The sequence below is a fragment of the Meriones unguiculatus genome, chromosome 7 (assembly GCF_030254825.1).
Source record: "Meriones unguiculatus strain TT.TT164.6M chromosome 7, Bangor_MerUng_6.1, whole genome shotgun sequence".
Lineage (NCBI taxonomy): Eukaryota > Metazoa > Chordata > Mammalia > Rodentia > Muridae > Meriones > Meriones unguiculatus.
Window position 1 is genome coordinate 17,695,697 of NC_083355.1, and position 278,705 is coordinate 17,974,401.

At 47.8% G+C, this 278,705-nt stretch overlaps 4 protein-coding genes and 1 long non-coding RNA gene across 8 annotated transcripts; 3 read left to right on the forward strand and 2 right to left on the reverse strand.

The window, feature by feature from the left end:
* Positions 1–12,268: 12,268 nt before the first annotated feature.
* Positions 12,269–30,601, reverse strand: LOC110545639 (ADP-ribosylation factor 2). Of its 3 annotated transcripts, XM_060386587.1 has the most exons (6): positions 30,459–30,523; positions 29,672–29,756; positions 28,299–28,465; positions 22,901–23,011; positions 16,053–16,177; positions 12,269–14,052 (listed from the first exon to the last, which is right to left on the reverse strand). In XM_060386587.1, exons 3-6 carry the CDS (start codon positions 28,444–28,446, stop codon positions 13,891–13,893), a joined length of 546 nt encoding a protein of 181 aa, XP_060242570.1. In that variant the 5' UTR covers positions 28,447–28,465; positions 29,672–29,756; positions 30,459–30,523; the 3' UTR covers positions 12,269–13,890. The 3 variants fall into 3 exon arrangements, with proteins under 3 accessions (XP_060242570.1, XP_021487565.2, XP_060242571.1); XM_021631890.2 differs by lacking the exon at positions 29,672–29,756 and having other exon boundaries at positions 30,459–30,600; XM_060386588.1 differs by lacking the exons at positions 16,053–16,177; positions 29,672–29,756 and having other exon boundaries at positions 30,459–30,601.
* Positions 30,602–35,055: 4,454 nt separating this feature from the next.
* LOC132655384 (uncharacterized) lies at positions 35,056–40,351 on the forward strand. Its single transcript, XR_009593197.1, has 3 exons — positions 35,056–35,193; positions 36,297–36,334; positions 40,256–40,351. It is a non-coding gene; the product is annotated as an uncharacterized LOC132655384 (long non-coding RNA).
* Positions 40,352–41,063: 712 nt separating this feature from the next.
* On the forward strand, positions 41,064–171,093 carry Nsf (N-ethylmaleimide sensitive factor, vesicle fusing ATPase). 2 transcript variants are annotated; one of them, XM_021631893.2, is made up of 21 exons: positions 41,064–41,475; positions 61,667–61,752; positions 63,571–63,670; positions 65,643–65,682; positions 73,552–73,718; positions 83,939–84,046; positions 84,879–84,954; positions 87,605–87,760; positions 117,991–118,190; positions 125,259–125,424; positions 126,058–126,132; positions 126,340–126,527; positions 131,704–131,799; positions 133,366–133,522; positions 136,860–136,993; positions 145,847–145,913; positions 147,609–147,688; positions 164,732–164,866; positions 165,921–166,034; positions 169,124–169,179; positions 169,635–171,093. In XM_021631893.2, exons 1-21 carry the CDS (start codon positions 41,464–41,466, stop codon positions 169,654–169,656), a joined length of 2,235 nt encoding a protein of 744 aa, XP_021487568.1. In that variant the 5' UTR covers positions 41,064–41,463; the 3' UTR covers positions 169,657–171,093. The 2 variants fall into 2 exon arrangements, with proteins under 2 accessions (XP_021487568.1, XP_060242572.1); XM_060386589.1 differs by lacking the exon at positions 41,064–41,475 and adding an exon at positions 41,492–41,593.
* A 4,548-nt stretch (positions 171,094–175,641) lies between these two features.
* Positions 175,642–216,942, reverse strand: Wnt3 (Wnt family member 3). Its single transcript, XM_021631939.2, has 5 exons — positions 216,684–216,942; positions 183,529–183,770; positions 180,403–180,668; positions 179,509–179,996; positions 175,642–176,330 (listed from the first exon to the last, which is right to left on the reverse strand). The coding sequence occupies exons 1-4, from the start codon at positions 216,761–216,763 to the stop codon at positions 179,517–179,519; spliced, it is 1,068 nt and encodes a 355-aa protein (XP_021487614.1). The 5' UTR covers positions 216,764–216,942; the 3' UTR covers positions 175,642–176,330; positions 179,509–179,516.
* Positions 216,943–237,169: 20,227 nt separating this feature from the next.
* Positions 237,170–259,892, forward strand: Wnt9b (Wnt family member 9B). The gene is made up of 4 exons (XM_021631852.2): positions 237,170–237,312; positions 253,428–253,684; positions 255,073–255,338; positions 256,029–259,892. Exons 1-4 carry the CDS (start codon positions 237,230–237,232, stop codon positions 256,500–256,502), a joined length of 1,080 nt encoding a protein of 359 aa, XP_021487527.1. The 5' UTR covers positions 237,170–237,229; the 3' UTR covers positions 256,503–259,892.
* The last annotated feature ends 18,813 nt before the right edge of the window (positions 259,893–278,705 follow it).

Genomic DNA, 278,705 nt, shown 5'->3' on the forward strand with positions numbered 1-278,705 from the left:
CCTGCCTCCGCCTCCCTGAGTGCTGGGATTACAGGCGTACGCCACTGCACCCCCTCTGACAGCAAACAGGAAAGAATCCATCATCTGGGCCCAGCCCTTCCCAGCAGCCCTCTGTCTGTGATTTGAGCAGGTAGTACTCTACCCATTTGACAGATGGAGAGACAGGGTTCCTGAAAGCTAGAACTAGCCAGCCAGGGAGTGGTAGAACCAGACATGATTGCAGCCAGGGCCCTCTGCTGTCTCTCCCCCACATAGAAAATAAGAAAAGAGAGGCGTGTGGTAAGTGGGAAAAATGTAACCAAAACCTGAGGATTGGAGGGCCTTGAGAGCCAGAATTTGCGACTTGGTTCTGTGCCTCGAGTGACAAGCCCCGCCCACTCCAGCCAGGGAGTAGAATGGTCCCCAGACAGAACAGCCGATTACAACGCATAGAAAATTGAGCTACTTAGAAAGGATTGTGGAGGTGGGGTGTGTGGATTTTTATTTTTTTAACATCTCAAAAGCTGGCAAGAATAATTGAGGACATTTTTTTTTCCTTCCAGAGCTTGTCTCGGCAACAAGCCCTTGTCAGCCAGAACTCAGAGGCCAAGGCTGTCTTCCCTAATGGGAAGGAGATACTCAAGCTGTCTAAATTCACCAAGTTTCCTGAAATATGAAACCTATAATTTCCTGAGCTGTGTTCTGTTACTTGGCCATCCAGATTCCCGAGTTCATATTTAAGTACTGTCAAAAAAAAAAAAAAAAAAAAAAAAGCTGGCAGCCAGCAGTCAATCAGCCTCGTGTGAAGTGACTGAGCCACCTTCTTCCAGTGTTCTAGTTCACTTTTCTATTGCTATGACAAACACCATGACCAAAAGCCACTTGAGGGAAGAAAGGATTTATTTCGGCTTACTCGTCCAGGCCCCACCACATCACTGAGGGAAGCTAGAACAGAAACCCTAGCAGGAACTCAAAACAGGATCCAGAGAGGAGTGCTCTTTGCTGGCTGGCCAGCTGGCTGATGCTAACCTAGCCTTCTTTTATTCGGATTTTTAAAGATTTACTTTTACTTAATTATGTGTTTGTGGGAGTATGTGCCATGGAGATGCCAGAAGCGGGCACCAGGCTCCCTGTAGGTGGGGTGAGAGGCAGTTGTAAGGTGTATGACCTGGGCAGTAAGAGCCAAACTGGGGTCTCCTGGAAAAGCCATCTCTCCAACTGTAGCTACCTGTCTCACACAGCCTGGGGATGTTGCTAGCCACAGTGGGCTGGCTCTCCCACTGTGATCAATCATCAGTGAAGACACGGCCACAGGCCAATCTGATTGAGACAATTCTCCAGTCAAGGTTCCCTCTTCCCAGTTGACCCTTGGCTTGTGTCAAGTTGAAAATAAAAAGTAACCAGGGCAACCACCCATTTACACATCCCAGCAGGAGTGTCTGGGGACAGAATCTCACAGCTACAGTCCTCAGGTGAGTAGCAATTTACTCCTGATGGAGGTGTAATTGGACGGAGACTTGCCTGCCATCCAGCATTCCTCTCCTGTCCACATGCGGAACCTTCAGAAGCGATTTACCTGGCTTCAGCAGCTCCAATGTTTGATTATCTCTGTATTGCAGCTTTGTTTCAGTAACTCAAAACCTTCCACATTTATGCCTCCTAATTCGCCAACAACATTTAGTAATTGCCTACTGAATACGCATATCACTAGGATGTTTCTCTTGGTGGTGCAAAGAAAACATATTCTTCTTTGGGATGCTGGTCTCCTTGGGGTCTTCAGTCAGATGACAAGACGATACAGGCTGAACAGTCACTGTTTTCAAAACGCATGTCTGGAAACACACACATCTGAGAATAAATGCCCACTGGAGAATTTCTACAGTTGGTTGAAAATGAGAAAGAAAACAAGTTGTATTGTTCTGGGGCCTTCTTTACCTCACTCAGCCAGGAGAAACACGGGGAGTTTTAGCACAATATGTGACAGTCTGCTATGCTGGTCATTTTAAGGAAAGGTTTGTAGAGACCAGGGAGAGCATTTACTGGAATGGCCTTTCTTCTACTGAAACACCCACCAAAGGGAAGACAATTGTCTGCAGTCTCCTTTCCAAGGGTTCTTCAAACTCATACCCCAGGAAGAAAAGCCAAAGGATGCCACCATGGCTAGTCAGACCGTCTCAGGCTACGGTTCATCTCCCAGCTCCATTTACACATCCAAAGAAAATATTCAGGAGGCAGTGGACCTGGCTTGGCGGTGAAGTGCTTGCTGGCAAGCATGAGGACCTGAGTTCGGATCCCCAGCAAACATATAAAAGCTGGGCACAAAGGTGAGAGACAGGAGGTTCCCTGGGGCTCGCTAGCCAGCTAGTCTTGCCAAATCCATGAGCATTAGAATAGCGAGATACTTCATCTCAAAAGTTAAGCGGAGAGCAACTGAGGAAGATAGTGTTGTCCTCTGGCCTATATACGCACATACATGCATGATTACACCAACAAGCAGATATATAACACACGCGCATATCCAAAACAGTTATAGGCGATTATCCATCCTTTGGCCCATTTGTTTCCCCTAAAAATCATTTATCATCCAAACAGTCTACGTCCTCCACCTGCCTCTGTCCCCCGAAGAAGGCACGCAGATATGAAGCCTGGCCAAACTGGGGTGATAACCCTCCTGACATTTGCCTGTCCGTGTTAGATGCACATACACCTGATAAGGCTGTCAGTCAGCTTCATTTATTTATTCACTTGTCAGCCCGTTCCAGCAATCCTGTTGAGGGTTGGGTCCCTCTCAGCCCTACAACTGCATTAATTAACTCACCAGATATTTGTTGAATATCCCCTGCCTCCCCCCAGGTTGGGCCTGGGAGAGGGTTTTGCAAAAACACAGGATTGATTGTTGTTATTCTCTCCTACATTACATCCTGAGTGCAGTTTTGCCTCCCTTCTTCCCTCCCAACTCCCCCTCCCGTGCACTCTCCCTCCATTTCTCTTCAGGAAAGGGCAGGCATCCCATGGGTATCAACCAAACATGACATATCAAGCCGCGATGAAATTAGGCGCCACCCTTCATATGAAGGTTGGATGAGGCAACCCAGTAGGAGAAAAAGGGTCCCACAAGCGGTCAAAAGGGTCACAGACAGCCCCTGTTCCCACTATTAGGAAGCCCCACAAGAAGACCAAGGTACAGAACCCAAACATACATGCACAGGACCTAGGTCAGACCCTTGCAGGCTCTGTGATTGTTGGTCAGTCTCTGTGAGCCCCTATGAGCCTAGGTTTATTGGTTCTGTGGGTTTCCTTTGGTGTCCTTGACCCCTTCCGGTTCCTGCAATCCTTCTTCCCCCTCTTCCACAGGAATCCCAGCGCTCCAACTAATGTTTGGCTGCGGGCCTCTGCATCTGTTCCCATCAGTAAGCACAGGCTCTTACCCTAGATTTGACAGCCTAGTGGGGAGGCTAGATCCAATTTTTTCAAATGCAAATTACAGAACAGAACAGAGGCACCATCGGGAGTGTTAAGGAAATTCGGCTCCTGGGAGGTTGTCAGAAACGGTCTCCCCACTGGAAGGGAGCATCCATCCTGTGCAGTTTTCGCCTGCCTGTTGCCAGTCCCCACCTGTATCAGCTGAGGGGAGGAGAGGGGGCCACCCTGGACCCAACACGGTGCCACTCGTGGGTGACAAAGGAACCCCATCTGGAATGACTTTCTTCTCTCTACTTCCAGAGTTTCCAGATGTTAACCTCTGGCTTCCCCTCCTCTAGGGCTTAGCCACCGTTCTATCCTGGACACATTTTGGCTTCTACCTTCCAGTATAAAGCCATTAGATATTCCAAATGAAGGCGTTATCCAGCTGGCCTGATGAGCCCCCACTCTTGCAGGGCTTGGAAGGCTGGACTCTTGCCTGACCTTAGAGGTAGGATCCACCACCCAGGAGAAAGTGGAGACAGGAAGCAGTTTTCAGTTTAGCGCTGTCTGTGGCTGTGTGGATTTCAAGGCGACACAAATAGGAAACACCATAGGGCAAATGACAATAGATGGCTTCGGAAGTGTTTGCTATTAAGATAAAGATGTGTAAAGCATGGGGCACTGTCTTCAAACTCAGTAAGTGGCCAGTGGAAGTTGGCTGCTGTTAACACTGCTGTTACTGAATCTCAGAATGATGGCCTCACGACAAGAGGCAAGCGTAACAAGAGCAGCTTTTAAAAGATGGGTAAGATGATTGACATTTCCGGCTCAGTGGCACAGGCCTGTAATCCCAGCATTTGGGGAGGCAGAGGCAGGCGGATCTCTGTGAGTTCAAGGCCAGCCTGGTCTACAAAGCGAATCCAAGACATCCAAGGATACACAGAGAAACCCTGTCTTTAAAAACAAAACAAATAAAAAGAGATAGATGACATAATGTTATTAAGATTTAATGCCCCCTTTCTCCTAATATGACTTCCTTTTATGTTTCTTTTTTTTCTTTAGGGGGTGGGGTGGGGTCTGGGATTGGGTTTCACTATATAGTCCAGGCTAGCTTCGGAGTCACAACATCCCTTCTGCCTCAGCCTCCTGAGTGCTAGGATGACAGATGGCTCTACCACATTTAGCTCCTTCCATTTGCTCTACTAATATGCATTTGCTCTAGAATGTGGCCAGGTGTGGCAACGTAAGCCTGGGATCTCAGCACTTGGGAAGCTACGGCAGGATGGTTGAGAAGTTAAGTCCAGCCTAGGATAAATGGAAAGTCCTTGTCTCAAAAAGAAGGAAGAAGAAAGAAGGGAAGGGAAGGGAAAGGAAGGGATGGAAAAGAGAGGAGGAGAGGAGGGAAGAGAAAGGGAGGGAGGACTCTAGGGAGAAGAGGAGGGAGGGACTGGCAATCAGAAAGGGTGATAAACCACGACTGTGGGGAGGCTGTGGCCCAGCATAGCTGACGTACTACCTTGCCTGAGCTCAGCTCTCTTAATATAACCAAGAACTTGACAGTGTGACTGCAGAACTCCTGCTGGCAAATACTAAGAAGTCAGGAAGCCGAGAAAGCAGGGGCAAGTGGGATGCAGATGTTGCCTAGGCTGAGAGAAGATTCTGGAGATTATAGACCACCTATCTTCTTTCGGTGCTGGGGGTGGAACCCAGGCCCTCACCTGTGGTAAAAGGGTTCTGCAACCTGAGCTACAGCCCGGCCCTTCTGACATCTGCCGTCACTCTGCAATCAGGCAGGCTTTGAGCCTATATTAAACAGCAGGTGTGACGAGTGAGCAGTGGAGCTCACTAATTAAATTAATATCGTCTCCACTGTTGGCAGCTCAGTAGTGGAGGCATCGCCGACCACACTGCATGCTTACTTGTAGCAAAGCATCTGACAGAACCTTTTAAATAAAGACTTACTTCTTTTGTGTGTATATGTTTGTCTGCATGTATGTGTGTGTACCATGTGTGTGCCTGGTGCCCTTTGAGGTCAGAAGAAAGTTGAAACTGGAGTTACAGATGGATGTGACCTGCCATGTGGGTGCTGGTAACTGAACCCCCTATCCTGCAAGCCCACAAAATGTTCTTCACTGCTGAGCCATCTCTCCAGCTACCTTTGACATTTTTTAAATATAATTTATGTGCATTGGTGTTCTGCCCGTGTGTATGTCTGTGTATGTCTGTAACTCCTGGAACTGGAGTTACAGACAGGTGTGGGCTGCCATGTGAGTGCTGGGAATCGAACCAGGGTCCTCTGGGAGAGCAGCCCGTACTGTTAACCACCGAGTCACCACCTCTCCAGGCCCGGAAAGTAATTTGCTTTTTTTAAATATTAATTTATTTGTGTGTGGGAGTGTGCCTGTGCCATGGTAGACACATGTAGATTGCTCAGAGTCACCGCTCTCTCTCTCTCTCTCTCCCATGTGGATCCCAGGAATCGAACTCCAACCCTAAGCCTTGGTAGAAAGCACCTTCACCCTCTGAGCTATCTTGCTGACTCCTGAGAGGCCTTCTCAGGACTTCGGACGGACAAGACGAGGAAACAATGGCTGAGACTTAAACTGTGTTTAGCCAAACTGAACAATGTGAGCAGCAGAACAATGTCCGCCGTAAGGCACATCACAGATCTTCACTAATTACCCGGCCCGCTAAATGAACCCAGCTAGAAGGAGCTTCTGTGGCAAGCCCCAGCTGCATTCAGTGCGTAAAGATGACTTCTGTGTCCTGGTCTCGATTTGCAGAAGGCAAAACCTGGAGGGAGAACTGGTCCATTGTATGGAAAAATCCAAGACTGGAAAAGCAGCCAAAAGGTGGACAGGCAGAAACCTAAATGAAATGAGACAAATAAGTCATTGATTTGGTCCCTAAGAGCAGCTGCAAGTGGAGAGAACTGGGCAGAAGGCTGGGTCTCACTCCATGGGCAGGTTGAGTGCGTTTGGTTAGTATGAAGTCGCTGCTGACACTTGGCTGCGGGCCTTCGGCTAGAGGAGAAAGGAGAAGGGAATACGAGCTTCCACTTGCTGAGTTCTTCCCGGATGTCGGCACAGTGCTGTGTTCACATGCATGATCTATGTCTGCGGTGGTTTTGAGCCAAAGGACGCCAGAGCTTGGGATGTGACTCCATTGGCGGAGTATCTGCTTGGCATTTCTGAGTTCCGGGTTCAAGTCCGAGTAGCACATAAAACTGGGGCGTGATGGCCTAGGCCTGTAATCTCAGCCCTCAGAAGGCAGAGGCAGGAAGATCAGAAGTTTAACATCCTTCTCAGACATATTTTAGTTAGAATCCAGCCTGGGCTACGTGAAATTCTATCTTTAAAAAAAAAAAATGTTTTTCCCCCTCTAGGCCATCACGGTAAACATACATGTAATCCCAGCTCTTGGGAGACTGAGACAGACAGATGAGGATTTGGAGGCCAGCGTGGGCTACATAGTAATAGACTGTCTAAAACCAAGAAAACAAACAAAGCGTGTCTATTGCATTGGAAACACCTGCTTTACTTAAAAGATTAAGTCAGTGTGCACAGTCAGAAGACTAAGGACAATATTAGAAGGGACAGACTGTGATGGAAAAAGAGGCTGCTGGGGTCTTAGGCTTACTGGTTTTGTGGGGACAGAGCCTTGCTTTGTGGACCAGGCTGGTGTGTGTTTACATTTTTGAAGCCCACTTTGCAGGGGAGGGGAAATCAAGTTAGGTTTCAATGGAGTGGAGCCAACATGGAACCATGTTCTGGCCAACATGGAACCGAGTGACGCCACAGGAGCCCTTTCCTCAGGGGAATGGATCTAATAAGTGCCTGGAACAAGAGGAATTCAGGGGTGGATGGTAAGTGGCCTGGCTGGCCCTGCCCTACAGTAGTTTAGAGGAAGGGTTTGTGCGGCGAAGGGAAGGTGAGATCAAAAGACTGGAAAAACTGTCATCAAGAAGATTAAAGAGAGCATAATTACATGTAACGGATGAAACTTGATTGGATCCTAGTTTGGGGGGAGAAAAACCATTATAAAAAGCAGCAGGAGCCAACTAGAAAGCAGATGACATTAGAAAACAACTGAGGCGTCCCTGAAGTGTGAGAGTGAACCTGAAATCTTCCATTCTCTCTCCCTCTTTTCCTTCACGCCCCCTACCCACCATCCCCTGACCCCATGCAACCCAGGCTTGCCTTCAGCTTGTGATCCTCCTGCTTCAGCTTCTTGAGGCTGATCTTGTGCGTCTCTTTGCTTTTTCTTTAAAGATACATTTTACTATTATTCAGGAGTGTGAGATGGGGAAGCACACATTGAGCGCAGGTGTATCTGAAGTCCAGAAGAGGGCATCAACTCCCCTGGAGCTCAAGCTGCAGGCAGGCACCTGTGAGCTACCTGAAGTGGGGACGAGGGAACTGAACTCCGGGCCTCCGGAAAAGCAGTATGTGCTCGTCACAATGGAGCCAACTCTGTAGCCCCTGATTTTTTGTTTCTGGTGGAGAAGGCCCTCGCTTACATCCATGCTGATGTTCTCAGGGGCAAAGGCTCACAATGTCCTTTGTCTTTAAAGAGCTTAGCAAAAGAAAAATGAAAATGGAGGTTTACAGAGGGAATGTGGCCAAAGCGAACAAAGATATTTAGACAAAGACTTTCTGAATGCTACCTTCAACTCCATGCTTGAAATTTTTCTAATTCAAGAAATGTTAGGGGCTGGAGAGATGATGGCTCAGAGGTTAATAAGAGCACTGACTGCTCTTCCAAAGGTCCTGAGTTCAATTCCCAGCATCCACATGGTGGCTCACAATCATCTATAACGAGGTCTGACCCTCTTCTGGTGTGCAGGTGTACATTCAGGCAGAACATTGCATACATAATAAGTCCTTCCTGGGAATCGAATGTGGCACATTAACACTTTGGACATGTGACCTCACCCCTGTCTTCCAGGGTTCAGCAGAGACATTCAGCTGCTGCTTTTCATGTACTTTACCATGCAGGGGCCCTTGGGGCCTTCGTTGCTCTGTTTAGGCACTTCCAAGCCAAGCCAAACCCCCTCAAAGTTACCTAGGAAGACTGCATTAGTACAATCCCCACAGAAACTCGGGAGAAGTTCTAGGTTCCCAGAGGTCGGTATTTTTAACCATAGTCACACAGCTGGATGGCACCACGATGGAACAAGAATTTAAATCTAGTGCCTTGACTCTAGTATCCAATCCCCTACATCGGAAGAAGGTTGACAAGCCCCAGCAAGTAGAAAATGGGCACGTAGAGCTCTCACACTGTGAAAAATACCTAGGATCTCTCTCTGGGACGCAGCGGCTTCAGAGAACACAATGACTCTCATCAGGCTGTCAGGCGTGCTATAGGGCAACAGGGGTTTACTACGAATGTAAGCATGTGTGATGCGGTTCACCTGATTTGAGCATGTCACCCCAGACAGGCCTGCTCTGAGAAGCCCTGAGTTCCCCAACACTACGGTTAGATTAAGGCCGGGCTATGCTCTGAAGTGCTCTCATAGCTGCGGCCAACTCCCAACGAAGTCTTGTTCCACCGCAGGTGCCCTTGTCCCTGTTGGGTGCATGACCGTTCTAACCTGAGGTATAAATTCCACTCCATACAACTCACCCATTGTTAAGTGGACAACTGGACGGATCTTGCCAAATGTACAGGTGTGTGACTAACTACCAATGCAGCCACAATTCTGAACGGTTCCAGTTTCCCCTCAGCTTCCTTCTCTCCTCAGTGCTGGCTTCTGCGGGACTAGCTGCTTGGTCTTCCGTGGATCCTGTGCACTCAGGAGAGAGTTTGGGTCCCAGGGTCACAGAGCTGCATTTGGACTGTGTCCAGGTGGCTCCAGCAAGTCACGTTAACTACTTCCTCCCGACACTCATTTACATTATATGTACATGTAAGTGGGCATGGGCATGCCATGGTACACATATGAAAATCAGAGGATAGCTTGAACTTGTTTGTTTTTTTCTTTCCACCACATAATGGGTCTGAGAGGTGAATTCATGTCCTGTCTGCAAGCACCCTTCCCAACTCATCTCACCAGCCCTTTTCTTTCTGCTCTTCCTCTCCCTCCTTCTCCACTCCCCCTCTTTTGAGGAAGGGTCTCACTCTGCAGCACAGGTGGCCTGGAATCCTCAGCAGCCCTCCCCAGTGCACGGGCCTCTTTTTCTCCCTTTGTAATGCAGATGCTACCCGTGCACCCTGCCAGGGAAGAGGCTTCTGACATCTTCACTGCTGCCCTCAATGCTCTCTTCGATGTCCGCTTCACCTTTCTCTTCCAGGCACTCCTGTTTACTGAGTTACTCTTGCTGCCAGGCCGTACTACCTGCAAGCAGTGATGGATTCCTCTCCTCTCCGGAGGCCCATAGCTCATTTGGCGGGGAGGGGAGGCGGGCGGCACTGGTATACTGGGGTGAAGCAGCAGCGCCACCTAGTGGCAATGAATAAAAGCAAGCTATGTCAACCCGTGCAGGGCTTGTTTCCCCAGGGAAGACTTGTAGACAGGGCATCCCATGACACCCATTAGAGAAGATGACAAGGTGTGCGTGGAAAAAAAAAGAGAGAGAGAGAGAGAGAACACTTCACAGTATGACGATCCACCAAATCTCCAGACACTTGAACAGTGAGCTTGAGGGTATGGAGGATTGGGGGCGGAGCTGGGCAGTGACTGCCAAAAGAACTTTAAAAAAATGTGTACAGGTGTTTTGTTTGCAAGTATGTCTGTGTACCATGAGTACACCTCGTGCTTTCAGAGACCAGAAAAGGGTACAAGACCCCCTAAGAGTGGAGCCAGAGACAGTTGGGGTGCTGGGAATCAAATTCAAGCCCTCTTCTAAACCGCTGAGCCATCCCTCCAGCCCTGACATTGTCTTTCCTATAGAAAAGACTTCCAGGCTGGAGAGGTGGCTCAGTGGCTAACAGCACTGGCCTCTCTTGTAGAAGGTCCAGGTTCAACGCTCAGCACCCACGTGGTGGCTCACAACCATCTGACAACCATCTGCAACTCTAGTTCCAGGAGATCTGATGTCTCCTCTTCTGTCCTCTGTGGGCGCCAGGCACAGATGCAGTACACAGACATACATGCATAGACATACAAAACCCCCAAACTCATAAAACAGAATTTAAAAGGGGCTGGAGAGATGGCTCAGTGGTTAAGAGCACTGGCTGCTCTTCCAGAGGTCCTGAGTTCAATTCCCAGCAACCACATGGTGGCTCACAGCCATCTATACTGGGATCTGATGACATCTTCTGGCACGAAGGTGTACATGCAGATAGAGCACTTGTAATTAAATTAAAAAAATAAATCTAAATAAATAAAATTTAAAAAAAGAAAAGCTCTCAAAATCACAGTATGGACACCCACATCCATGAATATGCTAATCACCACTGGACACTTAAAAGCCTCTCCACAGCCTATCTCGAGGGCTTCCATATACTGCAGAACAGTGTCTACCAGATGCCTACCAGGGACCTACATCACTTTGTTCACATGGGAAATCGACTTTGAAACAGACCGCAATACTCTTCCTGTCCTAATACTATGGAAATATCAACCACTTTGGAATAATGTTTATACATGCTCTACAACATGCTGGTAACTCACAGGCCCAACCATCCGTAACATCCTGTGCACCGACATTCACAAGGGCCTGTGCCCCAGATAAGCCCCAGGATGGTTTCCAGGACAGGAGGGTAAGGACCCACTGGTAGGTGGGTGCTCTGTGTTCTCTGTTCTCCTCCTGACCAGGAGACCACAGCCCTTTACACCAGTATCATGCTGTAATAGCACCCCACCCTTCCTAGGGTGATAAAGTTCATGTCACCTGCAGCCTCACTCAGTGCTTCTCAAACAGCTGGCAAGCAGCTCCCCAGGTCCTATCCTCAGAGACAGAGCAGGTGAGTGCTTCCCAGATGGCGAGGGAAAGAAGAGGGGGCAGGTGCCAAGAGACACCAGGCTTCTTTTGGTGCTGATGAAAATCATCTAAAATTGGTAGTAGCTACTCTGTGAATATACTGACTCACTGAACTGTACAATCAAAATAAAAATAAAAAACTGAAGGAGGCAGGTTGGGCCCCCACAGTCTGCTTTTCATAGGAGCATCTGGGCTGGTCTTGCTGCACTGAGCATGCTTAGAAAGGACAAAGCTCTCAGCAGCTAAACTGTAAACATCGCCAGTAGTGCAATAAACATTCTGCAAGATAACTTTTTTGTGTGTGTAGCCTTGGCTGGCCTTGAACTCAACAGAGATCCACCTGCCTCTGCCTCCCTCTGCTGGGATTACAGGCGTGTCCTACCATGCCCAGGTCTGTAAGATAATTTTCAAAGAAAAACCTCACAGCCCACATTTACAATGGCATGGAACTTTTTTTTCCTTAGTATAACTTTGTTACCAATGAATGAGATTTATATGAAGTTCAGCAGCTATGGCAGCTCTCCCGTGCTATTATTAGTGATGCTGGCCAGTGGACACCATCAGTGCTGCTGTCCTTGGTTGGATATCTGCAGAAAGACCAGAGCAGGACATTCAAAGGCATGTAAGAAATCCTCACCCCTCTGGGATCAGTACTGGTGTCTCAAGTTGACAGGCTCACACACACCAGTGCTAACAGGGAGTGGCTGGAGAGCAAGGCAAGCTAGACTCGAGTGTGGCTCTCAAAGACCTGGTCTCTGTTGAGAACCACCATAGTGAAATAACCCGACTGGCGCTTTACTGATGCCTCAGTTCTAAAGCCACGTGAGAGTCATGGTGTGCAAGTGCCAGGAAGGAGGTAGGCAGGGATCTGAGGGTGGGCATCACCTCCTGGTGTGTCCTGTGTGTGTGTCCTGAGGTTTTAGGAGAAAGTCAGAAATAAGCAGACTTGACCCAGTTCAGACATCCAGGAGGACATGGTCTCCTACTTCCCAAATAAGTTCTTTATTGTCTAACCAATCACCGCGTGTTTACTGCAGCCTAGCGCCAGGCCAGGCACACTAAGCATAGTTACAAAGGGTAAGAGACTCCCAGCCAATGGGAGGCGCACAATTTCAACATTTCTCAGGAATTCATCTGTGGTTAAAAATCACATCTGGACTTGGTCGCCAGTATTGCAATGAACATTCCTTAAGATAATTTTTAAAGAAAAACAACACAGTCCACATTTACAATACATGGAGTTTTGTTTTTTTTTTTTCCCCTAGTATAACTTTGTTACTAATGAACAAGATTTATTTAAAGTTCGGCTTGCATTCCCCTTCCTGTAAGAGGAATCAAAAATTTCTGAAAGGAGTTTTAAAAGGTTAGGTGGTAGAAGAGCTTAGGTACAAATGTGGCCAAGAGCTGTGTGGCCAGAAGGGCTTAGGGCTGAATCCAGCTCCTCTCTGGGCCTTCCTATGTCTCACTCACTATCTGCAGGACAACACATCACAAAATTCTGAGCAGCTCTTCAGGCGCCACTGCTGTTGAGGAGGGAGTCCATGCCGGAAGAACGATGTATATAAAAGATACTTCTCAGAGTAAAGTTTAGCACCAACCCAGGGAGGGCCAGGGGTCACCGGGAACTTCACCTCCCATGTTATAACCTCCTGCTTTTCTCAGACTCTCAGAACTCATGGGTGTACAGTTCTAGAAAGATTCTAGCTAAAAGCCTACAGCAGACTAGGACAACTGGACACAGAGGCAGCTCCACCCAGGAGCAACTGTCTGCTTCCTGTGACGAACACTCAGCGCAGAGCAGGAAAGTGGGAGCAGCAGCCCCGAGGGCCTGCGACAGCGATGCCAGAGCACAAGAGGCGCCTCACCTTACCCCTCCAGCACACCTTCACCCCACTGTGGGCCACGTGGCTGGGGAAGAGCCCTGGCCTCCTGTGGGGCCAGCGGCCCACAGGGTTTCCATTTGGCAAGTAAGGGGCAGGCTGGAAACTTCTCTAGCGTTACAGTCTTGATACTCTAGTGGAAAAGGTCACTGATTCCTTGGACTAAAACAAGCTAAATGAGTCATTCTGAACTAACAGCTTTGGGGAAGGGTTCCCCTCTGAACCTCTTCACGCCTTCAGTCAAAATGTTTCTTCTTGTTGCTTTAAAGCACTACAAGTGAGCTGATAGCTTTGGCACAAGGGCAAGAATAACAGATCCTTCCTTTCTTTTTACAGAAGGACACTGAAGTCCAACGGAATTCCAGGTGTGTGGAGGATGCCAGACTCAGGATCGCAAGAACGGGACCAAGTCCTGCTCCAGCTCTCTTCTTTTCCAGCCTAGAGACACTCTGGCTATCACATCCAGGGGGGGCCTCAGCAAAAATGACCATCAAAGCTAGTGAAATGGAAGGTAGCATTCAAATGTAACACTGGTTTTCTTAAAATGGAATCCTGGTTTCTGTACAGCGTGTTTAAGGCACGGTGTGAGAAAGCTGCCCCACTCCCAGCCGCACAGCCCCAAGGGCTCTTCACACGCTCACATGCACACAGGAAAGGCCAGCTGGCTTTGCCACAATGCATGGGGAAGGGGTTGCTTCTGATCACTTCTGGTTTTTGAGCTGGTTGGAGAGCCAGTCCAGGCCTTCATAAAGCCCATCTCCACTGGTGGCACAGGTAGCCTGAATGTACCAGTTTCTCTGGCGAAGGGAATGTAAGCCAAGCTTGTCTGTGATCTCTGCTGCGTTCATAGCATTAGGAAGATCCTTAAAGAAAACAAGCAAACAGATTATCAACCTATACTCATGCAATACACCAGGATCTTCCTCTAAAACATACCCTGACCCACAGGCCCTATCTAAGTTGGTCAGGCCCCAAAAGCTTCCACACAACAGGAAATCCCAGCAGTCCTACCATCAGAATTTATGGTATTTCTGAATCTGACCACCGCTCGCCATCTTTTCTGCCACCTCCCGATCTGATCCCACCACGGTTTCTCACCTGGATAACGGAAATAACTTCCTCACTGGTCACCTGCTTCTGTGCTTGCCCCAACCTCCTATTCTCAGATCACATCCTCCTAACCAGCAGCACACCAAAGTGCCCCCTTTCCCAGAGAAGAACCAAAGCCACCACCATTGCCTGCCAGACTTTGGGGCCTCTCCTTACTGACCCATTTTGTCTTTTTCATCATAGCATCCCTATGTGTAACCACATGATAGACGTTATTTACTCTGTGTATTAACTATACACTACATCTCCTTTACCTAGAATGTAAAGCAGGAATCTTTCTCTTTGCCTTGACCCATACCAGGAGACACAGTGAGCTGAAACTAAACTAGTATATATTAGCGTTAAAGGAAGATCTAGAGGTACTGGTATGGAAGAATGTCAAATATATGCTAAGTGAAAATACAGGCTGCAAAACAATGCATATCATAATCTCTGGAATTGCAATAGGTATGCAAAGCAATCCCAGCACTCGGGTGGCAGAGACAGGCGGAGCTCTGTGAGTTTGAGGCCAGCCTGGTCGACAAGGTGAGTCCAGAACAGCCAAGGCTACACAGAGAAACTCTGTCTCAAAAATAATTATTAAATAATAATAATAATAATAAATAGGTATGTAATCACACATAATTGCTTACATAGGCATAGACAGTCTTATCTCTGAAAAGAGAGATAAGAAATCTGACCTTTTTTTAGTCTGACAATAAAGCTAGAGGACTGGAAGGTGCCATTCAGCATGTGACACTGGCTTTCTTTAAATGGAGTACTATTTTTTGAGCAGTCTAAGTCACGGTGTGAGAAAGCTGCCCCTACTCCCAGCCACACAGTCCCGAGGGCTGTCCACATGCTCACACACAAAAAATCTTTCACTTGACATTATAAACTTTTCAAATTTTCACCCTGGACTTGTTCTGTTTTTATCATTAAAAACAAAGCTATTGTGTTCTTGCTTAAAGCCTGTTGTGTCCACTAGTGAAACTGCCTGGCATCCTACCTACCAGCACAGCGGGTACCAGGTGAGTGAATCATGATCATCCACCACAGGAAGCCATGTTTACAGAGTGGAGGTGACAAGAACTGCAACTGATCAGTCTGAAGTGACAAAACTGGCTGCGGCACTGCCATTACAGTGTAATATCAGCAGCAGAAGGACTAGAGAAAGAGGATGCACAGCCCTGTGAACAGAGGTCGCCTCCCAGAGCCCCCACTCGGCTTTCTCTTTGGAGTTGGTTCAGCTCAGATCCAGAGGCTGGGCAGTTCTGCACCAGCTGTCCCCCACATTTCATGGCTTTTCCTTTCTAGATGAGCCTCTTCCTTCCCAACAACAGGCCCCAGAGGATCCAATCTTCCCTGTGTCCACCCCCTCATTCTGCTTCTGGAAGCTGTGGCTCCCTTCCCTCCTGGCTGAGATGTAAAAGGCATGCCCAGCACGTCCCACAGCCACAACACTTACTGGCAGACATATTAAATAATCTGTATCCACTGCCTCCTCCCACTACAGAGTAAACACAAATGCAGGAGCTTTTGTGTCTTGTTCCCTGCTAAGTACCCAATACCTGCAGCAAAGCCTGGAACTTAGCAGATGTGCCATTAGTATTTACGGAGTGACTATAAGACATTCTAAAAAGGAGATGGAGGAGAGCTATGGTTAGGACTGGTGAGGAGGAGGCGGGCATCTAATTTAAGTATCTACACATTCAAATGAGCCATCTGGCAGTAAATTTTAGTCTCAGTGTTCAAAAAGCTAACAACCACATACCTGTTTGTTTACAAACACCAATAAAACTGCATCTCTGAGTTCGTCTTCTGCTAACATTCTGGTTAGTTCTTCCCGGGCCTCATTGACCCGCTCTCTGTCATTACTGTCAACCACAAAAATCAGACCTGAAAAGAATTCCCAAGCATGTTAGTAACATGAGCCTAGAGAGAGCAGCTGTTCACATGTCCACACAGCTGCTCCCTGCTAACAGTGAGGCTCTACTGAAGGCAGACAACAAGAATATGGTGCAGGATGGTAATCCCAGCAGTCTGGAGGCTGGGGCAGAAGTATCACCCATGAGTTTCAGGTCAGGCTGAGCTGTTAATGTATAATTATTCTTTTTGGAAAGTCTATACAATCTCCAAAGTCAGGAAGCTTATTGTTCATTCATCTCACCTATCTTGTTCAGAAGGATCACAGCCCTTCAACAGGTTAACCAGAAGGAACAAAGAAACGTTAGGCTTAGTTATTAGTCAGTACATTTCCACCTCAGAGGGGAAAAGGATTTAGGAAGAACATGGCTTAGACAACAGTGTCTGAGACTGAACTGAAGGCCTAGGAGCAGGTATGCTGTCTTGGAAGTGGTCCCAGGACAGCAGGTGTGAGGATTTGCGGGAGGAAAGGACTGAAGGGAGGACAGTCAAGGTTAAAATGAGGACTCAGGTTGGCAACTCCCAGGTACACAATGTTGGATGCTATTGGACATTCCAAGCCATATGAGACAAAAGGGAAAACTGTCCTTTCACATATACCCAAGAGGCACCTGAAAGCTACACAACCCTCAGCATTTGTAGGTCCTAAGTTGTGAGAATGTCACGAGAGTCTGTGGACTCCTATAGTAAAGAATTTGATTGCTCTTTTGCCACCAGAACTTCTATTGGGAGAGGAGTCTTTGATGGTGGGGGCCTGCCCCTGCTAGCTTATACTAGTTTATAAGACTGCCTCTGGGGAAAGGAGGGAGGCTGGGGTCTGACGCACATGGCCCAGTGACTCACTCCATGTGCCTCGGTAATGAAGTCCCAATAAAACAAGGTTCACATGTTCACAGGAACTCACATAAACTTCCCTGGTGCCAGCACTTTACTGTCTCACATCCATGTGCTCACAGAACAGGTGCTGCTCCCTGAATTTTGGGCAGTGGACAACAGAAGCTGTGGGTGACAGGTACCCTCTTGGGTCCTTCCTGTTGACTGCTGCATTTATGTCCTTTTGATGTAATAAAACTGTAATTTCAAGTATAACTCTGCCCTGAGTCCTGTGAGTCATCCTCACAAGCTATTAAACCCACTAGTGCAGTGAAAACTGCCAAATTATAACCATCCAGCAGGAAGTACGAGTGGCTGGTGTACCCCAATCCTGCTATAGCTGATAACAGACATCATCATAAGAGTGTGTCCTTAACAATCAAAGTAAGATTGTGTTCCTAAACTGTGAAAAGCAGCCTAGCTCTGGGCGGTGGGTGTCAGAGTCTTGTAGTTCCTACTTGATCAGCAGAGAAATCCCAGGAGGTGAGAAACCCAATGCAGGCTGAAGGAGGCACCACCATGAGCACCACGTCACACCTAAGGGAAAACCTGCAGAGACTTGCACATTGCTGGCGGAAGCAGCAAGGCAGGAAGAATCTGCAGGGTGAGCACGGACTAGGGAAGAGCTCCGCAGTCAGCATTCCACGTGACAGTAACAGTAACATGTCGGTATGTGGCTGAAAGCAAGACCTTTGAGACAAAAATGTGATGCAGCTGTCTAAGAACTCACTAGATACTAGACTCAACTGCCAGCAATGATGGCTATTCCATTTCTGGGACATAGGTGAAAACAAGCAGATTCTTCTGGACATCAATCCGATCATCCCAGGGAATATTACACTGCCAGTGTTGAAACCAAACACTCTTAAATCACAGGCACATGGGAGGTCTCAAAGAGCTAGCAGGACAGCAAGGTATCAGGCGCCAGGTCAAGTGATAGAACCAGGAAAACCACCTGGAAGAGAACACTTGGTAAGAGACTGATAGCTATCTGCAGATATCAGAAAGGCCACCAACCAAGTCAAGCCAGGTGCCTTGTAGGGCTCAGGGAGGAGACAGAAGATGAGCAGCAAAAAGCCACAGGAAGTCCACAGGGCAGAGCAGAAGGACTGAGGATAAGATACTAAGAGGACCCTGCTAGAGGTGTCTGTGCCAGCGGAAGGCACATTTCATGGGGACACTGCAGGAGGAGAGACTCTGGTCAGATGACAGAAATGTCATGACTATCTAAGAGAGAAAACCACGCCTGGCCCTCTACCCTAGCCTCAGTGTGTCCCAGGCCTTCCAGCCAGCCTACCCAGCAGAACAGTGCTCTCAAGGCTTAACAGTTTTCATGTTGAGTCAAAGCTGTGTCTGATATATCATATCAGATTTAAAAGGGAGCACTCAAGCCCCATCTACACAGGTTTGGTATACGACCCGAAATTCCGGACTCCAGTTCTAAGTACAGCAGCTGATGTGGAAATTCAAGCATAGCCTTAGCTGCCAATGCAAAACCCACAGAGTAGAAATGACTGTTCTCGCTTTGCTATTCCTAATGCAAGTAAAACTTTATGTCCTTTACCACATACTCATGGAGGCCCACGAGTTCCGGGCAAGCCTGACCTATATAACAAGACCTCATCGAAGGACGAATGTCTAGCATATGCAGGGTTCTAGGTTTGACCTCAACCTTGCCCCTCACCTTGAAAAAAAAATGAGGAAGGTAGGGAGACTACATGTATTACATTACCTACACTTGTAGAAATAAGTATGTGTAGATACAAGAAATAAAGGTGGTTGTATGGGGGAGGTAATCTGAGAAACAAAACTTTTTTGTATCCCTTTCTCTTTTCTTTTTTGATTCAGATAAATTGCCATTCAATAATTAAGTAAATGGTGGTGGCACGTGCCATCAGTCCCAGCACTTGGGAGGCAGAGGCAGGAGGATCTCTAAGTTTAAGGCCAGCCTGGTCTACAGAGCGAGTTCTAAAACAGCAAGGGCTACAGAGAGAAACCCTGCCTCAAACTGCCATCCTCCCCAACAAAAAAAATGAACCCAAAAATCAAAGAGAAAAATGACATCAAAACTAAAGAGCCATTTTCTGCAGTTTACAGCAATCAGTTAGGAAATCAGATGGTTTACATTCTAGTCTATACAGGTAAACCAATATGGGGCTGGGAGTGACTAGGACCTCCTGCATACCAGAAAAGCATTCTAGCCCAGAGCTCCAGCCTCTGGCGTTTTTTTTTGAAACATCTCACAAAGTTGACAAGGCTGGTCTTGAACTTATTCAGCAGCCCAGGCAGACCTTGAACTTGTGATTCTCCCTGGGCATTCTGTGTATTTCAGGCCTACACCACCAGGCCTCCAGCTTTTGATGTCTTAAAAGAGAATTATAGGCATTCATTAAGTTCTGTCATACTCAATAGACTGATAAAAAAAATTAAATTAAACAACATCCTGACCTTTGGGAGGTTGGCAGACAGAGCAGGGGCAGCATCCAAGACTACTCATGGATGAGGCATGCGGCCAGAGATGGCAAGTCTCTTCACACAGCTCCCACTTGCTATTTCATGAAGACCACCCCTCACTCCCAGAACATAGCTACTTCCCTCCATCAAAGCAACGGTTACTGCAAGTCTATAAAATTAGGCTTGTTACAAATAGAAGACCGAAGACAAAATGCACCTCAACTGGATACTTAGATGTGAAAACTGAATAAGGTGAAAAAGAAATGTGGGCAGAAAATACTGTCCATCTAGGATTTTGAGTGTTTCTGCCTCTTAGCCACACAACTGAGCACTTTACAAAATTAACCTCATTTTTCAGCCCAGGGATTTGGGCAGCAGGCTCTATCCTCTTTTTAAGATGAGGGAATGGAGGCAGAGAAAAATGCCCTTTCCCAAGGTCAACCCAGCTGTTGTAGTTTATTACTGATGAAAAGTACAGGTGGCCAAGTTGCCAAGCACCAGTCCAAGAAAGATATACACTCTGGGAAGCACCAAAAAAACGTATCCCGCAGCTGGGCATGGTGGCACATACCTGTAATCCCAGCACTGAGAGGCAGAGACAGGTCGATTGCTGTGAGTTCCAAGCGCCATGTTTAAAAAAACAAAAAAAAAAGTATCCTATTTGCAACACACTAAATCACAATGTAAAATCTACACATCACCAAGGAAGTGATGTGGCTTCTCTGAAAATAAAGACTGAAATAGTTTTCCTGATTTCCTTGACTAGAATGTATTCAGGAAATTCCTTATTTAAAAGGATTTCAGCCGTCAAATAGAGAAAGAGGAACAAGGGGTTGGGGGAGTGGCTGGATGTGCTTGCTTAGCAAGTATAAGGCCCTGGGTTCAACTCCCAACACCATGAAGAAAAACAATAAAAAGTTCCAGGCCAGCTTGGATTAGGCAGGGCCTCCTCTCACATTTAATACAATTTAAAGAAACCACCATTTTATGACTGCTAACAAAACAAGCGAGTTCTCAGCACCCTTCAATGAGCAGTAGGCTCACGTGGTAAAAGGTGAATAGGGAGCTTCCTCGGGAAATCAGGCTGACAGCACCTGAGCACAGTGGCTGACTGGGGCTCAAGGTGGGAGAGAGCTGGGTGCTGGATTTCAGTTTATAAGGTGAGATGGCTTTTGAAGACGGGAAATGGCCATGATTGTATAACATTGTAATTTAACACCAATGGCCTGTATGCTTAAAAGTAGATTATATGTCTAGTAGATGAGTCTAGGGGCTCAGTGGCAGAGTGCTTACCCATCATGCTTGAGGCCCTGGGTTTAATCCTCTAGCAATAACAAAAGAGAACAAAACTGGCTAATTCAGCTGGGGTGGCTGCAGTGGGAACACCCTGAGTTTCAAGCAAGCCTGGACTACATATAACAAGTGCATGTCTTTATAAAAAAGTTTATATGTGTGTGTATATATATGCACACTCATATACACACACATATACAAGATGATAGCAGAATACAAGTGCAAAACAGAAAAACCTTTCACCCAGTCATTCTGCTCATAGGCAAATCAAAATAACTGAAAGAAGAACTCTGCTGAACCCAGCGGCACACACTATATAATTCTAGCACTCAAGAGGCAGAGGCAGGAGGACCTCCAATATCCACAGACACATGTTCACAATAGCATCACGCGGAAGCAACCCAAATGTCCATCAGTAAATGAACAAGCCAGGTCTTGTGCAGTTCACCTGGAATCCCAACACTGAGGAAGACCATCTGAGTTTAGGAGTTGAAAACAGAATGGTCCGGGCAACACAGTCAGACTCTAACTCAAAGGGGAGGGGACATGCATGGTGGTGCACATCTGTAATTCCGAAGAAGAAGGTCGAAAGTTCAAAGCCAGCCTTGGCCACATGAGTTTGAGAGCAGCTTGGGCTGCCCGAGACCCTGACTGTGATAGTTCCAAATGACAGTATTATTCAACAAGAATGAAGCCAGGTGTGTGGCACTCACAGCACTTGAGAGGCAGAGGCAGAAGCTCCAAGACAGGAGGATCTCTGTGAGATCCAGGACAGCCTGGAAGTGATATAAGTCTATGAAGAGTGTGTTTTTAAAAAACCGTAAAAGACCTCATCAGTTGGAAATGAGCACTGAAGGAATGCGTGAGTCAAAGGCATCACAACTGGGACGGCAAAGTGTTAACTACAGAGACTGAGTGATGAGCGCAAGGGTCCATCACGGAATTACCTCTCCCTTTGTATACTTTTAATTTTCCACTAAAGAAAGCATTTAGGAACTTGGTAGGTACCAGCTCAGCTGACGGAATGCTTGCCTAGCGAGAACTAGGTTCAATCTATAGCACCAATAAAGCTGGGTGTGGTATCACATATCTGTAATGCAGATGCCAGGAACTGAAGGCAGGAGGGTCAGAAAGTAAAGGCTAACTACATTCCAAGTTTTGGGTCACCCTAGATTACAGGTGAGATCTTTTCTCAAAAGAAGAAAAACTTAAAAAAACAAAACAAAAAACAAAAAACCCCGCCCTATTTTGAGGAAAGATATTCTAAAATCTACAAGCTGAGAAAATAACTACAAATAGGGTTACATGTCATGTGTAACAGCGAAAAGAATACTGTTGAGATATAAAGGAACAATAAACCTTGGGGTTTGGTCCTAAAGGCTCTTTAAATACATGTAACAAAAAACTCCATCAGCTTTGAATATATCCTAAGCAGACTCCAAAGTGAGTAAGTAATTTGTAGATGCCATAAGGTAAAGATTCTACATGGGAACCAGGGTGTGAAAACCATGTGAACAGTCTGTTTAAACGGGCAAGGCCCAGGAAGGGAGCATTTACTGGAAATACAGCCGTGGGAAACACAAATGGATTAAAACTCCTTCCCAGAACTCACTGATAGGGAAACAAGGAACCGATCCCAGTGGGCTTCCTTGCCTGCTCATGAACAAGAGTGACTACATCAGGAGAGCCATCAGGAAAGCATTATGGCCAGGATGACAGGATTTGGGGTTCCAGCCCCCCCTATTCACCCCTTTCCCTATGAATGTGATTTTCAGATATTCTCAGCAGATTGAAAGGAGTTGACTGAATTCAAATTCTTTAAAAACTGGCACTACATCTAAGAGCAAAAATCCCTCCATTAACAGAAAGATAAAATCCATTTGGCTAACCATTTTCTAACCTTTCTGCATTAAAAGGAGTTAAAACCCAAGTCCTTTTTCTAGGACATGCCTGGGAGCCATGTCACAAAGACACCTCCCCAGGAAGTGCAGACACAGCTGGCCACCTAATAAAGCAGAGCGCCAGCAGGTATCCCTGTCTTCAGACACATTCAGTGCTCACACCTCCAAGCTTTACCTTGAGTGTTCTGGAAATAATGTCGCCACAAAGGTCTGATTTTGTCCTGGCCACCAACATCCCAGACTGTGAAGCTGATATTTTTATATTCTACTGTCTCCACATTGAAACCTAAGTAGGAAAGGTGGAAATACTTTTCATTAGGATTTTCACTAGTTCAACAATTCAAAGTAACTTCCATTAACATTTGAATAGGACTTTTAATTTATATGCAATTTGTAAATCAAAAAGTTATAGATCCCAGAGAGAAAGTTCTCAGTCTGCAATTCTATGAGCTTTGATCACCCACCCCAACACTCATGTAATCATCAACTCCCAGCTCTGCTTCCCTAACAGAAGGCCTTCCAGGGTGCTTCTGGACAAAGAAGCCATCCACGGAAGTGGTTTCCATTTCCTGTCTCACAGTGTAAGAATATACTCACTTCTTCCCCACCATATTTGCCCTCCATCTTAGAACACTGGAAAATGTCTGAAAAGTATGTAATAACAATTCCCTCTACTTGTGTGTTGGATTCAAACCACGCAGACAGTCTGAAGACTTGTACATTATCACTAATATCACCTCTATTTGAGTCATCTCCAACCTGTCCTCAGCATGCCTGTATACTTCATATTTCACATCTTAAAAAACAAATCTAAGGGGCTGGAGAGATGGCTCAGAGGCTAAGAGCATTTGGTTGCTCTTCCAGGGGTCCTGAGTTCAATTTCCCATCTTTATTGAGATCTGGTGCCCTCTTCTGGCATACAGATGTACATGCAGACAGAGCACTCAGATACAGAAAATAAATAAATAAATAAATAAATAAATAAATAAATAAATAAATTGGAACAAGAAAACAAATCTAAACTGGGTGTGGTAGCACAAGTCTGTAATCCCAGCGATCCAGACAGAGGAAAGCCGATGAGTGATGAATTCTTTCTAATCATACCTGAATAAGGTTCAAACAAATCCATCACAAGTGGTGCAGGAAGACACTTCCAATTGACAACTTAGTACACAACAAGGCAGCCCACATTAGCATGGACAAGTTACTCAGTAAACATTGTTGGGCAAGTCTGATACCCAACCAGTGGTCAAGTATGTATTCTTCAAAATTTGAGTTATTCTTACTTTTTTTGCCTGTGTATATATATGTACATACATTTACATCTGGTGCCCAAGGAGAACAGAAGAGAGTACTGGATCCCATTACAGATGATGATGAATCCTCATGTGGGTGCCGGGAACTTAAACCTGGATCTTTTGCAATATCAGCAAGTGCGCTTAAATGCTGAGCCATATTTCCAGTCCTTATTTAATTGTTTTTAAATAAAAAATGTAAACCTTATGAAGTTAGTAGGAGAAAATACTAGCTAATATTTTTATGATCTCAAAAAGAATGGTTTAAGCTGGGCAGTGATGGTGAATACTTTAACCCCAGCACTTCAGAGGCACATAGGCACTCAAATCTTTGTGATTTTCAAGACCAGCCAAGTCTATTAGAGCGAGTGCCAGGCCAGCCTACACAGAGAAACCCAGTCTCAAAAAACAAAACAAAAACCACAAACAGAAAACAAACAAACAAACAAAAAAAGAGTAGTCTAAAGCTACTATAAAACTCAGAAGGAAAAAATATAAATCTGGCTCTCTAATAATTTAAAATTCCCTTATGTTAACATAGCAAAAACTAAGGTTGAAAGACATATTTATCAATTAGAAAATAAGCATCTGACAAGAGTTCTTCATGATCTAAATTACCCTTCTTTAAATTAGTAAGAGACAAACATCAAAACGAACAAATAAAAAAACAACTGAGCATTAAAAATAAAAAACAAATCAGAGAAGAGCAAAAGAAGACATTTAGCAGAGCAATGGTGGCACACGCCTTTAACTGCAGCACTTGGGAGGCAGAGGCAGGCAGATGTATCTCTGTGAGTTCAAGGCCAGCTTCGTCTAGAGTTCCAGGACAACCAGGGCTCTAGACACAGAGAAACCCTGTCTCAAAGAAAAATTAGATTTATTCACCTATAACGAAGACACAGAAGGCAGCGTTTTCTCCCTATCAGATGGCAGATTTACGCTTTTCACTGTTGGTGGAACAATCATTTTTGAAGAATAGTCTGTCAACCTGTTTATACACCTTAAATACTCAGCTCTCATCAGAAGCCCTCCTCCAGAGATTGCTGCAAAACTACATTACCTTATAGAGATCACAGAAGTACATGTTTGCAAAAGTATAAGGCAGGGCTGGAGAGATACTCAGTGGTTAGAGCAATGACTGCTTTTCCAGATGGTTTAGTTTTAGCTTTTCCTGGGTTTACTTCCTAACACCCACATGGCAGCTCAAAGGTGTCTGTAACTCCAGTTTCAGGGGATTTGATGCCCTATTCTGGCCTCCAAAAGCACCAGGTACACAACTGGTATAAACATATAAATAGCCACATACATAAAAAGAATATAAAAATAAATGTTTTTTTTTAAAGTAAAGGACAAATAGTGAACCTGGGCATGCTGGCATAGGCCTGAAATTTTAGCACTTGAAAAGATAAAGCAGAAGGATTGCTGCCAATTTCAGGCCACTTATTTAAGGTCACCTTAAATAAGAACTACAGAGCAAGACAGTGTCTTAAAAAGGAAAAACAAAACAAAGAAACAAAACTAAGGGCTGGGAAAATAGCTCAAAAAGTAGAGTGCTTGTCTTGCGAGCATGAAGGCATATAGTCAATGCACAGGACCCGGGTGGGGGCTACAGAGGATTTGTACTTTCAGAACTGCAGAGGCAGAGACAGGAGGACCCCTGGAGCTTGCTAGCCAGCCAGCCTGACTGACAGGTGAGTTCCACGTCAGTGAGAGATTCTGTCTCAAAAAGGGGATAGAGGGTTGGTAGCGACTGAAGAATGATACCCAAGGCTATACTCAGGCCTTGATATTCGAATGTATGTGCACATACACATAGATAACTACAAATAAACTACCCATCAATGAATATCACTTTAAAACACAGCTTTATAATGGAATACTAAACCAGTTATTAGAATCCAATGTTGCTGTCCCTTTTAATCAGTGAAGGCCAGCTCATTCTTTTGGTCTCAGCTTAAGATGTGAGTCTCAAGAGCACCTCCTCTGTTGGTGCTTTGGCCTCCTCTTTAGTATACCTGTGAGCCAGCAGGTCAGACCACTGTCTTCCCAGGTGGTCTTTTATGCTCCCGAAACACTGGCTTCCTTAACTAATGGTGGCAGCTTTCAGTTACCGTGATGTTTCACTAGCCAAAGCAAATCACAGGGCCAAGTTCAGCACCATGAAAGAAGGGGGCTCAAGGGCAAGAATGTTGAAGAGCAAGATTCTTTAGAGGCCATTAGTTCAACAAACTATCACATAAGTATGCAATTCATTCATCAAAGATTTATTAGACACCTAACATGGCCAGGCATTTTACCAGATGCTGGGGACAGGGAGCAAGACAGACATGCTTCCTTCTTATTTACTCTGTTGGGAAGAAGACAGTGAACAATCAATAAACTACAAATGTGTCTAAGCGTTATTAAGGACTTCAAATTACTATAGAAACTTAGGAGAAGGAACAAGGAAAGGAGTCTCTGAGAAATAATGCTTAAACTAAGACCCAAAGATGGGTTGGCAGCGTTCACTAAATAAAGGAAGGCAGGAAAGCATTGCAGGAAAGCATTCCAGAGAAAAACCAACCAAGTGCGCACACACACTATTGCATTAGCAAACTGGGAAAGAGCATGTACTTGACAAATACACCATCAAAATCTTTCAATAGAAAACTAAACCAAGATTTGAACTGTGTATATTTCTGCATATAGAAAATTATAGACGCATGTATTTTTGTTTCATTTGTGTGTAAATATGTATAGGCATGCATGTGCCATAGAGCACATGCCATGTTTCACACGTGGAGGTCAGAGGGCAACTTTGTGGAATTCCAGGAATCAAACTCATTTGGAAGGTATAGCAGCCTTCAAGAGCCTTCACCTGCTGGGCTGTTTCCCAGACTAGACATTGTTTTTATATATGGGGCAAGCTGTTTTTAATTTGGACTAAAACATTTTCTAATTGTGTGTGGGAACATTGCTGTCAGTTTACAACTTTCTTCAAATGTTGCAACCTCTGGAGCTAGTGCCCAAGGTGAAAGTTGGCCCACGTCAGCCATGCCAGAACTCAGACAGTGTCCAAAGGCACACAACAGCCTGGGGATTTGGTTTTGCAGGCAGGTCACAAGGCAAAGATTAAGCTCTGTCAAAAATGCTTTTGCAAATCTCTTTAAAAGCCCATAAAACAGCACTGGTTCACAGTGAGGATAGATTGCTCAAGTCCTTCGGGTGGATACCATCTCAAGTACTTGTCTGGAGCCAGAGTGAAAAGAACAAATAGTTTACCTTTAAATACGAGGAGCTCAGCTGGTTCAGAGAGATGCTCCCAAGGGAAGCCAAGCAGAATGCAGGTGGAGAAAAGGCAGCACCAGTTCCCACCTGAGGCTTGTACCAGGTCTCACTCCAACAGAAAGGGTAGAGGGCAGAGCTTCCTTACCATTGCTATGGTTACTATCTTTTTCTTCTTTCTCAAGCAAATATGGCTACATTTGCTTAACCTAAATTTCTTCACAACTCCCCTGTAAGCCAAGGAATGTGCTAGGGATGCTAAGAAACACTTACAAATACCTATGGTTGGGCACAGAGGTACCCTTAGGAAGGTGAGTCAGAAGTGTCACAAGTTCAAAGCCAGCCTGACTTCAGTATAAGACTGTCTCAAAAATCAAAACAACATAACAAACTTATATATCCTCATTTGGGGCATCACAAAATTTATGTTCTTGAAGTAATCAAAAGTTTTTGTTATGTTTTGTTTTTTTGAGACAGGGTTTCTCAGTTTTAGCCCTGGCTGTCCTGGAACTCACTTCTGTAGACCAGGCTTGCCTCAAACTCACAGAGATCTACTGGCCTCTGCCTACCCGGAGTACTTGGATTAAAGATCTGCACCACCAGCTGGCTGAAGTACTCAGAGTTAAAAAAAAAAAAAAAAAAACAGAAACAAATATTCAGTATGAGATGCATGTCTGGTACTGGAAGAAAGGTTCAGAGTTTGCCGAACAAGCACGAGTTCGGATCCCCAGCACACATGTAAAAGATGAGCCTGATGGTACATGTCTGTGGGTAGGTGGGTACAGGAAGATCCTCAAGCTTGATAGACAGTCAGCCTTGTCAAAATGACAGGCTCTGGGTTGAGTGAAGAGGCTCTGTCACAAAAAATAAGGTGGAGAGTGATAGAGAAAACACTTGTGAACATGCAAACATACTTATGACACATACCTATGCAAACAAACATTCTAAGTAAGTAACACAACAAAGTAAAACATGCTAAACTATGAACTGGAAAGGCCACAGTCATGGACATACCTATGGTAGGGATGGTTGTCACAATCTCTCCCAGCTTCAATTTGTACAAGATGGTGGTTTTGCCAGCTGCATCCAATCCCACCATGAGAATCCGCATTTCTTTTTTCCCAAATAGACTTTTAAACAGCTTTTCAAAAACATTCCCCATTGTAGCTGAATTCTGTAACCTGAATGAAAAGCAAGTGGAGCAATTATTCTTCATTGGTGCATATGTATGCGTGTAAACACATATACATATATATACACATACATACATACATATATATATATGCAATAGACATATAATACATGGCACAATTAGTGGTGGTTTCTAGTAAGGGTTAAGTACAGCTTGGCCAATAAGGAAGAGTGTATCTCCTTTGCAAAAGGAGACACCACTAAGCCATCCTCTGATCAGAGGATGCTATTTTCTACTGCAGCATCCAAGTGGGATGTGGGAAGCACAGCCTCAGGGCCATTTTTTGGTGGCAGACTCTAGTCACCTTAACTGTGGAAGAAATGCCACAACTGATTATTTATAGAGCAGATATTCTGTTTTCCACAATACGAAGCAAAGTCCTAAAGGGGGGTAGAACATCAATATCCCTAGGAAACTGTAGTTAGTTGCCCTTGGCTGGCAGACGATGCCAATACCCAGAGAAGAACTAGGAAGTTTCAGAGCTGAAATATTAAGTGTTGGGGAATTTCACTACGACACATATCAAGCAGGCAGACTTGAGGGAATACTTTAGCATCCAGCACCCAATGGGAGTGACCATCTTCTTAAAATGTATGTTCAGATACAAATACGGTTGGCTGCAGAGGGCCATGAATGCTCATGAACCAACGACAACTACCAGATCAAGCAAAAGATAATTACCAGAGCCTCCCTGTGGCCCCTCCCAGTCATTACTCCCACGAAGGTAATTATTCTGTTGACCTCCTAACGGGTTAAACATCAAGCGTTTTATTTTTCAATACAATACCTGGAAGGTTATCTGACAAAGCAACGAAGTCAGATGAGTTTTTGCAGAAAATTCGTCTATGTTCTAACAGATCGGCCTGTTTGAGTGGTGTAATATTTCAAAGACGTAAAAGCAGAACTATGCTGCACATCCGCTACACACACTCTTTACCCAACAGTGACTGTTCAAAAAGACATTCTAGGGTTGGGACTGAAGTCCACACCCTCCCCACCCCCCCCCCCAAAAAAAAACTTCAAACAAACAAAACCCCACAATATCCTCGTTTCAGAAATTAGGGTTTTCCTTCTCAAGTTGTTCACCAAGGAAACTTTTACTGGTGTGTGTGCACAGTGTGTGTGTGTGAAGGACAGCCATTCATCCAGATTCTGATGACTCAAAGGGTAGGGTCGCAGATTCCAGAAGTCCTACCTTGGAAAGTCAACAGTTGCTACAACCGTTTAGTGTCACGGACTATGGCCAGGTAGACTCCGTTCTACCACGAGAAGCATTTCTCCTGTACACACATGAGAGCCAAAAAGATCGAAGAAAGAATGACTGCTCTCCCCATTCATAGCACTGCCGTGGTCTAAAAACCCTCCAGTACCTTGACGCATTCAAAATTCCTGGATTCCTGTCATGTTTCCGGGGGGTGGGGTGGTGGGGAGAAGTGTCATAGCCCAACAAACTCAAAGGACCATTCATTGGAAGGAAAGGGAGGGACCTCCAGCTTTCAGGCCCCCGGGGGCAGGATGCCAGATGCCCCGAGTCACCGGACAGCGCGCTCACGGGGTTGTCCCGCCCGTTTCCCTCCGTTCGCCTCCACGCTCGGAGGCCCTAGGCCCCACGGTGAGCAGGGAGACCCTCTGGAGTAAAGGCCATCAGCCCTAGAGCCCTTTTCCAAACATAAATGACAATGACAGTGAGACCTCAAGGGCACGAGCGAGCAGGGCCGGGCACGCGCGCCAAGAATCCGGGCCCGGGGAGGGGGTCTGCCTGCCCAGGCCGCTCCCCCGGGACAGCGGACCGCGAAGCCGCCGAGCCAGCCGAGCGTCAACCGGCTCCGCGCCGCCCGGCCCCGCAGAGGCGGGGAACCAGCGGACCCAGCCCCTTTCTGCAGGCCGCCGCCACCTCGGCTCTCCGGTGTCCTGCCCACTGACACGCAGGAAACCACCCGGGCCGCGGGCCCCGCCGTCCTTCCCCGCAGCCTGCGACTCACCTGTCTCGGCACCGAACACCTCCTGCAAGGCAGTCACGATCCCGCTGCTCCGCCGCGGACAGCGAGACGAAGTCGGCTCTCAATAAAATGGCGACGGCTGGGGGCGGGAACAGCAACCAACCAATCATCCGCTGGCTCCTGGGAACCCTTGAGCCAATGCCCTCGGAGGTTCCTGAGTGACAAGAAATCTGACCAATGGGAATGACGGTAGGGCTGGGCGGGAGCAGGCCCGCCCCCCGCGACCTAGGCGACGGCACCAAGCTCTGGAAATGCAGGTTTCCTCTTCCAATGGGAGCTCGCTGCATCCGGGCGAGACGCGCCCACTTGCCCCACCCCGAGGCTACAGGCGACCAATCAGAAAAGCAAAAAGAGTTCCGATTTGCACTGCCAATCAACTCCGGGAGTTCTCAAAGATTGAACGAACCCCGGGAGCATCCTGACCAATCCAGTGCTGGTTTGTGGGCGGGGCCGGGTTCACAGCGCTATTTAAGGAAATTTGCTGTGGTGGAGCTAAAAGTAGAAACTAGTTCGGAGCCGAGTTCCTGGTTGGAAATACCCAGATGCCAACAGCGAAATTAGGCATAAAGAAGATTTCCTATTTGGTATGGCGCTACAGTGCGGCTGTTCTTGAGCACAGACTTTCAATAGTAGGGAGAAATATAGTCACCAGTACCTTCCCGGTGTCCCTGAGTCCCAGCGAAAACCTGGGACCCTTAATCAGGGTTAAGGGTATATATAGCTCAGTGGTAGAGCACTGCTAGACAAGCATGTGTGATGGCCTGGGTTTCGGTCCCGGAGCATAGCAAACATGACCTACTCTATTCAGTGCTAAAAGGAAACAAACTATCTAAACCATGAAGAGGCCTTAATTGTACATCACTAAGTGAAAGAAGCCTATCAGAAAAGGCGGTATGCTTGGCAGTAAAAACACCAAGGGTTTCAAAGGTGGAACCCAGTGCGCTTTTAGAAAAGCGAAGGTATTCTCTGTGGTAATAATGACACCGTTATAGGGGTGTCCACGTCCAGGAAATGCACACAGCTAGATGCACCGCCCATTGTTTGGTTATGTAAGATCATGTAAGATCATTGTAAGATCATCAGTAAGAACAGGTGCCTCCCTCTAATGGGGGATGCTGGCATCTGGGGAGGATGTTAGAAATGTTTTACTGTTTTACTAAAAGCAATCTAAAAATAACCCTTAAAAAATTAAGCAGACGGGTGTGGTGGCTCATGTCTTTAATCCCATCACTAGGGAGGCAGAGGCAGATGGATCACTGAGTTCGAGACCAGCCTGGTCTACAAAGCAAATCCAGGACAACCAGACACAGAGAAACCCTGGGGGGGGGGGGGGGACTAAGCAGAGGGATGGGGGTTTAGTGCAGTTTCCGCTCTTTTACAGGACTCAAGGTTCCTAGGACATTTGTTATGTGTCTCAACAACCACCTGTAACTCCAGCTCCAGGGGATCTGATGCCCTTTTCTGGCTTCCTCTGGCATCCACACGTATGTGGCCTACACACACACAAATAAGAATATTTAAGACAACGTCCCTGCCCATTTGACATTCATTGGAATGACTCCTTGGAATCACGAAAGCGTGTGTTTTATATATGTTATATAGCCTTTCTTTCTTTTTCACGGTGGCAAGGGATCAAACCCAGAGCCTTGCTCAAAGTGGGCAAGTGCTCTACCACTGAGCTACATCTCTACACTTATATATACTGTGTGTGTGTGTGTGTTAGTGTGCTTTCCATTACTATAACAGCATCTGATATAATTGACTTAAAAAGAGAAAAGGTTTATTTTGGCTCACGGTTCCGTTTCAGTCCATGGTTGGTTAACCTCAGTTTTGGACTGTGATGGCATCATGGGGGCATGATGGCACGGAGGAAGAAACCTATTTATTATAGCTGGGAAATACACACACACACACACACACACCACCTCCAAGCACACACACAGAGGTTATGATTTTTAAAAAGTAGCTGAGAGAGAAATTGTGCGCTGATTTTATAAATAGGAAATTCGGCCTATTAGAAACAAGTTTGAAGAGGACTAAGAATGCAGCCCAGGGGTAGGGCATTCTGCCATGTGCGTTCCATCCACAGCACAGAAAAGAGGAAGAAAGTGAGAGAAAGGTAAGTTACAACAAGCATGAATTGCTTGTGGTGACACTGATGTGTGGCAGAAGCATCTTCCGTAATAGAAAGCATTTTCTGTCAATCAGATGCTTGCAAAGCGTGAAGGACACAATGTGCTCTTGGGGAAAAAAAAAAGGAGAAAGTTTCACACTTGAAATGTGCTATTGGCTCAGAGTTTAAACTCTGCTGACTGGGTTGAGGGAGCATGTAGCTCCGTGGTGGAGCCCCTGCCAAGCACCTGTAAGGCTCTGGGTAGCATCCTCAGCACCAAAACAAACAAACAAACAAACAAAAACAAAACAAACAAAAAACAAACATACAACAACAACATCAAAAAAACCTTCATTGTCAACTTGACTGGATTTGCTGTCCCCTAGGAAGCACAGCTCTGGGCTTACCTCAGAGAGGATTCCCTGAGACAGGAAGACCCAACCTGAATGGGGCAGCACTGCTCCATGTCCTGGGCTCCTGGGACGGTGAATGTGCTGGCTAGTTTTATGTCAACTTGGCACACGCTAGAGTCATCAGAGAGCAGGGAGCCTCCATGGAGAAATTGTCTCCTTAAGATTTGGCTGTAGGGGCTGGAGAGATGGCTTAGAGGTAGAAAGCACTGGCTGCTCTTCAAGACGTCCTGAGTTCAAGTCCCAGCAGCTGTATGGTGGCTCACAACCATCTACAATGAGATCTGGTGCCCTTTTTTGGTATGTAGGTGTACATGCAGACAGAACATTGTATGCATAATAAATAAATAAATCTTTTTTTTAAAAAAAGATTTAGCTATATAGGCAAGCCTATAGGGCATTTTCTTAATTAGAGATTGATGGGGGAGGTCCCAGCCCATTGTGGGTGGGGCCACCCCCAGGCTGGTGGTCCTGGGTTCTATAAGAAAGCACAGTGAGCCTTTTTGCTTGCTTTTCTTTCTTTCTCTCTTTCCTTCCTTCCTTCCTTCCTTCCTTCCTTCCTTCCTTCCTTCCTTTCTTTCTTCTTTGAGTCAGGGTTTCTCTGTGTAGCCTTGGCTGTTCTGGACTTACTTTGTAGACCAGGCTGGCCTCACAGAGATCTGCCTGCCTCTGCCTCCCTGAGTGCTGAGATTATAGGCCTGCACCAGCATGCCCGGCAGAACTTTCTTATAGAATGATAATCATTCCATAAGGTGCAAGCCAGTAAGCAGCATCCCTCCACAGCTACTGCACAAACTCCTACCTCTAGGTTCCTGCCTTGCTTGAGTTCCTGCCCTCACTGTTTTCGATGACAAACTTTCATATGGAACTGTGAGTGAAATAAACCCTCTCCTTCCCAAGTTGCTTCTGGTCATGGTATTTCATTGGAGCAATAGTCACCCTGAGACAGTGAATGAAAAGAAAAAAGGAGGAAGACATCTGTGCATGAGCATTCATCTCTCTGCTTTCTGACTGCAGCTCTGATGCGAGCAGCAAGCAGCCTCCCTCTCCTGCCGCACGAACCCCATCATGATGGACTGTATCCCTTAAACTGCAAGCCAGAATAGACACTTCCTCCTTAGCTTGCTTTTGTCGGAGATTTTACCACAGCAATGAAAATAAAATAATTAAAACATTATATTAGTTATAATAACTGCAGACATGGTATAGACAGCTGGCTCAACTGTGTGTCTGCTGGATCAGCTACTGGGCACAAAGGGTCTCTGGGTAATTCTCTACTTCTCACATACAACATTAGGGCTTAGAGAGTTTGAGTGCCGAGAGGGAAATGTAAGCCAGCGGTTGAGTGCTTACACTAGCTTGTATGAAGCCCTGGGTTTGCTCTTCAGCGCCAAAAACAAAACAACAGCAAAACAGGCAATGTATCCACTCTCCTTTCCCCCAAGCACTATCCTTCTTAATGATTGTCTCCTGCCTCTAGAGAAGCCCTTCTATACACCTTCTTTGCTCTAGAAACAGCTCTCCAGGACACGCACCCCTTAGGTAAAACCTTAATGCACACCTCCACCTGCCCCTAGGAGTCTTACTGAGAACCATCACAGTCAGTAATGTTACTATAATCAACAGCAGGTGGCGGGACCAGTGTCGTAAGGTTGTGAGTGACTTGGCCCCTCCCTAGGAACTTTGACCCAGGTGCAGGAAAGCTAAGGAGACCAGCTTCTGAACACTCCCTTGACAGAAACACAGGCAGCTTTCTGGCCCCGCAACATGGATGTGCAGAGTCAGGCAGCCAGGCAAGTGCACCGGGGCTCCGATCACTGAAAAGGATCATCTGGTTTCCATAGCAACAATACTTCCCTTCCACGGAAAATCCTAACATGTCCCCTGCCCACTCAGGCTTTCCAGAATGAATTGATTCCTATGGCTATAGATGTTTGCCTTTATCTGTCAAAGAGCAAATAGGAATTCCTTTGAAATCAGCTCTCCCTGCCCCCAGCCTATCCCTGCACGGCTGAAATGCTGCATTGCACCAGTGGTTCTTTCTTTACAAAGTCCTACAGCCTCTCTCCATGCTGTTCCCTTCGCTAGCCCTGCGCATCCCTTCAGGAAGTAGCTTTCAATGACAGAAAACAGACAGATGGCAACTGCGTCATCCCAAGCTTGGCTGTGACGGGGCTGTGAAGCTGTTCCTGGGGTAGGATGACCGGTGGGTTAGGACTGGAATGGCAAGCATAAGGCTGTCTGCCTACACAGTGTCACAGTCTTTGCCATTTTGCTATTACAGCTTTGCTTCTTCCGCTAAACCACTGCTTTCCTGGCGGTACACTCTGAAATTGCTCCTATGAGTACATTAGGTTACTAATGTGGAATAATCTTGGGAAGGATGGGAGGTGCGGAGGGGAGGGTGTAAAGGGAACTCTAAAAATTGCCTTTGCTGCACAATGCCCTCAGTGAGATGTTCTCCGAGCCTGGGCTCTCGGACCCACTGCAGACCCCTCTGAAAATTAAAATGCAGTGGAAAATTTGCGGAGCAGAATGGTTCCCAAATCATCTGCATACAAGTCAGCTGGAAGACCTTTGAAACCCACACCCGCCTATGACCCTAATCTCTGTCCCCAACGCCATTTTTCTAACCCTACAGTTTCCACAAAGCAAAAGCACTTCCCCTTTCTGTTAGGGTAGAAAGTATCAGACAGCAGCCAAGTGTATCCTAGTGAATCAGCTCAAGTCCTGTTGTTAATATTACCAGACCTGCTCCAGACGTAGCAGGAAGTTCTTTGCCCCTGTGAAATGGAGTCACCACTGTGACCATCAAAGTATCTGTCTCACCAAAACCTTACCCAACCCCAACTGAACTGCTTACTAGGCGATGTGGGGGGTCATAATTGGAACATAAGCTTCTACCCATGAGTCATGGTTGTCATTAGATTGGTGACATGCCAAGAAGCAAGGGGAAATACTCAGTGTCACTGGGTAATCTCTGGAATCACTTCCGTGCCTCTCGATGGCAGGAGACTGACTGTACTCAGGGGAGGTCCTCAGAGAAACAGGCCTAAAAGGATGTGTGTAAAGCTAGGAAGAGGTTACGGTTGGCTTGTGTAATTAAGGAGGCTTGGCAAGCCCAAAGTCAAGTCTGGTAGGACAGGCTGGCAGGATGGACACCCCAGGCAAAGTTGAAGACCTAGTCCAGCAGTAATCTGAACGATCTCTTGGTCTAGAAGAGGTGGGATTGCACTCACTATGTAGACCAGACTGGCCTTGAACTCACAGAAATCTGTTTGCCTGTTTGCTTACCAGGTGCTGGATTAAAGATGTGGGCCACCATGCCTACCGAGGTAAGTCCTTTTAAAAATTAGATTGTTTTATTATAAATAAAATCATGGCATAGCTAAATTAAGGCTAGTGCTCAAACAATCCCTTTGGGATTGGCCTTTATTTTGTCCAGGCCCATCAATCAATTGGACAAGGCCCACTGACACTATGAAGGGCAATCTTTTTCTTCAAAGGCCACAAATTTAAATGTAAATCTCATCCCCAAAGGACTCCCATAGAAAACCTAGGGTAGTGTTTGAGCAAGTATTTGGGTACCATGGCCTAACCATTTAAAGCAAACTCTCACATTGGGTCACAAACAGCTATGCTCAGCAAGAACTGACTGTAGTCAAAGAGTGTCCCTGCCGTGTCTCACTGTCATTTACTCTGGGTTCTGCTGTTTCTCTGTCTTTCATTATTAATCTTCTTTACTGAGCTAGTTATTATTAATCTTTCATTATTAATCTTTCATTATTAATCTTCTTATCAACTTGACACAAACTAGAGTCCCTTGGGAAGAGACTGTTGAAGAGTCTGTTGAGGGATTGCCTCTATTAGATTAGCCTTGTGGGCATGTCTATGGAGCCTTTTCTTGACTAATGATTAATGAGACAGAGTCTAGCCCACTCTGGGAAGTGCCATCCCCTAGTCAGGTGGTCCTGGATTGTATAAGAAAACAAGCTTAAGCAAACCAGGGAGAGCAAGCCTGTAGACAGCCTTTTGTTGAGACCTCTGTTTCAGTTCCTGCCTCTAGGTTTCTGCCTTCAGTTCCTGCATTGACACCCTTTGAGCTGTAAGCCAAATTAAACCTTTCCTTCCCGAGTCCTTCTGGTCGGAGTGTTCATCACAGCATCAGAAAAGCAAACCAGAACGTTTCCTTACCTTTCAGGTACATTTTCTTTCTGATCTTATCCTCAACTCTATCTCCTGGCTTCCTACAAAAGGCCTCCACTATATAGAAAGTGAGGTTGGTCATTTCCATTTTAGTGTGCATTTAAAGCATTTAATGGTTTTCTTACCTGTCTTCTCACTGTAAAAGAAAAATGTATTAAGATAATTTCAGAGATCATTGGAGAGCTAAGGGAAGTAAGACTTTGATTTTGTGAGTGAGTGTGTATCTTTGATTTGGCTGTCTAATCGTCAGTTTGGGGGCTTACTGCATCTGCTAATCTAGCCTAGTCCTGGAAGCTTCTAGCCTCCCTACAATCTAGAATGTTTTCAGCCTCTGAGACTTACTGCTGAATAAGCTTATCTTCCCTGAGCTCTGGCTTGCTGGTTTAACTCAGCTGTTCTGACTCAAACTGCTCTCTAGACTGATTCAAACTGGCTTCCTTCAGCTTCTGCCTGAATATCTCAACTTGGCCTCATACCAGCTTTGGCAATATCTTCTAATTTTCAGGCTCCTCATTCTCTGGAGTGTTCTCTCTTCAACATCTCTCTATAAAACTGCCTCCTCCTTGCTCATTCTCTGTGATGTTCCCTTAAGTAGCTTCTCTTTCCCCTCCTCCTGAGAGTTGGGTATCCTATTCTGTCAAATCTTTGTAATTTTGTCACTTTGTTTGCCACTCAATTGGTCATCACTTTCAAACATGGGTGTTTCCTCTACAAACTAACTTTACTTTCATTGCTTGGGATCAAAGGTATATACCACCTTGCCTGGGTCTAAGATTCTTTACCTTAAACTTGCTCTATACCAGGCTGGCCTTGAACTTAGAGGTCTGCTTGCCTCTGTCTCCTGGGATTAAAAGGTGTCTGTTACCACTGCCTCAGTATGTCTCCATTCCAACTGGATCACACAGACCTAGAAGGTCTTTGGATGTGTCTAAATTCTTGTGTGTGTGTGTGTGTTTGTGTGTGTGTGTGTGTGTGTGTGTGTGTGAGAGAGAGAGAGAGAGAGAGAGAGAGAGAGAGAGAGAGAGAACCTAAATGAAAGCAAAGGGGACAATCATAATTTGCAGAACTGAGGCAACCCCAGGGAGCTGGAGAACTATCCCCCAACAGTAAAGAAGAGCTGGCTCTTTCTTCAGGAGGACAGTCCCAGCAATTGTTTGGGAGAGCATCTGATTGACTGAACCTGGGTTCTTTGCTCTCACCAGGGCCAGCCCAGGGAAGCACAGAGCACCCTGTGTGAACATCCTTCCAAAGCCAGGTGAAGTGAGCAAGCTGCCATTAGACAGAGCAAAACGGGGGTGGCGGAGGTAGTCATTACCATCAATTACCATCGTAAGGGCTGTGGAGAAGGTAACACATTAGGTCCTCTCTGTTTCTAAGATGACCTTGAACACGAGCCAGAGCAAGGCACAGATGGGCTGCCGAGATTCAGGGGCCATCTGGAGCAAGGTCTCTGTATCCTTCCCCTCTTGCTTAAAGAACAAGCTGTGTTAGCCTGAAGCATCACTGCAGGGGTAGGAGCAGGATCTGTTTAGTTTTGAACCATTCCCAGGCAGGCTGGGCTTTCCAAGATGATAAACATCCATCCTTGTTGGAGACATCTTAGATGTGAGAGCCAGTGTCCTCTGGATCTGGTAATTGGGCAAAATGGCTATGATTTAATAGGCTTAAATTTGAAATAACAACAATAAAAAAGGTAAAATGCAGTCATTAAGTTTGTCAGTCTATTCATCTTAGTCTACTGTACACAACAGATAAGTGACAAGAGAACAAGAAAGCCTCCTTCCTGGTTCTTTATTTCCTCTAGGATATTTTTCTTTTCTTCTTTGTTTCTTTTTTCCAAGTTAACATCAGAATTCAACTGTTTTCCTCCCTTTCCTCATAACTCCTGAGATCACTCCTGACTTAGCTATCACATCTGAGCTGCCCAATGCAGCACCAGGGGCTCAGAGTCGGTGGGAGTTAATGAAACCCACAGAAATTCTTTCTTCTGTTCCTGGTTCAATTTGAGCTCAACTCAAATTTTCAGTTCTTTTGTTGTTGTTGGGTTAGGTTTTTGTTTGTTTGTTTGTGGGGTTTTGTTTTGTTTGAGACAGGGTCTCACTATGTAGTTCTGGCTGTCCTGGAACTCACTATGTAGACCAGACCAGCTTCAAACTCAGATAGATCCACCTGCCTCTGCCTCCTGAGTACTGGGATAAAAGGGTGTCACCACTGTGCATGGCTTGATTTTATCAGTTCTTAATTTTAAATTGCTAAACACGCTGATCTCTAATTCTTTGCTTGATTTCTTTCATATTGGACAAATATTCCCATTTTTCCTAATTACTTATGAGTGTAGGGTCCCCAAGAAACCTGGGACAAGTGTCACTCATTACCTGTGGTTCTTCACAGTATTTCTCACTCTATCTCCTCCCTACCTCTAAAACCTATTCAACCCAAAGGCTGGGCTTCCCTTCCCCCAGCTTCAGATTCAAATAACTCAAGTCATTTTGGTTGGGCGCTCTCTTGGTTCCTCTCTTGGCCTCTTGATTCTTCTCCCTCTCCTGGTCCCCTCTCTTCTCTTTCTTTTCCCTTCCTCTCATTTTCTCCTGTTCCCTCTCATGACCAAACCTATTCTGCTGGATGTGTTTTGTCTAGACTCTTCCAGATGCCTCTGGCTATGCTCTCCCTCATATCTACGACAAAACCCTTCTCCTTAACCACGGAGCAGTCATTTTCTCTTTTTCTTCAGTGAGAAATTAAAGCAAACCCCTCATATTTCCTATGGTCTCAGGCAAAAGTGGAAAGGAACAGAGGGATGTAGAATTTCTTCCCACAGCCCTTCTGAGAGTCCAGTGAAGAGATGCTGTGAGGAGGTAGAGACAGGTAGAGACAGGATTCCTTGGAAACTGCTGGCCAGCCAAGTCTACAAGGTGAGCTCCAGGATGGGTGAGAGAGCATGTCTTGAAAAATAAGTAGGTTTTCTCCACCGACAAAATAAGTCAATTCAGGCTGAATAAAAAGTAAAAATATCAGGTTTATTGAGGGAAGCTCTTGGTCCTGGTTCATAGGTCCCAAGGATTCCCGGTCAGGGAAATCATGGGAAGAGCCTCTGGGGAAGAAGCCAGGCCTCTGGGCTAGAAAGTGCCAGTCACACCTTACAACAGGTAAGAACTGGGAGATGAGACTCTGGAGGCCAGGTCCACTTTAACATTTTATTTAATTAAAAAAAAATTTATTATTTATACAGTGCTCTGCCTGCACGTATGCCTACACACCAGAAGAAGGCACCAGATCTCATTATAGAGAATTGTAAGCACTATGTAGTTGCTGGGAATTGAACTCAGGACCTTTGATAAGAGCAGACGATGCTCTTAACCACTGAGCCATCTCTCCAGAACCCTTACTTTAATATTTCAAATAGGCACCTCAGCTGCTTATCCCTCTTGTCCCGGGTTTGAAACCCAACAGACAAGTGATTGAGGAAGACACCTTGGTATCTTCTGGCCTAAATACCCATATAACCTCTCACACACAGACTGAACTAGGGCAAACTTTATTCTCAGAATACTCGAAAACTGAAACAACACTGGAAATAAAGATTACTAAAGATATAAATTGTGCTTATAGCCGGTCGTGGTGGCACATGCCTTTAATCCAGCACTTGGGAGGGCAGAGGCAGGCGGATCTCCGAGTCAGCTTGGTCTACAACGCGAGTTCCAGGACAGCCAGGGCTCTGTTACACAGAGAAACCCTGTCTCGAAAAACCAAAAGAAGTACATAGATAGATAGATAGAGCTCATAAATAAAAATACTGAACCGTAAATCTAACAAATATATAATTATAATTCACTTTCAAAACAAGTGTGCCTGAAAAGAAAAGCCCGGATTCGAACAGAATCCGAATTCAGAACCAGCTTCTGGCCTTTCCTTGCAGGAATCGAGAGTAACCACGCGGGATTTTCTCGGCGCGTTCCTGTTTAAGAGTCCTGGAAGCAGCAAGCTAAAAGGCCATCAAAGGCCACGTGGCCAACTGCCGTGGCTTTGTAGGAACAGGGTGGCAGCAACGAGGCCAGCCAGGCTCGAGCCAAGATGGCGCTGCTCGCCCGCGCGCGCGCACGCGCTGCGGAAGGGCGCCGGGGACGCGGCCGAGCGCGGGCACGGCCTCCCGGCGGCTGCGCGCCTGCGCGAGGGCGGGCTGAGGGCGGGCGCGCGCGCGGCGGGGGCGGGCTCAGGCCAGAGCGGAGCTGCAGCCTCGGAGCCGGACGCGTCCGCGAAGATGGCGGGCCGGGTGAGTGGCGGCCGGGCGACCCCAGCTCGCCGCGGATCGCCGGGGTCGCGACGAGGTCCACGCGGGCTCCGAGGAGGGGGCGCCAGGGCGAGCACCCGGGAGCGCTGAAGGGAGGGAGGTCAGAGCGCGGCTGGGGGCGAGACAGGGCAGCTGCGGCAGCGGATTAGCTCTGCTCAGAAACTCGGTCCTCCCCGAGGGTTGTCTCCTCGTCCCCCCGGGTCCCCCGTGCCTCCCCTGCCATCTTCTGGGGCTCGTTTCCCTCGTCCTCCAAGCCCCCGGGGGGTGGGTGACCATTCGAGCCCCCCTGACGAGTGCTGGGTGTCCTCCTCGCTCCTTCGAGGGTTCCTGAGGTGGCACTGCCGGATAACCGCGGGGTGTAGTCTGCTGCAGTCAGGGCGAGGATGTGGGGACCCGTTTCCCGTTCTTCCTAAATGAATGGTATAGTGAAAAGAGGGGTGCTGCCTAGGAAGCCTCTGGGGAGAAACCTGTCAACTGTCCAGTAAGAAGCTGCAGTGTCTTCAGCCCGGAGTGCAGATGCATTTGGGGGGTCACGTTTTGTTTTTCTAAATGACAGCCGCTTCGAATGCAGCAGGGCGTGCTGTAGTTTCAGGCATTTAAATCTTACTTCCTCCTTAAGCCTGTAGGATCTCGGGGTAGGATGGGGTTGGCGAGGAGGGATGCGGCCAGGTCACTGCTGTTATTGCAGTGTGCATCACTAAGAGCTTTGATGGATGGGTCCTGCCCAGACGTTACACTGTTCGAAAACCTTTGGGACGTTAACTGCGTCATTTACAGACTAGCGAAGTGCTTGACTGATTCACTTACATCTGAATATTTGAATAACTTTACATACATGTATGCCTCTATGCAAATGCCCCGTCTAGAGAGACTTATAGGTCATGAGATTCTGGAGTCCCAAAGAGATCTTAGAGGTCATCAGTCTAAGTCCATCTCTTTCTCTTCCTTTCCTCATAATCCCCCTTTTATCTCTGGCTGCCCCTTCCGACTGTACCTCAGGGTGGAGTTTAGCCCCTCAGTAGCCCCTCTCCTGAATCATCAGCTGTTCTGGAACACACTGGGGCCTCTCTTATCTTAAAGCCCTCTGCTCCTCACCCCCCACGTGTCACCTTTCCTCTTTTTTACAGTGATAAATTCCTTTGATTTTTCTGACGATATCTCTCATTTGCTTACCGCCTGCTCCCTCCCGGGCCCACCACGGTCTGACTGAAGCCCGTTCCTAAAATTAATAAACATTTTTCAAGCCTTGTCATACTTGGCGTCTCAGCAGCGTCTGACATTGGTGACCGTTGCCTCCTTGACGGAAGATGCTCTTCCGTGGCTTCTGTGATGCCTTGGTACTGTTTTCACTCACTTCGATTGCAGACTCACCTTTCTTCACCCTGTCATTCAATTCCCACTCTCTATTTTATCTCCTTGGGTAATCCCTTCTGAGCCAAAGATACAACTGTCTGTATGCCTGAGGTTCTCAAGATTTCACCCATCCCCCACGGAACTGCCCTTTAAATTTTCAAACTAATGTGTGGAAGTGTCTATTTAAATAAAAGGGCAAGGATCGCATACCTTTGATCCCTACAGAGGCAGGAGGATCTCTGACAGTTTGAGGGCAGCCTGGTCCACCCAGTGAGTTCCAAGACATTCAGGGCTACACAGACACTGTCTCAAAAAGAGAAATAAATAGTTAAATAAATAAATTCAAGACTATTTAATCTCTTGTTTAAATCCAGAGCTACGCCCTAAGCCTACCTACCTGTTACTTTTTCTGTTTTTCTTTCACTGAGTGGCACCATCATCACCTATCCAGTGGAAACCTGGTGGGAACGGTGTGTGTGTGGGGGGGCATGAGTAGCCAAAGGGCACCATTGGGCCACTGTTTGCCATCCACTCTGTTTGAGACAGGCAGGCTAGCTGCTGGGGAGCCTCTCCACCCAGAGCTACAGACCCGAGCCATCTTACCTGCTTTACAGTGGGTCTGGGGGTGTGAACTCAGGTCCTCACACCTGCAGGACACATGCCTTATCCAACAAGCCTTCTTCCCCCATCCCTATTCTCTGTACATCTTGCCACATTCATCACTGTCTTCCTGTCCACACACACACACACACACACACACACAACAACAACAATAACAAAAAACAAAAATGGTTTTCAAAAAGGATTTAATTATAGCCAGAAAAGGTAAGCTCTGGAGCGTTGTTCCTTGAAGGCGTCCTTGTTACGAAAATCACTGGTTGCCCTTGTTGCATCCTTCTCTCCCGTCAGTTCACCATTCTGTATCCTGATCTCCACCCCGTTTTTCTCTCTCTGGTCTGGAAAACTGCACCAAGTTTCCAAGTAGTCTCCTTCTGGCATTCTGCCCCACTTCCATTCTCTCCACACGGGTGTTCTTCCTCTGCCCCTTTACTGCTCAAACCCCTCCTTGGCAACATCCCATTAGTTCTGGGAGAAGATCAGCTGCTTAACAAGGCTCTTTGTGGTTTTGCTCCTGTTTCCCTCCACTCACTTTCACTGTCTGCGCTCAGGTTATGTAAGCCTTTCAACTCCTTGAAGCTACAGTAGTTTCTCTCACCACCAGGTCTTTGTTGGGCTCTTCCTTTTCTTTGTAATGTTCTGCCCCCATCCATTTACCTCCTACTCAGAGAACACTTGGGAAGCCTGTTCTGATCTCCTGCTGTAAGTCGGGATACTTTGTTACCTAGCCTTGAAAACGTGTGTTCCTCTCTTAGAGATTTATCTCTTTCTCATTGTAACTGTTAGTGTGCTGTACCCCGTAGACTGGCCTATGTCTGTAATGCCAGTGCTTGGGAGACAGAGGCAGGAGAATCACTGTATGTTTGAGGCCAGCCTGGTGTACACACTGGGTTATAGACTAGCCTGAGCTACAGAATAAGACCCTGACTTGAAAATAAAGTATTAGTGTTATTATTTGCCTCCACTTTATGAAAGAGACCATACTAAATATTTACTCGTTGTTATTTCTGTTTTAGACACTTGATTCTGTGCATCAACTTAGTAGAGGTTTAAAAAGAATTGTCAAGTGCAGTACATTTTTAGAAAATAAAGCTTAATTCCATAAAGCATGATTACACATGAATTTGTTCTTTTTTCAAGCACTTAAGGCGCAAAGCTGAAGGTATGTTATTGTTTTTACATCTGTTTGTTTACTGATGAGCATGCTCGTCTGTGCCATGGCACATGTGTGTGGAGCTCAAAGGACAATTTATGAGAGTCAGTTCTCTTCTTCCTCCATGTGTGCCCAGGGCTTGAATTCAGGCTGTCAGGCCTGGCGACAAGAGCCTTTACTTGGAGAACTATCTTACCTGTCCAAAGGTATATTATTTTACTGTAGAAGAATGTTTCAGTGACAGAAGAGTGACCCCTCAGAAATATCTGCATTTGCAATACACCAAACACTTGCTGTAATGCTGGTTGTTTTTTCTCTGTTTTTGAGACGGGGTCTTCCTGTGTAGCCCAGGCTGGCCTGGAATTCATTTTTAGGATGGCCTGACCTGTTCCCAGAGATCTGCCTGCCTCTGCCTCTAAATGCTGGGACTAGCAGTCTGTGCTACTCCATCCAGCCCCATAGTGCAGCTTCGAAACACCCAAACTCTGGGTTGCTGACATTAAACTTAATATAAAAAGTGCAAAATGATCTCATCAACATAATTTCTGTTTTTGTCCTCATTACCAGCGAAGCTGAACATTTTTCCTATTGGTCAACGAAGAGTTCCTCCATGCGTTATTGGTGCACAGTGTTTGACTTGCTTCAGATCTGTTAGCTTCAGGTGGTGTCTAGGTGACATTCTTTTGATGTTGTTTACAAGGTCTTAGATTTAAAAGTTATTGTTGTGTTTGCTAATTTCTGGGTCTGTATGGTCTATCCTTTTGTTTGATCTTCAAGAAAGCTTTCTTCACTTTGAAGTCATAAAGATCTTATTTTAAAGTTTGATTTGCTTTGCCTATTTTTGTGATTAATTCATCTGGAACTTATTTTTGTGTTTGGTGTGAGTTATGAAGTTAATTTTATCCTTCCATATGCGAGAACAGTTGTCTCAGTGTTTATTGAGTCCATCCCTTATCCGCACTGACGTGTAATGTTCTCTCTGTATCGCAAACCCATTGATTGCCTCTGTGGCGGGGGAGGGCCCTGAGTCCGGACTTCACTGTTTCATCATTACGCTTGGCTGTTTCATGGAGTGCATGTCTTCCTCATTTGAAAAAAAAAAAAATTAAATGACATTTATTTACTTGTTTGTTTCTGTGTGTATGTGTGTGGTTGGACATGTGCCAAGGACAACTTGAAGGAGTCTGCCTTTTCCCATGGGACCACCTTTTCTGGCCAGCCCTTTCTTTCTTTCTTTTTTGAGTAACTCACTCCTGCTTCTTCCAAAGTTAGTTACACTCTGTGTCTGTTGCTGTTGATTTTGACCTGTATTTTCCTCCTGTGTTTTACAGAGATAGACATGAGGACTTTAATAAAATTCAGCCAAATTACTTTTTTTCCTTTTTAAAATATTTTAAACTTTTTTTCTCTATGTAAATATTTTGCCTGCATGTATGTCTGTATAATATGTGCATGCCTGGTGTCCACAAAGGCCAGAGGATCCCCAAGAATTGGCGTTACAGATGGTTGTGAGCCACCATGTGGATGCTGGGAATTGAACCCTGGTCCTCTGGAAGAGCACCCAATACTTTTAACCACTGATCCACCTCTTCAGCCCCAAATAACTTTTTAAAAGCAGTTTTATTTGTTTATTTAAAATGATTTATTTATTTTATGTATATGAGGGCTTTATCTTCATATACACTTGGATGCCAGAAGAGGGCACCAGATCTCAGTATAGATGGTTGTGAGCCACCATTTGATTGCTGGGACTTGAATTCAGGACCTCTGGAAGAGCAGACAGTGCTCTTAACTGCTGACCATCCTTCCCCCTCACCCCCTGTAACTTTTAAAATCGATTTTCTCTTTCTTTCTTTTTTTTGTTTGTTTGGTTTTGGTTTTAAGCCAAAAGGTATAATAGTTTATCACAACGTGTACATTTGAACCAAAGGACTCAGTACCAGCTCTATGGATCATGCAAGGTATCTGGGTCTTCTGCCTTATTCTGAAGGAGGTGCTAAGGGTCAGTGGATTTTGAAATAGTGAAACAGAGGAGAAAATAGGAAAATCATTCAGATCAGAAATAATAGTGAGTTTTGTAATCACCTGGCCAATAGGATGTCTCACAGATGCACTGGCAGGATTTGCTTTTGTCGTGAAGAGGCTTTAGTATTAAAGTTTACGAACATATAAGTTCATGTGACTTGAGAAGCTTTGTCACTATTAACACCAAGTTATGGGTCTTCTAAAGAACCTCTTTGTTGGGCTTTTTTTTTTTTAAGTAGTCAGTTACGAGGACATGTTCTCCTAAGGCTGACACTGAGTAACATCTTGTGGGGTAAGAGCAAATTCCGTTCTCCTTGTTTAGAATGGGGCCCAGGATGTGTGTGATGACTGCCGAACAAAGCAGCACCTTTCAGGTGCAGCTCAGTATTAACGTCGTCTTCCCTGCCGACCCATCGGATGCCCCTAAGTAATGCTGCTGCTCCTTGAGTTATCGAAACCATCAATAGCACACACACACCTAAGAATTACCTGCTTGACTCAAATGTAGTTCTTTTTCTCTAAGGTAAATACACACACAAGTAAAACCCACTCAAAATGTATAAAAACACAAAATTGGAAACTGTGATATACAAGCAAAAGGCCAGTAAGACAAAAAGATGACCAAGCAAAGCCACATGACACAAAAAGGCTACAAAAATACCGGTGAGTTCATTTTGTGTTGGCTGCACACTGTCGACCATAGAGTCTACCCATTGAGACCCCACTGGGGGTCGGGGGAAACATTTTTTCTTCTGCAAGTAGATGTCAGTTTTAAAGAGCTGCTTTGGATGGGAGCCCATGTCCACTTCCCTCTCTCAGTGCTGTGACCCTGGCTTGAAACCGTGCAGGCCCTATGCAGGCTACCACAGTAGTCCCTGTCCCTTTGTGTATGTGTCAGTCAGGTGTTTTGTTTTTTTAACTTTTAAAAAAATTAATGTATTGTTTTATGTGTATATGTGTATGCATATATTTCTGTGCACTCCATGTGTGCCTGAGGAGGCCAGGAGGAAAGGATCAGATCCCCTAGAACTGGAGTTGTAGACAGCTGTGTCTGTGGTTCTTGCTGGGAATTGAACTCGTGTCCTTTGGATGAGCAGCCAATGCTTGTATCCACTGAGCCATCCCTATAGTTTGTGTTTCCCGAAAACAAGGATTCTCACAGTGTGTTCTGCAGACCAGCAGGTGAGTGTCACCTGAGGACTCGTTAGGGAAGTTTTGCTCCAGGTTTGCTCCCGGCTGACAAGTTGTCTGGGACCCAGTGCTGTCCATCAGCAGACCCCTCCACCCCAAGTTGCCTCTGCGCACCATGGGAGGGTTGAGAGCTGTTGGCTTTGTTCTGTTGACTGACTTCCCCAGCGTGGCTCCTCATGGATTGTTGAAGATTTTATTTATTTTTATTATTTTATTTATTTTTTTTAGTATAGCTCCAGCCTTGATATTTATAAGCTCCAGGGTTGTCTTTCCTCCCATTGAAGACCACTGCCAGCATCCAGTTTTTCATTTCATCCAGCTTTTGGTTGTCAGCACCCATTCCAGGGAATCTGATGTCCATGTCTGGCCTTAGCAGGTTCCTGTACACATGCGGCACACACATACACATAGATAACAACAAAAATAAGTCTTAAAAAGAATTGAATTCAGGGAGGCAGCTGGCCAGAGCTTAAAGAATAATCAGGCCAAAGCCTGTGTACAAGTAGGAAATAGAAGCCAAGTGCCTGTGCCTCGGGGGAAGCTCAGAGAGCAGGAGATAAACATGGTGGTTTTGGTAGAATGCTTCCAGTGAAGACGCCCCCTCCAGGGGATACCCCTCATGATAAATGTCAGCTAAGAATAAACTTGTTCAGTCTAGGAATCTGAAGGGAAATTTTCCTGTTGCACTTTGGTGCTGGGTAGGGTCAAAGACACAAACAAACAAGCAAACAAAACCCTCTTACATTTTTTTTAACCCCCTGGATGACCTCAAAGTTTGAAATTCTGATTTCACACTACTTGGTTGGTATGAACCTCTTCAGCCAGTATTTAGGTGTAAAGTGGCATAAGAGTGGCAGCACCCCCACACGCCTGGACACCCCAGTAGCAGCAAGTGTAACCCTTCTTGGAAGAAATCGTCTTCCAAGAACCCCAGAACTCAGGAAATTCCTAAAAACGAAGTATAAACACAGAGTCACAAATGACACCAACAAGACTCAGCAAATGAGAAGTCAGCAGACACAGTAAAGGCCGGGGTTAGAGAGCTGGTGCCAAGGCTCGGTGGGTTAAGTAAGGCGCTGCCACCAAGCCTGCTGACCTGAGTTTGATCCCTGGGTGCTAAAAGGTAGAAGAAGAACACTGAACCGAGTCCTGCATGATTATCCTGTGATCTCCTCAAGCTGAGGTGCACACACCTCCCCTTAATAAACAGATAAGTGCAGGCCTAGAATGCCAGCAGGCAGAGAGGCAGACCGATCTCTGTGAGTTCAAGCCCAGCCTGGTCTACTTAGTGAGTTCCAAACCAGCCAAGGTTACATAGCGAGACCCTGTTTCAAAACAACAAAGTAATGAAAAATCAAAACCAAAAATTACATCAACAGCAAAAAGGACAAAACAAACAAAAGGAGCTGGCATGTGCAAAGGCTTCAGATGTTGAAATTAGCAGACACATAGTAAAAATACATCTACATATATAAAACATGCTTATAGAAATAAGATTTTAAGAGTGAAGAGTAAGTGTATGAAATGATGATAGATTTAGGAAAATAACTTGTTTGTAGGTTTTTGTTGTTGTTGATTTTGTTTGATTTTTTTTTGTTTTTTTTTTATTTTATTTATTTATTTTTTGTTTTGTTTTTTTCTAGAGGGCAAGGCTTTTCTGTATAGCCCTGGCTGTCCTGGAACTCACTCTATAATATCTACAGAGTGGCTGGTCTCAAACACAGAGATCTTCCTGCCTCTGCATTCCCAGTGCTGGGATTAAAGGTGTTGAAAAAAATTTATGCAATATATTGTTATCACACTTTTGTCCTTCCCCAACTCCTCCCAGACTGAGAATGGAAGCCCTACCTTAACTCTCCTGCCTGCTAAAGGCTGTTCAGCTTCTTTATTAACCAATCAGATAATTAGGGAGTAATTTTTACAAAACATTGAGACAGGAGATTTCTCAATAGCTTGAAGATACCAGAATCTGTTAGCATTTAGCTCACTGCTGGTTCGGCAATTGATCGAATACATAGAGACACACGTTAATACAATGTATTGAAGCCATCATTTTAGGCTAGTCACTAAAGACGCAGCTAGAAAGCAAAACGATTTTTAAAAAATTATCGGATAATATCTAAACAAAAAAGATGTAACTATAGAGCAATGTCTGGCAAGAGTTAAGTCATCCATAAAGATAAAATAGTTCTGAACGTCTATGTGTCTCATTGTCTCCACATACAAAGTATAAAGTGATAGAGCAGGCTAGGAGGACAGGGAAAATCAAAGGGACATAGGACAGGAAAGGAGCCTTCGCATTTCAAACTCTGGTGATTGTCTCTTGTCGGTGGAAATAAAAATTTCATTGAAGGTTAACATAGACAAGACTTTTTTTTTTAATATATATTTTTTTTCGTTTTTTAAAGACTTATTTATTGGGCTGGAGAGATGGCTTAGAGGTTACTAGCACTGGCTACTCTTCCAGAGGTCCTGAGTTAATTGCCAGCAACCACATGATGGCACACAACTGCTTATAATGAGATCTGGTGCCCTCTTCTGGCATGCAGGTGTACATGCAGACAGGACACTGTGTACGTAATAAACAAATAAAACTTAAAAAAAAAAAGACTTATTTATTATCTATACAGTGTTCTGCCTGCACGTCAAGAAGAAGGCGCCAGATCTCACTATAGATGGTTGTGAGCCACCATGTATTTGCTTGAACTTGAACTCAGGATCTTTGGAAGAACAGTCAGTGCTCCTAACCTCTGAGCCATCTCTCTAGCCTTTTGTATAGAGGTATTGCAGATATTGCTAAAATTGGGGGACTTTTGCTTAAGGCCTAAGCATATATGGCCTTCAAGTATGGTCCTTTTTCTTCCCTACATACAAACCTGAAAATTTCCAAGAATCTCACAAACAAAAAAAAAGTACCTGAGTTTCTTTTCATGGCCTTTCTTTTGTGACCTATGATTTTACCTTACCAGCTGCAGTCCTATTCAGTGCTTCCTCAGGAACTGACCTGTGATTTCAATACTAAGAAAAAAAGAAGTGCGGAGGTTTCTTAGCAACCCTCCAAGGAGTAGTTTCAGACGCCCCCAAATTGCAGGTCTGACTGTTACCAAGTGTAAGTGACACCAGTACTAGGGTGTGAAATGCCCTCTTCATAGGCACCTCTGTCACCCTCACTTATGCTCCAGTGCGTGCTAATAACTTTCCTGATAAACTCAGCCCCGCTTCGTGCTACCTTGGCTCAAAGTTATTTTCTGCCGTGAAGTGCAGACTCTTGGCTTTACCGGAAGAGTGTTCCTTGAGCCACTCCAGGTGGAGCCGCCTCCGATTCAGCTGCTTCTGACAGATACGGTGATAGCGGGGAATTTCAGGCCTCTCCTAGTCACTGATGAGGAAACAAAATGGTTATAGGTATAAACTGACAAAAGCAAATTAAAAATCAGGTTTCTCTCCAGGCCTGTCGGTGTGGGCCTGGAATCCCAGCTGCTTGGGAGGCAGAGGCAGGGGGGTTGCAGGTGCACTTTAAGGCCCATCTAGATGGAGTTAAGACCCTGGCTGAGCATTTTTTAAAAAGGCCAGGCACTATTGCTCAGTGGTAGAGTCCTTGTCTCCCATGCATTAGGCCATGGGTTTTAGTCCCGGTATTGGGGTGAAGAGTAGATTTATTTAAAAAAAAAAAAAAAAAAAGCAGTTCAGATTCTCAGTTGAATTGGCCACATTTCAGGCACCACATATGACTAATGGCTGCTGGATCCAACAGCACAAAAAGTACTTCTTCACGACTCTGATTTGGAAGGCTCAAATTAGCAGTCTTAGCAGGGGTAAAAATCGAGCAGCACAGCCAAGGTCCAGAGCTCTGTGTTGAACACAGTGCAAGTAAATGAGACGTGAGACCAGAAGAGCGACTGAAGAGCCAGGGGCCAGCAGATTTCTGAAACGGAATAAAGGCAGCAGTAATTAAGAAGGAATGAAAATAGACTTCATTATATTATATTTGATATTATATTATCAAAGGGCACCGTTGTACTTTGCTCAGACTGACAACAAAGTCTCACATACGAAGTGACTTAAACCAGAAATGTATTTCCTGCTAGTTCTGGGGGCCCGCAGTTCAAAATCAGGGTGCCAGCACGATAGGCTGGTGAGTGCTTGCTCATGCAGCCTTCTGGCTGTGTGCTCACATTGTGGGGAGAGGAGGGGGAGAGAAAGAGAAAGAGGTGCTTTTCCTAGAAGGCCAGAATCCTGTCTGAGTAGAGCCCTATCCTTTTGATCTTACTTAACCTTAACTGCCTTGAGGCTCTAACTCCAGAGTGGTCACTGGGGAAGCAGTGCAGGCTTTAGGTTTTAGGGGCCTCCGTATATAAATGTAGGTGGGTGGTGGATGAACAGTCCGTCCACTGCATACACCATACGAGAGAGGGAGGACAGGCCGCCGAGGGCAAGAAGGTATTTCAAGCACGAGAATTTGATAGAACCTAGAATACAAAACAAAACCTCTGCCGATTAATCATTAAAAAACAAACAGGGGTCCGGGATTTAGCTCAGTGGTAGAGCGCTTGCCTGGTAAGCGCAAGGCCCTGGGTTCAGTCCTCAGCTCTGGAAAAAAAAAAAAAAAAAAAACAAAAGCCCCAAACCAACAGAAAGCCAGTAGAAAACTAGACCGAGGTTCAAACAGGCATTTCAGAAAGATTGTGTTTAACATTTGCTAAGTTCTTGACCTCCTTCATCATCAGAGAAACAGGAACCAAAGCTCAGGGAGGCAGTGCTGTACTCTGACCAGGAAGCGGACTAAGCACCAAGATCCCAAGTGCACTGCTGTAGGCCAGCTGGAAGTCCTCGCACTCTGCTGGAAGGAATGAAGACAAACCGGTACAGCCCCTTTGGAAATACCTGGAGTATTCCAGAACGTGCACACAGAAACACATAGCAGTATATTTGGTTCCACTGTTTCTGCTTTGTTTTTCAAGGCAGTGTTTCTCTCTGTGGCTAGCCCTGCCTGTCCTGCTCCGTAGACCAGGCTGACCTCAGAGATCCTCCTGCCGATGCCGCTCCAAGTGCTGGGATTAAAGGCCTGCACCACTGCCTCCCAGCATTGATGGACTCACGCAAGTTAATCAACACCCAGTTTAAGAAAGAAGATATTACTAGCATCCCACACCTCCAGCACAAGCCTCCCAGCAAGACAGCTGCCACCTTCGTTACATCAGCTGGGCTCACCTGCCCCTTCCCTGATGCTCCAGCCACTGTCCAGCTGTTTGTGTGTAATTCTGCCCTAAATGTATGTGGCCCCAGAATCTGGGGAAGATGCTAGAGTGAAGAGACAGAAGACCAAGGGAAAGGGGGTTTCATCTGTGTGGCCATGGGGAAACTATTGTGCTGGGTGTAGACATTTTTTTCCTTGTTTATTTTCTTACTTTTAATTCTTTGGTGTGCTCTGTAAACACTAACACGGAGCTGTATTCCCAGCTTGCCCAGAAGAACTTTTCTAAGGAACAGAAGTAGGCTGGTAATGCCTGCTTGCTTCCATCAAGCCATTCTGACAGAAGTATTTCAAAGTAATTTCTAAATTATAAAATATGTTAATGATACCATTATGTTATGTTTGTATTTGTTATTAAGCTGTATTATGTGAGAAACCTGTCAGTATTACAGATATGTTGAGAAAGAGTGTATGTGTAATTACAGGGATTCAGGTCAACAACAGCAATTAAGGTGACTGAAGTGAGGCCTATCATTTTAAGTCAATGGATTTTGCTCTTTTGAAACCATGGTCTTCATTAGACCTTAGACTTTGTGATGTCCTTAGGTGCATCGCTATTTTTTTTTTTTAATTTGTTTTTGAAAAATTGGGGTCAATTTTTGATATCTTTAGCAACTTTTGGAGTAAACTTTGTTCAGAGTAAGAACACTATGTTGGGGAAAACAACCTTAAAATGAAGAGGCATTTTGCAGTTTTTGGAAACACCTTCACAGATCTTTTCTTGCTAGATTCTCAAAGCAACCTTATGAGCTGGCACTGTCAAAATTTGGTTCACAAGAAAAAACTCACCAACTGAAAAGCCCACAGCTGTCATTGTACCTCTCACGAAGGTTAAAAGCTTCCCTCAGGGATCAGGACCAAGAGTAGGCTGTTTCCTTTGGCCACCTAAGGTCTACACCATTGCAAGTTTTAGGTAGAGCCATTGAGCAAGGAAAGACATAAAAGGCATCTGTAACCACCACTCTGCCAATGGCATCATGTTTCAGGATTTCCTTTGTTGGTGTTGCTTTGAGTTATACTGGGGATTGAACCAGAGGCCCAGTGCATTCTGGGTCAGTGCTCTATCATTGGGCTACATCTCCAACCCTAGATGACACTCCTGAAGAATTTGTCTTTCTGAAAAAAAAAAAAAAGAGAGAGAAATGAGTTAGAACTAGTAACAAAGTTCAGCAAACTTGCAGCACAGAGGAGCAGTATCCAGAGTGAGCTGCATTTCTGTTGGGTAACAATGGGCAGTCCAAAAGTGGAAATAGGGAACTGTTCTCTGCACTAACATCAGAAGGGATAAACTTAAGAACAATTCAAAGACCTAACTGTGATTCTTCCAAGGAAGGACAGATTTTACAAATGCATGCTCTTGGACTAGGCAATGGTTTTTTAAGATGTGATACAAAAGCAGAACAATCAGGAGAAGGAGGATTTTAACAAAATTGAAACTTTAATGTGTCAAAGGAGATGATTAAGAAAGTGAAGACTGCCAGGTGTGGTGGCTCATGCCTATAATCCCAGCACTCAGGGAGGCAGAGACTGGGGGATCTACGTGAGTTTGAGGCCAGCCTGGTCTACAAAGTGAGTCCAGGACAGACAAGACTACACAGAGAGACCCTATCTTGAAACAAAACCCAGAACAACAAACAAATCAAAAAAGAAAGTGAAGACAACTCCCAGAATGGGGGAGAGTATGTGTATCAGAAAATTGAGGACATGTTCAAATGTAAATTTGTACAGAGCCAGGCATGAAGGTACACACTGTAATATTGCCACACCAAGAATGGAGGCAGGAGAATCAGAAGTTAGAGACCACAGTCCGCTGTGTAGCAAGGCCCTGTCTCAACAAACAAACAAACAAACAACCTCCACAATCCCACGCAACTCTTCTGCCTGGATGTTCATAGCAGCCTTATTCTTGAAGGCCCTAACTGGAAACAATCTGAATGATCATGAGGATGAAATGACAATGCCTCCGCTATCAGGCCATCAGCTTTTATTGACAGGTGATACTTCCACACAGCACACAGAGATTCTCTCCACACCCTCTGAGACACAGCCTGTCTTCAGAAGTTTAGCAGGAAGACCAGGTGTGGCGTTGGCACATCTACCTGAGCAATTCAAGCACTGGGGAGGTAGAGGCAGGAGGATTAGAAATTCAGGGCCATCTTTGCAGTGAGCATAGGCCAGCCTGGACTACTTGAAACCCTGTCTCAAAAAAAAAAAACAAAAAAACAAAAAAAAACACCCCTTTCCCCACCAAACAAAAACAAAGTTGTTGTTTTTTTTTTTTTCTTTTTAATCAGCAAGTATCAGGAATTTATAGTGTAGGAGGGCCTATAGGTTTACAGGTGGGCATTTATGGTGACATTTTTATGTTGCTCTGGACCAGTTGTATCCCTGGAACTGTGTGTACTGGTAGAGATTGGGCACTTGTGGTTCTTGAAATGTGGATAGCGATTGATACTCCAAAATGGACAAAATGGAATTCTAAGATTTCGTTAATGGTAACAGTCATATGTCTGGGAGTTACTTTGTTGAAAAGTGAAATTTTCCTTTTATCTTTCTCTGAGATATCAAGCCCCAAGTTGAACCGGTCTGGTCAGAAACTTGTGGCTGTCTTCTTTCTGCCTCAACTTCCCCAATGCTGGCATTACAGATAAGCCCTCCCCTGCGCCTTCCCCCAGTGAAATTGCAATTCCAAACCATTAGTTTTCCAGGAGTGATCGGAGAAATAATTGAGTGAGGCTTGTCAGCTGGGCTGGACCTGGAGCAAGTTTCTATATTTTGCTCTCCTCTTTCCTGTGGGAATATGCATGTCTCTGGAGAAATGTAACCAGGGCCTAAGGCGCCACAGGAAGAGACAGCTTATTCTTCAGGGTTATTGTCAGGGTAGGAGGGGCTGCTGGGCAATGAGCCCTTTCTAGTCGGCTAGCACACTGTTCTTTTTTCCTTCCTTCCTTTCTTCCTTCTTTCCTTCTTTTGCTTGCTTGCTTTCTTGATAGGGTCTCCTGTAACCCAGGCTGATCTTTACTTTCCTATGTAGCTGTGGTTCATCTTAAACTCCTGATCTTCCTCTTCCACCTCTCAAGTGCTGGGATTACAGGAGAATGTTCATACTGTCTCATACTATATTTTTCTTTATTTGGCTGTTCTGTTATTTCATTTAAAAGTCCATTCAAGTAATCCATTTTCTTCAGGAACTTTTATGGAAGAGTGTGTTATTTAAATCCTCAAACTTTATATTGCCCAGAGAAATCCTGCTTAAATCCCCACCTGAACCCTGTTTTGGAAGAAAAATAAGTTCTCTGCAGTTTAAATGTTCAGAAATAACCAATGGCATAATTACTTCCACCAAGTCCCCCTTGGTTTGTTGACATTGCTGTTCTTTAAGAATAGACAACTGTAATGTTTGGTATTTTAAAGTGTTATAATGAAGACAGTTCTCTATCATTAAGCGGTCATGTGTTCCAGTAACTCGAACAACTCAACTTACTAAAACTACCCATCACCGATGGTGATTTCATGTTTAAAGGGCTATGTGCTTATAGTGGTTGGCTTTTACTGTTGTTTCCTAGAGGCAAAGTCAATTTTAGAAAAAATGGTGCAATTTTCCCTTAGCCTTCCCTCACAACTCAACTATTTATAGAGACTCGCACTTGTTTAATAATGAGATACCCTGCTTGGCTTACCATAAAAACACAGATGCTTCTGGGCTCTAACAGGGAGGCCTTTTACTCAGAGCATCTGTTTAAATTGGCCAGCCAGATGATATCCACAGATTCCCACCCCCCTTCTTATTAAAGGATATTGACAGTTAACCAGGCTTACAAATGAAAAGGTTAGCTTAACATTTTGTCAAGTTTTTATTGTGTTGACTTCATCAGTTCTGTAGTTTTGTTCTATTTAATGTTTCCTGTTTTCCCGTGTGTGTGTGTTATGCATTTGGGTAGGCATGTTTTTGTATGTTTGTTTGTGCACATGTCTTCTGTGTGTACATGTAAAGCAGGAGGATTATGCCAAGAATCACCCTCAGTTCTTTCTCTTTATCCATTGAGATATCAGCTCTTGCCCAAACTCCAAGCCCCCAACATGGTTAGGCTCCTTAACCCGTTTGCTCAGTGGATCTCTTGTCCCCACCCCAGAGGTATCTTCCTAGCCCCACGCTGTGTAACTTTGAACCCCTAAGTCATTTGAAAATAATTCTGTTATATCCGAATTGATTTTGAAGTGATAGTGTTTTGCACACTTGTTCTTCAGATGGTTTATAATGCAGTTGAAACAGGTTTGTATTCATCTGTAATGTTTAACAAGCACTCACCAGGTATCAGGAGTAGGCCAGACATGAGCGAAATCTAGTCTCTGCCCCTTAAGAATTGTCCTATGTCTGAGTCAGGTGTTTATCAGTTTAGTTGGGAGGGGCAGCTGTCCAGGATATGTCCTAGAATGCATATTGTCTAAGCTGAGAATTGTAGAGTGTAGGCATTGGCCAAGCAAGGAATACAAGTTAAGGGGGAAGATCATCAAAGGAAGAAACTTGAGACACTGGGAAGATAGAAAACTTTAAATTGCTTCATATGTTTTCGGCAGATGGCTAGTCAAGATAGCCTTAAGCAAAACACGTTCATTTGGAAGATAAACTTGGGACCTAGACTCTATTCATGTCATAGGAGATCAGTGATTTCCAAATACTTGATAATGCGGCTGGAGAGATGGCTCAGAGTTTAAGAGCACAGTCTGCTCTTTCAGAGGTCCTGAGTTCAATTCCCAGCAACCGCACGGTGGCTCACAACCTTCTATCATGGGATCCAGTACTCTCTTCTGTCATGTAGGCATACATGCAAATAGAGTGCTTATATGTAGAAATAAATAAATCTTTTTTTAAAAATGGTGACCCAAATATTTGATAATGAATTCCACGTGTAAAAAGCATTTATAGAACCCCAGTATGTCCATATTATGTGTTCACTAATGTACTAACATTTTGTACACAGTTTTGTACAAAATTGTCAGGTTTTGGACCCTGGGCTAGCTGCTGAGGTGCCTATTTAACATATCAAAGCTACCTGGCCTCAGATTCTCCCAGCATCCCTCAGTCCCTACCTGTTACAGGGTATGGCTGGCAGACCCTGAACTCTCCAGCCTAGGGGCTGGGCTTCCCCTCCACCAGAGGCTTTTCTCTATGTAGTCCAGACATTTTGATCTGTCTCTTTCTCTTCATTTCTCTCTTTCTGGCTGCCCATGCCTCCATCCCCTGTTCCCCCGTCTCCCTGTCGGCATGGCGATTTCACTGGCCCAGTTCCCTGGGGACCAGTGAACTCACCCAAGAGCTATTCCCAAATAAACCTCCCCTTTTTACTTTTAATTTGGCTTGAATTGCTTATTTTATCTGAAGAGAACACCTCACCTCTTACATAAAAAAAAAGAATAATATAACGATCAAATCTGTAATCTTCTATTTTTCTAGTAATCCATGAAACAACGAGATGAGTCATTGTTCTTTAGTGTCTGCTCAAGGGCCTTTTCCTAAATTTAGCTTATTTTTGACATTTGATTTTAGTGACAATCCAAGCCTAGATCAAAGTGAGGGAATTTGGCTGCACTTTTGAAATTATGATACTGTTATTTTTTTTCTTTTAAGCAAACTAATCACCATTTATGGAAATGTTTTATTGACACATGGCTAATATATATCCATCTGTCTACTTGTTTTTCTGAAAATGAATCAAAATTAGTAGTGCTGATAAATGTGTTCAGAAAAACCCTTGGAAGCCATCATGTGGATGATTGTTTAGAGGCTTAAACTGTTCTGTTCCCAACTTTAGACAACACACACCTGAGTCTGGGGTTTGTCTTTATGTTGAACGCATTCACGGGAGGGGAGGTGGGAGGACAGCTTTCAGGAGTCTGTTCTGTTAGTCCCGGGAATTGCGTCCAGCTCTGGCAGCAGGAGCCTTTACTTGCTGAGCCACTGGCCTGAACATATTCTTTTCAGTGTTTTCTTTTTAAATAAACATTTATGTAGGGGCTGGAGAGATAGGTCAGAGGTTAAGAGCACTGACTGTTCTTCCAAAGGTCCTGAGTTCAATTCCCAGCAATCACACGGTAGCTCGCAACCTTCTATAATGAGATCTGGTGCCCTCTTCTGGCCTGCAGACACACGTGCAGGCAGAATACTATGTAAGTAATAAATAAAGTAAATCTTAGAAAAGATTTATGTAACTCTTTTTGTTTTAAACCCTCTTGGTTTTTTTTTTGTTTTTTTTTTTTGAGACAAGGTCTTTTTTATGCCTTAAGCTGCCCGGAACTCACTGTGATGTCCAGGCTGGCCTGAAATCTGTGCTCTGCTTGCCTTAGCTTCAAGACAGCTGGGACTGCAGATGTGCACCAATACCTTAAGCTCTTTTAAATATTCTGTAGTTACCAGTAATCCTGTGTTATCTTTTCAAAAAAGAAGAAAAGGAAGGCTGGAGCAATGGCTCAGCAGTTATGAGCCCTGGCTGAGCTTCAGGGAAGCAGTGTGGTTCCCAGCACCCACACTAGGTGGCTCAGAACTGTCTGTAACTCAAGCTACAGGGGCTCTGATGCTTTATTTTATTTTAATTTTAGTTTTGTTTTGTTTTGTTTTGTTTTTCAAGATAGGGTTTCTCTGTGTAGCCCTAGCTGTCCTGGAGCTCACTCTGTAGACCAGGCTGGACTTGAACTCAGAGATCTGCCTGCTCCTGCCTCCCAAGTGCTGGGATTAAAGGCGGGCGCCACCACTGCCCTTCAGGTTTTTTTTTTTTTGTGTGTGTTTGTTTTGTTTTATTTTAATTTTTTTTTAACGAAGAAAGTGTTTTGACGGCTACTTCCTATCCCCATGTGGAGTGTGAGGAAGATTCGGTATTGTGAAGACCTTGTTTAGATAAGGCGTACCTGGGTGATGACACCCTTCGCACCCCTTTGGTTCTGACAGACCTGTCGCAGTAAGTTAACCTGTGACTAAGGCAGTGACTGCTGCTTTTTTTAGTACATGCCAGGACTTTGTGTCTGTTCTCCTAGGCAAACAGCTCTTTTGCACCTGATGAACATTAATACAGTTTTGTGAGGTGCTGCACTAAGTAGCCTGTGCCCTTCAGCAGACAGGAGAGAAGAAAGTCCTGGCGGGATTTGAGGCTTTCTTAGTGCCATTAGGTCTGGAAAGCTTATCTTCAATAAAAACTGTAAAATAAAGTTACTAATATCAGCTGGTTGGTGGTAGCACATGCCTTTAATCCCAGCATTCAGGAGGCAGAGGCAGGCAGATTTGAGTTGGATGCCAGTCTGGTCCACAGAGTGAGTTCCAGGACAGCTAGGGCTATACAAATAAACCATGCCTTAGGAAAACAAACAAACAAACAAACAAAAAAAAAACTAACAAAACCAACACAAAACCAAACAACCCCCCCACACACACACACACCACACACAGAAAAAACAACCCAAATCCTGCAGTGGTCATGCATACCTGTTATTCCAACACTCCAAGGCCAAGGGATTGAGGGTCATCAGTTTAAGGCCAGCTTGGTGGAGTGCTTGCCTAGGATGCATGAAGCCCCAGGTTCAATTCCTAGCAACGCATAAACCAGACAAGGTGATACACTCGGTTTTGCCAGCACTAAAGGAAGTGGAGGCAAGAGGATTAGGATTAGCTTAGGCAAGGGGCAGCCTAAGCTATGTATTGAGTTTGAGGCTAGCGTCAGCTACACAAGGCTGTGCTTCAGAAACAAACAAAAACTATTATTTAGAATATTTGGCAAGTAGGTGTTGACCAAAAAGACCACTGGTTGCTGTTTTTCTTTTCCTTGTAATTTTTTTTTTTTTTTTGAGAGATGTTTGGAGGCTCTCTGTGGTTTTGATTTTTTTTTTTTTTTCTCTCTTTTGGGACAGGGTCTTACTGTGTAGTCTAGGCTAGCCTGAGATGTTCAGTAATCTTCCCTGCCCCAGGCTGGAAGATGATTTTTCTTTCATTTATTGGAAACACAAATCATATCCACTTGGGATTTCTTACAAAAAGATGCTTTTTCATAACACCTTTTATCAAATTTACTACTTGACTTTATTGCATTTTATCAGTCATGATTCTTTTCTATGAAAGAGGTAGAAAATCAATTCAAATAAGCTTAAGTTTAAAAAGAACGTATTGGCTCTAATCAATAGTTCGTACCGGCCTCAAGGACTTGAACTTGATTGCCTGCTGGGTCTCTGTTTTCAAGTGTGTGTATTTGCTGTCTGTGGCCTTTCTGTGCTTTCTGTAGGACACTGTTATCCTTTAGCGTGGAAAGTCTTCTTCACATGGTCTGTGCCAAGGAAGAGTGCTTTCTTCTGGTGCCATGGCAGAGGGAGGATAGGAGTGTATGTGCCTGCACGCCTGCTATTATCTGCCATTACGCAAGCCACAGGAAATGAGTTGAGCCACTTCCCAATGAAGGAGGAAGAAACGGGGGACTCAAAATGGGGGAATGTTTACTGCAGCATTTGTGGTGATTGAGAGTCAGGAGCAGGAGGCATGCTGTGTTCTTTACGGTTGAAATCATGGCTTAGTCTTACGTTCCTAATCGCTGATTTTCCAGAGCATGCAAGCTGCGAGATGCCCTACTGACGAACTGTCTTTAAGCAACTGCGCAGTCGTGAACGAGAAGGACTACCAGTCTGGCCAGTGAGTAGCTACCTGACTTGATTCTTTTAACTCGCTAAGTGTTGTTTTAGAAACTTCCAAAGAGTTGTTTTAGGAAAACCTTTGGAAATGGCCTTTTTTATTACTTTTACCAAGTTGGAAAATGAAGATGAGAGTTACATATTTCAGTTATTGTTATGTTAAACCTTGATAAATAAAGCATATATGCTTAGATACATGGAACATTTTTAAGCTGATTTTCTTAGGGTAGACACACTGGTTATAGGTATCCTATAACGTGGTTGGCAGCCATCTTGCTGTGGAGTCTCATTGTCTAAGTTTGGTACCTAGCACGACAGTCACAAACTGAGGATAAGGCATGTGCCACCTCGTATTCCTGTGTCCTGATCTATAAGATGGGAGAATCATGAAGAATAAGTTGCTCCAGTAAAACCTGGACAACTGTGCCCAGCACGTTAGTGAGCCCTCCATAAAGGTTTACCAGTGTGATCATTGTTACTATGGAAGTAGAAGAGGCATAACAATTGAACATATACAAAACCTGCAGGTCTACAAAAGGACTTTCATCATAACTTATGTTAACTGATTCATATCACTGATTCATACCATACTGACCTTTCAAAGTTCAATGCAAGCTACATCAACAGGCTGTCTGGAGACTTATGGATTTAGCTTTGGCATGAAAGGGAAGCAGTGTTGGTTATTCTGTGATGTTAAACTGAAGATAAGACTTTCAACAAATTGACCGATCAATGAGAGAGTTTTATGGAATTCTTTCACATGGGCTGAACTTTCCACTTAAAATATCGTAGATATAAGGAGCTTGTGTTTTAGTAGCAAAGCAAATATCTATATACATATATATAATTAAAAATATAGCATTGTAAAAAAGCTATTTGTTGAAAAATAGGTGGGTCAGGACGTGACACTTAATGGCAGTGTGCCTAGCACCCATAGGCTCTGACAGGTTTGCTCTACAGCCATTCCCCATCCTCACTCTCGTTTATATACAAAAGATAGTGCCAGAGTTGGGCATGGTGGCACATGCCTCTGATCCCAGCACTCAGGGAGGCAGAGGCAGGCAGATCTCTGTGGGCTTGAGGCCAGTCTGGTCTACAAAGCAAGTCCGGGACTGCCAAGGTAACATAGAGAAACCCTGTCTCAAAAACAAACAAACAAAAAAAAAAAAGATAGTGCCAGCACATAACAAAATTTGATCTGAAGCTTCTATCTCAAAGAACTCATTTGTGTCCTGGGTTAGAAGATTATCATGAGATGGCTTTACATAAATATAATAATATATATTACATAATATATTGTATTATAATAAATATCACATAATATGTAATATACTAATATAATATATAGTATATAATGTATGTTTTATACATTGCTATAATGTTCAGACTTGAGAGATTCTGATGGAAGATTTAAGAAACAACCTTAAAAACTTAACAGCTATGTCATATATATCCTAGCTCTTATAACTTTGGGTCTCCTACATTTATTTTATTAGATGTATGAAATTACCCTCAGGAAAGGAAATTCATCCTAACCTATGCTTCTGTTTCCTGTAAACTGGAAATACCATGAAGCTGATGCTTCAAAATGGGTATTCTCATTGGAACTTGGCTGGGTCTTGCTCAGTTTGTGTGGGCCAAGATGTCTTAATATCTACAAGACACTTTGAGTTAGTTTTTGGGAACTACGTGTACGGTTTTCTGTCAGGACTCTCATATGATGCCATGTTTCCATCTGTGTTCACCAAACACAAGGCTGGGAAGAATGTGTGTAGAAGCCGTGTTCTTGTTGGAATCCTGACTGTGCTCTGTCTTTTAGGCATGTGATGGTGAGGACGTCCCCCAACCACAGGTACATATTTACGCTGAGGACCCATCCATCTGTGGTTCCAGGAAGCATTGCCTTCAGCTTACCTCAGGTAACACGAATGAAGATGTCTTCTCCTTAGCTGAAAAGTTACGGAATTGCAGATTCATTTTAAGCAAGCATTGCCCTGTAACTGTATTGACTCATATTGAAGAAAGACACCTAGATGTTACATAGAGAATTTGAAGACATATTCTTCTTTGAAAGTATTTTGCTTTGTTTGAGGGAGGGTATGCATGCCACAGTGGAGGTCAGAGAGCAACTGGTAGGAGTTGTTTTAGCATGCGGGTCCTGGGGTTCAAGCTCACCCTATTAGGTTTGACAGCAGACACTTTAACCTTGTGCACCAGCTCACTGCTCCCCATTTTTTTAATAATGTTTTTTATTTATATTATGTATGATTGCTCTGTTTGCATGTACACCTACATGCCAGAGGAGGCCATCAATCCCTTTATAGATTGGTTGTGAGCCACCATGTGGTTGCTGGGAACTGAACTCAGGACCTCTGGAAGAGCAGCCAGTATGCTTAACCTCTGAGCCATCTCACCATCCCCCAAAATATGTTCTTAATTGTCATTTATTTACAGTGATATCTTTGTATTGTCTTAAATTTTTTTCTAAAAAAAAAAGTCAGAGGTAATATCAGTTGGCTATTGAAAAAGGTGTGATATTCTTTTGATGCTAAATCCCAGGTTAAGGGAAAATATATAAAATAACACAACATTTATCTTATTTATAAAATTGGCATCTAATAACACAGGCTATATAATGCTGTGGTGTCAGACCCAACCTGCAAAGAGTAGTTGTCTAGGTGACTACCTAACTTTCTGGGCTTCTCTAGAGCTGGGAAGACAGAATGCACAGTCACACTGCCCAGTACCACAGGGGCCACCTGACACCAAAGAGTCCACATTCCTAGCAATGCAACTTTACATTTACTTCTATAGATTAAAATTTTGGGCTATGTGAGATTCTGACCCAATCTCAACAAATAAACAAACTAATTAATTTAGTTTAATAAAAGTGTGGGCTTGTCGCTAGATTTGCCAGCTTTGAACAGAGCTCCAGGCTAGCCAGGGCTGCATATTGAGACCCACTCTACAAAAAAACAAAATCCTCCCAAGATACCCTCCAAGTCAGGCATTGTTTTAAGTACGCTGGGATGTGGTAACTGATTCAGTCCTCAGGACAAACACTGGACACCGGAACTCTCATCCAAAGACAGTCTTTGCAGGTGAAGCCCGGAACCTCCATGTAGCCACTTTGTGACCCAAAGTCTGGAGTTTTACAGAGGGTCGTTTAGGGGATGTGTGTGTGGAAGGAGTGTGACCCATGGGAAAGGAGTTGGAAGGGGAGCGTTCCCTGGGCATGCTCACAGCGTAGCGCTTTTTTAACCAACCCACCCCAGAGTCCACTGTGGCCACATGAGTAGGCAAGCTGTGGGTTTTCAGCCAGAGTTCTTCTCAGCGTTCTAGGGAGTGCTGTCAGTAATAACTGATTTTAAATCTGTGAGCGTAGCTCTGAATCCTCACCTAAATGCATTCTGTCCTGTCTCCTGCCAGTGTAGTCAGGACCGGGGCCTGGCTCTAAGCACCCGAAAATCCTTTGGCTGGACTGCACAGGGTAATCCTGTCCAGTCCATGATCTGAGTCCCAGCTTATGTTTCAGTGTGCATCATCTGAACTAGTTTTCGTTTAATTTCATGAATTAAATTTGTTTTTTTTTTTTTGTGATATAACAAATCATCCAAAACCGCGGCAAGGCACTCCTTCAGAAGCACCTGCTGTAGTGAAGGTGGTGGCGTGCATTACCGGGACAAAGCTCTCTAAATACAGCCAGATCCACAGGTCCTGGGGGCTGAAGACTGACGTTGTGGGTGCGGTGGGTGTGGGGTTCACAGTTCAGCACATAATACTGTGCCTTGGCTTTACAGTGTCTTCTCTGTAATTTACAGCTATTCATCTTTTTCTTTGATTTTGATTGACTTGATTTTAAGTGTCTTTTTTTTCCCTCTCATTTTGTAGCGAAAATGGGCTGGACTTTCTATTGGGCAGGAAATAGAAGGTAGGTATTTTTTTTTTAACTACCTAACATTGATTTTCTGTATTAGTCTCAGAGTTATTGAGATCTCTATAATTATTGATTATTGGGCTTTAATGGTCGATTCCCTGCAGAGTACCGGTGACAGCTGTGCAAACGGAGAGGCAGTGTGTGCTGCCTGGAGCCTTTTCCCCTTTGTCAATAAAGTGTGTCCTAAAATCGTTATAGCTCATCAGCTTTTTGCCTGGCTGCTGCGGCTGGAACTCAGTTCTCAAGCTTACACAGCAAGCATTTTCACCTGCTGAGCTGTCTCCACGGCCCCTGATAATTTAATTTTTATCTTAAAAAAAAAAATCTTAGTTTTGCTCTCTTTCTTCAGAGAATCTAAATAAATTCACCTGAACCTATTCTCTCCTGAGTAGTTTGCTGGACTCATTTCCTGCAAATTGTATTTATCTATATTGTTAGTTTTAACCTTCTGGTTTAGTTTTCAGGGGGCTGGGATGTAGCTCAGCGAGCGTTTACCTCACGCATTGGTTTGCTCTCTTGCTGTGATAAAGATCATAATCAAAAGCAATGTGGGGAGAAAGGGTCCATTTGGCTTTCATGTCCTGATGGGAGCCAAGGCAGAAGACAGTCAAGCACGCAGGAACCTGAGGGCAGGAACCACAGCGGAGACCACAGGGGAGTGCCGCTCACCAACGTGCTCTCCATGGCTCGCTAAACTTGTTTTGCTATACAGTCCAGGGCCAGCTGCAGGGCTGGCACTGCCCAGAGTAGGCTGGGCCCTCCCACATGAAGCATGAATCAAGACAATGCCCCACAGATTTACCTACAGGCCAATCTAATGGAGGCACTTCCTCAGTTGAGGTTCCCTCTTTCCAGATCACTCCAGTTTATGTAACGTTGACCTAAACTAACTGGCACACCTAGCATGTAGGTGTATTACGGCCCTGAATTGGATTCCCAGGTCATAGAAAAGCAGCCGAGAAAACGAAACCACAGGCTGGAACAGTGGCTTAGTGCTCATGAATGCAGGAGGACCATGAGTTCAGATCCCCAGCACCCACACTAATGTTGGGTGGGTGTAGTAGCTTACTTATGACCCCAGCATTTGGGAGGCAGAGACAGTATCCCTAGAGCAAGCTGACTAGCTAGACCAGCAGAATCAGTAAGCTCCTGCTCTGTATAGCAAGACTCTGCCTCAGCCTATATAAGGTGGAAGTCCAGTGAAGGAAGGTCTCCACATGTATGTGCATGGGAATCCCCCCCAGGAATTTCTCTGTACCTACAGCCATAGATTGCCGTGTCCTGTGCTTGTTTGTTTATCTTTTTTGAGACAGTCTCACTGCATAGCGCTAACAGGCTAGAATTCACTCTGTAGACCAGGCTGACCTCAAACTCACTGAGATCTTCTCATCTTTGCCTTCTGAGTACTGGGATAAAAGTTGTGCGCCACCATGCCTGGCTGAATTGCAGATACATGCTTTACTGTCATTTGATGCTATCTTTATCTTTGGGGAGGGGGTGTTGCCTGGGTTTTATCTGTGGTGGTCCCTCCTGCCCTCCTTCTCTGCTCCTTTCCCACAGTGGGAGCTCTGTATGTTTATGTGTCTTTTCAAACAGTTCAGTTTTCATGGTGCTCTAGGCATGCTGACTGGAGACCGTGTGTGGTATTGTTGGCCTCGTTGCTATCGTGAGGCCACCGCTATCTCTCAGCCCAGTGACTTTGACGATATTCTCAGATGTAGTAGCTTTAAACTGGATCAAAAGAAGATAATATTTGAGAGACGTTGGTAAAGGGGTAGCACAGTGTTCATCTCTCAGAAAAGTGACAGCAGAGAACTAGGAGAGAATCCCAGTGGGGGTGTTCGCCTAGAAACACGCCACCCTGCTCTCCTTCCTGCGTCAGAGGGAAGGTGAGCATTGAGGTTTCCTTTAGTTGGCTCTTTATCCATTGTGGAAGCAATAAGAGGATGAGAAAAGTCGGAGTAAGAAAGAACATGCTTGGTTTTGATACAGGCATTTGATGGAGAGGGGTGCAGTTAGAGCTTTCCAGACCAGCCTGAAGGGGTTACTTGGAAGGTCTATTTTTAGAAACAGTTTCATAGGCTCTTGGGGAATCTGCTTCATGCGTCCGGGTTTTTTAACAGTCCCCTTTAAGTGGTTCTTCTCAGTCACATTTTGTGAAACGCTGACATAAGTGATTCCCTCTTGACCTGAAGCATAGTGCAGAGCTGGGAAAGCGGAGGAGTTAGCACCAGAGTGAAGTAGGTCAGCGCGTGAAGCAGGGTTCCCTGTTTGCAGAGACAAAAGCAACTACTTTGTGAAATATTTAATGAGGCGATGCATTTGAATGTAGGACAAGTTTCTAATTTCCTTAAGTTTCTCTGTCTAATTAGAAGGGCAAGAGTGCTTTAAAACTTAACTTTTAAAAGATGTATTTTTGTGTGTGGGTATGTGTGTGCACCTGCATGAGTTTGTGTTCACCTGTGTGCTGGTGCCTTCAGAGGCCAGGGGGCATTGGATCACCTGGAACTGGACTTCCTAGCAGTTGTGAGCTGCTCTATTGTGGATGCTAGGAGCTAAACCTGGGTTTATTCAGATATATGCTCTTAACCTCTGGGCTATCTCTTCAGCCCTTAAGTTTAACTTATTTATTTGATTTTATTTTATCAATTGATTGATTGATTTTTTTATTTTGAGGCAGGGATTGTCTGTGTAGCCCTGGCAGTTCTGGAACTAACTCTGTAGACCAGACTGGCCTGAACTCACAGAGATCCACCTGCCACTGCTTCCCGAGTACTGGGATTAAAGGCGTGTGCCACCAGTGCCCAGCTCTAAATTTAACTTTTAATACAGTTGTTTTATGTTTGAAAAGGTGTATGTGGTGGTTTGGTTGCCAGTGGCCCCACAGGTTCTATATTTGAAGCTTGGTCACCAACTGGTGAAACCGTTTGGGAAAGACTGAAAGGTGTGGCCATGTTACAGAAGGTGTGTCACTGGGGGCTATAGCATTGAGGTTCCAAAAGTCCATGCCGTTCCCAGTTACCTCTCTCTCTGCCTGGTGTTTATGGACCCAGAATATAAGGTCTGTTAGCTGTCCAGTGCTCTCCTGCTCCCATGATGATGGTTGTGGACTCTAGCCCTCTGGAGCTGTGAGCCCCAGATTAAGTGCTTTCTTAAGTTGGCCATGATGTCTTATCACAGCAACAAGAAAGTAACCAAGACACTATGTTGTAAACTTTGACGGGTTTTTAAAAGATGTGTCTTATGGCTGCCAGTATGTTAAAAAAACAATTTTATTCTACCAGAAATAGTTTTCTTGTCTAGATCTTTTTTTTTTCAAGTATTTAAAATAAATAATTTATTTTATGTGCATTAGTGTAAAGGTGTCAGATCCCTTGGAATTGGGGGCATAGACAGTTGTGAGCTGCCATGTGGGTACTGGGAATTGAACCCAGGTCCTTTGGAAGAGCAGACCGTACTCTTAACCACTGAGCCATCTCTCCAGCCCCTCTTGTCTGGATCTTTAGAGAGGGGAATTAAGGGGAATTTATGGTCAGACAGTTGTAAGCTGAGTGGTTGAGCTGGAGGAAGGCAGGCAAGGCAGGCATCTGAAGGGCACAGTGGGGCCTGGCTGATGTGGAGGGTGAGTCCCTAACGGTAGGAAACTGCTTGTCAGTGAGTGGTGATGCACGTGTGCTTCGGAGAAACAGTGTGTCAAGGACTCTAACGTGGAAGTCCCGTCTGCAAGGTTATGGGTAAATTGGCCATTGTAGTGTGAGTGTTTTCTGGAAGGATGATCTAGCGTGTTTGTCCAGCAGTGACAGACTTCCTTGCCATGTTTTCTGCCTCTCCTAGCATCGAAAGGCCAAAGTGCATCCAAAACGTTGCTTGTGACTTAGCTTTTTGCTTGTAAAACTCACTTAAATATATGTCATGTGTATGAATGTTGGCCTACATGTAAATCCGTGCACCTTTTGTATGCCTACAACCCACAGAGCCCAGATAAGGGCTTTGCATGCCCTGGTCCTCTGCAAGAGCAGCCAGTGCCCTTTACTGCAGAGCTGTCTCTCCAGCCTTTGTAAGTCACTTAAATTAGTATCATATTACGACAAAATAATATTAAAAAAAAAATTCAGCACCCTCTGCTTTGTTCTGGTGTAGAACACCAGACTCTGGGACTGGCCATGGTACTGACCTGGAACACTGTCCGTGGTGCTGACCACAGTCTTGGAAATTGTGGTAGCTTGATTTTTGCTATTTAGGAGCAATTGAAATGCATTTAATAACTATAGGTTAGTGGTGATATTTTAATATACTCATTAATATTTCCAAGTTGAAGATAGTGTAGGCGTATGTGCTATACTGCCTTGGCTTCTTTTTTTAATAATTTATTTAATTTTATTTTATGTACATTGGCATGAGGGTGTCAGACCACCTGGAACTGCTTACGGACAGTTGTGAGCTGCCATATGGCTGCTGGGAGTTGAACCCAGGTCTCTTGGAAGAGCACTCTTAACCACTGAGCCATCTCTCCAGCCCTGCCTTGGATTCTTTAATGCACAATATGGTATCACAGTGTACAAATCCTTATAAAAATATTTTTCATTTACTACTTTATTTTGGCAATTTTTATTAAATTGGGTCGTTTATTTTAATAGTGTGGCTATTAAAATACAGTGTGATGCATTGTGAGTTTTCTACATTTCTCCCTTGCTCCCCTAATGATCAGTGTTTCTAAGTGCCTGGCCATTGCCAGACAGTGATGGCTGTGGTGGGTCTCCCTATGGATTTCTCTTTAGACAAGTGTTCAAGCATGCCTGGGACAGACACCTGGAATTACTGACACATTTATTGTCTCAGTGTTTCAAACTATAAGGATTTTACTACATGGAAAGTAATCTCTCTTGCTTATGAAAGTTACTCAACATATAACTATATCCCAGAATTGCCAGAAAATGTGACAAGAGAACAAAATGTCAGAACTGGAGGCAGGAGAGCATTCTAAAACTTTGGGCCAAACTTTTTTTATTCTTTCTTTAGTGTATTTTCCTGCCCTCACTAGGGCTCTTTTATTTTGCTTTTGAATTATTTAAAATGTCTTTACCCCCATTTAAGATGCCAAGCCAAAGTATGAAAATGTGATTACACAGTTTTATTCAAATAATTACAGAAAATTTTTGTGCACAACTCAAGTGGCTATAATATATGAAGTAAGTTTAGAAAGTAAAGTTCAGAGGTTTACTGATTAAAGACTTACCTAATTCAGTCTTTTGTTTTTTTTTAAAGATTTTATTTATTTTATGCATGCGTGCTCTATCTGCATGCCAGAAGAGGGCATCAGATTCCAGGACAGATGGTTTGAGCCACCATGTGGTTGCTGGGAATTGAACTTGGGACCTCTGGAAGAATAGACAGCACTCTTATCTACTGAGTCATCTCTCCAGCCCCTAATCCAGTCTTCTTGATGACGCTTGTGACACTTGAAAGCTCAGAGAGATCAAATGATTTATTTAAGTTCCAGCAGGATCTGTTGATACAGACTCAGGATTCCTTTGGAGAGAACATCTTTGTAAACCACTGAAATCCCAGGTATTTAATAATGATGAGTCATTTGAGACCCATATAAGTGACTATTTTTGTTTCACTTTTTGCTGTTTGACCAGTGCAACTCACAAACGAACCACACCTCTTGTCCAAAATGTATGTTAAAACATCCATTTTTGTATGTTTTTAAGATTTATTTGTTGAAGCTGGAGAGATGGCTTGGCAGTTAAGAGCTTTTATTGCTCTTGCAGAAGACCTGAGTTTGGTTCTCAGGACCACTTCCGGCCACTCACAACCTCCTAGAACTCCAGCTCCAGGGAATCTGATACCTCTGAGGGCACTGGCACGCGCTTGCACATACCCACCCCGCACACATACTATACACGTAATTTAAATATGCGAGATAAAATAATTTTAAAGAGTTTAAGTTTTCTTCTTTGACAGTTTTATATGTGTATATAATAAATTGTCATCATTCTTGCCCTCCCATCGTCTTCTCTCAGCCCCCAGTGTCTCCCCTCCTCCTAGCAACTCTTCTGCTTCATGTCTGGGGTGTGTGTGTGAGAGATCCCCTGAGTTGATTTAGGGCTGTTTGCAGAGGATGGGTGGGAAGTTATTTACTAGAGCATGGGCTACACCACTGAAGAAAATGACCCCTTTTCTCCCCCAGCTAACATTAACTGTCCGTAGTTCCTCCAGAAAGGGGTGGGGCTCTGTGCACTCTCTCCTCTTCCACCATGAGAGGTTGAATGGTCCAATCTTATGTAGGTCTTATGTGGATAACAGATACAGTATGCTCATGAGTTCAAAAGCCATGTCACCTCCAGAAGATTTTTTAAAAAGATTTATTTTATGTATATGAACACTGTTTTCATGCACAGCAGAAGAGGGAATCAGATTCCATTACAGATGATTGAAAGCTACCATGTGGTTGCTGGGAACTGAACTCAGGACCTCTAGAAGAACAGCCAGTGCTCTTAACTGCCGAGCCATATCTCCAGCCCCAGAAGATTTTTTTAAAACATTTGGTTCTAGGGATTGACTTCATGTTATCAGACCTAGCAGTGAGTAATTCCACCCACTGAACCATCTTGCCAGCCCAGATGTTCTTTTGAACCGTCACATATTCTGGCTCTTTCATTCTTCCCACTCCGTCCTCTGGGGAAAAAAAAATTAAGATTTTGTTTAATTATGTGTATGTGTGTAGTCAGTGTGGGGGTGTATACATGTAAGAGAAGGTTCCAGCAGCCAGAAGCATTGGATCCCCTGCAGCCGGAGCTACAGATAGTTGTGATCACCCTATATGGAGGTTGGGGACTGAACTCTGGAGAAGCACAGTGCTTAGGCTTGTAGGCCCCTCTGCAGCCGTTTATCACCTGTCTGTGAGTACTACAGACACAGGTGTTTGGTGTGGCTGGGCCTGGAAGCTAGTTGGTTGCAAGGCCAGCTCTTGGGCCTTTGGTCTGTGTACTAGAGTACTATATATCTTCTGTGCATACATTTCAGTCTTGATTTTTCTATGGGTTTCTTTGAAATGCAGGAACAACTTCGACCTTTTAAAACATGTGAGGAGCATGTTTAAATACTTTTAGATTTTAAAAAGCTATTTTTAAAAAAACGTGTGTAGGTATTTTGCTTGCATGTGTGTCTGTGTGCCGTATGTGTGCCTGGTGCCCAGGGAGGCCAGAAGGAGGCATTAGATCTCCTGAAACTGGAGTTATAGATGGTTGTGAGCCACCACGTGGGTTCTGGGAGTTGAACCAGGGTCCTTTGAAAGAGCAATAAGTGCTCTTAATCACTAAGCCATCTCTCCAGTCCTCCTTTTGGATTTTTATGGATTTCATCCAGATACTTTTCTAATTTTCTTCATGCCTAGCTGATTTTTTTTTCTTTTTTAAGAGCAAACTCTTCAAAGTATTTTCCACAATTGTAGAATGTAAAAATTTCATATTTTAACTATTTAGTTGCATTGCATAAACTCTTCCAAGCATGGCTAGCACAATCAGATTAGAAAAGGAGCATGGCTAGCCCGTGGCGTGCAGCAGCTCCAGGGCCTGGGGACTCAGATCAGGCCATTAGCAAGATACAGGCTGGTGTACTGTAGAGGGCACAGCTGAGTCCACTCAGTGGCAACGGTCTAGAAGCACTTCCTCTGTGGTGTTCGGGGCCATGGACACGCTCTAGAACTCACCTCCAGGGAAGAGCGTAGGCGTTAGCCCCGATCAAGAGCAGGGAAGCCCACATGAAGCGCCTTCTTGCACAAGTACTACTCTAGTCCTTTGTGTTGAACTCTTTGTAACTAGAAACCTAAGTTTTTGGTGTCCCTGTGATTCCTCCTAGTCTCCTTGTATTCGTTTGACAAAGCCAAGCAGTGCATCGGCACAATGACCATCGAGGTTGACTTTCTGCAGAAAAAGAGCATCGACTCCAATCCTTATGACACCGACAAGATGGCAGCAGAGTTCATCCAGCAGTTCAACAACCAGGCCTTCTCAGTGGGGCAGCAGGTAGGCAGAGCTGCTTTTACTCCCTTCCCCTTGTGGGCATCCAAACACCCATATCCAGAATTCTGCTTTGGAAGAATGAAGAGACGTTCTGAGGAGCGAGTGTACTGAACCTAGAGAAGTCTGCTCAGAAAACCCTTCACACAGCCTTAGGAGGCCAGAGAGATGGCTCAGCAGCTGAGAGCAGTGGCTGCTCCTCTGCAGGTTCCAAGTTCAGTTCCCAGCACCCACGTCAGGCAACTCTCAACTGCCTGGAACTCTGGAGCTCCAGCTCCGGTGCTGTCTTCTGGCCTTCAGGGGTACCTGCACAGGGCACGCATGCACATATATACATAAATAAAAATCTTTGAAATTGCATTAAGATGTTATATATAGACACAGCAGCTTTTCTTCCTACAAATTTGGGAACATGGTAGAGACAGAGTCTGAAATGTTCTTTTTTTTTTTTCTTCTTTTCTCATTGTGGGACATGAGATTTGCTTCTGGGCTGTCTTCTTCTGTCACTGGTATGCTTTTGTAGAGAAGCAGTGCGTGGGGCTGGGAAGATAGTTCGGAGGTCAGCAAAATCCCTGCTAAGCGAGTACCAAGACCTGAGTTTGACCCCTAGCACCTGGGCACAAAGCTAGGAGTGGTGGGTTGAGTAACCCTCCTCCAGGAAGGCAGACACAGAGGATTCCTGGAGGCCACTGGCCAGCTGGCTGAGCCCAAATACTCGAGCTCCAGGTTCAGGGAGAATCGAAAATAGGGTGAAAATACTATGGAGAGCAATGGAGGAACAATGCTTGAGGCTGATCTCTGACCTCCAAACACACATGATGTACACCTGCACATGCCTGGGCATTCACACACATAGTAGGTCTTACTCTTGGTGGGGGGGGGTAGACTCCCAGAGTTTTTAAAGAAAATTAGGTATGTATAATATCAAGTTCATTATAGAGCTTAAGAAGACTATTTGCAATATAGGGTTCATTACAGAGTCTGCTGTAGAGCTTCTGAAGCTTAGTCTCTCCACACACACGTTTGCCATCGTCACCTCTTGTCGCGCGTCAGTTAATGTCAGATGACTGATTTCCTAGGAAAACATTCTATTAAGCATCAAGTCTACTCAGCTGTTCAAGTGCTTCCCAGCACGCACAAAGCCCTGGGTTCAATCACTAGCCCTCGCACCTAAAACCAGACATGATGGTATATGTCTGTAATCGCAGCACTCGGGCAGTAGAGGCAGGAGATCAGGAGTTCAAGGTCATTCTCAGTTCCATAGCAAGTCTGAGACCAGCCAGGGATACGTGACACCCTGCCTCAAAAGCGTGAAAAGTTGTAGCCCTTTTGCCCTTACTGTTACACTTGCCTTATTTCTGATTGTTTTTAAAAAAGGGTTCTTCCTCGAGGAAGAACCTTCAACCCATAATCCAACAGCTTCAACCTCCCACGCTCTGAGCTAACGGATAGGAACCACTACAACTGCCTTTGTGTCTTTCTTAATTATTCTGCACTCCTTTCTCATATCCCAGCTCCGCAGCAATAATTCTCAAAATGTTGTCGGGAGAGCTGTGCAGGCCAGTCCTTTTCAGAGGGTCTGAAAAGTCAAAACTACTTTTATAATGTTCTGTGATTGTTTGCCATCTTTCTGCCACTCTGCTGCGTGAGCATGGTTCAGCTCTGCAGTGATCACATGGTAGGTGTCAGCCTGGCACCATGACTGGCAAAGCGGGTGTGAGCATCTGGCTGTCTCCAGTAAGCCAGACAGTGAAGGGATTTGCAGAAATGAGACACTTCCACCTTTTGCAGTTTTTGTTTTAGAAAGAGGTATTTTTTTGTGTGTATGTGGATACATTTAATTTTTTCCGCCTCTAATCTCTAGTATGGTGAATTTCAGTAGATATATTCCATGGAAACAAAAGCTCTTTGGCTGTTTAAAAGTTTAAAAGTAATTAGCAGGATCCCGGGAGCAAAGTGTATGGAATTACTGCCCGCCAGCACTGTCAAGGCTAATGATGCACCTCTCCTGCCCTGAGGTCTCTGTCTTAGGGAGATAACTGAGAGGCAGGAAGGGCATAAGGGGAAGGCAAGGGCTGTTGGAGTGAATGGAGTGTTACTTTTATTTCATTTTTTTCCTGATAAATCCGGACAAGTAGCAGTCTAAAGTATTCATATATTATGATATTAAATTTTACAGGCAGGACCTGAGTTACTGACGTACAAGAACAAAATACAATGCATTTTTAAAGAAAGCATTAGAATTAGCTGGGTATGGTGGCACACACCCTTAATCCCAGCACTAGGGAGGCAGTAGATGGCCATCCTGGTCTACATAGTAAGTTCCGTGACAGCCAGGGATATGTAGTGAGACCCTGTCTTGAAAAAGAAAAAAGCAAACAAAACAAAAAAGAAGGGAGGCAGGAAGAAAGGATTAGAATTAGAATGAACCTCAGAGATTTTCCTATCTGACTTCCTCCCAAATGAGAAATTTTCAGTCCAGAGAAGGTAAATCCTGTGCCCATGGATACATATCCAGGGAAATAGATAGGAGTAAAATAAATATTGAATAGCACAGAGTATGTCCCAGTCACTGTTTTGGCATAGCAGACCAGCAGGGAACAGAGTAGACAATGTTCCTGCTGCTGCAGAACTCTCTAGTTGGAACAGTGGAAAGCAGCGCCAAGTGTGCTGTAAGATGGAAGGAACCACTGCTGTGCTCTAGGCTGCTGCCGTTTTCCTTAGTCCTAGGTGCCAACTAACTGGATTTGTCGACTACTGTCAGTTGTTGTGTTGGGGCTTGTTTTTGTTTTTGCTGTATTATGTAGGCATACTTCTTTTAGTTATTTTATTTGGGTTCTTATATCTACCACCCTTCTCCATCCCCATCCCTTCCAGCCCCACAATACTAGGTAGGTGAGAAAGAAGGTTAGAAGGGAAATGGGACATAGACCTTTTTAAATTACTTTCTGTTGATCGGGGTCTTCAGGTTCCTAGGAGCAACTTGAATCTTCTTTGTCAAAATATACAGAAATCCAGCACTAGCAAAACAGCAATTCAGTAATCCAGCAATAGCAAACACAGCAAGGGAGACCAACAACAGCAAGGACCAGCAGCAGGGGGAGCAGCGGCCGCCACATGCCCTCTGGGGCTTTGCTCTCCCATTTATACCCACTCCAGAGTCCCCAGAATTAAACTGTACCTGGCAAAGATAATCACCTGCTGTGAAGCAGCCTCTTACCCCACACCTGGAATTAAAACAAAAACAATCACATAACATAACTGGGTTTTTAAAGAAAGCAAAACTCTCACTACATTTCCTTCCTTTGGTCCAAAAAGTGGCATTTTCCTTAACATTAATAAACTATGTACAATGAAAACTATCAAGTAAGAATTATATTTACAATGTCCAGTCCATATGTATTTGACAACCATGGAGAAAGTACTCCAGTAAATTCTATCTTGTTAAGTCCAAAATTCTGTATCTAAATTACTTTTTTAAATCTCTCTCTCTCTCTCTCTCTCTCTACACACACACACACACACACACACTGTCTGCATGTGCTCCTGCATGCCAGAAGAGGAGACCAGATTTCATGACAAGTGCTTATAAGCCACCAACCATGTGGGTGCTGGGAATTGAACTCGGCACCTCTGGAAGAACAGACAATGCTCTTACCCACTGAGCCATCTCTCCAGCCTAAATCTCTTTTTTATCATAAGTTGAATTATCAACCTAAAAACATCTTTTTTGACCCGAAAGCATTTCCTTAGATCATAAATAACTTAAGCTTTTGCATCTTGAATATTAATAAGAAAAACCGAAGACTATGACTATTTAGTCTTTAACCCCAAACAGAGACCTGAGAAGGAAAAATATTACCTGAGTAAATGGGCAGTACAGAGCAGACAGCTTCAAAAACTACAGAAAGCACAGAGACTGCTGGCTGCCCAAACAGTCATCCAGGGTTCCTCTGTAATGTTGGGGCATCCAGTCTTCCGCCTTCAGACCCAGAATATCTGACAGATTCGTGAAGCAGGGATTTTGAAGGACTGGCCTACCTTGTCTCTGCAAAGTTGGACAGTCAGTTTCCCAGTGTCCACAGCTTGGACAGCTGTCAGCACTCAGTAAAGGACAGGTTTGGTTTGTCTGTTTGCTTGTTTATTGCCCTGTGAACAGCTTTGCCACATCTGAAGCAAACTCTTAGTGCCCATCATCTTCTTTGAAGTAGACTGGGGGTGCTGCCAGGAACAGGTGTGTTTCTGTGTCAGAAAAGCCTTTTATTATTAAAACACCTTAAATGCCATATTCTGTAGATCTCTGAAGTGTGTGAAGACATTCTGTCTATAGTATATTTGAATAGGCAAACATTGCTTGTTTCTAGCTGGTTACTGTGTTTAACTTTGAAAACATATACAAAAGATTATTTATAGACGACTAACTACCAGCTTGCATTTCTAATTATCCTAAACAGTTTGCAACAGTAGCTTTTTCAAGACTAGAACTTTACTACATTTTAAAATGCGGTGCATATGTATAATACATTAAGCAAAGAGTTGAATAAAATAAGCTTACATTTCTGTCAATATACAATAATCCATTACCAATGTAAAATATTTGAGACTTATTGCTTTCTTAGAAGGAAATACAATAATCCACTTTTCATCCTATCATCCCTACATCCCATTCCCCCTTTAATTCCCTTTCTCCCTTCCCACTAACACTAGATAAAAAGAAGGATAGAGGGGAGAAAGAGATTCCTGATTCTAACCTCCTTTACTTTGTTTCCTCCCTGACCATGGCCAACAACTTGTAACCAACCCCTCAAAATGACAACAAACATCCCTTACCCACTGAATGAACAAAAACTACCTACCCCACTTCCTGGGAATAGGGGCATCATGTTCTTAAAATTGCTTCCTGCTGTCTGGGGGCAAAGTTTTCTTCTGTGGACCCCAAGAAAAATGGGATATTGGCCAAGTCCTGAAAGAGCTAGCTGTATCTTGTGCTGTCCAGTCTCTATGGGATAGGCAAGGGCAGGCCTTACTGAAGTCCTGGGAGAAATAGTATGTGAGGCAGGACCATCAGAGCTGGCCATTTTGAAATTGATCTGGAGGCAGATTTTTGAGGAAAAGGTAACTGAGGCAGTCTGTGAGCCTGGATCATTTGGGATACTTGCTTTGTCTCCGTTGGTATCTGGTCTTTTTGCTCTGAAAACACAAATTTTTAAAGGCAATATTATAGGTGCATTTCCACATTAACATATCTATGGAATGTATGGTGTGCACAGATCAGCTAAAGATGATTTTCTGCTCTGTGTTTGAGCAGCTGAGAGGCTCTGTCTTTCATCTGTCAACTTTGTAAGTCTGTTTGGACTGTGTAACCAAGCTGTGATATAAATCTCTGTGCATGCTATATAAAAGGATGGCCTGTTATAGTAAGTCATGAGGACTAAGTAGCTAAAAGATTCATTGGTTATACAGAGATATTCTTGTCTTGGCTAGCAGGAGGTCTACCCTGGTGAAATCTAATCTTTGTTAAGTTTTGATGGTAACTGTATTTTTTCTTTTCTTTCTTTTTTTTTTTTTTTTGTTTTTTGTTTTTTGTTTTGTTCGTTTTTCAAGACAAGGTTTCTCTGTGTAGTCTTGGCTATCCTGGACTCATGGTAGACCGGGTTGGCCTCAAGCTCATGGAGATCTGTCTCCCTGAATGCTGGGATTACCGTGTGTTTTTTTCATTCCCTGTAGAGACATAAGCAAAACCATATTCCCAATGCAAAAGTATTGCAGGCTTGCATTCTGATGCCGACACACCCTTGTAGTACATGGCTTGATCTAATTTCACATTTTTTACTATAATCCAGTGTCTTGCTGCTCTTCCTTTTTCATTAAGAAAATTTAAAGTTAACAAAACACTATTTAGTCTGTTCCCGGAAGTCTTTACTCTTCCTTTTTGTTTTATATGTATTTCTTTTAAGGTGCAATTATTTCTTTCTACAACTGGTTGTCCTGTAGGATTGTGTGATATACCTGTAATGTTCTCTATATTATAATATGCAAAGAATTTCTTCATTTTCCTTAATATATATGTGGGACATTATCAGTCTTAATTTGTGTAGGTATCCCCATAATTGCCATTATTTTCAATAAATGCATAACTAATGAATCAGCTTTTTTAGATTCAGAGCAGTTGCCCATTGACCCTTGAATATGTATCAACGGTATGGTGTACAAACTTTAGTTTTCCAAATTCTGGAAAAAGAAACACATCTATCTGCCAGATTTCATTTTATTTTTTTATTTTTCAAGATAGGGTTTCTCTGTGTAGCCTTGGCTGTCCTGGATTTGCTTTGTAGACCAGGCTGGCCTCAAACTCACCGAGATCCGCCTGCCTCTGCCTCTCTGAGTGCTGGGATTAAAGACATGCACCACCACACCCAGCACCACATTTCCAATTAATAATTAGTTTCTTTATTACTTTGTGCCAGTGGACCTGGCAAACCTGTATGAGACCGAATATGAGTAATATGTAATGGATAGTTTCTATTTCTGATTACCTGTTGCAGTTGCATAAATAACAAAGTTAATTCTGGATTATCAGGCACAAATTCAGCAGTTTCTATATGCAAAACAACTCTTTCTGCATATTGAGAGTCAGTAATTAAGATTCAGGAAACTCTAATAATACCATAAGGGCTGCATACAACTCTGATTTTTGCACTGAAATATATGGGCTTTGGATCATTTTACTTATTTTGTCTGACTTATAGCCTGCCATTCCCAACTTATTTGTATCAGTATAGAATGAAGGTGCTTTAGGAATTGTTATTTTCTTTAAATACATTGGAGAATCCAGTTAGTCATTTTCATAAACTGCATGTTTGCTTTTACCATATTTGTCATTAATTTCTCCCAAATAGTTACTACATTGGTGTTTTGACTGTGCAAGAGTATTGGATCCCCCAGAACAGGAGTTACAGACAGTTGTGAGCTGCCATGTGGATTCTGGGAATTGAACCAGGGTCTTCTGCAAGAGCAGAAGGGCCATCTTCTGCAAGGGCCATCTTCCAGCCCTACAAATTATTTCTAGTGGTTGTTGCACAAAATATGACACGAAGCTGGACTATTTAACATTCCCTGTGCAAGCAACTTTTCAAATTTGTAATTGGGGGGTCACTGCTGCAATACCAACAGCCCTACTCCTAAAGTGGTTGACTGACAAGCCTGTGATGGCCTGTGTGCAGACAGTGGGCACAGGTTGTGATTGGCCTTTGTGACATATATCACCACCTTCCCCAGGAGCATCTATCATTTCTCTTCTAATTTCATCCTGAGTTGTCTCCAGGACTGCAAGAATGTTAATTTGAGTGCCCCATTTTGTAAAGGATCCCTCCCCCGTAAATTTATGGGTCTATCAACCACATAAGGTCTCAACTTTCCTGTTTGCCCTTCTGGTCCCACATATATAACCCATCATATACTTCATCTTATTTGAGATAACTTTCCAATTCCTATAAACTGTGTATAAACCTTCTGAAGTGGCCGTTCTGGCTTACAAGATTTTTGGGAAATGATAATCACATCAGCTCCTGTATCCACCAAGAATTTTAATTTTGGTCTCTGATCATTAACCACTATTTGCCAGAACACATGTTTCCCAGTACTTCTAAATCTCCCTGTTCTTTCTACTGGAACAGCTTTGCCCTTAATGTAGGGAAACAGTAACAACTGAACAATTCTATTCCCTGTGTTAATTTGTTAATTTCTCTCTCTCAAAATTTTACTACTTTTTGGCAATCCCCATTTATAAAACCTGGATGCGCAATGAATCTTTGGGAAGTTAATCCACTTTTTCCCAAGATCATCCCTGTCTCTGAAGGCAAAGTACCATAAACACCAGTGGTTATTTTGTAACATTGTACTTTGGGGGCCAGGACAAGAAGTTTATCCCTGGCCAAATCTAAAGCTGCATTGCCTTCAGCAGTGTGTGTGAGATCAGCAATACTTAATTGCTGTTTCTGACTGCTTGTTTCCTTCTGTCTGGCCAGAAGGAAACAGCTGGTATTTTTTGCTGCAGGACCTTGGGCTGGCAGGTCCATTTGTTTCCTGATGGACATGGCAAGTGATTCCCGTGTATGTGCCTCCTGGAACTGTACTCATTAGTCCAGTGATGCCCTCTACCACATTATCTGCAAGCCCACGGGAAGCCTAGCCATTCCATTGCTGGCAGAAATGGCTTGTTTACTTCTCCAGAGATATGTTCCATATTCCTCAGTTAATGCGCCTGCCAATTTCTTTGTAAATGGCCACATTCACCCACAATTAAAGCACCAAGTATTTTGGTATCTGAGACCTTTAGTCGTTGCTTGTCCTATGATATTGGCACGATGCTCATGAGAGCCAAGATTAGTTGTGTGTCTCATCCATTCAGCCTTTGGTGTTGCTTGTCCCTTTAATGGTCTGATTACTCTCTTACAATTGGTATTAGAATTTTCAAATGCCAGGGTATCATCAACACCTGTCTGGCACTGATCTTTAACAGTGTTTATTCCCTTTGCTCTATTTCATCGTTCTATATTCACAGCCTCCTCCCACTCCCATGTTAACCCTTGTAACTGCTGACCAGCCTCTAGTACAGCTGTTGTTACCAGACCCTTCCAATCTTGGGGAATAGTTCTATTTTGGGTAGCCCAGTTACTTAATATTTGTTTAACAAAGGGGGAATGCATACCATAGGAAATAGTCTTTTTAAAATGCCTCAGATACATCATTTCCATTGGCTCCCAAGTCATCTCATCCCAACCATGGTCAGCACCATTAGCAGGCATGTGCTGCACAACTATGGGAAAACTGATGGCGACTTACTTCATTATCCCAGGCCACTCCTGGCTGTGCCTGAGTGATTGGCCCTTTCTCTCGAAATGGGTTGCTTTTCTTTAACCCTGTCACCCTGCCCGGCCTCTTCCTCCTGGCTCCACCTGTCACCTCTCTAGTTGCCCAGCCAACTCTGGCTTTCCTATTTCATCCATTTTTTTTTTCTTTCTCAGGCCCCTCCATATGAACTCACAATTTTTCCGATTGCTCAGCCACTCTCCCAACCTTTTTTGAAATGCAATATAGGAAGAAGATGAAATAGAAACTGCCCCAGGAGCAAAGCAGGAGAGAATCAGTGTCGGTAGCCACAACAAACTTTTGCTGACACCCTGAAACAGAGCCTCCGTTCCTCCACACCTGCCATCTCCTCTGAGCATCAGAAACCAAGGTTCCCATTATCCAGAAACACTGGATGCCATTATAGGCATACTTCTTTAAAGCTATTTTATTTGGGTTCTTATATCTATCACCCTTCTCCACCCCAAATCCTTCCAACCCCCTAACACTAGGTAGGCGAAAAAGAAGTTTAGAGGGAAAAGGGAACGTATACCTCTTTAAACTACTTCCTTTTGATCGGGGTCATCAGGTTCCTGGGGGGGGGGGCAAGTCCAATCTTCTTCATCAGACTATGCAGCAAACCAGCAATCTAGCAATAGCAAATGCCACATCAGGGGCCAGCAGCATCGGGAACAGCAGCAGGGGGAGCAGTGGCCAAGGCCCTCTCGGGGCTCTCTCATTCATACCCTCTCCCGAGATCCCCAAATTAAACTATGCAGCTGGCAAAATTCTGCTAGCGCATGAGGCATCATCACCTGTGAAGCAGCCCCTTACCTAACACCTGGGATTAAAACAAAAACATTTATCTGACATCACTGGGTTTTTAAGGAAACCAAAACTCTCACTACATTGCCTCTTTTTAATTAAAAAAAAAATGGCTCTTTCTCTAACATTTAATAAACTGTATACAACAAGAACAATATTTGTTTGTTTGTTTGTTGAGATAAGGTTTCTTCGTGTAGCCTGGGCTGTCCTAGGTAGGCTAGGCTAGCCTTAGAACTTAGAGCTCCTCCTGCCTCTGCCTCCCGGGTGCTGGGTTAAAGGCATGAGCCACCACCACCACCTAGCTGGAGCTCAGCTTTCTTAGTAGTTGTTTCCCAAAGAATTTGTGAGCATTGGTTATGTCACCTCCCAGTGTACTCATGCTTGAGTCTCCTTTTCTCTGTCACCGGGTCTGTGAGTGGCCATAATTGTGGAGTAGACCCAAGAAGGATATGCAAAAGGAAACTGGTTTTTCACCTTTGGAAAACACTGGTGATATGGCAAGAAGCCATCATGTCACAAGGTAACTTTCCTCCCATTATTTCTCTCCACAGCTTGTCTTTAGCTTCAATGATAAGCTCTTTGGTTTACTGGTGAAGGATATTGAAGCCATGGATCCTAGCATCCTGAAGGGAGAGCCTGCGTCAGGTAAAAGGCAGAAGGTAAGCCCTTTTCCTAGACTTTGTTAGGTAATCTTTCTGATGACTTGTGCAGGCTGATATGTTCCCAGCTATTCTCCTGGTGCAGAAGCTTTTCATAGTGTGTGCTCTCCCTCTAAACTGCTAAGACCTCACTGTTGCTGTAGGCAGCATTGCTACTGAAATAGGAATTAAAGCATGCTAAGCTGGGAACCACCCGCAGGTCCTCTGCAGGAGCAGGATATGACCTGTAATCTCAGCACTTGGGGGGCAGAGGCCGGCAGAGCGCTGTGAGTTCAAGGCCAGCCTCATCTACAAAGGGAGTCCAGGACAGCCAAGGCTACACAGAGAAACTTTGTTTAAAAAAAAAAAAAAAAGGCTGGAGAGATAGCTCAAGGATTAAGAGCCACTGCCTGCTGTTCCTAGAGATCCTGAGTTCAATTCCCAGCAACTACATGGTAGCTCCAACCATCTATAATGAGATCTGGTGCCCTCATTTTGGTGTGTGTGAAGACAAGGCTCTCAATCCATAAAATAAATAAATATCTTTTTTTTAAAAAAAAAGAAAAACAACAACAAAAAAACCCCAAAACACTCAGAAAGAAAAAAAGCAAACCTAGCCACAGATCTACTCATAATTTGTACTTCTATTCTTAGTGGAATACAGATATCTATAAAAACTATAAAGATGCCAACATTGCCGCGTAGGAATTGTAGAAGATAGCCATGCGAGAAGCAGATGTAACTCACATGACTGTTTGCAAGGTTTGCTTTGCACAGAAAAACTTCCTTGCCCCCCGAGTCTAGCCTCGCCCTGAGACGTCTACCGCCTGCTAATTGTCATCTTTCTGTGCAGATTGAAGTAGGGCTGGTTGTTGGAAACAGTCAAGTTGCGTTTGAAAAAGCAGAAAACTCATCGCTCAATCTTATTGGTAAGATTTACAGTTTTAGAAAATTTCAAAAGAAGTAGAAGTGTGTCTGATAGTGCATATGACTCGTGTAACGTGATTTTCAGGTGTGGAAGAGGGGACCACCCCCTGAAGGCTTGCCACGGAATATTTGTACTGTCAGATGTGCTGATACAAGGCCTCTAGCCTTTGTCTGGAGTGCCCAGTCCAACAGAGACAGTGTGAAACACATAGGCACATTTTAATTTCCTTTTCTCATACCCGTACTAAAAATGATTAAAGGAAACAATGACATTTTTTAGTTTGAAATTCTAAGGTTATTTTAGGCTCACAAAGATTTGTGAAAGTAGCTCAGAGAATCTCTGCAGCCTTTGCTGGTTTCCCCGGTATGAGTGTTACATAGTACAGTTACCCAACCAAGTTCATGTGGGTTTATTTATTTATTTTTTATTGCTGCTGCCCAAACCACTGTCTTTACTTGGATTTTCCCAGGTTTTCCATTCTGCCCTTTCTCTGTTCTAGGGTCTCAGTTAGGGATCACCCCACCCTACCCGTAGTTTTTCCGTGTGCATCTTCTCCCATGTCCAACAGCCCCTCAGAATTTCATTATCTGTTATGATCTTCAGCTCCAGACAGCCCCTCAGCTAATTGCTGTGTTAAATGAACTGTCATCACCGTTCTTTGGTGATTGAGAGATGACTGTGTGCTTAAACTCTTCCCAACAGATTTGTTCTGGATTACTAGCTTTGCTTTGATACATTAAGATGATGCAGTTTAATCTCTAAGAATAGCAATTTATGTAAATATTGATGTATTAACTCAAATTTATTGTTGATGCAATTATATTCATGTCTGTCCCAGTAAAACAGAGAAGTTTTTCATTAGCTACACAGTCATGTCCAAACTTCCTTACTTAACTTTGTTTAAATGTGTGGGTTTTTTTTTCAGCAAGTAATTTACCAGTCTCTATTATTTATTTCTCTTTCACCTGTTAAGCAAAAAGTTTTTGTTTTGTTTTGTTTTGTTTTGTTTTCACTAAGCGTGTGTCTGTGTTTGTATGGTGAATATGTGCACGGAGGACAGTAGCCCCTGGAGGCCAGAGGATGGCTTCGGACCCCCCGGACCTGGAGCTGCAGGTGGTTGTGAGTGCTGGGAACCACCCGCAGGTCCTCTGCAGGAGCAGGATATGATCTTAACTGCTGAGTCTTCCCACCAGCCAGACCTGCCTTGAACATGTAAACCTCTGGCTCCGAGTACTCAGGGGAGCTAGCATTAAAGGCATATGGATAAGTGTGCTAAAAAGCAACCCATTCTAAATTTCATTATATTTGCGAATTCTTTTATAATCTACCTTATGGTGTGTGTGTGTGTGTGTGTGTGTGTGTGTGTGTGTGTGCACGTGTGCACATGTTCAGGCACGTGCGGCACGGCACATGTGTGGAGGTCGGAGGACAATCTGTGAGTCAGTTTTCTCCATCTATTGTGTGAGTCCTGGGAACCCAGCTCAGGTTGTCAGGCCTCAAGAGCCTCAACTCACCAAGCCACACAAGTAATCCTTAATTTGCTTTTCTCGCTTAACATGGTTCAAGCATCTCAAGTATATCTCTACAGTATGATGGTAATATCAAAAATATGTCATTTTTATGAAGGATGTATCATAATGTCCTGACACAGGATATTTGTGTGATTTCCTTCTACTTTTCTTATGTACGCTTTTTGTTAAGATCCCTTATCCCGAGGAAATTCTATAACTTTTGGACTATGTAGGTGTTTTCAATAACTTATGTGAAGATGTGATTTCATTTGGAAAATGAATTTGTGTAATAATTCGGCATACAGTACGTTTGACCACAAGAGGGCAGTACAGTATAAGCAAAATGTTTTTGATAGCCCTCTAAAGGAAATCTTTAGTCTACAAAACTCTAACCAGAAATTCTCTTTTTTATCTGAAGTCGTTTTTCTTTTTTTTTTTCTTTTTTCTTTTTTTTTTTTTTTTTTTTTTTAGTGTGATATTTTCTTCCTTGGCTTTGTAAAAACTGTATTTCTCCCTTTTGTTTAGAGTGTACCTTGTTCTTTGTGTCTGAAATAGGTGTAGTTCTCCTGATTTACTTTAGGTGGCGCTCTGACATTTAAGCAGTATTTACCCTTATGAGAGAATTTGTAAGTGTACCTTTTGCAGTCATTAAATCCCTTAGAATGTTTTCAGACCTCTGTGTACATGTGACACATTCCACACACCTTAGGCCGAGGGGCTATCTACCAGCATCCGCCTACTCTAGGTAAATAAATACATGGAGCGAGTGCCCGCTGTCAGCAACATTTCTGGAGCTAGTGGAGTTTGTATCAGAAATGCATACAGTGTTTCCTTTCAACAATTAAGTTAATTTGGTTGGATTAAAGGTTAATGAAACTGAGTTCCACGGGATGATTACCGGTAGGCTAGACGGCATCAGTTTAGTTGGTTTTGGAAGTTTATTACTGACCATGAATGGAGCGGGACAAGCTTGGTAAATTAGTCCTACCCTTCTCGCTAGAAAATCCACCAAGAGTGTGCCGTCCACCTTCACAGAACAGCTGTGTGTCAGTTCGCTTGGGAAGTCCAGGGGCGTCTGTCCTTCTTATACTCAACCACGGTGCTTTCTGCACAAATTTGACTCTTATTTGTTTGGCACAGGCAAAGCTAAAACCAAGGAAAATCGCCAGTCGATCATCAACCCTGACTGGAACTTTGAGAAAATGGGAATTGGCGGTCTGGATAAGGAGTTCTCAGATATTTTCCGACGAGCATTCGCTTCTCGGGTGTTCCCTCCGGAGATCGTGGAGCAGATGGGTGAGTTTCTGACCAACGCCTGTGCTGCTAAGAAAGCACAAGCTGACGATAAGCCCTTCTCATCATTCTGAGATGACTTTTCAAATCCACACAAGTATTTCCAATTATAACTTCTTAAAAAACAGAAAGAAAAAAAAAAAAAAAACCAAAAAGAGCCATTAAGTTTTGTGAGAAGCCCTTAAAACATTTACTCTTACAGGAGGAATAATAGAAAGAGTTCTTACGGTTGCTCTTGTTTGAGAAATGGTTCGGCATTCTGAAGACCCACTGTGGGTCAGGTTTACCCGTCAAACTGTCACTATCCATCTGACTGAGGACATTGCACGGAGGCTGGCTGCTGCTCTGTGTTGTGCTGTCTTATGTCCCGATCAGCACTTCTTCATGTCTAGCAAATGGATACTTGGCAAGGTTTTTAACTAGATAAGTCTGATCCCCAAAGACAGACACAGGAGGCATATGGGAGTTTCCATGCTGCGTGAGAAGAAACACTCACTCTCTTCATTTGTCACTTTTTTTTCTTGAAGGTTTATTTAGTTTATCTGTGTGAAGTGATTCCCCCTCCCCCCGTGGAAATACTGTCAGGACTGTGTTCATATCCGTATCATTTGTTGGACTGGAATGTGAGTGGCAGAGCATCTAAGAAAGGAATTCATAATAGCCCCTTGCAGACTGAGTGTAAAAACGGGACCCAGAAAGCTGGAGGAATACAAATGTACTGCTCCCCTCACCCTCACTCTTCCTCCTTAAATGGCTACCGGGAGATAAAAGTATATTCATCATGGTGGATGAGAGCAGCCCGGCAGCACAGAGCGCCGGGTTGCATGAGCCAGCTGTGGCAGTCGCTTTTCTGCCTGGTTGCTCACGCTGGCAAATCACAAGCACGGCACACACCTGTTGGCCGGGTAAAGGTCGAGTTTAGAATTGGATTAAGACAAAATGACAGAGACCCTCATCACCTTGAAATGGCAGTGACATGCTTCTTATCTGCAAGACACAAAGGCCAAATCCATAAAAAAATCAGAACTTTAATTTGGAAAGTTGGAAGCAACGTGGCCATTCACTGCCTACTGAGGTGTTTCTTGAGGCTCGGTAAATCCTCACGGTGTTTTGATCAAGACATGGAAATATTATTTAAATATACTTTAGGTAAAAACAGTTGATGGGATGATTCTCAACGTTGCATGTCGTTCTCGTGGCGCCTTTTTACTGGTTTCATGGCGGGGGCCCGAGAGAGGGAAAGGATTCAGTGTCTTTGACCGTTGGTGGAGTCCCACCACTGAGTAGGAAATCCAGCAGGTCTGACGTTCAGCCTGGACCCGATCTGTCCCTGTTTTGGAGGAAATGAGCTGGAGTAGATGTTTGTGCGGCACTTGTGCTTGTTGAAATCTGAGGGCTGCTTTCCTGGGCCTTCTTTGTGGCTTTATTTTTCTACTACACTTACCCTTTTTTACGACAAATAAAATAAAATAACTTTTATTCTTTTAAAAGTACCCTGCCATGACTTTCTTCCATCAAGAAGCAAGAATTGTCAATTTAATTTAAATGACAGCCTGCTATAAAGCTACCTTGGATTTTGAGCTGATTTAAAACAAAACAACAAATAAACAGCAACAAAACCTTGCTGTTTTCCTTTATCTTTTTTTTTTTTTTAAAGGAAGCTTTATTGCTCAGGGTTTGATATCTGAGAAATAATTATCTTCTATGTAGATATCATTTCTTGAGGTTTCTTCTTTCCTTTAAAATTTGGGGGCATTAATAAAGCATTTCATTGCCCTCTAAGAAGATTTGGTTACACACTTATCATTTGGCTTGGTAAAAGTAAAAAGTGTTCCACAGAGATCAAGTATACACTTGACCTTTTGGAAAAGGCTGAGAAACAATCAAACCAAATATAAATGAAATTAACACATGTTCCTCCGTGGCTGTTTATGTTCCTTACTGTGTTAGGTGGAAATAAATTTGATTTTTTTTCTCACTCCTTGTTCAATAAATAGATTTAATAATATACTTTGTGGGTTTAATATTTAGACAGTGTATGATCAGTTAAATCAATTAAATGAGAAAAATATTTAGAAAGTAATTCATGTAGATTAAAAGGTATTTGTAAGCCTTATTTAAAATAGAACCAAACTTTATTTTGGGATTAACAAATTATCTCTCCTGTGAAGTCTGGAGTTATGATTACTTTGAAATAAGAATGCTAATTGTATTTTTTGCACATGTGCATATATCTTTATATGTACGTCAAGATTTCTAATTTAAAAAGTGAGATGTCAGTAATTTTTTTTTTTCTCCAGCCATTGTGTTCATGAGACTGAGGGTCATGTCTTTAGGTAACTTATATCTTCCATTTGGTTGTAAAATTTTATATTTCCTTTTAAAAACTGAAAATAGAGATTAGAAACATACAGAATATTGTGCTGAGAATTAAGATGACTAAGGGATTTAACCAAGACCCAGTTATGAGGTAAAACCAGAGAGCAGGTGAGGCAGCACTCCGGAAAACAGCCATCATTGATTCCAGTCTAGCATCTTTGTTGTTAGGTACTTTCAAGCATGTCTATACCTTCCTGCTTTTTAAATATTTTTTTATAGAATTAAAACTAAGGAAGTCATAGTCCGGCCTAGTGGCGAACGCCTGTAATCCCAGTGCTCAGGGCGGCAGAGGCAGGCAGATCTCTATGAGTTCAGGGCCAGGCCGGTCTACATAGCAAGTCCAGGACAGGCAAGGCTACACAGAGAAACCCTGCTTCCAAAAACCAAAAGCCAAACCAAAACAAAAACCTAGCTGGGCATGGTAAAACATGCTCTTAATCCCAGAGACAGGCAGATCTCTGTGAGTTCAAGTCCAGCCTGGTCTACAAAGTGAGTTCCAGGACAGCCAAGGATACATAGAGAAACACTGTTTCAAAAAACAAAACAAAATGATCAAACAAACAAACAAACAAACAAACAAAAAAAAAAAAAAAAAAAAAAAAAAGGAAGGGGCTGGAGAGATGGCTCAGAGGTTAAGAGCACTGGCTATTCTTCCAGAGGTCCTGAGTTCAGTTCCCATCAACTACATGGTGGCTCACAACTATCTATAATGAGACATCTGATAATAAATAAATCCTTGTGTGTGTGTGTGTGTGTGTGTGTGTGTGTGTGTACTATAAAAGCCTAAGGAAATCCTTAAAGAGAAAATAAGTCACATAAGGTTCTAGAGATTGAGTGATGATGGCTTTGTGGGAATAGGAAAGGGCTCAGCTATGCTGAGCATCCACTGAGACTTCTGTCCTATGTCCATCAGTCTGTTTCCTTTTTCTTTTCTGGTCTATAGCAGTCAGGCTCACTCAGACCCAAGCAGGGCAGGTCTTTCTTGGAAACGGTGAAAAACTAAACCTGTGTGTGACAGCTAGTGAACACCAGCTAGAGTGTCTCCCAGCCCCGGGTGACAGATGCTTAATCAGCAACTCCCTGAAGCCCTTGTACGGAATAACAGCGCCACTGTTCGTGTCATGCTGCGTAGCGTGCAGCATGGCAGCAGGAACACCAGAAGCTAGCGTTGGGAGGTGAGTGATCTCAGCGTCTAATGGCTGCCCTTGAGCATTCTCCGGTGTCCTGTTCAGACATTTACCGCGCTTACTCCTTGCACGCAGTTTTGTGGAGAATGGTCAGGATAAATGAGTGATGAATCACCTCAATTCCCATTGCAGCTCTTATGTTGGAAAAGGGTGTTTCTCCAAAGAAACTTCATTTTCAGCATCCCTGGCAATAACCTCGGAGCCGTAAATGTTCGAGCCAAAGAACAAATTCTTTTTAAGAGCATTGGAGTAACAGCTACCAAGTCACTCAGCGGCCCTTAGCATCGTCTTGGGAGTAGGTTCGCATCTCCCCATGGAGAGGGCCTGTGTCTGGAGAGCCGGGTGGGAGGGACACAGAGTGGCGGATTCACTGCTTTTCAGGGACCCGTGGGCTCTGGGCACCCAGGCCACCAAATCTGGAGGAAAGCCCCTTCTGAAAGACTTCTGACCCACTCTTTGATGTTGAGGGTTTTTTTGTCCTTTCCCTATCTCTCCCCACTAAGCCCATTTCTAACCTTCATATTTAAGATTTCTTGTGAAACTAAAGAGGAAAGCAACTTCTGTCTGGAGACTGCAGCTCCTCTGAAGGAAAGACTGTAAGGAGTCTTCAGTCATACCCGGGATCTTTCACATGCTTGCTACAGCACAAATACAACGTGGGGGAAATGAAGGGGGCCGGGAGCTCTGGGCTTGCCAGCCATATTCGGGAGAAAGGGAGTTCCTGCTGAGATTAACATAAACACTGACACTCTGAAAATGCATTTCACACCCCCACTCCGGAGGAGAGGCTGCGATTTAAATGGGGGTTAAGACATCTCTTCGAACTCCGGGGCTCTGTAAACGGAGCCCTGAGGCTAAAGAGCTTATCTGAAATTTGAAAAAAAAAGGGGGGGGAATGAATGTTTCTGACATTCATCTTTTTTCCTTGTATTAGTCATAACTTGCTTTTCAGCTATATTTTAGGTTTTGAATGCCAAGCTGACATCTGTTCAAGTCGGCCTATAATTTATTAGCAGAGGAAGAGAAAGCAGTTACTTACCGGTTGGGAGATGCAAACTTCCCTCCCTGCCTGTGCGCTGGGTGTGAGGAATGCAGTGGTTTACTAATTCTCGGGATCCTTAGAAAAGTTTTTTGTTTTTGTTCATTTTTCTTGCCCCCTAAGTTAAGAGAAAATAGTTGACGGTCGTGTAACTTCAGCCTCTTTACAGCAGAATAGAGGCCGAGTGTGTACGCTTGAAACGGAACACCTAGAGAGAAAGTCGCCTTTTGCAGGTTGAAATTTGTTTCACCTTGGGTTGTTTTCTCCATTTTCTACCTCCCCTCCTCCCCCCTTTCCCTTCTTCCTTCTTTCTTCCCTTTCTCTTATAGCCCAGGCTTGCCTGGAAATTACTATGTTTGTCTCCCTGACTGGCCCCACACTTGTGGCCCTCGTACCCCAGCTCTTGAGTGCTAGAATTAGAGACATGTACCACAACACCTAATCCCACTGATTTTTAGCTTTTATGCTGCACTTGAATGGGAATAATGTAGTTGCATCTGTATCTCAAAGTCAGACTGTTCAAATTCATCTGATGTTTTAAAGGTTTTTTGGTTTTTTTATTATTTTTTGTTTGTCTTTTTGTTTTGGTTTTTCAAGACAGGGTTTCTCTGTGTAGCGTTGGCTGTCCTGGACTCTCTTTGTAGACCAGGCTAGCCTCCAACCACATCAGCCCGCCTGCCTCTGGCTCCCAAGGGCTGGGATTAAAGGCGTGCTCCACCATGCCTGCCTCCGTGTTTTAAAGTTTATGAACAGACTTTTGAAAGTCAGTCTTTTGGCAAAGCAGTCATCCAGTAGAATACACATGGGTCAGACTTCCTGGCGACAGCACTGTTACTTATAGGTCAATAACTGGGTCGTTACAGAGGTGAAGTGTAGTTTCTGGAGGCTAGACCAGCATGCCCTCAGGTCCTATAGGGCTTCAACCCGGAGTAGTGACAAACGGCCAAACAGAAAAGTTGGCTTCTAAAATGTTGACCTGAAGGTGCAGCAGCGTTAGATGACCAGATGAGCCACAGTGCACAACGCCATGAAGTTGAGGCAAACCCATCTGAGCACGGTTTGCTCCAGATGCGCAGACATGTTTGCGTTAATAACATACATAGAACAAGCTGGGTGGCAGCGGCCCCTCCTTACGGTTTTAAAAACAAGCAAGCAATCAAGCAGATGCTAGCACAGGCTGTCTCCCAGGATGGCCCTTAGAAAGGCAGCTGAACACAAGTCTGTCCCTCTGCTTTCACAGGGCACATAGGGTTCCAGGGCTGGAATCCCTGGACCCTGGTGGCAATGTTACAGGGCACAGGAGCACTTGTACTGCCCTACTTAAAGGAGAAAGGGTTTCTTGACAGGTAATAACTTCCTGTCAACTGCTTCCTCTCAGTAATTCCCATCCGGTGATGGGTCTAAGTCCTGTGTCTTCCCTTCAAACTGGAAAGCATTTGTGTCAAGGCCTTTAGGTGGGCTTTGGTGGCACAAGCATCCCAGCACTTGGGAGGCAAAGGCAGGCGGATTTCTGAGTTTGCATCCAGCCTGGTCTACAGAGTGAGTTCTAGGATAGCCAGGGCTACACTGAGAAACCCTGTCTCAACAACAACAACAAAATGCATGGGAAAAGGGGGAGTTGGGAGAGCAGAATTTCTGACAACTGAAGAACTGTGCCCAAATTTATCTAAAGTGTTCAGAAACCTCTTGAGGACTCAGCTCCCTGTGACACCTGCAGTGAAACAGTGCCTCCTCCCTTAGGTTTATACTGTTGATAATGATGGCTAGTACTTGTCAAGTGGGAGACACCTTTCTAAATACTTTGTATTAACTTATTTACTTAATTTATATAATGGGGCATCTACTGGATTGTCCCATTTTATGGAGCAAGAAACTGACAATCAGAGAGAGAGAAGTAAATCCAAGACCCACAGTAAACAGTAGGAGCAGATTTGAACCCAGCATGGCCTCAGAGTTCATAGCCTTGAACCCCTTTTATGTTATTCCTCTCTCATGAAAGCCCACCATGTAGAATCATGGTAGAATGTAGAGGAATTTTAATTCATAATGTGGCTGTTCTGTCAAGAGACGACATCCGCAGACCTTCTAGAAAAGCTTAGATCCAGGAGGTGCACGTCATGGTACAGGCCTTTAATCCCAAGCAATGAAGGTAAAGTCAGTTTGTAGAAGGAAGCATCCATGTTTCAAAATGATGCCTAATTGAGTGGCAGAAAAGGTAATGAATCAGAGGAAGACTTGACAGAATAGGATACTCCCAACTTTCACAAGAAGAGAGGGGAAAGGGAAGCTACTTAAGGGGCAATACAGAAAGAAGGAGGCAGTTTTACTGGAACAGTAATAGATAGACAGATTGAGAACTCAGGGGAAGACCAAATGAGCTAGAAAATGAGAAGGAGCCAAAAGATGAGAGCAAATGGCTGAAGTTAGTTTGAAGCCAAGCAGAGCAATTCAGAGACTGAGGGAAAAGCCAGATTGATTCACTTAGGTAGGAGAGGAGTTTGAGCCAGAACAGCTGAGTTGAACCAGCCAGCCTAGAGCTCAGTAAGAACAAGAAAGGTTGAGCATATTAAGCAGAAAGTCTCAGAGGCAGAAAACATTCTAGGCCTAAACATTCTAGGTTAAATTGTTTGGAGGCCAGAAGCTTCTAGGACTAGGCCTAGGTTAGCAGACAGAGGTAGTAAGCCTCCCAGACAACAATTGAACCAGGTGAATAAAAGTTTCTTTTACAGTTGTGGGCCTTCTTGAACCCAGTTTGGGAGAATCTTGGAGGTGATCTTTGAGTTAGCCTATTTCAGCCATGGCATCATTAATCTGTTGGACCAAAAGCATCCAGCTCAGAACCTGGCGGCCCTGTGCACTGGAAATAACTTTGTAGTAATCCAGTATGTTCAGATTGTCATGAGCTGAACACAGAGAGACTGCAATGCTCAATACACAATGCCACTTTTTAAAATGTGTGCTCTTAGTAGTAGCATAATGCAGGAAGCAATTGCTATGTTGTGTTGGAGTTGTCCTAAGTAGACCGTTAATCTAGAGACAAAAAAGTCCAGTTAAATGACCACTTAAAAGTTAAACAACAGAACCTAATAAATGATACCAAGGCCAGCATGCTAAGTGGCATAGACAGAGTACACCATCCAGGAGCTTAAGGAAGTTTACTAGAGGCTTTCTAGGGAGAGAACTGTGGAGGCTTGGGCTAGCAGGAGGGAAAGCATGGCTGTCCATACCAGGAAACTAAGCAACATAGAGGATTCGCAGCTCAGAGCATTTGGCAGTCCTGGTGTTGGGAACAACAATGTAAGATTTGAAAGTCAAGGCATATCTGGGTACATGGCTCATGACTGTAATTCTAGCACTCGGGGAGGCAGAGGCAGGTGGATATCATGTGAGTTCAAGGCCAGCCTGGACTACAAAGCAAGTCCAGGACATCCAGGCAATACAGAGAAACCCTGTCTCAGGAAGAAAAGAAAAAAGTCCAAGTGTCAAACTGGAGTTGGGTTGTGGAAGTCTGAGAATCAGATGAAATTTTTCTGTCCCTGACATAATCTTCCAGACCGTCTAGCCTGTTTCTTTATGCTTCCTCTGTGCTGTTGATGAACTTAAAACCTAGCTGCTCTGTCACTCTTAATGTACTGTAATTATTTGCATCACACTCCCAAGCAGGCTTTTTCGACCTTTACCCTGAGTGTATTTCAGGGTGGGTAATTTGCTGTAAGGAACCTGCCCTGTGTGTATCACATGTCATGGGATGTTTAGCAGCCACCACCCTCTCTGAGAGAGTCCTTCCTTACCATCCACCCTATGTCAGTTAAATGATGTCTCACCTAGCTGGCAAAATCCTGCTGTACAGAGGACTGTCCTTGGAAGCACATAGCCACCCTGTCATCTGTCAGCATCTGGCTATTTGGAATGCAGCCCACAAGCCGTTGTTGAACCAGGAACCACGATTACCAGCACACGATTTCTCAAGACAGGGTTTCACTGTGTAGCCCTGGCTGTCCTGAAACTCATTCTGTAGACCAGGCTGCCTTCAAACTCACAAAGATCTGCCTGCCTCTGCCTCCTAAGTTTTGGGATCAAAGGTGTGTGTCACCACCGCCTGGCCAAAGATAAATATTGAGACGGAGAGTAAGCAATTAGAAATGCTTTTGACAATTTGGCATCACCATGATGTTTTAAATTGTATTTCATAAAAATAATGTAATAGCTTGAAAGTTTTTCTATGTTTCTTTTTTTTTTTTTTTTTTTTTTTCGAGACAGGGTTTCTCTGTGTAGCCTTGGCTGACCTAGACTTGATTTGTAGACCACACTGGCCTCAAACTCACAGACATCTATCTACCTCTGCCTCCCTGAGTGCTGGGATTATAGATGTGCCCCACTGCACCTGTCTAGATTGAAAATTAAAAAAAAATAAAAAACATAGGTAGATTAGATGGTTCGAGAAACATAGACATATAAGTAAACATTTATCAGATAAACGAGTAATTGAATAAATGGTTATAATGGGAAATCATTGGGAACTTTTCAACAGTGGGGTGAAGCAATTTAAGTCACTAATTTAGGGTGACTTCAGTTTTCCTGTGTGGTGGGATCTCTGGAGAGGAGGTGATGGCTGGGAGACCAGTGGCTGCTGGTTGTCTGGTTGTGGGGTGTGCACAGCCTTGGCTAGGACGGTGCAGACAGGAATGGGAAGGGAAACAAAGCTGGGAGAGTCTATGAAAACAAGGCCGGCAGAACTCGGGGAGTACGCACTGTGTGATACGCACTGTGGATCACAGGCTTGGAGGTGACACTCGGGCCTTGTGAGAAGATGTGGGAAATAAGCAAGTCTTAAGGATATAGTCATAGGGCAGTGGGAAGATGCCATGAGACATCTTCTCAGCACTGAAAGGGAAAGGAAACTGAGCTGGAGAAGGCCAGAACTCCTGACAACTCGCCCTGGCCAAGATCGGTCATTCTGCACATTCTCAGGAAGCACCCATTGGCATAGCCCCCCCTCCCCTTTTCTGTCCCCTCTGGTGTGTATGTGGGGCAGGTGGTCATCAGACGTCTGTCTTAGATCTCTCTCTGTGTTTTCCCTCAGATGGATCATGCCTGCTCCCATAGTGTTCATTAATATCTTTCTGCTGGTAATTCTTACATATGTGAATTCTTTCTGCCTCAGTTTAGAGCTCAAGGTTTTCACAGAGATAACCTATTGGTTATTCACCATCATGCAGTAAATTCTAAATTAAATTCATTCCGTTGCAGCCTTCCTTCCCCGGCATACTTCCGCTTCTGAGTCCTGTGTCCCTGGAAGTGTGAGAGCTCAAACCTAGGAGCCTCCTCTTCACCTCCCCATCCCCAGTCTGCCTCACCCCATTGCCAGCCAGTCATAGAGCAGACTGTCTGTGCCACGGTCTTCAGTGTCTCGAACCCTGCCCTCCTCTCCACCCTGCCCTCCTCTCCACTCTTCCTCTGGGACACCTGAATTGCTCCATGAGCTGCCTTGCCCTTCTCTAATCCATTCTCCACACCGTAACCGGAGTGAGGTTTTTTTCCTCTTTTTTAATAAAAAGGCAAGTCCAATCCTGCCATTCCACTGCTTCAAACTCCTTAGCTGCTCCCAGTAACTCGTTGCACAGTTTACAAGCCCTGAGTGTTTTGGCAGCTGCCAAACTTTGCTACCTCAGCTGTGCCCACGCCCCTCCCCCATGCACTGGGCTCCAGCCAGAGTGTGCTATTTTCAGTGCCTCTAATTTGCTGTGCTATTGTCTCTTCCTCCGTATCTTGGGGCGTGTTTTGACCATGATCATTTTGCTCAGTTCTTGCTCATCCTTCAGGCCTCTGCTTTGATTTGACTTTTTGCAGAAAGCTCTAGCTTTAGTGTGCTTGCAGTGTGTCCCAAATGTTCTTTTATGCATTGCTCTGTTGTGTTATGGTTGCTTACCACATGCTATACATTTTCTAGACACGAATAAATGCCCCCCGCATCATTAATCTGGACCAAGTAGAACACTTACACTCCTGCTCTGCCCTCAAGATGCTTTTACGGTCTCTGTGGGAATGACGCCGTTTGTATATCCCGGAGCAGTCACATGTAAAACACAAGGCACCCTACCCTGTGAGCCAGGCTAATGATTAAGGCTGTGTGCTAAGGCACACATACCTAGAAGAGTGGTGCTGAACCCTGTCTTTTGCAAGTCAGAGCAGATAGGATGCCTCTGGTTCCTTATTAAGTCTGAGCGGGTACCCTTCAATTCCGTTTTACTCTAGGAAAGACCTCTTGGATTGGTTCCAGGTGGCTCTCCCTTCCAGAAATGGGAAGGGGGCAAGCTTTCTTAGACGTTGCTCGACTGGTATTGGCTTCTTTGTTCATGTATGTGGGTATTGGAAGAACAGAATTCAAGCATCAGAGTGTTGGGAACAGCACAGCACTCATTACCTGTGTGCACACCCATGTTTTTTTTTGTTTTTGTATTTGTTTTGTTTTGTTTTTGCTCTACAGATTATAAAAGTAATGCATCCTCACAAAGCAATGCCAGTACACAGAGGAAGAAATTAGATCTACATTGAACCCACTCCAGTTTCTATCAGAAGATGTCACCATAATATACTTAGGTGTTTTCAGATCTTTCATGAATATTTATACACATATGCATATTTGGCCTTTTCTGCTTATGTATAGGTGGGGTTTTTTTTGTTTGTTTTGTTTTGTTTTTTTCTTTTAAATAAGATCACTCCAGGCATGGTGGTACATGTGTAATCCCACCACTCTGGGAGGCAGGGGCAGGCAGATCACTGTGAGTTTTTTGGCCAGCCTGGTCTATAAAGAGAGTCCAGGGCAGTCAAGGCTACACAGAGAAACCCTGTCTTAAAAAAAAAAAAATCATAACAGCTACTATTCTATGGCTGCTTCTCCTCCTCCTCCTCCTCCTCCTCCTCCTCCTCCTCCTCCTCCTCCTCCTCCTCCTCCTCCTTCTTCTTTTTTTAAACCGAATGGTGTATCTTGGTCTTTTTTTTTCCATGATAAAGCATGGATAGCATTTACTATTTCTAAAAAGATAAATAGCATTAGAAAACTTGTTATCCCTGTCCTTTAGTGGTCGGTGACCCTCCCTCGGTACTGCATTGAGAAAGGTCCTTGGGCACAGTAGGTTGGCTTAGAGTCTTCCTTTACTGCCCATCACTTGTGTGACCCTGAACCCAGAAATGCTTCGAGGAACTAGTCCCCAGGCTCTCTGAGCCTTGTGTTTTCACAAAACCACAAAGGTATTTCCTGGTAGGCTCATTGTCAGGGTAGTATTAATGTGAAAATTTTCTAACCTGGTACCTTACACACTCCATAGATGACACTTGCTATAACAACATTGCCAAACACACACACACACACATCTATAATGCCAATCCCTTTAATCAGGTGTTGAGATGTTTCCTCTTCATCTTAAACTCTCCTTGCTGTTGAGAAAAGTTACCACCTGGGATTATGTTCTCAGGCTGTTTTATAATTACCCGCTCTGAATAGTGTTTGTTGACGGGTAGTCAAGGGGACACTTGGCAATCCTCTTCTGTTTATGAACTCAAACTTGGGCTGATTTGTATTTGCGCTTTGTCACATTCCATCAGAGAGGACTGATGAATGCTCTATGGTTGCTACAAAACTTGTCATTTTGTTTCCTTATAGGTGGCACATTGACTTGGAAAAGCAACAGGCACGTTGGCACCGTCAAAAATACAGTGCCAGAGAAAAGAGGGATAAATTAGTAATCACGTTAACCAGTGTTGCCTAAAATTTAGCTGCTAACTCAGAGAGTACTCTACCTCACTTCAATAAGGCTTTCCCAGGGTTCTGTGCAATTTGTTGTTAGAGCAATCTACTTTTTGTATGTTTAATGTGCTCAGACACTAAAATGCCTACAAGGAACTTGGGTTTTGTTTTCTAAAGAATTAACATGGGCCTGTGAGATGAGTAGAGGTGCTTGTCACCAAGCCTGATGGATCTGGGTTTGATCCATGCATCCCACGTGGTGGAAGGAGAGACTCAGCTTCTGCGGTTTTCTGTTACCACTGCGTGCGTGTGTGTGTGTGTGTGTGTGTGTGTGTGTGTGTGTGTGTGTGTGTGTGTTTTAAAAAGTACTAATATGGGCTGGATGTGATGCTAAGTGAGGGAAAAGGAGGATTTAGAGCCGTTAGATGGATCAATCTCTTCTACACACCATTTTGTAAATATCGCACAATTTGACCTTGAAAGAAATGATTAAGTAGTGTATCAGGCGCTCAGAGAGTTACCTGTGCCTGAGCTCTGTAGCACCACCTCTAGCTTTCATTTTCTGTCTGAGCAAGTTGAAGTTTGAGTCCAGCTCCTACTTCAACAACTGAACATTTAACATGCGAAGGTCCTCGCCTCCTTACCTTCTCTGCTGTGTACATATGTATTTCTTCTAGTCCAGCCACAATTGCTTTGACTTTTAGAATGCTTTGTGATCTCTGAGTGAGGGGAGCAGGGGCTGCCTCTGTCATGAACTCAATTGACTGCTCTTCGATCACGCGCTCCTGATGATGCAGCCTTGCCAGGCCACTGAGGAAGAGGATCCACGCAGTCCTGATGAGACTTAACAAGCTACGGGCAGATGGCAATAGCAAAGAACTCCTCCTTTCAGTGGACTAGGGGAAGGGGATGAGGAGAAGAGGGAGGGGAGGGTGGGACTGGGGGAGTTGAGAGAGGGGGCTTCAATCGGGATATATGATGAATAAATTGTGAAGAAAAAAAATCTGTCTAGAATGGTGCAGTGAGAAAATCTTAGACTTAAGAACCTTTTGTCTAGTGCATGGTCCCAGGACAGACCCATCACAAATATGCTGCTACTCCACATGCTGTGTGACTTCCCGCTTTCTTTCCGCTACCAAATTATGTCGCTTCCTTCATGAATGTCATTTAGGTACTAGACAGACTGTGATGCACTCAGAACAAGAGATGGTCACAACTCTCTGCAGTTGCTGTTCGTTATCTGACCACAGCAGGGTGGCAGAGGGGCGAGCGTGGAACTCGGTTGTTGAAGGTTTGTGCGTGTCATCAGTAGGAATCGCTTCAGTGGGTTACTGTTGGTCATTAGAGTGAGAGACCGTAGTTTACAGCTGTAGTTCAATGACGGAGCCCTTTCCCTGCATTTTCTAAAAAGAAAGTCAGTGTTTTTAAAAATGGAGTAGGTTGAATTGGTGTTGCAGTAGTTTTATTCTTAGAAAATTCATGAAGGAATTTGAGGAAAAATACAATCTGGAAGGACAGACCGAAATTGAACAAAACACATTGTTTAGGTTCATGATTTCTAGTCTCTTCACCAGACACAGGTGTGCCCTCTTCCTAGTAAACTCTTGCTTTTTGCTTTCAATCACTGCTGGCAAGCTGTGGGGATTTTTTGTTTTTGTTTTTTCAAGTGGGTTGTCATCCGTTCTGCATTATTTAATACTCCTCTCCCTGTCTGAGAAGAAACCAAAAGTGGATGTACATCTGTACACCCAGGTTTCGGTGCAGCAGGGAGCTGTATCATTGACTCAGATCTAGACTGTGTTAGGATGGGGGAGCTCAGAGATCCCTAGCATTTCCTTCATTAGCAAATGTGCCTACCTAAAGCTCCACCCATCTGTGTTCCATGTCGCCCCCAGTCTGAGAAGTGCTTCTCTTCATTCTCAAGTCACACCAGAGAAAAGCAGGCTCCCAGGAGACAAACACCTTATTTAGACTAAAGTCACAGTCAGGGAGGGTCTAGGATGCCCTGTCCCCAGACCGGTGCCCTTTAGGCTTCATGACTCAGACACATAAATGATCTGATTTATTGTTGGCGTTTTTAAACTTCAGATTTCACAACTTTGATTGAGAAATTCCTGAGAGCAAACTTCACAGTCTTCTAGAGTCTAGGGTTGATTCACAGAACCCCTTCTCACCCCTGTCAATCACTGGAGGTTCCCTGCTGGGCACAGAAGGCTGGGGTGGGGAGGGCTTTTTTAAAACAAGTCATTGTCCCTTCCCTTTTCCTGGATGGTATAGATCTGTTCCTGAGAACATTAGGAATATATGCTCAGCACAGATCATGGGAAAGGAAAGTAAGAGAATAACTATCTCTAATAAGTGAAAAAGTAACTGTTAGTTTTCTTCAGTGTATCATTCTGTTAGTTTTTGCTATGTTTGTATGTGTGTGTTTATACACACACCGTCTTTTTTTAAAATTTTTGTAACTGGTTTTTCTCCCTACATGACAAGTTCACTATTTTTTTTTAATACGTGATACTCCATTTCATAAAATGATAATACCATCACTTATTTAATCAGTCCCCTATAATTTTGTGAGTTTTTCATAATCATGCACCGGGTATGACAAGCACCCTTAGCTATGTATTTCTGCCTAACTATAGTTCTTTCAGATAAATTCCTGGAAGTGGGATTGCTGGGTCAGAGGGCATTCATAATTGTACCACTTTTGTTGCACACTGCCAAAGTTAGCCTTCCTTTTTGTGTATTACTATCAGCATACTATAGGTTTCTCGAGACAGGGTCTCACTCTGTAACCCAGGCTAGCCTAGAATTCATGGCAATCCTCCTGCTTCTGCTTCCCGAGTGCTCAGAATACAGGCTGATGTCACTGTGCCAACCTCAGATATCTTTTTGCAGTCAAAACGTCGTATAAACGAGAGCAGACACTAGGGAAGTGGGCTGGAAAAGAAGTAGAAATGTTTAAAAGTGTCCCTGGAAACTGACGGACAGTGTGTAGGCACTAGTTTAATTTGAGATTTACTCCTGGGCCTCAGCTTCCTCATCACTACAGAGGGGGAAGGTAGAGCCGGAATCAGAATGCTGTGGACTCCCCATCATGTCAGGGCCTCATTCCAGAGAACAGGAAGGCCGCACGCACAGGCTCTGCCGGGAGGGTGTTGCACATGCCCGTCCCCCAAGTTCCGCCCAAGTCCAGCTCAGCCATCTTTGGAAGAATGGTCACAAGTAGAAGTAGTTGTTTTCCCCTGGCCTTTCACAGCATTTAAAAAGTTTGTGTCCTCTAGTTGTGCTTTGATTTTTAATATAGAGCTCCTTCTGACAGAGACTGTATCGTGTTCTGAAAGAACTTGTAGCACAGTTCTTGATCATAATCTAGCACAGTGGTTCTCAACCTTCCTAATGCTGCGACCCTTTAACACAGCTCCTCATGTTGCGGTGACCCCCAACCGTAAAATTGTTTTGTTGCTACTTCATAACTGTAACTTTGCTACTGTTATGAATCGAAATGCAAATATCTGAAAAGTGACTTCCAAAGGGGTCGTGACCCCTTTGAGTAGTTGAGAACCACTGCACTAAGGACTGAGGAAATATCTATGGGAGTTGAGTGTCATGCCTTGAACCCACATCTATGGCATAGGAAAGCAGATACCCTACTCACTTTTTTCTTCTGAAGACTCCACTTCTTGCTCTATTTTCTGTTGCTATAACAAAATACCTGAGATGGGTAAGCTTATAAAGAAAGCGAGTATAGTTAGCTCATAAGAGCTGATAGCTGCACCTTGTAAGGGCTTCATGCTGTGTCCTAACAAGAGCAAAAACACAGAGGGACAGCAGATGTGGGAATGAGGGGAAGTGTGTGGGGCAGGCACTCCCTGTAGCAGCTGTTAGAGTACTAACCAAGCAGCATGAGGGCCCCCCACTGCAAGCACAGTTAGCCGCTGCCTGGGGGGGGGGAACGACACACGACTCCCTCTCAACAACTCAGTGACCTCCTAAAAAGGTTTTTAGATTCATTTACTTTTGTTTCACATGTACGGCTGTTTTGTCTGCATGTGTGGATGTACACCACATGCATGCCTAGTGCCCACAGAGGTTAGAAGAGGGCATCGGACCCTTTGGACCTGGAGTTACAGACAGTTGTGATCCACCATGTGGGAGCTAGGACTCATACTTGAGTATCCTGGAACAGCAGCACGTGCTCCTAACTCCTGAGCCATAGCTCCATCCCCGTGAATTGTATTTGGTAGCACTAGCTTTTTTTTTTTTTTTTTAATTTATTTTATTTTATTTTATTTTTATGTTGTCTTGTCTTTTTTTGAGACAGGATCTCACTGTGTAGCCCTGGCTGTCCTGGAATGCCCCATGTAGATCAGGCTGTTCATGAACTCACAGAGACCAAACTTCCTACCAATCGTTGGGATTAAATATGTGTGCCACCACGCCTGGCAACTCAGTGACCTCTTAAACATCCCCTCCCCTCTCAACATTGTTATTTTGGGAACTAAATTTCAACATGAGTTTTGGAGGGTACATGCCATACCCAGAGCATAGTACCCACCATATTTCTTCATTTTGAGGGGCTATTCCAAGTGTCTCCCATCTCTTCTGGCGCCTTTCCTGTTCGGTAACCCCATCTCCCTTTCTCTGATATGCACAAGATGTTTGAGGCTTTAAAGGCATACAGAGTCTCAGGCTGGGCCTCAAGTGCACTGCGTCTGAGGAGCAGGCAAATAGATGCCTTTATGAGAAAGTCAGCCTCCATGCTCTTGCCCAGAGAGAGGAAGAGTAGCACCTTGTCATAGAACTCATAGATTCATGAGAGAATCACAGTAACAGTTCAGCCTGATTGAAACGCTACACACATACATATATTTCAAACATTACATGCTATCACTTAATAGGCGCAACTTGGATGTGTCTGCTTCCAATTAATTTTTAAAGAAAATAAATCAAAGGGTGTATTAAAGCATTTAGGACAATCCTTCCTGTTTCGTAGCTACTTTAATCTCTAATTTCTTGGATTTATTATTTATTTACTTGTTTAAAAATAACATTTGTATTTTTCAACTTTAGGGGGTGAGCATTCTCATAGACTACTGAAAATTATAAACAAACTAGAAAACTGCATGACTACCAGCAATTTTGAGGTACCCTTTTATTCCTTATGTGTGTATGTATACATAACAATATACGTTTGTACATGGCTGAGCTCATGCAGTAGCTACTCATTTTCTCATAAGTCATTTATCATCTCATATTATATTTTACTAATATAAAATCCCAAAGCCTTGAGTATTTTCATAACCAAGCATATGGTCCCAATGAAATTGATGCTCTATTTTACTATCTTTCATGAAAACAAATAGTATCTTAAAATCAAACGCCATTAGGTCTCTAGAGGTACATACTGCCAGATCAGCAGCCACATACTCTGCTCACGTAATGACCACCTTGAAACAAGGTACATGGCATCAGAGTGGAAATTTTTTAGACACCTCAGTGTCAGATTTGCATCTTCATAATATTTGCATAAGCAATGTTTCCATTTAATTTAATATTGTATTCCTAAACTATAGCCAAAAGAAAGGCGCCACCTATCTTATAATCACAATGTAAATGTGATTACTTTATGTAAATCTCTACTTCTTAACAACCCAGTAAGTAGTGAGTGATAACACTGCCAGAGGTGCCTTAACAGTGCCACATCCCAGATGTGTCTTTTCTATTGATTTTGACAAAAAGAACTTGTTAATTGTTTAATTTCACTCGCTCTACTTTTATCATGCATTATTATCTGTAAACATCTAAGAGCTTAATGTTGTGAAATTAGGGCTGATAAACACAGGTACATTACCAAAACAAATGACGTCTGTAGAAGTAGGTTATTATTTGAAAGTGTCTCTGGATTTGAAGACACTAGCAAAGAACTTTCTCCCTTCTCCTGGCCTCTAGTGTGAAAGTGTAGAAATATGTTAGCTTGCATCAGCTAGTAACGGTCATTCCCAGACAAGCCTTCCTAACATAACACAAGGACATCTATAAACCAGCCATTTTTTTAAATGGGTACTGTCTCTGAGTTGAGGACCTGTCTGTGCTTTACACAGGCACCACTGCTAACTTAATACGCTAACAGAACAATGAGTGAGATAGTCTGAATTTATCTAAAGGAAAACATATGGAACATTTCCATTTCCTTTTTCTCCACCTCCTTTACCACCCAGTGACCAAGCAGTTTGCAGGTCAAAGAGGTGAAGTTTTAACAGTTCCATTTGAATTGACTCAGAAAATGCTTAAAATGGGAGCTAGGGAGATGGTTTTGCTGGTCAAGTGTTCACCATACAAGCACAGACGAGGACCTCGGTTCAGATCCCTCATCACCTGTGGGTAACGCTGCTGTAACCCCAGAGCTAAGGGTAGCGGTATTTACCATGGATCCTTGGGACTCACTGTCCAGTCAGTATAGCCACAGGAATCTGAGTTCCAGAGTCAGGGAGAGACCCTGTCTCAAAAAACTAAGGCAGTGAGCTAGAGAGATGGCTCAGTGGCCAAGAGAGCTTGCTGGCCTTGCAGAATACCTGCCTGGGTTCAGTCCCTAGCACCAGTATGGCAGCTCACAGCCAACCCCAACCTCCAGGGGCCTCTGACTTCTTCTGGCTTCTGCAGGCACCAGGCACACGGGGAGTGCTCACACATACATGCAGACAAAACATTCACACACAGAAAATAAATAAGTCTTTTCAAAGACAAGGTAGAGGGTGACTGAAGCCGACACCACTGTGAGCCGGAACTCTCCCTCCATTCAGCCGCTTGCAAAGGGTATTTGATCACAGGTAACTGTGGCACCATCCTGTGACACCCACTGCGGATCCCCACGGGCCTAGCCGACCCCATCACAGACTGTCCGCTCTGTGTGATCTCCGCTTTGTGCCAGGTCCCAAGGCTCAGTCAGCCCACACACCTGCCTTTGTTCGGATCATCTCCCTTTTTTTCTTGAGTGACATCTGCCACTCCAGGTGACGCTTCCTAGATTAAGGGGAGGTGTTTCTGTGACCAGCTCTGGTTTTCTTGAGGCCACACAGAAGGACACTCCTATTTCTCCTTCCTTGAGAAAGTTCTTAAAGGCTGTGAAGAAAGCAGTTCTGCCAACCTTAGCCCCTCCCACCCCCATCCATTGTTTCTCCAAGGCCCAGTTCCCAGTTGTGCCCGCAGCCTTCTTTCTGAGTCTTATTTTAGCTCTTTAGCTGCCTACCCACTTCTCTGAACTTTTACATCTGTTTATGGTGGGAACTCAGGGTCCAGTGGAGTCCTGGAGCGTGGGTCTGGTAGACCCAGTAGCCATCCTTTGGTAGAGTTCCAGCACAGGCTGAAACTCTATTAACTCTTAAGATATATCCTCAGTCTGTCTTCACTCCTATTGAATCTGCTGCTGAGTAAAACCGCAAGTCATGGCTCACAAACCCTTATCCTCCCCGCTGCACTCAGAGAGAAGAAACTGACACTTAACCCCTGATAATTTGGTCTCCTCGGACTTGCTCCGTCAAACTACAACTGTCCAAGGATAAGAAGCGTATTCTAATCAGCTTGTGGTAAGAAGGGGAGGCCAAGGGCTGACGCTCTGTGAAGTAAAAACTCATAGGTGCTTAGGCAGCTGAGCGCATTATCAGCTGTACCTACAACAGAGCGCCCCTCTGGCTTGCCTAGGGCACATGTTAAACACCTGCCTCAGGTGCCTCCAGACTTGGTGAATTTCCATTTCTTGGAATGATGCCTGGAAATGGGCATTGAAATAAGCTCTGCAGGACCTTGATGCGCATTGTTTTGTCAATTGCTGCTACAATTATTGAAGAATTGAGCCCAAAAGATGTGGCCAGCGTCAGGTAGTGTTAATTAAGGGAGTGATTTGTTTTATTATTTTTTATTTTCTTGGTAGCCTGGGCTGGCCTTTTTCTTACTTGTTTAGCCCAGGTTGTCCGTGAACTCACTGGAATCTTCAGTCTTCCTGAGTGCTGGGGTTATAGACGTGTGACACGGTGCCTGGCTTAAGGCTGTGATCTCTGAGGAACAGAAGAGCATGAACGTGAGCAAGTAGAGGTTCCGGGCGAAGGGAGAGAAGCCGTAAGTTGTCAGTTGTGGAGCAGAGAGTGTATTTCAGCCGAAGCGAGGTCCCGTAGAGCCACAAGAACTTAGGGCCGAGGGACAGAGGAAGTGGAAGGCAAACTGTAGACTGATGAAACCAGAGTGCAGACGATGCCAGATGGCAGCAAGGCAGGACCTGCTACAGAAGCAGCATGATCTCTGTCATCAAGAATTCGTGAAATACCAGGCAACACCCTAGGAGGGAGTGTAAGAGGGTGGGGGTGTCAGCAAAGATTAGTTGGGAGGGTTGCTCCACACAGCCCATCTCTCATTCTGGGCTATCTGATGAGAAGATCTCTATGAATTTCAGTTGACTAATTTGGAGATAGACCAGTCAGATGGTAGACAGCTAGCACAGCTGCTGGGTGCTCAGGGCACTGGTCTTCCTCTCCTACTTGTGGTAGAGCTCAGCGTGCCCTGGGCTCTTTAGAGCTGGCAGCTGCACGCCTCTCCTAAACAAGATGATGGCAAGAGCTTGGGGTCAGTAGTTGAGTGGTCTTCATATTAAATGTCTCTTTAAGAGTTGAGGAAATAAACAGATGAAGGAGGGCCGAGGGTGACCTACCTTCCATGCTGATCAACAGACGTTCAAAACAGAAGTTGATGAATATCATGCTCCTACTCCTTCCTGCAAGGCTAGAAAAAAGGAAGCCAGCACTTCAGAGATGCTCAGTGTTAAAGGCATGTGCCAGAGTTTGCTTCCCAGCGCCGGTGTCCTACAATTCCAGTGGCCTGCATCTCCAGCTCCCTGGGATCTAGTGCTCTCTACCCACCTTGGCCAGCCCTGTTCTCACATGTGCATTCTCTGGGTGGTGGTGGCGGCACACGCTTTTAATCCCATCACCGAGGAGGCAGAGGCAGGTGGATCTCCGTGCCAGGCCAGCCTGAGTTCCAGAACAGCCAGAATGGCATAGATAGGCCCTGTCTCTAAATAAAGAAATAATGTAAATAAGTAATTCTTTAAAAAAAAAAAAATCATTCTGTACTCTGAAAAGAGGAATTTAAGCAGAACTAGTGCTTGTTAGTCTCAATTAATACTTTGAGGACACAGTTGAAATTGTGAAAGCTTAATGAGATCAAGTATTAATAATAACTGGGACTGTGTGTATACAAGTCTGTGCACTTTTTAGTGTCAAACGTTCAGACCTGGTTTGCACAACTGCTTAGAAAAGCTTACGAGACTTGTGATGATGCCCCAACTTGCACTGGCCTCGACAGACTCCTGCTTGGCAAGCGGTTTTCTGTGTTTGAGCAGGAAACCGCTCGGGATTCCCCTTTAAGAATCACTAATCACTCATACCCTGCCCCCACCCCTGAAATGAATTAGGCACTCCTAGCCCAATGCTAATCCGATAGAGATCATTTCCAATTTATTGACACCCTGACAATGAGTTTCCCCCTTTGAATACCTGCAGTTTTGCTGACAGCTGGCCTCTGGTGACATCTAAGAAAAAAAAATGGTTATTTAACTCACATCGAAAAAGAAAAGCTTTGCAAATACAGCATGTCTCATTTTGGACAGTGTTTTCAAAGATTATAAACAACAAACACTACTGCTTAGTTCTCGGGTTGCAGAGCTAAGGCTGTGTAATTTTTATACTACTATTTTAAGGAAATGATAATGAACTTATTAGAAACCCCATAAATACCGTGTGCATTATCTTCGTCATTGGGGCTGGAGATGCCTGTCATTGTGGTGAAGCCCTGTTCTGTGCAGACTTCTAGACCATTAATCATTTCATGTTGTCTGTAAAGTACCCCCACCTTAGCATCTCTTGAAGTTCACCCCATCAACATTTTTACAGGCATGGTAACATCCGGGTCTCAGTGTGTATCCTGACTTTGCTTGTTGCTGAAGAAGTGTTGATTTTGCTAAGAGATTAGTAGTTACCAGGGGAACAACAATGTATTGCTGGTTCCCCTCAAGCTAAAGGGAAGGACACACTGTGCTAGCCTAGACTGCAGTGATACACCTCTGGGCAAATACTGAGAAATGGCTCATGTGTGGTTCCCAGTAGAATCAGGTCCTGTCAGGGGCGTACAAGCAGAGCAAAAAGCGTGCCCCCTTAGAGCCAGTGTTCGCTTTCTAATACTGGTAGAGACTTGAGGAGGGCTTGCGGCTGGGGAAGTGAAGAGAGCGTAGGAACTGAAGCCTGCCTAAGATAAATGAGAGCGAGGGTAGGGCTGATCACTGTGGCGGGTTGGCTGTTGTGGGGGGGCTTCATGTTGACTCTACGTGAGCTCAGAACCTTTGAGAAACCGGTGGACCGCACTGTTTGAGGTGCGGAGAAGCTGGAGGGTTGGCTCCGGTAGTCCATCTTGGAAGAGCGGCTGACACCGTGGGAAACCCTGGCTCACTGAACCGCTAGGAACCTCCGTGTGGAAATGTTAGCTACGGTGTATGCGCTGCTGCATTGGTTTGGAGCTGGAGCTTCATCAGTGCAACAGACATGATAATTCTCAGCTTCCCATACAGTAGTTGCACTAGGGAAAGTCTTACAGTACAAGATGGCCACCTTGCCACGCTCAGAAGTAATCAGCAGAAGCAAAAAAGTCATTCATTTCGAGCTTTACAGCTGCTATATCTAATGTGATCTAATTCTTAAGTAGCAGCTGAAGGTCTGGTTCTAGTTCATTATTTATCCATAGCCAGAAGATAAAAATGAGCTAACGTTACTTAGCAGCAGAAATTCAGATGCTGTCACGGTGTATTGGCAGTTGCTTTCTGTGTGTTGAGCTTGATCATCACAGTAACCTTCGGGTACTTACTATTATTATTTCCACCCAGTAAACAGAAAACCAGGATTTTAATCTAGACAAGCAGATCCCAGCATTGCTACTGTATGCGTGTACATTTTTGTATGTGTATAACATGGTGCACATATGTGCCAATGTGTGTAGAGGCCAGAGGTTAACATCAACTGTCTTTCTCAGCAGTTTTTTTTCCTATTTCTTCACTTATGTTTGAGATTATATTATAATTACATGACCTCTCCCTTCCCTTTCCTCCCTAGAACCCCTACTTTTATTTTATGTTTTTTACAACTTCTACTTTTAAAACTATATATATATATATATAACTGAGTTTAGCACAAAAGACTGACCTTTTAGGTGAGCAATGGTGGCGCACACCTTTAGTCCCAGCACTTGGGAGGCAGAGGCAAGCAGATCTCTGAGTTCCAGGACAGCCAGGGCTACACAGGAAAATCCTGTCTCTAAACATACCCCTTCCTGTCCCCCCCCAAAAAAAAACCCAAAAAGATGCAGCTTTGTGCTGCAGATTCTAGGAAATGTCTAGAAATACTTTATTTTAAGGGATATGGAGTGAAGTACCTATCAGTTTCCCACTAAGTACTTTCTAGACAGTTCCCCAGTGTCCCACTTCAGTCATTACTAAGGCAGTGTGTGATCATCCACAGTGGTGGTTTGAATGGAAACGGCCCCCATAGACTCACAGGGAGTGACACTTTTGGGAGGTGTGGCCGTGTTGGAGGCCACGTTTCACCTGGGCTTTGCCAGGCCCGGTGTCACCCTCTCTCCCTGCTGTCTGCTGATGCAGATGTAGGACTCTCAGCCACCCTCCCTAGCACCATGTCTGCCTGCTTGCCACCATCCTTCCTTCCATGATAGTTGCCCTGTTCTCCCTCTTCACCCAGCTTACATCTCATGATTTACCAGATTCATTCCCTGTTAAGTTTGATTTTAGTAAAAATACACAGTGGTGTCGGATCTCACTTTAAATTTAGGGTCCACACCTCAAGTGTTCCCTGTGTGTTTCTCTCAGTCAGCTTACTCTCCTGTTCTCTGAAAGATGAGTGGTCCTCGTCTGCTCTCACCAACCCCTAGCATTCCTTCCTCTCACCTTCTGTCTTCACCAGCACGTAATACTACAGTCTTTATTTCATTGACAGCACAGAAGCTCCCAGAAGAGAATTTCCCTGTCTTCTTTCTGCTAAGTGAGGGAACTGACATGGCGCCCAAGCTCCCTTTATTCCTATAGTCAACTGTATTCAGAGGCCTGGACGCGTAGCTGAGCAGTAGAGTAGAGGCCCTGGATTTGATCTTCATCAAATGTATACACACACACTACAAACGTAAGCCCTTCCATACCTAACTTAGAGAATAAAAAGAGCAAAAAAGGGGAATAACCTGGAGAGAACGGGCAAGGCCTCAAACTTGATGTAGATGGGAAAAAGAAAGTTGAAACTAAGCATATGATTTTTTTTCTTTTTCTTTCTTTCTTTCTTTCTTTTTTTTTTTTTTTTTTTTTTGTATTTTGAGACAGGATTTCTCTGTGTAGCCCTGGCTGTCCTGGACTCACTTTGTAGACCAGGCCTGCCTCTGCTTCCCTGAGTGCTGAGATGACAGGCGTACACCACCACCACCATACCTGGCTGCATTTGATTTTCTTACCTCATACTTTTCTTGTTATTTTGAGACTGGGTCTCTCATGTAGACCAGGTTGGCCTTGAAGTCACAGAGCTCCTCCACCTGCCTCTGTTTCCCAAGTGCCGGCATTAAAGAGTGTGCCACCACACATGGCTTATCAAAACACTTGTGGCTGGAAAGTTAGGTAATAGGACGGAGTTATAGAATACGCTGACTTTAAATGAATGCAGTGCTGTTATTTACTCCATGTAGCAAAGACTCAGAGTGTGTCGAGGAGAAAAGGAGGGGTGGCTAGAACCCGGAAGCTTGAGAGTCTGTTAGCTTAGGCGAACTAAGAATCAACACCTAGTCCAACACTGTTGCTTATTACAACAGAGAGGCTAGTTCTCGGTGACCCGGATCTCACGCTGAGCCAGCTTATGAAATGGTGTCCATCTTCCAGGCTCATTTCTCCTTCCTCACATTCTTCTTTTGTTTTGCTTTTCCCCTAAGCCATTCTATTTTGGCCAGACCCTGTTTTTCATCCCTTAGTTTTGATGGCTTGGCACACTCCTGATTCCCAGGCAACAGACCCCAGGAGACACAGCCTTAGCTGCCTCCTCCTCCTTCCTTCTTCTTTCTTCTTCTTCTGTGAGGTATACATATGCCATGGCACACATGGAAATCTGAGGACAGTTTGCTGGAATCAGTTCTCTCTGCTGTGTGGGTTCTGGGGCATGATTCTAGGTCATCAGGCTTGGCAACAAGTGCCTTTACCCACTGGCTCCTGTGTGTTGTTTTTGTTCGTGTTTCTAAAGCTGTGCGGTCAAACCCAGATCTTTGCATGCACTAGGCAATTGCCTTGTATGGCCTGCATCCCCCTGACCTCCTCCCCATTCCTCAGAGCTTTTTATTTAGTCTCCGTGAGCTGGCCTCGGAGAGTTTAGGATTCCCCTTGGTTGTGTAGAAAGGCATGTGTACAGTTTCCTAGAAAGGTCCATTCGACTCTCCATGGCAAAGAGCAGAAGAATAAGGTGAGCGTGATGTTGTATGCCTGTCATTCTACAACATAGGGCACACATGCACATGGGGATGGGGAGGAGTGGGAATAAGAATGGATGGTAGAATACGTCAATGTCTAGCAGTTTTCTTTTCCTCTATATCTTCCCTTTTATATTTAATTTACTGGTCCAGGATACTGATCACGTGAGGCCTATACAACATTGAGGGAGGGAAGAGCAACAGCAGATGATTCTGTAGGCTGGCATCAGAAGTCTACCCCTTTCTTCCAAATCAGAGCCAAGGAAAGCTCAGAAGAAAGCCGAGCATCAGTAGGAAAGTTAGGCTTGCTCCTGAGGCCACCAGCTCCCTGAGAACTTGGAGTCATATGAAAGTTCAGTGGCAAAAATCCAGTCAGCTGGCAAAGTCAGTGTCTATAGAAAAAGGCTGAGTATCCCTTCACCTGCCCTCCCACCCTCTGCAAGTTCAAAACTCACAGACGAGTTGGATGAGATGGCTCAGTGGCTGAGGGTGATTGCTCCCAAGCCTGAGGACCTGAGTTCAATCCCCAGGACCGACATGGTGGGAAGAGAGCATCAACTCCCCCCAGTTGCCCTCTGACCTCCATCTTCTAACCATGGCATGCTTGTGCTTTTCCCAACCAAATAAACACATACAATTTTAACTCATCGGCATGGTGTGAAGATCTGTGACAGAGCCCATCAGTCTCTAGGCATATCCAAGGCTCTGGCCATAGCAGGGCACTGCTGGCATCAATGTCCATGCCTCTGTGCCTGTGGCCCCCTTTAGTCCCTCTTTTATGGGATCATTTCCTTCCCGCTGCCCAGACATGACCCCTCTGCATCCGTGCAGTATCTTTCTGTCCCCATGTCCAGACCTAATTTTCTGCTATCACCTCAGCAGAATCAGTCTTTGTTGGGTAGATGCCAAAGATATTTCATATGTTTCATCGACACATTATGCGTTGGTATTGATGCTTGCCCTGTGTCTTTCCTACTGAGCCAGGAAGTCCACGCAGGTGGGGGCTGCTCTTTGCATGCCTGTGTCCCTGACACCTACCTCAGAGCTTCATCCCAACAGGAGCTTAATGCACGTTTGTGTTGAGCAGAATCGGGTTTTATGACTCACTGAAAATTAGAGACCAGCGCTTATTTAATAAGTCAGGGAAGACTATAATAATAGTAATAACAAGGTCTCGTTTCCACCGCTTATTCAAATAACTGATTTTTTTTCTTTTCTTTTTTTTTTTTTTTTTTGTGGAGCTGGATTTTGAAATCTCCTTGTCAGTGTGTATTTCTTTGACATGCTAGAAAGGATTCTAGTCCTGATACCGCCTTGAAGTCGTGAAGACACACTGACTGTATTGTCATTTAAAAGAAAACATGTAATGCATTTCATAAGCATGCATGTCAGCCTTTTCTCTTAATGTTCATGGCAATATTTTGTGAACTATTTATAAGATCTGAGTTACTTAAATTAAAATCACATTAAACTAAGCACTTCCCATGTACAAAAACAGAATTTGCAAAATGCAGACTCTGGTAGTCACATACAGTTTGTTTTGCTAAACTGCAAAAGCGTGGTCACTACAAATAGGTTTTATTATGATGCTTTTTGCTTTTCCAGTTAGTTAGTTCAGTACTGAGATCCATCACTTAAGGGCTTCCAATAATTTTGAAAACTGCTATCTTCTCTCTCACACTCTGAATTTTGGAGACAAGGAATCAAGAATTTAGTTACTTGTCCCCTTTTTGAGTGTGTGCTGTGGATTAAGCATTATGCTGGGTCAGTTGTGATTAGAGATCGATAAAACAGCATTTCCCCTTAAACAGCACCTCATCCCAGAGAGAAGGTTTATAAACAAATGATTGAAATAGAAACCTGAGAGAAGAGAAGGGAAACCGCCTCCTCTGAGGGCCAAAGGTTGAGGTTGAGGTTAGATGCATCTCCTGGCCGGTATCTGCCAGTGAACGGTGAAACGGAGAGCTGCGGGGAGGTCACGACTGATAATCTCTTTTTTAAAATATGTGAAGTGGGAATCTAGGTCATCTCTGAGAGTTAGAGGCGTGAGGTAGCTCTTGAGAAGAACTGAGTATTTCAATAATTCATAAGGAGAATTAGAAAAGAGATAGCAAAGACTTAAAGGGTGGCGTGTGGTATGAGAAAGCTGTGCGAGCCGAGCTGTAACTGGAGAGCCGGAACTGGGGGCGATGGGGGGCTCCGTCAATAAGCACTGCGTCATCATTTGCTCTGGCTCTGCTCCATGGCCATATTGTGCTGAGGGCTCACAGGACAAGGATCACAGAAGACGTGAAGAGTCTTTCCAAGGAAGCGTGGCCTATGCTGGGAGGGGCTTCCTTAGGAGGAGGCTGACAAACTTGGAGAAAGTCAAAACAGAGATGAGACTAGGCCTGGACTCCGTGGGTGCTCTGCAAACCTTGCTGCCTGCCTTTTGCTCCTCCTCCTCTTCCTCCGTCTCTTCGTGTTTGTTTAGTTTTATGTGTATGAGGGTTTTGCCTGCATGTATGTAGGTCCACCATGTACGTGACTGAAGAGGGCATTGATTCCCCTGTAACTGGAGTTACAGGCAGTTGTGAGCCACCATGAGGGCACAGGAAACTGAACCCAGATCTTCTGGAGGAGCAGCCAATGCTATTAATCCCTGAGCCCCTCGCTGGGCTTCCTTCACTCCTGCCACCTGCCTGTGGCCTGTACACTCAAATGGTAACAACTGGCTTGAAAAGGAAGATTAAGGGTCAGTTTCCAAAGCCTAGTTGTCCTAGAGGCTTGGGTGTGGGCTGTGATTGGTGGTACCAGTCTCCAGGAAGAGAGCCAGGCTTACCCATAATGCAGTATGAACCTCCTGCTTGAGGGCCGGGCCCAAGGTCAAAGACATCTTACTTCTCATGGTTCTGAGGCGGATCTTTATGATGTGAAAGGTTGTGGTGCCGAGCCTTCAAGAGTTTCTGGTAAGCTCTCTCTCTGCCTGCGAGCTTCACCAGGAGTGCAGTTCTCATTGTTTTCAGGAATTTTTAATAGTGTCTTTTAATTTTTAATAGTGTCTTTTCTTGACACGAAAGGTGTTACATTGGCAACCCACAAGATCTTCCTCCTCAGAGGCTTGTTCCTAGTAGTTAGTTGTATCCTGTGATTTATTTTACTTGCCGTCAACAATATCATAGTACTTTCTCCCCTTAAAGATAGAATTTTTAAGACTCTAATTTCATATAAGGACAAACACTGTGTGTTGTATTTCCAGTTTTTTTCACCTGTAGTTATGAGAATAACACTGAAGTCAAATTTTTCCTTTTCATTTTTTGAGACAGGGTTTCTCTGTATAGTGTTGGTTGTCCTACACTTGCTTTGTAGACCAGGTTGGCCTCGAACTCACAGAGATCCTCCTGCCTCTGCCTCCCTGAGCACTGGGATTAAAGCCATTCACCACCACGCCCTGGCTCTGAAGTCTGATAATTAATTACTTCACAGAGTGCTTTTTCAGTGTAGTGTAAAAAAAAAGAACGTGTTCAACAGAAACCATGGGCCATAATGGTGAAACGGTGAAGGTCGGTGTCCCCAGAGGGTAAAGAAGTCACAGGTTACCTCCATCTTAAGGAGTGGAACAAACAGCCCTGCGGAGGAGATGGGCCACCCTGGGGAGGTCTGGGTCATCAGTCTTGCTAGTTTGGCTTGCTAGTGGCAAGCCACTGAATACTACTTTTGAAACTCCATTTCCATCCAGGTGGCCCTAAAAAGTCATTCTCATTTGTCATGTGACATTTGTCACTAAAGACATATATCTTTTTCACAAAATTGATGCCATCCATCTAGACCTTGGAACTCTCCTGTACCTGTCTAACCCAGGCACACCTGCTTCTTCTCTGAGTTTGTTTAGGCTTAGTCGACCTATTTTCTTGTGACTAAGGTGGTTCCTAGAGCCCGCTGTACTGTCATAGATGTATCTTCCATTAGAATTTCCCCAAGGCAGACATGCCTCCCGATCCCAAAGGATAATTAAGTAATAAATTCCTAGTTAGACATTAGGTCAAAGAGACTGTTACAGAATAAAAGTGACAGTTTCTCAGTGACAAATAGTTTTCCAAAAATCTGTAACTTGCAGCTTCCCTCTTCCTTCAAATACAGCAGCAGCCAGGACCAATTTCTGGGTTTTCTGCTTAAAGCAATAGAAGAGGCTTGACTGTTCATCCTTGCCTCTTTATAGCACACGGATGTTAATGTGTGGGGGTGACCTGGGTAGCCTGCCCTAAGGTGCATGTGAAGAAAAAAGGCAGAGCTTCCTTTGGATGCCCCCCCCCCATTTCAGCGAGTTGCTGAAGGACCGCCTCCTCTTCCTTTCCAGGTTGCAAACATGTTAAAGGCATCCTGTTGTACGGACCCCCTGGCTGTGGTAAGACTCTCTTGGCTCGACAGATTGGCAAGATGCTGAATGCGAGAGAGCCGAAGGTGGTCAATGGGCCAGAGATCCTTAACAAATACGTGGGTGAATCGGAGGCTAACATCCGTAAGCTGTTTGCTGATGCCGAAGAGGAGCAAAGGCGGGTATGCAAGCAAACGGCCAAGTTACTAAAGACTTAGTGGGGCTTACCTGACAGGTGACACCCGGAGACCGGGGCCAACCTGTTACTGTGATCTGTGCTTTGAAACAGGTAAAATTTAGTTGGTATCAATAGTTACATACAGAATTGCCCGAGAGCAGCGGTTCCCTGCCTCCCTAATGCTGCCACCCTTTAATACAGTTCTTCACGCTCTGGTGACCCACCAACCATAAAATTATTTTCATTGCTTCTTCATAAACAGATTTGCTACTGTTACAAATGGTAACGGAAATACCTGTGTTTTCCGATGATTGTGGACAACCCTTATGAAAGGGTCATTTGACTTCCATGGATTGTGACCCACAGGTTGAGAACCTTTGTTCTAGAAGTTATGCCATTACATACAGGTTGAAAAACAGATCTTGGTGAGCCAGGCGGTGATGGTGCCCACCTTTAATCCCAGCACTTGGGAAACAGAGGCAGATGGATCTTTGTGAGTTTGAGGCCAGCCTGATCTACAGAGTGAGTTTCAGGACAGGCAGGGCTTCACAAAGAAAGCTTGTCTCAAAAAAACCCAAACCAAAACCAACCAACCAAACAAACAAAACAGATCTTGGATATATTTTCAAGTGATACTTTGGACAACATTGCTTTCAAATGCTTAAATTCCTGTGGAAAAGGAGAGAAGTTAAGTCCATGAATAGACTTTAGCAATTCTGTGTAAAGTCCTACATGAATGAATACTTAGTCACACTGAGTCATCTCAGTTGTGGAATAGCATCTTTCAAATTATAGCATTACCACTTATTCCCACCTATAATGAAATGGAAGAATGCAGAAGTTATTTGGAGTTCAAATGGCCTTATTTAAACTGACTATACGCTTAAAAACTGAAATGCTGGGAGCCTGGAGAGATGGCTCAGCAATTAAGAGCACTGGCTGCTCTTCCAGAGGACCTGGGTTTGGTTCCCAGGTCCATTCATTCATTTGTGAGCTTCCATAGGGCAGCTCACAACTGTCTGTAACTCTAGTTTCAGGGACTCTGATGTTCTCTTCTGCCCTCCATAGGCATCAGGCACACCCATGTAGATATACTTACATACATGCAAGCAAAACATTCATACACATAAAATAAAAATAATAAATCTTTTTTTTTAAACTTAAAAGCTATATTTGGGCCTTAGAGAAAAAAAGTTATGTAAACCAGTCCTGAGTTTCATGTGTTATCTGGACTGGGTCACAAATTGCCCAGATACTTAGTTGTATACCTTGGGTTTATCTGTTCAGCTGTTTCTGGGTAAAATTACCTTTTAATTGGTAAGCTAAGAATGTGAGCAATCTCATCCAGTCAAAGGCTAGTAAATGTCTTCTAAACAGAAACAAAGGAACCAGAAGCTACAGGATGACATTTTAAGAGCCCGAGAGAAAATAGATATATATATTTTAAATTTTAATATGAGCTATTGGGCTAGGGGTATAGTTCAGTGGTGGAGCACTGTGCAAGGCCCTAGCTTCAGTCCCCAGCACTGCAAAAATGAGGGAATGAATCTCTCATTCACATTGACATTCGGATGATGTTCTGTGTCCTACTGTGGAGGTCAGGATGTTTTCTCTCTGTTGATTTTTCTTTGCTGCATATGGCCTAGAATGGTGCTATGATGTCAACGGAAATCTTGCATCATTCTTCATGTAACATCAACGTTCTTCCACTTTTATTACCATTATCATCTTCTTGAACACAAGGGAAAATAATGCTAATGCTGTCGTTTCAAAGATGGTGAACCAGCATACTACATCCTAGAGTTAAGAAAAGGGCCCGAGGACTGATGTGGTTATTGAAAGATAAAATGAGCGTCAGTGTGTTTTAAGAATACTTTTTTGTTGTTGTTGTTGTTCTTTGGAAACTTAGAAAATACTTAAAAGACTTAAAATACTTAAAAGACTGAGGCAGCAGTCTTTATACATAGTTAGTTTCAACTGCTTTAAAAAAAAATACCTAAAAAAAAATACCTAAAATTGAGTCTCATGGATCCTGATAGTCATATATTAAACAAAGATGAGTTGAAACGAAGTCTAGAGAAAAAGCTCATAAAATCTCACTTTTGAGAGTTTTCATGTAGTTGCATGGGTAACTTTGGTACCATTTTTAAACTCACAGTTTAATTATGGCACTACTAAATGATAGAACTGCACTGGCAAAGAATTTCTAGATAGATATTAGTCATACCCAACTTTGTCTGTTACATCCAGACATGGCTCGGTAGACCCAGCTAATGACCCCATGGAGGGCAAATGTCTGTTACATAATAAAGAAAAGGCTCCCCTCTGTGACTCTGGACAGTCCAGGGCGGCAGAGATGAGTACTTGCATATAGGTCAACTAGATAAATTTAGAACAGCCACTTTCGAAGACTGTTGCCAGGGGCTCAGTAGCATGAGCCCTGTCTCTGTGGGAGACTGCAAATGGTAAAAGCAGAGCCAGGAGCCAGCAGGTTGAAGAGGGTTGATTGCACCATGGCAATCCTTCAGGACACTGTTAATTGATGACAGGGCTAATTCACCTGTGAACCTGCCTCCTAACTTACTGTAACACGAGCGCTCCTTAAACAGATACCCTGTGAAACTTAACGCTATTGAACTGACGAGGGGGGGGGCGGGACTTGATTAGGGGCAGTTTACAAGATTAGTAAGACTCGGAAAAGGTCCGGATTATACTGACCGGTGCTTAGGACAGATTGCTCCGTGGTCATTTTGTAAACATTGTCTTGTAGTCTGGCACCCTTCTTGACTAGGTGGTGTCGTGTTAGACGTGGGTGGAAGTTGTGATGCCACACAGCTTAGGGCACGTGGACAGTGACATGCAGACAGTGTAGCTCCTTTCTATTTCTTGCCCATTAGGCAGACGACCTTGAACATAAATGTCTTTTTATATTTCACATAGGATCTCCCTATGTAGCCCTGACTGGCTGGGAACTCACTGTGTAGACCAGACTGGTCTCAAACTTAGGTGCTGCCTCTGCCTCCCATTTTCCAGGCTAGGAATATCTTTTTAAAAATGTAAGATTCTGGCCGAGTGAAGGTAGCACACACCTTTAATCTTAGCACTCAGGAGGCAAAGGCAGAGGCAGGTGAATTTCTGAGTTTAAGGCTAGCCTGGTCTACATAAAGAGTCCCAGCACTGCCAAAGCTACACAGAAAAAAACCCTGTCTCAAAACACACACACACACACACACACATACACACACACACACAACAAAGAACAACAAAAAAAACAAAAACTCCAAACAAACAAACAAAAAAGGAAAATCCTGAAGTTTCCCAATCACAAAGAAGACTGAAGACTGTCCTGGTTTTACACTGAGTTAATTATACTTCCATGAAGAAGTTCTCTTTGGCAAAATGAAGCTTGAAGATCCAGTTTTTCTGTGGGTGAGACAGTGAACAGTGTTTTTGCATGAGATTTTTTTTTTTAAGAAGCAAAGTATCATTTGCCATTAGACAAGTGTATAATGTATATTCCGTATATACAGTGATACTGAGAAATGAAATTTCTTAAACTTCAATTTAGTTTTTAAAATATTTATGAAAGAATATTTTTAAGTGATTGTTTAGAGGAAAAAAAACTTAAATTCCCAAAGCTTTGGTGGACACTTGAGTATAGAATTGCACTAAAGAACAGACAGCTCTTTTCACATGAATAATAGGAGTGTCCTAAGGCACTTAATCTGTTTTATATGAGTATACAGTAATTTTGACTTTTCTTTTCTGGCATATAGTTTTATGAATTTTAATTTGTTATGGATTTATGGAACTACCACTAAAGTCAGGGTGTAACCTGACTTTATTTCCTAAGCTGATTTACTCACGGATCTAATCTAATTCTGATCAAGGCTTGGATTTGTTTTCTCTTCTTCCTTGGTGTGTGAGTGTGTGCTCACGTGCAAGTGTGTGATGCGCATGTACATTGCAGAATCCACATTGCAGAGGTCACAGTTGGTGATTTCCTCTATCATTCTCCTCTTTATTTTCTAAGACTTTCTGACTGAACCTACAGCTGCCATTTGGGTAGACTTGCTAATAAGCACGTAGGATCTACCTGTCTCTGCCCACCTAGCTCTGGGGTTGTAGGTGCACACCACTGGCCAGCTTTTAAATGGGTGCTAGGGATCAAATATTTACAGTTATATTCACAAAATATAATTAAAAGTATTAATTAATTAAAAGCATTTTTATAAATCAATAAAAGAAACACAAGAGGCATATCAAATAATAAGAGAAAAATCAGCAATGATAAAAAATATAATATATAACTCTGGTTGTGAGCCTAGGCTCTAACAGTTGAGCCATCTCTTCAGCTCAAAAATATAGACTTTATAAGATGTGCCAGCATCTTCAGTAATTAGGAAAATGTGATTTAAGCAGGGCAGGGGACGCACACCTTTAATCCCAGCACTCAAGGAGGCAGAGGCAGGTCAGTGGATCTGTGTGAGTTCAAGGCCAGCCTGGTCTACAAAGCTAGGTCCAGGACAGCCAAGGCTGCACAGAGGGTTGGTTGCACTGTGTAAATAATAAGAAGAAGAAGAAAAAAGAAAGAAAAGAAAGAAAAAGAAAAATGTGATTTAGAAGCAGAAAAATCAGTTCCATTAAAGCCAAACAAACACACACAGAAAGGTACTACTATTGGTTTGTCACATTGATCATTATTTTTTAATGTTTTTTGTATTCCTTATTTGTGAGAACATACCAAAATAGGCACAGTGGAATTGTGGAATGTGGGATGCATGACACAGAATAGTCATGCACTGTGGAATTCTAAAGTCATTTAATTTTTTCCCCCTGAGGAAGCTGAGGATAACCCTAAGTTTATCCTCAGTGCTACAAAAAAGCAACAACAAAATTTTCTAGAAAAGCATTTAACACTCTATTTTAAGGCCTTTAAAATGTTTAGTATACTTTTAACCTAACAGTTGTGTTTAGGAAGTAATTATGTACTTTGTCAAGGATTTAAGTATGAAAACGTTCATTGCAACAACATCTATAATTAGAAATAATTAAATATCTAACAGAAAGGAGTTAATGTAGGGTATCTATGAAACCAGTCATGATGAGATACTAGAGAGCTACTACTAATGACGTTGTTGTTCTGGCAGAGGACTTAAGATGCTAACTGGACTGGAAAAACTAGCAGCCTGAGAGTCCTACATAGTCTTACATTTTGGTTAGATGACATTGATGCTTATGTCCCCCTTATGTTTTCACGTATTTTTCCTGATTTCCCCTAATCATGTATCTTGCAGTTAGAGTGAGAGATTTTGGGAGTACCCAGTCCTGAAAGGGATGCTTTTATCAAACCCCTCCCTATAGGGGGGAGAGGCAGGAAGTTTGGACGAGCCGGAAATGGTGGATGATTTCAAGGGAACAGTCTCCCAGACATCCTTGGAGTGGTGCACAAATGAATTCAGAGGCCGTGGCAGCGCGCGCAGCACCTGCTCCTACTCCAGTGAAAGCCAAAAGCAATTGCAACTGGGAGAAAAAGGAATCAGTTCTTGTTATTGTTCTGTTTTGACTTGTTTTTTTGTTTTGTTTTTGAGAGAGAGCATGGTTGGGTAGGGAGGTGGGGAGGATCTAGGTGGAATTTGGGGAGAGAACACGAGCTTTGCTTTGCTTTGGTTTTTTGTTTGGTTTTGGTTTTGGTTTTTTCAGACAGGATTTCTCTGTGTAGCCCTGGCTATCCTGTTCTCTGCGCCACCATACCCAGCTTTAACTTAATGTTTTTATCGATTATTTGCAAATTTCACGTAATGAACCCCAATCACATTTACTTCCCAGTCCTCCCAGGTCTACATCTCACGATTGTGACCTCCTCCCAAACAAAAGAAGATGGATGGATGGATGGATGGATGGGCAGGCAGATAGATAGACAGACAGACAGACAGACAGATAGATAGGTAGATAGATAACATGTCAATTTGTGTTGCTCATATACACACTGAAGCATGGTCAAACTCCCAATGGTCAGACTCTTAAAATAACTGAGCCCTCCCTCTCCACACACACCAGAACATCAACTGTGAAAAGCTGAAGAGCTACACTTCAGCATCCTTATTACAATTTTTGTTTTGTTTTGTTTTTTCAAGACCAGGCTGGCCTCAAACTCACAGAGATCCTCCTGCCCCTGTCTCCCAAGTGCTGGGATTAAAGGCATGTGCCGCCACCACCTGGTCCAGAATCAATACTTATACCGTGTGGGTCCTAGGGATTGAACTCAGGTTCTTAGGCTTGGTGGCAAGTGCCTTTAGTTGCTGAGCCCTTTCAATGACCCTTTAAACCTCTTTGAAAAATTGTATTTTTATAGGCCTTTAATCCACCTTTAATCCAGCACTTAGGAGAAAAAGACAGGTGAATGTCTGTTTCAGGCCAGCCAGGAATACATAGAAAGATCTGTCTCAAATAAAACACACACACTGTATTTTTAACCCGAGGTTAATGAATTCTAACCATAATTAATCTTTAGGTTCACTATGCTTATCAATCATTTAATTTATATAATTTATTTTCATATTAGGTTATGTTCCATTCTCTTGTTTTGTTATTTATTGTTCTTGTTAGTGTTAAACACAGAAAGTAAAAAGAATCATGATTGACATCAGCTGAGAGGATTTTGATCCTCCCCCAAATAAACAATTGTTGCATGTTTGAAGTAGTGGGTGTGTCACTTATCCTGATCTGATCACTATCAACGCCGTAATAACCATGTGGTTACCATGTATCAGTTATAGTCTTAAGACATTTTCTAGCATGTTCCTTCCTCTGCTCCCTCACGAGAGACTTAATTACTAAATATAAATTACTAGAAAGCCCATGTTAATTTAAACTAATGAATTGTTAGCTATTTTGCAATTCCAACATCCTTGAGAGGGCAGCATCTGTGATTTAATTTATACTCATCTTTATTTACTAGTCAAAATGCAGCAAAATCAACCTGTAGGACGCTTTGTTTTACGTTTCTTGATGAGTTTGTTTAAGGACGCATTCCGAGTGTGGCCTTTAACAGAACTTCCTTCCTTCACAGCTTGGTGCTAACAGTGGCTTGCACATCATCATCTTTGATGAAATCGATGCCATCTGCAAGCAGAGAGGGAGCATGGCTGGTAGCACTGGAGTCCATGACACGGTTGTCAACCAGCTGCTGTCCAAGATCGATGGCGTCGAGCAGCTGAATAACATCCTCGTGATCGGTAAGCCTGCGATAAGGGGCATGCGTTCATGGGGCACGCGCTTGAGCTTCTGGCTCGCCTGCAGCTGGGCTTTGGGGCCAGCACTGTGTTTTAAGCGCTGTACGCTCTGAGCTGCTGCTGAGGGTGCTTTTTGGAAGGGAAAACCATTACTGCTTCTTACAGACATCGAAACCACTGCATACAAAAGAGGAGAGACCGGGGTGCTGGAAAGGCCGTGCTCCTCTCTCCTGAACCTTACGTTTGCTTTTTAAATAGAGATTTCATTGCTGAGTCTTGCCGTTCTTTTTTTTTTTTTTTTTTTTTTTTTAGTTTAGTGTTATTGATTTGTGTGTAACTTTTATAAAATGACCTTAGAGAATTTTTTTGTTGTTGTTTTATTTTGTTTTGTTTTCCAAGACAGGATTTCTCTGTATAGCTTTGACTGTCCTGGTCTCGCTTTGTAGACCAGGCTGGCTTGGAACTCAGAGATCCGCTTGCCTCTGCCTCCCCAAGTGCTGGGATCACACGAGAGTGTGCTACCACATCCAACTCCAAGAAGTTACTTTTTTTTTTTTTTTACATAGACTAAAAGTACAGTTTACCTTGCCTTTGAACCCTGATCATTTGCTCACTATTCTTAATATCTGCGTTCAGGAATGACCAACAGACCAGATTTGATTGATGAGGCTCTCCTCCGACCTGGAAGACTGGAAGTTAAAATGGAGATAGGTAAGTAAAGTAGGTCACTGGTGTGAGGGTTCACACATGCGCACGTGTGTGGTGTATGCGCACACATGATTTCACATGTGGTTTCAGAATTTATTAATGAGAGCAACCTCATATTAAATAATGCTCACTGTCCAGCAGCCACATCTAGACTTCCCAGAAGAAAAGCGTTAGGACTGTGATGGAAAATGTCTGTTTTTGTTTTATCAGGCTTGCCAGACGAGAAGGGTCGGCTGCAGATCCTTCACATCCACACAGCAAGGATGAGAGGGCATCAGCTACTGTCTGCGGATGTGGACATCAAGGAGCTGGCAGTGGAGACTAAGAATTTCAGTGGCGCTGAGCTGGAGGGCCTGGTGCGAGCAGCGCAGTCCACAGCCATGAACAGGCACATAAAGGTCAGGAAAGTCAGTGAACACACATGAGCATGTGGCCTGTGAGCCCTGCGCCACCGTGTTTGCCACACGTGCCAAGGAGAGGAATGCTGACTTTCTGTAGCAGAGACTGGTGGAATGAGCACCGTTGTCCACTGAAGGACAGACGGCAGTTGTTATTAGAAACAGTTTCTCTGTGCAGCCCTGGCTGTCCTGGAACTCACTCTGTAGACCAGGCTGGCCTCAAACTCAGAGATCCTCCTACACCACCACCACCCAGCATACCAGTGATAAATTTAAGAAATAAAATTTAAATTTGGCTAGAACTTTAAAACATTCGCAGTACTAAGCTACTCAGTATGATATTCTGTCTTCAGGGTACACATGTAAGTTTTCTTTCTTTTTCCTGTTCAAGACATTTGGGCCAAAGCCAAGATTGAGTGAGGTCAAGAAGACGAGTCTTCTGGCAGACAGGGGTTTTAGGTTTTCCAAAACAAGCGGAAGTCTAGTCATGACCTACCTGGTGTTTGTGTTGTGGTACTTGAGCCCGTGTTCTTGGTCAGCTAAAATGCATGTGACATTTGGTTGTTTTTACGTTGAGAGGAATTTCTGCTTCAGGCAGGGAAGATGCGTACCCCAAATGTCTTCCCTGGTCTGTTGAAAGGGACAACTTGAGGGCGCAGGCATACACACCTTCCAGCTGGAGAAACCTTCCGAGCTTCAGCACAATTACTTCTTTTCCGGAGACCTTTTGACTGATTAAAGTCATCCCCCCCTTAATTTCAGAGGAATGACAAGAGCCTGGAAAGGTCAGGTTTAGAAGGTTACGAAGCGTAAGGGTGACCACTTAATATTTGCTAGTGTTGAAATACGAGCTTATGAGTTTGTGTCTAGGCTGGAAGGTGTCACTGTTTCTGCATTGATTAGCTCACAAATAAAATTGAGAAAATAGCTTAAATTAAACTCAACCAAATGGAGAAAAAGGTTTTTTTTTAATCTGTAGAGGTTCAGAATTGTTGACTTTTTAAAATAGAATTGTATTGATATTGATAAAACAGTCGCTGTTAGCTCAGGAAAACTCCAACATTTAGCTAGGAAGAACTCAACATTTATTTTAATGAACAAGAGGAAGTAATTTAGCTGTAGAACATTATTTACAAGTAAGTAACTTTAAAAATTCTGGGAGTGCCTAGAAACAGTTTATTCTCCTCCTCCTACTCCATTTTAATTTTCTTACAGCCTTCTGTTGTTGACACAGGCTCTTCTGGGTAGCCCTGGCTGTCTTCACTGTGTAGTGCAGGCTGGCCTAGAATGCTCTCCTCCTGCCCCAGATTCCCAGGGCTGGGGCTGCACATGTAAGCTACAATGTTTGACTTAAGTTTTTTAAATTATGATTGACAGATAACAATTAGTCATGTTTGTGGGCTAGATTTTAATACATATATGCAGTGTGTAATGAGCGGCCTAGGGTAACTGGCATATTCATGCTCTCAACAGTTACTCTTTGGTTTGGGGACATTCAGAATCTCTGGACTAGCAGTTTGGAAATGAGCACCCGCTGTTGCCAGCCTTGGTAAACACCTTTACTGTCCACTCATACTCAAAGTGTCCGGTAACCGCCTGTCTTTGTGTTTGCAGGCAAGGTCACAGGAGGCCAGGCTGGCCCCAAACTCTAGAGCCTCCTGCCTCAGGCTCTTTAGTTGCTAGGTTGCAGGGGTGCTGCCCTTAGGAAAAACTGCGGCATCACTTCTGGGGCCCTGTTAGTGCACAAGAGAGGGTTTTTAGAAAAGCAAGCCCTCCAGCTTCCTGCCTGGAGATGGGAATTCTTCCTACACAGGGCCTTTCAGAGCCTGCACCATGCTGTTTAGGCTCTCGGCATCCCAAACTGCGATCAGTAAACCTCTTTTATTTATAAAGCCATTGTGTCTCAGGTATTAAGGATTCATGGAAGCCAGATACATAGGGAAAATGAGAAATCTCAAACAGACCTTCCCTTCTCCTCTTTAGAGCTATTCAGTATTTGGGATATACCTTTGTTGTTTGCTTTCTCCACATTTGTATTCATACACACACACGTTTTTAAGAAAGGGGCATAAGTATAATTGTCCTGAGATTTGTACTTTTCATTTGGCGGCATAATTTGGACAGCATTTTATTTTATACTGATATATAGTAATCTAGAATACTACCACTGAAAACACAAGTTAGAAAATAGAAGATAGATAGACTGGGCATGGTATTGAATTTCTGTAGAAGATTAAGATAGAAAGGTCGACTGGGGGGGGTAGGGCCAACGCAGTACACACCTTTATTCCCAGCACTTGGGGGATGGAGCCAAGCAGATCTCTGAGTTCTAGGCCCCAGGACAGCCAAGGCTATGCAGAGAAACCATGTCTCGAAAAACAAACAAACAAAATAAAAAACAAACAAATAAAAAATGAAGCACACTTAGGGTCAGGAATTTGAGGCCAGCCTGCACAAGCCTTGAGGCCAGAGAATGCACACCATTTTATTTCATGGTTTTTTGTTTGTTTGTTTGTTTGTTTGTTTGTTTTTAGTTTTTATATATGAATAAATATGATGCATGAATGGGCTAATAATTTGTTAACATGAAATTATTTCTGGTTGTGGCTATTTTAAAATGCTGTTGCAACAGTCCTGCCTGTGCCTCCTTATATAGTCAGAGGGCCATTTTCTAGAATACATGTTTCTATGCTTGTGACTACTGGTTTCATTGTCTCCCGGTTTCCAGTACTGCCGGTGAGAGCTCTCGAGACCGTTCTGCTCCATGTTCGCAGGCTTGTTTGTGTTTCTCAGAAAGACTCTGGGACTTTTCCCCTCTGACGTTCAGTGGGTCTGCACCGTGTGTCTAGACAGACTGGATTTCTTTCTATTGATCCCGATCTCAGAGCGGCAGACGCACCTTTCTTCAGCTGTGGAAAGTCCCCCCCCCGTCCCTTTATCATTTCCTCTGTACTAATGAGTCTCGGCTTCTGAGACTTTAGGTTAGTGGCAGATTTTCCATGCTTTTTCATCTTTCTTGCTGCTCTCATTTGTTGGGATTTGGGACAGAAAAGGAAATAAATATATGTGTTCTGTTTGCCAATCTTGATCCAGTTTCCTGACATAGTTTCTTTTACCCCTCAAGGCTGAATTTTTTCTTTTTAAATGTCTATCTTTTCTTTTTTTTTTTTTTTTTTTGTCTCAGCAATCTGTTTCTAAAGGGGCATGACTCATATTTTATAATATATCAATGTAAGGGTGATATGTGCCTCGCATAGTTTAGTTTTATAGTCACTGTTTTTTAAGATGCTTTTTTTTAAAAAAAAAAGCTATGATATCGATTTAAAAATGATGAAACTCTCTTTGTGCTTTGGGAGTGAGCCCAGTCACATTAAAAAAAAAAAAAATGTGTTGCTATCTTAATCACTCATCAGGTCCAGGCAGCTCCAAGTGCTGACTGAGGCCTCGATGCTCCTCCAGATGTGCGAGTGTCAGCCCCAGGTGCGGTGAGCAGAGTGTCTGGAGCTGGCACGTAGGTTCCTAGTCTCCTAGGGTAACTAAAGGTTCTTAAACTCAGCTCGGTGCCCGGGTCATCTGTGGCACTTTCTAACACTAGAGATGCCTGGGCTCCAACTGTTAACATCCTGCAGGGTTGGGCTGGCGTCTGCATGTTGGAGAAAGACTGCAGCGACTGCATCCGGATGTGCAGCCAAGGCTGGACACTGTTGTCCCCTGAGTATCTCTTTGTTGCGCTTTAATTGTACATTTTAGTGATATTAAATACACTCAATATACAGCCATCACTTCCACCCATAGTCAGAAAGCTTTTCATCCTGTAAGTCTGAAACTTTGTAGCCATTAAAAAAGTACCCCTCCATTCCTCCATTCCTACTCCTCCCAAGGGTAACCACTGCTCTCCTTTCTGTAGGACCTTGAGGACTCTGAAGATGTCACTCAAGTATAGTCATACGGTGTTCGAGTTTTTGTGACTGGCTTGCCTCCATCAACAGTGTCCTCAAGGTCATCCATGTTGTATGATACCCAGATTTCCTCCTTTCTAAGGCTGAACGATGCTCTGCTGGGTGGCCACACCATGCCTGTGTGTCTGTTCTCCAGTTGGTAGACATCTCAGTTGTTTCCTTGTTTTCACCGCCTTGTTCCATGCTCTTGTGAACATGGCTGTGAAATGCCCAAGACCCAGTTTCTGCTCTCTGGGTGTCTGGGTGTTTATCAAAGGAGATGTCATTAGATCAAAAGGCAGTCCCAGTTTCTTCTTCTTTTTCTTCTTCTTTCTCCTCCTCCTCTTCCTCTTTTTCTTCTTTTTTTGTCTGAGACAGGATTTCTCTATATGCCCTTGGCTGTCCTGGAACTCACTCTGTAGACCATGCTGGTCTTGAACTCTGTCTCTGCCTCAGTCTTCCCAGGCTGGGATTAAAGACATGAGTCACCATGACTGGCCTCAGTCCTCGTTGTGTTGTGTTTTGTTTTGTTTTCTTTGTGAAAGCTTTTGAATTATACATTCTTATCAATGGCCCAAGGGTTCCAGTTTGTCCAAATCCTTGCTGTCACTGATTTTCTGATTATTTTTTTGGGGGGGAGTGGCTTTTTTGTAGTTGTAGCTACCCTTTGAATGTGAGGTGAAATTTCATTGTTTTTTTGGGGGGGTTGTAACAGGGTGTTGATATGTACCCTGCATTGGCCTTGAACTTGCCACCTTCTTGCCTTCGTCTCCTGATTGCTGCCATGTTGCTTTTTGTAATTCTTAGAATTAGTGTTGGGGTTGGGAATTTAGCTCAGTGGTAGAGCGCTTGCCTAGCAAGTACAAGGCCCTGGGTTCGGTCCTCAGCTCTGGAAAAAAAAAAAAAAGAATTAGTGATGTCAGCCATCTTTCCATGTGCTGTTGAGCATTCACAACATGTCTGGAAAAGCTTTAGAGGATGTCAAACATTCTGATGTTTGTCTGAGGTTGGACACCATTGTCTCCAGTCCTTGGAGAAATGTCTATTCCAAGTTTCTAGTTTTTGTTGTTGGGCTTTAGAAGTTTTATATCTTCTAACTATTAATCCCTTTAAGATGTATGATTTGAAGATAGCTGAGACTTTTACATGTGAAAATATTCTTTTTACTCTTCTCTTCGCAGGCTGGGAATACTGCTGAGTGTTTGTAAATTCTTGTGTTCTGTCTTATCTCTTCCCAGGCCAGTACGAAGGTGGAGGTAGACATGGAGAAAGCAGAGAGCTTGCAGGTGACAAGAGGGGACTTCCTTGCTTCTTTGGAGAACGACATCAAACCAGTGAGTGTGCCTGTTGAGTGGGGTGCGATCCCCACTCAACTCAAAGAGGGAGAGCACTGTTCTGCCACTTGATGTAGGATCTGTCATCACAGTTTCATAAGATGAGAAAAGCTTACAGTACACACCTCATTGGAACGCTGGTTGCCGGGTCTTTGGCCAATATTTACGTAAATGCTTCCTGTGATAGAGCGCTCACTATCTTATAGAGCAGCCCGTTCAGTCCTGAGACTTTCTATTTCTTAGTTCTTCGTATTGAACTTGAGGTAGTTTTATAGGTCTCTACGTAACCTCAAGCTACAGAAGCCTAAATCCAACCCTTCCTTTCCATGTCAACTATGATGTTGAAAATGAACCTTTGGGAGCTGAGAAATGGCTCGGTAGTTAGGTGTGTACTGCTCTCCAAGAGGATCAGAGTTCAATACCCAGCACCTGTCAAGAGGTTCACCACTGCCTGTAATCCAGTCCCAGGGGATCCAAAGCCTTCTTCTGGCTCCAAGGCCACTGCATGCATGTGGCACGCACGCAAGTACACACACACACACACACACACACAACACACACACTCATGCACTTGCACATACAACATGCACCTGAAAAATAAAATGAATTTTAAAAAGAAAAGCAAATGCACACCCATGCCTTGTCCTCTCTTACTCCGCGTCTCCCCAAGTCCCCAGAGCATCCCAGTTTGTGCTCCACACCTCAGGATCCTCCGACTGCTGGAGTGTCCTACACTCTTAACTGCCCGGCATGCCTTTGGGGAAAGTGATAGAACTTTTAAAAATGTACTGAAATCAGTCATGATTAGACCTGGAAAAAGTGGTACAAGGTCATCAACTCATCTTATAAAATACCTACTCACATTTGAGTCACTATTTTTTGGAATTCAGTGTTGATCTAATAAAAATTGTTGAAATGCCTAGTTCTAAGAGACATATATATATGTATGTTTGAGTGTTGTGTAGCTAGGTTTTTTTTTTCTTTTTGTCCTTTTGAAACTTTTTTCTTTATCGTAGAAAATGACGGGTTACATTGTGATATCTTCACACATGTATATTATTTGGAGCTTTTAATTGTTGTTCTTAAATGAATCTCAGGTACACAGAATTATATACATTATTATTTATTTATTTATTTTTATCTTGTTTTTGGTTTTTTGAGACAGAGTTTCTCTGTGTAGCTCTGGTTGTCCTGGAACTTACTCTGTAGACCGGGCTGACCTCAAACTTAGCGATCCACTGGCCTCTGACTCCACAGTGCAGTGGGATTTGCATGGGCTACCTGAGTTCTCGGGGCTACATCTCAGCCCCGAGCTTGGTTCTTCTCCAAAGTCTCCATGGAGTTATATCTGACTTTATTGCCAGTTTTTATCCAGCTCATTGGGCAGTGAGACAGCTTTTTGTTTCTTGGTCAGAAGTCACTTCACTCAAAATGTCTTTGAAGAGAACATGACAAGGAATGGGTTATGTGACCCAGACAACACAGGGACAGAGAGACCAAGAGATCAGATATTTTAGTTTCAAGACTGATGAGCAAAAGTCTTTAAACTGTCCTTTACCTCAATAGGCATTTGGCACAAACCAAGAGGATTATGCAAGCTACATCATGAATGGAATCATCAAGTGGGGCGACCCTGTGACCCATGTTCTGGATGATGGAGAGCTGCTGGTCCAGCAGACTAAGAACAGTGACCGTACACCACTGGTTAGCGTCCTTCTGGAAGGTGAGAAGAGTGAGGTGATGGCCTTAAAGGTCCAGAACATACCAAAAAGGCAGTACTTATTTTTAAAAGCTATTTAGTACATTTCAGAGAGGTAATGGTTTTCAGTTGTAAACTTCATTCATGATCTGCAAATAATACCTTAGCCTGTGTGCCGGAATTGGGACAGATTAAAATTGGGGGTAGCATGTCACTGACAAAAGACATCAGCTAGTTTTCTTACAGGAGCGTCTTTCTCTAGTACTTAATAGCTTGATACTGCATAGCTCGGTGCAGGAACTATTGCTGTGCATGTGCAGCGACATCCAAGCACCAGGCTAGTCACAGAAAAGACTTGTAATGAAATCCTGCTGGACAGTGGTAGTGCACACCTTTAATCCTGGCATTGGGAGGCAGAGGCAGGTAGATCTCTGAGTTGGAAGCCAGCCTGGTCTACAGAATGAGTTCCAGGACAGCCAGAGCTACATAGAGAAACCCTGTCTTGAAAAACAAACAAACAAATAAAATCCCTAACTGTAGCATGCACATGTAAAGGGTGTGTATGGGTGCCAGTCGATTTACCCAGGAATGGTTAGAGAAAACTAGAGGTGATGTTTAATTCAGGCCTCAAAGGATCAGGTCAGATTTTATCAACCAGCTAGCTTCATATTAGTATGACAGCAGAGAAGTTCAGGGAGACCAGATGATGGGGGTGGGAGGGTTGGGGGCGGTGGGGAGCTCCCCTAAGGCCTAGAGGTGAGGGCTTCTGAGAAAAGCATGTTAAGCCAAGAGCCAAAGGATGGGTAGAAGCTGGCAAAAGAATTGAGAAAGATATTCTATGAAAAGAGACCAGCATGTGAGCAGTGTCTTCACAGGAAAGACCTTGAAACAGAAAGATTATTGAAAGTAGGATTGTGAAGATGGTGGGAGGGGCCAGTGTGATGGCTTGGAGGGAGAAGGTGCTTGCCATGCGAGTTTGGTGTCACCAGAACCCACAGAAAGAAGAGAGCTGTTTCTCCACAGGTGTATCATAGCATGCAAATACAAATGTGTACACAATAGTAATAAATAATAATAAAATCAAGCTGGATAGGAACCAGCTCTTGAAAAGCCTCATCAGCTTAAATATTTGTACTCTGTAGGGCTAGAGATGTATGTAGCTTGGTTAGTGTGTGCCAGCTTGGCATGTGTGATGCCTTGAGCTCCAGAACCAGAGGGGAAAAGAGAAGAGATTCAGACTATGCCTTCGGGGCACTGGGAAGCCACTCAAAAGCGTTCTAATAGTCAAGTCACACCAGCACATTTGTAGTCTGAAAAACGCCGTTATGGCTGCTTTATGGTAGAAAATGGATAGGAGGCTCAGAAAGACACAGAAAGCTACCCAGTAGACACAGACGAATTGGCCTAGTGAGGTTCTGACTGTGGATGGAAACGCTGGGGTGACAGTGGTGCCACAGAGAAGTGGACTTATCTGAGAAACGTGAAAGAGGTAGTAAAGGCTTTTAAAGTCCTTTCTATCTGCCAGTTAGCCTGTTAGCACTTCACGTGTACTGGTTCATCTGATCTTCACCTCAGGCCTGTGAGTACAGATGCTGTTTATTTTGGGGGTTTTGTTGTTGTTATTATTAGTAGTAGTTTTTCTAGATGGCTGTCCTGGAATATTATCTGTAGACCAGGCTGGCCTCGATCCACCTGCCTCTGCCCCCCAAATGCTGGATTAAAGGGGTGTGCTGCCATAACTAGCCACGGGTATTGCTTTTCTCACTGTGTCATTTACAGGGAAGCAGAAGCTGAGACATAACTAGTCAGGCTAAATCCTGGCAGGGGCGGGAGAGATGGCTCAGTAGTTAAGAGCACTTTCTGCTTTTGTAGACCACTTAAATTCAGTTCCCAGGCCTGTTTGAGCCAGCTCACATCAGCCTGTAACTAACTCCAGCTCCAGGGTATCTGACACCCTCTTTTTCTGACACACTGCATGCACATACAGGCACACACACGTGCACTCACGCACACACATGCGTACACACAGAGAAACATATAACATCCACATATTTTTTTTTTAAACAAAATCTTTTAGAAATAAAAAGATAAGTAAGTATGGGCAAAGGTGTCAGACACGACTCCCAGCCTGGTAAATGGGGCTGTTTATCAGAGAACACTGGCAGAGAAACAGATTTTCAGAAGAAAGATCCTGAACTCACTCTTGAGCAGTTAAATTCCAGGTTCCTGTAGGATAATGAGCTTAGAAATGTCGACTGGCTTGTTTGATTTGCAGGTCTGAAGCTCTCAGAAGCAGCCTGGCTGCCCTAGATCCGGATCTGCCCTGGCAGTCACAGGAGTGGATGCAGTCCTTTAAAGAAAGGGTGTGGGTGAAATACAGACAAGGCCTGGAACTTTCATCTGAGACTTGCTAACAGTTCAGGACTAAATAGAGCAGGCAAAAATGACAAGGACGACTAAGCAAGAGTAACCGTGGGGAAGAGGACGGGGGAGAGCGTGCGGCCAGGCAGCCAGGAAAGGCGCTTCGGGACAGAGGAGCTGCATCAAATGCCCCAGAAAAATACCTGTGTGGAGTCCAGTGACCAGTGTGGGTGGAGAGTGCTACAGTTGGGTGAGGGTGGGTGAGTGCAGCCAGGGAGATGTTTAGGAAAGTTCTGCCTCAAAGAGAAAATAAAGGGTAATGTTGAGGAGCACGAAGAGGGTTTGGACTTATTTATCGAGCTTTCAGACCAGCAAAATGTATTTAAATGCCATCGGCAAGAGACAGAGGAACTGTCGCTAGTGTCCCATTCCAGAGAGAACAGCAAGGAAGGATTGCTTGGTTCTGACTGGGAGGAGGGGCATGTCTTCCAGGGCACAGGAGCCTGGTGTCTACTGCAGGTGACTTTAGGGATTTGATTGCCTTCTAGCTTGCTTCTAATAAAGCGGTTTGCCCCAGCACTCAATATCATCTGCTAAAAAAGCCTGTATATTTTGTTATCAAAAAAGAAAAAAAAAGAAAAAGAAAAAGAAGAGAAAGAGACTGAAGGAACTAATGATGCGCATACTGATAAGCATTTGGATACATTTTCTTTCCTTTCAGAAGCAAAATCCTTGTGCTCATGCTTAGTCAGAAGGTTGGGAGATGAAGGGTATGTGAGAAGGCGGGAAGGCATGCATTCCACTGCACTTTTGAGAAATGCTAATCAGTTCATTAAGCTTAGTTGCTAATAAATAAAAGGAAACATGTCTGCTGTGAAACTGTCAGGAAATGTTAATGAGCAACTAGTTGAGACCTCAGTACCTTGTGGATAAAAGTTTAAACTTGTTTGAGTCCCGGCTCTCAGGTTGGCTTTTTTCCTCCGCCTGTCTTCTTATGCAGGCCCTCCTCACAGCGGGAAGACTGCCCTCGCTGCAAAGATTGCAGAGGAATCCAACTTCCCCTTCATCAAGATCTGCTCCCCTGATAAAATGATCGGCTTCTCTGAGACAGCCAAGTGTCAGGCCATGAAGAAGGTATCAAGATTTTGATTTTCATTTTAATTTCTAGTCTCAGATGAGTGTGTGCAGATGTACCCGCACACGTGTGCCTGTGTGGGCATGCGTACAAAGCTGGGGCCACTTGTTCTCAAGGAGAACTAATTATCAGAATTTGAGATCCGGCAGTGACTATTTCAGACTCTAAAACTTTTGTTTTGTTGGTTTTTCAACACAGGGTCTTTCTGTGTAGCCCTGGCTATCCTGGAACTCACTCTGTAGACCAGGCTGGCCTTGAACTCACAGAGATCGCCTGCCTCTGCCTCCCAAGTGCTTTGTAATGCGTTTTTGTTGAGAATTTCTTTGCCTTCCAAATTTTACTGTCTTAGTACACATTGACACTAATTTTCACTTCTTATCTGTATCAGTTTGACTAAAGAAAGCTCACTTCAGAGAGTTGGGACAAATTCATTTTCTTTCTTTCATTAGTTCTTTATCATCATACAGAGCCAAACTGTCCAGGTTCAATTAAGTTGACTTTAGTTTGGAAAAGAACAGAGATTAAAATACCTATGGAAGCTTTTTCCAAGAACCCCTATGGTTGTGTATCATGTGCTCAAGAAGAGCCTCTTCCTTCAACTTCATGCCCGCCCCCCCCTTCTTTCCCTTTCTGCAAGTGTTTGCCATCTTCTGAATCTGGCAGTCTGAGCCATTAGTGAAGTTAGAGCAACACACAGCAGAGTTAGGATCATCTGATCCACCTCACTTTTCATCCAAGCAAGTACCAAGTGAGGTGACAGCAACAGCAGCTGACTGCTGGGAACAGTCAGGGACGAAAACGCAACGGCTGTTCTTTTCACTCGGTAGCCAGCGTTAATGTTGATGTTCTAATTTTGCATACTCCTCCATGTTACTTTGTTCTGTTTGAGTGAGCCTGGCACAAGTCAGGCAAGTACTCTACCTCCGAACCCTTGTCCGGCCTCTCAGGCTTGTGTCTTTCCTGTAAAGGCAGCCCTCAAGCTACCAGCATTGCAACTGTAACCCTCAGAATGTGTAGCCGCTGAACTTCACACTTACGGAGAAGCTGGTTATATATGCCTTGCCCTAAACCGTCCATTCCTGTGCCTGTTCAAAAATAGTAGCCTGTGCAGGTGGCAGGCAACTCCACTGCTTTCCAGCTGCTGCAGCTCCTACCTCACAAGTGCTCTGAGATGTGGGTGGATGGTCCTTGTTTTTCTATAAAGTTTTTAAAAAGTACTTTAGACTCCTGCAGATCAAAGCCACCTAGTGAGTGTGAGATAGTATCATTTTTATTATTTTAATCTCTTGCAAATTGACTTGAGGGGGGAAGGTAATATGTGCTGAATTTAGAGGCTTAAATGGTTAAATTAATGACTTAATAACTTATGATTTAATCTTTAAATTGCTGAAGCCTTTCAAGGTAGAGTTTTAGATGAGCAGAAAGCTATGGAATATAAAACTAAGAGTCCGTACCAGCTTATTCAAATTGTCCTGATTCATGATTCACTGTCTGGATCATCCATGCAGTTTTCAAATTAAAACAAAAAAACAAAACAAAAAAAAAAACCTGCTCCAGCAGATTAATAACAAGTCTACATTAGTTTTTTTTGTTTGTTTGCTTTCCTTGGAATTGGGGCAGACATTATTTCCTGTAACAGAACTTCAGAACAGAGAGAATAATGGAGCATAGGTGCCTTAGGAACATATTAGAAATATTGTAAGGTTTTGCAAGCAAATGGTTTTCACATTGTCACTTAATGGCAGGCTGACTGACACCCAGGGGCTCGCTCAGACAAGGCCCCTGGGTTAATTTTGAAAATGAACCGTAAACGCCACCTTGAATCCTTCTGGATGCCACCTTCCGCTGTTGCTGTCCCACCGGTTTCAGTGTGAGCATGAGAAAAGGGTGCTTTAACTTCCTTGTCAGGCCACAGATAATTCTAAAACAAACAAAACAAGACATTTCTGTCCGCTAAGTGTTCTCTTTCCATGTGGCTTTTTTTGAATAGCGAACATAATAGAGAAAATAAAAAAAATGACAGATTAAGAAAATAATCTGTATTTGTGCTTGTCCTTTGGCTCTTTGTAAATACATTCATGCACATACTTACACATACACACACACACACGCATACTCACACTCTCTTTGAGCTGGGGGCCCAGCCTGGTCTAAATAGAGTTCCAGGCCAGCCTGTTCTACATAGTGAGAGCTTGTCTCAAGAAAGAAAACCCTAAATAAATAAACAAAATGTAACTGAAGCTTACCTCAGGATTATTAACAGCGGAGTAATACCCATTTAAAGGGTTCCTCTGGGAAGTCCCTGGCACCCACACTCACCTACAGCCCCGCCTCCAGCTTCAGGGGGCCTGGTGCTTCTGTCCTCTACCTGCACTCCTGTGCCCGGGCACATGCACACAATTTAAAAGTTACACACAATTTAAAAGGTTGTTTCCGTGTTTTACTCACAATTATAGTGTTCTGTAGGATTGCCAAACTAGAGAAATCACTGCCCTACATCTTTATTAGATTCCTCTTAGGTTGATTATCATCATGTGACAAGTATTTGGGTTTTGATTCAAATCGACCTGGATTTGAATAGCATCTCTGTCACACTTATGGTCTCTGTCACCTTGAATAAATTATATTTCTCTGCAAGCCTAAATAACAAGATATGTTAATTTAAGCTTTTGCTTTTATCTCTTTAATATGGAAGGAATGTTGGTTTAGAGCATGCTGGTACATAACCTGAATCCCAGCACTCAGTAGGCTGAGGCAGGAGAATTGTCGCGTAGACATAGTATGAGAATTAAATGAGATGGTAATTTATTTAAAGTAAAATGGTATGCCTTTGATAGAATATGTATCTAAGTATGGTGGGCAATTTTATTATTGTACAGGTTTCTGCTTATTTCTTTAGGATAAATCTTCAGGATTTGGATTGCTAATTATTGTTAATATTTTTATTATAAAGATTTTCTTTCAGATTATAATAAAAATTACACCAATTTCCCCCTTCTCTTTTCTTTCTCCAGCCCTTCCTATGCACACCCTTGCTCTCTCGAACTCATGGCTTCTTTATCTTTGTTGTCACGTGTGTGTGTGTGTGTGTGTGTGTGTGTGTGTGTGTATTCCTATATATTCCTAAATATATAAACACAACCTGCTCAGTGCATATAATGTAACTTGTATGCATGTTTTCAGGACTGCCCGCTTGGTGTTGGATAACCAATTGGCGTGCTCTTCCAGGGAAGACTATTAACCTCAGCATTCCTTCATTGCCTGTAGTCCTTCATCTAGGGTGGAGGACTTGTGAGCTTCATCTGCTCCATGTTAGCATGTCTAATTGTGTCATTCTTGTTCAGGTCACAGCTTACATTTAGGCAGCCATGCTGGTGAGACTTGATGAGTTTAGCTTCTCTGACATTTCTAGGAGACACATTCTCACAGGAAACAAAACAAAACAAAACAAAAACTTTGTGAAGATTTTTAGATACATTGCTATCAAACTGCTACTTATTAAAAAAAAAAGATACTACTGCTTTTACGCAGCTCATTCCTTCAGAAAGCTGTGATAATTTACACTTTAAAATTTAGAAAACAAAACAAAAAAACAGGTGGTGGTAGCAAATGCCTTTGATCCCAGCATTCCAGAGGCAGAGGCCCATGACTCTGAGTTCGAGGACAGCCTGGTCTATAAGAGTGAGTTCCAGGGCAGCCAGGGCTATGCAGAGAAACTGTGTCCTGAAAAAAAAACAAAAAAGAAAAGAATGGACTTTCTTTGGATTTTTGCCCCAACTTAGTGTTATTAGATTTTTCTTTTCCAGTCTGTTAGGGAGAAGGTTGGCACTTAATTATTTCGTTAGCAACATTCTAATGACTGGCTTAATGACTCTGTAGGATATCTGTCTAGCAGAAGAAGGCCTGGTGCTCCATCCCTAACAGTGTGTGTGTCCCCTAATGTTCTATAATTATAATAGTTTATGAGCTCAGAAATTACATATAACATGTTAATGTTGTTCAATAGGAGTGGTCTGAGTAAGTTTGTTCAATAACTTTATTACCATTTCATTGCTTGGACCAGAAGTTTTTACGAAGAAAGAGGGCCACAATCACTCTATTGTGTTTTCCCCCAAAATGAATGCAAAAGTACATGAAAATAGTTTATTCTCAATTAATTTCAAATTTGCCTGTACTTGTGTTACCTTCTTCAATAAATCCTTTCTGTACGGGTCCGCTCAACACTGCCTCTCCTTCTGGGTGGGGAGAGGAAGTATCATATGCTCCACTAAGATATTTGACATATTTACAGATCTTTCTTTTTTTTTCTCCTATTTTATGTTTGCTTTCCCAACTTGATTCTGTTCTAAAATTTTAATTCTTTTATTAATTCTTTTTGCATCTACACTGCAAAAATCTATTTTGCTGGCTGTTGATGACTTTAAATGAAGAGAACAAAGCAATAGAATTTTATTTTAACCAATTACCTAGTCATGATGCTTCTGAGTACACACTTAGTACCAAGATAGAATACCACTGAATTTTTTAAGACAAAACTAAATAAAAACATTGGCAGTTTGTGGACCTTCTATTAATAGCATATTTCTTATTTTCAAAGGTTTGAAAATTAACAGAAGAAATTCTCCTTCCCACTAGCTTTGCAAGGGAGAGCTAATCTTCTGTGAATACCCTGCTGCAAATCCACTGCAAACTGTAGTCTGCACAGAACAGTCATGCTGCCTAATCCTCCTCTTTTCATGCTTTAGCCCGTACAAAGAGCAGAGCTGGAAACTGGATCTTCTGACAGCAGTTACTAAGCAACAGAATTTGGATGTTTTGGGTTGACATCCTAATAATATCATGGAGCCGATTCGGTGAAGCTTGAGCACGCATGAGCTGAGCGGCGTGGGCGCTCCAGAAGTGGCTGAGGGCCGTGGTGGACATCCCCTGGCTTTTGGGTGAACACACTTGTCTTTTTGCCCAGCATGTAAAGGAGGAGCAGAGCTTTGAGACCACATGGCTTTTAGCCGGTGAGGCACACCCTCTCTGTGGATCACGGTAGTGAAAAATGTAAGACTTTTTTCCTGAAAAGCAGGGAGAACAAATAAGGGATTTTAAGGTCAATCCAAGAAGCTTTAGTGCTTTGCCGAAACTTGAGGTCCACTTCCTGTGCAGCCTTGTCGGGAGACAGCTGATGCTTGCTTGGACTGCTCCCAAATTATTTTTCGAGACCAGAGATTATTACTGATAGTGCCAATTTAAATTCACTCATTTACGTTTTTATATGCCACCAAATATGATTAGCGTGTGCTTGCCACTAATTGCTGACAGATTTACTGCATTAGGGATTTTCTAAGCCATTAGCTTCCTCCTGTCATTAGATTCCTGTTAACTAGGCTGTGGTGCTTCACGCCAGCTACTCCAAAACTGAAGTGAACCCTTCCAGTCTCGGAGAGAGAGAGAGCTTAGCTTCACTTACTTAAGAGCACTAAAGAGGTTGCAGAAAATGAAGGCTAGAAGCTCCTTAGAGCACACTTGCTGCGGCTTGTGACTCTGAAAGGCTGGGATTAACATGGAGCTAATAATGCCGGCCCCCTCCCTGGAGCGTTCACATCGGCCAGGGGAGCAGCTGCTGCCCCACCTCTCCTCACAGGTGGCTCTCGCTTGTCTGAAGAGGCCGAGGCGAGGCGGGGTGAGCTCTGTGCCTTGAGTACTGGCAGTGCCCTGCCCGCCCTCCCCGCCGCCCCCTAGCCTGCCCCAGTCCCTGTTGCTCTGCTTATGCTGTGTCTCCAGCATGCTCTCCTGGAGCCCAGGCTGCCAATGGCCTGGTTGTCTCTCCTGACCCTCGCTCGGGTCTGTGTTGTACAAGCTGGAGAGGTAGTGCAGCATGTTGAATGGTGCCAGGCCCCTGGTGTCCACAGCCGGGGACAGACTCTGAGAATCTGTTTTCTGGAGATTGCCTTCATCCTTGAGAGCAAATCTCATCATTCTCACACCAGCCCTGACTGTTCTTCCCTCTGGTCCTTCAATTCTTCTCTAACCCTTCTTCAGGTTCCCACCTGACTCACTTAGACCACATTTGTATATGATGGCATTTCACTTGCTCTCCAGGACACTCCCTGATGACTCTAGAATGATTGTACATTCCTTAGATTGATTTTTTTGGGGGGCAAAGGGGCAGGAGTCGGTGAGGTATAGCTCCTAGCTGCAGCTGTAGTCCACCTGGCTGCTCCAGGCCAGTGGTGGCATATTTGATTGTGCATCTACTGATGGCAAGCTGTGGTGGCATTCTAACTAGGGCAGTTTGCGTGATTTTATTTAATTTTTCTCTCTCTCCCTTCTTCCAATACCTCACTTCCTCTTTGAATTGATTTACATAAAATTAGGGTAGAACTTTCCAGCTCAGCATGCAAATATCTCATTAGATTTAGGCTGGCAGCTAATCTCCTGTGCTCGCCGTCAAGCCTGGGTCTCAGCTCAGTGAACACTCTGCTGGGGCCCATTTCTGAGAAGACTACACATCTTCTTGTGTAGTCTTGGGGATGCAGGGAACAGGGGAAGACCTTCTGTTAGATTGGTGACCAGATAAAGAGGGGCCTGTGAAAGCAGGGACTGAAAGGGGTGAGGCGTGTGTGCACTTTCAGATCAGAGCAGGAGTTGAGTTAGGGAGTCAAGTTCCAAATGGCTTTGTCACAGCCTTTGTCACGGTGAGTAACCGATGCTACCAGGTCTCTTCGTGGTCTTGAACTCACTAACTCAAAACCAAAAGTAACCATCAGGAAACTGAACACCTAACTGTCAAATCTTCTCTTCCTAGGAAGGGGCTGTCCAGATGTACTCCGAATCCATTCCCCATACAACAAGAATCTTTGACTCCCATTTCTCCCTCATCACCACACTCATCCTTGGCTGCGTCCTTCTCGGCCCCACAAAGCCCTGTAGTATCTACTGTCTTCTCCATACATTCACTCCCCACACCGTCTCTCACTTGACGCCTGACGGTCCTCAGGCTCTAACTCTCCCCTTGCTTCTCCGTATTTCAGCCTGGAAAATGTTCCTAAACTGTAAAACCTGCATCTCGGTTCATTGCTTAAAACTCTGTAGTTTTAACTGCCTTTACAGTAAATTTAGCTCACTGAAAATTTTAAGATCCTCCAAGGCAAACAGAGTGTGGTGGTGCACATCTTTAATCCAGCACAGGCAGAGGTGGGCGGTTCCCTTGTCCCCTGCGTGCCTGCGTGGCTCGGGATAGCTTCAGTTATGCTGCAGGAAGCACCCCCAACCCAGCAGATCCATCACAGGCTGGACTGTGGTTCTTCCTCCCAGGGCATGTGTGCATCACGGCTCTGAAGAGGACCCTTGCTCACTGTAGTTTCTCAAAGACTCAGGCGAGTAGGTAATGTGTGGCTCTGGCATCCAAGACTAGGGCTGGGGATCCGGTGACTCATGCAGTGGCTCTGAAGTCTTCTTTCAGAAGGGCGTCTTCACAGTCCCGGGGACCTTTCCCCGTTCTAACTCTTGACAGTGCAGTTAGTTACCTGCCTCCCTGCTTGCTCAGGTGGCTTTATCAACACTTGACAAATGATAGGAACTTAAAAACGTGTTGACTGAGTGACTGAAACGACTGAATGAGCATGGCAATAATGCTTCCTACCCTGTCATCCTTAGCGTTGTGTTCTTCTTCCTCTCCCACTGCTGCCTGAATGTCTCTTCCAGCCCTGATTCCACCTGCCACTGTCACGCGCCTTTCCTCAGACTGGCGTCAGTTGGACATCTCCAACTACCTACATGATATTTCTGCTTAAGTATTAAAAAAAGCATAAATTTATTATTGTTGTTGTTTGAGACAGGGTTTCTCTGTGTAGCCTGGCTGTCCTGGACTCACTTTGTAGACCAGGCTGACCTTGAACTCAGAGATCCACCTGCCTCTGCCTCCCAAGCGCTGGGATCAAAGGCGTGCACCACCACTGCCCAGCTTTAATTTTGTTTTTTAACAAACGCCTGTTATTTTTCGGGTCCAGCATTATATTAATTGAGATAATGAAACAGTGCTCGCTTTCTGTGTTTTTACAGTCTAGTTTAATATATGGGAAAATATAACGAATCCACAGTGTATGTGCAGTATAGAAAACGCTGCGGAAACAGAACAGAAAGAAGAATGATGCAGAACAAGACGTCCTCGGGGCTTGTGTTGTCTCAACTGTTTGTTTCATGCTGGGTGCCAAAGGTGTTATAAACAAAGCAAACATTCTTATCCACTTCACATTCCAGTGGGGAGACAGGTTACCAAGGACAAGCTGGGGTTGTGACACAGCACGGGACAGTGTTTGTACTCATGACACTGGTGGGTGCGCTGAGCCCCATTCACAGTGTCTAGAACGACATCCTCACTCGTAAGAGGCTGGCCTGAAGGCGGGCACTCAGCTTCAGCCTCTACAGCAACATATTCTCTGTCTGATTTGAAACTGCTGCTCCATGTTTGCCGGGACACAGCATCCTCCCTCACCGCTTGCTTTAATTTGCTGACTGTGTTCAGCCACCATCTTACTAAGTCATAACTGCTTCCAGTTTCCCCACGCGAGCTCTTCAGGTTCTAAGGTCCTGTAACCTAGTAACATATTTCACTCTGTTCACTACTGTCACACTGTGCTTTGTTTGTTCAAGAATTAACCAAATTTAGCTGGGCATCGTGGTGCACGTTTTTAATCCCAGCATTCAGGAGGCAGAGGCAGGTGAATCTCTTGAGTTCAAGGCCAGCCTGGTCTACATACTGAGACCCTGTCTCAAAAAGAGTAGAAAAAAGTTAACCAAATTCTTGGAATTGTCATTACTATGGAGGACAGTAAGGTCAGACATGATTTTCTTTCTTGAAGATCTTCGATGATGCTTACAAATCTCAGCTCAGCTGTGTGGTCGTGGATGACATCGAGAGACTGCTCGGTGAGTTGTGACTTCGGCTGTTCATGTGTGACTTCGCCGCACATGACAACTGGAATCCCGAAATTATAGGAGGAGAGTATTTCCATGGGACGTTGGAGGCGAAAAGGCAATAAAAATGCCTTTCTTTTTCTCAGAGGGACTGTAACAGCATCTGTTGTAGGAAATCAGTAGTCAGATGAGCTAGCAGCCTCGTTTTCTCCAGTGTGTCCTGTCCAAGATAAATGAGCAATGTAGGGTAATCAATATTGAAGCTCTGAAAATTAAAGGTGCTCTACAGTAATTTAAAAACATACCTATTAAATATCTCTTAGGTTGAAGTACAGTGGTTACAAAGATGAGTAAGACCTAGCCCCACCCCCCACCCCACACCCAACTCAGTAACAAACTATTAAATGTCGGAAAAGCTTTGTCACCTTTCTATTTTGTTCGTTGTAAATGAAGTCAGTCTGGTGTATATCACTACGACAGTGGGTCAGGATGGGACATGCACTGTGGAAACAGACAGCTGGTGACCTAATAAACACTGAGGACCCTGCCCAGCCCGGGCTGCACTAATGTGCAGTAATGGTTCCAAGTTAACTGTTCTTTACTTCCCTGTGCTGTTCAGCCTTAGCATGGGGTCGTCTGCTATTTGCTTTTGAAGTTTGGGTAGTATTTATTGTAAAACAAAGCACGTATATCTAGAAGGCCTCCCCAAATTAATAGTGCTTATCTAATGGCCAGGGCTTGGGATGTGCCATGTTTGGGACATTACAGCCCAGTTTATAGGATTATTTCTTTAAGAACTTTTAGTCATGTGCATGGCTCTCTGTAAATTCCTTTCTCTGAGCATAATCAAGGCATGTGGTCACAGCAACACACTGTCAAAAACTTGTGCTGTGGGCTGGAGAGATAGCGCAGTGGTGAAGAGCACTGCCTGCTCTTCCAGAGGTCCTGAGTTCAATTCCCAGCAACCACATGGTGGCTGACAACCATCTATAATGTGATCTGATGCCCTCTGCTGGCCTGCAGCTGTACTATCTAACCTTTATAACATATATTGCCAGAAAGTAACGTAACATAGAATGTACCTATATCCTGGCTGTTCAGAAAACCTTGACTTCATGGGGCTGATGCCAGCAGGGCTCTGAGCACAGATGGCTCCGGCAGAGGAAGCTAGGGAAGAGAGTCCTCCAGTTGCCTGCGCTGCCTTCTCTGAAGGGCAATCTGAACACCTCTCTATCCTTGTGCCTATATTACCATTTCTTTTCCTATCATTTTCAGCTCCTTCTTCTCCTCCTGAGATCTCCACCACTGAGCCATATCCCAGCCAGTTTCTACCTATTTTTAATGTCAAACTTTGTCGTCAGTGTAACATATGTAAATATACTCTGACGGTTTCCAGTAATTTCTTAGAATGCTTGGTTAAAAACACCTGGACATTCTCTCCTTTGGTGGGGAGTGTGAAATGAGTCTCTGAAGACCAGAAAATACATCTGCATAATCCAAGTGGATATTTAGAAGCTTTTTTAAATGGACGGATAAGTTCTTGTGTAGCGCTCTGAGAATGTAGATTATTAAGGGTGTCTTTTTCACGGTAGAGCTGCCTGCCTCTTGCTACAGCTCATGTTCACTCTCGATGCAGACAGATCTGCATGCTCGGACGTGTGGCCCCAAGATCCCCATCCCTGAGCCACTGCCATGTTTCTCTTTCAGATTATGTCCCCATTGGTCCCCGGTTCTCCAACCTGGTGTTGCAAGCTCTTCTTGTGTTGCTGAAAAAGGCGCCTCCTCAGGTAAATTAGTACTAACAATATTTTTACAGAATCCAGGAAAGCTTATAGAGTGGAGCCCGTCAAGTATATGGGTAATCACAGAACAATTCTGTTGTTCTGGAAGGGGCATCTGAGGTAGCCTTCTGTCTTAAGGCAAATTGTTTTCCTTTTTTGTTTTGTTTTATTTTGTTTTGTTTTCCCAGACAGGGTTACACCGTGTAGCCTTAGCTGTCCTGGACTCACTTTGTAGACGGGGCTGGCCTCGAACTCACATCGATTCGCCTACCTCTTCCTCCCTGAACACTGGGATTAAAGGTGTGCATCACCATGCCTGGCTTTAATTGTTTTCTTTTTTTTTTTTAATACTTTATGTTATTTTATGTGCATTGATATTACCTACATGCATGTCTGTGCAAGTGTGTCAGATCCCCTGGAACTGGAGTAGTTACAGACAGGTGTGAGCTTGCCATGTGGGGGCTGGGAATTGAACCCGGGTCCTCTGGAAGAGCAGCAGCACTCTTAACTGCTGTGCCATCTCTCCAGCCTCTAAATTGTTTTTCTTAACAGATTTTTTTTTCCTTTTTTGAAAAAAATCAAGGTCTGACAGTTTCAGTTAGTTTTCGTTCTTGTTTTATGAATTCCCCAGCATATTCCACAACCTTAGCCCCGTCCATCACCTCCAGAGGGAGATTGTGACACAGATGTAGAGAGGATCAAATACCTGTTCCTATTTGTTTCCTTTATCACTTGACGGTTTCCCTGAGAACATGCATTTGACGGTTGCACGCGGAGGTACCAAGCGGGCAGGTTTGCTGCCGTGGTTTCCGCTTGTGAGGATGGCCTGAAGTTGTTCCTCCTGTGACACACGCTGCCCTTAGGAAGCAGAGCTGGGCAGCCAGAGATGGTGATTGCAATCCCTTAACAGATGCAGAAGCATCCCATGAGGGTAGGTTAGATGTCTTACTTACGCTGAGGTTTCCAGAGTATGCTTGGCTGGGTCACAAGATGGATTCTTGAGGTGGAACACTGAAGAAATGCCAGGCAAAGGGAAGAAAGGCAGAGGGTGAGCAGTTATTTGAAAGCATCTTAGTGTCTGTGTGGAAGTCTCATATACAATATGTTATGAGCAGAAAGAAACAATAAAAATTGTTTGTGGCTCTAATATATAATTTAGCAGTTAAAAATACACATGCATATTTTACACTTAAAGACTGGTCTTACTTTTCTAGGTTTTTAATGCTTCTTAAAAATTTTCTAAAGTCATAAAAGATACATAACATCCTTGAAATTTTGAAATATATGCAATATGAAAGGATGTCTTTTCTGTGCTGGGTATCAAACCCAGGGCTTCCTGCATACTAGGCAAGTTCTCTAGCCCTAATTAATAGTTTCTCTTTTGATTTTGAGATGGAGTTCTCACTATGGTGCCCAGGCACTCTCAAATTCCTGGGTTTGAGTGATTCTTGCCTTGGCCTTTTTGAAGTCAAGAGAAGTGAGGTGGTTTTTTTTTTTTTTTTTTTTTTTTGGATTTTCTTTTTTTTTTTTTTTTTTTTGCCTTCTCTTGATTCTCTAGATGCATATGTCTAAAATTGTTAAAACAAAATAATTTCTATATATTCATACCTGCTTTTTATAGAGATAGCATGTTTAAAAATTTTAGATTGGGAGAGATTTTTAAGGCATCCAACTATATTTATTATAATATTCAGCTTTTAAAAAAAATGCAAAAGAATGACTTAGGAGAAAAATGAATAGATTTTCAGTGTTATTTTTAAACTTCTTTACCTGGTCACATATTATCTATGTGAGTTTAAATATTCATTTCTTCCCTGAAAGCTCTTCATATCCAAAATAGATGTAAATAGAAAATACTAACAAATGGCATGTTTTTAAAAGTTTTAGATATCTTTTCATTGTATTTGTATTGGGGGCACATGCCATAGGGCCCTGTGGAGGCCAGGGGACAGCCTTCAGGGGTTGCTGGTTCCCTCCATTCAGCTTTAAGTGGGTTCTCAGGGTTGAACCTGGTTTTTTAGGCTTTCTCGAAAGCACGTTTGCCCCCAAAGCCATCTTGTTGCAATTTCATTAGAGACTAAAGAATAACTGTTTCTGTTTCTGAAAATATTTGTAAGACTCTTAAGGAAAGGAAAATTATCTAATGCTTCTAAATCTCACCACACACATGCATCCTTCCTAGTTTATTCAAATAACACATTGAATATATACATATAGCTGTATATGCATCATCTTGTATTGATGGTCTTAGGTTATATGGTTAAAATGATAAAAATATTTAAAAGTAGTTGATGGTACACGCCTTTAATCGCAGCACTCAGGAGGCAGTGGCAGGCAACTCGTTTGGGTTCAAGGCCAGCGTGGTCTACAGAGCAAGTCCCAGGATACAGCCAAGACTATACACAGAGAAACCACGTCTTGAAAAATAGATAAGTAAATTTTTAAAAGGGAAAGAAAGTCCAAGAGCCAGCAGATAAAGGCACTTGTCCTATAAGCCTGATGCCCTGAGTTCAACCCCAAGAAGTTCAATCCATGAAAAAGTAGGAGAAAACTGACTCCGCAGAGATGCCCTCTGACCTCACCTTTGTAACATGGCACATGGGCTCCCCCACCACTCACACACACTAATTTTTTAAAATAATTTATTTATTTTGTGTGCATTAGTGTGAAGGGGTCAGATCCCTTGGAACTGGCATTACAGACAGTTGTGAGCTGCCACATGGGTACTGGGACTCAAACCCAGGTCCTTTGGAAGAGCAGACAATGCTCCTAACCGCTGAGCCATCTCTCCAGCCCCACTATTTTTTTTTTTTTAATTTTACGTGAAACTCAAATGACCAGTTAATACACAAGCAGGTCATTCATATTGTCTTTCATTAGGGACTGTAAATCAAGACCAATATAGTGAAGTACTTTATTTTATTTTATTTTATTTTATTTTGGATTATAGATGACTATGATCCAAAAGTCAGATAAAAGTAAGTGTCGGTGAGGAGTTAGAAAAGCTGGAAACTTTTAATATAAACTGTTAATAAAAATACTTAAATCTGGGGCTGGAGAGATAGCTCAGCAGTCCTGAGTTCAATTCCCAGCAACCACATGGCAGCTTACAACCATCTGTAATAAGATCTGATCGCCTCTTCTGATGTGGATGAAGACAGCATACTCATACATAAAACAAATGTTTATTTGGTTTTTTTTAATTTAAAAAAAATTAAAATGTTAAGATCTGTTGCCTTTGGGAAAGTTTAGCAGTTTCTCAAACAGTTGAACTTCAAGTGAGGAGGTAGCCCATCAGTTAACTCCTAGAACATACCCAAAACAAACGAAAACACACACCTGCACCAAAGCTTGTTTGTGAATGTTCATAGCAGGATTATTCATAGAAACCCAAAAGGAAAACAACTAGAATAAACTAATTTACAGTCACAAAGTGGAATTCAGGGATGAAAATACACTCAGTACGTGCTTCGATATAAATGGACCTTGACAATGTGATAAGTGAGAAAAGACGATCACAAAAGATCACATTCGATGATTCCACTTTGTCCTTTCTTTCTTAGAGTTATTTTATTTTAAATGTATGGGTGTTTTGACTGCATGTATGTCTGAATACTACATATGTGACACATGCCCACAGAGGCACAGAAGAGGGTATCAGATATCCTGGAACTGAAGTTACAGGTGGTTGTGAGCCAACATGTGGGTGCTGGGAATCAAACCCAGGTCTCCAGCAAAGGGCAGCTAGGGCCCTAAACTGCTGTACCACCTCTCCAGTATGATTTCATTTCTATGAGGTGTCCATAGTTGGCCTTTGAGATAGAAAATCCATTATTAGTGGCTGCCGGGGCCTGGGAGGCTGGATTGGGAGAGTAAGAGGCGACTGCTAATGAGGGTGGGATTTCTCTTTGGAGAGATGAAAATATCTAAGATCAAGTGTGGTGGCTGGTGCCTGTATCTGTGACTGTACTGAAAACTGTTGAGTTACACACTTTAAGTTAGTGAAGTGTGTGCTTTGCAAATTATATCTCAATAAGATTGTCACATTTTTAAAATGTAGTTTCTCAAGCTATGTAAATGATGAAAGAAGAGTTACAGAGGGAGTTAAAAGTAAAGGGCAAGCCACTGGGGGACGTGGAGAAATCCCAGCTTGGGAGCAGTCTTATACCCGGCAATTGGGTCATTAAAAAGGGCTGTGGAATGAATTTCTCTGAGAAGGAAAGATGTATGTAAGAAGTAAGAAACCTGGTTGCCTTAGTGACAGGGAATGGCAGGGATTCTCTCTTAAGGGAACACTGGCCTGTCATTAGTCAGAATTTGGTAACTCTGACCCCTGCCTGCCAGGTGACCTGCTGCATAAGAATTTGTGGCAGAAAGAATTAGTAGTGGAAGTACTTCTCGTTGACGCACGTTTAACAGGATAAAAACAAGCCTTGTCTGCACCACCTGGCTTTGTAAATTTATTGTACATTGTCTCAAGAAAATGAGAACAATTTTAAGCTGGTCCAGTGTCAAGGATGTCGGTGACGCTCCAGTAGGAGCATCCTCTTGAGCAAACCAGCGCCGCATGGATTTTCCAATTTAATGCTTAAGCTGGAGGCACTGAGTCAGGTAGGGAGTATGGGTCACGGAACACTGTTCTCTCTGGCAAACAAAAACAAAACAAACACCATGGGCATCCTACTTTAGAAAGCACGGTACATCTTCCAGGACCGCGGTTGCACCGCAGAGCCTTTATTTTTGCATTTGTTTCAATTCTAGCTTCCTGGAAGCAGCACTGTGTCATGCGCGCTCTGATGAAAGGGTCCCTCCAGGGCCAGTGTTGTTATGTACCCAGATATTCCCTTTCCACTTCCCCTCCCCCACCCCTCCCTTCTTGTAAATTGGCTTATTAAAACTGGGTCTCAAGCCCTCCTTTTCTCCCTTTGTGATCGCCTTGTTCTTGGATTTTCGGTGTAGAACTAAAAATTCAAGGCAGATTTCAGTTACTAGGATAATTTTCCTTGAATTTTAAATTTTCCTAAGCAAATGCATAGATTTTTAATGAACCTGGCATTCAGTGGATTTGCTTTAAATTGATCTGGAGAGTTACTTTCATGATTGATTTATTAGCCCTTTGAAAGTATAAAAAGTGGTAGTTCATAAAAACTGAGAAACATCATCGCATTTTGTTTAGCATCTTTTTTAAAACCAATTAAAAGCTTTTCTAAAATGGATTGAACAGGAGAAAATAAAACATGTTCCCTAGGTCTTTATTTCAATCAAGTTTCCCCTGTGTTCTGCAGGAGAAGAGATCGAGGGGGGGAATAGAAAGCCTGAAAAGGGCTGTCCCAGCAGGGAGCCGAGCTGGAGAAAAGGCTTCTCTGAGAACTCCGCTGCAGCAGCTCAGAAAGCTCCCGGCCTGCTTCATCTACATGCAGACTCACACAAGGCATGGGGGCGCTCACCGGCACACAGAGGCTCCACATGTGCTTCCCTGCTGATTCCTGTGAAAAGCTAACAATTGGCTCGGAGGGTAAAAGACCACTGCAGTTCACCCTCCCTGAGCTGGACGTACAATTTGTCCAGTGTTAGGAAATGTCCGGCTTAGCAGCGAGAGGCTTGAAGACAGCCCTCCTTGCAGTGAGATCCTAATGCCGGTGCTTTTACTCCATGACGCTGGGGCCCTTTTCAAGGTTTGCAGATTTATGGAAGTTGGAGGGGGATGTGCTTTTCCAGATCGGAAGGATGAAAGCCGAGGTCTTTGCGTCAGGGAAGAGCTCCAGTAAAGAGGGAAGGCCAGGTGAACTGCTTTCACCACTAGCACTCATGGTTTTAGTGTTAACTCTTGGGTCTTTAATGGCAAATGTAAAACATTAGCTTTATCACTTGGAAGACAAGTGCCTAAAAAGGAGCGTTTTGAGCTGTGAAACAACATGATTTCCCAGTTAACTCAACAAGCCCAAGGGCTTCTTGATCCTGGGTGTTCCTGACATTGTTTAGAATCACTCTGGAAGCCCCACCTGAACAGATCAGGATAGACTAGAACAGCCTTGCAGTTCATAGAGAACCAATCCCTTTTCAGCGCCTGCCAGCCTTTTATCAGGGCATATACAAAATGGCACTTGATCATACGTGTGGATAAGTAGCCAGGGACACTCAAGGCTGGCCAGAGGCCCGTGGTCCTTTGCCTTCTCAGCTGATGGGAGTCAACACATTAATTTACATATAACTGATAAATTGGATAATCTTTGGAAACTATAAACTTCAAAAAGAACATTTCCAAATTCTTAGCGGTATTACTGAAGCGAGGTTCAGGCCTAATAGTAAGGAGTTTAAACTGAAATTAACTACAAGAACTATTGCTCTGATGCCTGGGGGTGTTGTGTTGTTTTTTAAAGGAAAGGAAGCAGGATGTGCTGCTGCATGCCCGTGATCCTAGCTTCAGGGAAGTAGGGGCAGAAAGGTGTGAGTTCAAGGCCAGCTTAGGCTACATGGTGAAACCGTCTCAGGAAAAAAAAAGAAAGAAAATTCGGAGTGATGGGGTACACACATATAATCCTAGCCCTTGAGAGGTAGAAGCAAGTGTTCAGAAGTTCAAGGTGATCCTCAGCAATATAGAATGTTCAAGGCCAGCCTGGACTACATGAGTCCCTGTCTGAAAAAAAGGTGTGTGGGCATGGTACTGTCAGGGCACAGCTGGGCCAAGAAAAACTACAGCAAGGCATCGATCTGTAGTGCCTCTTTAGAAGAGTATTCAATAAAAGATTCTTTACAGGGGGGCTGAAGAGATGGCCCAGTGGTTAAAAGCACTGGCTGCTCTCCAGAGGACCCAGGTTCAATTCCCAGCACCCACATGGCAGCTCACACCTGTCTATAACTCCAGTTCCAGGGGATCTGACACCCTCTCACCAATACACATAAAAAATAAAATTAAATAAATTATTAAAAAGTAATCTTTAAAAAAAATGAAACAAAAATCCATAGATCTCTGGGTAGGCAGCTGTGTCTCTCCGTGGACTTTGTTCTAGCAGCAACAGTCTATAGACGGCTCTGCTCTTATGTCCTGCTTATAGGACCTTTCAGTACAGCCTTACCATCGCTGGGTATCGGGAAGGCCCTGCTAATGTTAGGCAGCCCTTCGGCCTTGGAGTTGCTTTAGTGAATAAACAGATAATGGAAGACTCCAAACCCTACAGGCCTAAACACGAGAATCTTTCCATCTATCTGTTTAAAATTAACTCTGGCTAATGACTACAGTATGACTCAATAAGATGTATAACCACTTCAGGAAAGGGGTGTACTCATTTTGCCAGACACATTAATTGTAACCACTTGACAGGGTGACTTCTGCAGTGGACTTTTTTTTTTTTTTTTATGATGACTGACAGTCCAGTGGCCTAATTTTTCCATTTTCTAAGTCAATAACATTATATAGATACTATGTCTTATAAAACTATTTTATATGCACTTTTCTTAGAATAGTAGGTTTTCTTGGAAAGTTACAGATAAATTGAACACAATATGTAATTGTAAATTAGTTTCAATGTATCAAAATTGGTAAAACATTTGATGAACCCTTTTATAAAACATTATTACAAATATCTGAGAAACTGTCTTAAAAGGTATGACTTTTTAAAAATTGGTCTTGGAAGAATGCATGTGTGGTACTAGGGCATGAGTGTGTGTGTGTGTGTGTGTGTGTGTGTGTGTGTGTGTGTGTGTGCGCACGTGTGAAGGTGTACATGCATGTGTGGGGTGTACGCCACTCCCCAGTTACTCAGAGTATCTAAATTTTAATCGGCAGAGAAACGTTCATGAAAATTTTGCCTCACAGCTAGAGCTCAGCCTTGATCTCTCTCAGCCTGGGTAAACCGCCTGCGCCATACACCAGCTCAGGATGCGTTGGGGAGAGCACCTAGCATTTATTGGCGCCATTCCTCTCTTGGGAGTACCTGCTCTGCAGAACTTGCTCCTTGTTTGGCTTAGGTTATAAATCCTGAATTCAAGTCCTGGTTCAGACACCTCTGGCATTGTTGCCTTTAATTGGGATCTTAGTCTCTCTGTGTGTGTGTGTGTGTGTGTGTGTGTGTGTGTTATCTATAAAAGTGCAAAGAATCCCCGTCCTGTTGAGGGTCAACTAAGATGTACAGTGAAGGCCTGTATAAATGCGTAAACTGCAACTACGTAAGATATTACAGCAAAGAAGTACCTTCAGGCGTCCTCAGGACCTTTTGAGGAATGCATCTGCTATGTAGAAAAGATGTCCAGAGAGAGTAAATTCAGAATTCTATCCCCTCCTGTGCCTTTGTCCAGTCAGTGATATTCGCAGGCTAAGTCCTGAAACAAATGCACTCATCTGGATATTGGAGATTTTTGTTTTAAGAAAATGAGATAGAGACAGTTTCAGAACTCAGTAAGGCAGGGTGTAGATGGGGGTGGGAGGATGGGAAAGTGGGGGCCAGGGATGTGAGGGGCAGTGGGGGATGCTGGCAGGGCACCTAGCCACTGAGGAATAATAAAATTTTTAATGTTTATATCTAGTTATATTCATTTTTAGCCTAGCAGCATAACTGTTTTGTTTCCTTCTGTTTGCTTTGTTGAGATGGGCTCTTGTGTGGCTCAGGGTGGCCTCAGACAGCATTAGATGAGGCTGCCTGTTGGCAGGTGTCTGTGTCTAACCTTGCCTTTTCATTTTAAATGAATGCCACGGGGGCTGGAGAGATGGCTCAGCAGTGAAGAGCACTGGCTGCTCTCCCAGAGGACTCAGGTTCAATTCCCAGCACCCACATGGCAGCTCACAAGATCTGACACCCTCGCACAGATATACCTGCAGGTGAAACACCAGTGCACATAAAACTGAAAACAAATAAATCATAAAGGCAAACGCTGTGATGTCTGTAAGGTGCTCTGCGGTGATGAGAGGCCCACAGCTCTCACAGGTGTCCTCAGCTCCGCCCAGTGCTGTGCTGCCCATCTACATGTGCCTTCATGGATGACTGTTGAGCACCCATGTCGATAAGGGTGGCCCCAGATAAACGACAGTTATCATGTGTCGTACGTGGCTGGTGGAAGGGTTGGGTTTTCTGTTTCTTTATTGGTTATGTTTTGTTCCTGTCTGTGACAGTTCTTTTAGACATACAAGGTTGGAATGCTACCTTAGGGAATAACTGCTTTTGTTAGAATGCACAGGTAATGACCGCTCTCCAGCATAGAGAGGGGAGGTGAATGCGGGACTCCACTTAGCTGTGGGGTCTGCGGGTGAGGTGTGCAAGTGGCGCTCACTGTCTAGCCTGGCGAGGGCTGAGGCTGCCCTCCGCACGCTCGCCAGGATGCTTGGCTCAATCTGTTGTTTTTTTTTTTTAAGATGTCAAATGAGTTCTCAGTGTCTCTGTATCCCATACATGGGCTAGGCACACTTATTCTGGAGGGTTCTATGGCAACCCCAAGCCCAAGGAAGAAGTAAAGAGGTGCTTGCTTCCTCACACAAGGTGCTAGCACGGAGAGCAGTGGCAAGTGTGGCTAGATTTGCCCACACCCCACTGGATGTTTTCTCCAGCCCCCATACTCAGGAGTTTGCTGCTGTTGTCCCTGTTGCTATTTTTCCGGTTCACACAGAGGCCGGTGCCTCTGCCACTATCCAGTGACAAGGATTTGAGGATATGTTTTGGGTACAATAAACCATCTTAGATTTCATGTGACTTACTCAGTTTCACGGGGGACAAGAACAGGAATGCAGAGGAAGGCAGCAGCTTCGTTTTTTTGACTGAAGTATTTTTTCCCTATGTGTGGGTATTTTGTCTTTATGTATGTCTGGTGCCCTCAGAGTCCAGAAGAGGGCATTAGATCCTCTGGAGGTACAAATGGCTATGGGTGCCAGGAATTGAATCAGGGTCTTCTCTAAGAGCAGCCAGTGCTTTTAATTAGTGATCCATCATCTCTTCAGTGCCCACAGTGTATCCTTATTTATCAAATGTTATGCTTTCCAGGCGGTGCCACCCTGGTTTACAGTCAAGTCAAGGACAGCCTAGGCTACACAAAGAAAGAAACCCTGTCTCAAAAAAAAAAAAAATTGCCATCACCACCCATGTGCCAGTGTGCTCAACAAGGCATGTTGGCATATGCCAACTGTGTGTGGCAGTCACTAGGGAGCCCCATGTGCCCTGTGACTTTTGTGCCTCCTAGTTCCTTGCTGGCGTTGCTGACAGCTGCTGCCTGCAGGACTCCAGTGAGGGAGGTCATCTGCCTGTCTCTGAAGGGGCCCTCACTAGCTTGATGCTAGAACTAAGGAGAGCAGCCACCAGGGCTCAACCATCTTATGGTGAGAGTCACGAAGCTCCGGTGTTAGCAGAGTCAGAACAGAATGAGTGGGGGCAGGGGGAAGCTCTGTCCATGGGTAAATAGAGGGTTTTGTTTGTTTGTTTGTTTGTTTGTCTTTAATTATTGCTATAAAGATGATTGTGTTTCTGTAGTTTTAAAGATATCTTCAACTTTAGAGCCCCTCCACTTTCAATGGTAAAAGAAATTATATTTTCATGGTTCCTTCAAAGTCTTAGGAGCCTTGGACTTTGTGCCTAATGGGCAAGTTGTAAGGCTGACTAAACCTTACACTGATGCTCAGCGCAGATCCTGTCTGCTTCTTTCTCAGTTCTTGTCTGAGGTCTGGGTAATTGAGATTGTTTCACAAGTTGCCTCTTCATGTGTGAGAAGCGGACATGGTGGACACACCGAGTCATGTTCTATGGTTAAATGAGGACAGAGGATAGGAGAAAGAAGGCTCTGAAATCTGAACATGATACAGCCACACACTGGCACAAAACTCCTACGAGCTTGTATAAAAAGAGAGGTTGCCCAGAGTGAAACCCCAGAGGTGGAAATAAAGTTAGCAAGAATGGTGATGTGTTCAGAACAGGGGGTGATTTACAGATATCAAGCTGAATGCTGAGTGTGTTGGGGGCTGGGCCGGCTAAACATTCTGGGGAAGAAGTGTTTACACAAACCATGTCTTTTGGCACTAAGAATAGTGTGGCATGGGCAGTACAACTTTATTTCCTTAAGTTATTTAACCTTTCTCCTAAGAGTTCAGAGGTCATCATTTCCAGCAGATGTAACTCCCAAACTCATAATTAGTAGGATAGCTACTGTAGACACGGGTTTAAAATAACACATGGTGCCAGGCGTGGTGGTGCACCTCATTGATCCCAGCTCTGGGGAGGCAGAGGCCAGAAGATCTCTGAATTCCAGGCCAGCCTGGTCTACAAAGAAAGTTCTAAGACTACCCAGAGAAACCCTGTCTTAAAGTCAATCAATCAATCAATAAATAAACTTGCACATGGTGACACACCTAACTACTGTGTATAAGACCCCAGGTTCAATTCGTAGCATTACGAAAACAAATGGCTTAAGCAGTCAGCAGTGGAACCCACAGAGTTAATGGAAAGTTGATGAGCCTGAACCCCAGGTTCAGCCTTTTTCTGGACGTATCACCTCCCCCCAGGTTCCTCAGCTACTGAATGACGAGGACAATCGGAAGACTGGGAGCAGGGAGCCTTAGATGCTGCTCCGAGTGTGAGATCAGGTGATTCAGGGTCTTTCTTGTGAACTGCCTCCACATATTCACAGAATCACAAAGTTGTCTGCTTTTGCCCATTTCAAATCATCTAGAGTCCAGGCTCTGGCTTCTACCCCACCAGCCACAAAGAGTGCCTTCCTTTTGTCCTCTGCTCTGCTTACAGCACCAGGCTGGCTACAAAGGGCTAGGCAAAGAATTTGCTCCAGGGTACAGTCTAATGGAGAATTTAAGTGTAGTTGTCTGCCTACTTACAGCATGATTTATTCGAAACATCCTTCCTTCGGTATTCAACTTCAGCATTTAACTGAAGAAAAAAAAAAGTACAAAGAGAAGGGGCCATGGCAGCTACAGACATTTGAGCCATGATCCCAAATGCAGGCTGGATATGGAGAGGCCCAGGAGGCCATCACTGCTGCCGCCTGACTCCTGGTTGCCTGTGCGCATCTGTCTGCAGTTCTGGGGCCTGAAACTGGTTTTCCCGTCTGTGGGCAAGCTGTCTATTGCTGAGCTGCACTCTCAGCCTTGCTGGCTGCTTTTAGTGGTAGTTAGTCTTTTTATTTACTTTACGGCAAGCCAAGAGTTGCTGGAGACAGTAAGACTTCTCCTCTCACTGACTTGGGTTCCCAGTGTCCCATAAACCTTTTCCCTTCCTTTGCTAGAGAAGCCTGTAGTAAGCAGTCAATAGGTGAAGGGCGATCATCTAAAAGAAAGGTACAGCAGCCTTTGGCATCAACTTAAATATGTAAACAAGTGTTACCCATCCTAGAGTATTTCCATTAAAACGTAGTATATCATAGCATTCAACACTTAGGGCTCTGGGCTGTGACTCTGAAATTGTAATTTCCTGTTAAACATTGGGTGTAATGTACATTTTTCTAGGGCCAGAGGAGAGGTCATAACAATAGCGTCATGTACTACCCTTGAAGCCTGAACCAGGATCATCACTCATTCATTCACCATGTATTTATTAACTGGCCCCTGCATAAGGCCCCATGTTAGCCCTGGGCAGTTCAGTAAAACCAAACAAACCTCACCCCTGCCTCACAAAAGACTCGTGAGACATGCAATGACGAGCAAATACAGGGACCATGTCACGGGGATGGTATATAAAGAGTGATTTGATCGAGGGACAAAAGAGAATGGGGGAGAGGAAGCTCAGTGGCGTGGGCCTGAGCAAGCTATAGGAAAGCTGACATTCAAGCAAGCCCTTGACGGAGGGAAAGAGCCATGCTGATAGGGACAGGAAGTGTCTGGGGAAAGGGACCATGAGTGCACCTGGGTGCCCAGTGCATCCAGGCAGCTGGGCCCAAATGCTGCTGAGCCTGGGCGAATGAGGTGTGTACAGAGCTGAGAGGCTGAAAAGTAGATCAGTAAGTGCATAGAGGGAGGGAAGCAGCAGAGCGAGGCAGAATTGTTCTTAGGGTCTCAGTAGCAGAAAAAGAAGAACTGTTTCCTTCCCAAGAAGGAAACCGGAAAAGCAAAAGGCGGAAGGACTCTGTCAGGAGAAGCTTCCTGGTGGCCTCTCACAGAGGCCCCTCAAACCCCACTGCAGTGACTCCTCCCCAAAAGGCCGTGTTGCCTGAGCCTCATTGGCATCCCAGGTAGGCCGAATGTTGGGCCCTTGTCATCCCTGTGCGGGGCAAGTCTGGTGCCTGGAAGCATGCTTGCCCCGTGTCACTGCTGGGGTCCCAGGCGTTAGGAAGAGAACCTTGCATCCTACTGCTCACCTGCCTGACCTAAGGTGAACCTCGGAACCCTTGCTTCCCCCACCCCTCGTCTGTCGTGGCCGTGATGTGATGTTGGGGAGCACCCTCCGTAGTATTCCTTTACATCATGCTCTATCACACACACAGGATTTTTCTAATCCCGTTTGTTTATGATTGAAGAGGAGTCCGGTGCTGAGGTAATCTACCCCATGTCTGTCACGCAGCTGCGAATAATGGTGCCCGTCCCTTTCCTACCGCACAAGCTACCCAGCCTTCAGGAAAACTCCGCTGCTGTCCCCACCCCTGCCCTTACCCAGGCTGGCATCAAAAGCACCCCACTATGGGTAGGCTGTGGGCAAAGGGTGCAGGACCCTTGTTGGGGAGTTTTCCTCAGAACTGGCATGGCCTTGCTGTGGTTGCTTTGTCCAAGGCCATAGGAGGAGGACATCCTGCCAGAATCCTTCCCCTCCTCCGTGGTGCTTTCTCCTTCAGACCTGCCTTTGGCTTCTCCTGGTGCTTTTTATGTTAAATCTCCTTTTCTTTAGCATCTCGAGTCTTGCCTTCGTTGGTTGCCCTCATTCTCTCCAGAGAGACCTGGTGCTGTGGCATGGCTGTTTCCACCAACCGCGTGAGGTTTAGTAGCATTTGTACCTGTCCTGCTCCTGAGGGGCCTTGCCAGTGCCTCCTGGCTCTGGCCCTGCAGCTCTGCTGCTGCTCCAGGTTCTCCCATGCAGCCATTGCCCCTAGGTGTTTGCTGGTACATGACTCGGTAGTGGCTCCCGCGTGCTGCCCAGCCAATTTCCCAGCTAAATGAAAATCACTTCGAAGGTGCAAACTAAATTTCACCATTCGCATGCCTAAGAAGATAACTTCTTGTTGATGTTCCAGTTAGCAACTGTTAATTTCACCTTTTGCTCGGTGGGTTTACAAATTCCTAGTATTCTGGCTTTTTTTTTTTCACTCTTTTACATAAACATCAGATTGTAGTCATTAGAAAATAGAGTGTAAGGCCCATCGCACATGGCAGTTTTGAACCTTGCTTTTAAACTCACTTCTTAATCCATCCCAGGGTTTCCGATTGTTCCGGGTTAATTCTTCTTAGCAAGAGTGTGTTACATTTGCTGCTTTGAATGATAAGAAAGAACTGGGCCTTTCTTTCCCGCATAACTGACTTCACTTTTGTTGGGGGTTGAGGCCAGTCCTTCCATTTCACTGCAGTTATTATATTGGTGGCATTTTTTTATTTAGGAAAAGAAAAAAAAAAAGCTTTATTCCACATGAACTTTTGTTACAAATCAGTTGATTGGGGCCAATCAATGGCAGAACTCTGAAAGGGTGTGGATTATCTGGTTAGCCTTTTGTGTGGCAAAAGGCTTAGATGCTGCTTGGTGCTTGGTCCATTCTTCATCCTGTAAAGCAGTGGGTTTTTGAAGGATCAGCACCTGACGGAGCCCTGCCTTTTTCATGGTAATGTTTTCACCTGAGTTGCTTCTTATAGCACTAAGACTTGGTTAACTAATACTTATTTAACCTTGGAACAATGTTCATCGTAATCCGATTGGCAGATAGTCATTTTATTTAGGCCTTTTCTGTGTCGCATCAGGACCAGCAAATCTCAGTAGAATATGCTGGGATCGACTGCCCCCCAGATAGGTTATTGCTGCTGCTTTTTTCCTTTCTTTCTTTCTTTCTTTCTTTCTTTCTTTCTTTCTTTCTTTCTTTCCTTTCTTTCTTTCTTTTCTTTTCTTTCTCTCCCTCTCTCCCTCTCTCCCTCTCTTCCTTCCTTCCTTCCTTCCTTCCTTCCTTCCTTCCTTCCTTCCTCCCGTCCTTCCTTCCTTCCCTCCCTCCTTCCTTCCATCCATGGGGCATGTTTGGGCACTGTGGACTTTAAACTGGTAGCCACACATTAGCAAGATAGACTTCCCCTTTGGGTTTAACTGGCCTCCTCTACAGTCGCACTCCTCCCTCATGCTGCTGCCAGTCCCTACCCTTCAAATGTGACCCAGTGTGGTTCCTTTAGTACACCTGCAACTCTTTTTCCATGAGAACACTTTTACATACCACTAATTAATACACAAAACGATCCAGCACAATTTAATTATTTAGTAATGTTTTTCAGTGTTTTCCCAAAGATGGTGCTTCACAAGTCAAGGCCTGAGCTTGCCTGGGTCATGACCTCTCCACCGTGTTTGCAGTCTTGTTAAACAAGAAGACAGGCAAAACATAAATTAGCGTCTCCATTATAGGTTAGCCCACACTTCCCAATCTTTCAACACTCTGAAGACATCAGAGTCACTGTAGGAGAAAGTTCTTTGAGGAAGATTGTTCGTAGATAGGAAAAAAGTCCAGCTTTCTATAGCGAGCAAGAGGACGCTTCTGCAGAGATGCCCTAGAGAGGCCAATATTTCCCTCTCTGCGAAGAGAGAGGTGAGGATTCACCCAGCTTTGTTGTTTTTGCTTTTAAACTTCCATTCCCTGACTTAGAGCCCTCTTCATCTTCCAAACCAGCCTACCAGTTCCTTAAGACTTGGCCTGGAGGCTAGGCAGTGGTGGCACGCCTTTAGGGAGGAAGAGGCAGGTGGATCTCTGTGAGTTTGAGGCCAGTCTGGTCTACAGAGCCCAGGACAGCCAAAGCTACACAGAGAAATCCTGCCTTGAAAAAACAAACCAAAACAACTCAAAAAACTGGCCTGTGAACTCCTCCCTGCTTCCTCTGCCAGGTTCCTTCCCTGGATACAATCTGCCTCCTTTCCATGTGGCATTAGTCTGAGGGTTTGTTGTTGTTGTTTCTTATCTTTCTACCTCTCTATACAAGGTCATTCCATAGTCATTCAGGAGCATGGCAAATGTCTGATGATAAGCATTTGATTTTTTGATTAATATGTTTTTTTCTAGTTGATTTATTGAATAGCAGTAATGATTCACCTTTAATTCTATACATATCACAAATAAATTTGTACCTTGGAGTCTTTGCACATTCATCTGTTAAACCAAGGAGCTAATAGTGTCAGAGGTTTCTGCTTGTGTGTGTGTGTGTGTGTGTGTGTGTGTGTGTGTGCGTGTGTGTGTGCGCGCGCATGTGCACGCGCATATGCTAGAACTTGAACCTATCTCTGCGCTTGCTAGGTAAGTGCTCTACCAGTGAGCTGCAGCCCTGCATCTACTTTGTGGCGATGCATTGTTATTCATGGCACAGAATGGACAAAAACAATGAATGAGATTGACAAAAGCTACCTTGTTTTGTTGACAGTTAGTGGTAAAATGTGTACAAAGCCCAAGTTGAAGTTTGAGTGGGGGATTGTTTCGTCTCGGAGACCTGGTGTCACCATGCAGCCCTGGCTAGCCTGGAACTCACGGTGAAGACCAATCTGACAGAAGCAAGCAGGTCTCTGAGTTGGAGGCCAGCTAGTCTACACAGTGAATTTCAGACAGGCCAGCCACAGCCCAGTGAGACCCTGTCTAAAGAAAACCCTATTTCCCATCACCGGGACGGAATTGTCGTGCACACTTGGGTGTCTCTGGCTTTGGTTTGGTGTTCCCTGATTTCCTGGTCCTTTGTCGGCTAGCATTGGTAGGAAGGGCCTGCTTCATTGTTGCTACTTCCGAGTTGCATCATCTATGCCTTGTTCAGAGTTTTATTTGGAAAATCCTGGGTTTTGTGTGTTTTGCCTCCTCATTCACATACACAAATAAGTGGTCGTTCCTCTGGTCTCCTTGTTATTGCTTTTTTGTTTTGTTTTGATTTTTTGTTTTTGTTTTTGTGCACTGTAACACATCTGTCTCGATAAGCAGGGCCGCAAGCTCCTCATCATTGGGACCACCAGCCGCAAAGATGTCCTGCAGGAAATGGAGATGCTTCATGCCTTCAGCACCACCATCCATGTGCCCAACATTGCCACCGGGGAGCAGCTGCTGGAAGCTCTGGAGGTACAGATGAGTCCCTGCTAGAAACTGCTTATCAGAAAGGAGTTGAGGCCTGAGAGAATGCAGAAGGGTCCCCAGCCGTAGCAGAATGTGGGACTTGGCATGTTTTCTCCAGTGCTTTTCAGGAGCGAGAGGGAGAAGAGAGGCGCAAAGGAGAGCGATAGACTTCTCATTCCTGGTGTGGGTAGCCCACAGACTGCAGGGCTCACTCATCTTCCCAGCATGTATGTTGGGAAGCATCTAGACTACATGGCAGGGGCTCAGGATGGGCGCGGCATGGGGAGTGATCACTGCTCCTTCACAGTGGCTGGCTGCGCGTTTCTTTACATCTAATAAACCAGAACAGTGAGTAAAGCCTTTGAAACTCCACAAAAGCTACCCAAACTTCACAGCTTTACAGCACAGAAACGCTTCCTTAATTTTATGAAGATGATAAAGCCTTTAATTTAAAAAAATGAATCTTGCAGTGAATTTTGATTAATGTTAATGTGCACAAATGGCGAGATGAGACCTGTTGGAAAGTGTGATGTAAGGCGTTCGGTGTGGTCGGGTCAGGGAGGCAGCTTAAAGGCCTCGCAACTGAGGAGTTGCTGTGTGCTCCCAGCAGAACAGAGCTGTCGGCATAAGAGGCATTTCTGGGTTACCTGTTTGAAGATCCTGTCGTAGCTGGGATGGGTAAGAGAAGAAAAAAGTTAGTGAACTTTGACACATACAAATTGTTTCTAGGAAGGAATGCTAACACATTTATATGTAACAGATTGGAGCTGTTTCCCTGCCCCATCCCCCAGCAGTTTAGTGGAGGTACCAAGCAAAACAGCTGAAGATAAATTTCTTCCAAACAAAGTAATCTCAGCACCAGGGAGGCTGAGGCAGGAGGATTACCATGAGTTTGAGGCTAGTCTGGGCCACAGAATAAGACCTTGCCTTATGTGTCCATACATGACTAGGTGGGTCCATTCATGCCAGTCAGGTAGCGCCTCCCACAGTTCACGTAAGGGCGAATGTGTTGATGTGCGGATGGTAAAAGTGTCATTATTGTTGTTTATCACTTTTGTAGCTTTTGGGAAACTTTAAAGATAAGGAACGCACCACAATTGCTCAGCAAGTCAAAGGGAAGAAAGTCTGGATAGGAATCAAGAAGTTACTAATGCTGATTGAGATGTCCCTGCAGGTAAGGCGATTCCCTCCCTGGTGAGTCACAGGAACGGGGGGTGGCGCGCCAAGGGGGCCTGTGCTTCTTTCCAAGGCTTGGCAGCCCTGGTGCTCTCCATCCAGAAAGCGTTTATCTGTGCAACCTTGGCTGTCCTGGACACTGTAGACCAGGCTAGCCTTGAACTCAGAGATCTGCCTGCCTCTGGCTCCCACATGCCAGGATTATAGGGCTTTTCCTTCTTAATCTTCAGAAATAAATGAGAAGAGCATGATGCGACTTTCCATCTCAATGTAGCGACTTATTAGGTCCAAAATTAGAAAGGACTTGCAAGAGCAATTTTAAATATATGGATGCCATGCCCACAAGTTGTCAGTGAATTAGCCCAGATCGCACACTCTACTGAGGCACTGTCCATTGGGGTCAATAAGTGACTACAGATAGGTAAAGAGAGCTGGGGACATGCGAGGGCGGGTACTTTGACTTGGACACGTTAGACACGGACTCTGTGTTTTTCCCTCACCAAACTCCTAGGAACTTCTATTTATTTATTCATTCATTTATTTAATTATTCAATTTCTAATCATTCATTTGTTTTTTTGTTTTGTTTTGTGGGTTTTTTTGTTTTTGTTTTTGTTTTTGTTTTTTTGAGACAGGGTTTCTCTGTGTGACCCCGGCTGTCCTGGAGTCCTGGAGCTCCCTGACCTTGAACTCAAAGGTCCTCCTGCCTCTGCCTCCCACATGCTGGAATTAAAGGTGTGTACCACCATGCTCGGCTCCCTAGAAATCTCATGTGGACTTCTGGCAGGTTAAAGCATACAGGACCCCGTAGACAGCCGAGTCCCAGCCTGTTGGCAGCTGGGCCCAGGCAGATGAGACTAACCTGGAACTTTCTCACATGTACATAATACCTGTGTTCGGACACCGGCCCTGGACCAGCTCAGCACATGTTAATATGCTCAGCGAGTTTTCCTTGAGCAAATGAATGGCTCAGTGAGGGAATGAAGAGCAGTCCATCCCCAGACTGGAGCAGATAGAGAGCCGTTATTCTAAGCAGCCCTGAGCAGCCCTGCCCTTCCATTGCGAGCAGCCGGCTGCCTCAGCCTCACGTTCACTTCTGAAGGAAGCTCTTAGGCCAACAGCTAAGAAATATGGAGAGAATTGTTTTCATTCTCTCTGATAAACTTAATTTAAAATTAAATTTTTGTGGTCTTCTTTCCCCAGAAGCCAAAAGTTTCCCGAGCTTCCAACAACTGTTTTCAAGTCGATTTATGTATTTTCCATTATGAGCAGTAAATCAGAGGCGTAGACTGAGCGCCCTGCTCAGGCTTAGTCCGGGGAAAGCCGCACATACAGGTGTATTGGCTCTGTCCCTGAAAAAAGATAAATCTGTCAGAAAGTCAGCTCTGCCCTTCTTTCCTCAGTTTCAGTACAATCTTTTAACATAATTGCATAGAAGAAACTATTCGAGGTTTCCTCCCCACCCCCGCCTCCTCTCCCTTTGATGCCTGCAGCGCAGTGATCAAGTTTAATGCCGCTTATGTGTGTGGGGTAGAAAGTGAGAGTGGGGCGCTCGGGCTCGGCCTAATCTTCCACGACTGACACTTCATAGGCCTGGAGTCTGAACCCCCTCACGTCAGATGGATTCTGTGCAGCTGAGTGACTTCTCTTTAGATCCGCCTGAGGAGCCGAGCCCGAGTGGAGAGGCATGCAGCTCAGCAGACTGGAAGCCATGCTCGCTCTGTGCGCCGTACCGAGTCTGTTAAAACTTGCTCGGCATTGAGGATCTGCTCTGACTGGATGTCACCTGAGGGAATAAAGTCATTTATCTAGATTACTTTTTTCCTCCCTTTCTCTTGCCTTTTAATTCCATAGCTACAGGCAAGTCAGTAAGCCGCTCCTCACACATATTAAACAGAGTTAATGGGCGAGGGCCTGCATGTGCCGACCGCAGCGAGCTCCAGCCAGTTCCATCTTTCAGAAGGAGTTTTGACAATTGATTCATGTGTAATTCTAGTCCCAAAAGAGGGGAAAAAAATGGCTTTTCTTAGCTGTTCACACTTCTTCTTAGTTCTTTGTAGCCTGACCCCTTAACTTTGATACATTCGAAACTTCTGTTCCATGTTTTGCTGGGACAGAAGGAGAAGAACCATTTTTACAGAGTGGTTGGAGGGGAATCTGATTGCACCCTTGCCCACAGCGGTGCACAGCGAAGCGTTTGCAAGCTGCTCCTGGAGGGCAGGGAGGTTCCCTCCTGGGAACAGGCTTCTGCCCTGCAACATGCTTTAAAAGTGAGGTGTTTCTTACAATTAGAAAAAATTCATACTAAGGAATTAAAGATGTTGGTTTGTAATGATCTTTTCCCAGATCACCACACATCTAGGTTAGGCCGATAAGATGTAGGGTAAACTGGATACAAAATGACAGCGAGGAGAGGCGAATAGTAATAATGACTTGAACTGAGCACCTGGGTCAAACCCCCCCCCCCCATGTTGTCAGGGGTCTGTGACACAGTGATAGCCAGAGGCCAGGTGTCTTGAGAGCAGAGCCCAAAAGCACTTTCTGCCCTCTTAGGTGTGCCAGTGTCTCTGCCAGTCCCAAAGGGGCACTGTAACTAAGAAAGCCAAGTCCCTGAGTATGTGAAAGTCAGTATTTTGGTCCCTTAATCAGCCTCAATTCGGTTTCTTCAAGTTCTCCCTTACCCCTTCAAGAAGATGTTTGAATTAGATATCATTTGCACTCCCATGGGTCCTAGCACCCTGAAGGCATCCAGGCACATCTGGAACTCACCCTCAGCCTGTGAGCGACCACAGTCTAGTGTTGTGGTGACACCTTGCTGGTGTCGTTGTCCTCCTCACACCAACGCAGCCAAGGGAGAGCTGGGAATGACCAGTGGCTTCTCTGCATGTCGGGAAGTCCCACTGGCTTCTACATGACATAATCTGCTTTGTTATGCCTCAAAAACAAAAACAAAAACCGAGAGGGAGCGGTGACAGGTTTCCGGAAGCCACTGGGAGCATAGGAACAAGCGTCTCCCTGGCGTGAGAGAAATGCATCTTGGAGGAGAAATGCCATCGACATGTCTTCCTTGTCTCTTCTGATGATTTTAGATGGACCCCGAGTACCGTGTGAGGAAATTCTTGGCCCTCCTGAGAGAAGAAGGAACGTAAGTATGCCCAGTGTCCAGGAGTACCCGCCGTGGGTCCCCATCTGCAGGGTCTCAGGGTTCCCCCTGAGCATTTACACAGTGCAGTGCGTGCGTCTGATGGCTTCTTTCCGGCATAACCTCCTTCCAGTGGATTAGCCTCTTCCTGTGCTGTAGGCCTGAGGGGCCAAGCAGGGACGTAGGCTATTCTGTCGGTCCGCGCTCCAGGAAGCTTCACAAAGCTTCCTTGTCACCGCGCAGGGAAAACTCAGTGGGACGGACTCACTAGCTCCCACTTTTACGTTCATGGAGCTGTGAATATTTACTTTTAGAACGTGCCTGTTAAGCAGCAAGTGGACGGTGGACAGTGCAGAAGACACACGAAGCTTTTAGCGATTTCTTGGTGAATGACTTTTGTTTGCTTGCTTGCTTGCAAAGCTCATAATTTTGCGTGTGCTTTGGGATTTCTTTTGCAGTAGTCCCCTGGACTTTGACTGAAGGACAGACTGCTTACGACAGTGACCAGGGGAGGTGACCAAGGTGAAGCTGGCCTGGGATCGTCACTCACCATACCCAAGACACCGGACTCAGTGAAGCGTTCTCCACCCTCAGTGCCCTCGCCCTGCATGATTAGTGCGGCAAACTCCCTCGTGCTTTTTGAGACGGCCTAGTGTTTCCTGGACTGCTGTGCTTCCCGCCCGTGCTCGCTAAGATGATCCCTGCCTGCGCGGAAGGCAGGCTGCACTTGTGCACTTTGCACACGCTGCGCTTCCTGCCACGCTTGGCCTACCAGAAGGTAGGCTTCCTGTGACCAAGAGCAAAGGTAGAGGCTCGGAGGGTTTCACTCAGCACTGCGTATCTGGTGAAACGGTTCCCTCGCAGAGGAGGTCACTATCTTTGCCTACAGAAGCAGGCTTTGACTATCTGAGATGCTGGTCTCAATCGTTTTCAGAGACATTTCCAAATTGCAATCAGGAGAGCTTTTCTAATCAGAAATCAGATCATTCCTGGGGTGGCTGTGACGGGCCCTGAGCGTAATTCATTTGCTCTGTGGTAGGAGATAGGCTAATCATTTAAACAGCATCACTTGGTAGATGCTGTTAAAACCTTCTGAAAGACACATACGGAAAGCTGTACATCCCTAAACAGAAAAAAATACTAAAATAATTTACAAGCCTCTCAGCTCTAATTAGTGTCCAACTCTAAGTGGGTCAGCTCCTTAGGATGACGTCAGAGGCTCATTAGTGCCATACTCTCCTTTTTCCTCAGCCTAATGACCTATAATAATTTATCCTCCCCGTATCTCAAGTGATTAGTAACGTCTAAAGCACATAAATAAAACACTATGAACTAGCAAAACAAGCCACCTCCCAACCCTCTCCCTCAGACCTTGACTATCCATTCCAGGGTCCTCAGCACACTTCTTCCAAAAGAGGAGGACCTCACCCCGCCTTTTGGAGGGTGGTTTGTCTAATCAGTGGGTTAGAAGGAATTTAATTAGGTCGTCATTCGTGGAGACGAGTCTTAGGGAGCGCACCACTCTCCCCGCTGCTGCTTAAAACTCGAAGGCAGCCCTCAGAGGCATGCTGCCGCAGGGCGGCAGGGCGGCTGGGTGCACCCCGTCTCCTGATCTTGCTATCTGTATACTTTGTTTTGCGTTTTCATCCCTGGCTTATTTCGTGGCTTTGAAAGAGTGGACTGTGTGGTGAAGCTGTGATTCCTGTGGCCGGTACCGTGGTTCCTGTCTGTCACCATGGTCCCTGTTGTCTGCGGTCCTGCCTTTCTCCTCCCAAAGTCCTCCATGGAGTAACTTATGTTTCTTGTTCAGTGAAGTTAATGTCTTGTGTTTTTGTCCAAAATTATATTGAAAAAGATAAATATTATATTGTGTAATGCAAATTGAAGGAATGCAATAAAGAGTAAATATACTTGAAATGTTGTGTAGACCAATATTTTATACCAAACAGCACCAGTCACTGAACAGGACTGGGTGAAGAAGAGCTCTGAAGAGAAACCCTCCTTGTTTTGTTACAGCTAGCATAGGAGACGGAAAATACTTATTTTTAAATCTCTTTAGAAAATGTTAATGGCTTAGCAGTTAAGAGCACTTACTGCTCTTCCAGAGGACCCAGTTTGATTCCCAGAATCCACACGGCAGCTCACAACTGTCTTTAACTCACACTTGGTGCACCAAAATAATGGCAGGCAAAGCACATAAAATAAGTTTCAAGCCAGGCTGATGGCACACGCCTTTAATCTCAGTACTCAGATGGCAGAGGCAGGTGGAACTCTGAATTCTAGCCTGGTCTGTCTCTGTGAGGCTAGCCTGTTCTACATAGTTCTAGGACATCTAGGCTCCGTAGAACAATGGTTCTCAACCTGGGGGGTCACTACCCGATTGGGATTCACCTAAGACCACTGGGAAACACAAACATGTATATTACAATTCATAACAGTAGCAAAATTAGCTGTGAAGTAGCAATGAAAATCATTTTACAGTTGGGGCGTCACCACAATATGAGGAACTCTATTAAAGGGTAACAGCATCGGGAAGGCTGAGAACCACCGCTGTAGAGACCCTGTCTCAAAAAAATAACGAAAAAAAAGGAAAAAAATATTAAGACTTTTTAGCCTATGCTGTTATACAAGAATCTTCATGCTCCTGTTTGATACTGATTTTACCTTAAAAACCTGAGCTTCTGAAGCCATGAACTGGGTTACCCAGAAACTGGAGGGAAGCTGCTCTTCACTGAAACGGCTCCTCCGAAGCATGCCTTTCTGTGGTAGCCTTCACACCTTCTGCATTTCTCAGATAGCAGATGCCACAGCAGTAAGTGCCCTTGGCACCAGTAAGCCCAGAAATCGAGGCTGTGTAGAGAGGAGGCGATCTCCAGCAACTTGGGGGACAGCAGTTGCACCCCCTCTGGCTCTAGGTGGAGTCCCAGAGGCGGCCTTACCTCCAGCCCATAGCATGGCCAAGTGAACAGCACGGGGGAGGGGAGCGGGGGCTGGGGTGGGGGTGGTAGTTATATGACTCTTGATGGACCACTCCTGGCTGTCAGAAAATCTTCCAGAGAGGAAAGTCTTCCAAAGAGGAGCTTATTTTTTTCCTGATTAAATATGTCTTCTTGGGGGGAGTTATTTTTTATGTAATTTGATATATATATGGTTATGTTATATATATGGTTATTCATAACATATATATATATATATGATTATTATCCAAGGAGTGTTTTAAGGCTATCTTTTCATAGCCTAAAGATCACAGTGAGCACCCTTTGAGTTTTCACCCTTTATCACAGAATTATGGCGAAGATTCAGTTCCGTCTAATAGTCAAACCCTGGTCCACGGACCTGCCAAAGCAGAGTCAGTGACAAACAGCCACCTGACCAAACACAGAAGGCAAGGGCAGGATTTCCGTTTGCCCGCCTGGCAGCTGGGGTGCCCTCTTCAACTAAGCAACCAGGCAAGGTCTGTTAAGAGTTAAGAAAAAAAAAAAAGTGTTTAAGTTCTAGAAGATAGTGCAGAATGAAAGCCACCCATTTACTGGCAGCTGCTGAGGCTGAGTCCCGGTGACAACCCGGGAGGGTAGGAGGGTATGACGCCATGTCATCGAGACACCTGTGATCTACAGGAGCCCCAAGCAGGGGAAGACGGGGATTGCAAGGAAGATGGGCTGTGGTGGCACACATCTATAGTCCCAGCACTCGAGGGGCAGAGGCAGGAGGATCAGCACAAGCTCAAGGCAGGCCTGGTCATGGTTCCAGGACAGCTGGCACTACAGAGTGAGACTATATCCAAATACAAAGTTCCAATGACGTGTAGATGCGACTCTCCAGCACACAGTCTCCATGACGGACGGCGACTGTTTGGGGATTGATTAGTGGCAACAGTAGTGTTGTTTGCCTCCCTGGGTTCCGTTAAGCCAGGTACGGTTTTGGCTGAGCTCACATCCTGAGCGTGGAGCCGCCTCTCATGCTGCATGCACTTAGGCCCGGCGGCCCACAGGATGGCCGCCAGTCCACCCAGAGCAGACTCCCCTCCTTTGCCTTGCTTTTCCTGGCTTGCTTTCTCCTCAGCTCCTTTTCCTATATTTGCACCTTGTTCATGAACTCACAGCCTGTCTTCAAAGCAATGTTGCTTTGAATAAAACCTCACCACGTTGTTCCTTTTTCTCCTCTCAACTTATTTTTAAAACTTTTTTTTTTCTCCTAAAAACTCACTAAGTCTCACTGTGTAGCACTGGCTGGCTTAGAACTGGGAGCTCGGCCTGTCTCTGCTCCCAGGTGCTGAAATGAAATCACACCAAGCACATGCCAAAACTTCCTCTTTCTTGTGTGTCTAACTTACATTCAAGCACAACTATGAACCGTCTTCTCTTTAAGAGAATATAGATGCACATGGCCTTGGTCATAGGATGCACATGGCCTTGGTAAGTATGAATAAGGATCATGTAAATATCTGGTAATCTTCTAAGTTTAAACGAATAAAGAAAGAAAGAACAAACCCTTTAGCCATCCTCTGAAATATTACTCTAGAAACACTGCGGGGGGGGGGGGGGGAGATTCACTTTGTAGGTCTGAGAGCTGAAGGCCCATGTATCATCATAAAACTGAGTTACAGCATAGCATGAGGATGGTGGGATGAGGCCCTCAGGTGAGCCTTAAGAAACTCCAGCCCAAGGAAAGAGGACCCTTCCCAGTGCATGGCCCAGCAAGTTCTGTCCGAACCAACCTACAACTCCAATGTCAATTGGCCCAGAGCGTGGGCAGAACACCATCTTGGCAACCTACCTATGTCTTCCACAGCTCAGCTGTTGTCCAAAGCTGGCAGGGGAGCAGCCATTTCTGGTCCAGCTTTGTTTTCAATAGAGCAATTTCTCATTCCCCAACAAACGGAGTTGGGAATGTGGGGTGAGGAGGGGAGTAAGACCATGGCTGGCTCTCTTAGAAATGTCTGAGACACCAACACGCATGTGAAAAACGTTCAAGTCTCTGCATGAATTGCTGACCAGGTTCGTTCTTCCCCAAATTGGAAATTCCTTGTTTGATATTGACTTAGTCTCACGTCACACCTGCTGCCCATGGCATCTCATCTTGCTTAGAGAGCAGAGGAAATGGCCATAATGTGGCCATTTAATCAGCTGAGGCCACAACGTTCAGTTACCCGTGACCTAAGGATGAATCTGGAGACTCCACACATTGTACAGTGTCTGTTTGAAGTTTACCTTCTCTTTAATGTTTTAACAGAAAAAAACTGCATGATGAAATAGATTTTCTCCAAATATATATATATTTATATAATATATAATCTTAGTTAACTCAAAGGTATATACATTGTATAATAAATAATATTTATAAAAAGAGACTTTTTGAATATAAAATCAAAAAGATCAACAACTTCTACAACTTTTTACAAAACTTTGGATACAGCAGGTTGGTAGGAAATTCCCGTTGGATACTATCACCTGACTATGGCGAGGATAATTACAATGCACTCATGTACTATTATTAAATAATTACTTGTCAGCTACTTGAATACGCCCCAGAAACATGACTTTATCACTTTTAATATAGAATACATAGATATGAGAAGACTTGTGGATTGTGGTATCCGATCTGCTGAAGTGTCCTCACGTAATCGAGCACTGTTGACTTGATTTCCGACTTCCGGAGGAGAGATGGGAAGGGGCATGGGGGATGCTAGGAAGGGGTGTGAGGTGATCCACGAGCAGAGCTCGTGCTCGCAGGGTGGAGAGTGCACACGCAAGGGCCTACTTGGGCCTGCTTGGCAAGCCAACTGCACAACAGGAAAGTCAAGGGGCTGACTCAAGTGTCAAGTCGGAGTTTAGCAGACCCCAGACAGAAGGGGGAAGGACAGATCTTGTTCTGCTCCATCCCCCTGTTGCATCTCCTCTATCTGATTCTCCTTAAGACAGAGCGGATGGATCAATCCATGCTGCCACGCCCATCTTACTGTCACCCCAGCCAGGACCATTATGCTTCGAGGACTGAGCTGGGAGCTGCTTCGTTCACCTGCTGGACTCCTTTGGGCATCTAATCCAGATCCTTGGGAACTGAGCTAGGCTGTCTCGCTCACAGGAGGGGGAAGGGCTGTGTTAAGGATCTTTTCTCTTTTGGGTTACTCCAGCCAGCAGGAGAAAAGGATGCAGGACGGTGCCCTCCCCGCACAAGGGAAGCGGGACTCTCTGCCCTCCCCACCTGCCAGCCACATAGATAGCTCTCTTGTTGGCACTGTCTGGGTAACACTAAGGTGCCTGGCCGCTCTCCCTGGCATCTGCTGGTGGGCAGGGCTGAGACTAGCACGACAGTCCCTTCTTTCTGCAGGTGGTGGATGGAGACGGGGGAGACTTGCCTCCACCGCTAACCTATTTACAAGATCCACCATGAAAAAGATTTGCAGCAAAGGCGGAAGCTGCAGAATGGCAGAAACCGATGTCAAGATCCGACTATCTCTCTAGTGCAGGGCAGGGCGATAGGGAAAAAAAAAAAATTGCCCAGGAGGAACTCAGCTGTTCTTCAAATGGCTTCCCAGGCCGCCTGGAACTCTCGGCTCTTCAAAATTCAAGATCCTGCTTCAACAATGGCACAGGGCCTCCGCTGCTATATCCCAGCTACACCTATGGCTTTTCTCACAATGGGAACGTGTGTCCAATTTGAATGGGAGTGGATGGACAAAAGGGGACTGCGAGGTTCTGACCTATTTCACAATTCCCACCTCAGAGGCATCTTGGAACATCACGAGTAGGCAGCCTGGACACAGACTCTTGCCCCACCCTTGTCTTTCCCACCAGGCCAAGAGCTTGCATTAGCCCAGCCTGTTCTGTTGCAGTAGATTTTTTTTTTTCATTTTTATTTTCTTTAACATGTGCAAAGGTAAGCCTCGGGTCTGTCCCCAGCAGACCCTGGAAAACCACCAGGAAAGCCCCTCTGTAAAGCCACACCATCCAGAGCAGGGTGAGAGACGTTAGCTGAGAAAGGAGAAGCCTCCCCTCCGAAGCCGGCTGGGTCCGGGTCGTTTATCACATGCAGCTGGCAACAGTCCACGCTCCTTGCTGGCCAGTGCCGAAGGCTGGCCCAGATCTAGATCCTGCTTCCCATGAGACTCCGATGAATGGATCCAGCCGTACAAGCTACCCTTTCCCAGTGCCCTTTGGGAAATAAACAGGAAGAATCAGAAACCTGTAACGGCTGGCAACATCAGCCCCTGGGCGCGAACTCACAGACCACTGAAGCTGCTAGCCCTGCTTCCTCCAAACCTCAGAGCCCGCCGTCTGTGGGAGGGAGGCAGGCCACCTGCAGGACAGCGGAGCCTGCGTCCACAAATCAAACCCTTCTAGCCGAAGAAGCCCTCTGCAGGTAACTACAGCAGCACTGTCTCACGGACAGTCTGAGCCACCAGTCAGTCCCCAGCAGGGCCAGTGCCATGGCGCACATGCTCTGTGTTTCTGCCCAGGCACTGCCAGCCTCCTGTGACTTGTCCAAAAGAAAAGGAATCCGCTTAACCAGTTATAAGGAATCTCTTCCTAGGACGCTCTCCCGAGGACGTTCATTCCTCTGTGCAGCCCTATCCTGTGGGATTTGAGGTTCTGAGCCATCTCCCAGGCACCCCCAGCCGACCCTCAGCTGTGGGGCTGCGCAGAGCTGAACCAGGCAAAGCAAGATGACCTGGATCTGCCCAAGGTCCCACAAAAGCCTAGTGAAAGACCCAGGATGCGAGGCCAGTTACATGATGAGGTGACTGGGTCCGTAGCTTTTCCAACACAGGGATGAAAGGATTAAATCAGACACTTGGGAAATACCAGCACTTGGGTAACAAGCCAGCGGCTAACTGGAGTCAGTGGACAAAACTCATGCAATGGAGCAGTTGTCTTCCCCACTTGGGAAGGGCGAGGACGACACCACCACGCTGAGCTTTCCTTGGGCCTATGAAGGGCACGTGGCCTGCTCTGCTCTGAGCTTCTTCTCTCCCTGTTCTGCCAAGAAAAAGAGCCAGAGGCTCTCTCTGCCTGCCATCCCCCTGCCCACTGGTCTTGTTGGTTCCATCATTAGCAGCACCTTTAGGGGCAAGAGAATGGGAAGGAACCTGCTGGCCTCTGGCTACAAGAAGCTAGATAAAATGACTCTCATCAGCCCTGCTGGGCCCCAGTCTCAGCTGCCGCTCCGGGAGCACTGGTCCCCAGGCCAGGCAGCCTTGCAGGGCACAGACCATAAACCAGGGCTCAGAGAGGCAAAAATATCACACGGGAGGGGGGATCTCCCTTCTTATCAGGAAGCATGGAGAGCCTACATGAGGGGGTCCAGGCTACGTGGGTATAGCATCTTGGAGACATGTTTGCATGATACATCAAGTGTCTAGTGTAGAAATGTGGAGAAAACAGGTTGCCTTCCCCACCCCCACCCCCCAGGACTGGAGATTGAGCCCCGTGTTTGACAAGTGCCCTACTACCTAGCTACCCCCGATTCTTCTTAGGGAATTATTTTTAGTGAGAGGGTCGCAGTGAAGCAATTTTCTGGACATCGAAGGCCAACCCAGCACCTCCTTCCCTGCCTGGAGGACCTCAGCTGCCCACAGGGCAAGGACAGAGTCACAGGGTCTGTATCGGGGACTTAGACTGCCCTGCGGGTCCAGCATGAGGCTTGGGCTGCCAACGCCGTGACCTCTGCAAGCCTACAGAGGGGGCTTTCAGAGGCAGACAGCTGGGTCTGTGTAGGCCACTAACTCAGTCTGACCGTCAGTGAGATGGGTGGGCTAGGCAAATGGCCCTCCTGCCTGCCGAGCTGGAGAGCACACCAACAGCTCCCCAAAATGGCCAGAGCTGTGTGCCATCTGATATTGGGGTGCTGGACTACTTCTTGCCATGGTGGGTATCAGAGAAGGTGGGTATCAGAGAATGCCAATGAGATCCAGTTCCTTTGCAGCAACCCTGTGCCAACGCTCGGGGAGCATCTCTGACACTTCTGTTTGGAGCTATCTTCAGAGGGTCACACACACACACACACACACACCCTCCTAACTTGAGCCTTATAAAAATTCATCAATGTTCCCATTCTGCCTTGCAGTCCCATCCCTGCCTAGGTGAGGAAGCCAGGGCTTTAAGGTTCAGCAGTGGGCATGTGAATCGGCCAAGCTACTTCTCAGATGGGCTGAGAAGGGTGTTATGAGCCACCAGCTCCGAGGTGCTGGGGTGGAACACTCAGCGCTGGCCAGCTGCTTTTCTATTAATCAAGCGTTGTCCCCTGCATACTTTTCCACGGCCCTTATGGCAGCTCGGGGAAGGCGACAGGCCGAAGCCAGGAGTTTTCCACAAATGGGAGAAGCTGGCTGAGAATCAGACCTACTGGCCGAGCCGCACCTCGCAGCAGAGCCTTCTCAGGGGAAGAGGGCAGAGAGAAGGGTCACGCTGGCCCATGCCAGAGACTCTCGCTCACTCTGCTTCCAGACTGACCTTCCCTGGGGTCCTCCCACGCAGGCCACCTCTGGGAAGCTTGGAAGCATAATCTGCCAGCCTTTCATCCCGTGATTACTCACCACAGCCACTCTGAACTGGGACTCCCTCCTCCTTCCCATCTCCCTCCATAAACTTGGTGAGAATGCTCCACTCCACCCAGGCTTCAGATCTGGGCCTCCCCACCCACCTCCCCAAGCGCTGGAGGATTTGCGCTAGGTCAAAGCTTGCCCTCTCAGTTCACGGTTAAAGTGAAATGACTCTGCCTCAGGGTAGGAGAGACTTTTCAGCCTACTGTTTCAGGCTCTTCTTTTTCTTCTTCTTTTTAAAGACAAGGTCTCACTATGTAGCCCTGACAGACCTGGTATTCTCTATGTAGACCGGACTGGCCTCGAACTTACAGAGACCCATCTGCCTCTGCCTCCCGAGTGCTGGGAGTAAAGGCCAGTGACACCCTGCTTCTGGCATCTGAACCTCTCCTCGGCGAACAGTAAGGAAACTGGCACCCTGAGATACAAAACTTAGGGGCTCCGCTGGGGCCAGACCTTAAATCTCTCTCCTGGATGCACAGATGCTCAGTAATGACAGCCAGCAGCCACGAACAAATCTGGCCTGGCTCATCCTTTGCTAATTTGCGTAAGGATTTTAATCAATTGCTTTGCGGCTTACGTGCACACCCAGGAACGTGATTATCTGAGCCTCGTGTCAATCTGCCAAGCTGCTGCCCAAGACCATTCCCGTGGGAGCGTGGGAAGCCTGGTTTCCTACCCGGGCTTTGGGAACTAGTCTGTCCGGAGAAGCTGAGAAACAGGAGGGCAGGCCTGGCAGGGGAGAAGGGAGGAGGGGAGAGGGCAGCCCCGGGCCCCGCCCGGCACCCTACCTGGCTCCCTACTTGCAGGTGTGCACGTCATAGATACGGATGCACTCCTGGCAGCTGACGTAGCAGCACCAGTGGAAGACGCAATGGCATTTCTCCTTCCGCTTCTCCGTCCTCGTGTTGTGGCCCCGGCCACAGCACAGCAGGTCGCAGCCGTCGATGCCGTGGGAGGTGACGTTGCAAGTCCGGTCCCTGGTGCCAAAGGAGCCCGTCTCGGGGTTGGGCTCACAAAAGTTGGGAGAGTTCTCGTAGTAGACCAGGTCCCTCTCGGTGGGCGGCTTGAAGAGCGCGTACTTAGCCCGCAGGGTCTCCACCCAGCCTCGGGACTCCCGGTGCTTCTCCACCACCATCTCTGAGGCGCTGTCGTACTTGTCCTTGAGGAAATCGCCAATGGCTCGGAAGTCGGGCTGGGCCCACCAGCAGGTCTTCACCTCGCAGCTGCCCGACAGCCCATGGCATTTGCATTTCAGGTGCATGTGGTCAAGGATGGTCTAGGGAAGAGGAGCAGCAGCTAGCCCAGGCTGACCCACCTGGGGCACCCGCCCCTCTGTACCACACCACGCCCCTCGTCACACCGCAATGCCCTGGCAGGCCTCACGCTCACCCCATTTACACAAGTGGGGCGAACTAGGGGCTATTCTCCCCATTTAACAGATGGGGACACTGAGGCTGAGAGCTAAGTGATCGGCTCAAGGTTCCAAAACCACAGGAAGGGCTACAGAAGCCAACACACACACACACACACACGTCATGTATACACACGGACAATCAATGTACTTGGGGCCAACTGGAGGCAAGGAAGGAGGGTGGCCAGGGGGTGTTCCTGGGTGTGGATGGCCCGTCGGGGGCAGGGGTCCCCGGTGCCTCCCCCCCCAGGGTTGTGGGTAGCTGTCTCACCGTGCGGCCTGCTTCGTTGTTGTGCTTGTTCATAGCTGAGCGGGCATCCGGCCTGTTCTCCCGCGCGTCCGCGAACTCCCGGGACACCAGCACCCCGAAGTCGGCGTCCTCGCTGCAGCCACCCCACTTCCAGCCCTCTCCCGGCGGCCCCTTGTGATGCGAGTCGCAGCCGCAGATGGTGGAGGTGCCCTCGGCGCAGGAGCGCGTGACCGCGAAGGCTACACCCGCCGAGGCGATAGCGTGCACGAAGGCCGATTCGCGGGTGGCTGCAGGAGGATGTCGGGAGAAGGATGCTCAGGCTGGAGCCTGGGGTCCCCAGCCTTGCCTCTGGGGGGCTGGAGACGCGCTCGGAGGCTCACCAGCCGCGGAGGGGAGAGCCAGGAGCCCTCCAGACACTGGCTGATAGTCTCACTTTACGGATGGGTAAACTGAGAGCAGGGCTGCGGTGCTTCTAAGATGGAGGGGGTCCGTGATGGGACGGGAGTGCTCACGGAAGCCCTAAGGTGGCCACGCCCTGTCCTGGCTCTGGATCTCCAACCTTGCACGGTCACAAAGCTCGCCTCCCCCAGTTCTGAGCCCTCCACTCTGGAGACAGGAATTTGCAGCCTAAACCTACCAATCCGGCCATTCCGCCGAACCCCAGTCCCCCGTAGGCACATCTGTCACCTGAGCCTCACATCACACTCCGTAAAATGGGGGCAGCGTCTCCAGCCGTAGCCGCTCACCCCCTGTCCTCCCACGAGGGCTGAGACACGGGGCCATTTCTCTGCCTCTGGCCCCATGGTCCGGAGAAAAGGAGATTCTCAGGGCCTGTCCCCAGCCTTGTTCTAACGGGAGCCACTCTCTGAGCGCACAGATCTGTCCCTTTGGGTGCTAGATTGTTCCCTAGAAAACTGCAAACCCTATTCTATAGACAGGGGACTGAGAGGCCAGTGGCCAGGACCCCAGAGTGAGCCACGCCGAACTGCACAGGTGGTCGGACCCGGGTCCCCCCCCCCAAGGCTGCGGCCCGTCCTGAGCACGCCGGGTACGAGGTCCCCACGACCACAGCAGCCTCGGCGGGCGCGACGCCCTCGCGCGCCACCCGCCCAGCAGGGGCGCGCCCCACTTTCCCCGCAGCCCGGCGGGGAGCGCGGAGCAGGCGCGGCAGCCGGGCCCGGCTCCGAGGTGGGGGTGGGGACCGCGCGCCCGTGGCCATCCGCGCGCCCCAGGGGAGGCCGCCCCTGGCTTCCGGCGAGCCAGGCCCCGCCGCGCTCGGTTCCCAGCGCCGGGGCCCGCGGGGGCGGCAGGGGGCGGGGCAGGGATTAAAGCCTGGGAGCGGCGCTGCCGGGCCCCGCTGTGCCGGTCCCCGTCCGGCGGGGCCCGCTGCGCCGCTCAATCCGCCTTTGTTCGCTCGGTGTCACACCGCATTACCCGGATAATGCGGCCGCCGGGCCCGGGCCGCCGGGCCGGCCGCCACCGCGTAGCAACGGGCGGCTCCCGCGGCCGGGCCGCGCCCCCAGCCCCGGCGCCGGGCCGCGCCAGCCCCGGGAGGCGGCGGCCAGAGGGCGTGTGAATGGCGCGGCGGCCGCGGCGGGCGCGCGGCGGGGGGCGGCGCTCGCGCCCTCGGGGAGCCGCGGGGGGGACCCGCTGGGCCGTGCGGGAACAGTGGCCGGGACCCACCAGCGGCTCCCGGGGCGCGGGGACGCCTCCCCGGAACCTCGCCCCGCGGCCCTCACCGAACCCCAGGCTCTAGGCCCCGTCCGCCTGGCAGACCTGGGCACAATGTGCCCGCTGGCCGTGCGACCGAGGCGTGTGACACAGACTCCTGGGGCGGATCCGAAAGGCAGACCCGCCGTGAGCGGGTGTTAATTCTGGAAGGTCTTGGTGGCCGTCGTCCCTGGGCGGGAGGAGTGATCAGGAGAAGGCCTGGGTTGCTTTGGGGGAGGCGTCGGGACGCCGGGCAGTTGGATTAAGCGCTACCTGGGCTGAGGTGGGGCGCCGGAAGGCTGTGAGACCAAGTGGCAGGCCGAGATCGGTTTTGAAAAGCCAGCCGCCGCCGCCACTTGGCCCCAATTAGAGGCCAAACCTTTTATGTAAACAAGGAATAATTAGCTTTGGTAATAGAAGCGTAAACAGAATCATCATCCATTGATTTGCTAATTGCCCTCCTGTCCCGTGACAATAGCCGGCGTTTTTTGGCTTGCAGGTTGTACAGACCCTTTGCACTTGAAGCACAGGTAAAAGAAAAAAAAGAGGGAGGGGGCTGTCTCTCCCATAGGGGTTAGTCAGCCTCCCCTCTCCCAAACTCTGCGCCCACCCCGTCAGCTGGCTCTCGGACCCCTCCTCTTCCTGGCTGTGAATCCAGCTTTAACCAATTTCTTCTCAGAGGAGGAACGGGCTCTCCCCAATCGCTGGCAGAACTCCAGTGGAGGCCAGCCCAGCTAGGGTCATTAAGTTCCTGGACACAAGGGGTTCTGGAGCCAAAGTCTCCTTCTTAGGAGCAGTCGCCCCCGTTCATTCCTCCCTTCTCCTACACCCCATGCTGGGGTCCCAAGCAGGTTAGACCTCCAGGTCTCAGGATAGTTGAGAGGGAGTCGCGGGCCACCAGAGTTTACGGGCCTGTCTTGCTCTCAGGACAGGAAACCAACGGGAACTCTCGGGGTACCCTTGGAGGCCATGCGGTGCTACCGGCACCAGGCCAAGTGGAGACTTTTCCATGGCAGAACACCTACCTAGGCCTGGCACGGTCCCGCCCCTCGCCCCAAAGCTGTATTTGCATAGCACTTAACACAGCATAAGGGAAATGTCACACATGTCCACATCAAAGCCCGGGCCCCCGCTGGGTCATCCGGGGATGGAAGGCTCTTGGGCTCCTTGGTGCCTGCCCCCTGCCCTCCAGTGTCGGGACCCCAGGGCATCTCAGGGCTCCCCACCCCCTGCCGCACTGGAAAAGATGCAGATGATGTGGAGACAGCCTGGTCTGTCCAGAGGTGGATCCCACCCACTTTCCACCAGCTTTATTACCCTCCTAGGGAGAACTTAGACTCCGAGTTTCCCACGGCGGGAGGAAGGGGGCAGGGACCTGGGACCCTTCCCACCCACCACCCCCTCCCAGCACCTCCCAACCCAGCCCCAGGCAAGTACCTTTGTCCAGGACAGGCCCAAAGATGGCCAGGCTGTCGTCTACGGTGGTACAGTTCCAGCGGCGGCCCCGGAACTGATGCTGACACTCCTGGATGCCCAGTTTCACGCCTTCTGCTACGCTGGGCATAATCTCAATGTAATTGCGGCAGAAGCGCAGCTGCTTGGGGACCAGGCCTGGGATAGAGCCGCAGAGCAGAGGCTGGGAGCCCAGAGATGTGTACTGCTGGCCCAGGGCCAGGGACCTGTGGGCAGACAACGGGGATGGCACTGTAGACACACAACACGTGGCCCAGCACGGATGTCATTTCTTCACAGACGGTGGAGTGGGGTGGGGTGGGGGGAATGACCCACGGCTGGCCCTCAGAAGCCTGGCACCTCACAGGCTGCTTTTGACTTCCCTGGGGACACGGTGCCCCACAGAGGGCACAGCACTGGTTTAGGCAGCGTCCCTCTGACATGGGCAGGTCTGACTTTCAGGGTGGGTGGAGCGGCACAGCCTCTGCGGGCAGGGGGCTCTGTGGACTTGTACTGAGTCATGAAAATAGCCCTGGGTTGGGAATGTAGGACTGGGGCCGAGATCAAGTTCTGCCCGTGCCCAGGGCCCACTTGCCCTGGTGGGAATTGCAGGACTCCAGCTGAGCAATCTCCCAGGGACTCCAGGAGTCATGGGCCCTGTGGAGAAGAACAGCCATGTGTGGGAAGGAATCCAAACATAAAGGACAAAGGGAGCAGAGGAGGCCATTGTGACTCCAGCTCTATCTTAGGGGGGAAAAACAGATGCACAAGTCTTAGCAGAGCTTGTACCTCTCTCCCTTTCTCTCTCTCTCTCTCTCTCTCTCTCTCTCTCTCTCTCCCACAAGAGCCTGTCTGTCTCTGATGGCATCAAGCCCCCCCATCACCATCTTTATAGTTCCCTAGAAATTTCTAGAGCGCCACCTTCCCTCTCACCAGGGACAGAGGTGCCGTTTCATGACTAGTATAGCTCAAGAGCAAAAGGGAAACCTCAGCAGGCATTTCCCCCAATGCTGTTGCTTCAATCAAGACAGCCCATTCTTCCACCCCCTACTGTTTAAACCTTGGGATGTTATAGTGTTGGGAAGTACTGGGGGGGGGGTGTTAAATAATGTAGAAAAATCAAGGTGCTGTCAGAGCCTCTAGTCTTTCTTTCCCTCTTCCCAAGAAAGGGAGAGCAGAAATGACATTGTGGGTCTCAGGGGACGTCACAGCCCATTGTGGCCAGGCCCATGATAAAGGGCAGCGTCCTGGAAGAAAGGGACGTAGGCACTGGCTGAGGTCAGGTCCTAGGTGCAGGAGTCTTGGAGAGAGAGCCTGGGGTTAGGTTCTAGAGTGGGTCAGAAGAAAGCACACAAAAGCCTCCTTGGCTGGACATGGGTGAACCTAACAGTCACCATTGATGGACTCTAGCTGCTCAGCACTTGGGAGCAACAGGCCTGACCAGTTTTTGATCATCTCTGTCCCCTGGTAAAGAACCAGGGTTTGGGGTTGGGGATTTAGCTCAGTGGTAGAGCACTTGCCTAGGAAGTGCAAGGCCCTGGGTTCAGTCCTCAGCTCTGGGAGAAAAAAAAAAAAAAAAAAAAAAAGACAAAATAAGAACCAGGGTTTACAGAAAAACAAAACAAAACAAAAAACAAAAACAAACAAACAAACAACAACAACAAAAAACAACTAGCTTGCCCCAGGCTTCTTAACAGGTAGTTAGCCAATCAGAGTACTGTCTGAGCTGCCTCCCCAACGGCCTTCCCCCACACTGTACGCTCAGAGCCTTGCTCAGCTCAGACACTCCAGGGCAATGCGGTAAAATGGCACCAACCACTCCCGGCAACCTCTGGCCTCAGTTGTCAGGGGGAGAACTCCAGGTTTTCCCATTTGTTGACTGGGAAGAGAGACTGGGGGTAGGGGAGCAGAACTAGGGGGTTTGATCTCGTGGGCTTGAGGAGCACCACCTTTCACAGCCTCGGGCATGCCGGCCAAGTGATCTCTCCGTGGACTCTCCCTGACCCCAGCCCAAACAGAGCCTTTTGGAAAAGGAAAAGCTAGGAATGTGATGATGCCTTCCCGTAATCCCAACACTTGTGAGCAAGAGGATCAGGAGGTTCAAGCTAGCCTGGGCTACAAGAGACTGTCTCGTTAAGGCAGAACGGGAGAGAGAAAGAATGTGGTACCCACTGAAGCATCAATGTCACACTGTCCTGGTTAACTACCAACTCCCCTCACTAAGTGCCCCTCCCTTGAGTTGCCTGATAACGACCCAGCACACAGTGGGAGTTTTACCAGCTGCCCAGACCACAGAGTTTCTAACTACTGTTAGAAAGTAGACTCATCTGGCTCTGCCCCTCCTAGGCATGCCACTTTCCACTGACCTATGGGTAATATTCCAGATGCTAAGGTGGCTTCAGGCTTGGCCTATCTGTACCCTGGAGGGCTCATGCCTAAGTGGGAGACAATGGCGAGTCTAGGGGCTGGAGGCAACAGCCCACGAAGCCTTGGAAGGAGCCCAGTGAAAACGCCCAGTGTGTATTATAAATCTGACCTGGGCTGAACGTGGCTCTAAATGTTTGTCTTTAACCTATTTAATCATCACAACTAGTCTGTGAGGGAGAAACTGTCCTCATCACTATCACCCCATTTCACAGAGAAGAAAACTGAGGGAAGGGAGTCAAAAGTAACCTGCTTGGATCTACAGAGTTTAAAGTGCCACTTTGAGTCCCCCTTTTGGCATGTGTTCTCTCTCTCTCTCTCGTCTCTTCCTTCCCTAACTCCCCACTAGGCCCTTTCTCTGCAGTGCTGTGGATCAAGCTCATCTTCACGCACTTGGCCAGCACATAGGCCTGCCTGGCCTGCCACTCACCCCCTAAGCCCTGCAGACCCTAGAAAGGAAAACCTAGCGAGGGTTCAGTGTAGATAGCTTGTCACCCTGACTTACATTCCCTGCTCCCTGCAAACCTCCCTTACCCCAGCTCTCTCTATCTCAAGCTGTCAATCCAAGCAGCTTCCTCAACTTCTCCACAGCCCACTTTCTTCTTCTGTAAGATAGACCTCCCAGGAGAAGTAAGGGTGTACAGCTCAGAGCCAGGTACAGCAGAATTGGTGGCCACCTCAGGCTCCATGCCCTCAGTACTTTGTCCCTGCCTTGTCCCCAACCTCACTTCTCTCATCTTCATTTCCCTGACCTAATACAATGCATCAGAATTTCCAAAGCCACCTCCCATCAAACCTTGAGAGGGAGGCCTCAGGACAGAGCAGAGACCCCTCAACCCTGACAGGGCTGGCCAAGAAAATCCCTTTGTGACTGACAGGCTGAGCCGAGCAAAGCCGTGTATGACTTGGATGGATGTTCAAGCTAACCGAAGGGCAGTGGGAGCACTTCCCTATGCTCCGGTCAAAGGTCTCAGGGGATCTCTCTGGACATCCTGTGGTAATCAGCCAGAGCCTCTGAGGACGGGACTCAGATCTGCGGATGGCCTTGGGCTCCCGAGGTTGTGGCCTTGGGATTGAATTCTGCAGGACAGCTGCCCTCCCAGACATGCCCTGCCGGCCCTGAGCCATGCCCACGCAGCATGGCTGACATTCCATCGTTGCAGACATATCAGTGTAACCCACTTCTTGTCCCCATTACAGAAGAACTTGTCCCCCTGGGAGAGTCAACAAGAGAGCTTCCTTCTCTTCTCTCTCTCCCCAGTGTGAGAGGCTTTGATTAGATTTGCCTTGAGGCCAGCTGAAACTGCTTCACAGCCTTTGCATGCACCAAGCCCTCCACCTGAGTGCCTCTCTGCAGCCCATACCCAAGGCAAACTTATCCTGAATCACTTCTAAAGACTTGCATGGACTCCCAGGCAGAAGTAACCCTCCCTAGTCTGAGTGTTCCTGCACCCCGTTCTCCCTTTCTCACCAAAGGAGACGGGCTAATTTGTCTGCAGCATGACACCCAGAGTCCTGTCTCCTCTTGTTCCCCCACATCGACACTAGCACACTCGGCCTTTCAGGCAAGGAATAGAGGACACCCCAAGGAGACGGCCTGATGCCCTCACTCAGCAGGTCCTAGGCAGCCGGAGGTTGCACCCACACACAGGACAAGACTCCTCAGTTCCGCTGAGGGACTTCCTACAGTGAGGATCTGAGATGATGGCTGGGCTCCCAAAGGAGGTAGGGCATGGCTGGCGCTGGCAGCTGGTGAGGGGGAGGACAGAGGGCTTGCCAGGCCTGCCCAGCCGGGAAGGGGCTATTTATACCCAGCTCCTGTCCCTGACTTGCCCTGCTCTGCCCAAGGCCCCATTGTCTTCAACCCCAGGGACAGCTAGCTCATCCTTCATCCCAACCACTTATCGTCCAGGTGGGCCCAGGCAGGTCCAAGCCATCAGGTGAATCGGCCATAGGTGCCAGTAAGCCACAGGCTAATTATGGGGACCTGAGTGCTGACCCCAAAGGGAGAAATGCCAGTCTGGTTAGGCCAGACTGAAAACATCTCCATGGTCTTGTCAGGTTCCCACTGACACCCAGTTGTCACCTGTTTGGACACCCGTGGGCAAAGGGTTGCCGATGGGTGTGCATGATGACAAGATCAGAGTTTTCCTTGCTGGAGAGGGAGCCGGGGTCCTTGCCATGCAATGGGCTCTGGTCCTCTGAGACAAGGCCATAGTCTGCAGCCCATGCAGGCATTGATCTTGCAATCCTCCTGCCTCAGACGCCTCAGTACTAGCACTGCAGGGATGCACTCCACATCCAACTCGAACACAACCATTTTAATGTGTTAACTTATATTCTTTGTTTACAGATAGAATTAGTTAGAAGGAAAGTGGGGAAGAGATCTGCAGCAGTTCCTAAAGAAGCACAAGTGGCTTGCTGATACTTTTCATATAGATATAGAATTATATACATATATAAATAATTCTATACATCTCTCTACATATTCTCTCTCTATATATATGTATATATATACATATAAAATACTTTCATTAGATATAGAATTTTTTTGGTTCTTTTGTTTTTAAAGAGACAGGATCTCAAGTATCCTAAGCTGGCCTTGAACTTCCTATGTAGCCAAGGATGACCTTTAATTTCTGAGCCTCCTGCCCCTACCTGAGTAGGGGAGTGCCAGGATTGTTGGCATGGGCCACCACACCCAGTTTATACAGTATTGGAGATCAAACGCAGGCCTGCTGGGAAGGCAGCCTACCAACAACTCTAGCCCCAGTCAGAGAATTCAAGGCAGCCTAACTGTTGCATTGACTTACAGACTGAAGAGTCCCTGTGGCCTTAAAGACCCACAGGCTCTGCTATCTCCCAGCATGACTGAACCCCTGCTGGGCCCAGGCTGGCTCTACCTGTTAGCATCAGGCTCATCCTACCCGGTAGTTCCCTGACATCCAAGCCCAGCTTGTTTTATTTGCTTTTAAGTTTAGAGCTTCTGAATAAGGAGCTTAGAGTTGGCAAGGCGTTGGGGGTCGCCAAGTTCAGGAGGTCTTTTCTTTTGTTGTTCTTGTTCACTTTGTCTTAATTGTTAACTATTTTTGCTGAAAATGAACACAAACACAACCTCCCTCCTCTCCCTATATTAAAAAAAGCATTTTAAAAGATTTGTTCAAATATATATGACATATATACAAAATATATATGTATTATATAGATATTTATATAATATGTATTATATAGATAGATAGATATAGATCATATATAGATCTAGAATACAAGCCTGGGCTTGTATTTCACAGTAATGAATGTGTAGGATAATGAGAATGTTCTAGAAATATTGGTGATAGTTGTCTGACATCGGAATGTACTTCACCCATTGATTTATGCAGTTAATAATAGCTAAAATGACCACGATCCTGTCTACTAAGATCCCTCAATTTTTTAGGAGACTTTCGGAGAGCCATTGGTCTGCTCTAGGTTTATGGAGATACCAAAGCTCAGAAAGGGTAGCTTGTTTTTCTGGGTCACTCAGTTGACTGAGATGGGGAGCCGTGGCCACAGCTCCCTCCCTATGGCCAACAGACTCTTCGCCCTGCACCACTGTCTCTTCCTCTGAGTCCGAGGCTGAGATAAAGACATATTCTCAGAAGCTTCCCTAGGTCTTGGCAGAGTGGACAGAGTGTATTTCAGGGCCATAGCACAGGGTAAGGCTGCCTGGCTCCTCCATTGGGCCTGAGATGAGTTCGGAGGTCAAGCCCCCCTCATCCTGCTCTTCCTGGGATCATGGGATTCTTTTTCCCTTCTCACAGAGATAAGTTACCATCCTTCTGGTCTCAAAGAGGGGTCGCCAGGAGAGTCTGATCCAAAAGCCTAGGACCTCATGAAATAAGTGTCCAGATATTTCAAGGAAGAGGAGGGCAAAGGGTTCAAAAAACAAAACAAAACAAACAAACAAACAAACAAAAAAACACCAGAAGGGCAGAGAGCCAGGTATTCTGTCCGCTGGCTTCTAGGCAATATTAGATAGAGGTCCAATCTGATTTTGGTCCAGCAGAACTCTACCCTGTCCTGGGCAATATGGAATGTTCTAGAAGCCAGAATTTCATGCATTCATTTTTGAGAAATGGGCAGAAGGAGCTTTTCCACTTGGGCAAATTAGAGCTGAAGGTTATTACAAGGGAGGGGACAAAGTTCAGGAGTACAGGTACCTGAGGGCTGGGAAGGAGCGGAGCATGGGGGGCCAGGGTTCTCTCAACTCCTGGAGCCTCTCTTGGCTCTGGAACGGAACATTCGCCTTGGTGCCTCAGCAAGAAGCTTTGACAAAGTGAGAGGAAGGCCAAAACTCAAGGCACACCTGCTGCTGCCTTTCCTAGAATCCCTGTGATCTCGAACACATAAGGGCCCTGTGCAAGCCAAGCACCCTTTACCCTTCACAGCATCACAGCGCATGGCCAGTGTGAGGCTGTTTCCGAGTGACGCAGTTTTACAAAGGGAGTGCCTGGCAGTTTACAAAGGGGGCCTAGACGCTGCTCTTCACAGCAGCGGGGAGCCCCTGGACCCCTCTCCATCCCTTGTATCTGCCTTTCCGGATACAGCAGAGGCTGAAGGGAAAAGGGTGGAGCTGCGGGCAGGGCTGGGTTTCCGGTCCGCCTGAGTCTGGGCCTGCAGACTGGAACCAGTGAGGATAAGCAAAAAAAGGGTTTGGTCTCAGCAGCTGGGCCCAAGTCCTTCCTTGGTAAACACAGTCACTCAGCGCCTGCTCACTCAACATCACTTATTGAGTGATGACTCCAAACCTGGCAGAGCTCCAGGTGCTAGGAACACAGAGATGAATGAAGCCCCACGGAGGAGCACCCAGGCCAGGAGACATCTATCAACGGCTGACCGTCGAGCCCTGTTCAAGCACCTACTGGCTCAGGGTACTGTGAAAGCCACACATGGGCAGGAGATGGTCTTTGGCCACTTGTCACTCACAGACCCTGTTATCATGACCGTAGCATAGGGCGAGATCCCTGAGTCTCCCAGAGCCAGCTGCTCCCCACTGCCCTGATCAGGAGCAGCTGTGCACCTGTGATTAGACCTCGGCTCCCTTAAGCACCTGGAACAGAGAACAGCCTCAGACTAGGGGCCTCAGGACAACAGCTGGTGTACCCAGGCTACATTTTATCTTTCACCTGAAGTCTTGGACTGTTGAGAGGAGCAGAGGAGCTGGGGGGAGGGGGAGAAGGGGAGGCCTGGCAAAGGGCCCCACCTGCCCAGCTCTATGCCACTCTGGGCAAGCTGGCAGAGCTTGAAGCATCCTGAGCTAAACTTTGGTCTGTTGATCTCTCAGTCACATGTGCGATGGGACAACACTCGAGATCAAAAGCTGGGAAACAGCTGGGAGGCTGGCGGTGACAGTTGGCACTAAGGAGACTCTGGGACCCGGCAACACATTGCCATCACCGGAGGCTTTAGTGCCACTGGCCTTCGGTGAGCCAGTCTGGTTAACTAGGGCTGTGGTAGTGGATGGGCCTGCTGGCCCTCGGGAGACAAAGGCTCCAGGAACAGAGAGGAGGCTGTGGATAAGGACAGGAAAACAGAAGAAGGGGTGAGAAAGGATCTGAACTGGGGTGATGTCCATAAAGGCTAAAGCAAAGCGGGGGAGGGGGGAAGGCCTTGGGGACAGTGACAGCTACAGACCCCATATCCAGAGAATGGGGAGGTACAGAGGCCAAAGAGGAAGACACTTGTCCTACTCGAGGACAGTTGTTCAGAAAGTAGAATGGAATGGCATGCTACACCAGATCTCTCCAAAAAGGTACCTGGGCAAGCCAGACCAACTGGAAGCCTCCTGGTGGGGCTGCTGAGATCATATGCCAGGCAGGCAGGTGTGACGCCGGCCTAGCCTGACACGCCCAAACCTCACACTGATAGACCTAAAGCCCGTGGAAGCATAGGTTTTGTCCCTGACTTCTGTTTCATAGTCCTTACAGAGGCACATAGCCTGCCTGTGTGGGCAGCCATCACAGTGTCCCTTCCTCTGCTCTGCCCTCTGTCTACTGTTTCCTCGCCAGGTGAGAGTTCTGCTTCACCTTAAGCCACCACAGCCAGGTGCTCCTGTAGAGACTCCTTTCTGATGAACAGAGGGGGCTTACCCCCAGCCTGACCTTTCTCCACCCAGTGAGAGCAGCCATGGGAGCCGCTGCTCTCCATGGCCTGGGGAACCAGCCTCTGGGTATGTTTCTCAGGCTGGCTCAGCTGAACTCTGGGCCTTTGGGCTTTGGCTAGGGTTTCCCATGTCACCAAGACCATCATGAACATGACAGGAGCAGGAAAGCAGATAATACGAAGGAAGGGGCATTCCAGGCTGACAGCCCACACCGTGGGGTGAAACCCACAGGCGTGAAGAGAGAGAGAGAGAGAGAGAGAGAGAGAGAGAGAAAACGATGTCAAAGTTGTCCCTTCTGGAAGGGAGCAGCCACTGAGAAGGGCAGGGTGGCCCGCTTCCTCTTTCTCCGAAGTTCCCACGGAACTCAAGCAACAGGATGCATTGGCCCTGCTGGCCAAAAGACTGTCTACATTCTGGTAGTAAATCTAGCAACTCATCTCCAACCCCCACGTCCAGAGGCTCCTTGCAGGGCCAACCAGGAGCCTTTAAAGGAGGCAGTGCACTTGTCCTAAAGGGTCTTGATTCTGGGCAGCCATGCAGGGAAGAAGAGGATGTGGGAACAGGTACTCAGCCGGGGGGGTCACCCTTAAACCCCTGTCAGAGGGAAATGGTAGCAATTTTGCCTCCATCCAAGGAACCAGGTGGACCTCAGCCTAAATGGAATGTACCAGCGTCTCCTCTCTGCCGCCGCAGCCAAGCAGCCGGCCTGCAGGCCCTGATCTGATAAGGTAGTGACAAGGCTGCCTGAAAAATGTTGAAACCTGTGAAATGTTGAAACCTGTTTTTTGAGGTGTTGTGAGCCTGAGCCAGCCCTCCCACCCCCCACCAACCCCCATTTCACAGGAAGGTGGGGTCTACAGTTGGAGAAGGGAGGAGGGGACAGAAGGACTGTCCCTCCTGGCTAAATTGGGGGTTGGAGCATGGAGTGGGCTGGTGGGCCCTGAAGAGGAGGCAAGGGAGCAACTGTAGGGGGAAAGGGAGGGATCCAGAGAATTGCAAAGGGAAAAGGTGGAAGATGAGAAAGAAGGGGGAGGCAGGAGTCTCTGCAGCCTGGCCTGGTTCATCTTCTCTAGAAAGACTTCCCAGAAGGAAGACTCAACCCACAATATCCAGAGATGGCAGGTCCAGGCCAGGGGCCTCCCACCTCAGACCCCAAGAAGGTCTCTCTGAGAAGTGCCAGCTGTCTGGCAGATAGGACTTCCACGAGGTCAGGGCAAGAACTGAGTCATTTCCTCTCGTTTACCAAGCCGTTCCCAAGTGACTCCTGGTGAGCTTCCCTTCCCCAGCCCTGCTGAGCAACTCAGGTCCTTGCCCTTGGAAAGTATGGTCTGGTCTCTAGCCCCAGATACCAGATAGGCTCAGTCTCATAGACAGGACGATCAAGGATCAAAGTCTTGCTTGGGTCACATCATCCCTGCCTGGGAACTGCAGATGTTACTCTGTCTAGTGTGGGAGATGTCGAGCATCCCTGAGACCCTGGTAAGAGCAGCAGTTTCTGAGTTCAAGGTTGATCGATCATAAAGGCTTATTAAATAGAAGTTTCTGCCCAGAAGGTGTCCCTCGCTGGCCTCTGGCTGGCTGGAGGAGGGCAGATGTAACACGGGAGGCCCTGGGAAAGCCACCGGAAGCCTCTCTAAGCAGTAACATGGCCAGCCATCCCATTCAAGTACCAAGTCATGAAACGTCAGAGCTTGGTGGGACAATTAATTTTTTTTCTTAGGGGAAACAGCCCCCCCCCGCGCCCAAAGTGATGTGACTCATCCTGTGTCCTTCACTGGTTCAAGGTGAAGGGGAGATCTAACCTCCAGCCAGAGCTCCATCTCCTTACACCACACAGACCCTCCTATAAGCCTCACAGAGCCTCAGCCAGCACACTCCAGGATGTGGACCCTGCCCTATGCAGAAGAGGCATCCTAGAGTTGACCAAGTGTGAGGAGTCCCATTGGGGGTAGGAACCCTAGAAAACAGGAGTGCCTGGGGGTGAGTGGTGAGAGGAGCCTTACAGAGCTGAACTGCGCTCTTGCTTGAAAGCCCAGCTTGATTTAGTCATCCCTTTCTCTCTGGGCTCTGCTCTTTCCTTCTTGGCCTATCAAGCTGCCGATCAGAAGCATAAACGTTCCCTAAGCCCAGTTTACTTCATTAGTTCCTTTGAACCACGTACCGCTTCCTCCCCGATGACCCTCTAAGGCACAGTTACAGATGGCAGGGACAGTCTCCCAGGTGCTTGACAGGGTCTGGTCAGAACTGTTCTGGGAGGGATGACAGCTGGTTCCTAGGTCAGAACTGGCCTGGGTTCTCATGGAGCTTTCCGATCAAGCCAAGTTTCAGTATAAGACCAAACAGCCTCCCTACCCTTCCACTCCACTCTGAGCTCCCTTTCGCCCCTCAGGGTCTGAGCTTTAAACCCCCTCCTGATATCTTCAGTTTAAATTGTTCCTTCTGGTCATTTCTTCAGTATATCAGAGGGAGAGAGAGACCTTGAACACCTACTGAGCTCTCTACAGAGTCCATTTCTGCACTAAACGGTGAGACTTTTCAGAGGACAAATTCTCTCACTGGCAGCCACCAAATGGAAACTCGGGCTTTCCAGTGGGAACAGGACCTGGGAGGATGCCCTTGAACCAGACCCAGTGGCTCCCACTGACTTCCCCAAACACTTTTCCCCCTACCTATCACTCAGACTGCTACCATGACAAGCTGTGGGCAGAAGCCACCCTGCTGTTTCTCTGGGATTTTTCAACAGCTGCTGCACAGCCTCGGAAGTCTTTCTCTGAGCCTTCAAATGCAGAAAGCTGAGTGACTGGTTGGAAGCTCACTCTAGACCTTCTTCTCTGGGGGGGGGTGTTCCTCGAGGGCCACCAGCCTGGGGCACACCTTCAGGGACAGTCACACTGGGCCAGCTCTGTGCTAGCTGTAGAGAGCATGAAGATGCGTGTGGGCACAGCAATAATCTACAAGAACCACCAACTCCAGGAGCAGCGTGGAGCTGCTGACCGGCAGCAGGCTGTTTCCCTCCGCATTTCAGATCCAGACGCTCAGGTCTGCTAGAACCAGAGCCTCCAGAACGCAGCTTCTCTCCCCATGGAAGGTCAAAGGATGATCACTGCCCAGTTGGCTGCTGAGGCCAGGAAGGCAGGTGAGACGCTGAAGCAGCTTACCAGGGGCAGATTTGCAAAGCCCAGACTCAAGGACTCCAGCGCTAACCCGCTGGACCAGCCCATCTGGGAAGCAGGCTGAGAAACTCTATTAAACACCTCCAGAGAAATGGGCCAGCAGGAGAGCCTGAGATGGTACAATGGGGGCCACCCATCCTTCCCCATAAAGCTCACCACGCTTGACCCAAGAGTTAACCCTCAGCTATCAGGGAAAGGAGAGGCAGAGCTACAAGCCATGTGACTGTACAGAGGCAGGCAGGCAGTCTGAGGGTAGGTCACGTGAGGAGAGGCCACGGGCCGCAGCTCTCCGAAGGGCCGAGTGCATTGGGCATGAGGAGAATTAATCTGAGGTTAAAATAAAGACGAGAGAGAACATACATCTGGAGCCCGGGTTGAAAACCCTCAGGATAAGGGCAGAAAGGACACCAGGAAACCCGCATCACTGCAGCTTGTTGAAAGCTGCATGATGGATGGCCTGAGGGCAGGGACCAGCCTCACATATCGGAATCTCAGAATTCATGATGAAGAGTTTACTTCGCAGCTGTTCGGCGAAAACAAACAGGCATGTTTGTAGCATCCAAAATGGTCGCATCAGGAGGTGTGTGAATGCTTGCTCCTTGTATTATTTTTGACTACTTTTCATTACTGTAGCTCTGGCTTGCCTGGAACTTGCCAAGTAGAGTTGGATGGTCTGGGACTAGCTATGACCCTCCTGGTTCCCCATCCCAGCAGGATGGCGCTTTAAACCATGGCCTCAGGTGTGCTAGGGAAGGGCTCTTCCGGTTGAGCCCTATCTCCTGCCCCCTTTCGACTTTTCTGCTCCACTTCTCCCGCTGCTGTGTGGTGGTGGTGAACACCAGGCCCTTGCAGCGCGCTCTGCCAGCCCTAACCCCCTAAGCAGGGTTACAGCCCTCATTAGCAATTCTCATAATAAAACTTCGTAGAACAATAGAAACTCCCAACTCATTTGCGGGGGACTTCCAGATGGCACCTGTGCAGGGCTGGCACCTTGAAGGCCCAGTTGCTGGGAGCATCAGCGACAGGGCCCTGGAATGACACGGGCACCGGCCCCGGCCCCAGCCCGGCAGCAGCAGCAGGTGCGCGAGCTGCAGCGGGCGGCGGGTGGGGAGGGGGGCGGGAGGCGCGCCACGCCCGGCGCTCAGGGCTACGTTCCCGCTCCGAGCCTTTCAAGGTGGGTATTTCCACCGCGTTCCCAGGAGGTCTTCCTTGCGCCGCAGTCCCCCCAACAGCGCCAAGGATCCGCAGGTGAAGGCAGCCGGGCCGGCACCTGGGCTTCCCCCGCCCTCCTTCTGGAGGCTGCGCGCAAGTTCAAAGCGCTGCCTGCTCCTCCCCCTCCCCGGGCCCATTCCCCGGAGCGAGCCTCAACACCTTCCTTCGCACCCCCTGCCCCGCACCCACACCATCACATTCACCAGCCTCGGCCTCCCGCCTCCAGCGCCTCCGCTGAACCTGGCCTTTCTTCTCTGGCTTTGCGAGGGCCCCGCTCCACGCTCCTAGATGCCTGCAGACCCCAGCAGGACCCCAGCAGGAATTTGAGCGCCCAGAGAAGGGCCGCCGAGTTTCAATGCTGGCCACACACGGAATTCACAGTAACGATGTCTGCTCCACCTTGCATCGGAAGGATGTGAGGGGTTAGTGAGTCCTCCCTGCAGGCCAGGAGCCCAAAGAGACTAGGACCGCTCGTGGGGCTCCACCGCTTGGCTCTATCCGCTCCACTCGATCTGCTCCATCCTTCCCCGGTACCCAGGTACCCAGAGCTAGCCTCCCTGTTTCTCCCCCGAGCCCTGGTGTTGTGCTCATCCTAGCTCTCCGGGTTTCTCGAGCCTCCATCTTGACAGCCGCAGCAGCCAAACTGTTTTTTGATCAGTTTGGGCATGTCCCTCATCTACATAGGCCAGGTTAAAAAAAAAAAAATCACCGGCGCCTCCGAGGTTGGAGTTTAAGAGCCTTAGTACTAGCTAGCTAACATCCATTCCAAAAGGAAGGTGACCATGAAAAACACTTTCAAAAGAAGCCTGCTGGGGGACCCCACCGTGCCCTGCCCCCCACCGTGCCACTACATTCCCCCTTGCATCTGCCTTCCTAGCCCCCCCCCCCCCGATTTCTCCACCCAGATTTCTGAGCCTTGCAGTGGGGTTTACACGCCTGTGAGTACAGAAACTCCCAGACACGCTGGATGCCCCCAGACAGTACTGGGGTTCAAGGTCTCAAGACGTGTCTCCTGCAGGGATCCACGACTTCCTGGGTTCTTTCACATAAGCTGGAGGGGAGCCGATGCGCATCGTCCACCTTGTTCACCCATCTCCTCTCACTGTGCCCAACCTTGGCACGCCAGAAGGCTGCAGGACCCAGCTGCTACCACGGCCCCTTCTGCACCTTCAGTCCTGGGTTTTGCTGTATTTCTTCTGGAGGAGGACAAGCTTTGTGCACAAAAGACTCTCTCTCTCTCTCTCTCTCTCTCTCTCTCTCTCTCTCTCTCTCTCTCTCTCTCTCTCCACAGCCATACATTCCCAGCCTTTTTTCTGTTATATAGCTACAGATGCATAGAGATAGGGTGCTGCTAAGTTCTCGGGCCCACCCTGAGCTTTCCTTTTTTACTCTCTTGGGTGAGGTAGGTTGTTGTTATGTACTCTTGGCTGATCTAAAACTTCAAATGTAGACCAGGCTGGCCTTGAACTCACAGAGATCCTCCTACCTCTGCTTCTTCAGGGATGGGATTTAGGGCCTATGTTCATTTCGAACTTTCCATCCTCCTGCCTCAGCCTTTTGAGTAGGTGGGTTTACAGGCCTGTGCCACAAAGCATGGGCAAATTACAGATTTTTTTTTTTTTTTGGTCCTACAAAGGAGCTGCGTGTTCAGCATGAGCACAGATATCAACACAGACCAGCGGCTGAGGCTCCCTCAGGAGTGGCCATAGACAGGAGGAGCCCACAAAACGGGGGGGGGGGGGATGAGGTAATGGGGGCCTCTTTGTGGAAACGGCTATAAATGAATACAGGGGAACGGTTTTACAGGTGCATACTCAGTGGTGAATAAGATAATACAGGGTGCACTTACCTGGGGAGACAGCAGTTAATAAGGCCATGAAGAAATAATTTCCTAAGCTCTGGTGCAAGGGGGTTGAGGGAGACCATTCCAGGCTGCTCACAATGGTTATTATTATTTGTAAAGGCCAGCATTTATTGGGCCCTGACTCCATGCCAGGCACCACGTAAAGCACTTTACATGAAATGCATCCTTTAATTTGCCAGAGAACCCAGCAACGTTACTACCCCCATTTGACAGGTGATGACACAGGTTCCAGAGGCTAGGTGATGTGTCCGGGGTCATGCAGCTGGTGATGGGGGCACTGTGCTTCCTAAGACAGGGACAGGGTCTCTACAGTGTGTGAATGGAGGGCTGAGGCACTCAGCCTGTCTTGCTGCTCAGGCTGAGCCCTGGGACTCACACTGCCTCCTCTTCCTACTAGTATTTTTTTCTCTTGAATGTTGGTGTGGATCATCTACCCCTGAAACGTATGTCTCAGAGAAAGGCTGTGTCCCAGGCATGCTCAGGGGACAGGAAACCTCTGCCCTAGAATCAGAGGGATAAGTAACCTCAGAGAATTCCAGGTGACCAGGCCTTGTCTAAAATATCAAGCCCAGAAGATTTGGGTTTTCAGAACTAGTGTGGATATGGGGTTCTCAGGAGAGCTGAGCACCTTTGAGATTGCAAAGCTGTTTCCTGGAACCTCCTGATTTAGATTCTTTCTTTCAAAAAACCCCCAAGGTCAGGTGGGGGGAGGAGGGAATGCTAGAGAGAGGGCCCAGTGGTTAAGAGCACTGGCTGCTCTTCCAGAAGACCTGGGTTCAATTCCCAGCTCCCACGTGGCAGCTCACAACTGTCTGCAAATCCAATTGCAGGAGATCCGATACCCTCACACAGACACGAATGCAGTCAAAACACCAATGTACATAAATATTAGATCCCAATTTAAGAAAAAGATTTAAAAAAAAAAAAAGCCCCCCAGGGGTTCAGGCCATTGCACTGCACCACCGAGAAAGCAAAGGCTCAGAAGGAACTGCAGGGCCTGAAACAGTTTGATCTCTCCTCCTACGCTGCTGTCATTTTGTCTGAAGGTCTAGGTCCACCCTCTGGAAATAACTCATTCTGGCAGAATTCACTTTTTCTGCACCCATGTGTGTCCCACACTGACCCAGTATTGTCATGGTCCCTGGTCCTGAGGACTGGATCATCTAATGGGGTGAGGGTCCCACTGTGTAGCTCTGGCTGGCCTGGAACTCACTATGCAGACCAGGCTGCCCTCGAATCTATAGAAATTACCCTGCCCTAGCCTCCCGGATGCTGGGATTACAGATATGTACCACTACACTTGGCACTGTGCTTGCTGTTGTTTTAAAAATCTTCTGGTTAAAATTCATTTCAACCAAGTGCAACCCTTGATGTGTTATACATACACCGTGGGCACAGAATAAGCTCGTTCAGGGTGTCATTGGTGGGTGGGACCTGGACCAAGAAGGAAGAGGTAAAAGGGGGATGCTCTAGGTGGATTTTGTCTGCTCTCAGAAAAAATGGCGCCTCAGACGCAGAGATGTAAGCAGGACACTGACATAAGGGGCAAGGGAAGATGGAGGCAGAAGCTGGCAGCGATGTGGAAAGCATCTGTGAACCTGAAAGAAGATTGGCAGGAACCCAGGCACTCTTGGGTCCAGCCCGATAAGGCATCTCATGAGGCTGAGGGATCAGTACCAAACAGGGTTCTTCTGCATCTGGGAATTTCAGGCCATCCTTGTTACCATTTGTTGTCTTGTTACCGCTGCAGAGAGGATAACAAGCCACTTCCATTGCCTCTGCCCCTCACACTAGCCACGCTCTCACCGGGCCAGTGCTCTCTGAATTGCCTTAAATCCCTTCCTTACCAGGCCACGAAGGCTTCAGTCTCCCTCCACCAGATTCTGTGGTGTAAGTCCCAGAGTGAGAAGCAGGTGCCTCGCATCCTCATCCCCTGCTGTCTGATCTTCCGGAGCTCTAACCCTGGAGGAAAGTGGTCCTAGTGTTCCGTGTGCTAGCATTGCCCAGCACACACAGTCTTGTGCAGGAGGCTGAGGATCATGGCAGTAAGCCATGCTCGGTGGGCCCTCCGTTCTAGGACACTGCTACGGCACGGGGCACTCTAGCCACACTATGTCAAAGAGATCTTTGTCTCGGTACACTTCGCTTCCTGGCTTGGCCATGAAAGTCCTGCTATGCTTGTGCCTCCCAACTTCCTGCTTTCTTGCCTGTGTGTTCCCTCCCTCAAATAAAAACAACCAAGCACCGTTATAGGCTCCAGTTTGTTGGGATGAATAAAGGATCAAAACAAGAAAACCCAGCAATGTTGCTCATGGTACTGCACACCTGTGATCCCAGCATCTGGAAGGCTGAGGCAGGAGAATCATCACAAGTTCAAAGACAGTCTTATCTACGTAGTGATTAGCTAGCGCCTCACAGTAAGGCCCTGCCTCAAAACAAACAATGGCTCAGTTCTTGCCTTATGCACATAAAGTCCCATCTGTCACTCGAATTGAGCATGCAGTCCTGTAATCCCAGAACTTGGTGATAGAGTCAGGAAGATCAGGCATTTACCCTCTACTCTACAGTGAACAGTTCCAGGCCAGCCTGGGTCACGTGAGACGGTACCTCAATTTAAACAAAACTCCAGCAAAAACAAAAAGCCCCGGTGGCAGAACATGACTGTAATCCCAGTACTTGGGAGGCAGAGACAGGAGGCTGCCTGCCTTAACTTTGAGGCTAGCCTGGTCTACATGCTGAGTTTCAGGCCAGCCAGAGCTACGAAGTGAGACCCTGTCTCAATAATTTAAAACACAAGCCTATTCCCGTAGTCAGCGGAGTCATTGTGGGTAGGAAGAAGAGAAGGAGCTGCCCATTCCTTAAGCTGAGGTAGAGACTGGCAGGTAAGTGGAGACACATTTGGTCTGAGTTCCCGAGCCCTCGGACTTTATCACAGTGCCCTCAAGTCCCTGGGGAGGATCAACAGGAGATCTCCTCTGACAGCACTCACGCACCAGCCAGGGAATAAGTGGCCACTCCCGAGAAGCTGGGAGGGGCGTGAAATGGAAGAGAGCCTCTGCCCCTGCAAGGGCTCCAGGCCTCCCTATGAAACAGATGCCCCAAAACCAGTGACAGGAGGTTTAATGTGAATGATTCACTCCACGTGGGTGTTAGAGGAAGGCTTGCAGAAATACTGTAGGCAGGGCTGGACCCTGGCCAAACAGCCTCAAGTGTCCATAGCTTCTGACTCCTCACAGGACAAGAGACCCCAGCAGGCCCGCAGAGAAGCGAGCCAATTGCTTTTTTTTTTCTGCCTCCTTCATTCACCACCCATGCTAGCATCACTCATTCATCTCAAGACCCTCTGGGATGGAGACCCTGGACTAAACTCATTCATCTCATGCAGGATGCCCACAGAAATCTTGGGGAAAAAATTTACGGCCTCTCAGTTGAGAAAATAAGACCACAAAAACAAAACTGAAAGTTGAAAGGGGGAGGAGGATTTCCTAGGAGAGAAAAGACTCCCGGGCTAGCTAGTCTGGGGAAACAGACTAGACAAATGAAAACAAGGGTCACCTCTGCAGTTCCCCGGGTGCCACTGACGCTCCAAAGAGCAAGATGACCTCTAAATGTGTTTGACCCTAGAAGCCTTTCCTAGCGGGATCATGAAGGACTGGTGGGATGAGACACAGTGCTTGCTCGGAGGAGCTGGACGGGGCAGAAGTGTGTGTGTGTGTGTGTGTGTGTGTGTGTGTGTGTGTGAGACGGATGGACAGACAGACGGACGGACGGACGGACAGCACAGAAGCCAAGCTGGAATGGGACCAAGGGAAACCTCTGAGCTGCAGTGTGAAAAGGCTTTGGAAGATGACAGCAAAAAGAGGAACGGTGGCAAGGAGATGGGACCGCTCCTTGGGAAACAGCTTGGCACCATTCTAAGAACCGCTTCTCCCTCAATCCGCAGCTTACCTCCTAGGCAAGCGTCTCCATGGAGAGCTCGCCTCCAAGGGCACAGAGAGAGAGGTGTGTGCCTCCGTAGCGGACACAGTGACTACTCTACAGCTGTGAAAATGAAAGAAACTCGGACATTCTCCACACCAGTGGAGCATAACACAGAAACGTGACATGGAGAGAACAAAGACAGAGGCGGCCGCACACACCTCTTAATCCCAGCTCTTGGGAGGCGGAGGTGGGGTTTTTCTGTTTCATTCATTGTTGTTGTTTGGAGACCGGGTTTCTCTGTGTGGCCCCGGCTGTCCTGGAACTCTAACTCAGACATCTACCTGCCTCGGCCTCCCCAGTCCTGGGATTAAAGGCATGTGCCAACACACCCAGCTGGCTTGTTCTCTTAGTCATGGAATATATGTGTGGGGCTGGGGAGAGAGCTCCTTCAGTAAACGCTGCAGGCTTGAAGCCCTGGGTTTAGTCTCCAGCAGCCATGTAAACAGTGTGGCGGTAACTGCAGCATCGGACGCTATTGACAGGAGAATCTTCAGGGGACTTCCTGGACAGCCTAGCCCAATCAGTGAGTTCCAGACTGGGTGGGAGACAACATTCCCTCTCCCTCCCCCCCCAAAAAAAAGGTAAACTTCAGGATGCAGTCACATCTGGAGGGAGATGGTGTTGGGGTGGGAAGGGAGAAACCTCCGGACAAATGTAGATGTTCTGGTTCTTCAGGGCGTGGGGAGGCACAAGGCTTCGTCTTGTTATGACATCCCATAGATGTGTCTGCTTCCTGTGTGTGTGAAGCACTATATAATAAAAAGAATATTCATTCACCGGTTCTCAACAGGACAACTAGTGTCTGTGCGGGATACATTTTAGCCGGAGGAGCAGCAGGTCACCCCTTCTCCGAATGGCCCGGCAAGGCCCTCTTCCTTAGAAGGCGGGGCCTGCGCAGCGACCCCGCCCCCCAGGACTCCCAGCCAGGCTTATTCACCACACTCCTCAGGACTGAAATGACCGGTGCCTCAGCCGTATTAAACCTGCACAGACCAGCCCAGGAGCCCCAGTAAAACTCCCTGAAGCCACCACATCTGACTTGCCCACCCCCTTCCCAGGAGCCAGGGGCTGAGCAGGACACCAGGGACGCAGGGTCAGGCCGGTGTCCTCACTGAATCACTCGCAGCCTGTCCTGAAGCACTCCCACGTTGGTTTTCAAATAAGGTGATAATTGGGGCACACCATACAAGGTGTGTATGGCTTTCCCCAAGCATGGCCCTTTCTCTAGGGCAGGATGACCCGCATTCTTTCCCCGGTACTGAGGACTTGGACAACCCTCGCTGTGCTGGAATGACCTGCAGCCGCCACCAGGGACCTGTCACTGTCAGCTCAGCCCCTATGTAGCAGGGTCCTCACAACTATCTTGACATCACAGCACCCTGCCTCCCACCCATTTTATATAGAAGAAATGGAGGCTCAGAATTTTTCAAGTAACCCCTTTCCCTCCCAAAGTCTGGGACCCGCCAACTGACAAGTCTGGGCTGTGCCATTCTCCATGGACAGCTCTTCTGCGAATGCGGTGAGAGATAGGTGTCCGTGAAAGGTCGAGGCTGGGCCCTGCTGGGGTCACGGGTGAAAGAGATGCTGTCCACTGCAGTAGGTAGCACCTAAGCCCCACCAATCACTGCCCCACCAATCACTAGAACGACAGTGCCCCCCGAGCTGTGCTCTGCGCCCCTCATGTTGCTATACGAGGCTTGCTTGGGTCACAAAGACAAAGCAGAATTCATGCCCTCCCATCTTTGGGAGGATGAGATAGAGAGGAACAATTGACAAGCATCTGTCAACCTTTCTGGGGAGGAGGAGGACACACAGCAGAAAGACTGAGCGTCTGCCATGCAGGGCACACTCAGCACCGTGCCCTCATCCTAGGGTGCTGTCCTTAGATGCCGCCTTGTGTGCTGTGCTGCTTGGCAGGGTGGGTGGAGATGAAGGAACCCCACTGAGCCTCCAGGAGGGGCTCAGATGAGGCAGGTGCTGGTGGAAGGCTTCCATGAGGCAATGGTACCCACCTCACTTTGCAGGAGTCCTCACAGCCTCCCCTGGGAGAAGGTCGGGGAGCGCACGAAAGCACAGAGGCGTGATGCAGAGAGATTAATGATGGCAAATGGGAGGATTACTCACTGGGTAGACGCCAGACCCTGTCTGTCTCATGTATGCTATATCCTTTAATCCTCACTATCCCCATTTTACAGAGGGAAAGGCTGAGGCTCGGAGAAAATAAGGTCACTCAGCTACACAGACAGAAGCCCAGGACTGTCTTCCCTCAGAGCATGCTCTAATCCTTGCTAGGGAAAGGAGGCTAGCAGGCAAGCAGGTGAAGGAGCCATGGGGGTAGTCAGGAGGAGAGCCAGGCAGGGGCTGGCCGGTGCATGGTGATGGGGGAGGGGATGTCAAAGTCAGCCTTGGGGGTAGAGAACACAATAGTCGGGTGTGTTAGCTGATGGTGTCACTGTCCTGATCACACCATCTAAAACGGCAAGACTGGCTAAGCACAAATGGAAGGTCGTTTGAGACCCAGAGTGGCAAGAAAAGGCCTAAGAGGGAACACAGCTGGGACCGTCCCCAGAACTGCTGCTAAACAAGGGGTTCCTGTGCTAAGGTTACCCCATGCCGCCATGGGGTAGGAGAGGGACAGCGGCAGGACCTCCGAGCCCTCTCCCACATTCTGTGCTGGAAGAACACAGATAGACCTACTTTCCCACCCAACTCCCTCTGCCTGGCCTGAGCGTATGGGATGGGATTATTAAACAAAGGCAGCTCATTCATCAAGTCCCAGAGACTGAAAAGCTTCACCTCAGGTTAGCAGGTGTCGACAGTCCACGTTCTACTGAGCTCCCCAACCTGGGCTCAATGGAACCATGTGATTGTGTGTGTGTGTGTGTTATCTACCAATACAAAAATTTAAAAATAATACTAGCCTCCTATCTGGGGGAAAAAAAAATACCAGAAAGGTCTGGTTCTTCAAGGAGTTGAGTTCATTCTAGAAAATGGTGACATGGGCAGAAATAGTCCCCAGCCTCTGCTGGGCTCGCCCTTCCATCGTCCAGTGCTCAACAGCTGGCTAAAGCTGCAGGTATCAACAGCCACTGCAAAAGGCCTACCCTGACCTCTTTTTGGGCCATCGGCCTCCTCCAGTAGGACAGACCTCAGGCAGAATCCCACAGAGCGCAGGGGGAGGCTCGAAGGCATCTATCTGGGAAGGAGTCCCAGAAGGATACCTGGAGCATGACCAGGTGGGTGTGGCCCCTGAGGGTGTGAGCGTGGTGGACTCCAGATTCCTGGCCCCGTAATGGGGGGCGCCACTGTCAGACAGCAGTGCCGAGCTCACTGCCTCAAAGGCCAGGGCACGATCTGGCCCACAGTTTTGGCTAAGACAGTTTGTGGACCAGAGGACTTGCAGATGATGCTGAGGAAGACCTGAAGGACACATAGTTCAAGCTAGCCCACCTCCAAGGGACTGTTCTGGAAAAGAGACTCTGGGAGCAGTTATGTTTAGTCCTCTAGGGCAAACTGAGAACATCAGAGGTGCTCGAGCATGTCCTGGCGACCAAATGAAAGCACCTGGGCTTGGACTAAGTCTTTAGCTAGACTTTTGAGGGAACTTCCTGGCTGCTAGGATGGAGTGTAGTATCACCCTGGAGGGCCTTGCTTCCAGCGTAACTGGAGCTGGCGTCTACTCGCCAAGAAGCCGTGAGCACTGAGGTGGTCTCTCAGGGCCTCAGTGTTTCACCTGCAGAATGGGGAGAACAAGAGGACGCTTCTAAGGCTGTTGGAGAGGATGTGTGTGACGTCTTCTCTGTGCGCACAAGGCTGAGTCTGGAGCATCTGGAGGGACAGATTGATTCCCTGCTGGTTATTAAACCCTGTCCCCTGGCTGCCCACCTTCTGGAGACAGGGCTACTGCGTTAACTTCAAGGACATGCCGAGCCGTGGCTATCCTTGGAAAGTTCTGGAAACTCACACAGCCTGCAGATGCTTCCACTGAGATGGAGGACCACCCAAAGTAGATTTGGTGAAGCCAATGGGCTGAGTGGGGTGGCCTCTGGGGTGTCAACCAAGGGCAGGAGCTGACAAGTAAGCTGAAGCCTTACTAGGTGGTGGGGCAGGCTGCCCTCCCCTCCCCGCACCCTGAGGCACTTCTTTGCTTCTGTTCTTTGTTGGTTAGGCTTTTTGGTTTAATTGTTGTTGCTTGAGACAAGGTTTCTCGTTGCCCTGGCTGCCCTAAAACCTACCATGTGGACCAGGCTGGTCTTGAACTTACAGAAACCTGCCTGTCTTGGTCTCCCAAGTGTTGATGTCAAAGATACCACAGCGCACAGAAACTGCATGGTTCTCCTCTCCTTGAGCGGCTCCCACCACAGCGGTGGCTCAGCCCAGGCCTAGTCAGAGTCTCAGCCAGAGCTTTGCAAATGGGAAAGCCTGGGTTGAGGGAGGCCACTGTGTGTGATCCTGAGTCTATCTCCCCTGCTCCCCCTGAACATCCTCATGCCACCCTGAACTTCTACAGGGTACACAGTGTCACTTATGAAACGGTATCAAGAACGCCAGTTGTCTCCCAAGGGGAGGGAGGCAGGACTCACAGGTGTGATGGGGGCCAAACAAAGGGAAGGCACAGCCATCGCAGAAACACAGTCCCCAACTAGGGGTATAGCTGGTTGATGCTTGCCTAGTGTGCATGAAGCGTGGGTTTAGTCCCCAACACCGAACAACCCCAGGCACGGTGGTGCATGCCAATCCCAGGACTGGGGTAGCAGAAGCAGGAGGGTGACAAGTTCAAGAGAATCCTTGGCTGCAGTGTTTGGGACCTTGTCTTGCCAGAGAAACAGACTCCCAGGAGGCAGGACGCCACCTTCAAGTTTAGACTAAAGTATATCATAACAGCATCCCCGTAGGCAGCATCCCTTCGGACTTGGGGGGCGGGGGAAAGCAGACGACAGAGACACCACCTATACTTCCCCCAAACTGTCTGCTTGGAGGGCTTCTTGGAAACAGCCATTTTTTTTCCCTCAAACTGCTCACCCCCATTCTTTTTTCTTTTGTGGAGACAGGATTTTGTTGTAGAGCCCAAGCTGGTTTCAAACTTGCAATTCTCCTGCTGCAGTCTCTGGAGTGCAGGGATTACAGGCAGGCTGCCACCGTGCTGACAAAATGTCTTTTGCTTTATTTATTTATTTTTTTTTTAATTTTTGTGTGCCTTGCCTCTTTTCAGTAAGAATTCAGCACAGCTGGCAGCCAACATCCCATCTGAAGACCAAAAAAAAAAAAAAAATTTATGGATCTTCAGCAGCCACTATGCAGAGACCAAGCATGGAGAATTTCAGATGTCCCAGGCATGGGGTCTGACTGCAAGGAGTTCAGAATACAAAATGTTCCTGGGTAAATAGCAGGGTGGAGACAGAAATGCTGGACCTGGCAAAGGAGAGGACGAACACGATGCCCAAGGTCAGTGCAGGCGCAAGCGTTACGTGTCAAGCCTGGCTCCTAATGGCCGGGGCATAAAGGAAACGTGATTTATAAGAAAGGGAAGATCATTCTAGTTTATCAGCAGAATGCTGAGAAATAATGCTGAAGGTTTAGCTGTGAAAGTCAAGTGAGCAATCAACAGCTCAGAGACGCCAACTCAGGGCTAGGACATGGGTGAGAATTCTGAGGGGGAAGGTAAGGAAGGTGGCTTATCCAAAGAGCTGAGGTCATTCCTCGGAACCCACAGAAAAAGGTAGGGCGTGGTGGTGTGCCCGTAATCCCAGAGCTGGGGATGTAGAAGCAGGAAGATTCCTGGGGCTCGCGAGCCAGACAACCTAGACTAACCAGTGAGCCCAAGGTCCCAGTGAGAGACTGGTTCAAAAGCACACAGCAACACCGCCCCCCCCCCCCCCACATATATGCTTACATAGCTTCTCTCCAACACACACACAAAGCCAAACCACTGACTGACTGCTTTCTGGCCCATACAGTGTGAAGCCAAGGAGAAAAAGGGACCCGGGAGGATGATGGGATGGGTTGCAGGCCATAACCTCAGGGGTCACTGACTACCTTCCAGTTAAGAGAACAGAGGCCCAACAATTGACTGAGGCTAGCCCTGCTCGGTCCAAGGGCAACAAAATGCTGGCAGGGCCACACTGCACCATCCCAACTTGAAGACAGCCTGACCGGCTGCAGGAAGGCTCCAGGGACGGTTGCCTGTCCCCAGCCAGAGTTCCTAGACTCTTCATCTTGGGACCCACACACACTATGTAGCAGCTCTCCCGCTGAAAGTCAAGTGAGATCTTGCCTCAAAATGCTTTGGAGAACAAAGTACTACACTAGCGAGCAGTGTCTCCTAACTAGGGAGTCCCCTTGCAAGCCTGGGCGGAGGCAGGAGGAGAAAGGGTGTGAGCTCCAACGCTCCTCCCACCACGTGTGGCCTGTGTGGAGCAGCCGCTTCACCTCTAAGCTTGGACGCCTATCTTCTGGGTCTGTGTAGACCACCACCCAGCACGCAAAGGCACCTGCCTCTGGGTCCTGCCAACTTTGTATGCATGAGCTGCTTGAACATGGACTAACATATAAACAAACAAACCTGCCATCTGGGCTAACCGAGAGCAACAAAGCCCAAGGAAAGGAACATGGTGGAGACACCTAGAGGAAGGTTAACAGCCCGTTCAGCTAAGGGGCCCCTTGCTTTAGGGACACTGAAGGCCCTCCACAGCCCAGGGCTGTCAGCGGCAGGACCCAAGCCAAGCTGGACCTGTGCTGGGCAGAGAGGGAGAGTAAGACCTGGCCAGCCTGGAGACAAGAGTCCTACTGCCTTCCCCAGCTCAGAGGACGGTGGGAGGGAAAACAGGCAGAAAGGGTCACGTTCTATTTGATGCTGGGTTTGAGGGAGGAGTTCAGAAAGACGTGCCGTATAGATAGGTACAGGCCAAAACAAAACGGGGGTGGGGTGGCTAAACCGGAACCATGAGAGGTTTCAGAGGAGCAGGATGACACCCTCAGAAAGCCACATTATAAAGTGTGGCGAAAACTAGAGGGGGGGGTGACTTGCCGGTTCACGTGGTCACAAGCCTCCTTTTGCATTCCTAGCAGGCACTGGAAGATTGGCTTTCCCTGCTGACCCAGCTGGCTCCGACAGATAAGTGGGACTCAGCCCAGGGGCAGGTTTGGCAGAAAGGCCCTCCCAACAGACCTGGGCACGGGGTCCTGTTGCTCCCATCCCCCTTGCCAACACAGGGACACACAACAGTCTCATCTACTCTCTCCAGCCCAGCTTGAGGAGCAGGGCCCGGCTGCTGTGGGTTTTCTTGGCAATCCCTGAGGGAAGTTCTGATTTCCTGATAACCTCAGGCCTCGAAAGAGCCCTTCCAGTTGCCTGCCTTGCCCTCACACCGGTCGCTTCTCCCCCACCCCCCGACCTCTTACTCCAGGTCTCAGTGAGGGTCAGGTCTGTGGGCTCCCGTGGACCTTCAGAGCTGAAACTGGGGCACACCCGCTGTCACTTGGTCTTAAACCCAAGCAAGGGCTCTGCTCCCCACAGATTCTACTCGGAGACCGGTGCTCTTGCACCACCTCTGTGTAGGGGGCAGGGCTCTCGGTCATCTTTCTAGCAGTTGCTGACTTTGGGGGGGAACAGACATCCTGAGATCTTAGCAGCCCCACAGGCAGGGAAGGTGCGGTACTGCCCATTTGGCGGATGAGAAAACTGAGGTCTGGGGAGGTTGACAACTCAGCCAGCACCTCGAAGCTGCTTGAATGTAGAGTTTATGGAATCCATTCCCGGTCTCCCATCAGGCACAGAGCCGGCTGTGCACAGACCATCACTTCAGGAGAGGAAGACCATGTTCAACAGGTCAGGTCCCCCGGCCCCCTACCTGGAAACCATCTCTCACTCTGACCCCTCTTGTCTCCAGGCACAGCACACTTCTGGGTCCCCCAGCCTTCCTTTAGATGTATGAGTGGGCCTGACATTTCTGGAATTCACTCCACATGCATTAATGAGGCCATTTTGAGAAGGCCTGCCTCAGGGGGAACCGGAGAGCTGTCTGCTGTCCCCATCCTGACCCCTGCCAACTTCTGCCAGCTGTACTAGCCAAACTCAAACAGGCAGCCAGGTGCTGCAGGCCTTGGCACCCCTACCTCTGCCTGCCCCATACCTTTTTTTTTTCGGAGGGGGGGTCCCCTGACCTAAAGGCTCAGTATCAGGGGCTGAAAATGCAATTAGAGACTGTGCTAGAACTGACAGAAGTAACTCTCCAGAGCTTGCCACCAGGAAGCCAGGTGAGCTGTGGGGCTCCCTGAGAAGTTAGTTTAAGCAGGGTTTGGGGGGTGGGGGGAGAGGGTAGTGCTCTTTCCTCTAGTGCAAGGCTGATGCTATCAGGAGTACCTCGGTGGCCCTACACAACAGGCCATATAAGTCAAAGAGTTAGGGGTCAGCCCCAGAGCACCAGGCCTAGCCTCCATGGGCCACCAGGATCCAAGCCCACGGGACAAGAAGCCAACCTGAAGCTCTTCTCAGGCACCTACAGGGCTAAGGCAGAAGTGGAGAGTTGCCACACCGAGAAGATTCCAGAAGTCTTTGGCCCGGGTGGCTTAGCTATTGTCCTGCAGAAGCAAGGTGGAGACCCAGCGATCCTCCCCAACATCCCTCTCTACTACTGGGCTCCATTCACCTGGGGTGCCTGTGTCCATGGGACTCTGTCCTTCTCCTTCTTTCCTACCTTCTGAGTGGCCTAGCACCCAGTACCAGGTCAGTACAAGGGATTCGTTCTCTATCCCAATTTGGAGGTAGGACATCACAGGTCCCAGGCCTGGAAGGGACGAGCTAGAAGTCTCTCCCTTACTGTCGCCCCACATACCTCCCCCCCCCCCAAAGAATGTAATTAAGCGGCAGGCCTCTGCCAGGAGCCAAGCTTTCTGCCTTCCGTCTATAAATCACCTTCGGAGTCATCCCCCAGCTCCAGAAGCAGCTTCACCTCCTGCTGGGGCTGCTCCAGCAGCCAGTGCCCCAAACCTAGCCCTCTCGCTGACGTCCCAACTGGAAATGACAGGGGCATCAGAGCTTGGAAGACTGTGGGGTATCAGGAGGATTAGGGAGAACCCCAGCACCTCTGTCCACCTTACCCTTCCCTCCCCAGGCAGTAAAAGGCTGCATTTCCTCTACTTTTGAAGAAAGTGACAAGCCTGTGGGCACTAGCCGAGCATTGTGGAACAAGGAGAGAGAAGAGCCATGGGGGCCAACCTGGGAGGGACTCTTGGAGTCTGGATTCAGGACCAGACAGAAGTTCAAACATTGAGCTGTACTTCCTGTATACCGGCAGCATTCTAGGGGCTTGTGTTCAGTCACGATGTTCACGAGGTAGAGGGTATAACTGCTTATTTTTCGCTTGGAGAAACTGAGTGAGGTCATTTTGCCTTGGTCACTAGATAACATGAAAGTATACAGGTATGTGAACCAGCAGCCTGGAGACAGGGAAATGAAGTTCTCGTGTGAGGTTTGGGAGTGCATTAAGAAGGCTAGGCAGGAGTGGGGTAGGGGTGGGGTTTAGGACAAGCTACAGAGATAAAGGGGTGCAATGTCTCAGCAAGGTCCCAAGTATCTGCTGCGGAGTCCCCTCCATATCCCCGAGACTCTGGGAACACCTCTCAGTACAGTCAAAGAAACGAAGCCCAGAGAAAGGCAGGGACCAGAAGCACAGAGGACACAGATTCGCCCCGGGTCACACAGCCAATGGCGGTAAGCTCAGAACTCAGACATGGGTCTCTCCATTCCCAGCCTGAACCATCTCCTGCGCCCCAGTATGAATATCTAGACACAGATCATGCAATCAAGAGGGTGCTGGGTAGAGGTAGGGTAGGCCCTTCTGTCAGTAGCTGTGGTACGAGGCCAGTGGTTATTATCCCTCTCATCCCCAAGCCCACTGCATCCTCCTGCAAACACTTGAGTTCTGTAGTGACGGGATGGGAAAAGCTCGCTTGGACCAGTCTGCTCCTTGGGGATTCTTATTTGGTGCCCTCTGTCTACCTCTGGCCTCTTTAATCAGGGGTGGAACAGGAGCCCAGGCATGAGAGTTGGGCCCTGGGGACCAACTCTAGCTGAGTTGACAGAAAGGGCAGCAGCAGCAGCAGGTACCACGTTTCAGAAAGGCCCAGACCCCAGAGTCAGCGCAAGGATTCATTACAGGTTAGACATGCAGGACCCTTAGAGCTTAGACTCTCCCAGCTTTTACCCCCTGGTCCCAAGAATGTTAATAGGACACTTGGTAGACTGGGGGGAGATTTCATCACCCCCCCCCACACCCCATGCCTTCCTCCCTACACATTTGAGTAGGGTCTTCTCAATGGCACAACTCCTGGTGTTCTATAATGTTTGACCTGTTTTCTTTCTTTCTTTCTTTCTTTGTTCAGCAATGTGTGATGCCACCAGAAGGATCCCCAACAGATCCACCACCAATTGCATTCCCTTTGGAGCTTGAGGCCCCACCCACCGAAGGGGTGGGATGGGCAGAAGAGCCCTGAACTCACTTACAAGGGGTCTTGTATTCATTTCCCCCCAGACGGATCTCCCAAGGCAAGATCTTCTCAGGGAAGGCGACCACCCTGCTAAAGTTTGGCCATCCGACCTGGTATCTCCCATCTGTCTGTCTGTCTGTCTGTGGGATCAACAGCCTCCAGCCAGCTCAGCTCCTCACCAGCGCTGCCCGCCCCAGCCAGCTGTAATTCCTGCCTGTTACAAGTGTTAACACCTGGCCTGGGGCCTTCCTCCCCCGCAGACTCCAGGTGCCTCCCTGGGCCCAGCCTACTGACCCCCACTGGGGTTTGACTGAACACGTTCCCAAGCCTTTGAGAGACTCGGCTGTCGGGTGGGCGTTTAGCAGTGGAGAGGCAGCAGCAGGATGTGACACATGGAGAAACTGAGGTATCGCTTAAGACAGGCCCTTGAGTGGAGGATGGGCTCTGGGGTGTCCAAACAGGCTTGGAGACCTCAGCAAAACATTTCCCCTAAATTGCAAGGTTGGGTGGGCTGGCAGCCCCGGATAAAAAGTGAGAAAAGGGGCCCAGAAAGGGGAGGGGTCGGTGTCCTTCAGTCACATTGTGAGATAAGCTGCCAAATATCACTCAGCCAAGCAGGCCACTCTTATCAGGGCGTCTCCTGTGGAACGCAGGTGACACAGGGCAAGGCCCTAGGAAGATAGTTCTTCTCAAGAAAGAGGAGAGATTTCTCTGTCAGGAGCTAACCGGTACTATTGCCGAGAGTTCCAGAAATCACGCTTGCTGTCACTAGTTCTGTCCCAAAGCAGATACTACCTGCCTAGAAGGCTCTGGTGCCCCTCAGAGCCCCTTCCTCATCTGCCTTCTCTTAGTGTTGGAGCCCAAGCAAGGAAGAGCAGGGACAGGCTACTGGGAGTGGGGGCCCTTTCTTGAGGAGAAATCCCAGCTAAACGATTTCCCCTGTCAATCCCTCCTGGGGAATGTGTGAGCTGGGTGGGCCAAGGAGGGCAGGCAGTGATGGACTCAAATGCTAACAGGACTGGAATCTGCTTGCCCCGGGGCAGAGGGGAGAAATCAAGAATTTGAGGCCTACCCACTCTCCAGCCTGGAGAAGATGATTCATGCCCCATCCCAGCTCCAAGACCAAAGGGAAAGGACCTCAGAGGAGGGAGGGGCTGTGGCCACAGTCCTCAGGCAGACAAGACATGATGCTGGTGCCAAGGAAGGCCCTGCCCTGTGTCAGCTGGGGTCCCAGGCCAATCGTGTCTGCAGCCACCTTCTGAGACCTCCACTTCCTGCCCGTCTTTCTCCTCAGGGCGATGAATGTCCACCAAGCACCCCTCTCAGGTGTCGGCAAACATGGCCACAGACACATAGCCACTGGTACAAGACTGTGTCACTGGCCCTTGGGGACAAGGTCCGAAGCAGGCGTAGACACAGCCCCCACTCAGGATATCAACCCAAGGCCCACTCTCCTACCCTAGACCACAAGCAGGTCATGCCCCGAACACCGATCCAGTGCACAAAGACGTTTGTTGGGCCTTCCCCACTTATGCTGTCAGGAAGACATGCGCGTGTGCAGTGGCACACACAGACCCGTGCATGGACAGCACACGGGGCCAGACACAGCCATCGCCATGTCCAGCACCACCACCGAAAGCCAGGCGGTCTGCCTTACACGAGCAAAGATACCGACAGACTTCTGTCTCACATCACAGAGGTGGCCACTTGCTGGTGCTTGCATGCAGGCACAGCACAGCCCGCTGTGGGCCAGGGCTCCCCCAGGAGTCCCGCAAGACTTCACACGCACAGTTGCCTGGGTCTCAGGCATGAACTTCTACCCACAGAGACACCCTGGTGCACAGACACACTTTGTAGGGTCACAGACCCAGGACACACACTGCACCACACATACGAAGGCAGCCACAGGCACTGACAAACCATCTCCAAAATACCTACACACTCTCTCTATGGCTCAGACAAAGCAGCCACTTGGTATCCCCTCGACCCCCAAACAGGCCAGGAGTATAGCATTATCTCAGGGCCTGCCTCGGCCTTCCAGGTTTTCCTTATGTTGCCTCTTGTTGGCCCGTGACCCCATCTAGGCATTTCTGGACAACATTACACCCAGACTCCAATGCCACCACCATCGAACCCACTGACCCTGCCCCAGGAAGTGCTCTCTTCCAGTTTCCAGAACTAGGAAGCCCACTCTCCTCTTTCACCTATGGCATCCCTAGGGTGCCAGGCATCCCAGGCTCCCCGAGAGGGCAGAGCATTGCAGGGACGGAAAGAGAGACAGGAGGCGACCTTGCTCCAAGTGGCAGAACCCCACCCTGGCATCCTGGCTGCCCCCCACCCCCGCCCCAGCATGCACGGGCTCTGTAACCACGCACATGGGAGGTCTCAGACCAGCCCAAGTCCGCAGGAAAGGGTGACTGTGTTTGTTCTTGGGATAGCTACCCAAGGAGAGACTCCTTTCAACAAACCCTTGGCCAGGCCATAGCTTGGGTGCTTGGGTTCATGACTTCCCCTCCCCTGGCCTCCAGATATTCCCAAAGCAGCTGGAAGGAGGCTTGGGGTGTGGCTCTGAGCCTCGCACTGCAGGCTTCCAGGTAGCAGGCGAGAAGGGGACAGGCAGGCAGTGCTTCACCCCAGGGGCGTTTCTCTCTAACTTTCACCCCCGGGGTCAGTCTCCTTCTCACCCCAGGTCCTCCTCCTCCTCACCTCCCACCCCCTGGCCGCTAGCTGTCCAGGAGGGGAGGGTTCTTTTTATTAAAGTTTTCCGGAATGCAAGGGGCTGGAGACGGGAAGAGCTGGGGTGTAATTTAGAAAACTGGTTTTAGTGTCTTCCCTGTAGAACCTGAAGGGGGGGGAGCAGCCATGGGGCTCGGAAAACAGGGGAATCCCTGGAGCTGGGGCTCCCAAAAGGCTGTTTATCTTCGGAGAGTCTCCTCACACACCCACCGGCCCGAAGTACTCCGCCTGCTCTCCCAGCCTTATTTATTTAAAAAAAAAAAATGCCTTTTGTATCTGTATTTCTCAGGGACAGAATTGCCCCTTTCTCCTCGACTCTCCGTCTTCCAAAAGCAACGAATTTGACATGGAGAACTGCGTTTTTGCTCGAAAAAAAAAAAAAAACAAAAAACAACAACAAGCCTACCCCTCCCCAACAACTACATTTTCAAAGAGCCCCCACCCCTGTTCTCCGGGATGATCGAGCAAGGAACGAATACGGCCCGATCAGCAACGGCATCTAGGGTTTATATTCTATATTCTCTTCAGAGGCTCAAATTCAATCTAGAGCAGAGTGGGGGAGAATCCGATGAAATACCCCCTCAAGTCTCCTGCCTGGGACCCCCAATCCCTTAGGGTCTGAAATATGAAGGCAAAAGCGAGTATTGTGGGGAGGGGAAGAAAAAAAATCTCCTGACCGAGACACCGAAGAGGTGGGGTGGCGAAGAAGGACAGGATAATTTTGCCCATGGAGACCCTAAAATGGAGAAGAGGAGTGGCCGGGCCCCCGGGGACAGCACACAAATCCAACTGTAAGCAAACGAAGGGTCCTCGGGACCCCCAGATAGGAGCGGGAGAGGGCGAGGACCAAGAATGGGAGCCCTTCTGGGGCAGAAAGAGCCCTCCCGCCTCTGCGGCGGGTAGCAGGGAAAATGGTGATGATCCGAGGAACCAGGAGTTGGATCGGGAAAGCGACATCCGCAGAAGATCCAGGAGGGGTGGACGGCTGGGGGACCCGAGGAAAGCAAGGAGAAAGGAGCCCCGCAGGCCTGCCGCAGCCCGGACCCGGCCAGCGGCCCCCACCGGAGCCGGGCGCGGCCGAGAGATCGGGGCCCGCGGGCAGACAAGAGGCAAGTCTTACCACCAAATTGGGTAGCCGGCGAGGACCCTGGTGCCACTGAGCAGGAGGCCGAGGAGCAGCCCGAGCAGGTGGGGCTCCATTAGAAGCGGCGCCGAGGAGGAAGTTTGCCGGCGATCATGAAGAGGGGGAGCGACGCCCCCAATAGTTGGAACAAAGTCCACTTGAGGTTGGAAATGACTTTCGGGCTCGTCAGAGGCGCACCTCCACCCGCAGCCGCCCCCCTCCGGAGCCCAGCGCCGAGCAGCCGGGTTTGAGGATGTCAGCGAACAGCCAATCAGCGCCCGCGGCCTAAGGTAAGAGATGAGTCTGTAGTTCAGCCTGTCAATCACGCGCCCCTCCCGCCCGGCCCACAACTCCGGCTCTGGGAAGGGCATCTCCCGGCAAACTTGGGCAAAGCCTGCGCCCCGGGCGCACGGAGGCCTCGGGAGGACCCGGCACTCTGGCTTCTCTGCTGGCCTGGGACACCCCCTCCCCAGGCCGCGCCAGCCAGGGTTAGGGAGCTGCAGCTTTGACCCGGCGTTCACTCGGTGAAAGGGTCGGCTTGGGGGACTGATGGGTGGCTCCCCGCTCCTGTCTGGGAACAGTGGTCCCTTGGGACTTGGGCCCCGTAAGGAACTGAGCCTGGAAAGCCAAGGCGGGTGTTTCCAGATCGACGCGGCCGGCTGCAGGGGCTTGGGAAAGGCAACCCCTCCCAGTCCCCAGCCTCTCCGAGCCTGCGAGCTGGCGGCCCCGCCACCCGGCCGTGGGTCGCCTCCAGGGTGTCCGAGGGGCGCGCGGGAGAATCCGCCGAGGCTCGAAGGTCTGCCGGCCGGCGGCGCCGGGGGACGGGGCTAGTGTCATTGGAGTCTTTTGTCATGAGTCAGATTGGTATCGGGACCTCCTGCAGCCTTTGCATTTCCTGCAACTGACACCAGCTGCCGTTTGCATTTCCTGCGGGAGGACTCACTTTCTCCTCCCGCGGGCACGCAGGCCGGACCCCGCCGGTACCTGCAGTCTCCTTTGGATCTTGGGGTGGAACCATTTGGGACCAGTGAGCCGTGGTATAGCTCTGGCCAGTGGGGGGTTCTCCAGGGACATCCGCTCGTCCCTTGCCCAGGTTTTCCGACCTATTCCCGGCCCTTCTGAGGATGAGAAACCGGAACCTAGTGCCTGGGGGTTCAAGCGTTGTCCCGTGCAGACGCCAGAATCACCCTGCGACCTACTGTAGCCCGCACGCAGCGGGAAGCGTCCAGGCCCCGAAGGGACGCTCTTCTTTCCAATTCTCCTGCAGAGAATCGGACTCCTCCTGGGAGTCAGGTCTCAGCCCTACTGGTGCCGAGATTACGCCTAGATGTTTAGGATTCAGTCTCCTCACCTAGGTACCTGTCCTCAACTTCTCTCCCGGGCCACAGAAGACCCTGAGCCCTTGAAATGCTCTTGGCTTGGGACCAAGAGAGCAAGCCTGAGAAGAAGCCTTGGAAGGAGCTACTCCCCCCCACCCCCAGCTGTGTAGAGGGGCCAAAGAAGGAGCCCACCTAACCGTGCCTGGCCTGGAATGGCGTGCTCTCCCGCTGATTGGGGTGGGCAGGATTGGGGGAAATCCTTCAGGGGAGCAGACAGTCCCAGCCTTTGATCCTGGCGGCTGGTGCCCACAGCTCCGATCCACTGTCCCTGCTGGGCTGCTCTCGGCTCGCATCCTCTGCTCGCGTAGGGAGAGCAGAGAACTGGCCCTGGGGGCACCAAGGGTCGGGAGAGCCGCCTGGGCTTGTCACAGCTTCTGCGAGTTCCTAGCCCTATCCACGGCTCGAGGGGAGAGAGGGAGAGATGAAAGAGGAGAGGAAGGGGAGATAGAGACAAGTGGATGGAGACACCGAGACAGAAAAGAGTGGGGGCAGGGTGGGGGGAGCTTGAGCTCCCAGACAGAGGAAGGGGGGGAGAGGGGAAGGGACGAGGGCTAGGGGACAGCATGGCAATCCCCCACCTGCTGAAGACTAGAGGAGCTGTTAGATGGTGCTGTGATAAGCACCCCTAGAAATGCCCCCAGGGGCCGGGCATTCCCGGATGATGCCCCCCACCCCACCCCGTGGCAGAGCTGGTTCTGAGGCCCCATTTCTGATTCACCTGGGAAGGGGCTGGATACTATCCGGAAATGCAGAGCCTTGAGGTGGGGGGCGTGCTGAGGCTGCAGTCAGGAGAGGGCTTCCACAGGCTGTTGGCTCCAGCATTGCTAGGTACCCTTTAGCTCAGTACTGGGCGGGGTGGGGGGCTCCCCGTGGCTGGCTGAACATCAGTGCGGGTTAGAACTCAAGCCCCGAACCTCAGCCTGGGGTCGGACCGTCCAACACTAGCGTCTTCCGAGAGCCACGAAGTTGCTTTCCCTGGCCTCCACCACCCCACAGGAGCTAACCCAGCCGGCTTCCCAGGGTCAGTTAGAGCCTGGAGACTCCACAGGTGCCAGCCCCGGGAGGTGGGAGCAGAGGCTCTCGGTGGCTTTGGGTGAGGTGTTGGTTGCCCGAGAGATACGCGGGAAGCGGGTCGCTCCTTGAAGGGCCGTGTGTTGGCAGGTGCCTCTTCCCACGCATCCTGGAGCCCGAGGCGGGCCCAGGTGCTGTTCCGCGGGTCGGCAGCGAGCAGGGGACCGCGTGCGGAGCGGAGGAGGAGGGGAGCAGCAGCGGGGAGTGGCCGCGCACGCTGCCGCCGCACAGGGCAGAGGCCTGCGTGGGGATTTCCCCCCACAAACACTGGAAAGTTCCCCAGGGGAGGGGATTCCGGAGTCCTCCGGTCTCCCCTGCCAGGTGTCCTTCCTTCAACACGAGCTTAACGTTCTTCCTCCCGCCTGCGGGTGGCAACGCAGGAGCGGCCCCTGCCCAGGCGGCGGCGGAGCATCCTCTCTCTCCGCAGGCGCCCCGACCTCAGCGCAGGCTGCCTACGGCGGGAAAGGCTGGCTCTCCCTCCCAAACCAGCTAGCGAGGGTGGACACGAGGCTCGCCGCCCCCGCCAGGAAGGGTGGTCTCCTCCGGCTGAGGGAGGGGAAGGGCAGCCGTAGCCGGGTCCCAGGACCTGCAGCAAGAGATGTGGCACGCGGGGACCCCAGCCCCCCACCTCGGTAGCTGCCCGGAGGTTCCTTTTGAAGTGCGCTCTCTCCAGGAGCTCGGCGGTCAGCGGCCAGCGTAGTCCGAGGCTGCTCCTCCGGACCCCCGCCGAGGCACCTCGAAGACAAAGAATTCGGGCCGCCAGGTCCCCCGCCCGCCCTCACGCGGCTGCCAGTCTGTCTTGAGGAGGGAGGAGGAAGTCTCCCATCCACGCACAGTCTTTCACTCATTCATTCATTCATTCACTCATTCATTTATTTATTTATTTCTGGGACGGCCTTTCCCCCCCCCCACCCCTCGCGAGCTGCCAGATGGGAGTTAGGGGCTCAGAACCAGCACAGCCCAAAGTGGGGATGGAGAAGATGGAAAACAACTGGCTTCAGGCAGGGGAGGCATCAAGTGCGAAGGTCAAGAGACCTGAAACAGAGATTCTCAGAATACATAGCGCCAGGGGGAGTGGGAGACTCCTAGTGGGAGACTCCAGGGCACTATGTCCACGAGTCTCCCGAACGATTTCAGGTGAGGTCGGTGGAGGCCTCTGGGATACCGGAGAGCAGAAGGTAGTCTTGGAAGGAGGAGGCTCATGGCTTCGGCCGGCAGAGGCAGGAAAGGATGAGATACGACTCCATTTACGCAGGCCCCATATCCTCCCGAGGTGACGAGGAGGCAGAAGCCTGTGACCTGCACGGAGGCAGCAGAGTAGGGGCACACAAACACCCAAAGGCATGCGGGTGTCTCTCCCAGAGCTCAGCTTCCCCCCTGTGCTGCCTGCCTCCCGTGTCCCCCCCGGAGGGGAGGTGCCCCTAAGAAGGCAAAAGTCAAGTGGCTTTTGGGTCCTACACAGCCTAAATCTTTGGGGATCCAACTAAGGAGGCATCCTTGTGAGTGAATTCCCTTAATCTACTGTGCTTACCTGGGGATCAAGTGTGCTCGGTTTAGGTTTAGGGGCTTAGGGTGCTCCTCTTCTCGGCACCCCCGTGAGTTTCCTGGAGTTGCAGGTCCTAGAGACAGCGGCAGGCTGCGCAGGTTGTCCTCTCTGGGGTACCTCAGTGCCTTCCACCCGGAAGGGGTGTTCTTTCCTGGTCTAGGTGTAACCAGACCTCAAGATGCCAGCTGTCCCCTTAGCCCAGTGAACCTCCAGCAGCAGTCCCAGGACCCCGGGGTAATTTGGAAGGGGACACTGAGCACGGGTCCTTCGGAAGAGCTATGAAATGAGAGGCGACCACCGCTAGCGGAGGCAGCTGCCCCCAAACTTTACTCCCGGTTGGGATGAGGGGATGGAATTTGAACGTCTCACGGGGAATTGTTATTGATAAATGTTAATGCGACAGGACGTCCCACCTAGATGGTATAGCAACACTGGCTTTCTTTTTCTCTGCAATGAGGGGTGCTTCTCCCCCACCCCCCTCAACATGTCCTAGAGCCCCGAGGCCCTCTCTTGTGGGACCTGTTCAACCCCACACCTACCTCAGCGTTTCTTTGCAGTTTCTTTGTCCCTATTAGTGCCAAGCCCTACCCTATGGCTCTGGCCCTCTGAGGCCTGAAGCCCCAGCACTGACATGTACCTGTGGCACATACCGAGCCGGACTGCTATGGTTGTTCTTTACTCTGAAATCAGGAGAATTCTGACAGAATAGGCTCATGGCAGCCCTGTCTAAGCATTGGTGACAGGCCTAGAGAGAGTACTGAGGTCTCACTCAGGCAAGAGAGCCCTGGGTTAATGTTCCTTGTGGCCCTTTAAGGCTGTTAATGTTTCCTGGAGATCTGGCCACCCCAGCTACTATGCTGGGTTTTGGGTCCATTTTTCTCGTGGGAACACCTGCCTTGCCTGATGGTTTGAGATGAGAGCTTAGCAGCCTGGCCAGAAATCACTGTCATCTGGAGGCATTTGAGGCTTGAAGACCACTCCAGCTACCTGGCACCAGCTTTCAAATCTCCTCTTTCCCCTTCTCTTTCCTGCCATCAACTTTCACCCAGAACTCTGAACCTCAGGTCTGCAGGCTCCAGCTGCCCAAGGTTCTGTGCCCTAGCTAAGGTCCATTCCTGGCTTCGTCATGAACCTGTCCTGGGGAACGCAGCCAGTCTTCCGTGGCTGACTGTGGAAGGGAGCTGTGGTCTTTCTTGGCTGCACTGTAAGCGTCTTTTTCTCTGGCTCACTTCTTTTGCAGGCAGTTGCCATCCAAGGCAGATGGGAGCCATCTTTGGTCTCTTCAGCCTCTAGCCTCAGCTAGCCTGAGCTCCACCCCTTCACCTGGGTTCTGCCCACAGGAATGTAATCAGCAAACTGGCTGTGTGCACGCTGCTATAGCGTCCTCAGGGATTCTGTGTGTAGGTGTTCTGTGTGTGTCTCACATTCACTGCTTCACTGACAAGGACTGTATGTGGGCAACTCCCAGGTTCGCAAGCCTGAGCCCCAACAAGCTTTTGAGTATATGAGGCTTGCCATCCTGGGGAGAGTCATGCCTCAGGGGATCAAGTAAGTGTTTCTAAACAGCAAAATTAAGACTCTTGGGAGAAGACTTTGGTGGGGGCATTGTACGAATATGGGATAGAACAAGCCTAGTTTTATCCCGGGAGATGGTATAGATGATTTCCCATCATGCCCTGGTTTTCACCCTCCAGATCTCTGTCCACCAATCATCTCTCCACAGAGAAGTATGACGAGCAGTAGCCTCTGCTGGAAACTGAGGCTGGACCAGAAATGAGCTCTAGGTGCTGAAAACCTGAACACGACAAATAAAAGGTCCGGTGGACAGTCAATGGGGCCCTAGCTGCCTCCCCAGCAAGGCTCCTGGAATAGATGTTTGTAGCTGTCACAAGTGGAGGGGGGGCGGGTGGCAGGGCAGATCTTGGGCAAACCAAGGGCCCTGCTTAGCACTGCTGGCCTTTCAGTAAGATCCGTCTGTATGGAATTTCACTTGTCTGCCCGAATGGTTGCCTTAGAGCCCAACGATGCCTCTCACTGTGTGACCCTGTACAGGCTTCCTGTGTTCTCTGAGCCTGCAATAGTGATGCCCACTGGGTCTGAAATGGTACCTGGCAGGAGCTGAGCTGAGTGAAAACTTCAGTTACTTTTTTTTTAGTTATTAAAACTTTTTAGATTTATTTTATTTTTTTATGTGTATGAGTGTTTTGCCTGCATGTATATCTATGTACCAGCTACATGCTTGATGCCTGCAGAGGTCAGGATCCCTGGAACAGGATGGTGGTTGCAAACCATCAGTATATATTAATAAACACACGTAAACATATATATTTAAAGGCAAAAGGTTTGTTTATGCCCAGGAGCCCAAGTTTGTTCTCCCCCTCCTGGCTCAGAAATAAATGCTGACCAGTGAGTCAATTTGCAAGGGTTTGGACTACACTGACTCAAAGGAGATTTGAACAGGGTCAGCGGGAGGACTTCAGGTTTCTAGAAAGTATTTAGGGGGGCTTTGAAATTGAGACAAAGTGCTGAGAGGTTTCCTGCTTTGGGGCATTGTTATATTTTGGTGGGATGCTGTGAGAAAAACTGACTGAGAATGAAGTAGACTATAGACCAAGGAGGAACTGAGTCTCTCAAGCCATTGCCAAGACATCAGCTGCTCTCAGAATCCTGCCTTAGTGTGTGTGTGTGTGTGTGTGTGTGTGTGTTACAAGGTGATGTATTTTCCTAATCCCACCTGGGGCTGCCCCTGCTACTCAGGGCAGCACTGAGTTTCCCTGCAGTAGCACCTGGAACCACCATGGGCATATGCCTCATCCCTGCCTCAGAGTGTCAGATATACTTGGAACAACAATCCAGCCTTAGGAGTGAGTCAGGGAACAGCACGGGTCAGTAGTGAGGCCTCATATATTCCCAGGAGGCCAGGAAGCTTGACTGCTTCTCAGCTGGCCAGAGGAACTGGGCAATGCTCTAGAGCATCCCTTTGAATCTGCAAGAGGCTTTCTTCCAGAGTGGGATGAGGGAAGAGGGGAAGAAGGCTGGGCCAAATTTAGATACCTACTTCAGACACTGTTCTAAAGGCAGACAGGTCAGGGACCAAAGAGTCTCCACCTGTTACCCTCAATCAAAGAGTATGAGGAGTTGGAAGAATAGGGGTTGGGGGGCCAGGGGGTCCAGCCTAGCTTTCTCCTGTGTGATCCCTGGCAAGGCACTTGCCTCTTTGACTATCATTCTTCCTCTAGATTGAAGTGGCCAGATGAAGAGTCCTTATGGTCATGACCACTGGTTATTGGAATGTTTTGCTTCTCCATCTTCACAAATGGTCTTATCCTTGATGGCCTTGCCTTTCAGGGCAGGCCAGGACAATGGACAGGAGCTAGTGGTGGGTCCTTCCCTGGTAGTGGCTACCTCAACCTTCCATGGACATTTTTGTTGTTGTTGTTTTGTTGTTTTTTTTTTTTAGATGTATTTATGTATTATGTATACAGTGTTCTGCCTGCATGTACACCTGCACACCAGAAGAGGGCACCAGATCTCATTATACATAGCCAGTCCTGAGCCACCATGTGGTTGCTGGGAATTGAAACTCAGGACCTTTGGAAGAGCAGCCAGTGCTCTTAACTTCTGAGCCATCTCTCCAGCGCCACCTCCCCCCCACCCCTCACCCCACCGCCATGGACACTTGCTATCAGTGAGGGTTGTATCCATAGGGCTAGTTAGTGCCCATTGGCCCTCTTGGGCATGCTCCAAGCGGCCCTGGAAGACACGGGGATCCTGGAAGGGAGGGGAGAGGAGCCAGCCGAGGAGCAGCGTGCGCATGTGCTTACGTGCACACAGTGGTGGCTGCCCCTATGAATGTGCCGAAGGTTGCCAACTGGAGTTTAAGCCTCATTCCATCACACAAAGCCGCCGCTCTGGGGGCTTGACCCCTCCGATCCTGCACCCCTGGGGCCAGCTGATCTGCCCCTAGGGAACCGGCCCCAGAAGGGCCTGGTTGCTGGCTGCCAAGTGGCTGGGAGGGAAGTTTTAGTGTTACACAACACAAGACACAGGGGGGAAAGGAAAAGGGGGGGCGGTGGAGAAGAGAAGGGAGGTGGGGTGGGGGGGGAGAAAGAAAGACCTCCTGCCAGGCCTGTTGCCAGGAGACGGACAGGCAGCCAGAATCAGCCCTGCTCTTTTCACAGTCGCCTTTAAGCACCGAGAGAAAGCCCGGGCCATAAAGGGGGACATGTGTTGCTGGGTGTGTAAAGCTAGCCTCTGCAGTTAGGGGGGGACCCCGCCCCCCCTGCCACTGCCCGAAGAGCCTCTTGTGTCCTTAGCCCCCCTGCCCCCCGGAGGTTACAGATGAACGGGGCTGGCCTGCAGAGTAACTGAAAAAGACTCAGAAGGCGGTGGTCCTGGTGACTGAAATGCCCCGGCCGCTTCTGAAGTGAAGCACACCAGCCAGGGCCCCAGGAAGCCAGCAGCCTTGATGGGGTACAGAGACCAGGGGCTTGTGTCCTGGTTTCTCCATGGGAAGGCATTTCTGTTGGTTCTGGGTGGAACATTGGGGTTTGGGGGAGGGTGTCTGAGCTCCAGGAATCCTCAACAGAGAACTCAGGTCTGTGGCCAGATGGGGTCCACCCCACAGTCAGGAGGGTTAAGAGGAATGCTGACAAAAAAAGGACTGAAGTTTCCAGACCCTTTCCTGCCCATGGAAGATGCTTAAGCTGAGTGAGCTGGCATAGGTGCCTCAGGGGGCCACGAGCAGGCCTAAAGCACAGGGAAGCTGAGCTGAAGCCCTTCCAGGTTCCTTTGAACGAGTGCAGAAGTCCCTGGGCCAAGACTGCTGAGCCCAGATCTAGTTCTGGGCTCATCACCAACCCCCTTGGAGTTGGCGCTGGTGTCGGGGATGAAGCGAGCAGCCATCCGCTCCGTTCCGAGGCAGAACCGCTGACTTCTCTTTAGGCACCGGGGACACTGCTGGAGGTTTCCACGATCTAGCACCACCGTGCTCACAGACACTCCCCCCTCCCACCTTCCTTCCCCACCACCCGGCTTCTCTCTGTGGGGAAGAGAGTCAGGAAAAGTGCGGCAGGGAGACATGCTAAACAAAGTCAAACACTGGGCACCCCCTCCCCCCACCGCATGTTCTGAGGATGAAACTCCTATACAGTCTCACCCATGCTAGGCAAAGGCTGTAGCACAGAGCCCCGCCCCCCAAAGCATTCTCTGGGTCTTAAGCGGGGCTGGGATCATGGCTTCCTCTCTTGAGATGGAAGTTTTCTTCCTCCAGGAAGCCTCCCCGACTTCAGCCACTTTCTCTACGCCTTTCAAATCTACATCAGTTCCCTGATTCAGTAACCCAGAGTGGCCCTGATCAGTCACCAAGGTTTGTCCCCAAAAGCTCAGGACTGGGAGTCAGGTGAGAGGGGCGATGGTGGCAGGAGTGTCTCTCTTAATACAGGATGGAGAGACCCAACTGGATTGACAGGAAGGGGGCGTGTCTAAGTCTCTGATGTCTATTTCCATCTGCACTCTGCCCTCTTCCCATCTCTGAGACCGTGAGCTTGAACCACTTTCTCTGAACCGTAGCCCTTCCCTGAAGTGATCCTAGGAAGACAGTGGAATGGAGATAAGGTCCCATCTCTAGGCCACCATAGGAATCGTGGGAATTAGACGTTGTGAGGCCCAGGACTGGGGTCTGTGTGGATGGCAAGGATGAGCATGACACCTGCTGGACAGTCTGGGAATAGCAAGGAGAGACTGCTGGGGGTCCCTGGACCCTGAGACTCTTGAGCCCTCCTCCACCTCCCCTAGGGAGAGACTCAGGTGGGTGCTTGGGAAAGGCACTGCAGTTCCATCCGGGAGTCCAGGGAGACGCAGGGTCCTTAGCTGTCCTCGGCACTGCTGCTTGTGTTGGGATTTCACTCACGAAATAGAATTTCAGGACCCCCTTTCATGTCCCCAGAAGTAGGACCGGTTGTTCTTTGTAATTTTTGTGTGGGGTAGGTTTTGAGGACAAAGGACAATCACACATCTGGCACACCCTTTGTATACCTTTGTGTTCAATTGCCCTGATAAGGGGGTGGGGGTGGGGGTGGACAAAGTTCAGTACTCTCACGCCCCAGACATCAACGATTAAAAAACGTCAACCGCTAAGAAGCCAGGAGGATAAATAGGATAACGAGATGAGTAGCGCCGTGTCCGACACCTGACCTGTTCGAGGTGCTGGCACCGTGATTCACACACAAGTCTTTGGGGAGAGTGGCTGCCCCCCTCCCGTGTGAGTTTATCCAGGCCACGGGGTACTGTCCTGATGACCTCTACCCTGGCATCCAGGTGGGCTTTTTTAATGATTTTAAAAAAACTGGATATGTGGATGAAGAGCCCCACACACGAAGATCTGAGTTGGTAAAGGAACTGTCTCCCTCATCCACACCCACACTTGTGCCAAGGTAAACGAAAGAGGCCTCCACTTTCAGAAAGTCTTAGCCTAAAGGACTCTTGCTGCATCCCTTCTGCCCCACACATCCTTCTTTCTGAATGAGAATCAACCCTGCTAAGGTGCCTGAGTGCCAGGTACATGCTACCTTGGAGCCCGATGCCGACATCGCTCGGATGGAGCTTGGAGCCATTATGGAAGTAACGAATGTCATGGCAGGATGAGACCGACTGATGTGAGGGGTTCGGTGAGCACCAGGCTCTGGTCCCGCTGTATTCTTTTTGTTTCCTCAAAATCCAGGCTACGGGCCTAAGCACGAGCTGGTTGGTGACCTTCATGCTTCACAAAATGAGGGACATGTGGCCCCGGAAGGCGGGAGGGGTGGGAGTCGTAGTCCTAGTCCGTTTAGGAGCCGAGATGTGAATCTAGACCTTCTTTGTGTCAAAGCTGGGGGCGTGGGGTCATTCCAAAGGGCTGAACCTGGCTTCCCAGGAAGGTATCGACATCTCTGGGCATGTGCGTGGGGACAGCTGAGGGCCCGTTCATCTTGCAGAGGACAGAGTTGCTGTGGGCCTTGAGTAGAAACTCAGGGCTCTGCATGCTGGGCGCCGAGGATGGGCTCTACAGAGGAGAAACGTGCCCACTACAGGCGTTTTTGCAATGATCATCATCTGCCAGGTGAATGTGGTGTGCCTAGAGGGGAACCTGCTCCTGACTCACTCTGAGGGGCTATGTGGAGGGCAGCACCCTGCCAGCCCTCTTCATGTGTGAAAGCACACCTGTCTCCATCCAACACCAAGCCGTATCTCCAACTCCCTATATTGCAGTGAAGATGGGGGGGGTTCTCGTTTCCTAAGCCCTCCTGGTTGTTGCAGAAGTCATCAGAGGAGGCTTGAGATGGTAGCTCACTCCGAGGACTTCTTGCTTAGCACACATGAAGCTCTGAGTTCAGTCCCTAGCACTACAACAATCCAGGCATGGTGGCCTAGGACCATAATCACAGCACTCTGGGTGTGGAGGCAGGAAAATCAGAAATTCAAGACTGTCTTTGGTTACATAATAAGTTGGAAGCCAGCCTGGGCTATATGGACCCTGTCCCAAAAAACAGGGCTAGAGCAGGGTGTGGTGGAGCACACCTTTAATCCTGGTGCTCGGGAGGCAGAGGCAGGCCAGTCTCTGAGCTCGAGGCCAGCCTGGTCTACAGAGTGAGTTTCAGGACAGCCAGGGCTACACAAAGAACCCTGTCTTGAAAAAACAAACAACAACAAAAACAAAACAACAGACAAACAAAAAGCAGGGCTCGAGAGATGGCTCAGTGCTTAAGAACACTTGTTGCCAGCAGCCGAATCTGTAACCGTCTCTCCAAGGAATCTGAGCCCTCTTCTGGCCTCTGCAGGCACCAGACACACAGGTAGTGCACCTATGTACGTGCAGGCCAAACAGTCATACACACGAAATAAAGAAATCTAAAATAATAATAATAATAATAATAATAATAATAATAATAATAATAATTTAAAAACAAAGAAAAGGGCTCAGGGAGGGTGGCTGGGAAGGTAGCTCACTCATTAAGAGCACTTTCTGTTCTTTTTTTTTTTTAGATTTATTTATTTATTACTTATGCAATGTGTGTTAGCATGTACACCTGCACGCCAGAAGAGGGAACCAGATTTCATGTTTAGATGGTTGTGAGCCACCATGTGGTTGCTGGGAATTGAACTCAGGACCTTTGGAAAGAGCAATCAGTGCTCTTCCTCTGAGCCATCTCTCCAGCCCCCCACTTTCTGTTCTTGCAGATGGTCTAGCTCCCAACTGTTTCTAACTCCAGTTCCAGGAATCCAATGGCTTTCTTCTGGCTTCTGTGGGCTCCAGACACGTGCACAGTATACATTCATACACACAGACAAACACCCATCTACATAAAGTAGAAATAAATCTTTAAAAACAAAACACACCAAACAACCAAATAACCAACTCCCCCCAACCTCCACCAATCCCATGAGCAGCAATAGGTATAAAGCTGCCACATCCACTGCCCTTATTTGTTTTCTCTCCGAGGTAATCTGGTAAAGATTCAGGCTAGCCTGGAGATCGAGAGTAAGACAAGGGAGAGGAGGCAGGAAAGAGCCAGGGAGTGGATGGAGACGCCACAAGGAACTACATTAAAACAAAACAAAACAAAACAAACAAACAAACCGTGAATTAAGAGCGGATAGCACTCTTGCAGGGTTCATTCAACTCCCAGCATCGACAGCCAAGGGCTTACAACTTCAGCTCCAGGTGCTCTGATGCCCTCTACTGCTCTCCAAGGGCACATGCACTCACCCGCACATACCACATATACCTACATACACGTCACTAAAAAGAAATGTTAAAAAAAAGAAAGATTTCAAATATTACTTATAACAGTGCTTATCAGATAAACATATCCGCGGCCACGCCTCAGAAAACCCTGTCCTCATAGCCACACTCCCTGCGGCATGTGTGAACATTTGTGAACACAGACCCTTCCGAAGCCACTGTTCAGCTGCCCAACGGCATTTGACAGGTCCAAACAACACGCCCGGGAGGTCCCCTCTCTTCTTAGTTGTATGTGTTGGCATGCACTGAGCCCCAACACGGAATGGCTGCTGCACGGAGAGGATGCCAAATGGCTAGGACGAGCAGTGCACAGACCGCAAGTTCAAAGAGGCTGGGGACAGAAGCAAATAGCAATAGAAAGAGCGCAGGGCGAGGAAGCTGGCTCAAGTCGGAGAGCCAGACTCTGAAACCCGGAGATCGCGTTCACCGCAACATTAGTCGACAGTACGGTCAACTGCCTACCGCCTGTAGCCCTTCCTGCTGAGAGTACCTTCCTTTCCTGTGGTCCTGCCATGATACCGTGACCCCCTCCCTTCAATGGGAGCCAGCGGGTTAGTACGACTATGGCGCGGAGCAGAGGGAGCAAGCCAGAAGTAAGAGAGCCACTGGGTCCTACAGGGGCTGGCCTCTCCCGCCTGTTCCCTCTCCTAAACGGCACCTTCTTCATTAGGGGAGAGGCTCCCTGCCTTTACTCTTCGACCTCACGGCCCCTGTTGAAGACAGCCTTCTAAAGGGGGTCTTGGCGAAGCTAGATGGATTCCAGGAGAGGAGTCTGTTAGCAGAAAAGACCACGGGGTTGGAGGGGGGCTTTATACAGTGTGAGACAGGCATTCTGGGAAAAATCCCAAATGTACTGGCTTTCCCTGAAGTGGGTTCTCCCCCTAAAGCTCTGTGTTTGCCCAGTGCAAAATCAAGGCTTTAAGGCCACCCCTCCATGTCAGTCCTTCAGGGTGGTTCTCAAGCTACCTCCGTGCCATCAGCCGCGGGCCCCGCTGACCAGCAGGGGGCGCTGCTGCCGAGGGCTGACCCACCCTTGCCGCCCTAGGCAACCGCTGGTCTCAGCTTTGCAGGATTATCAGAACAAAAAGGTATTCCCAGCCCCTGTCCCTCCCAGCCCACTCTGGCCATTTTTGTTTCCAGGGCAAGAGCGGCTGCCTCTACTTCCCGGAAAGACCCGCCGGAGCCTGCAGGCAACGTCAGGGTACCATCTGGTCTATATGGCTATTCAAAGTCCTTTCATGCAAAGGTAGAAATGATTTCTGGGTTGTGCATGGCATCTAGAACAGTGAGTGATACGAGTTTGAACACACATGGGTAGGAGCTGGTCACCCATGCAATGGATTGGCCCTCACGTTTCTCACCTCCCTTCCATGAAGGCGGCTGACTGAGAAAGTTAACCCGCTTAATGAGTGAGGAAACTGAGATCCCAGAGAGCCCCTTTGACGGAGTTTGCTGTGCCAGGTTTCTCTCCTAGTAATCTAGGCTCCATTGTGTTGGAGTTAGTGACCCCTATTGGAGATGTTTGGGATTGCAGCTATGTCAGTAGACACAGGCTGGTCCTCAGTAATCCGGACTGAGAGGTTCACCTCTGTTTCAAGCACCTCTGTGGCAAAGTAGGTTGGGCTGTCCTGGCGGGTAAAGCAAGAAAGAGAAGGACCAGAAAAATCACTCCGCAAGATCCAGGTCAAAACACAACAGTATCTCAGTATTGCCCTATACAACCTCCCTGCGACGGTGGGTCAGTGGTGCTCCTGCCTGGCTCCTCCTCATAGGCAGAGCTCTCTTCTCTTTACTGCAGCAGTAAAACACATGGCCTCCGACACCAGCTTCACGGGTTCTAGGTCTCTGGGTCTAGGCTGCCAAACAGGCCAGCCCTGGGCCTCACTCTCTTGTGTATAAAGTGTGAGGATTAAATGAGTTAACGCTAGCCGGGCAATGGTGTCTAGGGACACCTTGAGGTCCTGCCTCTGAGGATAGGAAGATGCACCGAGCCTCTACGGAACAGGATGATTGGCAACACTCCTCGCCAATGCGCTTGTACCTGCAGTTATAACGATGTGATGGTGTGACCTAGAGGAGATTGTAAGTGCATTGCTCCAGGGACTTTCTGAGCACCAGGATGGGACCCCTTCCTCTCGCCTGTCCTCTGCAGAGGAGGGCGAACAACCAAATGATGTCTAGGGCGCCTGTGTGGGGGGTTGCCTTTCTCCGTGTCTTTCCTTCCGTTTTCTTTCCTTCGGTGGACAGAGTCAGCCGAGGTGCCCTGCACGGAGCCGCTCTGCTGGGGTTCACGGTGGTGAAGGATGGATGCCTGCTGCAGCATGCTGCCTGCCCAGGTATCCTTCTGTGTTCTGATACTTCTGAAAGTGGCCACCAGGGAGGGGATGCGATGCGGCATTCATCCGCAGTGAGCCAGTGGCCAGGCAGAGATCAGACATGTGTATCACCTGCCATGTATGAGACACCCTGGCAACCATGAGCAGATTCTCTGACACTGGGCTTTTTCCAGGCTACTTCATGTGTGTCCGTGATTACAGAACTGGCCTGCTGAGAACATTCTCCCTGCTTCACCCAGGTCAGAAGAGAGGACTCTCCCTTGAAGGCCTTGGCAGGATCTCTCTCCCTTCCTTTTCTGAGACAGGGTCTCACTGTATAGCCCTGGTTGTCCTGGAACTCCCTATGCAAACCAGGCTGGCCTCAAACTCACTGAGATCTGCCCACCTCTGCCTCCTGAGTCCTGGGATTAAAGGCCAGCACCATTGTGCCTAACCAGGGCAGGATTTCTAGCCATTAGTAAGTCAAAGTTGACTGCTCAGAATCACTTATTCATTAATTCATTCTAACACAGTAGTTCTCAACCTTTCTAATACTGAGACCCTGTAATAGAGTTTCTCAGGTTTTAGTGACCCCCAAACATAAAATTATTTCATTGCTACTTCATAACTGTAATTTTTTATTTTTTTATTTTTTGTTTTTTCAAGACAGGGTTTCTCTGTGAAACAGCCCTGGCTGGCCTGGGGCTCTCTTTGTGGACCAGGCTGGCCTTGAACTCACAAAGATCCTCCTGCCTCTGCCTCCCAAGAGCTGGGATTAAGGGTGTGTGCCACCATGCCCATCTCATAACTATAATTTTGCTACTGTTATGAGTTGTAACCTTAGATATGCAGGATATCTGATTTGCAACCCCCCAAAAGATCACAGCCCACAGGGTGAGAACCACTGTTCTAATACTTAATGATCTCGTAACTTGAGCCAAAGCACACATCCCACAGGCACAGGAACTGAGGATATGAAAAAACTCAGTAGCGGGATGCTTGTCTTGTGTATGTGAGAGGGAGGAAGGAATGAAAAAGCAGCAGGGCACAGACTCTCAGCTTAGTAAGGACACCAAACATCTCCCAAACTCAAGGGCACCATGCTTGAGTGATCACTGATATAATGTGCCAATAAGGTTTCTCAAGTCAAGGTGATGAGTAAGCCAGGGAAGGTCAAGGCTTCCAGGAGAAAACCTGTTGCCTTGGCAATGGAAGCAACCAGTTTTGTTGGCGGGTTTAAGGACACCCCTCTACATTCAGTCTTCTCTGCTTAAGGGTAAAAAATATAGCCATGTCCAAGGTCTGGAAAAGGGGCTCAGGCAGGCAAGACTGGCTTGGAGCTTCTGTGTAGGTGAAAATGCTCTCGACTTTGATTCTCTTCTTTCCACTCCCTAAATGCTGGGCTTCATGCAGGCTAGGCAAAGCACTCTACCACCGGAGCCACACCCCAGCCCACCTCCTCCTTTTAAATTACTTTGGTTTTAATATGAACGTCAGCCATAATTGTAATAAAATACTTGGAGAACACAAGGAAAATAAAAGTCTCTGCCCATACTCCAACCTCCAACACACCCATTATTAACATTTTGGTCTTTTTTTTTTTCTGTCCTCTCTCCTTTGGGGAGGCATGTCTTCAGGCTCAAGTGTGGGTGTCCTGTGTGGGCATTCTGATACCGTTGCTCCCGCTGAGCTTTAGTCCTATTTTAGGCAGGTGTTCCGGAAACATCAGTGTGTTCTGTGACCTCCAGGAGGTTACCTCTCTGGACTTGAGTGTCTTCATCCAAATAATGAAGGTGGTGATGGCGCATGCTCTGCCTCACGGTGCTCCAGAGTCACACACAAGCAAGGAGTGTCACTTACAAGTCACAGGGATGTCGCCAATTGCATTTGAGATTTGTGAGGTCGGGACTGGTGGAAATGGTCATGGTGAGGTCCCCAGCAGAGCAGGCTTGGGTGCCCAGAGGGTGGGGAAAGACAAAGAGAGGGGCCAGTGCACAGATTACCCTAGGCCTGTCTGGGCCTCCTGGGATCTGCCTCCTTAGCAGCAGAGTCGGACGCTGGTGCTTCCCCTCAGGCCTCTGGACATGGCTGCCCACTTCCTGTGGGTCCACAGTCCACTTCCAGAGAGGCTGGGAGGCAAGCTGGAGAGAGGCTGCCTGGAATGTTGCATTTCTGCTTGCTTAGGACCTGGCGGAGGCTCAGAGGGGCTTCTGGGTAAGCTCCTGCTACGTTTTGGAGGTGTGGGGCACTGGAGCCAGGCGAGGGTGGTTCCTGAGGCTTTGCTTCAGGTAGATGGTATGCTTGGGGACAGGAGGAAGATAAAATGGAGAGCCCCTCCTCCTCCAGCTAGATCTGATGCAGAGTGGGTAAAAGCTTTTGCTATATGCTTGTCACCTCCAGGTTGTGTGTGTGTGTGTGTGTGTGTTTTCAATGGGAGGGAAATATTCCACCCAAGCAGAGGCTGCCTTGGGCTGGTTTATAGAGACAGGTAGCTGCTTGTGGATGGCTAAGAATGCCTCTCTTGCATTCTTGTGGGAACGTGTGGCTCCCAGAGCAGCTGTAGGTCTGCCTAGGAATTTAGACATCCGTGGGGTGACTGTAGGAGGCGAAGGTCTGTTATCACTGAATGCCTGGACTGTGTGTGTGTAAATGTGTGCATATATGTTCGCAGAAGCACTTCTCCCTCTGTCGACACATGCGATACATGCTCCAATGTCATACATAGATGTATGTATGTATGTATGTATGTATTACGCTAGCATGCCACTGTACATCTCTGTAGCTTCCTGAAAAACAAGACAGCAGACCAATGGACCAAGGTTATGTATGGGCTGGTTCCGACATCCAATTATGTGCTAGATCTTGTGCCCAGTTCTGGAGATATTGGAAAGGGAGTACAGTCTGGCCTCGCCCTGGAGGGCAGCAAGTGGCAAGCAGAGCACCAAGCTATCCATCTTCTGCTCTAGACCACGCGTGCATCTCTTGAGGGTGAGCTCCTGGGAGCTACACCATACTCTCGAAGCATGTGCAAGCCTGTATCCCTAAGCCATCCACAGCCATCCTGAGCCACAGCGAGCGCTGGCAGTTGCCCCACAGCTGGGTTCCATTCCTGCCTCCTGTAGCGGCTATTTCAGTCCCTGAGCTTTGCTGCCCTCACCTATGCAATAAGAACAATGACAGCCTCTGCTTTCCGGGGGACTTGAGACTCTGTGAATCCATCGGCTGGGGCTGGATGGATTCAAACATCCAGGGAGGCCCATGTATACACGGAGGCCAGGGAGGGGGGACGGGGGTTGCTGAAGGAATCTCTTGCCAGCAAGGAGAAGCTGTCCTGGGTGTTGTTAGAGCCACGTGGGCCACAAAAGGAGAGGCAGCACTGAGGGGTCTCTGTGAGCTGCTGGGAGACTCCCAGGAGGCAAAGCTCCGCTTGGGGTGGGCTCCACTGTCCTGCCTGTTGGGGGTTCAGGAGTGTGCCAGGAGCACGCTCTGTCTCCTTCTCTAACCACTGAGGCCTGCACTGAGTCTTTAGGTTGGCCCCAGTGTCCTAGTACAGCCTCCCACCAGACAGCAACAGGTCGCTGTGTCACTTGGGGAACAATTGTTCCCTTTCCCCCACCACCTGCCTTCTCTATGAATATGCGCACTTGCGGGCTTTAGGACAGGCAGCAGCGGGCAGCTGGAGCAGCCCAAGCTAAACTCCCTCCCTCCACCTCTGCCCACACTAGGGTGTCCTTGGGTATGGCTGAGACTAGTTGGCATCTTTCTTTTACCTCAGTCCATAGCGCTCTAGTTTTGGACTCACACAGATCCCACGGAGCGCCGTTCTCAACTCTGAGCCTCCTGGATCCTACTTCACAAACGAGGACGCAGAGCCAGGACCCGGCCAGTCAGCTTGCGGCGCTGACCGTCCATATTTCTCCCCGGAGCTGTCATGACTAGTGACCACAGTGATGGCTTTAAATCAGCCGTGGAGGGGACATTTACACCCACAGCCCCGAAACCAGCGGATCACGGGAATCAACACAGCAGTCCCTCATCCCCCAGCCGCGTGAGTAAACAGCAGCGGGCTGGGCATGACAGCCCGCAGGCATGACAGCCCCTACCTAGCTCTGACATCCCATCTGCACAAAAGTCTTGTCAGTTGTTTGTCATCCTCCCCGTTTCACATCTGGAATTCATAGTTCACCTGATGGAATTCCAGGTCTCCGGAGCCCACACGGGGGCCTTGCGGCCTCCATCAGCGGGACCACCAGATCTGACAGGACCGCAGAGCCGCTGCCGCAAAGGGTCATGTGGCTACCAGGCTGCTCCGCAGTGAGCCCGCGCAAAGAGTTTCCTCTGTTGCCACAAACTCGATGTCAGGACAGACATAAATCTTCCCAGCTCCAGCCCCCGCCGCGCTGATATCCACTGCAAAGGGAAGGTCACTGTCACCCAATGTTCTAACTCCGTGTCTAAGTTCTTTCTTTTCCTTCCTTCCTTCCTTCCTTTCTTTGAAATTTTACACGAAGATTTGACATTCATTACAAGCTATTTTTTTTTTTTTTTTTTTTTTTTTTGCTTGATTTGGCTGGATGTCCAAGACTCCCAAAGACGTTTGAAAGGTCGTTTGGTTGTCTGTGTCCTTCCTAGACTGATGTCACCCCCTTGCTTTTCCGCAAGAATTGGAGTCAAACTTTTTTTTTTTTTTAAAGCAACAGGGAGCGTTGCTTTAGGAGATTCACGTTTTATCTGGAATCTACACATCTAGGAAGGCTGGGTCCTCCTTCCTCCGCGGCCCTACCCAGCTCCCTAGACAGTCTGAATTTCTGGCCAGCAACAGCGTTGTCAGACGCGGCCCCTGACTCCTCGCCGAGGGCCATCAGCTTCGTGTTTAAGACCAGGTACCCTCTGTAAGGCTGCCCTTTGGCCAAGAGTCCTCCTAAGCATTGGACGTGAGTTCCTCTCACTGCTGGAGTGGAACTCTGTCTGAGCCAGGACATCTCGCTTGGCAATTCCTGGGCAGAGAAAGCTGAACCCGCTCAGGCGGCACCGTGACGACCCGAACCCTTGCCGCAGAGCCCAGGCGAGTCGCCCATTTTTCCTATTGTCCAGGTCGGAGCGGAGATCTCACACCCCTGCATCCCTCCCGGGAGAGGCAGCATCTCCCTGACCCCTAGAACCTCCCTCCTGCCCCCCATCCCTCTCCAGACACTCTCCGCCCCCGGGCGCGGCTCCAGGTGAGTGCTCACCTGGGGCGGGGCGGGGCCCGCCGCTGACCCCTCCTCTAACGGGGCGGGTCGAGCGCCGAGGGGCCAATGGGGCCGGGGGCTCGCCGGCCGCGCTGCCCCCCTCCCCGGGCGGCCCGCGCCCCGCCCCGCCCGGGTTTAAAGCCCCGCGGGCGGCTGGTGGCGGCGCTGCGAGCGCCGAGTGGCGCAGGGAGATGCGAGAGTGCGCCCGCCGCCGGCACCATGCGCCCCGCGCCCGCGCTGGCCCTGGCCGCGCTCTGCCTGCTGGCGCTACCCGCCGCCGCCGCCGCCGCCGCCTACTTCGGGTCAGTGCCCGTCGCGTCCCCGCGCTCCGCGTGCCCTAGCCCCGGCTGTAGTCCCCCGCGAGGCCTCCAACTCAGTCTTTTGCCCAGACGGGACCCCCGGTCGCCTCCCAGGCTTACTTCGCGCCCGGATCCTCCGTCCCTGGCTCCCTGAGCTCAGACTTCACCTCCCTGTCTCCAGTCTAAGTCTCAGTCCCCTGCCCCGCCCGGTTCCTCCGCCCGGTGCCTGTCAGACTCCAGCCCAAGCCTGGGGCTCGGCTAGCGCCGGGGATCTTGGCCTGACAGCTCCGGTCCATCCTGTCTCTCCTGGTCCAAGCGTCGGTCCCGGGCTCCCGTGTCCTCTTCAGAGTCCTTCTCGGTGCCCTGTCTGTCCCCATCCTGGGCTCTGTCCGGCCACACTCCTTGCCTGCGATTCCTGTGTCCTTCGCTTTCTTCCTGCAGGGCTGAGACCTGGACACCTGGCTGGGGGGAGGGATTGGTGGTTAGGGGCGGGGAGGAGGCTGAGAGTTCCGCTGATCCAAGGATAGGGGAGATCCCGGGACTGCGGGGCTTGTCGGTTGGAGGTATAAAAACTGTGTTCTGAGAAAGTGCGACCAAATTACATCCCCCCATCCCCGAGCTGGCTTGGGGGCGTGTATTCTAGGGTTCACGGTGAAGAGAGGGAGAGAGGCCCATTCTGGGGTGTACATGGGTAGGAAAATGATTGTAGCTTGTGGTGACATCTGGGGGACGGGGCAGGAGCCTCGAGAGGAATGGTTGGAAGGAGAGTTAAAAGGCACTTGTCTGCAAACGTCTTCTCCGACTCTAAATGGAGGGTTGGGGGTGGCAGCGATGGCAGGGGTCATAAATTTTAAGATCACCTTCCTGACCTCCACCCAAAGCAGGCTCCAAATGTTAAACGTTAATCGTTACCCTTTTCTGCCAGCTTCGGTCCTAGTCAGGCAAGGCTCACAGTCTGGGCACAGCAGAGGCTGCCTTCAGGAAGCCACCACTGGGGAGGGGGGTGCTTGGGGGGGGCAACCTCCAGTGGCTGGCATAAGGGCTGTAGGCTAATTTCCAGGTCATGACCCCTGGGGTCTAGGCAACAACGGCTCCTGAAATATATGGGGAAGGTTCGTCAATCTCCAGCCCAGAGCAGATCCTAGTGGATGTCGATCTGGGAGGACCACTCAGTTCTTGGGGACTCAGTGTCTCCTTTTGACACCCCCTCACCCCTACCCGGAGCAGCGGGTATGGCTCAGCTCAGGGGGAAAGAGCTTCCCTCGGTGGGCACCACAGAAGGGAGAGGATTCAAGCCCTGAGTTCAATCCTGCTACTTTCAAGCCTCTGTGCTGTCGGCGGCCTGTCTTAACTACTCTGTTCTTAGTGTCTGGACAACAGTGCTGGAGGTTAGCTCATACAAAGCTTTCAGGACAGTGGCTAGTGCGTAGTAGACACTCGACTAACGATTTCTGAAGACGATGATAGAGGAAACCAAGAGGTCTCTCTGAGCTGGAATAGAGAAGGAAGGGACACCAGACCATTCCCATGATTCCTTTGTTTCTTTGGGTTTTATGGTCAGAGGCAGGAGTAAAGGTCAGATGAGTTGGGAGGAGAGGGCCCCAGGAGGCCTGGACCATCCTGGCTAGTATGTTGGAAGGGAATGAAATTTTGGGGCTGGGGAGCAAGGGACAGCCTTAAAAGCAGGAGGGAGGATGGTTAATTATGTCCAGAGCGAGAGCAAGACACTGAGTGTTGGAAGCCTTCCTTGGAAGAGCTGTAAAGGTCCACACAAGCCTCACGCTGTTAAATGTTTGGGTCCGGGGCTCATGGGGGCAAACTCTCTTGTGACTTGGGTGGACCAGGTTTCCTAGCCTCCCATCAGCATTTGCTGTCTGATATCAGTCATCCACACTTTAGTGAGACCGTGAGGCGAATGTGCTTATCCCTCCTTAGGTCAGTTGCCTTTGAAGTCTCATTTCTAAGTATAACATGAAATACTTTTCTTTTATTTCCTGATGAAAGGAAATTCAGCGATCAGGAGAGCAGGTGACAGCAATTTTGGTACCAATCTTTTTGGGATCTTTGCAGTCAAAGACTTCAGAGCGAGGAGTGGCCGACCCCCTGCTTCAAAAAGGTCACATGCTATCCCCGTTTTTCAGATCGGAAACAGGCAGTGGCATTTGCGTCCCCAGCCGTATTCAGTAGGTGGCAATGGTGACGTAACAAAGCGAAGCAGAGCAGGTGTCTAAACATCACTTTTGCACAAAGCCACTTTCTCTCATAGTGCCCTCAAAGCAATGCCTGGGTTAGGTAGAAAATACCCAGGAAGGGCCAGGGAGTCACCCGATGTCACACAGCAGACGGCGAGGGACAGGATAGAAACCAGGCCCTGCCTTGTATTTGTTTTCCATGCTGTGTAGGGCCCCGCTTCATAAGGTATCGTTGTGTGATGTCTGAGGGCGACAGCTGCCACAGAGGGTGTGGCTTGGAGAGCGGCCTCCCTCTGCTTGATGAATTCTCTCAGACCCTCCTGGCCATGGCAGGAGAAGCCTCGCACCCTTCCACAGTGAGACAGGCAGGATTCCACGAAACTTCTAGCCCCTCAGGCAGCCTCTTAAAGGATAGCACTGGGACAGGAGGTGGCTGGAAGGCCCACGCTGAGCACTTGGTACAAGGCAGGCACCTGCTGGGTTATTATTCGTCGCCCAGGCTGCACACCTGCCCCTAAGATGAGCATTATCACCACTGACACCCTGGCAAGGTTAAAACATCTGCCTAGCGTTGCAATAGCCTCCAGCAGACCAGGCTGGGATTCAGACCTGGGACTCAAAGGCTCCTGCTTTCACAACCTTTTCTGAGCCAACCCTAGAAAAGGAAAGCACTTAGCCAGTGCAGAGGCTGTCCACGCTTGCAAAGGGCCGCTGACGTCAACTGTGCCTTAGTAGGTGGCGTCTACAGGCTTGGAGTGCTTGCCCCTCAAGCAAGGGAACCTGAGCTTGGAGTCCCCAACACTAATGTAACAAAGCTACATGTGGTGGCATGTCTTCGTGCTGGAGAGGCTGGGACAGGAGGATCCCTGGGTCTCACCGAGCAGCTAATCTAGCCCCAGTTGGTGACCTTCAGGCCAACAAAAGACCTCAAAGATGAGCAACCTTCTTGGGGATGAAACCCATAGCTGTCCCTCTGGCCTCTGGAAATGTGCACACACAGGAGCAGTTTCTAGTAACAAAGATCCCAGGGTGACCTCGGGACTGAGCTGGGTGACAGGACCTAGCATGTGTTCAGCTCATCATGTAAGGGGTATGCTGGTCTACCAGTCCAGGCTAAGGCACAAAGCCATTGGAAACCCTGACCGTCCAGGTCTGTCAGGGTGGGGAGCCTTGGGTTCTCCAGGTCCTAAGGACTCTGTAGACGAGAGACTTGATCAGGACAAGACAACAGGCGCCTCAGAGGCAGGACTAACTCAGCCTCTGAGCTCTGGCCTACCCTTGTTGTCACAACCCCCTGGGAGAGCCCCCCCCCAACTGACCAGTGGTGGGCCAGCTTTCCAGGCTGTTTCTCTGCTTGGCGGTTCAGGTGCTGTCCTTGCGGGTGCAAGGAAGAGAAAAACACCACCTGAATTTCCGCCCCCCAAGTTCTCGTCACATATAATATGGCACATTCATTTTAAGAACACCCTCTAGCTCTTTCGAATGGATACACCTTTATAATCCCTTTGAGGTGACCACAATTATTATACATTTGTAGATAATGTTTACTGAGGTCCATCTGTGTTGCTGCACATAGCAAGAGATCTTTCATCTTTTTAATTTTTGGGGGTTTTTTATTATTTGTTTTCATTTTTAATGTGCATTGGTGTTTTGCCCACGTGTATATCTGTGTGAGGGTGTCAGATCTTGGAGTTACAGACAGTTGTGAGCTGCCATGTGGGTGCTGGGAATTGAACCCAGGGTCTTCTGGAAGAGCAGTCAGTGCTCTTAACAGCTGAGCCATCTCTTCAGCCCCTGCCCTTTCCTCTTTCTTCCTGAGTTGTACTCTATCACACGGGCATACCACGAATGTTTGTTGATTCCACAATTAATAGACATTTGGGTTAGTTCTAGCTTTCAGCTTTCCCCAACAAGGCTGGTGCGAGCGTCCATGTACACCCCTTCTGTAGACATATATTTCTGTTTCTCTTTGGCAACTGTCTAGGGGACTGGATTGTTGGATCACCTAGCAGGGATATGTCTAATTCGTAGGGAGCGGCCGAACAGTTTCCAACATGGCTGTGCTGTTTGCGCAGAAATGTCTGCCCATTCTAGTTGTGCCCCCATATTGCCAGCTCTCCTCAGCTTTAGTTGCTGCAGTTTTACTGGTGTGTACTGGTATCTCCTTGCAGTTTTAATTTGTATTAGCCCATTGGCGAGTGATGCGTTGGACATTTTTTTCATGTGACCGTTAGAATATCTTTTTTTTACTGGTTTGTCTTTCTATTAATCCAGGTGTTCTTTATATAGTTTGGACACAGGTCCTTTGTCAAAGGGCATTGGCAACATTTACCCATCTGTGGCCTTTTTCATTCTCCTACTGGGATCTTCTAAAGAGCAGAAGGTTTCGGCAGGGCTAGCGGGTGGCACAGGGCTGTGATTCTGGCTACACAGAAAGCTAAGGCAGGAGATACATAAGTTCAAGGCCTGACAGAGCAACTTAGTGAGGCCCTGTCTCAAGAAGAGGAGTGTGGTATGTCTTAGTGTCAGAGCACTTGGCTGGGATGTGAGAGAAAGAGGAGAGGGGATCGGGACAGGCAGGGCTTTTGAATTTGTGACATCCGGCATGCTGTCAACTTTTTCTTGTATGCCTTTTCTCCCTATGTTTCATTCTAGATGCCTTGCAAACTCTGCTTTTACAGTTAAGCCTGTGAATTAGGGTGCACGATGTGAGGTAGGGAGCCAGGCATACTGCTTTCCACACGGGTCTTTAGGGTAAGGCAGACATGAAGCACTGCAAGTTCCTTAACTTTGTCCATCTTTTCAGAAGTTGCCCTGGCTGGCCACATCCCTTCGTGCTTTTGCATCAGCTTGTCAACATCTACGCGAAAGCCTGCTGGGACATTGACTCTGAACTGTACTGAATCTAGGAACAGACTTATAGAAGACTGAGCAGGCTCCTTCAGAAACAACCCATGTCTGCCTGCCTGGGGCTTTGTGAGGTGCCTTCAGCAACATTTGTGGTTCCCATCCTATAGCTCTCTTGTGATATTCCTCCATGACAGGAATGTGGGGTCCAGATAGGGTCTTAGGTAGCCAGGGCTGGCTTCAAACTCACTATGTTCCTAAGTCTGGCATTAAAATCCTGATCTTCTGCCCCTCCCTCCCCTGACTCCCCAAGTGTTGGGATGGCAGGCCAGTGACACCCGGCTTAGGGCTTACAAATATTTATTAAAGCTTTCTCCATGTTCAGATAGTGTCATTCTTATTCAGTCCCCCTTCCCATACTTTTAGAAATGGGATCGGGTCCTGAGTAAAACAGGGTAAGAGGACCAAAGGGAAAGGAAATCTTGTGGCCGTGCAGTGATGGCTTAAAGGCCAATCTCCCTGGTAAGAATCACTGTGTTTGTGGGTAGGACTTCCAGCCGCCTGCCCCTGGTTGACAAGTGCTTTAGGCTTGGGCTCTGGGTCAGACCATCCACCTCGCCAGGGAGAAGTGGACTTGGGGAAGGGAAGCAGAGTTGGGATCCTCTCCTGCTGGAAGATCAGCATGTAAGCATGAGATATTAGTGCTTTAGGGAGTGTGTGCTCAGGCAGGGCTGGTCTCAGGAAACGGACCAGATTATCAGCGAAGGGTCATCCCTATGTTGGCATCAACCAGAGCAAGATGAGAACGGTCAAGGCTTGGCTCAAGTGTGGCAGTTCTCAACCTAGGGGTCGAGACCCCTTCTGTGTGTCAACCGACTCTTTCACAGGGTGGCTAAGACCATCGGGAAACACAGATATTTACATTGTGACTCATAACAGTAGCAAGAGTATAGTCACGAAGTGGCAATGAGGATAATTTTATGGTTGGAGGTCACCATGGCATAAGGAACCGTATGAAAGGTTCCTAGGAAGGTTGAGAACCACTGATCCAGTATAAGGGGTATTGGCTACCTGGGTGTGGTGGTGCATGCCTTTGCTCCCAGCATCTGGGAGGCAGAATCGGGAAGATCTCTGCGGGTTCAAGGCTGGTTTGGTCTGCATAGTGAGTTCCAGACCAGCCAGGCTTACTGTTCTCTAGGCTACACAGATCAGCATTCGAATCCTCCATTGAGACTTACTAAATGGCACCCGGTCAAGTCAGCTGTTTTGACATCAGTTGGGAAACAGCCTAATTTTTCTCTCTCAGGGTTGTTGCGAGGGTTAAATTACACAGGGAGGAAGGTGTGGCTCAGTGGTAGGACACTTGCCAAGAGCATGGGCAAAGCTCATGGGCATCCCCCTGCCATGCCCACCTTCAAAAGAGCATATACAGTCCTGAAATGTTCCCCACAGCAAACAGGCAAGAAGTCTAACGGCCTCCCTAGAGCATCCCATGTTAAGCAATGTTTTGGCCACACCTGTTCCTCTCTCTCTATGTCTTTCCCCCAACCGTCCCACATCACCACTTTCCACACATGATGTTGTTATGCCACTGTGATATCCCAGAAGGTAGGTGCTGGGATGGTTGCCATCTTACAAAGACCAAGTGCTCTGCCCAAAGTCACAGGGCGGGTGGCTAGCCGTGCAAGACTGAACTCTACCTAGTTTGTGGGACTCCCGAGTGACCTCTTTGTCCCTCTCATTTCCCCATTGCTGCTCTTGTCCTTCACTTTCATATAGGTAGCCTCTGGGGGCTGGAGAGATGGCTCAGTGTTTGCTCTTCCAGAGGTCACAAGTTCAATTCCCAGCAACCACATGATGGCTCACGACCATCTATAATGTGATCCGGTGCCCTCTTTAAAAAATTAGAAATCAAAAAAAAAAAAATTAGAAATCATATATGCAGCATCTTCTGCCCTCTTGGATAAATCTTGTTATCCAAGTTTTCCCGTGCTCGTGTCTCTAGTTTTCTCAGAGCTCCCTGTGGCCAGAGGTCATGGGTTCCTGTTGTTGGCTAGGTCATGTTCTTATAGCCTTTGCTGTCACCCCTATTCTGCATTCAAAGTCTAGGTGGACAGTGTTCATTTTCTCTTGCTGGCCATCCTCTTCCTTCATGCCCTTCTCCATGCCCATTGCAAGTTCTTCACCCAGGCCTCTACCAGGCCCTGACCCCTCTCTCTGTCACCATGGGACACACCTCACCCCTCAGGCTCCTGGGATCAGCTGCTTGGGCATTTCATGAGCAGCAGGCATGAGCTGGAGGAGGAAGAGAACATACTTCAGGAGGTTGCCTCCGTCTAGGACCCCTCACTAGAGAGATGAGGACTGAAGATCGTAACACTGTTTGGTCTGAACTCTGGGCCTGTTTATCCCAGTATGCCAAAGCCCTAGGGTTCACTGAGCTTTCCCGAGTTTGGGTTACTGATAAAGTTTTGTGAACCCATAGTACCATGTCACCATGAGAGGTTGCAAAAGCTACTTAGAGAGAGAGAGAGAGAGAGAGAGAGAGAGAGAGAGATGTCAGTTTCTTGACTGGTCCTCAGCAGGTTTCTAAGGAAACTCAAGCACCCCAAGATCAGGGGGATCTGGCTCTCAGAGACCTTCCAAAAGCTGTAATGGGGTCTGAATGACCAGAGCCAGTTGGCCTTGAAGTTAATTGCCGAGCTGAAAATGCAAGAGTAACCAGGGTGAGGACAAGGCAGCCTCCTGCAGAGCCCGGCCCCTTCGCAATGTCTTCCCTAAAGGTTTGCGTGTTTGGAGGTGGTGGTGTTACAACCTGTTAGCAAGCCTGTGGGGGAAGCCATTGGGGTGAGTCCTGGGGAGGCATGGACTACACTAACAACAGCAACCGATGTACCCGGCAGGTGTCTGAAAGAATGGCACAGTAGGGATGGCCACAAGGCTCTGAGAAACCACTAAGGCCTCCCCCACTAAGAAACTCATCTCTGACTTAGAGAAACCACGCAGCCAGCCATGTAGAACTAACTGAAGGCACTCTACGCATGAAGGTGGGGAAAGACAAAGATGGAGAGAGGACCGCCAAACAAGGACTTCCTGGAGGAGGCCAGGGAGCCTCACGATGCCCGAGACTCACCTTTCTCACCTCTGCATTATGGAGTCAAGTGTTTTCAAAGGCAGTGGCTAGAAAAGTTTCCAGGGACATGAGGGCTTTGAGCCCAAGAAGAGAACTGGCAGGCAGGAGGGACATCATGAAAATGGACATGGAGGCTAGGCTGAGATAGGCCTGGTTGGAGGGTGGGGAGAGCCTATCTAGGCCCAAGGGGAGCAGCCGTCTCTCTGTTTAGCCCTGGATGGAGTTGATACAGGCCAAGGTGGGAAGGTATTGGGGTCTTTCTCCATTCCCAAGGGTGAATCTTGCATTCCTTCCCTCTCCAGGCTGACCTGGGCCACCTTTTCCCTGCTTGAGTATTTAGAAGTGGCCATCTGGCCCCGTGTGGGGTGCTGTAGCCATCCCTGGGGCCCGCAGGAGGGAAGTGACGCCTCTGCCTGGACCCTTGCCAATGGGCAGCAGACTGTCCTTGACCCAGAGTGAACATGCACAGGCATGGGTCTTCCTAGCCTGAGCCTCTGCCCATGGGAAGAGGGTGCCAGCCAGAGTCAGGGAACACTCTGGAGCCTCCCAGAGCTGGTGAGCTGGTCAGCAGGATCCCACAGTTAGGGTAGAGCTGGGGGAAAGGGATGCATTCGTGTTCCCCTCTTCCATAGCTCCCATCCTGTGTGTCCCTGATACTACTCTTCCCAGAGGTACTTGAGCCTGTGAACCCAAGGGGCTGGGGAAGCTTGCCTTTAGAACTAGGGTAAAGAATGAGTTTATTCATTCTCTTTCTGTCTCCCTCCCTCCCTTCATCCCTCTGTCCCCTGCCCCCAGCTCCTACAAAATTTAGTTCTTAGGCACTGACACTGTACTGTCACACTTTAGTATGAATAGACTGGCCACTTCTGCTAAGCCTATTTCTTTTGTTGTTGTTTTTGTTTGTTCCAGACAGGTTTTCATTGTGTAGCCCTGGCTGTCCTGGAACTCACAGAGATCCACCTGCCTCTGCCTCTGCCTCTGCCTCTGCCTCTGCCTCTGCCTCTGCATGCTGGGATTAAAGGTATGCATCACCACTGCCAGGTTCTAAGCTTTATTTCTGACTTTCAGCTGAGGAGACTGAATTTCAGACCAGGAAAATAACTTTTTTGTTTTAAAATGGAGAATCTTCCTCTCCCTAATCGAGGTCCCATCTCCCAGCCTTCCCAGCTACCCAGGAGGCTCAGGAAAAGTACTGAGAGGCCTTTTCCCCAAACATTCATCACTTCGTGTTTTGTGTGTCCAGCACCTCAGGCACTGGCCTCGGGCAAAGGCTGGGTTTTACTTCCTAGAACCTTTCCTATGCTCATGGAGAAACTTCCAGGAAATGTGGGGAACTTCCAACCCCCGCCACGGTCACCTGGGATGATAAATCCTATATGAATTCCATGGGTACCAGACCTTTCTTCTCTGTAGACCTCTTCGACACACCCAGGAGTCACCGGGGCAAAACATTTGGGCTAGATGAGAAGGCATCTCCTGACCTCCCATGTCATGGTCTCAGGGATGTTCAGCTGTACCCAGCCAAAGCCCTGGGAGATGCTTGTAATTCCAGATTCCCGGAGACCAAGGATCCCTCTGTGCAGGACTGGCTTTGGGGACGCTCTATGGCTGCTGTGCCACCTGAGCGACACATGCCAGGAACAAAGGCCTCTCTTCAAGGCTTTCATCTGCGCAGAGGGAGGGGCAGGGAGCGGGACTGTTTCCTCTGCAGATGTTGAATCAGCGGCTCTAAATCAGGACACTGCTGGGATGTAAAATGTTATCATCTGTGTGGCTGGCTGCCACTGCCCACTCGCTCTGCCAGCCGCTCCCTGATGCCACACTCAGCTCACAGCCTGGGAGGCAGGAATTAGAAACAAAGCCCACAGCTGGGCCAGGCTCCTCTCTCTCTCTGAGGCGGGACTAGATCAGCGTGAGTTTCAGGTAGGAGGCTGTGGCCAGCTTCGTTCCCCAAGGTTAGGCTTCTGGGATGTGAGGTTAAAGTTATGAAGGGAACAGGGAGTTAGGGAGAGGTGTTGTGAGTAGTCCTGTTCCCTGGTGAACCCACCGTGAAGGATGCTAGGCGCATGAAGGAATGAGATGGAAGGGAAGGCCAGAAAGAACCGTAGCAGAGGTGAGAGGAGTGCCAACCAATTCAGCTAGGCTTCAAAATACAGGCACCTTAGTGATAGAATTGCAAGATGACCCAGGAGCTTCAGAAAATGGGGTCCAGAGGTAAATAGGGGTGGTGCTGTCCAAGAGGGTGAAAAGCCTGAGGTGGTTGTTGGCTACCTTCTCAAGAAGGATTGTCCAGTGTCCCATCAGGCCCTGCCCACATGGAGCTGCCCCCTGCTGGAGAGAGGAGAAAGAAGTGGTGGGGGGAGAGGAAGGGATGGGGATAGGGGGTGGAATAATATGTGTACAGGTGTGGGAGTGTACACACAGGTGTGGGAGTGTGCCGAGACTCAGACAGGGCCAGCATGGGGCCCGAGATGCTCAAGATGAAAGCACAAAGGGAGCACTGACCATGCGAACAGCCCGGCAGCGGAAGCCGCTATCAGAAGCATCTAATGGGGCTCTGCAGGGCCGAGGCCAAAGCTCCAGGCAGCTCAGGCTTTCCTGATTCTCAGGCAGCAAGTGGCCTGCAGTTGGCATGGGCCCTGGTACCAGGCTCAGCTCCTTGCCCCTTCAACCAGATGCCCTGTCATTAATCTAGTGCCGTGGGCACCATCTGTACCTCCCTATTCCACGTAGTCACCTGCATCTTGGGGCAGCCTCTCCTGGAACCCACAGATCATCTGGAGCAGAAGCAGCTGGAGGAACAGCTGTCTTCCCTAGCCTGGAGTACCCCTACCTCCCTTTGCAGCTGGCAAGACAGAGCTGGCCAAGGCCAGGCTGTCACTTAGACCAAGAGCCCAGGTACTACTTGCTGTTCCTCAGGTGGCCAGGCTGATTCAAAGATTTCTTCTTTCTCTGTCTCCTTGGGCTCTTAGGGAGTTCACATGACTCTTGGGCCCAACCAAGTTCCCACCAGGTTGTGAGTTTCTGGGGAGACAGGCCCATGTCCTTATATTCAGCATCATGTACACAGTTGGTGCATAATAATAAGAGCCCTTATCTGGTGCTTACTGTGTGTCAGAGAACCTTTTAGGGACTTCCTGGACATTAACTGGTGTGATCTTATCAACAAACCCTGAGAGGATTATTGAGTGGCCCCTGGGGTCTATCATTACTTTTCTGCTGCTTCCTGAACAGCCGTCATGATGTGGCAGCTTTAACTAAACCTGTGACTGGCAAGGGTGTAAAAGGAGGAGGGGATGGAAGGGCCAGGAGTGGACAGAGGATGTCCTAAAAGTCAAAGGATGTGTCCTCATATGGGACACAGCCTATCACCAGCATAGTGATAGAACCATGGACCCAGACTGTGACCCAAGTGACACAGCTCACTGCAGATGAAGAGAAGGAAGCTGGTCACGTGGGCTGTTGTTTTGTAAGGAAAAAGGAGAGGTCAGAGTTGGGGTGGTGGTAGGAGACAGGAGGGAGAGCCCAGCTGGGCCAGAGCACAGGTAGCCTGCCGGTGTCACGGTCCCAGTGGCTCAGGGCCACAGAGTCAGGCAGAGGTCTTAAGGAACTCTGTCCCCACTGTCCCAAAGGCTACTTAGCAAGCTCGTGAGTTCCACCTCCTCTGTGGTTTTGATCCTGTCACAGGTGATATTATTACCTGTGTCTGAGTTTCTGATTGGCATGTAGGCACCTTACAAATCCCTTCAGGGATCCAGTTGTTCACTCTCAACTAACATGTGGTTGATGGGAAGGTGGGGTCCTTGAACTTGGGGTGTCAGATACCATACCACCTGGCCACTGAAAAGGCTGCAATCTGCAATGCCCAGGATTCTTTTGTTTTGTCTTGTTTTTGAGACAGGGTTTCTCTGTGTAGCCTTGGCTGTCCTGGATTCACTTTGTAGAGCAGGCTGGCCTTGAAATTACAGAGATCTGCCTGCCTCTGCCTCTCCAAGTGCTGGGATTACAGGAGTGTGCCACCATGCCCGGCTGCTCAGGATTCTTATGGAGTCAGGAAGAACCTTCCATGGTGGGTGCCATGGGGCAGGTGAGCAGAGAGGAGCTTATTAACCCTGGTAAGGAAATGGCCAAGTGTTCTCCATTGGTTGTTATGCTACCATTTCTTCAAAGATATCATTTCCCAAACTGCAACACCGAAAACACCATAAAAGCGACGTTGAGTCCTAGGAGCCCTAACAGGTCCCTTGGGAACCCCATGAAAATGATGGGGAACCTCATCCGAAAGTGTCTCTGGGTAGAGTGGGGCCCAGCAGTGCCCGAGGTCTCTGTGCTTGGCTGCCTTTCCTGACCATTAATCACTACTGAGTGTCATTACCACTAATAAAATTAACGGACTTTATACTGGATTTCTGGAGCCATTAATCTCAGGGCCTATTACACGAAATTAAAAAAGCAGGTGCCCGTTGATGAGTGGGAGAATGTTTGCAGAGCCACAAGGGCCGCCTGGGGAATTCTGTTACTCTACAGCCAGCCACAACACGTTATAACAAAAGACAGTGACCTTAGGGAGACCAAGCAACTCCCAGCCAGGACTCCACAGTGAAAGCGTGTCAGGCAAGATGCCTGGAAGACTCTGGAACCAGGGCTGGAAGCATTCCCTGCATCCTCTCTTGTACTCTTGACTCTGCCATTATCAAAGCATTCAGTTCCTTCTTCTCCCTCCTCGGCTCAACTTCCTCTCTCTCTCTCTCTCTCTCTCTCTGTGTGTGTGTGTGTGTGTGTGTGTGTGTGTGTGTGTGTTTTCCAGATCTCAGGCTTAGCCATGCAAGGAGAGAAAGGAAGAGAAAGCAAGAGCGTGCTCTTATTATCCAAATCCCAATTTCCCAGAGAAAAGACTGGCAAACGTCATCAATTCATCACTGATCTAGTGAGTAGAGCAGAGTACCAAGGTCATGTGAAGCACATGACCATATGGCAACCATAATTGACGGGAGGAATGAGTGGTAGAAGACCCAGTCACATACCCATAATATTTTGAAGCCTTCAGTATTAGGAACTCAAAAAATATCATGTGCATGTATATGTGTGTGTGTGTTTGTTCACGTGCATGTATGTATGCATATATGCCACAACAATATAAGGAATACAATATTTGGTGCATTACATATAGCATATAATATTATAATCATAAAATAATAATGGCTATTCCTTTAATTAACTTTTTTAGAATATTGAAAAATCAAACCTAGCTCATGCTAGGTAAGTGCTTTACCACCAAACTGAGTTACTTGTCAGTTTTACAACTTGCTGTGTAGTTCAAAATGACTGTGAACCACGCCCAGATTAAAGATGTTTCTGCAGTTCTGGTGACTGGTCCCAGAGCTAAATGCATAGCCAGGCAAATGCCCTATCAACTACGTCCCCAGACCTAACTCTGTGTGTGTGTGTGTGTGTGTGTGTGTGTGTGTGTGTGTAAGACAACCTTGCACAGTGGTCCTTCTCTTCCACCTTGTTTGAGACAGAGTCTCTTTGTCCTTTGCTGCTGTGCGTATCAGGCTAACTGGTCTCCAAGATTCTCCTGCCTCTACCTCCCATCTCACCCACCGTAGGCATACCGGGATTACATGTGTGCTACCACATCTATCTTTACATGGATTCAGGAGATTTGAGCTTCCATGGCAGATACTTTTACTCACCAAAGCCCTTCCTCAGCCCTCTGCTGTTATTATTGATGAATATGAATCAGGCTTTAAAGGATGTATAGCCCCATTGGCCAAAGCACCCGTCATACCCTCTTCTTCTCTGGAATGTCAATAAGCTACAAGGCAAGTCCCAGTTTCTGAAACGGGAATTGTGTGAGCCTAAGTTATGCCTCACCCCAGCCCCTGGTGTGGAGAAGACAGCCTTTTGGAGGCCGTGTGACTGCTGACCGTGTGACTCCAGCAATCCTGGAGCTGCCCTCCACACTGGAAACCATTCAAGGTGGGGCCTCACCAGCAGGGGCTGACCTCAGGCGCTGCTCCTTGCCTGCCCAGGGTCAAGCTCCGAGGGTTTCCTGCCAGGCTGCAGGGAGGGGTCTGGGTCTGGGCCTGGTGGACTGGAAACTTACCCATTTGCCCCCTGATTAATGTTTAACGGGCCCCTGCGATCACTGCGTCTGGGTGGGGAGCCCAGGCCAGGCTGGGCTCGGGGGAGCCGATAGCATCTGTCTGTGCTCAGTGTTTCGGAGATATGCTCCACGACGGGCTGGGTGCACCTGATAGACTTGGAATCTACAGGGGCACCTGGGGCCTGGCCAGGACCTCCACCTTCCACCGATGCTTCCTATTTCTCGGGCAGACAGAGAGGCTGTGGCATCTAGCCAAATGTCCCGGCTGAGGCAGGTGACTCCAGCCGCAGCCCCAGACTCTGGGGCATAAGGACCTCTCTGACCACTCTGGGCTTGGCCACAGGACTTACCCGTAGCCAGGGGCACGTGAACAAAGGTGGCAAGTGGCAGGCACATCCAAGTGGAAATGTTGACAGCCCCCATCTGGTCCCACCTTTGCTCTTTTAGCCTTGCTGGGAGAGATGACTGTTTCCAGAGAGGCACTGTTTTCTCTAGCCTAAGTCTGGCAATGATGTGTATCCCATCCACGGGGTGCACCAGGGTGAGGGGGACAAGAAACACATATCACTGTCACACAGAGGTCCTGGGAGAGGAAACAGTCCTAATTCTGGATCACACCTTGCTAGTAACCAGCCATGCCTGCCATCCGAGCCAGTTACCACTTTCCACACAAAGCCTCCGCTACCCGTCAGGACAAAGGGAAAGACTGTCTACCTACTTAGAATGTAAGGCACCTTGAGGAGGAGAGAGGAGAACTCCAGCTGGCAGGAAAGCAAGCCTGCCTGGCCCGACTTTGTGCTTTCTAGGCAATCCCCACAGCACCCCTGTGGGGGCAAGGCTATTAGCTGTCGTGTCTGCCGAGGAGGAAGCCAAAGATTCAAGGTTGCCCTTAGGATGTGGCAGGATTCGGCTTAGAATTTGGCAGCCTGACTCTAGAATCGATGACTTTGGATATAGAACATGAAGTCTGGGATTTAAAACTCCCTCCCTTCTCCCTCTCCCTCTCTCTCTCTCTCTCTCCTTCCCTCCCTTCCTCCCTCCCTCCTCATTCTTCCTTTTTCCACACTTCTGTTTGTACCAGGGCACCAAGTGGCCAGATGGTTGATGATCTACCCGAGACCTGGGAACCAGCTAGGCTGGCATGGGCGTACTTGAGCAGCTATGTAACACGAGGGGGCAGAGGGAAACAGGGACCTTGGCTGGGTGTGTACTCTGTGTCTTCACCCCCTGTGCTAAACCCTGGTAGCAAAGTGGCACTCCCCCCCCTCCCAGAGTGACTAATACTGCATGGGACATCTCCCATTCTCGGACAACTCAGCAGCTGCCCAGGGGATGTGGCAAAAGTTCAGATTTCCAGGCCCTGCTCCAGGCCTATGAAACAGAACACTCAAGAGCAGGGCTTGGAAATCTGTGTTTGTCCGCAACAGGTCTAGCTGTGTAGCCCAGACTGGCCCTGTAGTCAGAGCATTCTCTTGCTTTTAGACCCTCAAGCCCAGGGATTGCACGTGTGTTCCCCCACACCCAACCTAGCTCTGTATTTCTACTAAGCACTCAGGATGACTTTCCTAGTTGGGCAAGTTGGCAAAGGAGGTTAGATCGGAAGAGCAGACTAGAGTCTGGAGAACATGGGCTTGGGGTTTGTCACCAGTCCTTTCTACATAAGTACCTTGCTCTTCTACTCAATAAGATGGGGGGCATAAATCCTTTGGGACTGGCCTGCTACCCAAAGGGGGCAACAAACGAAGACAGCCTCTTTCCATCCCTGTGGGATGGTCAGCTTTCATGCCCTCCAGGCAGGAGCCCCAAGGCTCATCCTCTCTCTTCTCACTCTCTCCAGGCTGACCGGACGTGAGGTCCTGACACCCTTCCCAGGCGTGGGCACAGCGGCAGCGCCGGCACAGGCTGGGGCCCACCTGAAGCAGTGTGACCTCCTGAAGCTGTCCCGACGGCAGAAGCAGCTGTGCAGGAGGGAGCCTGGCCTGGCCGAGACCCTGAGGGACGCCGCACACCTGGGGCTGCTGGAATGCCAGTTCCAGTTCCGGCAGGAGCGCTGGAACTGCAGCCTGGAGGGGAGGACTGGCCTGCTGCAGAGAGGTGGGGAGGACAGCAGGGAGGACTTCGAGGGAGAAGCAGGAGGAGGGAGGAAGAGGGCTGGCGGAGGGTTGGGAGTGGCGAGCTGGTTATGCCCGGGCTCTGCTGGGCTAACCACCGGGGCACAGTCCCGAGTGAGAAGAGATCTGGGAGTTGGTAGGGGTCTGTGGAAGGCTGGTGGTTTGGGAGGACGGAGGAGCAAAGAGAACCCAAGAGAGAAAAGGACACAGCGTGCCTGGAAGAGATGACAGAGGAGGCGGGTGGCCCCGGCCACCTACTAAGTGGTCCAAATGTGCAAGGGAGGCAGATTCCTTCGTCCACACACTCATCTGTCGCGTTCAGCGTTCATCACATCTGTTGATGCGTCATTCCCCCTTTCCCTTCCTTTCCCTTCCCACCTGACTCCCCCTTCTTCCTCATCCTTCTCCACCCCCCCTCCATCCATCTGCTGAACATCTGTAGAGGCCCCCAATGAGTCAGGCACCAGGCAAGGAGCTGGAGGCACAGGCTGAGTACAGCGCTGTCGCCCTTGGCAAGTGCCCCTTCTAGAAAGAGAGAATGAGTCGTGGTGTGACTCTATTGCCATGTGGAAGTGACGTGGCACGTTTACTATTGTTGTTTATGCATTCTTGGAGACTAGGCCTCCGTAGCCCAGGCTGGCCCGGAACTCACTATGTGACTTGCTCCAAATGCTCGGCAATTTGTCCTGTCTCAATTTCCCGAGGGCTGGAATTGTGGGTGCGAGCCTCCCACCGTGCTTGGATCTACAGCGGAGACTTCTATGAAAATGCAATGACGTATGCCGGAGCGACCGGCCCTCCTCTAGCCAGCCACGCTCTGTCGCAGGGAGGGTCTGAGGCAGAGCTAGCGGCCTGCTTCCCTTTCTTTTCAGCCATCGCCAGCGCCCCAGATACACTGAGAGCAGAGGACTGGGGAGGTTCCAACTGTGAGCACGATGGTAGTCCCAGTACTGGGTGGATGTCAGGCGCGACCCCTAAGACTATTCTGTCTCTGGGTCACCTACAGTTGGTGGCAGAGGACATTTGAGAGACGTTAGACATCGTAGAGATCCACAGGATCAGGCTGTCCCACTTGTCACAAAAGGATTTGATGACGGTTTCACCTCAGCCTGGCCCTTTCTGCACAAGCGACTGAGATTATCAGCCCTGTCCTGCCACCCCCTGAGAGCTGGGCACATGTTTCCGTGTAAATCTGGAGGTCATTTACGGGTCAGCTGGCAGCCCGAGTCTGAGGGACAGGTATCAAGGGGAAGCCTTCCACAGCGTGTTCTTGGGCTCACACTCTCCTCAACCTACCAGCCTCCTACCCCACAAAGCTCCTGCCTTCAGGGGGCTGCAGATGGCCTCTGAGCTTCCTCTCCCCCTGCACAGGCTTCAAGGAGACAGCCTTCCTGTATGCCGTGTCCGCAGCTGCCCTCACTCACGCTCTGGCCCGGGCCTGCAGCGCTGGGCGCATGGAGCGTTGTACCTGTGACGACTCCCCAGGCCTGGAGAGCCGGCAGGCCTGGCAGTGGGGTGTGTGTGGTGACAACCTGAAGTACAGCACCAAGTTCCTAAGCAACTTCCTGGGGCCCAAGAAAGGAAGCAAGGACCTACGGGCGCGAGCCGATGCCCACAACACCCATGTGGGCATCAAGGTGAGTGAATACCCTTCCTACTGCCCAAAGTGCTGTGCTGGGCAGGGAGCAACACAAAGATGCCCCGGGATGAACTTCAGACCCCCTTCAGGGAACCTTCTCTACATGTTACTGGGCACTAAGGGGTACAGAATGCTGGACATCATTACAGTGGAGCCAGGCTTGGCATTGTGCCTTGATAGGGTAGCAATGTGTTTAGAATGGAGTCTCCATTCTGAGGACAAAGCCAGCATCATTTGACAGCTTCAATATGAAAACTGCCAGGTCTCCTCCAAGAGAGGAGGCCCAGAGAAGGGAAGGGACTTAGCTGAGGTCACACAGCCATGCGAGAAAGGAGAGCAATGAGTCTCTAGGTCTACGGGAGAGAGAAGGCAGGGAGGGGCTTTTAGGAAACTGGGCTGCTGTGTTCAGTTGTGCAGGCTCTACACTCCACAGGAACCCTGGGCCAAGGGGAGGGGATGTCGGCCAAGATCTGGCCCACACTGCCTGGGTGTGCACTGCCTAGAGGAAGGGGAAACTTTTCCTAGTTTGCACAAAGGTACCTTGAGGGTCTCAGGTCATTGTAACTCTGGTCCTGTTTGTCACCTTCACATGAGCCTTCCTGCCTCTTCTTCTGTTGACACTCTAGGCATTAGCACGGCAAGACAGGTTTAGACCACTGTCAGGCCTCTTCTCTGCCTTTCTCTGCAGGCTGTCAAGAGTGGCCTGAGGACAACCTGTAAGTGCCATGGTGTGTCGGGCTCCTGTGCTGTGCGGACCTGCTGGAAGCAGCTCTCCCCCTTCCGAGAGACCGGCCAGGTACTGAAGCTACGCTATGACACGGCTGTCAAGGTCTCCAGTGCCACCAATGAGGCCCTGGGCCATCTGGAGCTCTGGGCACCTGCTAAGCCCGGTGGGCCTGCCAAGGGCCTAGCGCCTCGGCCCGTGGACCTGGTCTACATGGAAGATTCTCCCAGCTTCTGCCGGCCCAGCAAGTACTCTCCCGGCACGGCAGGCAGAGTGTGCTCCCGAGACACAAGCTGCAGCAGCTTGTGCTGCGGCAGAGGCTACGACACCCAGAGCCGAGTGGTGGCTTTCTCCTGCCACTGCCAGGTGCAGTGGTGCTGCTACGTGGAGTGCCAGCAATGCACACAGCAGGAGCTTGTCTACACCTGCAAACGCTAGGCCTCCCCTAGGTGAGCCCTCGGCACCGCCAGGACTCCCTCCCAACTGCGTGCGCGAGCGTACCCCCGCTGATGCGCATGCCACGCACAAGAGTGGGACACTCACCTCTCTTCCCCACCAGACCATTGGCTGGCCTTCTCCCTTCCCTGACACTCAGCAGGGAGAAACAGAGCCCTGCCTCCGAGTCCCAGGATCACCAACCTGGTAGAGGACTTGGGGCAGGAGAACAGACTGAGGAGAGAGGGGAGTCCATGAGGACCAGGGGAGGGCAGGAATGGGGATGCCAGGCTGGAAGAGAGAAGCAGCTTCCTGTCTCAAAGCCGACAAAAGCTGGGAGGATGTGGAGGAGGAAGGCAGAGCTGGCTGGAGCATGGGGCGGAAGGGCATCCAACTGAGCTGGCCAACCTGCTTTCGTCTTACCCTGATGGCAGAGAGTTCTGGGTGCCACATGCCTGCCCTGATCCGGTGGCTCTGCTCCCTGGAGACTGTTCGGAATGTTTATTGGAAGCAAGGGAAGCCGTGTAGGCTTGGGTGGATCGAGTCTTGAGTCCTGGCACTCAGGGCTGCCTTCCTGTCTCTGTGTCTTGAGAGCTGAGTCCCTTAGAGCCATCCGCCTCTGCCCAATGAGACCCCAAAATGCATGTCAGAAGGATGCAGGAGCCAGTGTCCAGGGCGGGACTCAGATAACGCAACTAGGGTTGAGTGGGGAGACAGTGACCCTTGGTGGCCAAACGAACCTTTAATCACAGCCCAGAGGAGGAGAGAGGCAGTGTCCTGACTGGGGAGAGATATGACTGGCTCTGTACTGTAACACCACCCTGGAGTGTGCGCTGCCAGTTTCTGTGACTGGTGTCCACCTGAGCTGCAAGGTCCCCGTACGTGTAGGAAGCACAGCACCGAAGACTGGTTGGCCCGCGGGCCACAGGTCGGCTTCACCTCTGCTCTCAAGGATGCTTATGCAGGCTTTTGCCCTGCCTAAGCGTCTGCTAAGCTTGGCCTCCTCAGCGGCCCCATTCATTTACTAATGACTCTTCCCTTGGGCTCCCACCAGAGGAGAGCAGAATAGCTGTTACTGGATCCTTTGGTCATTGTTAATGCCTCCCAGCAAAGCCCTCTGTGAAAGGAGAGAAAATAGTCCACACATACAGGCTCACACAAGCACACACGCAGCCCGGCCAGGCACAGATTTCCCATGGAGCAGTGCCCATCTCTCCAGTCCAGGACAAAGGCCTCATCGGGCTCACTCTGCTGGAGGCTGGCAGGGACCAAAGCCAACCAGGAGGAAGCGACCTCCTTTGGGAAGGCTTTGGCCACTTGGCCTGCCGTGCCACGCCCGCCTGTAAACTTCCTTCCACCCTGAGCCCTCTACCCCTCTACGAGAGCAGGAAGCTTCACAGTCGGCGGGAGCTGAGCAGCATCCCCCATGCCAAGACCTCCATTTGTCACCCATCTTCTGTGGCTCGGGCAGCATGAAGATGCTGGAAGGATCTTTGAGGGCAGAAGCTCCAAGGAGGAGCAACAGTGACCTGACACCCTTCCCCGGAGTGACTTGGCTGGTTAAAGGAGCCCACCCATGGCTTGGCAGGAGGAGAAGAATAGACTGAGTACTAGCTTTCTAGTTTCTCGATGAAGGGATATTTGTTCCTTGGCAACGGCCGTCATTCTTCTCCTCTGTGACCTCTACTCCTGCTCTTCCAGGAGGCTACACAGGCAAGAAGGGAACCTGGAACAACGTGGGGACTAGAACACCCTGACCTACAACCAAGCCACCTGTTTGTGCCCTGACTCTATGGCCAGGAGGGCTGAGGGTTTGGAAGGGTCAAAGTTGGACCTGAAGTCTAGGGTGTGGCTGGCCATTAACACTAATGCCCTCGGATACCCTCAGTCAGGCCCTCTTTTTCTCTTCTCCTTTCTCTCTCCAAGGCCCTTTTTTCCCCGTTCCCCCTAAAAGCCCATCACAGCCATGCTGGGGCCCCTCAAACTGGAACTTTAAGGGAGATATTTACAGGGTATTTCTGCCTACCTCATACGTATAGTTCTTAGAAAATAATTTATATAGCTAAGATATATGGGAAAGTATTTATGTTATTTATATAGCTTCTCTATTTCTTGGGCACCATATGTGGGGTTCCCGTGTTTACCCAGAAGCCTCTGGAGAAACACAGATGGGCCTGCCTGGGGCATTGCAGAGCTGGATGCCAGGTAGCTGAGGGAGACCTCAGCTCCTGTCTCACAAAAGTCTGTCTTGGAGCTCTGGAGCATACATCCCTCCTGAGATGAGTCCTGTGAGACCGAGCGGGATCTTCCGTGTGTCTCTGCCTCCGGCCCCAAAAGTTTCGCTCACAAAGGACAAAAAGGATGAGCACACTTTCCACTTTCAGAAACATTCACTCTTTACCTTCCCTTGATCTCCCCCCGTTCCCCCATGAGGCTAGGGGAGGCCACACCACTGTACCATTTTCCAGATTTGGCCCAGAGATGGAGGCGTGTGCTCAAAGTCACGAAGAAGGGAACGATGAGTGAATATTGACTTAAGCATTCCCCAGGAACCAGACAGAGGCCTGGACCTACCTGGAACCCGAGAGTCAAAGCCGGTTGTTCTCACTCTGAAGCTAGGAACTAAGTGAGGTCCTTACTGTGTGTGACCCCAGCCTTCCGCCATGGATGGCATGCTAGTTTCTCCAGCAAGCTGAGTCTCCTGTCTCAAGGACTGGGACTTCCTGAGAAGACTGGCGAGACAAGGACTCCATGGAGGTTATTCCTCAGGATCCTGCAGCCCAAGTTGCCAGAAATGACCATAGCCCCCAGCCCCTCCCTGCCCATGTATGAGTTTTGTTTGTTTTGTGTTTTTCCTTAAAAAAAAAAATTGACTTTTTTTCCCACTGGATTTCTAATATTTTCTTTGAAAGTCAGTTGCACTGGCAAATGGGACCTGCATCCCCTGGCTGCCGGCATTGGGGGGCATACCAGACAGGATGCATGGGGATCCCCAATTGGCCCAGCGTCCCCTGACCTTCCTTGAGTCATACATGTTCCCACCTGGCTTCTATGGGCATGCGGAGCCTGTCCCCTGGTCTAGGTAAAGCCAGCTGCTCTGGCACCCTCTGTTCCCTGGCAGACAGAGCACCGTACTCAAGGTTAGCTCTCAGTTCCCCAAGGTTCCTCTCTCAATGACCATGAGCTTCCAGCGCTTCCCACCTGCGCACATCCGCGAACCCCAGCGGAGGCTCTTCTTCGCTAGGCGCTGGCACAGCCATCCACCTCCCAGCGATTACTGAGAGAGCTGCCTAATGAGGGGGGGCAGCAGTGCTGAAGAGCAAGTCCCAGCCTCCTGGGGGCTGCCATCTGGCAAGGGGAAAGCTAACAAACCAATAAACTATGCACTGGATATTTGTGCTTCCTTCTTCATTGCTGTTGGATGTGTGTGTGTGTGTGTGTGTGTGTGTGTGTGTGTGTGTGTGTTCATGTGTGTGAAAGTGCATGGGAAGGTTCTAGAATATGCCCCCCCCCAAGTTTTGTTTGTTTGTTTGCTTGAGACAGGCTCTTTCACTGGCCTAGGGTTCACCAAGTAGGCCAGGCTTGCTGGCCTCCCCATACTGGAATTACCAGCATGTAACCACTACCACCACCACCACCACCACCACCATCACGCCTCGCTTTTTTTTTTAATGTGGGTTCTGGGACTTGAACTCAAGTCCTGTGTTGGCAAGATAAGCACTTTACTGACAGAGCCATCTCCCCGTCTCATTTGTACTTATTTGTCTTGGTGTGTTGCAATGCCTTGCCCAGTAGATGCTGCCACCTGCCCTGGCGAAGGAATGAAGATTAGGAAGGCTCCTCATGGCCACCAGCAGGCAGCAGGGCCAGGCTGAGCACAGGTCTACCAGCCTCCGGAACAGGGGACTTTTCCTCCTCACCCTTCCATGTCTCCCCTGGGATTGGTAACGCAGGGATGCATCCCTTGTTATAAATTCTGGGTAAATTGAGGCCTGGAGTAAGGTCATCATTTGACCCAAAACACTCATCAAGTCAGACCAGGCTAAGCATATTTGCAGAAACCCCACTCTGTGGCAGCATGGGAGAATGTAAGCCGTAGAAAGCAATTCCTTTGGGAATTAGGGACCTGCAAGGACCAACAAGAACGGCCGTGCCATGGATTGGGCCCTTTATGCACCAGCCCCAGACTCCCAGCTTCAGCTGTACTGCTCTCCCAGCATGCACTGCGTGTGTTGGAAAGCCATTGCTTCCTGGGGATCTCGTGCAAGGGAGGTGGAAGCAGGGAGTGGGGGTGAAGAGAGCAGACAGCTCTGATCCTTCAGCTCAGACCTGCCCTATGCCAGGTCTTCAGCCCCACCGAAGGCCACATTGTCTCACCTGGGGTCCCCAGGGAGGGAGGCAGCCCTGAGGGTACCCATGTTTCTCCGTGTATCCCGTCCTAACATGTTTGAGGCCCTGCGCTCTCGGGCTTGGTTTCCAGCTGGTTCTGAGCAAATGACAGAAGGCTCCGCACACAGCAGCAGGCCCTACCTGGTACAAGGCCTCTTCCTTTTCACAGCGGGGGGAGGGAGGAAGTAATGCCAGAATGATTAACTGATACACAGAGGTCTGTCCCTCCTGCCAATAGGCTGACTCAAGTCTCTTTGTCTCCCGTGTCCTCTCAGCCCCACGTTGCCTTCTGCCTCCACACCCGACTTGGGACTTCCCTGCTCCTACTTCAGACAGGGTCCAAAGCCAACCTGGGGCTGGGGGGCTCTCCATTTTCAGCCACTTGAATCCAAAGCCACCATTCTCTCTGTAGAACTAGGGGACCAGAGCTTGGTGAGCCAATCACTGGAGGAATTTCTACCCATGACACGCTCGATTTAAAAAACACAACAGAACTCTAAGTCTTGGCTGCGGAGAGGGCACAGTGAGTAAGAGCATTTGCTGTGCAAGTGTGAGGACATGAGTTCTAATCCCTAGTACCCACTTAAAAGCTAGACATGGCTGCATGTGCCTAAAACCCCAATATTGAGAGGAGGTCCTGGAGATAGACAGATCCTGGGGTTTGCTGTCTAACTAGCCTAGCTGAAATGGTGATTCCGGCTGGGAGAAACCCCTTCTTATGACAACAAGCAGAGCATGATAGAGGAAGACACCCATGGTCCCCCTCTGGTCTCCACACTTATATGTGCCCACGAACCTGCACACACAGACACACACCAAAATAAATAAATATACAGACGAACATTCCTCTCCTCACCCAGGTGTGTGTGTGTGTGTGTGTGTGTTTGCATATTTATTTCCTGAACTCCTTTGCAAATTCACAGTCATCAAGATACTCCAATGCTTACAGCTCTCCCAAAGCCCAACAGCAGCGCAGGGCCATCATCACGTCTGAGAGATGATGCCATCCAGGATACTATCTACGCTCACACTTCTTCCGATGGACCTCAGACGTCCTTTATCACCCCGCTCTTCTGTTCCTGTGTAAGCTCAAGGCTCCGGCTTTCCGAAGCCCCACACTCTAGGGCGTGCTCCCTGCCTGCTCGTCCCGGTCACCCTGAGACATCTTCCAGGTAGGAACACTCACGCTGCAGGTCCCCATGTCCCAGCTGAGGTGTGATCGTCTTTGGGATGCAGGCTAACTTCCTCCACAAAGCTTCGTGGGTGGTGTGTGCCCTGCGTGCCCTGCACTCCAATCCAGGACGGGTGATGTTCACTCTCTTGACTTCTGCTAGAAAAGCCACCATTTTCCCTTTGAAGTTCACAGCCCCTCTGTGGGCTGGAGGCTCGAGACTGTAGGCCTATTTGGTTGCCTGATAACATTTTCCGAAAGTTACATTGTTGTGGGTGGAGAGCCGGCCCAGCGGTTAGGAGCACTTGCTCTTACAGAGGACCTGGGTTTGGTTCCCAGCACCCACCTCTACAGGACAGTTCACACAGCTGTGACTCCAGTTCCAGGGATCCAACACATCTTCTGGCCTCTGAGGGTGCATACACGCATATGGTGTACGTATAGATAAGCAGACACAAACACATATGCATAAATAATTTATTAAAATCACATTTGTTAGCCAGGTGGTGGTGGCACACACCTTTAATCCCAGCACTTGGGATGCAAAGGCAGGCAGATCTCTGTGAGTTCAAGGCCAGCCTGGTCTACAGAGTGAGTTGCAGGACAGTCAGGGATACACAGAGAAACCCTGTCTGGAAAAAAAAAAAACTACATTTCTCTATTCTTTCTATGTATGCTTGTATGTATGTATCTATGTATCTGTTTATCCATCTGTCTGTCTGTCTATGTATAGTGGGGTGGAATATATGGAGGCTATATATATATGGGTCTCTCCTACCATGTGGATCTCAGGGATCAAACTCAGGCCACAAGTGCCTGCCTTTGCGCACTGAGCCATGTTCCCAGCCCCTAATCACACTCTTACCCAATGTGCACAAGTGAGCACATGAATATGCATTTGGAGGACATTTTAGACTCTCCTAGAAAGGGCCTGGGTCTCACCAAGAAGGCCACGCCAGCAAGTCCCAGGGATCTCCCAGCACTGGCAAGACAAGCACACATGCCTGTTCCTGGCGTTTTAAACATGGGTTCTGGGTACTGAATGCAGGTCTTCATGCTTGCACTGCAGGTGCTTTGACCACTGAGCCGCCTCCTCGGCCCTTAGCGATGGTTTATAGTGAAGGGCTTTTAATTCTCATGTTGCCTACTTCTTCGTCTTCCCAGTCACCCTGTGGGGTAAAAACCATCAGGCAAGAATCTGGACATTGGGCCTGGTCTGCCATGCATGTGACTAGCCCCTGTCTCTCAACTAACTACTCTTCAGGCTGAAGGCTAGTGTGTGTATGGAGGTCTGGCTTGCTTCCCTTGAGCCAGCTCCAGCATAAACACACTAATGGGCCTGAGAGAGCAGGCCCATTTTTTGGATTTAGAAAACTGAGGTTCAGGAAGCCCAATGTATTTGTTGACTGATCGTCAGGACCAAGACTTGGGTCTTTCCCCAAGCTTGAAGTTGAGCCTATTTCCTCTGGAATCTTCTCTTGTCCTTGAACAGGACAAGGAGAATTCCCAACAGGATTCCAATAGCAGGTGCAGAAGACAGAGGAAGAGCCGGGATGCTGTGGCAAGGACATAGCTCCCTGAACCTATGAGCCAGGCTTGCTCTCCATCACCCCGTCTCCCACCCGAGAGACCCCGTGTTGGTGACCATCACCATGGTGATCTTAAATCCTTGAGCTTCTGAGAGGTCCCAGAGTCAAGCTTTGTACTTCCCAGAGTCATGTGGATGCACAGAACAACCTCCCCATGTGCTCTGTCACCAGTTGGGGAAAATACTGATAGCTATTGTGGGGTGTATGCAGCTAGCAGTTAGGACATGCCTGTTAGAGACTGAATTTAGGATGTTTCCATGTCTTTGCAAGGTTCCACGATGAAGAATGGGGCCGAAACTCATTATTGCTGCCTTAGGAATGTAGAAATGGCCAAGTCAAGGCCTGGGGCATCAGGGTACCAGGGAGCTTCAAGCTCAACATGGTTGGTAGCATCTTCCTCTGCCCTTGCAGAGCTCTTCCCCTCTCTCCTCTGCATACCTGGAGAGCCCAGGCTGGCTGCCACACAGGGTTTTATCCCCCCCACCCCACTCCCGCCCTTCTAAATCCCCAGCGGCTATGGAGCCCATGTTCCTCCCCTGCTCTCTCAGCCCCATTAGTGGTGTTTATGCTGGAGCTGGCACAAGGGAAGCAAGCCAGACCCCCCCCCAACACACACACATATACACACTAGCCTTTACCCTGAAGAGTGGTTAGTTGAGAGATACAGGCTCGTCAGATGCATCGTAGACCAGACCCAGTGTCCGGATTCCTGCCTCGCTGTCTGAACAAGTCCAGGGCAGCCAAGGGCCCTGGAGAGTAACGGTAGCCCGGGGTCCCACCACCCTCCCTCGGCAGCCCCTCCCCTGGCTGACAGCCTCTAATCTCAGCTGTCTTCATGCAGCCAGCCCCTGAGCCTGAGGTCACCTGACGCCGACACATTTTAATTCACAAACTGATTTCTGCTTGTTGGCAACATGTCATTTCTGAAATTGCTTTCTCTGCCCAGAGGCGGGACTGTCAGAGCCGGGCAGGTGTGGTAGTTGTGCCGCCCCCCCCCCACCTCCACCCCAAGTTCAGGAAGGATTAAGCGGGGGTGGGGGGGCATACATAAGATCCTCAAGCATGGCTTCTCATGTTTCTCCAAGGGCGGGGGAAGGAGGGAGGGCGGGGGAGAGGCTGGTAAGCCTTCCTGGCTCTTCTCTCCTGCTGGAAGACTCTGAGGCCTGTAGCTCTGCAGGTGAAGATGCTGCTGCGGCTACCGCCGCTGACAGTAGCTGCAGGGAGCAGCTCTGAGCATGCTCTGCACAGATGCCAAGCACCCTGCAAGGTGCCTCTCCGGTGCATCATGGCGCTTGCATAGTGTGGTGACCCCCCCGCAAGCTAGCATCATCCCTCCCTCAAGGCTGAGAAAACCGGGGCTCTGATCGCCCACCTGAGGTCACACAGCACAATTCTGTGACAAGGCTAGGACTTATACCAGTGATGGCAACAGATGGGCCCTGGAGGAGCACTGGGGAGCAGCCACTTATGTATTCGATTCATGTCTTGGCTTGAGTATTCCATGACGGCCCCCTCCCTCTGCGTTCCATTTCTAATATTTTATAATGCTACTGATAACATTTTAAAGATAATCATTATCATTTACTTTTGTGCATGAGTGTGAGTGAACATGCTTTATGTGTATGTATGCGTGTGCCCATGCATGGGAAGCATATGAAGGCCAACATCATATATCTTCCTCATTTTCATGTGTGTGTGAGGAGGCATGTGTGTGGATGAGCATACGAATGTGCCCATGGCATGTGGAGTCCCAAACCTCATTTTTTTTTTTTTTTTTTTTTGAGACAGGGTGTCTTAAGGGACGGAGGTCTTGCTGTTTCCACTGAGCTGGCTGGCCAGTGAGCTCAGGAATCCTGTTTCCCCAGAACTGCAGGCAATCTTTTATATTGCTCTCTCTTTTGTCTTCCCCTAGCACTTTGCATATGTCTCAATTAGCACTTGTCTCTCAGTATCGGCATTCTTTGTTGCAACGGAGGAATGACCTGAAAGACAAACACGCAGACGCGCTTGCGTGGATCTTCTCCACACTGTCTGCCTACTCCCGTTTTCCCCTTTGCAGAGTCCAGGCAAAGCAGGCTTCCTGTTGCAGCTGACACCCTGTTCCCGCCTGACACGCTGGCTCCTTGCTGCCCATATTCCCTGCCCTTGTCTCTCCTCCCTTTCCTTCCCCTCGATCCCTCTTGCCTCCCTTTCCAGCACCAGGAGCAAGGCCAGGCCAAAGCTGGAGCCTGGAGTTTCCACATTGGGGTGGGGGTGGCACTATGGAAAATAGCTTGCTGGGTCCCTGGCAGGGAAGGCCCATAGGCTAAGGCACCCCATCCAAGGCTGTCTCTGCTTCTCAGCATTTCTCCACTCCCTAGAAATTATTGCTTCCCCGTTGCCACTTCCTCCAGTCCTTCAGAAGACCCACAGGAAGGTGTACTTGCTCGTTTGTCTGGGACAGAGCTAGTCTGGAGGCTATAGCAAGAGGTTGCCTTGCCCTGCCCCCTTTGTCCCCTCCTCCCCCGCTGCATTGGTATTGAGCCTCAGTGTTAATCCAGAGCTTCAGCAGCTGTGTCTCATGCACACAGACCTGGCCAGGGGGGGTTAAGCTAAAGAAGCTATCACAGATCCACAGAAGACACCATAACAGGAGAGGGAGGCCCTAAGGGTGTTTGGCTGAAGCAATGGCATCTTTAGTGCCATGTTGGGGTACTGTCGAAATGGAATCGGATAGGAGGACCCCGGAGGACTTTGGTGACATGATATTCTATTTCTTGACACACGAGTCTTTAAATTACGGGGATTAATGAAGAGCACTATGGGTGTTCCCAATTTAAAGTCATACTTGAAAAAGTGAAAGCTGAGTCCAGTTCACAGAGGATGACCAAAAGTCCCAGAGGTCTTGTTGTTTTGGTTTTTGGAGACAGAGTTTAAGCTGTGTAGCTCTGGCTGCCCTGAAACTCACTCTGCAGACCAGACTGGCCTCGAATTTAGGGATCTACCTGTCTCTGCCTTTCAAATATTGGGACTAAAGGTGTGCACCACCATGTCCATCTGGGACAGGTTTAACAGTCGGATAAACAGTCCTCACTGAGAATAGAGCTGCAAGTTAGAGCGAAGAAGGTAAGTTACTTTCTCAGAGCCTTATTCATTAAAAAAGAAAGAAAAAAAATCCTCGGGTTGGCTACCCAGAGGCTATTTAAGCTGTGGGCTGGCTTTCCCCAGGGTCAGATGATTGTTCAAGGTTCCTGAATAAACTGCATTGAAAAAAAAAATCCTCACATCTCACCCAGCCCAGGCCGGCCTTGAGTCTGCTTTAGAGCTGAGGTTACAAGTATGGGGGTGTCCCATAATCCCCAGCTTCAATCTCCCTGTCTGTGGGTCTATGAGATGAGTGGATGAATAAGCGGATGGACAGACAGCATACGTGGTGTGCTTATTATGAGCTGGGTATGAGGGATGAAGCAGTTAATGGGACAAGCACAATTCCTCCCCTTGGAGGACAGAGACAGATAAACAAGTCACAGCTATCCTGGGTAATCAGGCTGACAGCCTGCCACCTGGGGCAACAGGACTCTGGCTGCGGAAGAGGCTGGCAGATAGATCCTTGGCTCCCGCTGTGCTCCTTGTCACTGCGCTCAAATCACAGGCTGTGTGAGCATATTAAATACCATAAAACAAAATAAAATGCAGAAAGTCTGAGGAGTTGTTTTATTTCATTTTTGTCTTTGAACTCAGTGACAAAAGTCACTGAGTAGTCTCGGCCTCGGACTCCTGAGTGCCAGGGTTACTGACATATATGATGAATTATAACAAAGGGAGAAGGGGGGTGGGCTATGGGAACACTGGTGGGGAAGTGGGGTGCAGAGATGGCCTAGGAAAGTCAAAAATAGGTTTCCAGAGGTTCAAGGACTCAGTCACTGCCTGCAGCCTTAGGAGCTACCGGCTAGGCAGGGAGCTGTCGGGACAGAACGAGCGTGTCCTGGGATGATAAAGCCAACCTTGGAGGGCCACTCAGGATTAAAGAGTGCTCCTAGAAAGTGTTTGGCATTGGGGACAGCACCGGCTTTATGTATGGTGGCCAGCACTATCCTTACTTCCCAGTTATGGCTTCTGTCATTGGCAGTGGCTGGGGGAGGCTGGAAGGGACCCAAATGCTGTGGTCAATTCCGCTGACACTCCTAGTGTGTGTATCACCCTGTAGCATAGGCAGTTTCCACCCATGTACCCGCTGGCACAGGAAGGCAGAGAGGAGGTCAGGGTGTACCAGTCAGGGGCTTCTGGTCCTTCTAAAAACAGGGTTCCATAAAACAGGGGGCCAAAACCTCAGTCATATGATTTTGGATCTTCTGTCACAGACCATGAGGCTTCGCCGTGCCAGGCCCTGTTGCTGGCCTGACAAAAAGCTGCAAAAATCAATTTCTGAGTAAAGAGCCCTGTGCAAAAAAAAACCTCTTCCCGTGGAGCAGTTCTGTATCATTTCAGTCACCTACCAGGAGCATCTTACTCCAGTCACTACCCCCACTTGAAGGAAACCATGGCGTAGAAACGTGAAGGGATCATCATGAGATCACACTGTCAGGCTCTGGCTTTCCCAGATCCTAAACAGATCCCCTGTGGAGTGTTCCTCCAAGCAGGAAGAGAGAGGAGAGTCATTCCTGTTGCCCCAGAATAGACCTAAGCACCGTAAGAAGTAACCAGGGTCTCGGGCTTAGAGGCCCTCGGCTTTGAGCCGAGCTAGAAGCCAGCACGGTGGTCAGGAGGTGTTGACATTCAGATGTGTGGTGGGTGGGAGGGTGCCCATCCTTACAGGGGAGGGTCCCATTCCCTCTTGGATCACAACCTCTAGGCTGCGGCCGCCTTTGTGTAGTAGGAAGGGCTGATGGACACGTACACTTCCTTTCTTCTTGGAATCAAGTGAATGTCGTGTCTTAACCCACAATTCCATCGGAGCCTTGTAGGCATCAAGCAACTACCGCTGACCGTGGCCTCTAGGTCCTGGCGGTTAAATGGAATTCTGATCCCTAAAAGACTAAATGAGACCTCTGACCTCTGTCTTCCTAAAGGTTAATTGAGACCTTTAACCCCAGGAGCCACACTTGGCTGCAGCTGGAAAGCACATCTTTCCTTTCCTTCTAGAACCCGAGGCTTGGAGCTGAGGAAACGGCTCAGCTGGCTAAGATGCTTTCTTTGCAAACAGGAAGACCTGAGTTCAGCTTCACACGGCGCACATGAGAGCTGAGCGGGCCGTGCACCTGTACTGAGCCTAGGGGAGGGGTGGCTCCCTGGAGGTGGCCATCCAGCCATTTTTAGCTGAAAGACAGGGCTCCAAGTTCAGTGAGAGACACTGTTGAAAATAAGGTGGAGAGAGACTGAAGAGAGAGACATTGACCTCTGGTCTCCCTATGCGAGCACATGCGCGCGCGCACACACAAATGCGCACACACTGCACACGATCACACACGCACACTGTGCATTTTCTTGAGGCCTGAGAGGGACCTTTGGTTTTGACTGTGCATGAGCAGCCAGCCCACAGCCTTGACACCTGAGTCATCCCTTGCTCGTTACTGTTGGTTGCCTCTGTCTTGATTTCTCTGCCATTCATAAAACATGGAAGTTAATACTCACACCTACACCATGCAGATTGCATATGGCTTCAAACAGTGCCAGGCACACGATCCTCGCCAGCCGAGCATCTCAGCTGTTATTATTTTGCATCATTGCTGGGATGGCCAAACAGTAGCCACAACACTGCGTGCCTTGCCCACCCCCAGGCCTCGCCTGGACCTCAAGTCTACTGGGTCTCTTTGTCCCCCATCCCTCCTCCATCTCTCTCTCCCCTTCCCTCCCTGCCTATCCCTGCTGCTCCTGCGGCCCTTTGCTGGCTAATAATGCCGCTGTCAGTTCAGATTAGAGCCCATTACGTCCCTTCATCTCAGCTTAACATTTTTGTGGTTTCCTATCTCTGCCTAAAGAGCTCTACCAGGGGCAGAGGCTGCCCAGCTGGAGGGTGATTTGAGAGAAAGAATGTAGATCTGTGAGTGCCCCCCCACCCCGTGCAGTGGTTCTTAGCCTCCCTAATGATATGACCCTTTAATACAGTCAGTTCCTTAGGTTGTGGCGACCCCAACCATAAAATTATTTTCACTGCTGCTTCATAATTGCAGCTTTGCTACTATTACAAATAATAACGTAAATATTTTCAGAGACAGATGTTTGCCAAAGGTGTCATGACCCACAGGTTGAGAACCATTGCCCTAATGGGATTCCCAATGAAAGCAGGGGCTGCCCTCGAGTAGGAGGAGTGTAGACCTTCCTTCCACAGAAGGCTAACAGTAGCTGAGGCTAAGCACAGAGAGCAAGAGCCCTGGGGATCACAACATCATTGCTATGGGCAGACTCAGCCCAGCCTTCGCAGGCAGTATCCCATGGGGGACCATGTTTGGGACACTCAGCCTAAAAGGAGTCCCAGGTTGTAGAAAGCTGCCATGGGGTGACTCTCGGCGAAGCTGTAGGGCCCACTCCCTGAGCTAAGGCTGTTTCTTAAAGAGCCAGATGTGGCATCTCTTTTGGAGATGTTGTCAATGGTGAGTCCTTACAGACTTTGCTAAGGCCCGTCTCCCTCGGGCACAAGCTTCAAGAATGCTGCCATGGGATCTGGGGAAGATAGGGCAGCTGGTAACATGCTTATTGTGTAAATATGAGGGTCTAAGTCTGATCCCTAGAACGCACATGAAAAGCTAGGCACAGTGGTACAGGCCTGTAGTTGGGGAGGAAGGCACAGGAGGACCCTGGGACTTAATTGGCCAGTGAGAGGTTCTTTTTCAAAAACAAATGAACAAACAGAAAAAAAGCAATACATGTTTCCTGAGGAATGTAAGAGATTGAACTCTGGCCTCCACAGGCATATGCACATATGTGCAACCCCCCCCCCACATACATGAACTTGTACAGAAACACACAATATTGCCAGCCTTAGTATCTCTGAGTAACCTTGGGCAAAGTTTTCAGGAAGGGGTGAAAATGGAAGAGGAGGAATGAAGGCATCAAATGTGAGGACCAGAGGAAGACAAGCTATGGTTGCAACAAACACACCCCTTGGCCCACCAATGCCCAAGGATTACGTGAGCCTCCTTTTTAAAAAAAATATATGATTTTAAAATTTATATGTATGAGCATTTTATCTGTCTGCTTGTCAGCACACCTCTTGCTGAAGTCTTTCCGTAGCTCTCCAAGGTCGATCTGCCTATCACCATTTCACAGGTTAGAAAGCAACACATTGGCCATGCTCTGCCCAAAGTCACAAGCTAGAAAGCAGAAAGGGGGTACACCGTCTAAGCCCCTCAAACCTCTCCCATCTCAAGTCGTGCATCCAGTTGAGAGACTGACAGTTTCCATGTACAGAGCACCAAGAAATTGCCTGTCTTGAGATGTGTCCCGTGGATGACAGGCAGGCTGTGCATCCAGAAGCATATTCCACAAGGCAGAGTTTAACCCCCCCCCCCCCCCACACACACCAGTGGTGGGTTTTCTCTGTGTCCTGATCAAGTCAGCTGGAGGATTACTCTCTGCAGGGACTTCAGAGAACCCAGAGACTGGCTCCGAACCAAAAAGCACCTGTTTCTACTGAAGTGCATACCAGGCCTCAGAGTTTCAAAGTCCCCCTCTACTCTTGGGAGCTAGACATGTCACACTCCTGCTCTAAAACAAAACTGTGGGGCATCCTTTGTCCCCAGCACCTCAGTTCTTTCTGATGGTCCAACCAGCATCCCAAGCCTGCATCTTCAACACTTCTCATGCTAGCCCCGCTCCAGCCACCTGAGCTTCATCTGTCCTACACGCTGGCTACATGAGGAGCCTCTGAGCCTTCACTGTGCCAGTCCTGCTGAAAGTGAAGTCGCTCCCCCCCGCTTCCACCTGATAAACCATTTGGAACAAGCCATAGAAGTCCCAGCTGTTCCCAGAGAGGAGGGCACCCTCACCCACGCTTCTGCCATTTTCCTAGTAGGTGCCTGATGGTTGTCTGTCCCTCTCTCCCACCAGACTGCCTCTCATCAGCCTTAATTCCTCAAAAGTTGCTTGCTTTTTTTCCTCCCTCCCTCCTTTCCTCTCTTCCTTCCTTATTTTCTTCTTTCCTCTCTTCTTCCCTCTTCTCTCTTTTAACCTTCAATCAATATTTATTCTGTCCCTCCATATGCCAGGACAGATGCTAGGGACTTAGGGGCAAGCGAAACTGTTCTTGGCATTTACAGTCTAGTAGGGAGTACATATAATCAAATCTTCCTCTGAGCATTTAACAGGCTAGTTACCTGTGGGGTGAGGGCTCTGTGGGGACCACAGGAGCTAAAGTTTGCAGCCTAGGACTCACACACCTGCTCACGGGAAAGCAAAGCTCTCTAAGATCTCTGCTGGCTGACTCCCCTGACCATTATGTGGCTAGCACCATCATGTGGCTAGAACCATTATGTGGCTTACTCTCTCAGTAAGCCCTGACTTGTTATGATTTCACAGGCATTTCCTGGGCCAGCTCAGGTCAGCATGGGCTGCAGAAAGGTGAAGAGGTGGGGAAGGCCAAGATCCTCTTGTCCTTGGTAGGTATTTGTCTACAAGTCATCAGTGAGAGCCTCTGCCTGGGGAGAGGTGAAAAGCCATCAGTTTCTGACTGCTGCATGTTGTCAAGCTGCCTTCTAAATCTTTATATTTATACCCATAGGGTTGGGCTGCCCTCAACCTTGTCCACAGGCTTCTTTTTGCAGTGTATAGCAGTCAGTGCAGAAAGACATAGCTGGTCAAAGCGCTGAGGATAAGTGACCAAGAGGCCTTAAATGTGATGTCATTATCACCTCATCCCCTCAGGGAACACTGTGGAAGAGGAGGTGGAAAGAGTGTAAGAGCCACAAGAGGAGGAGGAATGCTGCAAAATGCTGTCTTCTAGAAATGATGCCACTACTGCTCTTGTAGAAGCAGCTTCGGCTACGGCACAAGATCGTCACAAGACCAAGCCAGCCGAAATTCCAGCATAGGCAGGAGAGGAGCTCTCAAGGTTCCATCCCCTTCTGGGGAGCTATCAATAGTTGCTGGGGAAGGGAGAATCCTTTTTATTTGAGGGTGTAGCCACTGGAAGGTTTTTCAAGCTATAGTGGACAATCTCACACCCCATGCATCCATCCTGGGCTACAGCTGATACTTCAGAAGAGCTGGGTTGGCCAGGTAGGGCTTGGGTCCCTCGTGAGGCCAGTGTTAAGTGCTTTTGTAGATGCAGAAATCTCTCTCTTTCTCTTTCTCTCTCTCTCTCACACACATCAGACTGTCCTTGATCTCTGTGGTTAGCAGGACAACCTTGAATTTCTCAGTCTCTGAATTCCGCTTCCCAAATGCTGGGATTACAGACATGCACCACTGCTCCTGGTTTAAGTGACCATGAGGATCAAATCCAGAGCGCTGCTATGCTAGATAAGCCCTTTACCATAGGAACTACATGCCCAGCCCTTGGTGAACATCTTCACTGGGTACATGATGAAGGCTAACCCAGCTGAGTTATCACAGCCGCTAGCCTGATGCCACCCTTCTGTGGTCAGCCCAAGGGTCAGCCCAGTGTCCACTTGCACACTGATAGTTTAAAACCATGATACCCACCTTCATCTATTCTTTTTGTTGTTCTTGGTTTGATTTTGTTTGTTTGCTTGCTTTCATTTAAAAAAAATGAAACAGGTTCTCACTGCATAGCTCTGGATGGCCTGGAACTCAAGCTAGCCTCAAACTCATGGAGATCCTACTGCCCCTGTTTCCAGAATGCTGGGACTAAATGAGAGCATCACAGACCTGACTCTTTATCATTCTTCATGGCCAGTAAGTCCTCATAATGTGGAGAATGCTTGCTCTGCTCTCTTAACCAACACTCACTTACTGAAAGCCCAGTGTCCACCAACACTGTGGACAAAAACTGCTGTGTTGTAATGCTGTAATAAGGTCCCCTGGCCTTGACCACTCTAATTCCATCACCTCAGTTCACTGAAGTGCTATAGGAAGGTGCAAGCCCATCTCTAAGTGCCTCAAAGGCTCTCGGGTCTAAATCCCTACTGTACGATTGACCTAGACCCTTCTTTCTCTGGACCACAGTCCTCTGTAATAACAAGGAAGGTCAGACCACCTGTCCTCGGGTCCTTTCCAGGCCCCATACAATTCCCATGTAGGTTTGACCGACAAGGTCACTAGATGACGTGTAGGAGTCATTAAGTCCCCGAAGACAAGTGCCAGGAAACCTACCAATTGGGTAATTAGGCTTGCCCCGACCCTGCATCCCTTGAGGGAGCAGACATGGACTTCAGCTGCCCTTCTTACAGTGGCGGAAGCACCTAGCGCCGTGGGGGTCCCCCGATGGAATGTGGAGGTGGTGGGCGCTGGGACGGAGGGCTCGGCTGACAGATCTAAGGCTGCCGAAAGCCACTAGGTCTCCATGGGGCAGCCCACTGGCCTCCCTCCTGTGGAATGACAGCCCCGCTCCCTCCCCCCTCACCTGGCGTTTAATCTTTAATGCAGCTCCAGCTGCCCTCAGGCAGGACCCATCAACCCACCGCTCTGATAAAAGCGATAATTAGCTCTTTTTCAACTTTTCCCTTTTCCCCCCTCCACTCAGATGTGTGAGCATTGGGAGGATTCCAGCTAATGGCTCTGCCCTTAGCCAATTCCCGGGCCATGCAGGCCGGAATGCACAGGGTCATTAGCGGGGCCTCCCGGGCAGGGGCCTGGGCTCAGGACGTGCTTGCCTGCCTTCTCTGGGACGTCCCAGCCACCAGGAGCACTGGGCCTCAGCACAGTAGACCTGCCCGGACCTGCTGGATCCCACCTCCTTTGTAGCAATCCCTGCCTGTACCATAGTCAAGCCTACATAGAAGGTGGCCTTAGGCTTCCGCAGGACCAGGCTGAGAGGACATGGGGCCATCCATCTCCAGGCACCGCCCTGCTCCCAGGGCAGGACGCCCAGACTGGGTTCAGCCATCGGTCAATGCAAAGGCTGTTGACTGGGATGCCCTGCTCCCACCACACCAGCAACCTATAATAACTAACTGCTACACACAGCCTGTCCCTTGCAAAGTGCTGCCAAAGAATTCAGCCAGGCTCTAGGTGCACCCCAGGGTTCTGCCAGTGCAGACTGTTGAGATGGACTGACCCCAAGCAAATAAATAGGGCATTATAAGAAATGGAACCTTTCTCAAACCTTTCTTTCAGCCATGAGGTGGGGATGGCTACAGTTGGGCCCACCTTGTTGGCTGGAGTAGCTATGCTCTTGGTGCTTGCCTTGAATAGTGATTTCATTCCCTTGATAGGCCTCTGCATTTGAACTGCAGATGTCCAGGAAGGTTGTGATTTTTCCTTTATATGCTGGTGGTGATGATGATTATGAAGAAGGAGGAGGAGGAGGAGGAGGAGGAGGAGGAGGAGGAGGAGGAGGAGGAGGAGGAGAAGTCTCCCTATGTAGCCCTGGATATCCTGGAACTTGCTATGTAGACCAGGCTGGCCTGAACTGCTTCCCAAGTGATGAGATTGAAGGCATTCACAATCATGCCTAATCCTTATTATTATTATTTGAAATTTCCCCTTATTCCTCCCCCCCCCACCTGTGTGTGTGTGACACATGTGGGCCATAGCACACGTGTAGAGGTAAGAGGACAACTTCATGGAGTCATTTAGATCACCAGGCTTACCTGACTTTTACCCACTGCACCATCTTGCTGGCCCCAGATATTATTCTCTTAACAATAAATGGGTGCATCAAGCAGGCTCCCATCTGGCACAGGAGCCTCTACTACATGACACAGATGATGCTTAAGGCTCCTGGCTAACACTTGCCTTTTTAGAAGACACGGGTGCCTTCCGAGGAAGAGGGTGGGGAACAGGCGCAGGGGTGGGGGCTCGGGGAACAGGCGCAGGGGTGGGGGCTCCAGGAACCTGCTCTCCACTATGCCTCAGTAATTGTGCAGATGCAGAAAAGCCAGGTAGGTTGCTGTCCGTGTGATGAGCACCCGTTCTGCCCTGATATTCTCTCCTCAGAGTTAGTGATGTCGTCTGACACCCTTCCCACTGCAAGGGAGACCCGGCCACGCACTGGTCCCTGCTCTTTCTAGATTTTTCAGGGTCCATTTGGGAGTTTGTAGAGAGACAGATGCATAACATTGCCCTGATCACCCTATCAAATCATACATGGCCCAGGAATTGGCTAAGGGCAGGGCCCTTTGCTAGGGAATGCCCTGGACCCATTCTCTTGGCCTTACTTGGCTTTGCAGCTCCAAGCAGAAGGCCAATTCCCAGAGAAGTTCCTGAGGAGACTGCAAAACACCAGCAGCTGCTTGGTGCACAGGGGAGGCAGGCCACAGACAGAGAATTTTAAAGAAGAATGAGCAGAGCTGAGGCACAAAACTCCAGCTTCCACTTGGGAGCTTCCTCCTCTTCTCCATGTCCAGCTCTAGTAGTCTGCCCTGTGCCAGGCAGTGACACCATAGGGACAATTATTAATGCCACAAACTCACCAGCATCCACATTGCCCACGGAGACAGAAAATAGCTAAGTGGCTCCAGGACTTGGGGAGAAGGAATGGAGGGGCTGCTAATAGGTATGAAAAGGTGATGGTGTGGGTAGTGGCAGTGGGTGTACAGCTCCCTGAAGATACTAAAAATAATTGAATTGTATATTTCAAGGGTGAGTGTGTGTGTGTGTGTGTGTGTGTGTGTGTGTGTGACCTCAATGGAGTGCTATTTAGTGAATGGTAGGAAGCTGTTTAGGGTAGGGTCTCAGTGCATTTATTTCTTGTACTAACTCTACACTGGGGGTTAAGGAGTAGTCTAGAGAGATGGTTAAAGACACTGACAGTATGAGAATACAACCTTGGTTACATCCTGCTAAGGCAGGGTCTGTGAATAAGTGACCTCCAGAAGACTCCCTCCTCATCTGTAACTGGGCCCAGGGATCTGCATGTCACCCACACAGCATAGTACCTGGTGCACAGGCCATGCTTCAGTAGCACTCTTGGTGGTGTGATAGCAATCCACCCTTTTCTGCTTACCAAGTTCCTAGAAGCACTGCCGCCCTGAGAGCGAAGGATGGAGAAGAGGAGGAAGCATCTACAAGATGAATCTGTTTCTGCTTCTCCCCCCCCCCCCCCGCCCCGCCAAATCACTCTGGCGTGTTCAGCTTTGTGGGTGGGAAGATGACCTCGCTCTTAATCTCCAGCAGGTGCTTTCTAACGCTTCCTCCCAAGTCATTCTAGGAAAGTGGCCTGGACTAGAAATTCACTAACTCATTTGTAAGTGAACACCATCTACAAGCCAAACTCAGTCCTTTTGGCCCTGAGGGCCACTGAGGATCAAGACTGACCAAAGTCTCAAGGGGGCGGGGCTTGCATTTTTGGGGAAGGAGCTTGCAACAAAGAATTTTCTGATGGGTATGATCAGATGCAGTGAAAAGACATCAAATAAGGACAGAAGGATGACTCCAGACCTCAAAGACAGTTTTATGGTTTTACAAAATAAACTGACTTCTGAGACAAGACATGGGGAAGGGGTGAAGTAGAGGGGTCTGCAGATTAAGGCCAGTCCACTTAAACCACAGCAAGCAGGCAGTGGGGCTGGAGCATGGGGAAGTAAACAGGGAACAACCAGAGCCAACAGCTCTGCACCGAGGACTTAATTTTGGCTCTGGTGCAACAGGAAGCATGGGATGTTTCTAGATGTCTTACAAGAGAGAAGGCGCTTGCTGAATTGCAAGGGGTGTGGCTAATAGTGGTGGCCCTGCAAGCAGAAGGGTCTGAGTGAGGCTGAGTCATTTCCCACAGGTCCTTCTGTTCTCTCTGTGATGTCCAGCTGTAGGCCTCTGTACTTGGGTCAGGCGAGGACGGGGGCACGGCAGCTTGGGTGTCATCTGCCATAGTGAGGTCAAACTTGGTTTATGATGTAGCTTATCTAGGAAGAAAGAGACTCTCAGACACCTACCTTGACAAACATGGACCTGGAGATCTGTGGTGAGAAGGGCCGATGAAACAGAACTCATTTACCCTAGAAAATGTAGGGTTGGAAATTATCTTGTGGGAATCTAGGTGAGGAAAGTGTTTAAGTGTGTGTGTGTGTGTGTGTGTGTGTGTGTGTGTTGGTAAAAGAGAGAGAGAGAGAGAGAGAGAGAGAGAGAGAGAGAGAGAGAGAGAGAATGCCATAGCAGGAAGTTTTTACTTGGCCAAGTTTTAACAACAAACACTTAGCAGTTTGTGGCCAAGCAGGCCTTCCAAGAGGAAAAACAAACAGGAAGAGTAGGGGGCCCCCAAAAGCCAGGGTTGTGTCAACCACAGCGCTCCTGGAGCAGGGAAGAAACACAAAACATATCAATCTTGTGTCTGGATGCCAACAGACACTGTGAGTCACCAACCCAACAGTGAGCTCTTCGCTCTGGATTAGAAGAATCCTGGTTTTGATTCTTTCAGTTACTCATTCAAGTCCGTGTGGACATTCCTTTTTCTTTTCAAGGAGATGGATTTGAGTTTGGGCACACGGAGCATGCCAGCCAAAGAGAGCTAACAGAGGATCTGCAGGAGACTGTGAGAAATCTTCTTCTCCGAAGGGGTCACAAGAAGAAGCCACCTCATGTTCAGTTACTCACAGCTTTGGCATACAGTCTCCAAATCTGTGGCAGCCACCTCAACAGCATGACGTAACCCGGCAGCTTCTTGAAGGCTAGTCAGGCAAAAAGATAGGTTTATTGTTTTGATTTTTAAGCCATCTCAGGCATTGCATCTTAAGCAATACTTTCAATCCCTGGGAATCCATTGGAAAGTAAGGACTATAGGTTTCTTCTCTCCTGATCTCTAGCCCTCAATAACAAACCATGGTGTTTGAGGATGGATAGGTAGGTGGGTGGATAGATGGATGTGTGGGTGGGTAGGTGGGTGGATGAATGGATGGGTGAATGGATGAGTGGGAGGCTAGCTAGCTGGCTGGCTGGCTGGGTGGATGGGTGGACAGACTTTACAAGTTCTTACAGCAACTCAGTCTTATCATCTGCTCTCCAAGTTCTCATATCCCTGATCAAGGT

Excerpts from the sequence above, each read along its gene's own strand:
- LOC110545639 (XM_021631890.2), bottom strand. The coding sequence starts at position 30,586 with ATGATTGGTTGGTTGCTGTTCCCGCCCCCAGCCGTCGCCATTTTATTG. Across the intron at positions 28,466-30,458 it reads GGTGTTCGGTGCCGAGACAG|GTTACAGAATTCAGCTACAA; the intron begins GTGAGTCGCAGG and ends CTTTTCATTCAG. Across the intron at positions 16,178-22,900 it reads TTATTTCCAGAACACTCAAG|GTCTGATTTTTGTGGTTGAC; the intron begins GTAAAGCTTGGA and ends AATTCTTTTCAG.
- Nsf (XM_021631893.2), top strand. Across the intron at positions 73,719-83,938 it reads CCTTCTCAGTGGGGCAGCAG|CTTGTCTTTAGCTTCAATGA; the intron begins GTAGGCAGAGCT and ends TTCTCTCCACAG. Across the intron at positions 84,047-84,878 it reads CGTCAGGTAAAAGGCAGAAG|ATTGAAGTAGGGCTGGTTGT; the intron begins GTAAGCCCTTTT and ends CTTTCTGTGCAG.
- Wnt3 (XM_021631939.2), bottom strand. The coding sequence starts at position 216,763 with ATGGAGCCCCACCTGCTCGGGCTGCTCCTCGGCCTCCTGCTCAGTGGC. Across the intron at positions 180,669-183,528 it reads TGGGCCTGTCCTGGACAAAG|CCACCCGCGAATCGGCCTTC; the intron begins GTACTTGCCTGG and ends ATCCTCCTGCAG. Across the intron at positions 179,997-180,402 it reads ACAACGAAGCAGGCCGCACG|ACCATCCTTGACCACATGCA; the intron begins GTGAGACAGCTA and ends CCTCTTCCCTAG.
- Wnt9b (XM_021631852.2), top strand. The coding sequence starts at position 237,230 with ATGCGCCCCGCGCCCGCGCTGGCCCTGGCCGCGCTCTGCCTGCTGGCG. Across the intron at positions 237,313-253,427 it reads GCCGCCGCCGCCTACTTCGG|GCTGACCGGACGTGAGGTCC; the intron begins GTCAGTGCCCGT and ends CACTCTCTCCAG. Across the intron at positions 255,339-256,028 it reads ACACCCATGTGGGCATCAAG|GCTGTCAAGAGTGGCCTGAG; the intron begins GTGAGTGAATAC and ends CTTTCTCTGCAG.